Below are 244,832 nucleotides of genomic sequence, written 5' to 3'. Positions count from 1 at the left end.
TTTCCATTGCGGGGAATGGACGATAACTGTCTGAACTCTTCTAAAGCTTATACGTTGCAGCAGCTTGGATGCAATATGTGCTTGTCTCTGCTTATTGTCTTGCAACTTTAAATTGCTCAGTGGCGAGGGCCTGATTACTGCTGAGACGGGACTTTCCAAGCCAAGCAGGAGCAGGCTTCGACTCAAATGCAAGGTGCAGGAGCCGGGGACAGGCCCAAACTAAAAAGCTGTTCTCATGATAAAGTGTTTTGCTGTTCTTCCTCCAGCTTTGTGACTTGAGTACTGGATATTATTTTTCTTTCCCACTCTTAGTTTAAGGGGATGGGTGACAAAGTTTTATTGCAGGATGGGCAAGCTTGTATTTTGTCGTCACTGGAGTTTGTTGCAGCCTTTAGAGCTGGTCCGAGCTTTAAGGCAAACAACAAGGAACATGTTCCCTGAAGAGTGGCTGGCTCTCGCTTCTTCTAGGTTGTCATCTTCTAGAACGGCATTTCTCATGGTGCCCTATTTCTGCAAGGCAACTGCCATGGCAGAGTCGGCAGCAGTCTAAACTGAGAGATGGGGAGGAAAGGGAGCAGGCTACGTGGCCAAGCTGTCATGCTGCTTTCAGTGGCTCGGGTAGAGGGTTATACGTTATAGAGCTGCGTTGTTCCAGCAGTCTAGTTTATACTGCAATGATATATTAATCTCACCTAATACTGCGGAAAAAAAATGCATTGCCTCCTTCTGGTTAATGCCATCTTGGTATCACTTATCCTAATCAGAACGTGGTCTGCTGCTGCCTCCCTGATGTGAAGAAATCCCTTTTTATTTTCCCATGTGCAAACCCCACCTGCTGCTCCTGTGGAGCTTGCAAGTGCTAAAGGTTACAAAATCCATCTTTTCTCTAAGAAAGCAACTTAATTAATGTGAAAGTTTCTCTCGCGAAGGGAACCCTCAGCAGATATGCAGTGCGTATTGCAGCCAGCTCCCCTCTTCCCTTCAGCACCCCTCCCCAAACCACTTTAATTTCTCTGCCAATATTGGACAAATGTAACAGGCTGACTTTTTAATTTTCTACTCCCAGGTCTCCCTTGTCCCCTCATGCATTTTTCATCACAACTCATGACTCCCTCCCTGCCTGCCCTGTGAACAGTATTGATCGACTGATTAAGCCATCAAGCCATGGCAAACAACTTTAATTTTCTAACCAAAGCCTTTTAGTTCTCTTCCTTTCCTTGTATATTTGTTACCTTCTTACAGAGTTTTTAATGTCTCCTTGGAAACAAATACGTTTTTTAAATTAGTCCTTAGGTTAATTGGGAGCTATGCACCACTGATAGCAATGCACATTGAAATATTAACCCATAAAATGTGAAAAGAGAAAGTTGGGAGTGCTTGGTACTTTCCCCTGATTCAAAGTCAGCATCATTCCTAGCCAAGCTTTTGGTGGAGGGCTTAAGGAACACTCATGGCGCTTGCCTTTTCTCTTGGGTCTCTCCCAATAGCATTATCATGAATTTTGCTAAGAGCTGAAGCCCGCTGGCCATGCCCATCAGCTACCTGGGCTCCCCGATCCCAGGGTCTGCTGCTGCAAGGGCTTGGACTGCAAATGACATTTTCAGCTAAACCCGCTAACAGCTCATTAGATTTCATGTGTACCACTGGCTACATGCTCTGAAAAGCAGAGTTCCTGCAAATGTGTCTGAGACCTGACTTGTCTTGCAGAGCACTTCTCAGCAATGATAATGGTGAAGGAGATGCATCTGACCTGAATCCCAGGGCTGGCAGGGGGGCAAAGACATCTTACTTGCAAACTCGGTACGTATGGCTTCAGCAAGGCTTGTCAGAATTGCTCTTTGGGTTTGCAAATCACTTTTCAGAGTACAAATGCAGCTGCAGTATCAAGATACCTGCGTCGCAGAGTGATTCTGCAGCCCTGTCTCGGATGCTGGTCCTCTGGGTAGCAGCGAGTCCTGAAGAGCACTCACGGAGATTGGTAGCATTTGTGGAGGATGCTCATTTTATTGAGTGTTGGATACACCAGAACCAGCAGTAGAGCCAAACGTGAATCAGCAATACAAGTAAAACCCTCCGAAGGAAGCGAGCCACGGCCCTCCTGGGCTTTGCATGCAGGCAGCACCAGCACAAGGCATCTTTATACCCGGGTAGCTGCCTTGCGACTAGTCTTTCTGCTAGTATTTAGCTAGGAATAAATTCCTCGTTGCTCCCCTCTGGTTGGCAGAGCTCTACCAATTCACGAAAACATCACGGAGCCCTTGGAGGAGAAGGGAGATGTGTCTCTACGTGCTTATAGCTGGGCCGTTAAGCAAGAGGCTCCGCTGTCAGATTCAATAGCTCTGTTACCCGCTGGTGAGTGTAAACCGTAGTGTTTCTATCGCTGTCCACACCTCTGCCTGTGTGACCTTATTACAGATTCACGCTATAGATTTAGTCCAAATACAGGCACCAGGATGACAGATCAGCCTCAGAGCTGGCTGTTAATGCTGGTTTCATCAGTGAGTTTAGCACCATAATCCGTTTCCTGGACTGCCTCCCCGGTGCAGGCGTGGGAACCCTTCCCTTGATCCGGGCTGAATGTAACAGTGTCTGCAGGTCTCAAATTCCCCTGGTTTATCACTAAAGCCCTGCTGCAGTGCAAGGCTTCTGCTCTTCTAAACTCGCCTGGTGTCCTTCGGAAGAGGAGGTTTTCTGCAGCTACATGGGGGAAGTGACTGGTTTGGCTGGATTTTTAATTTTTATTTATTTATTTGCATCGAGAGCGTGCCGTTTCGCCCATGGTGATGCCGCGATCAGAAGCAGCCCAGCTACGGCCGGAGCTGTTTCGGGAGGAGCCGCTCTGAAGCAAAGCTGGCGCGGAAGCGCGGGGCTTGTCCCACCTGGCTTGTTATGAGGGACTCTGGATCTGATTGGAATATCAGATAATTATTTCCTATTAAAATGTGTGTGTGTCATGAACTAGCCAGAGTTTTTGAGGTTTTTTTCTTCCTTCTTGCCTATTAAAATCAAGTGATCAGAACAGAAGCCCTCTCCAGCTTTGCTTGCTGTCGCTGCGGAGAGCAGCAGACCCTCTGGGAGGTCAGCGGCATATTTCTTTGCAACAACTCGTTTGGGGGCTTTTTTTTTAATCACACGGCTTTATCATCTGTAAAGCTCAACAGCGGCACTAATACCTGGTTATCAGTTTTGTATGCTAAAAATGAAAGGGAAGAAAAAAATTAAATTATGGCATAGGAGTGTAAAAATGGTCTTTTATTATACATTCAGTTGTGAGAACCCAGGCACAGCCGAGCATTTCTAGTTTTATTTATTTTTTATGTTAATAAAGAGGCTAATTTAAAATGAGAGTCTCTGTTGTTAGCAATAGAGGGGTTTGTGTGAATGATGAGCTGATCGAAAAGTTGCTCTAAAATTCAGCGGGCTGGGAGACGAAGGACGCTGGTGTCTCGGCGTTCGGGTTCTGGCACTGGGCTCCTGGTTTGCAGCCACGCTTGGGTCTGCCCTTGTCCAGCGTCTCAGAAAAGGTCCAGCACGTGAGTTTAGAAATGCTTCCAGCAAACACTGAATATGGGAAAATATTCATGGGGGTGAATTTAGAAGTCGTGAACACACGTGTTTGCGTTGCGACCCCGCTGATCGCAGCTACGCTGGTGAAGCCGTGACGCTGCCGGGGTTTGTGTATTCAATTACGATTAATCCGCGCCGCGAACACCGCGGCTCTCGCGCCCTCCCCGCAAGGGGCTCCTTCAGATTCTGCAGGTGAAGAACTGTTAGCAGGAAACTTCACCGTGGCCTTGGTATAAAAATAAAACCGGGAGCAGGGAGAAGCCGCCTGTGCGCGCACGGTGCTGCCGTGCCCTTGTCGCTCACCATCTGCACTGCCCGCATGCGTTTGGGTTTATTAGGGTATTTTTAGCCCTTTTTCTTCCCTTATAGCCTCTGCAGTGTTCACAATCCCTCTTTACGATGCTGGGAGGAAAGCAGGAGTCTTTTTTTTCTCCTTTTCTTTTTAAAGGTGCTGCAGTCCCGCTGGTCCAGGCTCTCGGGAGGAGTTTCCCGTGAGCCGTGGGATGCTGCTACGAGATGCTGAAGCTCTTCCCGGCCCCTCATTCCCAAATCCACAGAGGTTGACGGGGGGGAGAGCTCCCAGGCACCCAGCGCGGGGCTGCACCCTGCATCAACCCGCCGCTGGCTCTCCATCGACCGTTTCCCCTTTGTAAGGACGGAGAGAGGAAAGTTCGGACCGGGTTAGTGCAGCCGTGATCCTGCCCCGCTGCTCAGGCTGGTTCCCACCGCCCGTGGCTGGAGGCAGAGGGAGGTGACGGGAGAGCCAAATTCTAGCATTAAATATTTTTCTCCTACTGAAAGGCAGGAAGAAATTAAAATGAGGGTTTAAACGAAACGTGCCAAAAAGTCAAGCCACGCTGCAATCGCGTGGGTGAATTAGCAATTTCTGCCCTCAGACGCTGCTCCAGCTGCTGTCGGCGGGGTCTGCAGGGGAATGCAGGCACTCTGAGCCTTTTGGTGTTTCTGTGGTATCCAGAGCGGCAAGCTCTCCCACACTACAGGCAAAATAGTTTTTTCTCATGCCTGAAGGACTGTTTTATCTCTGCCACCATTAAATTTTCTCTGGCGTACTGCAAAACCAGATGCCCCAAAGTGGTTGATAACAGGTTAGTCTGCAATGTGTAATTTTTTAAATATATATTAAGAGTGAGGAATTGATGTGACACAGCTTCATTTATATACCCAGAGGACTGGGGAGAGGTTTCGGGGGTCTTTTCCTGACTCGTGGGTGGCTCCTGCAGCACCCGCCTGCGCGGCCCATCACGGTGCTGGTTCAGCCCTCTGCGAGAAAAGCTCCCCTACGCGCTTGAGAGGCTTTAAACCCAAACCTTAACTCGGTGACCCCTCGGTCATGCATGTCCCACCTTAGCAGCCCTGTTCCTGGCAGTCTCCAAGCCGGAAAAGAGCTGAGTGTGCGCTTTTGCCTTTGCTTTTTCTTTTCTTTTTTTTTTTTTTTTTAGTGCAAGGCACCGTAGAGCACAAAGCAGAGGAATCGATGCGCCCTCGCCCAAGTTATCAGGAGCACTGAAAATATTTACCGTTAAACAGTGGTTGCATAAGCGAGCAGCATCGCCCCGGGCGGTTGCCGCTGGACGTGCGGGACGCGGGAGCTCCGGGCGAGCGCTGCGCCCGGCAGCCTGCTCCGGGGACGCGCCGTGGCAAAGCCACTTCCAAAAACCCCGCGCTCCGGGTTTTGCTGCAGGAAGCGACTTCCCGGCTCGAGGCCTTGCAGAGGACGGGAGGCGAGCGGAGGCGTATTTCGGAGTAACGGGGAAGGCTGGGGTTTTTTGGCCACAGTAAATTGGATTTCTTTAAAATGTAAATTTTGCAAACGGGTATATTTTATCTCTCATCCCAAGGGTACTGCAGAGATTTCGCCAACCCTTTTTAATCTCGGAGTGATTGATGTCAACGGGAGCTTTCCGTTGGCTTCGCTAGATCTTGGACGGGTCCCAGGGTGCAGCAAGGCGGTGCCGCCGGCGAGGGACGCGGCGGCTCTGAAACCTTGGCCGACGGCGCCCGGGACGGGAGGAGACGCAGGCGGAGAAGGAGCCTCACCGGGAATGGTGAGAGGTCGGGGCCGGGCCTGGGCAAGGTGCCTGCATCCCACCGTGTTTTAACAGTATCTCCAAGGATGCAGCTCGCGTCCTCCGTCGGAAAGGCAGCCGGAGCCTGGGGCGTGCGCTGGAGCTGCTGGTGCCCTCTGCTTTCCCCAAAACCTGATCGCTTTCCCCCAAACCTGAGCCCTTTCCCCTAGACCTGGCTTGCGGGGGTGGCTGCTCCTCTCGCCAGGGCTAGTTGCACCTGGTTAAGCTCCTCCATGTTACCGCTGTGCCTGGCCGGGAAAGCAGCTGGCTGCTGCTGCGTGTCCTTGTGTTTGCTCAGGGACCAACTCAAAAAAACCCCCCCAAATATATGGTGTAATATGGACATAAATCACATCACCTTTTTGTAATGTAGTTGATCAATCTATGCTACCGATCCCCCCCGTTTATAATGATCTGGACGTCTTTGGCTCAGATTAATAGTGGCCAGTTCAAGAACATTAAGATGACATTAGCTCAAGCGACCGAACCCCGTTTGAACTACGGGTCGCAAGGACAAAGCCCCTCGCGCTGCAGCCCCGTCTCCTCTTCCCACCGCCCCTCGCCGCTGCCTGGCTCCGGCTTCCAGGCCCTTCGCCCCGCGGTGCCTCGGTCCCGCGCCGGCCGCCTCGGCTGTCCCGCGTCGAGCTGCAGCAAGCGCAGAGGGGAGACCACTCGCCGCAGGCCCCTCCGGGCCGTCATCGCACCGGGGTCGCCCCAAGCGCAGCCCAAACCGTGGCGTGTTTGCTTTAATCCCCCTCCCCGCTTGTTCGTTAACTCGGTCGTTGCTGAGCGCGAGCAGCCGAGCTGTAAATCCAGGGCAATCCAGCGGGCGAGGCGAGCTGCGAAAAGCAGATTTGCACAATTTGCAGCTTGCTGGCGAGGTGCGAGCTGGCGCTGCCGACTCACGAGCCCCGCCGAGGCCTCCCCGCTCCTTCGCCCTCGCGGCGGCCACCGGAGCTCGTCCTGGGAGCAGAAGTCTCCCGGGTTCGGCGAAGCTGCGCTGCTCTGCCGAGCGTCCCCGGGACCCACCGCCTGCCCCTGCCCGGCAGAGGCAGATTAATCCAAACAACGATTTAATCAACAATTTATGCTGGTGTTTTCGCTCACGCGGGGCTGAGGCCGCCTCTGATAGGGTTTGATGGGGTCGGACCCACCTCGCCTTAATTAAACCCGATGCTGAAATTTCAGAGGGAACCTATTGGCGGCGGGAGATGAAATCCTTTGCTGCTCAGCACCGAGGGCCTGGCCGAAGAGGTGATGCCAGGACGCAAATGTCCCTACAGCGCTTTGTCCCCGCACGGCCTTTCGCCGGCCGCTGCACGGGGTGACGGGTGGCTCTGCGCCAGGCGCCGCGGGAGCTCGGGGCTGCGCTGGGTGCTCGCCCGGAGAAGCGTCGGGGACCAGCTGGGGTGCAAAGGAGCCGGGGGGGTTTCAGGAGAAGGGCTGAGCCCGGCACCCTTCCTCCGCGGGGGGAGGCAGACTGCAGCCGCGGGAACGTGGTTCATCCCGTCCGCGCGAAGCCTTTGGCAAAGGCTTGAGAAACTTGGATTTGGTCCTTAACGTCCAAACGTTTCCTTTGGGAGGCAAATGAACCAAATCCAGTGTTTCTTCCGTTTGCTTATTTTGACAAGGAAGTAGGACGGTGGTGTTCGTTTTTCCGGGCTTTCTCTTTATCCGTTTATTTGTTTTTCAGAGGGCCCAGGCGGGTGGTAGCACCTCTTTCACTTTTTTCACTGGGTGGGTCACCCATCCGAACAACCAGCCGCTCCCGCGGGAAAAGGGGCTGGGAAAGCGCTGCCGCGGGCTCGGCCCGGCCTTCGGTTTCGCTCAGGGCTCCCCATCCTCCTCCTCAGCCCCGCACCCGCCGGTCGGGTCGGGAGCGGGGTAACATGGCTCTGCTGTGCAACCAGGGGAAAGGACGCGCAAGGCGTGGGGTGCCGCGGGCTGGACGGGCCCGGGGGGGGCCTCAAGCGCAGCCTCCGGGCCCCTGAGCACGATGCTCAGTCAGGTCCCAAAAACCTCCAAGGACAGAGAGATGCGGAGGAGAACAACCTCCGAAGCGAGCCAAAGTGCTGCAGCAGCGGCGCCGGGATGCTTTGGCACGGCGTAGGGCGAAGCCGAGCCGGCGGGTCTGGCAGCGGCGCGGGCATCATCCCCCGTGGACCAGCTCCCTTGGGAATCGCCCGCTGCAGCGGGGCCCGAGCTGCTCACGCTTCTTTCGCGTGCAAAAGTTACAGGGAGGGGGAAAAAAAAAAAGCAAAGTAAACCTGGCTAGTTTTTCAGCTTTTAGTTGGATGGAGGCCTAAAACGCAGTCTGGCGAGGCCTGGCGGGGAGCAGATGGGAGTCCTATATGGGGCTCCTGACTCACGGCACGAAAAAAAAGAAACAAAAAACCTGTTAGTCGGCGTTCAGGAGGGGCTGCGGCTCCGGCAGGCGTTTCCCCCCCGGCGGGGGCCGGTCCTGCTCCCCCCTGCCGCAGCACCGGGGTCGTGGGAACATCTGTGGCCAGGTTCCCGTGCCCCCCCCCCGGGCACGGCTCGAGGGCTCGGCGGGTTAATGGTGCAGATATTATTGACCCGGGGGGGGGGGGGCGGGTTTACCAGGAGCCTGCCTTCCCCCCCCCGCCTGTTTACTGATTTTCCCGTCCCTTCTCGGCACGCTGCGCTTTTTTAATCCATCCAGGTCGCGGCACGCTGGAGCTGGGGCCGGCCGCCGGGTCGTGGCTAACGACATGCTAACGAGGACGGTAATCAACCCCCCCTAATCCGGCTGTCGGGCCCCACTGCGGGTGTTCCTGATCTGGGGCCACGGAGCTTTTTCCCGCGTGGCCCGGGAACGGAGGAGGTTTCCAGCGGGCCGGGGGCTTCTCCGCTGCGGCAGGGCCTCGCAGGGGAGGATGCTCCGAGCGCCAGTCGCAGGCATCCCGGGGCGATGTGCGAGGCCGATGCCACCGTGGGAGAGCCATAGATTGGCTAGATACCGCGGGCTACGAGGCAGCGAGGGCTACGCTCGCGGCCCCGCTGCTGGCAGAGACCTGCAAAACCCTGGGGTCATTTGCTTTAAATGTCTCGTTGCATTTGGAAAGGCCGGAATTAAAGTTGCAAGGTCAGAATTAAAGTTGCAAGGTCGGAATTGAAGTTGCAGGCGTGCAATCACCCTGTGTCCCCGCGTGGGTGCAAGGAGCTGTATCCACCCAGCTCCTCCGGAGCGATGGGCATCCTCCTGGGCAAGGTGCCCCCGAAAAGCCCGGCCTGGAGCCGGCCGGGGCCGAGCTCAGGGCGAGTGACTGGTTAAGCAGGGCTGGCGACCCAAGCGCTGCTGCTGCTAGGCTGTGCCCTGGGCCCGGTTAGCTCACGGGCTGCACAACCAGGGCCAAAAGAGCAAGAAAGGCACTTAAAAATGACCAGCACCTTTGAAGCGGCCGCGTCTCGGAGCAAAGGGGCCAAGCGGCACCACGGGGGCAGAGGGGACCCGGTGGGGGGGCATGGGGGGGCATGTTAGTTCGGGGCGATACCTGCAGCGGGGGTGACGCGCGCTGCCTTTTCTGACAGGTTAATTATTTCTACACGTTTTTTCCCTAATCTACCTGTCAGTCCCAATATTATTGCTAATTAGCGTGTGCATCCCGTGCCGGCTAATTCGGTACGAAGGGCCCGGTGTCGCGCCGCGGGCCGGGTCGGGGGTAAAGGCCAGGCGCTGTCCTGATCGCGTCCCCAGTGCGGGGGGAGGCCCGAAACGGCCCCGCTCCCACCCCACGGGAGGAGGGGGTCACGCTCTCCGCCGTGATGCTTGTACGCGTTTAATTGCCGCGCCGGTCCCCTCCAGCGCGAGCCGCGGCAGAGCTGCCGCTGGCACCACGCTGCTGAGTCAGCACCCGCCTCGCTGCTGCTGAGTCAGCAAAATCCCGGTGCCTCCATCCCCGGGGGGGGCCAGGACCCGGCCTGGGCGCCCCGCCGTCCCCAGCCCCACGTGCCCCGTCCGCTCGCCGCCGAAGCGTCCCGGTGCCCGCGGGCCCCTCCGGCTGCAGCCGGGAGCCGGGAATCTCCGTGCTGAGGCCGGGAAGAATCCCCGTCCGCCCGCTCCCTTCTTCGGCAAGGAAACTGCCTTTCCTTAACACTTACTAAGACCCGATTTCCGTCTTCTGCATTATTACCGAGTCATTAAACTGGCAAGGAATTAAATGAGGTGCAATGAGAAGAATTGCAAGCAGACCGAAGGGTTTGGGGTTTTTTCTTCTTTTTTCCTAAAGAGACCAGGAAATAATCCCCCCCGAGCCCTGCGGAGGGGCACCAAGCCTTGAAGAGCAGTTCCCAATGAAAGCAGGGTGCCGCAGGGCCCGAGGGGCAGCCACCCGCTCCTGCCCCCGGCGGCGATGGGGACGGCGGCTCACGGGGCGTTCGGTGCTCTTCTGCAAACCGTCTGGCCAAAGAGGCGGCTGCCAGGCCTGAGCTTATCTGTGCGTGCGTACGTATAAATATATATATACATATATATGTAAAAAAGCATTATTTTCACGAAACAGTATTCAGCCTGCAAAGTCATCAGCCGGACGCTTGGGCACCTTCTCCAAGAGCGGCTCCATGTCACCCGGCCGTGTCCCTTTTCCCTTTCCATGGCTTTTTCCCGACACCGCGCCGAAGTAGCGCGCGGGGCTGAAAGCATCCGCCGACGCCGGGAGGAAGCCTGTGCGCGTAGCAGGAGGAGGTCTGTGCGCATACTGGGAGGAGGCCTATACAGGTACTGGGAGGAGGTCTACATAACTGGGAGGACATCTATACACGTCCTGGGGGGATGTCTATACACATACTGGGAAAATGTCTATACAACTGGGAGGATGCCTACATAGGTACCAGGAGGATGTCTACATATGTACAGGGAGGATGCCTATGCATATACTGGGAGGATGTCTATATAGGTGCTAGGAGGATGCCTATCCATGTACTGGGAGGATGCCTACATAGGTACCAGGAGGACGCCTATACAGGTACCAGGAGGATGTCTATGCATATCCTGGGAGGATGCCTATATAGGAAGCAGGAGGACGCCTATACAGGTACCGGGAGGATGCCTATGCCTATCCTGGGAGGATATCCATATAGGTACCAGGAGGATGCCTGTGCAGCTGCCCCAGCCCGGGCGGGAAGGCCGGATGCCCCCGACTCACGCAGCGCCCCGCGGGCCGGGCTTTCCCTGCAGCCTGGCTGCTCCCACCCTTCCCGGTTACACCGTGACGCCTCCGGTCTCCCATCGTTTTGATGCATTCGGGAGCGTGAGAGGCTGCTGTTTTATGACGGATTAACGACGCCGTATTTGCTTTTAGCCTGTTTTACGGTGCCCCGAGCGCCTTGGCTGTAACTCTTCTGTTTACTTGTTTTATTATCCTAACGGGCTGCTGGCGGAGATGACCGCGAAAGTGCCGCCTTTCCCCGCCTTTGGCTGAGGATGCCGGTGCCCAGCGCTGGGCTCGGGTTTGGCCGCGCACCCGAGCGCTGGTTTCCAGCCGGGAGGATCAGCCGGGAGCGGGGGGAAACGGGGAAGGAGAGGGGAAGGCAAACACGGGAGCCGTGCAAAACAAATAGCCAGCGGTAACCCCACTAAATCAGACGTTTCTAAAAGGCAATATTAAAATATTAACTACGTAATTAAGTATTTATTAATTAAAAAGGAAGCCAGCCGCACGGAGCGGAGCAGAGCCCTAATCGCGTGCAAATTCCCGCCGGGCTCAGCTGCCGGCTGGGGCCTCGCGTCTCCACGGCCCGGGGCTGGGGAGCAGATTCCCACCGAAACGAGGAGGCGGTAAATCCCCTCGGTTGCATTTTTCCTGCATTTTTTGGGGCAGGAGCTGCCTGGGTGGGGATGCTCCTCCGGCTCTGCCCGGAGCGATGCGGCCGCGGAGCGGAACCGGCCGGACCCAGCGGAGCGAGGGCCAGCGCGGGCGAGATGGAGGATTGCAAGTGGGAGCGAGGAAGAAGCGATCAATACATTATTTAACAGCGGGAATGCAAATGACAAAAAATTAATGAGGGCCCCCCCTCCCCCGCGCCCCTCCTCCAACCCTCCTTTGCAGTAAGATTGCTGACAAATTCTCTGGAAAATATCAAAACAGCCTGCGGGTGTAACCTGCCAGAGTGATGCACCATTATCTATTATTGATGGAAACCTTGACAAGTTCCCTTTAAAAAAAAAAGGAGAGAGAAAGGGAGGGAGGGAAGGGGGGAAAATTGCATCTAATCTTTGCTTTAAAGCTGCAGCTGCTGGTTTCTCCTCCCCGTGGGTGGGAGGCAGAAGTTTGTCCCCGCGTCCCCGCACGGGGCTGCGACGTGGCCGAGCAGGCCCCGGCAGCAAATCCTGCAGGAAGGCTGGGCAAGCCGAGAGGAGGATTTTTCCTGGCAGAAAAAGTGCCTAAGGGGAAAAAAACCCACCTGGCAAGTCCCCGAAGCCTCACAAAGCCGCTCGGGAGCGGCAGAGGGACGAGGGACCGCGGGAGCCAGCACCGCGCCGCTATCAAACGCGCTGACGGGTGACACGCTGCGGGATTAATACTTTATAAATGTCACCGGCCTCCTGACAGGCTCCCGGATAATCCTGTTCTTCGGCCTCTTGGAGCAAGCCGGCGTGGCCCTCGGCCCGAACCGCCGGGAAGGTGTCACTTGCTTGCGGCAGCGACGGTCCCTCCCTGGGGTGCTGCAAGGGCAAGTCGGTGCGAGGGGGGTTGGAAAGTCACGGTGCCCCCCGAGCGTTGCCGCCTCTCCCGGCACCCCCAGAAACCCGCACCTCTCCCCGGCACAGCCCTCGCCGGGCCGGAGGCCGTTTCCAGACCCTTCGCCAGGCAGAGCAGCTAGCACCAGGTCACCTGGACGCTTTATTGGCTTAATCAGTTTATTCTCCTGGTGCTGGAAGACGACTGGTCTGTAATTCCCCAGTTCATTCCCTGGGTCTCCCTAAACCGGGGCCGTCCAGGTTGCAGCCGTGTCGAATGAGACCGGCACGGCCGCGGGTTTAACCCGGGCAGACCCGGAGGTGATGGAGTTAGTGCCCCTTCACCGATGGGGCCGAGCACCTTCTCCTCCCCGGCCTCTGAGGACGAGTCTGTGGAGGAGAGCACGGACAGGTAGGAATGTAAAAGCAGGGGCAGAGAAATGAGTGGAAATGGAGAAGTTTTATCAGAAATGGAGCTAAACCACAGGCACCTTTAAGCACCTTTAGTTGTAATGAGGGTTGAATGACCCGCAGGAGCGTGGTGGCTGCTCTTTCCGGGCTGGTGAGGAGCTGATTTATGCCCTTTCCTCCAGGCACAAGCCCCTAGGTTGGTTGCCTCTCCTTTGCTTTCATCCTACTGTGCATTTACACTCTCCCCTTACCCCTTGATTAAATCCGGCCACCCGTAAGCACCCTCAAGACGTTCCCCAAATACTCCAGACTGCACAGGAGCACTGGAGATCAAGAGAAGAAACACAAGATACTGAAGCTGGTAGCAGCAATTTGAGAGGCAGTTGCTGAGACGGGGATGCCAAGCAGGTTGCCGGCTCCAGCCCCTGCAGCGGGCGCTCGGCAGGTACGTGGGAAATCAGCTTTTCGTGGAGCTGAAGGTCACCCCTGGGCCAGCTGCAGGGGGACGGAGCAGCCTCTGCAGTCCCCGTGGTGCTGGCAACGCTGTGGCCAGCCAGCGCACTATTTTTGCTTTTCCGCTGTCTGTCTGCTAAAGAAAGCGAGCTTTGTTGACAAATGGACTTTCTGCAAAGTTTATTTTCCTGCTGCTAACTTTGTAGAAGGGGAAAAAAAAAGAAAAGGAAAAAAAAAGCATCCAACATAAATTCCCAGAATCAGGAGGTCAAGTTTAAAAAAAAAAAAAGGAAAACTACACTAAACAACCCATCAGTACTAGCTTGACAACAAGAAGAAGCGCTCTGGGCTGCGAAATAATGGTTTGAAGTTTGCATCATTAGCAGGGCTACGTGCCCCACATTTGCAATGCCGTCTGAAATGTATGCAAGCGGGGACTCGCGCGGCGCGGGGGAATCGGCATGGGAGTCGGCGAGTCCCTCCTGCAGGGACAGACCAGCCACGCTGGAGACTCGCAGGGGACGTTTCAGCTCCGGGCCCTGCGCTGGGTGACGCAGGACCTCAGAGGGGCTGGCTGGGAATCGCTGCTTCACCTTGACGTGGGCTGCAGGGCCGGCTGCTGCCCCCCTCCCACAACCCAGGTCTGGGGGAGTCTGCACCTTGCCGGGTCTAATAATGGTGAAAGGGCCCTTTTGCAAAAGGGGAAACTGAGGCACGGTGCGCCGGCCTGCCCCAGGTTAGTGGTCTGTGCTGAAAGTGGTGCCCCTCCAAAGCAAACGCTGCTCCTCCCGGCCTTTGCTCGCGTGCCGTGCCGGTGCCGCTCGCTATTCAGAGGCAGCACGGCGGTTCCGTGCCTCCGCGATGCGAGCAGTGACACTTCGGCTTGGGGACAAGGTCTCCCCACCCGGGTTTGGCAGAGAGAGGAAATCAGAGAGCTGGGCTGTCATGTCCGATTACATTTTCGCCGGGTGACCTCTGGTTCCATAACACAATTTTTATTATTTGACTTTGCGATATTGATTTTGGTTTCCTTTTCTGCTTCATTTTGGTTTCACTCTTTTCTGCAGGGAGTGACTCGGGTCACCTTCAACCTCTGCTTGCTCCAAAGTGTGAAGGAGGAAGGGTCACTCGTCCATGGAAAATGACCTGGAAGACAAGCAAGGTCTTTAAAAGCACTTGTGTATGGAGAGGTCACGTGGCTGCAAGCTGTGTTTGTGCCTAAATATCTGCAGAGTTTTGCTGTACAAAAAGCTCTTCACACCAGTTCAAGGGACATGGTTGGCAGCAAAATGGTTTCTCACCTGCACCCCTGACCTTGATTGCTGCTCCCGAGGCTGCAGCTACTGGCTGCAAAAGAGACTTGTTCCGATCGGGCACCATCCATCCTTGGGACGTCTCCGGAGGGAGCTCGCTCTCGTCCCTGCTTCGGTTGGGGTGGAGGGTGCCTGTAGCGAAGCCGGGGTGAAATGCCTTTAAGTGTGAGGAGAGAAACATACTGCTGGGAGAGGTGAAACCGGAACATTTGGGTTGCCCTTTCCATCGAGGCATGTCCTCTCTGCTGTACCCGTGCTGGCCTGGAGCGGTGGCTTCGTGGAAGAGGTGAATCCAGCACTGCCTTTTCGGTGCTGCAGCCCAATCCTGACCCTGAACGAGGCCCCACCATCCCGTCCTGGTGCGGCCCTGCAGCCTCCCGAAAGCCTCCAACTCACGTGGTGACTTGTCTTCCTCTCCAGGAGCTGCTCCTTGGAGGTGGACGTGAACTGCACTGCGACGGAGCAGCTCTGGACACGGAGCTCCTCAGATCTTTGTGGGAAGCTGGACCCAGGGTTTTCTTGTGGGTCCGTCACGTCTCCAAACTGGTTTCTGATTGAAAGAGAGGGATTGCCGTGGAGCTGCATCCCATCTCCAGCAGCGACCAGTAACGATGCTCCAGAGGAAGGAAAGATTCAGCCGTGCCGGGCAGCGTCTAAGGTAAAGTCCCTTTGAGCTGAGGCACCAGGCCAGCTGGTGCCCCGAGACGAGCGACTCCCCTCTCCCGCCTTGCTCAGCGTGCTGAGGCTGGAAAGGCCGCGGGAGGTGGTGCCCGTCCGACACGGGCAGGCGAACACACAGGTGCTGTTTTCATTGGGGTATTTCCCTTTCAGTCTTGCTGCCAGGTCCCTGTGGACCACTGCAGCACGGGACAGATACTGTCTACCCCGTTGCCCCTGGAAGGACAGCACCTGCTGATGGTCTGAGAAAATTCTCCACGTTTTCTTCTCCTTTATTTTCTTGTTTTCTATTTTAAAGCTCCAGCTACGGTGCCTGCTCCGTGGCCTCCGTGATGCGGAGGGGCACTAGCTCACGTGCAGGTCATCCACCGGGGACGGCCATAGGACCTTCTGGGCAAATGCACTCAGAAATTACAAGTGGAAAGGAACTGCCTAGGATACCCAGTCCCCTGGCCTCTAAAAACCGAGGGCTCTTTCCGCCTTGCCTGTCCTCAGCGACAGACCCCAGAGCCAGACCGTAACCAGCAGCGCCGACAGACCGAGCGCCGGCTTGGAGCAGCTCTTGCTCTTCGGGGACAGCTGGGACGGACACCCCACCTGGTCAGTGCAGTCAGCAGTTGGGATCCAACCACGCACAGCAAAGATCTTTATTGAATTACCTGCCACTACATCAATAAATCCCACGAGGCCGAGCAATCGATGCGAACCTCGATGGGCTGCGAGGTGAAAGGACAGGCAGACATCCGACCACGACGGAAGTGCTGACAGAAACACCGCCGAGCGCCGAGGCCTCGTTAGCCTCTCCCGTCAGCGTGAGCCAACATATATTTCGTGGTGATTCACACGCTTGTTTTTCCACTGTGAAATATAGTCCCCAGTAGAGGGATAAGATTAAGCTGGAGAAAGGACTTTTATAGCCTTCGCTCTTTCCCTCCTCACCTTCCTAATTACTTTAAATGTGCAAGGGGGTTGTCAAAAGTTATTAATCTCTTTCTCTCTCTCCCTCCCTCTCTCTGTTATCTCTATAGGTTTTTCTTTTTAATAATCCCAGGGCCTAGAGTTCTTCTGAGCCTTCGTCCACCTGCCCCTCCTTCAGCAGCGTGAGGCCGAAGAGTTGCTTCCAAGTTATTTCCTGTCCCCCCAAAATAAGCGCGGGGTATCAAACAGTGCCGCTGTCGGGTGTTGCTGTCGGGGGGTCCGAAAGTGCCGTTTTTCTGTTCCGATCAAAGCTCCTGGCCGCAGTCACAGCTCCGAGCCCTCGGGCCCGCGTGTCGCGGGTGGGAGCGTGGGGGCGCGGGGGGCTCGGCGCTGCGCACGGCGGTGACGGCCCCATGCGCCGTGGTCTGCTGCCCTCTACAGTCAGCACCACCCTCCCGTCTTGCTGAAGAAGAGACCCGGTGGAAAGCAGGCCCGGTCCATCACCCACCAGGATGGGACCCGTCTGCCGGGGGCAGAGAAAGCTCGGGCAGCCCGTGGGCTGCAGGGTGGGACCTTGTCTTTCACCCCAGCACCTAGTGCCCCGGTGTCCGTGCCTGGGCTAGGGCCAGCAGCCAGTTACGGGCAGCGATTGCACTGAAAAAAACCTGCAAAACTCTGAGGCTGCCAACTCAAGGAGCTGAAAGTGGGATGTGCCCAAAATCCAGGTCTATTGTTTGTGCTTTTTGCTCTTATGAAGTTTGATGCAGCCCTTGATAACAAGGTCACATATATGTTTTTCCAGGGGCCTGGTACAGCAGCTCTCTCCTCACTTGGGTCAGTTCCCAGCTCTAGCCCTTCTGCAGCTCTTCTCCGAGTCTCTTACCCAGGGCCTGTCCTCTCCTGATCATCCCGTCCACCCCTCCCTGCCTGCACGATACCTCTCCTTCCCCATACGCTGGCATCTCACCACTATTTGTTCTACCACTGCTGACCCCAGCGGAGTTACACGCATTAACATGAAGTGAGAATCCTGCCTTTTCGCTTTTGTTTGCTTCCACTGTAGTTTTTTCACCTCTTCCCCATTGCAAACCCTTCTGTGCAGCACCGAGGACTGAGCACGGGCAGAGGCAGGGCCGTATCAGGCCATAGGGGTGTCTGTAACTCCGGGATGCTCACGCACACCCAGGAGGGACTTCGCAGGGAACTGTAGTCACACCGACCAGCAACGTTTTCAAGGCCAGTGCTGGTCCGGAAGGCATCGTGCAAGAGGGCAGTTGGCAAAACTGCACTGATCTACCTAATCCCAGTTATTTGTTGTACTGACCCCGCCAGAGAGCCCTGTTTGGGTGCGAGTGGCTGTATCTGCTGGCATCTTTGCAGGGACCAGCAGCTATCACCCATCCCGGCCAACACGCACAAGCTGGAGACAGGCCCAGGCAAAGGACGCGGGATCGCGGCGGGGGAAGCGGCCCGGCAGAGGCGAGGGGCACTAGAGGGCAGGAGTGCTCCTTTTTCATCGCGCTTCTCAATAATTTTGCTAGTAATTCTTGCACAATTTCCCCTGTTCAGTGGGTCAGCCGTAAAGTTCAGTGAATCATTGCAGGAAACGACCTTGCCGGGCTGCAGTTAACCCGCCTCGGCGGCAGCCACTACAGGTAGCCAAGCGCTAAGCAGGAGCAATCGGAGAGGCTTGTTCACGGCGGCCTTCGACCGCCTGCCGAGCGCCGCTGCCAGCTTGGTTCTCCCAGTGGAGGAAAATTTGGGGAAAGGGAGCCAGGCTGTTAGTGTCCCCTGCGTGCTTTTTGCTGACGGGTGAACTTTAGCACGGTGTCTTTCCTCTGAGAGCAAAGCAGGATCCCGCATTGGTGCCAAGACCTGAATTACTCTCCTTTTCTTCCTGACGTAGCATCAGCACCCGGGAAGCAGCAGGGCATTTCGCAGGGTGTTTCAACATTGCCCGATCCTGAAGGCAAGCAGATACCTGTCAGCTCTTTCCTCTCTGCCCAGCCATCAGCAAAACCCATTCCTACGGGATCTCGTGCTGCTCTGTACCCTTGGGAGAAGTCGTGCCCCCCCTTTGCAGCTCTCCTCTTGGCCCCCCTCTGTCTGCAAAAGCAGACTCGCTGCAACGCTGTGATCGGCTCTGAGGCACTCGTTATCCAGCCTGCCCAAAGGTATATTTAGAAGCATCAGGTTTTGCACCACTTTGCTCCTGTGAGCAGCATATTAAGGCAGAAAGCACGAGCGGCACTTCAGCATCCCCCGACGGCAAGACAGCATGGGCAGAGCAAGGCTTTTTATATCCGAGGCTGATGCTATGAAAAGACCTCCCAGTTTAGTAGCTGCTCTGTTTGTATCGCACGTTATTGCACACGTTCTCTTTCTTCCTTGCCCAAGTCTGCAAGTGGCGCGTGTAAGAATAGCAGCTTCTTACTTCATCCGTCTGCTTCCTGCGCGTACTCGCGGGCGGCTCTGCGTACGCCGGCACCGCTCCCCGCCGCTCCTGTTTACTATCTTCCACCAACTCGAGCGAGGCGACGCAGCTCGGCACTGCTGCAGGAGCCACTTCTCCTGCAGCGTGTTTGCTCGCGCAGCTCGTGCCCAGCCTCAGGGGTGTGAGGCCGTGTAAAGCAGCTGAAGTCACCTTAAAAACTGCGTGCAAAGCTTACAAAAATATCTGCCTGGCGAACGCTTTGGCTGATAGAGGAGGAAGTAAACGGCCCGTACCGGCTCGCCGAGGTTAGCGCCGGGTGCCACCCACAAAGCAAGGCAGTGGCGTGATATTTGTCTCTAATTAAGTCATAGAAACAAGTTAATTTTCAAATAGGACCATAATCCCTTTATTGCTGCCTAGGGCCATCCTCCGTTGACGCAGCTATTGCTTTCCGCTAGAGGGACCCCACGCCTCTCCGGCACGTCCCCGCGCACCGCTGCGCTGTCATTGCTTCCTGGGCAGAAATTAAAACAAGTGCATACATAAGGATAGTAGCTATAGGGGCTTAATGCAGCTGGGAACGGGAGCAAGTTACTTGTGCACAGCTGCTGCGGGGCTCCCTTGCAGCGGGGCTGTGCTGCACATCACACAGGGAAGGGAGCAGCACGCTGAAACCCCAACGTATGGTGATGGGGTGGTTCGGGATTTACATTAGCCTGGTTAAAAGCTCAGGTATTTGCACGATGCTGTGAGGATGCTCCATGCTCGTAACAGGCTGCTCTGTGGTGGCAGCACCGGTGTCTGATTTGAGTTGAAAACCGTGTCGAGATTTGCACAAAGCCCGTTCTCGGGCCCTTTCGGTTAGCTGGCATTTTGCTGCCAAGATTCGTATTAGCGAACTGCGAAAACCGCAGAGCGTTTGCACGGCTGCTGGATCTCCGCGGGGCCGGGGGCACCAGCGGGACGCGCGCCGGGCCCTGCAGAAGGGCAGCACCGATCCCCGCTCCACGGCCTTTCTCCCCCTCACGTTAGCGAGCAGCTCCGCTCGCGAGGCCCCGTCTCCGAGGGCATCCCGACGCGCTGCGGGGAATCAGGGAGGCGCAAAGGCAACGTGTGAGTGCGGGGGTCCTAAACCCCCGTGCGGAGGATTTAGTTCAGGTGACAAACGCCCAGCGGGGCCAGGGTTTTACGGGGCCGCTGGCAGGGTTTTCCTGACGCCCCACAGCTCGGGGGAGAGGCAGGGCCGGGGCAGGGGGGCTGAGGCCCCCTGTGCCTGGCCGCCGCGGGGGCTCGGTGGCCTCCCCGGCCTCAGCTCGAGGCTCTGCCCGAGGGCCCGGCCCGGCCCCGCGGAGGCCGCGACCCGCTCCCGGCGCCCCGCTGGGGACAGGGCCCGGCGCCGCGCCAGGCCGCACAGGGCCGCGCCGGGGCCCCTCTCGGCCCCGCCCCGCCCCGCCGCCGCGGCCGGCAGGCGGCGCTGTGGCCCGGCGGCCGCGCGCGCGTGTGGCGGGAGCCCCCGGGCCGCCTCTTCCCTGCGCGGCCCGGCGGAGCGGGGAGGGGGGGGGGCCGGGCGGGCCGGCTGCCTGCGCCGCCGCCGCCGCCGCCGCCGCGGAGCGCGCAGGCCGCCGCAGCGCCTCTCGCGGCTCGCGGGCGGGCGGCCGGCAGCAGCGGGAGGCGGCGGCGGCTCGCAGCCCCCGCGCCGCGGCCGCTCGCTGGCTCCTGCGCGGCTGGGCCTGAGCGCCGAGCCGCGGCTCCGACATGTCCGGCAAGATCGAGAAAGCAGGTGAGCGGGCTCGGGCGCCGGCGGGAGGCCGCGCTCGCCGCCCTGCCCGCGCCGCCGCCGCCCTTCGGCGCTGCCCGCCGCGGGCCTGGCGCGGCGGCCGGGCCGGGCCCCGCGGCGGCACCGGCGGCGGCGGGGGGCGGTGGCGGCGGCTCCTGTCAGCGCGGCGCGGGGCCGGGGCCGGGGCGGCGGGGGATGCTCTGCCCGCGCCGCTGCCTCCCTCCCTGCCTCCCTCCCTTCCTCCCTGCCTGCCGCCCCGCCGCGGAGCTGCCGGGCCTCGCCCGACCCGCTGCGGTTTCCTCGGTTCTTATTTATTTTCTCCCCCCCTTTACACCCCCCCACCATCCTTCGCTGTAGCCTCAAGCAAAGCCGGGGCGCCGCAGCGCCTCGGGGCCTACTTCGCTGCGAGCCGCCGCAACTTCGTCAACTCCTCCCGCCCTGCCGCCGGCGCCGGGGCGGGAAGGGCGAGTCGGGGGGCGATGTCGGGGGGCCCCGGCCCGCCCTGAGCCCTCGGGGGGCTCCCCGGAGCCGCCGACGCGCCCCACATCGCCCCGCGTCCGCTTGTCGCTGCAGGCGGTTGGGTGCCCTTGGTGTTCCTGCGTAGTACGTTTAAAGATTCAATTGGTGTTTCGCAAATCAAGCAGCGGAATTATTCGGTTTAATTACGTTGCTTTTAATTAGCAGAGAAAAATCAATGTTTTGTTTTGTCTTTTAGCGCTAGGAACAGCTAGACGGCTTCCTGCTGGGCAGCGAGCGGCAGCAGCCTGAGCGGGGCCGTGCGGAGCGCGGCGTTCGGGCTTTCCAGGACAGCAGCCATTGATTTAGGACAGATTCCCCTTTTTCAAAGGAGTGAAGTCGGTAGTAGCGTTTTCTGGTTTTGATCATTCCGTCCCGGTTTGTTCTGGCTTCTGCGCCGCGCCGTATGTGACTAGGTTTTCTCGAGGTACGGTTCTGGGGTGGCCTCAAGGGATGAGCTGCCTGGCAGCCAGCTTTTAAGTGCGGTACATAGGCATGTTTCCAGCTCTCGGCACTACGTTACTGTCTAACAAGTGTGCATCCCATCATGGGACAAATGTTATTCCAGAAATATCATAGGTTAATCCAACATGCGATCCCTTACATCTTATCGCAATGTAGTGCTTTGCTTTGGGATCCTGGCTGTGTCTTTTTAATGCTTGTTGGTATGTTGTAGCAACTTTTTATCCTGGAAGCAGGTAACTGGGTAAAAGAAGAAAGGTGTCAGCAGCATATCTACACCTGGGGCGAGCTCTAAAAGCGATGACACTTGTTTCTGCCAGGGGTGAATTTGGCTCGGGATTTTAGTAAATGCTGATAGAGATATAGACAGTAATCACAGACATGTAAATAAGTGATCACGTTTTGTTTATTCACGTGCAGTAAATAACCCTGTGAGAATAGTAAATATAACTCAACACCAGCGAAGCAGCGTGGAGAGTTCACACGCGGGAAGATGCCTCTGTAGACACACACAAATGCAGTGCTGTTCCATAAACAATAGAACAGAAAGGCCAAAAATACCATACAAAACTCATATGCTGCGCGGCCTAGAGACCTGACCTTGCGACACCCTGAACTCCCACTGAAGAACTCAAGGCATCATGCAGGATCCGTCCCCAGGTCAGTGCTGTAAGCGTGCAGTTTTGGAGATGCACTGGGTGAAGTCTCGATGCAGAGGCATTCGGGAGATTGCTTGGAGTGGATGTGTATTGTAGCGATGATTTGCTGAGTAATAGTAACTGTAAATCTCAGAAATTGTCCTCTTTCAACTGCTTTAACTTTCATTTCTTAATAAAGGTTATTTAAGAAAAAAATCCAGCCCAGCTATAAACTGGAGGAGATGAGGAGGGGAGGGAGGGAAGAAGGGCTGGAATCCAGCTGTTTCAGTACAGTACACGCTTGATCGTTGTTTTTAAGCGTTTGAACTTGTGACTGACAGTTTGGTTAACAGCATCACCTAATTAACACAGTCTATACTACTGCAGTAAATCAGGGATAATATTTGTCAGAATACATGTAATAGCAGAACAAAGGCTATAGAATCGTGAAACAGATACTGTGAGGTCTAAGGTCGGCCTATTTCTGTACATTTGTCTTTGTTTTTTTCTTATGGGAACAGAAAGATATGCAAGACCCATTATGTTGTAAATAAAATGGACCATTGGCTGATAACAAGTGATCTTGAGTATCTTCAGAGCTGGTTTAGGCTTTGATTTGACTCTGAGTATTCATATGGAAGAAGAAAATGTCCAGCCAGTCAGACTGGGGGAAAAAAAGTGGTATCTTTTAAGGGTTAGATCCCTGGAGATCTTATATACATCTACTCCCTGGGTCCTTAAATGAAACACATTGTCAGCACTTAATAAAAACCTGTAATAAATGATAACGGATAATAGCTACCATCCTGTCCTCCGAAAAGAGTGGATAAGACTCCCTCTGGAGCCTTGCAGTACTGCTATTTAATCAGCAGAAGGGTCACTATAGAGTGATGCAGAGCACTGCTTTGGAGTGAAGGGGAGCCATCTGGTAACCCAGAGTAAGATAGCATGTTTGTTTTTTAGTAGTATTGGAGGCTGGTCCTTTAAGCTTCAGTCAGGAGACTTCCAAGTACATTTTGAAAGCAGAACCCTCTTTGACTTAAGGAGAAAGAATAGCATCCAACCTTGTATTTTCTGTACTTTAAAATTGTCGTGTTTGTGACTTTTTGTCTTCGCTTTCAGAAGATAATTGTTCTCACTGTAGTTAGTCTTACAGTTCTGATCTGTAATCCAAAATGAGGATGCCAAGAAAGAGTGGAGAAGGCAGCAGAATCTGCTTGGTTTTCCTGTTACCATGGCAATACATGAATCCCTGTATTTATTTACCTGATGGATTGCATGCTCCAGGGAGTTGAACTACTCTGCATCACTCAGGGAGAGTAAGGGAGCAGTTAGACACCGTGAGGTATGAAACAAAAGCTCTTCCATGAAGAAGGTCCATTCGATCATGCCTTTTACTGCAACCGGAGAACACATGGGTGCCATACCTGGAAGGTTTATTCTAGTGGGTATTTTCGGTCCTAATCTTGTAGTTGTTCTGCAAGCTTTTTCGCATCCTGTGTAAGCTTGCCTTTTCAATAGCTGTCTCGCTAAGGTTATTTGAGACAACTGTGCTAAGTGTTTAGCTACCTGGAGCGCAGTCAGTTATCTCTACTCAACTTGCCATAAAACTGGGTATATTTATTCCCAGCAGACTAAGACTGAAAATGCTGTTGTCTTCACCTTTTAATGATAAGCAGTTTCCTGATAAGCAAATTCATCTCTGAAGTTTCCTCCTTTAAAAATTGCTAGCATAAACATATATGGATAATCCTAGAAAAACTTTGTTCTTAAGGAGAATGGTAAAATAAAAGAAACAGTACAATTCAGAGGGCCTGATCATACACATCCTTAAAGGAAATTCCCTGTTTGTCCAGAGTCCTTCATGCTGGTTTACATCATTCTGAATTGTGCATCTGTGACTGTTTTTGTATTAAGGTGCAATTTCCAGGTATCATCTTTTTGGGAGTATGATATATTTTGAAAAATAGATTTTTAACTGTCTTTAGTCATCTCTTGATCATTCAATTCGTCTAGAAGTCATCCTCTGTATTTTTTACATCTGTACAATTTTCTGCAATTTCTCTTCCTTTTTCTGGGTTATGCTTAGGTGAGTTACTAGGCAGCACTCTCTTTTTGGTTCAGCTGTACTTTCACCACTATACTCTGTTCTCAAGCGTAAGTGAAGACTTTCAGGTTATTTAGAAATTTTGCACTTGACCAATATAAGGTGCTGCTTTACTAACCTAGTGGTTTTCAAACCAAGTGATAAATCTATGAGATGTCTTAATCTGGGATCTGAAGATTAAATTCTTCTAAAGGCTTAGTTCACCACCTTAAAGGTAATTCAGTTGCAATTCTTCCGTACTTCCTTTAAACATCTACTGAATTTTCTACTATATGTCTCTCACATAATGACCTCACATGTGCTTTTTATTGTATATTGCTTAAAAAGCATTGGCAAACTCTAATTTTGCATGGAGGCAAAATACAGGTGCAGGATGAAGATCACTATTTACTGCTTCTTAGAAATGGCACATAGAACAGAATTTTGCATTTTTTTTATAAATCTGTGTAGCCTTGACAGATGTCCTATTGCATAGCTTCAAAGCTGGAGCGTTCAGAAATGTAGCCTGCAGGATAACTGGTGCAAGACTGAGATGGTCAAAGCAGTTGTAAGAAAGGAGTGGACAAGGATTGGAGAAGAAAAGACAGCTGAAGTCTAATGGAATGTGAAGCAGCTGGGTCGTGCCTTAGTCAGTGAAAAAGCTGAAGCTGGAAACAATTGCTAAATTTATTTTGAGTGTAAGCAATCGTTTTCCTTGAACTGCAATGACTAAATATATCTGTTGGTGTGATTGTGTGGGGTGGTAACTCCTACTGGCTCTTGCTAACCTCCTCCTGGCAAGCAGAGGCATTAGTGGAAGTTCACTGTCACTCAAGAATGCAGCACAAGTGTCCCTCATCTGGGTCTATTGTTTCTCTTGCAGGGAACATTTCCTACTTGTAAGGGACCTGTAATCTATCAGCCTGGCTTGAGTTGTTGCACTCTATTGCATGAGTGGAAGAAACTTGATATTTGTTCTTGGGGAAGAGAGTCAGTCTGTAACTACTTTTTTTAGGTTTCCGTAGGTATCCATTCTTCTTTTTGAAATCTTTGAATTGCAGTTGATACCTCAGCTGATACTCTAATGGTTCCATCTATTAGTAAAGTGCCCCTGTGCTATACTAGAAGGACTCTGTTTTTAAATATATATTAACCCCTATATATTAACCCTTGGCAGAGGCATTTGGCTAATCAGACCTAACCCAAGCACTCACTTGTTACGTATATTACCGGAGAAGCCTAGATTGTCCTCACTTGAGCTACTGAGAGGTGACAGCTGGAATTGTTTGTTATCATAGCAAACATATCTAATTTCGTGTATCATTGTACCCCAGCAAAGGTAAGATGACAGAGAGCATCACTGGTCTTTGTGCCAGAAAAAACTCCAGAAACTATGTGGTATATTAAAAGCTAATAAATTATATGTCGGAGCTACAGGTAAGGTGATTGAATAGCCGCCTTCCTCTCTCCTACAACTCACTACCCCCATCGTTTTGCCAAGTTTGGATGCATGTAGAGGATATAATTTGTTTTCTTTTCCAGTGCCTGTCATCCCCAGATTTTTCTTCTGAAACTAGAGCTCTGGAGTTTTGGGGGTGTTAGCACCAGTGCCACTTTGCAAAGTTAAAATCCACTGACCTCTGTGCACTATTGCTTAGCAGGGAAATGAATCTTTGCAGTCTGTATTCTTCCTGTAGTGATTTTATAGTATCTGGAGAAAAACCTGTGCAGGGAGATAAATCTTTCAGCTTCTCAGAAATTTGTAACAGAGTGTGTTTTTCTCTCTGAAAATAATTCAAAATTTGTTGTCTTGCACCCTCCTGAGTATTTGAGAGCTTCTGCTCTGGCTTTTCACCTATCATGTTTTCTTTATCAACATGAGCAAATGATGGGATTTGGCCACTGTCGTGATAGCAATGTGGAAGTAGTAGTAAAAGTGTTTACCTATCGGCAAGAATATTAGCACTGTCATTTGTCACCTTTCTCTAAATAAGTCAAGCTTGGCTTTCATGTTGTATGGCTGAGAAATACAGGAGAAAGTTATGGAATGAGGGGACGGTAATGGAGAACAGTGTGTCATTCTGGTGTTTTAGTAGAGCTTTGAGGAAAAGGGAGGCCTGGTTGGAGGAAAGCTGGATGTATTTTTCACATCTGCAAGTTTAAATTTACAGCCCCAGAGCTTGAAAGCATATCAAAAAGGAAGACAGAGAAGGAAAGAGGGACATCATGAGTGGGAGATGCTGATGAAAAGGTTGGAGAGAACAGAAAAGAAGTGAGAAGAAGCCCAAGCCACAGATGTTAGAAGAGGGAGGAACGGTGGGCTAAGTTGCATGGAAGTAGAGTAGATGGGAAAAATCAGAGGATGGCAAAAAGGGGAAACAGGCAAGGAGGAGGCTACTGGCAGCTTTCGTAGGAGTTTGTTCCAAGGCAAAGAGAAAGAAGATGAATTTCAGCAATCCGGAAGAGCTGGAGGAATCCTGCAGGTTGGGACATGCTGCCAGAGGAATGTTCTTCAGTTCTGCCGTTCACATTGCTGCGACTTGACAAATTTACAGCTACATTACCTGATCTGTAGCATGCACTCTGAAAAATATATTTCTGATCTCTTCTTGTAGTGTGTGGCATTGACGCATATAGAGGAAACAATTTCATCTGCATGAGAGAGAAATGTTGTCCCCACATATTATATGAAGCATGCCAAGAAAGCTGATGATTTTGATTATCAGTCCACTTTTATTTGTGTTGCATGTTTCACTTAAAACTCTTCAGTTTTAAAACAATCTCTTGATATTAAATCTATTTGCTATTTTAGTCACTGCTGCTTATCTTCTCTGGAGTTTGAGAGAGTGTTTTCATGTTGAGAGCAAGGAAGAAATAGAAACAGAGAAGCAAAAAAAAAAGAGGGTCTGTATGAGAGCATTCATTTACTTAGTGGTTTGGGAGGTAGGATGTCAGCTGTGGGGGAATCAGTTTTTGTACGCTTGATTTCTGTTCTGTGATCATTTAAAAAGTAATCTAAAAGATTTTAGAATTGACAAGAGCTGTATGGAAGTTCTAAGCCTTGGTGATTAGTCTTATGGGTTCATGTTTCTTCCATTATTTTTGGCCCCCCTTTCATACCACAGAGACAGTCAGCTCAACATGGGTGGCAGTGAACGAAGGGTCGTCTTAGTGATGGGGCTAAGGCTCTTTGGATTAAGCAAATGTGTATTTTTCATTATTTTCATTTATTTTCCCTGGATAAGGGTCTATGCTGCTGTGTGTAGAGCTTTTCTGGTGCCATGAAAATACCGTGCGTTTTGTGATTCAAGTTAAGATCTTGGTATTGCCATCAGTACCTCTAAGGAAATATTAATTCATTATTGTGTTGAGGGAGAAAGGTTAAAGCTTGCTTGCATGCTTGCGCATGCTCTCTTTCTCCCTGTCCCTAACAGAAGGACCCTTTATTGCGTACCCAACGTATTCACTGAACCAGTCCATTTGTGTGGTAGATTGGATGTCTAATTCTGGCCCTCATAAGTATTAAAATCTTGGACAATTCTGTTTTGAAAGAAAATAGATGAGATTTTTCTTCATTTCTTCTTAGGCTTCTGGAAAGAAAGGAAAAAATCAGTAGTGGTTTAAAGTGAAGAAAGAGTTAGCCACAGCTGATAAAATCGGAGTGAGCAGATGCCGCAGCTTTGGTTGTGTGACTGAACACTTAACCTTGACAGAATTTTACCAATACACTAAATATATAGTCTAGGAGTGTTAAATTGTAGTTTGCAGGTAGTCTTTAATTTAGTTATTGAAATGGTAGCAAAGGAATGTCTTTACATATACAGCATGTTTTATCCCTTACCTCTTGATTTTTTTATTGTACTTCTCAGCCTGCCAGTCTGTCCTGCCCTTACTGCCCAAGAGGTGGTAAAACAGCCTCAGGAATTAATTCCATATTTAGAAAGTTTCCTTTACGATCCAAACATCATGTAATCAAGGGCATCTAGGGAAATCAATATTTTAGTTCTGGTTATGTGGCCGATTCCAACCAATTCTAGAGAGCAGCATCTGTGAATCCTTCTGGCATTCTAACGGTGGACTTTAGTTAGCAGGGCGATACCATTTAAAACACAGATTTCCTTTGGGAGTTGCATTGTCCTTTTATTTTGTGTTCTGCCTGTAACTTAAGTTTGTCAATTTGAATATGGTGAGATAAAATGCAGATTGTTCCCATTTGTTTTTCGCTAAACTTTGCAAAGCAACTTTGGATCTTATTGTTAGGAGTGCTGAGTCTTTCATATGCAAAGAAATTAAATATCCCTTTTTGGATATGTTTTTACCATCTTAAATATTTTTTTAAATGCATTTGTTCTGCATTTCTAATTAGAAGAAGCTTTGAACTAAATTATATACAAGAATAATAAGTTTGAGGAACTAGCAAGGTCTACCAGTGGATTTGGTTAGAGCTCAGCTGTGAATTTACAGGGACTCCCAGAAAACACTGAGCATTGGCTTGTGCAGGAGGTGGTTTGTCTCTATAACTATCCTTGGAAAGGGTGTATGGAACCACATATTAAGCCAAATGCTGGATTTTTAATGCAGCATGATTATAGTGGTGTACGGGTTGGGTTTATTCTTTTGTCACTTGGAGTTACTTTCCCAAGGCTACCATGTGGGAGAAGTCTGCAGTACCCAAAAAGAGGAGACGCATATGGAAGTCACGTGGCTGTTGTTTTTGATTGCCTTACAGCTTTATGAGCAATTCCTGAGATAACATCATCTGGCAGAAATTGGGATGGGGAGTTTCTGTTTTCAGCTTAGTTGGTCTGCTTTGTAGATAGCTGTTTGCTCTTTGTCATTGAAAACAGTGACAGTTTTGTCTCCTGTCAGTTTAGTGTGTTGCAGTTTGCAGAGGAGGCTCTTTGGAAAGCTGCGGAAGAGCCTTGCTAAATTTTTTTAAAGGAACTTAAGAAATGGTATTCAAATTGCATTGCTTACGACGAGGTGGCCCTCTCAATTACGGCCAGTTTTGTAATACTCAAGTAGACAGTATCCCTCTGAAGAAACCATTGAATCTGGACATACAATTAGGTGAGTCTGCTCAAAGGTAAGCTTCATTTTACACGTATACCTCTCTTTCTTAATTTGTAGCATCTTTTCATAAGGCATAGTGATTGGCCATCCATCCTCTCTTGTAACTGTTGGACTTGCTCACCAATTTCAGTCAAACTTTGCAAAGGAATAGATATCACAGTTTTAGTTAAATTTCTGCACACTTTCTGAAGAAGGCTGAGTAGAAAGAAGAGACACGAAATGATGTCTTTATTATAGCAACAAGGAAAATGTGGCTGTTTTGTACTCCATTTGGCCATCCAGCATCAACTGGTACACATGTAATTTCAGAATCACTAACACGCATGGTGCTGCTTGTTCAGAGGAGTGCCAGGGCAGATGTGAGGAAACGAGGTTTCTTGTGTAGGGAGAGGGGTAGGTAAAGTTTCACTAGCTTTACTGCTCACAGAAAAAAAAAAAAAGTTTTTTTTTCCTAAGACCTGGTTGATGCCCGTTGCTGTTTGATGATTTAAGTGAGGCTGCAATCACATGCTCATTCAGTTACACAGACATTCTGTCAATTAAAATTTCTTATATCAATTTATCTTGCACTGTTAAATTCACAGGCATGATTATATTCTCAAAAAACATGAGAAATCTGTGCAGTGAGTTACTCTAGTTTAGCCTCAGATGGACTAATTGATGCAACCTTTGGGTATAAACCAGGTCCAAGAATGAATGGCTGTAGATCCTTTATTGCATAGAGACTTCTCATTTCCTCCCCAAATTTCTTGCACCAGCACGCTTGTGTTAAAAACCGATTGTGTCTTTTAAGCTTTTGCCTCTAAACTTACGAAGGTAAGATAAATTCTTAAAAGAGAAGTTGATAAAGATTTGAGAATATCCTTGCTCAGAATTGCTCAATTTTGCTAAAGTGGTTTAAAATTGCATCTGTACTGAAGCAGGTACAGTTTTGTGTATACAAAGGCTAAACCACCTTTTATGTATAATATAATCTGTGTTCTAATAGTTTCTAGTCCCTCATGGTTTCAAGCAGCTGTCAAAATGTTTCAGTATGGGATGTATAATTTTGGAAACGCCAATCTTTCACCGCAGGCTGTGGGAAAAGCCTGTGGTGACTATGACTAGCGTAGACCATGATGCCTAACATTTACACAGTGAAGTCTGGGGGAGATGAATCCCAGCCTTTGGCAGATTTCTGTCTTTCTGGGTAGTTAAAATAGAGTTTAAATGTTCCTCGATAATGTAATTTCATGAATGCAGTGATTTAGCAGACAGCTTACTGTATGCCTGGCCGAAGCAGGTGAGGCATTTCTTGGTTGCTGCCCTCACGGGTTGGTGTGCCCGTTGCTTGCAGTGCTAAGGCAAATGCACTGTTTTGCTGTGGTGTTCACCCCCGATGCTGCCCAACTCCCCGGGGAGGAAACCAGAGTTAAGAAAAGACCCCTTACCCCTGAAAAAATCCTGTCTCACATGCAAATTGCTGCTGCGAGAACTAAAGAAGGAACCTTATGCACCACAAAGGGGATGCCTGCAAGAGCTCGCTTAATATTAACTCTGTTACTAGTGGCAGATCTGTGGGCTAGCAACATTTTTGCCTTATTTGCTGCCAGTTTCTGAAGATGAAACAGATACTAGACCTTTAAAGTGGAATTTCTTCGGTTTCCCTGGTGCTGCTCAGCCTGGGGAGATGCTGCATTGCATTCCATCAGCTGGGGATGATTTGGCATCGGGCTGAAAGGTAAAAACACTGATAAAAAATGTTTTCCTTTGCTGTTAGAACAAAGACTACTTGAATTGTGATCTGGTTGGCTTGGAATGAGGAATGCCAAAGAAAAGCAAAATCCTTTGGAACAAAGCACATATGTGTGTCTTCTGGGGACAGATCGGAGGAGCCTCTGAAGGACACCGAAGTGTGGACTGCTGGTTAAAGCTGAAGTGTCTTAGTAAAAATGGCTGGGCAAATGCACCCCTAAAACTGCGTAAGGAGGGAGTTTGGTTCTCATCACTTGATGTATACATTTCCAGGTAGACTTTAAACAAAAATGTCTGTCTCAGGTGAAAGCATTTATACACATTCTTTAAATATGCATTGGCAGCTCTTACTCTTAGGTTTTATCCTGAATTACAGCCTTGATCATTAGACCTCAAATCTTAGGTGAATGTTTCACTATAATACTTATGGGCTCCTGGGAGACATCAGCTACACCGCAAGTGATACACGTGAAAATTTCTCTAAGCTTTCATTTGGCTGGCAGCCTGGGAAGTGCCAAAGTATAAAGGATTGAAACCATCTTTCTGACCAAACGTTGGTATAACTTGCGTCATTGGCTGAGATCGGCTAGGTTGTTGTGGCTTTTCGGTATGTGCAGCTGCGTAAGGAAAAAATATTTACCTGGCAGTAGACCACGGTTGTCTGTGTTCTGAATTATCACCTGAATCTATATTTTACCCTTCTTTTTGTTCTGGTTGAAGTTAACATGATACGGAAGAAAAAACTACAGGAACATCTGAGGGATTTTTTCTGGCAGCTGGACGGATAGGTTTATCTATAAATCCCAAGAGTTTCCGGCTACAAGGTGTGTAATAGCATTAGTAACAACAAAAACAGCGTTTGAACGTTGTTGACCACTTATGTCATGGCTTTGATACTTCTCAAGTTCTGTAAGTACTTAAGGCTGGTATAAATAATGTGAGCTAAGATTACAGCTGTTGGTCATTCAGACTGTTAGTGCTCTACTAGCAATATCCAAAAATTTCCCACATCAAGTGAAAGCATAACTGTGATTTTGAAATCGTTTCTCGGTGTGCATGTTCTGCTAGCACTGGTGTTGACAGAGGTCCTGATCTGTACTGCGGAGTCTGATACCCGAGGTGAATAACTCACCCTGCCAAATAGCCTTTGCTGCAGTGTTGCCAGTGCTGTGGCATGCCCTATGGGGAGAGCTAACAAGCTGAGCTTTTTTATTTACTTTCATTTGCTTTTATTGTTTAATTCTTCTCAATTTAGGTACTTCACATCTAAAAGCCTTTGACAACCTAGTATAGCAGGTTTCAGATGTTATCATACTGGCAAAAACCATGCTAGAAATATGGATACTTAGCAGTATACATTTATTGAAATCGTTTTTCAAAGCTCTCATATCCGGAAGGGTGACACTCTTTGTGTTGATGCTGCACACTATGATCTTGGTCTTGGGACTAATAAGAAAGCATGAAATTTGGCTCCTGCTTCTCTCCTCCTGTGCCCTTGAAGGAGTCGTTTGGCTGAATTCCTTAATATTTTTGCAGCTGTGGTTGTGGTTTATTAACTGATGCTGCCTTGCAGAAGAGCCTCTGTCTGCAGTAGACTTTTCATTACTCATCTGTCAATACTTTCAGAGTAAAACAAATGGGTCTAGGTAGAGAGGTTTCTGCTTTTTCTGTGTAAACGGTATGGTTTATTTTTCTCGCTCCCTGCTGTTTTACCCAAGGAGAGGATACAGAATAGGTTTTGATGCAGTATGTGCTTACAATGTATTGAATAGGAAGGTCTGGCCTGCTCTATCTCTCAGGATGTTTTAGGCTATGATGATTTTATTAGGTGAACTGGAAGAAATTAAGAAGATCCCGCTTTCCCAAAATATTTTAACTTGGTACAGCTGTAAATTCCCCTGTATCCTGAATCCTACCGGCTGAAGAATCTCCAGAACTTTTCTTGTGCAATTGGCAAAAAATCATTTCTGGCCAGTGGCTCAAGAATTTGTTTGTCAGGTGAGATCCAGCTAAAAATTATAACATCTCTGTTATTTTTTTAAATACTCCTCAAAACTGAAAATGAAATAAACTGGAATTATTATGGTGCTGTGTTTACTGATACAAAGTGCAAGCTTTGCAGTAATTGTCTTCACTTCTGGGTAAAATGTAAGAGGCGATTTATTTGCCTGGATTTTTTTCCTTTTTTTTTCCCCCACGATAATTACAAATGAAGCACGTGTGTCATTTTGACGTCGCTTCAGAACGGGAATGTCTGCTCTGAGAGATGGAGATGTAAGTGATTTTCATGGTCGTACATAGTACGGGTGAGTGAGCGAAGGTAACACCTCTTGTAGCAAAGGAGTAATCGACAGGAAGCACAATGCTTTCCTAGGATGGTGCAGCGTGACAGCGAAGGGATGAGATGTAAGGAGTCGTGGGGAAAGACTTGCAGATCTTGGGATGTTGACTCACCTGGGCACACACTTCTCTCGAGTCTCACACTTGACTGTGACAAATATGTAACATAATTGCAGCCAGGCTAGTGATGGGGTATTCTTAAGAGCCAAAAGTTAGTGCTGATCACCTTCCGTATGTGTATTTTGGGGGAAATGTTGGAGTTCTCACCCCTTTACCTGTTGTGCTTTCTGGTTTGGTTTTGTTTTTATTGTACTTTGTAAGATCATGGTGGGAAAAGACAGACATCGCTTCACTGTGCAAGAAAATATAATAAAGAGCTGAGGCCCAGGCTGGTTAAGGAACTTTATAACTTGATCCCTTGCTTTGTGCCATTGTACCTTGCCTGCATCAGGTGTTGGCAGGTGGACTGCTGCCAATTCCCTTAGCGCAGACTTGTCTTTCGTGATGGAGTTGCAGCTGAGTGTGTTGTAAAGCCTGTCCCCTGAGACTGCCTCTTGTGTGTTATCATCTTCTCCAGTGAGAGCTGCGGGAACCCAAACCCCTGCCAGACTGAGCTCTTGATTAGCTGCAAACGTGAGGACCTAGTTTGGAGATAAAAACTGATTAGTGGATTATCCTATGAGCTACCCCCCCAAATGAATAATCTGATCCTTAAAAGATGCATTGCAGATGGTTTTGAATTGGAGAGGTACCATTCTTCCAGTAGCCTGAATCTACCAACCTTGCATGGAATAGCTGAAATTATTTCAGTCGAGGGAGAATGGAAGAAAAGATGTGCATTTAGTGCATGGTGCGGTACTTTGTTGTTCTGATCCCTGCCCAATGTTGCATTCTCATGCTGGTTTCAGGGTTTTTTTGCGCCACAAGATTGGAGAAAAATTCCAAAATATGGAGGAGCATCATAGTGATCTCCCCAAGGAGAAGAATTAGTCTTTAATATGACTTTTTAAACTATTTTCAGGTTGGTTATGCCTGTTTACCCATCTTTCCACTGTGCGCGGATGTCAGTATATGTGTGTTTGCCCAGTTTTGGCTGTGGAGTCTGCAAAAACCAAGACCGTCATATAAAAATAAGTCAGGGAATATATGAGCAAGCCATGTCACAAAAGACTGTCATTTTGTGCAACTGTGCAGCTCAGCAAGTTACTCTAGTGTGAGAGTCTCTTTACAAATGCTTTTGTATTTTATCTGTTGACTCATCCATCTCAGCACTTACAGTGACATTTCAGTACTGTATTATAAAGCCTATGATTGAAACAAGTCTGTTCTTGGGATGGTTTAATCAACAGATGCAATTACTACAATAGTGTTTGTATTGACACTTTGTCTTTCTGTGGCTGCGTTGTAAGCAGCACTGCTGCACAAGGAGGGCTTTGTGGTTGGGGACTTGCTGTACGAGCAGATCACTAAACATTTGTATTTAGTGTAAAATCAGCATTGAAGGAGTTTCAGAACTCCCCATAGCTGGCAAACAGTCTCACAGGTCGCTACAAGCAATGTCAGCAAAAGGTTAAAACTTAATCTGCAGCAATTCCAATTTATTTTACAATTTTATAAAATGCTGGAATTTCTTCCTGTTGTAGAAGTGTGAAAGGAAAACTGAAGTGAATCTTCTTCCCATGTGAATCTTGAAGAAGGTGAAGGAAACTTGAGTTTGAATCACATATTTATTCTTATATTAGAAAAATATCAGTGCCAGGCTGCTGCTTCTCCGATGTGTTTTACCCTGGGAACTTGTACAAGACATCTTCCCTTTCAGCAATTTCATTTTTAGCTGTATACAGGGTGTGACCATTGTTTAAGGGAGTGTCGGTGGCATGTGGCCAGTTGATTTCTAAACACTATCATGAATTGTTTTAAAGAGTGTATGATTTTCTGCACCGATATATACTTACGATTTTTTTTAAGGCAGGAAGTACATGCTGGTTCCAGCAGTTGCCAGAGCAGCTGTTCATCCTGAATAAGCCGTATGAAAAATCTTGTGAAAACGTGGATCTCCATGGGAAGCAGTGTGGCCTTAAGTGATCAGCACCTAAGTATGGTTAAGCTGTATCGGTAACTACTTCCATATTTTCATTTGCTTGGTATTTTGTATCAGAAAAAGTTTCTGGTTCTTACAGTATCAAAGTCTATAGGATTGTTTACAGAGAGGTGTTTAACTCCAGGATAGTTAATATTTGTAAAGGCTTGTCTGGACACTCCCCAGACTCTTGCTCCAGGGTACAGATATATTTGTTTTATCCCGTGTTGAGCTGATGCAGCAGTTTTTGTCTCTGGAAGAAGGCATCTCTGCTGGCTCCATAGCTTTAGCATTTCCTAAAGCACTCATGTTACCTTGACGGGGTTTCTCTCAAGGCCTGTAACAGTCAGAGCGTGCTCTTGAAATACAGTCCTCTCCCCACCCCAAGTTTCCTAGCCGATAGCTTAGGGCTTTCCTGGTATAGTCTGTCTGCGTTTTCAATCACAGAGCTGGCTTTTCTGAGGCTCTTAGATACCCTCCACAAAAAGTTTGTTCTCAACTGATTGACATTTCATTCAATCTCTGTAACTGTCATTTTCTTGAAAAAAGAAGTTATTGTTCGGGTCCAAAAATGCCCGGCCGGTAGCAGCCGTGCGCAGCAGTGGAAGCACCGGGCTCCCGTGGGCTGTGCCCGGGTATGGCTGGCTGCAGCGGAGCCCAGGTCTGATTGGTCTGAACTGACCTTTGGCTATTGATTAAAAAAGAGCAAGCAAGAAAATCTGTGCTCCAAACATGAACCTGTCCGGAAGCTGAGTATGCAAAGATAAGCCGTTAAAGGGGGAACCCCTTTCACCTATAGCTGATGTGTTATTCAAGTGAGCCCAAAGTAATACTTTCCTGGCTCAGCTTCTGAGCTGTTTCCAACCCACGGTTCAGTTGCTTCTTCCTTCATGCTAAAGTTGAGCTCCACATTTGGCTTGCTTTTTATTTAGTGTTGTTCCTTATCTTCTTTGCTACCATGGCATGATTTCCTCTTTATCTGGCACCTCTTAATGCCTTCTGTTTCTCTTGGTTTATAACTTCTTGAGGCATACGCTCTTGTTGCTTGTAGTGCAGACTGTCTTAAGAGCTTGTATCACGAGGTTTTGATTGAGCAGGGTTGTTCTGGAGATGTATAGGGATGTGTCAGCAAATAGTGCTGCCTGTATCACAGCGAAGGAATACACAAGCCTTTCCCGACCAGTAGAGCTTCACTTGCTGCTGAGTGTGGTTCTTCAGGCCATAGTTCAAGAGGCTGGTAAAAGAGTGGTAAACTTGGGAAGTTCTGGCTTATTTTGAGAACAAGATTCAGCTTCCCGTGATATAATAATTTCATGAATCAAAAAGGGAAATGTGTCATAAGGCTTTGCGTTTATCTGGAGCTTTACACTTTGAGTGCAGCGCAAGCATCTGTCCTGTGCTTCGATTCCAGCGTGCGCGATGGGAAGCGCTGGCTGTTCGTAGCGAGACGAGATAGCGGGTGGAAGTTCTGCCCACGTTTCATTTACCAGTGTGATATAACTTGTCACTTTGCTCAGGTGATGTTTACTTCTACACAAGCTTCTGTATGCTCTTCAGTATCAGTAGAGCTACATACCCCGTGAGTGGGTTGTTAATTCATGTTTTTAAAGCCTTTGAGATCTCCTTAGTTCGTGAGGGTGGCAGGACTCTGCTGTGTGGTGGTGGTACTTCTCCATTTGTGGGAATTTTTTTTTGTGCACAGAGCATGCCACCGAGAGGAACGGAGTGGGCAACAAGGCAGTAACCATGGTTTCCTGGCAAAATTTCGGTGACTCTGAGAGTGGCTGAGTTGTGACCTTCTCCGAGAAGAGGTTTACTTTGTGGCCCTGCCTCTAGTACATTCCCCAGGTCAAGACTTCCGAGAAGGTCCATGTACAGCAAGCTCTTCGTCAGTGTTTCTGAACTTTTTGCATAGGGTTACCATTTGCATCTTAGCCTCCTAGTTATGTTGATCCTAATCTTCTGCTGAGGTTCGAGAGTTGGGAATTAAGTTGAGGATCTCACCTCGAATACTCGCATTAAAACTAGGGTGAAGAATCTAGTACGAGGTGTGGTTTGATGGGAGAACGCTCTCCAAGCTCCGTGCTTTTTTTGGCTTTTATGTTGCAATTTCTTTTGCAGAAGTCTAATAAATTTCCCCAAAGATTATCCTAATTTCCAGAGTCTCAAAGTCTGAGTTGTAATTAAGCACTTAATTTGATGGAAGTTTTTAAATGTGTTGCTAGTCTACTGGCAGCTTGGGGAAATGCTTCTATCTTCAACCCAGCTTCCCTTGTGTAGGTTTAAGCTCACAAAGCTGATTATATATTTAGAAATGCCAGAATTTCAGCCTACCAGGCAGGTCTCAGAAAATTGTTCCAAATGTATGCTTTCTAGGTAGGTTAAAGCTGAATTTTAAAGAAGCCTGCCTTTTTTGAAGAAGTTCAGGTCGTTGTTGGGGAGATTACAATTTTTCATTAACAAACGGGCAGTGGGCAATTTTAATAATACATTTCATTACTTACAAATTGCATTTAGTTCCCCTGTTGCCACAAATTACAGTAATCAGTACTTCTAACAGTGAAGCTATTATTTTATTTCTCTGGAATGACATAAGTGTTTCTTTGTTAGGTTATTTTTACTGTCTTTTGTACTTTGTAAGTTGAGCCTGAGTCTTGCTTCTACTACTAACAACGATGCCACGAGGGGCAAAAGCACAGCGTGAGCTGCTCTCACAGGACTCTTGTCATGCGTGGAAGAGTTTCATGGTAGCTTGCCAGGAAGCTCTGCTCTTCATGGGCATCGTATCCAGTGGTTCCTGGCCGCAGGTCTCCTGTGGCTGGTACACTGCTTCGAGCCGGAAAGCGGCAGTGGCTCTTGCTCTTCTTGCAGTTTGACCTGCGGCGTCTCCATGGGAGGTGAGCGAGAGGCAGAGCAGGTCCAGCCTGGATAAGCTTTGAAGCGTGCACGGTATGAGCAATGCTTTGGCAGCCCAGCGAGGCTGACGTGCTCTGCTGAACTGTAGGTGCTGGAATGCAGTGGGGAGGTTTTCCAGGGTGGTTTGTGCTAACTTATTTTACCCCACGGTTGGGGTGGCCTAGGAGCTCACACAGTGAATAACCGCAGTTCAGCTGAGGGACAGTAACTTTTACACTGCAGTAACTTGGTGGCTTCCAAACGTGTTCCTTCCCTAGGTCTCCTAGCTTTAGCCAGGAGAGAGTTTCCATCATCCAAAGAGTTTCCTCCTAGACATGCTCCCTGAGGGAATTACACTGCCAGATCAGTGCAAGGCAGACTTGACCTGGGTATCAGCACTTTAGGGTAGAGGAGGCTTTTCAGTCAGTGTTAGAATAATATATGGCACCTAAAGGTCATAACCAATGACTTGGACTCAAAGGATCTAATATTGAGATGATAATGACTGAACTAGAGTTTTTTTCATCTGTGCTATTTGAGGATATAGCTTCCAGTTGTCTCCAATTAAGATTGTATCTTCTCCTAAGGTTTCTCTCTGTTGTTTAAATAAGATATGTCTGTCCCCTTGCCTCCTCCCGTCTTACATTTTTGCTCAAAACCTCAGGAAGACTTGAAGACTTTATTGTGCTGTGCCTTTGAATTGACCCCACAAATTTCCATCGAGAGACATTAGGATGGACTTCCCATTTCCTTGTATTCTCAGTTTAACTTTTCCTGTTATGGGAATACTTAAAAAAAAAAAAATTGAATTGCCATTAGTCATAGGTGAAAACAACCAGAATAAAGCTGGTGGGAAGAGTCTCTTCTTGGTGTCACTTGCGCGGGCCCGGTGTCAGGATGCTCTTTCGGCTCTGGCCAGGGCTGTTGCACATATTGGCCGCTCACGCGTTTTGCAGGCTGCTGGCCCAGCACGCCTCTCCCTCTAACACGTGTCCCTTTTTGCTGATAACTTTGTGGCCTCCAGGCTAGTGACAGCTGTTGTCCACTTGCTGCTAATTAAGAAAGCAGCATGAGAGATGGGAGTGTGGATTGAAGAGATTGAACCCCCCTCTGCAGCAAAGCGTTTCAGCCTGATTAAAGAGGGTCTGACTGACAACCGCGCGGCCCCTTTCTTCTTTCGTCTCTCTCTGGTGAGCTGCTCTGTGGACAGCCTGCTTGCTATCAAGACGCGCGAGTTAGGCTGTCTCTGTATCTCGCAGTATTTTTTAGATCCTGTACCAAAAGCCAATGTGAGAACAGATTTACCACTGACATAACAGGCACGTGTAAAACTTAAGCCACTCCTCCAAAAAGCACTTAATATTTAACATGCAAAATGTACTTTTATGCTGTTATGTAGGTCACATTTTTAAAATAAATTTACGCATACTGTGTTGGAAATTCCAGCTTCTAGCTGGAAAATCAAAACCATCATAAATCAGTACCGTTTCAGCAGGTGCACTGGGTAGATTTCAAGGATATTCCTTGTTTGTTTTTTTGTTTCTTTGTTTGGTTTCCTTGTTTTGTTTTTCCTGGTTTTTCATCGGGTCCCAGCGGGTGGTCTTTTTGTGTAATATGACTGTGCTGAAACTTTTTTGATGCAGCAAGAGACTGGAGTTGAAGTCTGGCGTTCCCTTTGAGGCCTGTGTTTCTGTGGAGGTAAAATGACCAAATGGCATTAGGATAATACAAAAATGGTGTGTTAACACCCAACCAGAAGATGTGAATTCAAGGAAGCTGGATGGTAATTTGGTGGTATAAGCTTCCTCTTGAAACATTGACGCTCTCTGGAGCTGCAGTTTCTGCTCAGTTTACCCCCTGGAATATTATGACCCTCTGTATTTCTTATGAGACCTCTAAAATTCAATCTGAATTCTTATCTGCAATAAATGGGCTCTGTATTGCCCCTAGCATGCTTTGAAAGCCTTGTTATTTGCTCTCATATCTGGACTATAATTTCTCTTCTTCCCGTTGTGATTTTTCTCATGCTTGACTGCTACCTTTTATCTCGGAGACGATTGTAATAGAGCATCATCAGGTCTTCTCTTTAAAAGCACTACGTGTATACAGAAGTAAAATGTTTTTTTTAAAAAAAAATCCTTGCCAGATCTGGCTCCTTAAGCGTGTGAAAATCCTTTAACAAACCCTGTCTACCACAGTGTAATTGAATGGTAGAGATACGTCTAGCGAGAGGAATGTGCAATTTTGACAATATTTACTGGTGTTCACCTAGTATGTCCATAATTTTGCCTCATGATCACTTTCTGAATGAGGTCTTGGAGCATTCGACTTCAGCTTTTCAAACAAAAGTGTTTTATGTTTGTTTGAAACTAAAGAGCAACTCTGCCAGTTCGTGTTTTCATGTATGCAGCTGAATGCTTTCAGTACTAAAATGGTAGGAAATGGAAAAAGTCATGTGTTTATAACTAATAGAGCTCGACCGACTTGTTGGGATATGGGTGGTGCAAAGTGTGAAAATGCTGTAATGTCCTTGGGCGGCTTTTTGCTCGCACGTGAAGAGAGCAGATGCTGATGCAATGCAAATAGAAGAGGAATCCCATCGCTGGACGGCCCCGAGTCCCCAGGCTGTAATCCGTAACCCAAGGTGATTTATGGGCGTTTGAAATAAAAGTGGTGTTTCTTTTTTCCCCTGGACAAAGTATTATTTCCAAATAGTTCATCTCGTTATTACGCTCAGCTTTGGCTGTTAATTTTATGAAATAACCCTGATAGATTTAATGTTAGAAAATTAATGGGGTGCTTTCTGTACTAATAAAAATGTGTGGAGGCTCCACGTCCCGATCTGTCTTGCTGTGGATGATAAATAAGAACCTGAGGGAGTGGTTTCTTGGTTGGAAGGGTTGAAAGTGACTGTAAACATTCATAGTGTTGCGTTTAGAGGGCTTGTTATGGGTGGTGAGACTGGTTACGCAGGGCTGTTTGCTCTGAATGTCGGTGGTTTCTTTCCCCGATTATTGCTTTGACAGTTTTACCGAACTCTTTGCTGCCTGTTTGCTTGGCAGTATGTTTCCAGCGGATTGTAAAAATGTTACGTGGCTGCAGAGTCACGGTCAGCCCATTTTTCCTTTAATGCTTGTCACAATCTCAGTGTCCCAAATACAAGAACTGAGCTGCCATCATCCAGGGTGGTCCTCCTCCAATATTAAAATGTTTTCACATCCATTTTGCATTCGGTTTTCATGTGATGGATGGCAAGCGTGAGTTGCTCCGAATACCCGCATCTTATCCATTCATGTCATGAGTTTCTGACAGTTTAAAATGAGAACTCCCCACGTAGTCATTTCAGAGGCATAGCCGTGGTGATTTTGACACTAAAGGGGTGCAAGAAATGTTCTACAAATCCTGTGTATACGCTCAATGTCTGTTTGGTAGTAGGTTAGGCTTTGTTTAGACTAGCATCTCAAAGTAAGCCTAGAGCTTTGCTGCTAGGTCTCCAGTTGACTTACCTTCCATTGGAGGTGCGAACGACTGAAAGCATTTCAGCGGAGCCAACTCTTCTTTGCAAATGCAGACGTGATCCATAACAGGAGGGCCCAAAACAGGAATTTCTTCTTTACAACAGAATACGATGATTTTGTGATGTCAGAGAAACAGGTATAGTTCCTCTGGCTTCCTGATTTCTTATTTTACCAGAGAAGTGTCCTTTAAAGAAATAAGAATGAATAAATAAAAGCATACCTACAAACTGTGGTGTTCTTGAGGAAAAAAGAAACATATGCAAACAGTTTTGAGGAAATGCTGCTGGATTATAGGGAGAGTGCCTACAAGAAAAATCTCTTCCGTGGAGGTTCGGCAGCTATTTCTGTTCAGCAGGACTTTGTCTTTTTATCTTTGAGAAACAGCTTCCCTAAATATTTCCTTTTATTGCTGGTTTTTGGTTCGTAATCACCTTAATCCGCTTTGCAAGTGGACAGTTTATTCCAAAGTAGAAGCATGTACATAGGGAGTTAATTATGAATATTGTACTGGAGTTCCCAACCTTCACCTTAATTTGAATTAACTTTCCTGAGTGGAAAAGTCCTCACTCTATAAAGTCTGAATTGAACTGCAGTAAGGTTCATGTGGCTTGGAATGGTGATGTTTTATGGTGATAAATTAGTGGTGAATTATAGTTTCAAGGGATCTCTCTCAAAGTACAGATTTTTACAGTTGCCAGACAGCCAGCTCAGCTCCCCACCTTGTCCCTTCTCTGCCAACAGGGGACAAGCTAACTTGACTGCGCTTGAAGTGTGAAGTCAAGGAAGTATTTTCTGTATGTTCTTAATTCTCTTGTACGAGCAGCTGGCTTTTTGTTGAGGATGTCTCCTGACTGGGGTGGGGAGGGTCTTTCCGAGTTTTCATAGGAACGGCTTCAGTTTCATGATTTAACATTGTGACTGTTTTACACGGAATTGTTGGGATTGTTTGTTTGTTTGCTACTATGAAAACAAACAACCAAGCAGCAGAGTTTTGTTACAAGCTTATTGGACCTGTGGTTTGTGTGTAACACCGGGATGGACATGGAAATGTTGTGCATTATTTAAAATTGTATAGATTGTAGGAGTCTTCTGTGGAGGCCCTCGGGGCTCTTGGTCTGTTTTAACAAAATAGTTAGGTTTTTCCTGAGTCAAATGCCTCCTCCAAGATTTGTTTGAGACAGCTGCATGTTTTGATCTCCCTATAATAGGTAGGTAGTTGGGTTTCAGGTTAATGAGGACTGATGGCACAATTAGTGTTTTCAAGGACTTTCCTTACTGTAGCGTTGCCAAGAATGGAGCAGGAAAGATACCTTCCATCTGTCGTTCCTCTGCAGAAGTCAGCAGTCTGTAAGTGGATGTAGCCGAGAGTTTATTTGCTGAGCTTTAAAGTGGAGTTCACGAGTACACAGACAACAAAGGGAGATGTTTTCCTCCTAAACTGGGGGGAAAAAAGGCAAATGGGTTTTGTGGAGGAAATCTGTGGTTAGGGTAGGAAGGAAAGGGTAGTTTTCCCGGAATACATCTTCAAATAAATGAAGTCCAAGGCCAGATCTGAAATCGGCTTGTGAAGTTGTGCAGGGCGTAGTGGGAAAGCACTTGCTGCAGTGAGCAAAGTGTCTGCTGAGTCCCGCAGTTGATAGCTGTAGCGTCTGACTCCTGTCAACCCCTGTGCAACACACAGCTTTTTCTGCTAACCGGTACCCCGTCTCCTCTCCTTCCCCCATACCCACCAGGACTTTTCAGATAAGAATAGAGCAAATACAAAGGTCTGTGGGCCGCCTGTGCTGCCCCCTTCTTTGCTGCTGAGTCTCAGGCACGTAAGTGCCTGGGCATAAGTATTTTTAGCTGATGTGATGTTAGATGGCAATTTCAGAGCTATGGTTCCTAAACTTCTCCAGGCTGCTACAAAGCTTAGTACTAGATACTTCTCCTGTTGTCGAATAATATTAATAAACACTGATCATACATAAAAATCAATTCTGGCTTTGCAAAAATTATACCTGGCTGTTTATTAGTTGAATGATGGTTTACAGCAAACTGTAATTTCTTTTTGCTGTATTGAAGTGTAATTTTTAGGACTCATTGGCTGGACCCGGCTGAAGACTCTCAATTTCTGTTAGTCGTGAAATAAAGCCTCCTTCAGAGCAAGGCTGCAGCTGGTGAAGGGTTGTCAGGAGTTATCAGATGATGAGGCTGTTAAATGCAAAAGGTCTGGGAGTTGGTTACCCTTGTAAGAATGGCACTGAAGGTATTTTTGTAAACATGTTTTTGTGTCTTTTTGAACCCAGCTGCTGTGAAATACTAAATCCGCTGCAGAAATCAGTCAGTTATTGAATGTTCTTCACACAGAAGGAGCATAAAGTTGATCACACTAAAGCTTTTACAAAGCATCAGGCTTAACCTGACCTAGCTGGACTTGCTCTCTGGATGGGATGGAGCACAGCTTGACCAGCCTGAGCTGCAACCCTCCCGCGGCTGCGAGACCCAGCGCAGCACGTCTTGAGGCCTCGTGGAGGCCAACTTTCTCGTTACAGTGGTGGTTGTTTTCCAAATGGGCCTCCTTTACTCCCAAAACATTGCTCAGTATACCACTAGCTGAAGTTAGTATTGATTGACCTTTCACGTTTGGACTGCAAGATTGCCACACAACTGCGTTTTGTGTTGCATAGGCTTCATTAGCTTTGGTGGTTGTGGTTTTGCTGCATGTAGTACAAAATTATTTCTTATTTATAGCATCTTGCAGCCTCTTTGCCGTGGGATCTGGGCACTGTGTTTTAAAACATACTTTTTGATCCAGGTGGGTCCTGGTCTTTGAATGAACTCCTGTGGCACTCTGTGCCTCACTGGCAAGATCTCCCCTTCAAAACCCGATGCCGTGCTTTGCACGGGTTGTGATAGGATAAGGGCAGGGACTGTCAGTAAAACCTCACTCAAGCAGCTGCTAATTCACCAAGGTTTATTTGGTGATAAAAGAACTGTTTCAGCAAGGAGCGTAAAGGGATGCTGAGATGAGGTTCGTCGTTGGGTTTGGTAAAATACAGGCCTCAGTTTAGTTCCCTTTAACTCTCGCCGCTGTTTGCTGGGTGTTAGTTTAAAAGGGGTTTCTTGGTGAAAAGCAGGCTAACTTCTTGTTATCAGTAAGGTGGAAGCTCATGAAAAATTAGAAACTGGTTCTTAGTAGGGCCTACTTTGGTATTTCCCAGAAGAGTTAACAGTAGCTGTTTACATGCAGATAGCCAAGGCGATACAGGGAATAATGCTGCACTCCAGCAAAGAATTGAGCTCCAAAGAAATAAAGCTATCCCTCTCTTAAGTGGTTTTTCAAATGTGTTGTTGCATTAGACTACATAGTATTCTGAAAAAGCTGGCAAATAGCTACTGTTCTTTAGCATTAAATCAACAAGTAAAATTCTAGTGGCGGCTTCCATGTTACCCAAGCCTCAAATCTTCAAAGGGCTTGACTGCGTTACAGTCTGCACATCCTAATTCAGATTTCTTAAAGTTTCTGTTGATGTTAGTACAGCTCCCGCAGGGTTTGTTTCTGCAGAAGTCCAAGGTATTTTCTTCTATATCTTTTAAAGATTTGGGAAAGCAGAAGGTTGTTTTTAAAGTCTGGATGTGAGGAGGAGATGGGGGAAAGCTGCAAGTATCTGTATTAGCATACTTTCTGTTGGAAACCTGTTATCTGCAGGAGTGATGTAATCAGGCAGTTTTAATTCATGCACGAGGAGATAGGATGAAAGAGTTGTCAAAAATAATTGTTTACTCCTAAAGTGACTTTTAATCTTTCTGTCCAGGTACACCTCCGAGACCTCATAAGCGACGTTATGTTTCCTGCTAAGATGATCTGGGTCCGTGCTAATCCTGCCGCTAACAAAGATGAGGGCTAGTGTTTCCTCTCCCTCCTGCTCTGTTCAGTTCAATTAACATCTTGGTTTCCCTTGCTGGAGGCACCGATGTTTCAAATTGTGCTTATAGAAGACTGAATTTCCTACTGCCCGTAGGCAGGCAATAAAACCGGTGGTTTGGTTGCAGATACTATCAGATACAGAACAGGGTATAGAACTGAAGATATGGCCTGCAGCTTGTTAACCCTCTGCGTAAGTAGCATAAGAGCAATGTAAAAACAGCTTCTTGCCTGATTACATCAGAAATCTCACACCTGCGGTACTGCTGTATCATTTTGCACACATGCTTGTCTGCATACGCAGAGATACAGAGCTGCTCCTTTGGGGCAACAGTATCGTCGTACTTCAGAGGTAGTTTCTGGAGTGATTTGCATAGCCTTCCTGTGATGCCTTTTATCGAGTAAGCGGTATTAGGGAGGTTTACGCTGGTGTTGCAGTGCTGCTTTAGGAGATGGTGCTGGCCTGGTTCCCGAGTTTCATTTTTCTTTTTCTTGCAGATAGGTGAGCCCTCAGCGTGGTGCACTGGAGCTGTGCAGACATGCTTAACCTTATGGAGCAGAGTATCAGTTTTTCAGCATCTGAGCCCTGAGGTTATGGTGCTAGTCAGAACAGTGAAAAACGCAGCTCCCTTTCGGAGAAGTTAGCTCATCTTGTAACATGCATGGAGAAGAGCTTACATCACACCCTCACCTAGACTGTTGCCCTTAATCTAGGGTGCTCGCTGAAGAAGGAAACAAAGCTGAGCACGTTTAGGCAGATGTTTTCCATGTTTTGATCTTATTTCTTGAGCTCAGCTCTGACAAGTAGGGGAGGTGGCTTTTGGGCAGGGTTTACTCCCAAGCCTGCTAGAAAAGAGGAGTTAGTTCTGCATTTCAGACTAAATGTGTAAAGAGTCTGTAATCAGAGGTCAAAAATAAAGATGACTATAATTAGTAAAGTCCAAAGCAACTGGAAATTGTGTCAGACAGATCTGAGCCAGCATTTCTTTTTTTTTCCATCGCCTAATGAATGAGTGCTGAGGTTACTCTCCAAGGATGAAAGAGGGCTGAGTTTTTCTCATTTGAAACTAGTGCTGTGGGGCGTATGCAAGCTGAAGTCTCACATTCGCTACCTTGTTTTTCAGCTATTGAACCTTTGGGCAGGTTGTGAGCAATTATGCTTTTCCCTAAAGCGTCTGAAATAATGCGGTTCTGCCTGCTGCTCCGGAGAGTGCCAGTGACGCCATTTGGTCACCTTGGAGATGGATAAACAGCTTCAGCAACAGCCGGTTATAGTCTTTCAGGTCTGGGTTTCTAAGCTGACAGCCGTACGACTGAAACCCAAGGCTGGCAAAGGTTTTTCAGTGTGGAAAGAGTCTAAATGCGTTGGAGTAAAATGAGAAGAGAGGAGGGGAGAAGGAGTTTAGGGAGCGCGCTGCGGCGGGGCTCAGGGCTGCGGCAGTCGTGTGAATGGAGCAAGTCGGCTCTGGCTCCGCGGCCTCGCGGAGGAGGCAGTGACTCAGGGGTGCGCATGCACCCTCGTGCTGCCGGCCTTTATTTTTAGACGTCTGAATCACTGTCGTGACTGTATCCCCATAAAGCTGTCAGACCGAGTGGGGATGCCCACGGACCCCATATTAAGGCATGTTTGGTGAACACAGAAGTTGGACAGATTCCCGTGCAGCCGTTGGGGGTTTTGTGTGTGGAGCTGCTTTCTGAAATAACGCAGAACTAGTTTTTTGCTCTGTGCTTGTGGCTGGATTTTTTTTCCTCTTTCAATTTAAAATTAAATGTTTGGTTAACAACCTTGGCAGTTTTTTATGCGTAGACCCAGGGTCTGCCTGGACCACAGCAGTCGTGTTGATGTTGGAGGCTACTCGACTCGCTTTTGTGTTGTTTTAGTGTTGCTGGCACGGGGGGAGTTCTGAATCGTGTTACCAGTGTTGTAATCCCATTAGCTCTCCCAGGCTTGCGGGGCTGTGCAAAATCAGTACTGAACTGGGAAATCACCAGCGACTCACCAGATGCTGCCCAAAGGCTCGCTAGTGTTTCGGTCAGCGGCAGCCTTCCCCCTCGTGAGCTGATACTGGACCAGGCTGCTGGAGCCACTCTCCTTCAGATAAAACACAGAGCGAAAGCCGCGACTGCTGCTTATCAGTAAATTAGGCTTGTTCCAAAAGCAGTCCCAAAGCTAGAGCTGGCTGTGGCGTGCAGGAGGAATCGGAGCTTGGGCAGCAAGTTCTACCTCTTTAAATTCCCTCTTTATCCCTTTTTTCGGTAAGTCTGTTGGGTAGCGTTGCCGCACAGTTTCTAGCAGCTGAGAGATTCCTGGGTTATGTGTCTGCACGCAAACAGATTTCTCTCTCCGGAAGATTTCCGGCTATAAGAGGGTTAGGAAGTAAACCTGGCACAGCGGCTCTGGACTTGTTGCTCGGTGAAGAGCATCTCTTTCTCACAGCCTGACGATTTGCTTCCGAACACGAGGCTGGAAGAGAGAAGTGCTGTAGTACTAATGCACCACAAAATTAATGTTGTTGACTGTGATCCAATGCTTTTCGCTGCAGTCGAGGGACGCAGCTGAATCGAGAAGTCACTCTGTGCCTCCCAGTTCCCTCGCAAACACTGCGAGCTCTTTCCACATGAGCCTCCTGCAGCTGGAGATGTCTCATTCATGGTTGCTTAGAAAAAAAAAATCAAAATAAAAAATATGCTCTCTGACAAATAAAAATGTTTTGCTTCCTCTGGAGGCCCCAGAGGGCGGCATAAAAAATAATGAAGCCTGTGAGTCACTGAACATTGCCTGGCCAGCTGAGAAGGAACTGAGCCTCCCTTTTCCATAGAAGTTTGTGTGCTGTCATTGCACATCATTAATGCTCACTGGTTTATGCTCATTCACTGTAAAGTTGCCAAAAAAGAAAAAGGGCAGTCGGTCTTTCTGCTTCCAAATGCTGGCTGCTTCGAAGGTGACGTGATGTTAAAGGAAAAGTTTCTTTAACGCTCAAGCGCTATTGTTTGATTCTAAAACTGCCCTTCCTCCACCTTTTCCTCTAAAACCTGGCGGCTCTCCTAGCAAACAAATTCCCCGGAGAGGGACTCGGAGCGGCTTGCAAACAGCTCCACCTAAGGTACAAAGGTTAGGGTGGGCAAGCTTCCTGACGGACCGAGGACCCTCCCTTTTTTTTTCCTTTCTGAATCCCTGACTGGGCCTTTTTTGTTTCTGAATAAATTGTCTGTCTTTGGCCTCTCTGGGTCACGGCAAAGTTGAGAAAAAGGTGAACTCAGGTGGAGTTGGTAGGTCTGAGGTTTCTGCAGTGAGCCGATGATGAGGTGGTGATATGTTCAGAAGGTCTAAAAGAATGTTTTAATCCTGTTCTGCAATTTTTCTGTGTTTGGGATCCCAGTTCATGCTTTTGAGAACATACAGTATCACACAAGCGCAGCCTATCCTGGCTGCCCCTTCAACCTGCCTTGGAAGTCTGGTGCTTCCTCACCATCATAGCTCCACACTGACAGGCTTGAACTTGTTGATGCAAGATAGGCACTACAAAATTATCAGAAAAGGGCCCCTGCATTCGCCCTCTGTTGTCTGCTTTCCATTGATGATCTCTAAATTGTTCCTTCTCCCTAGATTCTGCTAGCTTTTCTGCTCAGGAGCTCGGCTTTTGGGACATGCTGTTTGAGTCTGAGGTTAAAGCAACATTTCTGTAAAGCTCAAAGGGCTAGATTTTCTGTAACTCACTATATTTTAAGGTTTGTATTACAGGAGAGCCCAAAGGCAAAGGCCCCCTGTTCTGTGTACTTGCAAGTGCGTATTAGATTACAGTTCTTAAGGTGAAGGGAGAGGGTGGAATGAAGATGGTTGGAAATTATAATAATATTAGTCTAAAATCTCAAAAGATGTATGCTCTGCAGTATGTTTCGTAGTTACAGATGGAAACTCGCATATACTCTCTTAATCTGTCTGGTCTGAATGACTGATCTCTTGGGTCTCGAGGAGGACGACCTGTAGCCCCATCCCTGTTGTCTCTTACGTGGTTGTACGTTACAGCACCAAATGGACGGGCTCAATCAAGAGGTCGTTTTGAACGATGTCTCATTATTTTTTGCTTTTGCTGCCGAACTCCTAAAGTCCTTGTCAGCTAGGGTTTAGCTGAAGCCTTGCAACTTGCCTTTTGTCTTCCACAAATGATCGAGCTGTGCCCAAGGGGACAAATGCCATTTTAATGGGCATTGTTGTGTAAGTCATTACATAAGTCACCTCTGTGTTCAAAGGACTCGTGGCATAAATAGCAGGAGTGGTTGATTAAAAATGTGCACAATAGCTTCGTTATGGCATGGGGAGAGATGTCCTCTGTTATTTTTAATCTGATAGCTTTTAAATATGTGCATCCAGCAGAGAACCAAATGGCCTTTAAAAAGAGAAGCATTTGTGGGATAAGATTTTGGAATCCACTTCGTTCTTTCTAATGAGCCTCAAGAATCAGTTCAAATGGGAAAAAATGAACTTTAACCCTTTCTTTTAAGGCTTTATCTACTGTAAAGTGACTGGATTTCTACGTGTGAGCAGACAGAGCATGAGAGAAGGTGGAGGGTTTAGATTTTTGTTTGAGGGATGGAAAAGGTTCATTTTATCCTAAAGTTTAAAGAAGAGGAAAGTGTGTTTGGTACTTGTTCGGTATGATCCCAACACTGGACTGGCTGAACACTTCAGTTGCACATCCCTGCTTTTGGGACGGGTCTGTCACTGAGCTGTGCCATAGCAACAAAAACATTACCAAAAAGTCCAGAAGCAGACAAGGGGGTTTTATTTCTCATCTGTTCCCTGAAACTGCCCATCAGCTCTGCTGGCAGTGCGTTACTCAGAGCGTGTGGGTGACGGCCTGCTGAGGAGGAGCTGGTAACTGGAAAGTCTGTAGTGACTGAGCTCTGTAAAATGTTTAACTTTCACTTTGACTTGGGGTGAATACTACGCAGCTGCGTTAGCTTGGTGGAATTCACCAGCACGCGTGCCTTTTGACTTCATTTGTGGTGTTCATTTGAACCCAGGTAGAAAATGACCATTTTACTCCTCCAGTGGAACTACAGACCTTGGGCTTTGACTTGCTGGCTTTCTCCTAAGCAGTCTGGTTTCTTCACACACAAGCACATAAGCTGATTTGTCTGCCTTCCCTTTTGCTTCCTGATCCTCCGTAGTTTAAAATCTTGCAGTTCTTTCCTCATCAGATTCAGCGTTCTGTCGGCAAACCGGCAAGCGGCACGACTTTGCTCTGGTTAACGGTGCCGCGTTTCTGTGCCCGTGGCTCGGGCTCTCCGCGAGCGCGCGGAGGACGGGGCTTCGTGAAAATGTCCCGGCTGCACCTGGCAGCAGGGCTGCTCGGGGCACCCTCGCAGCGCGAGCTTGCTCGGGTCGTGGGTGGTCGGAGCGCAGACGCGTGCCGGCTCGGGGGGGACGAGCTTTGGGGCTGAGCGCGGCCGTGACTCAACAGCTGGAGCATGTTCAAGCACAGCAGAGCGGGAGCCTTGTTAATAGGGGGTGGAATTAGCAGCGAAACGGGTGACGTACTGAAACTTCCAGTCAGCAATCAAGAATCTCTAATCCATAGTAAAGTAATTTTGAAGTTTTTTTTTTCAGTTGTGTGCAGCAGCAAAGCATCCAGACAGATGAAATATGAGGGGATGGAAAGTCAGCAGTGCCTTTGAGACACAAACTCTTTGATTCAACAGTATCTTTTTTTTCCCCCTTCCAGTTGAAATTGTTCCATCCACTTTATTACCCTGTCTTTCCCCATATGTCTTGCAAATATTTGGATACTCCATAGGAGTAAGCCCTGGGTACCCTACTTCTGCGCACCAGAAGGGAAGAAACGAGAAGGCTGGAAGGCCGGTGCGGGGATTTCGGTTAAGCCCTGCCCCTGTTATTCATCAGTAGGAGGCAAGAGTAATACGGCAGAACAGTTTCCAGTGGGCGAACTACCAAGCTCAGAAACAACCTCAGTGCTGCACTAAAGAGTTTGGTTACTGTAGAAAGGCAGGAAAGTGCAGAGGGACAGGCTAAGTGTTTTGAACACTGTCATAGCTCTGTTTTCGGTTTCTCTGTGTACGCTATCAAATTATTTCATCTGTAAAGGTATGCTGCTCTGTTTGAACTTTTTTGCTGGACAGCCACAGGACGTTAGATACTTCAGTAGGATATGATGTAAAGAAATTGAGTTTCTGGAAGCAGCCCATGCTGTGGTAACCAGTCCAGTAAGTCTTGCACAGCTGTGCCTTTTGCAGTAGAGTTTTAGTCTTCGTTTGTAAAAGCTTAGGTCACCTCTGCCTTAGAGGTAAAGTACCTTCCTATTGAAGTGTAACTTTTCTTTACTATCACTTCGTCCAGATTCATTAAAATGCAGGTTCTGTTTCTAACCCTTGTTTCTGCTTGAATACTGCAAAGCCGATAATGCGAGATCATGTCTGTAGGTCTTCAGTGACTGTAATCACAGTAGCTCCATGGTTTGATTCATGAGCTCGAGGAGACAGATGAGGGCCCGCGGTTTGATTTTCCATTTGGAAACGGAAAGGATCTGTACTGGAATTACTGACTCACTCGGTGCTGTGTTTAGACAAGTTGCTTCACCTTTGTGCATGCTTCCCATCTGCGAAATAGGGTTAAGACCTCACCGTTTAAGGATGAGATAGATATATTTGTAATGTGCTGGGAACGTGAAAAGTGCTATTTTAAGTGCGCAGTGTAATTGAGCGTAAGAGAATATTGGTTTGTGACTCATTTGTTTAACTACAAATGCATCAGAAACTTGCGAGCAGATGAGATTTGGAAAATGCTTGTTATGGATGGAAAGTAAGGAGCTGCATTAATGTGTGATCTTCAAAGCAGGACTTAGGGCTGTTAAGCAATTCGTTATATTTTTGCAAATGTCAGCTGGTTTACTTCGCTGGTGCTATTTTAAGAAATTCCCGTTCTGCTCCGGCCACTTGTTCCTGCCCTCCCTCTGTGGGTTTCTGCCCCTCCGAGCGTGGCCACACAAGTGATTCGGAGTCCGATGTGGCAGAAGGGCGAAGCGAGGGAAAGGCTATGATCAGGCTGGTAGCGGTGGTGAAGGGCATCTGCTGTCAGCAAGCAGGGACTTTCTCCCCTGGCAAGACATCTCCTTTTGGAGGTTTCTGACCGTTCACACGTTGCTCCAGCTGTTTGTGTGGTTGCCAAATAAAGGTGCGTAGAGATGTCTGGTGGGAAGGAGAAATGGAAATTGCAATCTTTGGAAATCTTTCCGCCTTCCAAATATCTTGTCCCTACAAGGCAAAATTATCACCCCAAGCACAGAGTTTTGTGGGTATTGAATGTTGTCGTATTCAGACTAGCAGCTGGAATCTCACTGCTGCCCGTGGAGGAGCCAGACGCAATTTGTTGTTGCTACCATTATTTCCCTGTAGATTAATTACTGTAATTGTTTGCCAGTTCTCTTAAAAATAAATTCCGAGCCATGACTTCTCTTGGCAAGCGTTCGTATGTGCGCATGTATAGAAATTCTCGTGTGATGTACAAAATAAATACAGATTCTTTATGTGGGGCGCAAGAGCAGCTATCGCAGCAGCCAGGAGCTGTGTTCAGCGCTGACCTTGAACGCTGCGGAGCCGCGGAGGTTTTCAAGGTTTGGAGATCCTTGTGGTTGTAAAGCAATGACGTAAATTGTTGCTAAGTTAGGATGCCAGCTGCTGTAAGTGATTCTTCAGAGGCCAATTGATATGCCTGGACTTATCTACAGCGACCAAAGATTGTCCGTGCCTCGCTCCTCAGCGCGGTAAACAGGACTTCGTGGTACAAAGAAAACTTTGAGAATCATGTGAAATGGAGAAGAGTTCTGCAGCCGGACTAGATTACCATCGGTGCCAATGCAGCTTTCATTGATAGGATATCTGTAAAATTGTGATCTAGAGGACCTAACTAATTGGAGTTTTGGCTCCAGTGAAGGCGTTAGTAGGGTTTTAACACTCTACCAGGAAACTAGGTTTAAAGGGAGACAGCCCAGAAGGGGAGGCTTCTTCCCTCGAGTTGTGGTTAGGTAATTTCTGAGTATGATGAGCAGTTTTAGCACTGCAGTGTGGTATTTAGCTTCTGGGTGCTAGATTTGACTCAGCAGCCTTCTCTATTTGCAGTCTGAATGCTAACAAGGTGGTGCAATGCTGCATGCATCAGACTGTCGTTTTGACTCACTGCAGCCAATGCAGTCAATTCCCAAATAACCTGAAAGAAAGAAAGATGAAAGATACAGCAAAACTGCTTACTTTTCTTGATAATGTGCTTAAAGACAAGTTCAGTGTCTGCTGCTGAATTATCTGGGTCACTAGAGAGCAATTCAGACCTTCATTTATTAAAGTGCTGTTTGCTTAAAATACCTTCTGAATTGCTCTCTACAAGGCAGCTTAGTTTTATTTAGCTTCGTGGCTAAACAGATAAAAATATCTCTCAACAGTACGTCTGCATGTGGCATGATTGCAGACCTCTGAGACTTCTGCTTTTAGATATTCAAAAAACTTTGAAATATTATGATTTTCACAATGGGCTACTATGTTACGCGGTTCTGTAATTAAGTATCTTCAGGAATGCACCGCTGTTGACGTTTTCCTTCGTTCTGGTGGTGTGTCCTGATATATGCGAACTGAAATCGGTGGCAGACGGCGAGGGCTCGTGTTTGTGTTCACGTTATTCATGGAGCCACGTTCAAAGGCAGTGGCACCGAGCGGGTAGTGCTTGAGTCAGCAATCCGTGAAGGGCAGTGTTGTTGGACCGTGTCGTCTTTTCCTGAAGCAGATGTTGAATGTGCCAGGAGCTTCGAGATGTTGTCTCTCAGGAAGTCAGGATGCTGCGTACGATCATGCTTATGCGCTTCCCTTGGCAAGGCAGTGGCTCCCACCTGTGAAACTCAATTTGATAACCAGCAACTCTCCCAGATGCCTCTCAAGGTGTTGCAGCTGCTGGCTGCCACCGCTGCTGGCTGTCACACGGGACCCTGTCCACACACCAGCAGTGGCTCTCGGCCCTCAGCTAGGACATGGGGCAGGATCTCAGAGAGCCCAGCTTCTGCCCCTGCTCTGCCAGAGGCTTGTGAACAAGTCACTTCATCTCCTTGACTTGCTTTCCTCATCTGTAAAAGAGAGATGATGATTACCTCCTTTGTAAAGTACTTTGGGATCTGCTGGAGATAAGTGCTTTTAAGAGAGGTATTTTTCCTTGCCTGTCCAAGGAACGGAGCAATAGCAATCCCACTGTGCCTGCCTTGGCACTTCAGAGCCGCTGCCTCTGCGGGGAAACAGGAAACCGTGGTGCTATTGTGGTTGGAAACGTAACAGAGAGCCATGAATTTTTTTTATCCTATTCCACTGAATTAATTTATATGGTTGCAATGTTTTTCATAGGCTAGTCTTCCAGGTAATACTGTAGCACAGCTTCCCTGTTTTCAACAATTTACCCTAATCTTGTAATGCATTTCTGTGTCTTTCTAGATTCTGAGCGTTCCCATCTCTCCTCGTTCACTATGAAGTTGAAGGGCAAGTTTCATTCACCAAAAATAAAGAGAACCCCTTCAAAGAAAGGAAAGCAAGCTGACCTGACAGTGAAAACGCCAGAGAAGTCAGCAAACAAAGTAAGCAGACAAAGGACATGTTCTTATTAGTCTTGCTGGTTTCTTGCTTACTGGGTACTTTGTTTATTGAAATCTGCAGCCCTGCTCTCCGTGCATGGCTTTTTGTCCTCTACTGTATCCTGCAGATTTGTCAGGGATCTTCGGGGTTACTTTATGGAAGAACTGCACACAGCATTACTTATAAACTGCACTGTGCAGTATAAAATAAGAGCAACCAAGGCAAGTACTATTCTTCTGAGACCCTGATGAGACCTCCTTCCATAAGCATTTAAATATCTCATTATGGAATGTAGTTTATGGCCTGACACATCCTCCCCACGTGCACACCCTAGGGTTATGCTTACAGCTTCCAAATAACTGCCTGGTTTTGGGGTGTGATCCTTTAAAACAAAAAATCTCAAAACGCAGGCCAGCAAATCCTTGAAGTTGGTCCAAAGATGTGCTCAATCTCTGATGACCTCAGCAGGGAGAGTCAAACAGATGTATTCAAGCAGCTGCTGATTCCAGCACACCCTTCCTCAAATCTGACGTACTTGTTTCAAGTCCTGTAAGAGCTGAGGTCACCACTCTTTCCCAACACAAACCTATCAAAGGGTTATCTCCTCTCTTGTGACCTGATTATGCAGACAGGAGACTATCTCTGTGACAGTACTGTTGCACTCAGTTTTCAAGTGTAAATCTAAGCCAAAAGTCAAGAAGAGTTGAGGCTATTTATGATAATTTAGCAGTTTTCCCAGTTGTTGCTGGAAGACTCATCCAATGTGCAGCGCCAGACATACGAACTTTTTTAGATTATCTTTGCTGAGGATTGTTGTAGTGTTATTGAGAGCAGTCAGGAAGATATAGTTATCTGATGCTGTCTGATGTGCTCAGCGTACAGAGAAGTGTTGTAGGGCTTCTAGCCCTACTCTGAATTACTGTGTGGAAGGTGATGAGGCTTTTATTTCCCAGGCTGTAGTTTTTTTCCCAGAAGCAAAGGATATGCTCCCTGCGGATATCAGCACCTTACATTGCTCCACATGTGTACCAGGCTGCTGCCCCACAAAAAAGACCAGTAAGGATACACCTTGAAGACTTATAATTCTAATTCCAAGGATATTTCAGGATGATATGTTGAGATCAGTTCAAAGGCATCTCTTGTAGAATGTTTTCCTGTTCTTTTTACAATCTGTCAGACCATTATACTGGGAAGTCTTCTCACAATATTATTTTTATTGATTGATTCACTGAAATCCATGTAGAACGTGCAGTGGTCCTTCCTTTCGGTTGATGCATGACCACAAATAAAATAAATTAGAAAATGAAAAGTGCTTTTAAAATGCTACTCTATAGCAAATATATATTACCAAGTCAATAAAAGGCAAACTTTTTCCATTTCTTTTTTTCCTCTAGAAAACGGTGTAAGAGGAATGACCAATAAGATGATGTAGATAATCAGTCTAGAGCAGAAACACCAATACTAAAAATTCATGTAAAACCACTAAATATAACCTAAAAGTTATTCTCAAAACACACACACGTGCACGTGCACACACACATGCACACCCCCTTCTCCTCTTCCCCTTTACCTAGATGTGGGCAACATAGGGGGAGGTTTTTTCAGAGCCTCCTTTTCTGCACTGGTCCCTGTCTTTGATTCTTATCTGAGGGCATATTGTAGGAACAGTAGTGTCCCTCAACACTATATGCAAAGTTATAATAGGTAAAAATGGGCTGTTTCAGCTTTTGTAGTCAGCTGTTTTCTGTATAGCTCACTGTAATCCTTCCTGGGTCATCCGCATCTGCAAATACATGATGTATTTGAAATGATTATTTAAGGGAAGCCTTCCAAAGTTATGCAAAAATATCTGTATGTGTCAGTCAGGCAAGGGAGTGGAGAGGAGCTGCTGTTTTCTCTGAGTGTTAAATCTGTCTCATTTAATGCCCAAAAGGGATATTGCTGGATCAAGTGGTACTGCTGCTTTAGTAAGTCCTGCAGTTATAGATCTGTTCTCTTGCTGGGATAAGCTCACTACTGGGGCAAGTTCACCTCTATTAAGAAATGAAATGAGAGAATAGTTCAAATCCTCTCTGCCAACCCAGAGAGGTACCACTGCATGTTTACTTTGGCTTTAGGGACACACTGAAATATTTGGTGGCAGAGCTTAATATCATTAGTCTTGTGAGGTTTAGACATTGGAGTATATTAATATCTATCCATCCCACGAGGTTATTATTCCATTCTCCAGCTTTATTGCTGTTATTCTCAGGTCTCAGTGAGTAAAGCACTGAACACCAGAAACTTCAGCCTCGTAGCACAACTAACAATTATGTATCTGAGCTCTGTAGCAGAACGTACAATCCTGTGTAGGGTAGGTAGGCTGTGTGTATATGTATGTATGTATATGCACATATATAGGAGGCCTCAGGGACCACAGAAGGGGATCCATAAAAAATACACTTATGGGATTGTTGCCCGAAGAGCTGAGACGCAGATTATGAAAAAAGGGCCATGTCCTAAACGGTGTCTGGGTTTGCATGTTCAACAGAAAGATTTTTGTTTCCCGTTGTGATTCGCAGCCCTCAACTCTCCCGAGCCAAGTCCGTCCCTCCCGCGATCCAGGAGCGCTTGAGCCCTGGGCCTTCCTGCAGCAAATAGTGGTTGAGTGACACAGGGCCACCGGAGGAGGAACTAGAATCTATGTTTTTCAGTTCCTTTTGAGCTCTGACCACTGGGCTGTAGTGATACCTGCTCTTTAGACTCCAGGGCCCCTCTCATCCCTGACATCTCTGCTCGTTCCATAGGAACTGCAAAACCTCCGGGGGAGGGAGGGAGCTTCCCCACACCCGGGAACAGGCTGTGCGGTGGCAAGGGCACAGTCCTGAAGAAGGGGAAATGTGATTTTTGATGTCAGTGAGATGCCAGGATGCTCCTCAACGTCAGTGTTTGGGTGGTGGTACGTGCACTGTGGAGCAGAGCTTGAGGTGCCTGGGAGGTAGCACCGTCCAAGGGAGACGCAGAGTTCAGGCACTTCCCAGACAAGATGGAAAATGATGTGGTGGTTTGCGGATATCAGCATTGGACATAGGCTTCCAAAGTGGGAGCTAGATGGGACTTGGGACTCTAATCCTTTTATGAACTGGCCCCAAATTACTAACCAGTGCTGCCTATAAATTGTTCTTCCTGAAACCTTTCGGGCTGTTGGCCTGATTTCGCAGAAAAGCAGCAGTTTAACAGCTGACAAGAGTATGGGGAGTGCACAATGCCCATAGGTCATTAATTCTTGAAGCTGAATTTACTGAAGAGGTAATGGATGAAACCTGACTCTGCTAAGCTCTCTGCTCCTTTTCCAGCAGTGTTCAGTAGTTAATTTAAATCTCACTTAGGAACTGCTTGTGACATTAGAAGACCTCCAGGCATACTCTGGTAAAACTTTTAAAAAATACCCCTCTTTGGAGTATTCTCAAGGTATCATGTATCACTTCTGAATTTCCTTTGCTAGTGTTGGTGATGGCACGGGAGTTGGTGACCACAACTCAGCTTTAGTCCAACGAATCGTTCCCTTCTGCAACATTCATTTATTCCCTGATGCTAGAAGTTAGCTTCCACGGTCTGTCCCCGTGGAAGGTGTGCGAGTCCCCTTGTGCCAGCAGTATCACAAAATGAATTAGGTTGGAGGCTGATTAAAAGGAGGGAGGAGGGATTATTTGTAAGTAAACAAGACATTGACAAGACTGTTGCGCTCTTTTGTGCAAGTCGGCATATTGGAGTCAGGAGAATTGTTCAGAATAATAAGGGCGTACACCATATCTATCACTGTAACTGTCAGGGATGGATGCGACAACGGAGGCATCTTGTTTAGATTGTTTTGGAGTTTGGAAGTTTGTGCCTTTTTTTCTTTCTCCTTTGGCTGATCCACTATTCTCACTGATTAAAAACACGTTTTGATACAGCATGATATGCCTAAGGTAAAAAGGATGGTGATCTCATAGGGAAAAAGGACAACTCTGTTAAAACCAGTAGTTGTTGTGTACTTACTTGCATTAGCATTACTCTCTGCACTTAGCTTATTTCTTTTTCTTTCACCCTTCCCGTGTGGCCTGCTGGTTTCAGAGCGGTGCCCTTTAAGTCGTCAGTAGTGTTAATCTTTACCTCAAATTGATCGAGATAAGCTGTAAGTTGGGAGTGCACATCTTCTAATTCAGAAAGTTAAAATGTGGGTGCAGTTTTGCACCAATTATTCCCTTGAAAGAATAATAGTTAAATCTGAAAGTGTTCATGATAGAAGGGTTTTTTTCTGTTCTGAAACAGAATATATGCCATTCGGTTTCACTGTACTTCAGGTAAGTTAAAAGAACTTTGCCCTTAAAAAAAGAAGTCCTGAGGTTTTTAATATTTCTCTCCTTTTTTCCTCATCTTTAGAATGTATCATGGCTAGAGGAAAAGGAGAAGGAGGTCGTAAGTGCATTGCGCTACTTTAAGACTATTGTGGACAAAATGGCAGTTGATAAGAAAGTGCTAGAGATGCTGCCAGGCTCAGCAAGTAAAGTGCTGGAGGCCATCCTGCCCTTGGTGCAAGCGGATCCACGCATGCAGCAAAGGTAAGCTTCCCCGTTTGCGACTGTGACAGGCCAGCAGGCTCCTCAGCTGCTTTCTTTCTTGTATCTGAAAAAATCAAATCACACAAGAGGCAGGAAATGCTGCAGTTGCTAATAAAATGACTGCTATTTTTACTAATTATGTGATAGTTTTCAAACACGGTTTAAAAGCAAATTCCCTGCTGCAAAGAAGCCAATGCTAGGGAAAGATAAAGCAAACCAGAATGGTTTCAGAGAGAAGGAAGGATTGATTCAAGCCTGGAAGTTCATCATTTACTAGCAGGAGATTCTCTCAGATGCTATACTATTTCTGCAGTTTATGATGGTATCCTAAAGCTAGCAAAGTCCAATAGCTTTTACCTAAAGAAGAGCTTATCTTCAAGGTAATCCTTTTCTGTGTTCAGTTTATCCACCCTGATATTAGAGAAGGCTTAGCCTACATTGTTAACTGCTTTTTTGGATTTCGGTGGACCGAATACAGAACAGAGGTAAACAGATGTACTTCAGTAGATTAACCGGCCCAGGTTCATTGCTGTGTCTTCTCTGCAGATTATTTATAGGTTAGCTCTGATACCTGGTGTATTATGTCTTAACCAGTTAGATGTGAGTCTGAAGCCAGAAAAGATCTAGAAATTTGCCAAAGCCATCAGCTCAGTATGGATAAGAATCTGTGGAGTTGTCCAGCGACGGGAATATAGATGCTGTTGATCCCGTAGATGTTGGAGCAATTAATTTAAACAAAGCAAGCAAACATTGTTAAGTAATATGGAATAAGCAAAATAAAAGCACAAAAATAGACAGGGAAGTGCAGGTGTTTGGTTCCTGAAATCTTGGTGGGTTTTGCACTGTTTTGTTTGTTTTTTCCATTAAATAGCTCCAAAAAAATTGTACAGGATGTCTATTTCAACTCAGGTGCAAGGAAGGTTTATGCTATGGAAAGACAGCTATGGAGTGCCAAACGTTTTGTGAATGGATATGCTTAGCTCTGTTTGGCCCTGGCATAGGCCAGGCTTGCATCTGAGCAGGCAAAGGCACAAGGAGACAACGGGTGATTATCAGCGTTGTGGCTGCGACAGGAGGGAACCGTTTTAGGTTCAGGTTGTAGAACTACAAAGAGCAATGACTGTTAGAGCTGGAACATGAATCAGGCTTCTGGATTCAGACACTAAAGTTTCTTCAGTTGCTATCACATTTCCCACAGCCATTAAAGCACCTGCTTCCACTTAATGAAAGGAAGAATGAACTTTCCCCTTACTCACATCAGGAGAACACGTGAAATGTCAGCAAGCATTTTTGGGATAGAACACGTCATCTGCTGCGTAGTCGCTTGCTTTGATTTGTGTATCCACAGTGATCTTTCCTTCCAAGAATATATTTGGAAACAAATATCAGCTAAGCTGTCTTCATAAGCAGCAGTATTTCAGAAAGTTCTACTCTTCAAATTCCTTGTAACCTCTCTCTTAGTAGTGGGATAATATAACCTTAACAGTTGGATATCCATATTTAGCCTGTAAGCAGAATTTTCATAGTCGGTGTCAATGCGATCCTCTTCGCTTAGCGATGAGGCTTGCTCTCTGAAATCAGTATGTATTACAGCACAGATCCCATATATATGTTCTGCCTTGTTTGGGCTCGCACATAAAACGGGGATTTGGTGTTCTCAGTAAGCCGTGTCCTTTCATGCCTACCAATGTACCTTTTTTCTTTTCAGTAGTGGCAGGATGCAAAGGAGCAATTTTGATGGTAAATCCCCCTCAAGAAAAGTGAGCAAGACCTGTGTCAGTGTGGAAGAAAGCCCCACTATTGTTGTTGGACTGCTTTTTGCTTTAGGGGAAGCATTTGCATCAAGGAAAAAAGTAATTAAATCTAGCACAAAATGGGCTTTCAATTACTGCCTCCTTAGAAGGAAGCAGGCTGAAGATTAATGGCAAAGAAATCAAAGCCTCAGAAGGAGATGGGGGAGGGCCCAGTTTAGGAAATATCTCCTACCAAGCTAATTTCATTTGAAATTAGAACAAATGGCAAGCATTACACTTACAAACAATAGCAATATATTTTTATCCCTCTGTTTGTAGCTTGACAATAGTTCTCTCCCTAATTCTGCAAACCTCATTCACCTAAACAGTCTCATTGAAGTTTGTGGGCTTGATCCTCTTCTCACAGATAATGAAATGATTGGAGTTAAGCCAACGTAAAATGGATACCAGAGAAAAATGGGAAGATTCGGAACACCCATATCAGTAATGATTGCAAGATTACACCTTCTGTTACCTTTTTATGGTTTTGGTGCAGTCTGAAATTGAGTTAACTTTGCAGAGAATTATTGAAGCCTTGCCATCATCAGTACTGTTAACACACCTTGTTTAGTAATGAAGTAAGTGTTTTCAGAATGGCCAGGAAAATGCCTGTAAGCACTGTTGTTACAGTTAACTTTTATTTAGAGTTGTCAGCCTTCCAAAATTCCCTTTTTTTCCCCCTCCAGAACAATAGCTTCAATTCTGTTTCTTATTAAAATAAAACAAAGCAACACCCTTCCTCTTCCAAACCTGAAATTCATTCAGTTCAATTTTTGTAAAGAAACAGGTTTTAATTACATGTTTTCAGGGACTATAGCAGTGAGGAAATGCTATGTAAAGGAATGAATGCAGTCAGTTCTCAATTAGTCATTTTTGGAGAGGGATAATAAGGAAAAAGGAAAAACATGGATAATACTGAAATAATGTAAATTATATTTACATACAGTATACTGTATTTACCTTTGAAGTTAAGGCAGGGGATGGGGCTGTAAATTAAAAGGGAGAGAGTGTTCTTTTTAGCATTGCTTTGTCAACGTGAAGCCCAGATAGTTCATTTTCAGTTAACTGAGACTGAGTTGTTGGTCGTCTGTGCTCTCGTACCGAGGTGCCACTCGGTGCTGGCGAATGGGAGAGTCACCGCAACGGAAGAGAAACCCATATTCTCTCACCTGCTAAACACAAATGCTAAATGTCAGAGTTAACAAAAGGAGAATAACAATAGTGGATACAATGGAATTTTTAATCTTTTTTTAACAGTCTGAAATGCACTTTATATCATACACTCCCTAGTAATTTTTGATATCTCTGCCATTTGGTGGGGGAGTTTTCTCAAGTGTTTGCTCTTCTCCCATGCAGTTCTGCCATCTCATCCTGCTATAGCCGCGTGTACCAGAGTCTGGCCAATCTCATTCGCTGGTCTGATCAAGTGATGCTGGAAGGTGTGAATTCGGAAGACAAGGAGATGGTGACCACAGTCAAGGGTGTCATAAAAGCTGTTCTGGATGGAGTCAAGGTACATAAGACAAATGTTGTACATTATATGAGGTATATAATATTTCTGATTTAGAAGAAATTTAGTTGAAAGTCAGAGGTTTTTAAGTGCAGGTGAAATACAGAGATCCTATTCTTGACTTCAATAAATTACCTCTTCAATCAACTGCTCCCTAAGTGAAATGATCCTGCTTGGTGCATTGGTTAAAGACTAGCACAAACGGTTTGGCTAATAATGTGCACTTCTGAAATGCTCACACTGTCATTTGGATGGATTGCCAGAAGCAATAAATCTTTATTGAGCATTGTACTAAATTTTCAGCAGGCTTTTTTCCATTCTGCATGCAAATTACAGGTCAGAGTTTGCATATTTTCTGTCTAGACAAAATTTAATGGAAATGATTCCTGTCAGTGCCCACAGAGAATCAAAGATTCCAGCTCCCCTCTCAACATAAATTTCAAGCTATTCATCAGGAATACATACCCACTTCCAGCCATCAGATTAGTGTGTGGGATAGGTGATAAGCTAAGGTCAGTTTTCTGGAGATTTATTTTACGTAACTATGTAAAAGCTTAACTGAAACCTTTGTATCTCTGAGACCGTTCCTCCGTGCCCTACCCAGGAAAAGCTATTGGCTTTCCTTCCACCTCCTGCTCATTTTTTGATACCGGTATTTCTTACTGTTTTCCAGGCCTTTTCTCTCTGCTAAAGGGCTGTGGAGGCCATTCATTCTGCTCTCCTCGCACAGCGATTAAAAGTTTGCTTGACCTGGGCTCGGGGCACCAGCAAAGAGGCCACCATATCTCCTGGGAATCTTATTTTGAAAACTGTAGAGAAATTTAAGCCTCTTTAAACAGCAGGACTGAATCTAAAGAGGAATGTTTAGATCCAGTGCAGAAGTAAAGTTGGGGTAAATTTTTAAGAACAGCAGCAGGTGGTTCAACTGGGTTAGTGTATCATGAATTGATATCTTTCACTGTACCCAAGCTCGGCTTAGTTTTTATTGCCTGGAACTGCATGCTAAGGGGAAATGGATCTCCCAAGCTTTGGTTATCAGGTTTTCAGGAGTCTTGGTGTGTAGTTTGCATGCTCTGAACACCTATCTTTAATGTTACTCAAACACAGATATTAAATTCTAGTATTATTTTTCAAGCCTTTTAAACAAATATCTTTGAAACAAAACATTCCCATCACCTAAAGATGACAGATTTTCCAGGATTATTTTGCATAATATGCCCTTCATATTTAAGCTCCAGATTTGAAAAGTAAAGCTGGTATTAAATTTGCACAGCAGGATGGAGAAGAAGAGTTTAGTGTAAAGTCTCAGCTGCTGTTAGTGTTGGACTTCAGCAGCAATTTGAGGTACAAGAAAATCTGCCCTGTGGTATCAGAGCGGTAACACCCCAGTAAATAGCAAGACAGTTAACTCTGTTATCACGTAATGGCTCTATCCAATCCTGTGAAAAACTGCGTTATTACCAGATCAAGGGGAGAGCTGTGTGCAGTGTCATTGCGTGAGATTTGGACACTCACTTCCCTTTTAGTTAAAGCAATATTTAAACACCTGGTACCTGTTGCTTTCCAGCCAAAGCAGCATGCCCGTACGGCCGTGCGCATGCTCTGCCCGCACCGTGGCCGGACTGGCGTGGAAGCCGCGTAGGCATGTTAGCACACTGCTAAGCCTCAGCTCTTAAGCCTTGCAGAAGGGCCTGGCTATATTAGTCTCCTTTTTACTGTTGCACTAACAGTTATTTTGGACTTCCAGTTGGAGCTGGCTTATGTCTGGTCAGCTCGGAGCATGATTAGAGCAGATGTGTGGCCGTCTGGGTAGGCATGAATGTGTCTGTCCGTCAGCAGGGCAGCATTTGCGAGTGGCGTGTGCTCCTCTCCTGCCGCACAGCGAGGAACAAGTTTTATTTTAGGAGGGCCAAGCCAGCGTTCAGATCTGGAAGCAGAACTGAGAAATCGGACACTTCTCTGCTGTGGAGAGCCTTTTTGTTTTTCTGGCAGATCGCACAAGATCCACTTCCACATTTCAGTACTTGCTTCCCTCTTTATTTTCAGAGTTGTGCGTAAAGGGAGTCACTTGTTCACTTGTACTATTTGCTGTTTTGGGCTCAGATTTTAGAGCCTTGCTCTACATATATAACAAGGAAAAAAAAAACAATCCCTGTTCTGATTATGTAACTTCTTAAAAATCATCTCTTTTTGGAATTTCCATCTTGCTGAAGTAGCATAAGTTTAGAGAGAGGGTTTAATTATCTGTAATTACTGCTGCAGGAATCTCTTTGCTTGCTGATAAGGAACAGCATAATGTGCATCTGGCGCAGTTGTGTGCTGATTACCTCTGTGTATACACTAAAGATGTTGCTTTGATTTTTCAAACCCTGGTTCTCATTTTGGGGTTGGTTGAGAGAGGAGAAAGTAGGAGTCCGGGGAATCTGGTGGCATTTGTCAAAACTTGACCTTTCCCTTCCATGGCCCTTTCCAGTAGGGGGGAAGCCTCTAAGGAGCATTTTGGCTTTTGGTTTGTATTTTATTTCACCTACTCCGCTTTTATGCATTGCGTGGGGTCACTGTTGTTGCTCAGGGAGTACCTGATAGCCCTGCGGGATGCGATGCAAAGTCTGCTGAAGTGCACGAGAGTCTTTCCAGCAGCCTCTTCAGTCATGGCATTTTATCCAGAAGGCAGGGAGGTGGCAATCCGTCGTGTCACCTCGCGCTCCTGACAGCGACTTGGAGCGGAAGGTGCCAGCTGCAGCTGGAGGAGTGACATGGTATCACTCTGACTCCCAAATCATAGAGTTTACGGAAAAGCCTTGTGTGGGGATTCTAGACTCCCAAATCCTGTATGTGATTTTCCTAGTGAAGTTCTGTAAACTTTATAGGGGAATTTCAAAGCTTGAACGGAACAGCAAGTTTTTAAACTTAGCTTATGCATCCTATGGACCCAGTTGCCCTGGGTGTACGTGAACGCTTTGCATACAAATGTTAGCTAAGATGCTCTCAATTTTTCTTCCTTTTGGAAGCTGTTCCTTTGTTTTTCAGTTTAACAGTACATGTATGAGTTTTCCCAAAATTACAGTCTCTTTAGCCTCAGAAGAAAAGCCAGCAGTCTTTCAGAGCGTAGAAGAAAGCACTTTTTAAAAATAGTTCCTGTTGAAACAGCTGGTGAACTGGGGACATTCAGCAGAGAAATGTGAGGTTAATTCAATGTTCACGTCACCTCTAGCCCTTCCACGATGGAAGGGCCTTTGGTGTTTCACTTCTGTGCGTGCTCCGTAGTGTATGTTAGCACAGCGGAGTTTATAGACAGCCAAAAGCCCTGTATGGGTCTGTTGCTCCTCGTAGCATTTTTTACCCATGGACGGACATGGCCAGCTCTGTTTGAAGGTGGGAGTTGGATGAGTGGTCAGCTGTGGTCAACTTACTGCTGGGTTTTTTTCATCGGTGCACTTCTCGGAGAACCCTCTGTTCCTCCCGAGGGTTCTCGTGTCTGTCCCACACAGGAACCGCGTTGTAGCATTGGCCAAACGGACCTATACGCTGTTTGTGCTCTTCCTTCCCCACGTGTGGGATTTTCCAGGGCCGCTTCTATAAAGCTGCATGTTTTGTCCTATTCTTGGTTGATGTCGTGTGAATAATTTTGGAGCACGGCTCGCACCAAGAGCGTAAGCGGGATGTCCAAGCCGACATCGACTGTGTTGAACTGGGTAGCAGTTTTCTGTCCTTCGCACATCCAGTGCAGTGCATTGCTCCTCTCGTTGTTGCATGGAAGTTCAGCTTTAAATAGAGCCGTCTGTGAAAACCTGTGAGCTGGAATATTTCCCTACCTCAAAAGGCTGCTGACGACATTGCAGTTACAGCTACTGCGTTGAAAGAGGCAATGACAGTTGTTTCTCAGCTCAGTAGCCTTGGACGTGAAGATGATACCGGGCATGCTGACGCTGTACTTCAGGCTGCTTAAAAAAAAATATAATAAAGATCCAGTGGAGCTTCCTTTGCGTAAGGCACGGGGAAGCCGATACTGTGGGGAAGCACTGCCAGTTATCCAGCGCGGCTGTGAGAGGGCACGTGTTTACAGCTGGGAGCAGCGGGTCTATTTGTCAGCTGCAGACATCCATAAAATGTTCTGTCCATCCTTCTGACGTGAATGATTGTTGTTTTGGCTGCTGGCAGACTTGTACTGCAGGATTATCATGCCCTTATCTCTCTATCCACAGTCTTATCAGCCTATAGCAGATACACTGCGGTAGTTCCCTGAATGATTAAGACTTCCACAGCTAATGTTAAAAAATGGCCTCAAGGGAAGCAAGCTTTTTAATAAAGGTGTTCGCCATCTCATTCCCTGGTGGGAATATTACACCAAACCTGCTTTTTGACAAAAATACATGACACAAATACTTGTTTATAAAATATAAAGCAATTATTTAACTCTTTTACTGGCTCGATGAGTCATTCATTGTGTAAGGCATTTCTGTACTTACATTTGTGTATGCAGAGTCCATTTGTCCTTACCTGGGGTATTGTGAGGACCGGAGCACGTCTGTGATGGTGGAAGAGCGGTCAAGTGCAGCGAAGACCCACCTGTGTGGGTTTGGGCAGAGTCGCCATTGGGCCAGTGTTTATGGACTTCACTCAAATATGGCTAAACTACTGCTGGGTCCAACTACTGCTCCTTAGAAACAGTATAGCATCAGTTGCATGGCTCTTTACCTTATACCCAGCTCAGCTGTCACTGTGTCCATGTCATCGATAATCCATAACCTGAGTGACTGGGAGTTCATTGCAGTAGCATCCCTTTCTGGCCTGTGGTGTTAGCGTGCAGCTCTTAGCAACCACTGAATCTTTGCTTTTTCTTCTCTCTTTTCCCTCCACTAGGAACTGGTCAGACTCACGATTGAAAAGCAGGAGCATCCCTCTCCCACAAGCCCAGTTAAACCCAGTTTACCAGCATGTAAATCTGACAGGTGGGTCACTGACAAGTATTTCTTGTGCATGCAAGCCTAATATAGTAGCTTCATGGGGATAATTTCTGACTGCTGATGGTTGAATTAAAGCATTCAGTTATTCTTCACAGTGGTTAGCACAGTACTTCTTACTTAGCCTTATGGATTACAGTGAGACCACTTGAAGAGAACAATGTGCTATGATAGGAAAGATGCCAAAATCTGGCAATGAGAGATCACTTGGCCATGACGCTTGCACGTTGTATTCTGGATAGACATGGAATTGTCTTTGCAGATGTGAATTCTGCGTTCTGCTGTAGGTTTCTCTCACATTGTATATGATTTTAAATTGTAATAATCTGTCGGCATGCTGCGTTCCAACTGGTTTTTATGATCTACCTTCCGTATTTTGCTCTTTGCAGCCCATCAGAACTTCCCCTCACAGACCGAGAGATGGAGATCCTCAACAAGACAACCAATATGACTCAATCAAATGAGCTGCTGACTGACTCCATGGATGAAGAGGTTGCACCTCCTAAACCCCCCCTGCCTTGCATCCGTGTGGCAGAGAACAGGTAATGCTGGCAAAGCAGCAGGCTGAAGAATACCAGTGGTCCTCACCAGCTTCTGGGTATTTCAGACAAAGGGGCAAAGTGTACACAGGAGAGCTCCATGTATGAGAGAGTGATGGTTCTGAATTTCCTGCCCTCCAGAGTTGTTCTTCCCCACCCCTGGCAATTCATTTACATACAACTTTACATGCTTTCTGCCTTGTTTGGAGCAGTTTTCTTCATTGTCTGTTTTTTCCTTTCCTTGTTTCTTATGCGAGGATAGTGCAGTGCCCTGAGACTCTTGAAGGAGAGGCATCACAGAAGTGCATAAAAGCCTTATTTAAAACTATATGAAACACTATACAATGCTACCCTGTGCTGTTTCGGTTGCATCACTTGTTGTCATATCCAACGGGAAAAGTTCTGTTAGTTTCAGCTGGCGATTATCAGTCTATCCTGCACATCCAGCCGGTTCTGTGTTGGTTATCAGCTTAAGAGTGAAAGGAGCTAACGGTGCATGAAAAAAATCTTTTACTTGGTTGTTCTTACTCTGTTCTACTAGTAACCACATGAAAGTTTCTGTGTTCTATTTTGAGAAGAAAGAGAAAACCCCCTAGTTACAGCTTTTTGGTCTGTGTGTATATTTTTTTTCTTCTCTAGCAATGGTGCTAATTGGTGGTGTGAAAATGCATGTCACGTGATAATTTGGAAGTGTGGCATTGAGGGCTGTGGTTGGCAAAAAGAATCACATTTCTATGTATTTTATGAATTCTCATGGGTTATATAAAAACTTCTTGGTATGTTCTGGGAACGGAATATATGTGCTCTTGGGAACCTTACAGGCTTGATGAATACCAGAATTATGTGTCATTAGGAACGTAAACTAATGTTCAGTGGTAAAATCTCATTAGTTAGTGGTAATGTGTGTGTGATAATGTGTGTATCTGAAACGGATTTATGCCAAAACGTGGGCCCACCGAGTAGACATGGTGAGAGCAGTACTGACCATCTTGTCTCTCTGACCTTCACCAGGAATGGAAAAGCACAGAAAGAGCATTTTTCTGTCCTGTAAATTTTTGGAACTTTGAACGTTTTTCGAATGTGGGAGGTTTGGGAGGAGGGACTTCTGTGAACTGAAACAATCTGCAGGTCAACCAAAACATTTAATTTGGACTTCAACCACTTTTATTTAAAAATAATTATTGTGCTAATTAGCTTCATTAAAATAATTTTAATAACAGCAATTATTTTTGTTTTGGAAATACCAACTTTTTTCTAAGCTTAAAAAAAGGATTGTTGAACAGCACCTTCCCTGTGAGGGTTTTCAGTACTCTTAAATTGCTATTTGCTAGTGAATACACTTTGAATGGTTTCTGGCAAGCTCCAGACAAGAAGCTGTGAGCCTTGAGCCTGGCAGAAGCTTGTTTTCCAGCTCATGAAGCCTCTAAAATTCTTTTTGCTCATAGAGTATTAGACGTATTAATGCCTGTTGTGTCTTGCAGCCCTCCTCCAGCATTGCCCCCTAAGAAAAGGCAGTCAGCACCTTCCCCAACCAGAGTGGCGGTTGTGGCCCCCATGAGTCGAGCCACGAGTGGGTCCAGTTTGCCTGTGGGAATCAACAGACAGGTAATGGCATAACCCCTTTGTGAAAGCCAGGGGAAACACACTGTGGAAGGCAGCAAAAGCTCAGAGAGATGCTGCGATCTGCAGCCGTGCAGTTCCCAACACGCCTCTGCTCTTCCCGAACAACCTTGTGTTGGAGAGCTCTTCTGCGATGGGCGTTTTAGTGGCATGAACCTTTGTATAATAACGTGAATATCTTAATTTTTTTCCACCGCTCTTGGATTTAAATAACAAATTGCTACAAATTTTGTTGCCTTGAGCTGTAACAGAATGCAAAGATCTGAGAGGATGAGTTGTTGCTGTGTCGAATAGATCATGGTATAGGGTGGTTGGCTGAACTTAACCAAGATCTTACCAAGGTTCACTTGTAGGCCAGGGATCATGTGGCACATTGAGATCAGAATTTTTTCTTCATCTAGTCGCAATTTAAAATTCCTTTAACCTACACGGTAGTTTGAGCCACTGCTCTGACCACTGCTGGTACGTGGGGGAAATTTGTAAATTTTCTAGAAGAAAAATGGGAAATTTAGGACTGTAGATGTATTAGTCACATTCCATCACTCTTACTAATCTAGGGTTTACAATGTTGTATATTCTTTTTTTTTTTTTTTTTGCCTATAGGAACTTATTAACTCTGCAGTGAGTGAATCATAATTTGCATTGCACCAAGATCAGGTCTTGTCCTCATCCCCAAAACCTTGACCCTTGCTTAGGGGTCATCTGCTGTCAATTGACTGTTCCAGATAAAGTTAGGACAATTTTTCAGTAACTAGTACACTTGCACATTGTTTTGCGGGAGTGGAACACTTGAGAGATGTTCACCCATGTGTTGATGAACTTGAGGTAATTTCTGAAGTAAAAACATAGCCATAGGCATAAAAAGCTGCCGTTAGCTGTATCTCACTGTAGTTTATTTACCCTTTGCATACGCCTAAGCTAACCAAATATTCAGCAAAGCCACAGTTATTTAATGAGAAATCTGGCAGTCTAATTACTGCTGTCAGTGTCATGACAAGCAGCCCTCAGATGTGCATCGTAGTGAAGAACTCAGTCGTCTCTTGCAGCCCGTGAAGTCAGCTTTGGATCACAGCACAGCCTGTCTGGAGCAAGCGCGCACAGGGCCCTGCTGTCCTGTGCTCGCTTTGTCCTCTTCCCTTCACCAGATCAGAGGGTTTCTGTGGTGCAGATGGGCTTGTCTAGCCGGAGAGGACTGATACTCCCTTTCTTGCTGTCTTAACACAGCTGTGAGGTGTCGTTCCCTTTGGCTGTGTCTAATTTGCTAGCAAGCCGTGAAGAATGATTTTTTATTTATTTATTTTTTTTTTGCAAAGGATTTTGATGTTGACTGCTATGCCCAGAGAAGGTTGTCGGGTGGAAGCCACTCCTATGGGGGGGAGTCTCCTCGCCTCTCACCGTGCAGTAGCATCGGCAAACTCAGCAAGTCCGACGAGCAGCTCTCCTCTCTGGACCGCGACAGCGGTCAGTGCTCCCGCAACACAAGCTGTGAAACGCTGGGTAAGCAGGGGATGGTCCAGGGCCGCTACAGGAGCCCACATCGCTCCAGTTTGGGAGCTCTCAGAGCTGTGATGCAGGAGCAAATGGCTTGTCCCTGCAACTGTTTCCTTGTAGTTACTGCAGGCAGTTCTGTAAGAGTTATATCCTGTTGGATAGGACAAGGCCCAAGGGGATTTGTTTCTCTAGCTATAGATGATTGTGTTCAAACTCAGTTCAGATCTCAGGTTGGCTGTTTTGCTGATTTCAGCCTTGTCTGTAGACATCAGTAGAACATGTCAGTCCTGTTAGACTAAAGCAATGTTGTTTCTAGGTGTTGGGAAATAAAACAAAACAAAAATATAAATACAAAGTATAGTAACCTCTCCAATGACTTGAATTCTTGTTATTTGTTTATTTATGTAAAGAAATAAAGATATGGTTTGAAGTTTGTTTGCTTTTTAATCTTAGCTTTCCAGAAGGTGTAGCAAGATGGTCCCTGCTGGAAAGAAATGCCACTCTGATTAAATTAACTGATTAAATAACTGGAAATTAACTAATGGGGTGGGAGGGGCAGAACTGAGAAGGGCTGAACAGTAGAAGAGAGACTCTAATGCATGGTTCCCCGTCCTCTCTGTTTAACCAGATCAATCAGATCACTATGATCCGGACTATGAATTCCTGCAGCAGGACCTCTCAAATGCTGATCAGATACCTCAGCAGGTGCCAGGTATCCTCAGCCCTTTGCCAGAGTCCTTGGGCGAGTCTGGTTCCCCTTTTCATGGACATGCTTTCCAGCTCCCGCAGGGCAGCTCTCCTCCGCTGGAGTTCTGCAGCCTCACGGGAGCAGCACAGCCAACAGAGACTCCTCCAGCTTTACCCGAAAAGAAGAGGAGGAGCGCAGCCTCTCAGACTTCAGATAACTCAGTCTGCAGGGTCTCGTACGAGAGGCACCCTTCACAGTACGATAACATCTCAGAAGATGATTTGCAGAATGCAGGGTCTCTCCCGTCAGTACCCTTCACACCATTTGCTGCTGTTTTGCCCTTCCAGCAAGGAAACTCTTCAGCACCAGCTGAATTCATTACTAACTTTGCTGCTGCAGATTCTACCAGTGACCCAGAGAAGCCACCACCTCTGCCAGAGAAGAAAAACAAACACAGTAAGCAAGCACTTGTGTTGGTATTTTGTTTGGCGGTTTGGGTTTTTTTTTACCCTTCCCTTTCCTTGCAGTTGTCATGTTTCGATGACCACTAAGTAATGGTGACCCCAAGGTAAGTAATGCCCTTGCTCACTTGGGGTCAGAATCACTCATGATCAGTGTCAGAGGCGTGGAAGGGACGTGTCAGTCCTCTGGGCTGTGGGAGTGACTGTGGGAGCCGGGAATGGTCCAGGCCCAGGGAACTGGCAATGTGCAGCACCTTCATTATTGTAGTGAGAACAGCTTACTTTTCTTTGCCTGGGTGTGAAACTTTGGGGCACGCCGCCTTCCAAATCTACCTGGTTTATCCTCCCTTTTTATGTCGGTTCACTCCCCCTGCCCCTCTTTTATGAATGTTTTCCTACTGCAGAAGAGACTTGAGTGCTCTCCAAGAGCTCAGAGAAAGGGCTGCTTTTGTGTCCAAAACTGAACATTGCCAGTGCAGTTATTTGGCAATTGGAACAAAGTCACCCACGTGGTTGTGCAAGACAACACTATTAGCCTGGTGTCCGATACTGCTGTTTTGCTGTGGGATCTCATTTCCGTTATATGCCTAAGAATTTCCCACATCGTTAAAATGAGCAGCCTCTAAATGCAAAGACTCTCCATCCCCAGCCTGTCTCCTGGCACACCAGAGCGACTTGAGCTTATGACCTTGCTCTGATTTCCTTAATGTTCATGACCTAAAATATGGGAATCCTCTTGCCAAAAAAGCAGTCATACTGATCCATCAAGGAAGACGGTGGACTATACGGTGAGCCCCAGCTAATGTTAATTTACCAGTCACTGGCTAGTTTTACAGTTGTACAGTGCATGAGGAGCCAGTGTATACAAGATCAGGATCAACAGTGTTAAATTGTATGGCTTACAGCCCAAGTGAAGAGCTGATTTGAAAAGTGCTGAGTTGTCCTGGTGACTCATTTTTGCAGTTTGTGGTCTTTTCACTGGGAGAAAGCTGGAAGTGAGATTGGTGTGTCATGCTACAAAGCCAGTATTCTGCCTATTCCTATGGTAATTTCCTGTGCCATTCACTTTTTAAAAAGGGCATCAACTAAAAGCATTTCCACTAGCGAATACCATGCCTTGGTGGCCAGATCGCAATTGTAACCCTCCAGAATTTTAATCAGACCACAAGGCCTGACCCACCTGAAAGTGAGTCTCTTGTAGTTCAGAGTCCACATATGCAGGAAATCACTTTTCTCTTTTTCTGGTAAGTAAAACAAGCAAATAATTAAAAGGTAATTAAAGCAAATAAGGAGCTAAGATGCTGGTTTGTAGACAACGGAGACAATAAAGGTGGTACAGTCCGTAGAGAGGCTTGGTTGTTGTGACGTCTGTGGTTCTAAATACTTGTGTGTAGCACTAGCTGAAGGGGGATGTGATAGGGATCCTCCCTTTAGTAGCATCTGTGGGTTCTGCATCTTTTTAATGAGTGTTATCCAGGTAGTTTTACACCATGCAGACTGAGGTGGATGCAGGGAGATGCTGCTCCGTACACGTAGACAGCTTTAGGAGGTGGAGACGCCTGGTTGAACCTTGGGTAAGAGGCAATTTTACAATCCATCCACACTTGAGAGACGTGGCCTGTTTACTTTTCTCTTCAAGCCCTGTGTCTTTGTTTTCTGTTATCATATGAGATGTTTTGTGAAGTTGAGGAGTTACTTAAAAATGATTTTAAGTTATCTTCTGCTTTATTGCCTGTCTACACTTGTAACCCCAAGAGCCAGGTCTTGCATGTGAATTTTCTTTGATGTTAAAAGAGAGTTAACTGTCCTCTGTCACCCAGCACTCTCAGACGCTCTCGGAGTATTGATCAGATTGCATTGTTAGGGAGTGTAGAAGCTGCTCTCTAATGTGTTGTCAGCTCTGATGATTTGATAAAGTGTCTTTGGTGCAAAGCTTGTAGTAGTAGTTGAACTGATACCTGACTGCTGCAGAATTTTTAATTGCATTCATGTGACGCTAAGAATTTGTTTTAGATTGTCTTTACTCCGGAGTATATCACACCACAAATCTGTGGTTGTTAGTTTTGCTTTTATTTTCAGCTTAAGAAGGGCAGTAAAACGTTACCCAGGCTGTACCATAGCACCCAGGATTTTTTTGGCCTAGAGGCTGATGCATGTAGATATCCTTGTGTAGTCACATAGGTGAGGCAGCGTTGCTTCCACGTCCCTGCTTCTGTAATCCCAACGTACTCCTGGGAGCCTGATGAGATGCATGAAATTATTTAAAATATCTAGATCTCTCACAGACATGACTTGATTGTGGTCCCTTTGTTGTGGGTCATCTTTTGGTAGTGGCTGGTTGGCAGAAAATGTTGCAGCGGAGACTTTTACGGTGCTTTTATTAATAATATACATCAAATTCTGCCTGAGTTAACCGTGTGTATTACTGCGGGCTGTGCTCAGAGGGATCTCCAAGAGTCATCTTCTGTATAATTCAAACAGGGGAGTGATAAACCTTCTAGTCTGGCATGAATTATTATTTTACAGTGCTGTGAGAGTACATGTTACTGTGCTGATGGCAAATTGTTCCAGACTTCTACTTGAACGCCAACATCATGCTCCTGCTGTACAAGACACAGACGTGGAACAGATTCTGCCACGAAGAGCCCACGGTCTGAAATAACAAGTTCCTCCCCCCAGACAGCTTGCAGGCTAGTGGCAAGGCATTTATTCATGTTTCTCTCCCTGTCAGTGGGAACAAAATGCAGCTTGGTGCCCCGTAAGCAGCTGGTGTTTAGCTGGAGGAACCATGCTGAGGGCAGGCTGGTCTTAGCCAGGATGTAATACAAGCTCTTTTGAAGAACAGCTCTCAGCCCGGAGGTGACAGCAAAGACTGGCTTATTTGACCTTGTCTTCTCCAGTGAGTTGGCACATGGTATAGTTTGATAATTGCCATTATTTTGGCTCTTGTCTGTACACACGAACCCGTTGCTCCTGTGCAGGGTAGGTGTAACACGGGTTGCCGACACAGGGCCTGGAGTCAGTGAGTTCTCCTCATCACGCGGATGTGCTTCACTGCTGATAATCTTCTAGGAACTGCTTGCAGACCCCAAGAAGCACCGCTCCGAGGGTGTCTTTTCGTGGCAAGAAGTTGCTTTCCGCCTTTCTCTCCTTTTCGCCAGCCGAGCGCTGCTCAGGCCAGCGCACACCCGCCGGCTGCAGAGCTCGCTGCTGCACCGCTTGCTGACTCATGGGCTGCTGCTGCGGCGTGGGCAATACCTGTGATTTCTACCGTGTGGGCACAGCTGCTGTACGCTAGAAATCCCTGAACAGATTGAGCTCCTTTGGAAATGACAGCCAAGGCGCTGTAAGCAGATTGCTGGGAAGGTGTTCCTAGCCACAGTCTGAGATCTCTTTTTTCCAAATATTTTCTCTCTCGATTCATTGCTGACATAAGCCGGGCATGATGTGCTGGTGGGAGAGGTTTCTCTCCCTCCTCCCTTCCCTCCCGGGGCGCTGCCCGGGGACTGCGTCGTGCCACCCCGGCTGCTCACCGCGGAGGTCGCAGCCCCGTCCTCCCTCTGCGTGCAGAGCTGCTGCAGGGTGTGCAGCCTCGGCTGAGCCGGTGATGTAATTTCCCATCTGCTTTTTGAATTTCTGCCTTGTTAAAAGCACAGCAGAGAGGGGAGGGTATAGAGGGGGCAGGGAGGGAGAAGACCCTGTGCGAACTGCAGTCGCAGGGGTGGTTCTGCTTCCTCGCTCTCTTGCTCGAGACTGGGAGTGTTCAAATGATGCCCGTTTTAATCTGTGCTCTGCGATCTCTGCTTCTGAGCCAGGATTGTATTTCACCATCCCAGCTGTTTTTTACTTAACCTAAAAACATGGAAGAGGACAAAGCAGGAGCAGAGACACGCTCACCTGCCCTGGACGAGTTCTGACAAGCGAGGCAAGGAGCTGCCATGGCAATGGGATGCATTAGCGTCCTAAAGAGCTGAGATAAAAGAGCTCTTCATTATTCCCCTGCAGATTGAATGACGGCTCTCAGCAGCGTTCAGGCTTACTACTTTGAGTTATAGTAATTTAATTTTACCCAAGTGTCTAATGTGTTACTCTTCTTTCCAACACTTCCCAAGTTCATAGTGTTGTACAGACCTACGATCCCAGGAGCTCACAGATACCGATCCTGGCTGTCATCTTAAGATCTGAACGTTACCTGTAGCACTGTTTTTGCAGGTAACTCCATGTGAAGGGTTGGTCTGAATTTCCCAGTGTTCGCTGCATGGTGCCAGGATTCCTGGGCCCGACTTCTTGTCTTCTGTCCTCTCAACTGATGAGATCTCAGACTGTGGTTTCAAACTCTTGTCCTCCATACGTCTCCAAGGAGTATTGGTCCTTAGTTCACTTTTGCTGCTAGAGAGAGATCTTTCATGAGCTTTCTTTAGATCTTGTCCTCTAAAGATATTTTGTGATATCAAGGCATTTTTCAGGGCACAGGTATCAATGGGAATACCTGAGTCAACTGCATTGCTGATATTTAAAAAACACTTGTTATCTGAGCAATTCTGTATGTTCTACAGTGACACGCCTCCACCTTGATTTCAAAGAGGAGAATATTGTCGGAACACACTGCTTTGCACTGTTAGGCCTTAGGTTAAAATTCACATGACGGCTTGAGAGTGGGGTGAGTTTGATCTTTGCTTTATGAGTGCCTACAGCGGCAGGTGAGCAGAAATAAATACACACACATGCGTGTGGCTTGACACATCTCCCTTCAGGAAGAAAAGGTCTAAAGCAGCAAGGACGGTGAGTTACCTCTGTGAAGTGGTGCTGGGAGCCCAGGAGGGCTGCCGAGGGAGGAGGAGGAGCAGGGGACGCTGAAGGTCGGAATTTCAGCAGGAGCTGACAGTGCAGCGGGGTGTGAACAGGTTGTCCGCTGGCAATGCCGTGCGAGGTCGCACGATGGGAAGAGCAGGTGTTTCCACTTGGGATTGCAGCGTATCAGCTGAGGTTTCCTCATTGTCCGATCGCCATGGCACTTTTTTCTTTCAGTTCCGTTTTTTGAAGGAGGGATGTAATTCTGTGGGAAGGGGCAGCTGTGTTAGCTCCGTTTCTACATGGAGTTTAAAATATTAGAGGAAATCTGAAAAAAAAGGTGCAAAAGACAGGTGCAAAGCAACTCCTTCCTGCCGACACGTTTGCACGGCTGCATCCTGTTCGAAGCTGGCTGGCCTGCAGCTCTCTACTGGCAGGTGAGCAGAGCGCTTTGCCTTGCAGCGAGTGTGGGAACCAGCTTCACGATGTGCGAATACTGCATTGTGAGCATTTATTTATAGCTTCCACTGAAGTCATCCATTCATTTCAGCTGTACAGCTAATGCTGGTAGAAGCTGAACAATTGCCACCTAATGACCAGATTTACAAAAACTGACAACTGCATGTTTAACAAGAGGAAGGGAGGAATGATCACAGAATACCTTGTGCGTGACAGCATATTTGCAAAAAGGCCCTAGTCAGTCCTTTTTATGACACTTAAATACATCTGTTGCTTCTGTTCTTAGATATACAGATAAGATTTATTTATTTATTTTGTATTTATTAGGTGCGTTTCTGATCTTTAATCATTCTGGGGTTTTGAAGTCTTTCTGTGACACGGGGTGTCTTTCTCCCCCTCCCACACTAAAATACTGTGGGAGTATCTAATCCTCTGTCGGGGCTACACGGGCAGACTTGTGTGTTTTTTCATTGATTCTTGAAGGGCATTATACAGATGCAAAGGTCCCCTAAGTGGGATTTGATCTCATTTTATACCACATCTCAGAAATACCATTTTATACTGCATCTCAGAAATAGCTTTGAATCAGCTGGATTCATTTGCAGAATTAGGGATGCTAAGATGGTTTAAAAAGGGATGTTTAGCTGCAGTTGGATTTAAGTCAATGAAGCAGGATGGCAAGGTCAGTGGCACTTTTAAAAGGCAAGGTTCATGTGCCAGCTTTGGCAATGGCGTATAAATAGCTGTGGGAGAGGTGCATTCAATCTCACAGGTAGGTGTTTTCTGATAAGAAAAAGATCGCAAGCCCTCTTGTTCTAGCAATACAGATATGAGACTTATTATAGACTTAAGAATCACATTTGTTGTCAAGGTTGCATCTTTGTGCAAGGTGATTTGTGCTTCCTAGAAAGCAGAATGAAATTACTCTGGTTTTTTTTGGTGGGAGGCTTTGGGCATTAGCTGTTGAGGAACATTTTCGAAATTGCCATGGGTTATTGTGGGGAAGGAATTTGGGCTAAGAGCTGGTGAATCAAGCTGCTCAAATAGCTTCTGGAGACCTTGCTGGTTTATGCCAAATGTCTTCTTGTGGTCTGTGATTACTTTCATTGTGCTCTGACTTGCAGAAAGGGATATTTGTAGATTCTTTGCTCCGAGATGAGTGGAGACTTACTGTGTGAATTACCTGTGAACAGAGCGGGGATGCCTTGCTGCTCCTGGCCTGGAGCAAAGCATAACGAGAAGGGTGGCATGGCCTTACTCTTGATTTGGTTATTTTGGGAACGGGTATTCTGTCGTTGCAGCAAAAGCCGTAGCTTGCAGACCAGGAGCAGCGAGTGAGATCTTTTGTGTGTGTTACAGTGATGGCGTATATGCAGTTTGTGGAAGACTATTCGGAGCCGCAGCCATCCATGTTCTACCAGACACCTCAGAACGAACACATCTACCAGCAGAAGAACAAGCACCTCATGGAAGTCTATGGGTTTAATGACTCCTTTATCAGCTTAGACCCCTCGCAAGATCTGGCACCTCCTCCTGCTCTCCCACCGAAACAGCGGCAGCTGGTGAGTGGCGTTTGCAGGGCCCTGCCCAGGCAGCGTGCTCTATGTTCCCTGAAGCAGCTCTGGTCTTCTGACAGGCTGCTGTTATGGGAGGATCTCTCACTGGTGTTATCCACATCGTGTTTCTTGTCATCTTGTTAACATGTTTTTAGGCATTTTGCATCATCTACTTTGAGCTCCTGTGCTCCTTTCTAACCCCACATGCAGACTATTCCCCATGAGCTCTGAAAGTCCCATAAGTGGCCTACAAGTGAAACATAAGTCTTCCACATGGTGTGGCTGAATCTGTGCCAGACTGCTGGCTTGTATAGCAGCAACTGCTTCAAAGATTTTGACACTCTGGGCAACAGAATTTTCAAGAGATTGCTGCACTGTTGTTCCCAAAATTGTTTTGAAACTGTTGTCAAGGATGCCATTAGCCTTTTAAACCTGATTACTGCTGATCTGGCTCAGTCTTTCCCAGAGCCACAGAACTTTGGTATGGCCATTATTTAACTTATGCATGTTTTCTCCACATTAGTCCCCTTGTGAGATTCAGGATTTTACCTCTCTTTCACTGTTCTGTGGCAATGGGAGCTGGCGGGCTGTTCCAGCAGCAGTCTGCCGTTGCACTTCCCAAGGCTTTGCATCAGTTCGTAGCTGTTCTCCTGCATTTGACGAGAATGGTAATTGCCTTCTGCAAGTGGAAATTCACTTGTCAGACTGCAGGGACATGAAGCTGTGCATCCACAGGCCTATATGGATTTGGCATTATGGTGATGCCATCTTCCACATGGTGGATGAAATCCCGGCCTCAGTGATGGCAACAGAGGCTTGGTTTCCAGCTAAAATGGAGCTTATTTTTTGTCCTATTTCTTTTTAAGAGTCATCTCCCTCCCTTTTTTTTTAACTCTTACCTTAGGGCTTTTGTTTATTTTATTCTTCATATTAGCTGATTTACTTTATTTCAAAAAAAATGAATCTTTTGGGCTGAAGTAGCTAACTTACATTGGCCATGGCTTCAACGGAGTAGGAGGAAACGTGGGAACAGAGCCATGATCTTATCCTCACAAGGGTGACTGTTGCAATATTTCTTCAAGTTTTATCTGTGCTAAAGTTGACTGTCCCAGGGTGTTACTTTTAATCAAATGGGGAAAGCAATTGAGAGCTCTAATTTCAGGATTCGTGTAACTGCATTCCTGTGACACAGGTAGGAGTCCTAGAAAGGTGAAGTATTGTTTCCAGCTAAGCTGATCTGAGTATTATGCATTACTGCTTTGTGTGTTGAGACCTTAAATGCCCATGACCCACCTGCTTTGCAAGGGCACTAAAGAGTCTACAGGACTCTGCTCCAAAGGATCAGGCAGTTTTCTGGAGTCTCCGGTCCCACGGTCAGTGTGATCCTCAGACCATGACATTACTGTAATCCCTTGCCCGAGCTCCTACTCCTAGAGTTGACTGTGTTTTAGTAACAGACTCATGGTGGCTTGGTCTGCATTGTCATGAGAGAGGGTATTTAAGGCATAGATTTCAAGCCAGGTCATGAGAATTATGTAAATCTGTAGTCATTATTGTTCTGGGGAGAAATTCTGCTCCTTTTCTGAATTTGTCAGCTGACGCAAAGCATTTCTTTTCTGCCCTTTAATCGTTATCTGGGCAGTCAAGATGTCACTGTTTTGCCTGCTAGGCATTCTTGTCTTCGCGCAAGCTGATACCATCAAGGTGTTGCTTGCAGTTCCCCCCGAAGCAAAGGTTTCTCAAAGTGCAGCCTTCCACACGTACCTTCCTCTCTCTGCCGGGGAAGCGGTGCAAGCAGGCAGCGGCTCGGCTCATTCCACAAGCCCTGTAAAAGCCGCCAGACTGTATTGTTCCTCGGCTCCGGCTGCCCTCAGAGGTTCTGAAAAAGCAAATCACGTGGATGTCAGCTGCCCTTGTAGCAGTAGGCAGGTTATGCTGGATGGACTCCTCTGTATAAAATAATAATTTAAAAGACCTTTCTGGTGAGCTTCAGATCTTAGTTTTGAAGCATTTGTATGTTATATTCAAGAAATCAGCGCTGAGAAAGCCTGAATGTAGCTTAGCCTCCCTCAGACTCCTTACTATAATGGGATTCAGGAGAAATTCCTTAGTAGTATTTATTACTTACGTTATATCTCCCTCTTGTGCAAATGGTATATTATTTTTGATTGGAGTGAAACCACGAAAAGATGATGGACACTGCAGTTATCCAGTATTTCAGCAGTACCTGTGGAGTCCCCTGGATCACACCGGAAAGACTGCAGTTTCCAGTCTAAAGGTTGCTAAAAAAAAATAAAAGGAGAGTGTGCAAGAGCCAGTTCCCTGCTGGGCAGCAGCTCCTGCTGCGGTACCCACTGCGTTGGGCATCTCCTCCGTGCCACGGGGAGAAGGGCCGGGAGGAACAGCTTGCCTCTCCCGCAGCAGCTGTCCAGGGTGGACTGCAAGGGGGGAGGTGGGAGTTATTTTTAAGGGATTTGTGAAACAAAGACGACTTGAGCTGTGATTTTTGTCATGCCTCCTGAGCTCCAGAAGGGCATATTGGTGTGTCTGGCTCTGAGGAAATGTGTGAATAGCTGTTTGTTTAGCGAGCCATTATATGCATTGTTTTAGTTAGCGTTTCTTACCCTTTATTCATAGTCTTTTCTGTGCTCTCTTTCTTTGTTTCTTCTGTCTCTTGCTTTCTTTCCCCTGTTCAGCAGGCCTCCTATGCTGCCTCCTCTTTCCCTTCTGTCTCCTACTGTGTCCAGCAAACTAAAGTGCCCTTCACCCCCGAGGACAGCGGTGCCGCTCAGGGCCTCACTATGTCAGTCTCTAACTCCTTTCTCAACCGGCACAGCTCCTTTCCTGTGCATTCGGTGAGTTGCTCTCCGCGCTTCTGTAACCGTGCGTGTGTTTGTCCTAGCGAAACGCCTGTGCGCAAATGCTGTGCTTGTTCTCGCACGTCCAGGTAAACGGGAAAGTTTTCTCATGGGCTTTTGAGCTCATGTTGCAGCAATAAGCCAGGTGAGAAAAAGTGTGTGCAAATCTTACTAAATGGCCCGGGATACAGGGAAGGTGTAGCTTTCGCTGCTTTATATACACGTGTGTATTGACATTTGTGGTGAGGGACCGGCAAAGGGCCTCTGGCCTGTGTATTAAGACACACTCCTTTGACCGGCATATTCCCAAAACTGCACACTGGAACTGCAGCGTCGTCTTCTTCAATCGCATAATGTCAGTGATGTGGACGAGTCAATTAAATGCTGCTGTGTGGATCTGGCCTTTGGAGCAATGATGAGATGCTATCTCTGCAACACACGGATTTAGGCAAATGCGTGGAACAGGAGCTGCAGCATGTGGCTCCTCGATTTTCTCCTAGAAAGTGGCCTCTACCAGCTCTTCCATCTCATATGTGCTTGTCTGCTTCCCTTCACGTCTCTGTGGTCCCAAACAAGCTCAATAAGCTTGCGTGGTTCCCTGATGAACGAGCAGGGGTTTCTCTCTAATACAGCACAGGGAGCCACAGGAGAAGCTGAGAATGATTTAAATCAAAATAAGAATAATCTTAGAGCACTGCTGAAATTGGTCATCAGCAGTTTAAATTAAGTGGTAGTAATGATAAAGTGCTAATGTAATGAAATCAAGTCTAACCATGGGATTCCAGCAGCTCGTCAATATGGGGCTTGTTTGCATGTAAAACTATATGGTTATGCTCTTATAGCCTGCATGCTGACAACTGAGAACAGGCTATTTTTTAACAGTGACCTGGATGTTTAGTAAATTAGACCACTTCTGGAGGAGAAATTATCAGACAAGACTTGGGCAAATTCAGAGGTGTTAAATTAGTTTAATATTGAATATTTGAAAACTGTTTTCTCCCGCTGTGTCACTGCTATCTTCCCATTTCAGCACTTAATTCTCTAAAAATTAGTGACAACGATGTTATGCCCTGGGTCTGAAGGAGAAAGCGTTCAAGTACTTTCTAAGCAGCATTACTTCACAAGCAGTGAATTAAAGCTTTTGGCTTCCACTTGAATGACAAAGAGCAGTATCATAATTTTGTTGCACAGACAGAAAGGCTGAGATGTGAAAATGTTAGTGGACTTGCCTAAATTTGTGGTAAACAAGTTGCAAAAAAAAATGAAACAATGCAAAAGTTCTGAATTACGCAGCTCTCTGATAGTGATCCTTACAAGCAAGGCACAGAACTGTAAGACCAGATCATAGCAGGTAAAAAGCACTTCACTGTTTTTGTGTTAAACAAAAGGCTATAAATATGATGTTATAATGATCTAAAAATACATGGGCACTTTTACTTTAAAAAGTGTCTTGGTTGGATTTAAATGGTTACTGCATGCTTAACTGTTCTGACACGTTCTCATCTTGCTTTGAGCTACATTATTTTTAATATATTATTTTATGAAATGTTAAAACTTCATTATAAAATCCTTATTCATTTTTGCAAGGGTTTGGTGAGGGGAAATAAATGACTAGACTAGAGCACGAGGAGCAATGAAAATAGCTAGGCAGTGTACTGTCAAGTGCACAAAGGAAATAAACTGAATTAAAAGTGGCAATTTTTCCATTAATGCCTTTAAATTATGGTAATCTCTGTAGTTGCTCATGACTTTAGCTGGTCCATTTTTCACAGACAGAAATGAGATTTTCACTTTGACACTGTCCCTTTGTGAGCTGCAAAATACCAATGCCCTTACATGCTTCATAGCTGACCCACATAATATCATAACCGTGCTTTATCCCGTTTTCCCTGTCGCTAATAAGACAGCAATGTGAAACAGCTGTCAAAGTTTGGATCGTTCCCAGGGTGACACCCTACGTTTCAGCACTAAGAAGGGCGAGGACCTTTCTTGCAGTCTGCTCCTGAGCCTTTGCTAGACAGCGAGCGTCTTCGCTTGGAGCGCGTTGCTATATTCTGCTCTCCTGCCACTCTCATGGCTTCATTTTTTCCTTTCTCACCGCAGAAAGTCCATTCAAATGAGCACTGTCATGAACAATAAACCTGTTAAAAGATAAGCATTGGCTTTCTACTGGTCCCCGCAAGGGAGTTAATGCTAGGGACAGCAAACCTTTTGCGTACCAGCCAGCTGAGGAGCGGGCCTCCTGGGTTCCCAAATAATCAATGGTGATTATCAAATCTCTTAAAATGATACATCTCCTACATTAATCTCTATCTGTTCTGTGCGCGAAGCAAAAGCCTCCTTAAATCAATACCAGGAAGTCAAAGATAATAAAGATATGAAATGGCTGTCCATTAGCTCTGAGAGCAACCCGCCGCGGATTCACCGAGCACGGCCTGCTTCCAGCAAGTGCCTCGTGCTGGTTTCCTCCCTGGAGACTGGCCGGAGGCGGGGACGGGACAGCAGGAGTCAATCCCAGAGGGAGCACCCATTCCCCTATCGATCTGGTCATGTGAAGGCAGCGAGAAAGCCGAGCCTATACCATCCTCTGCCTTGTTAGTCCATTATGTCCATACTCCACGTGAAGGAATAGCTCCTCGCTACTGATTTATGGGGTTTTAAAACACTGGTTTCAGTGCCAGGGCTTTGAAGCAAAAATGAGGTGGAGTTCAGAGCATCTTTGTTCTTTTCTCTTTTAATTTGCAATGTATGATCTTTTTTTTCCCCAGAACCCTGACTGACTGTCTTTCTGTTCAGAGCTGCAGACTCTGCTGCAGCCCAGAAGCCGCCACTGCTCTGTCAACCCACTAATCACGCTTTTCCCCCTCTTTGCAGGAAATTGTGTCAGAGGTAATAGCTTTTACTGGATAGAGGCAGATCTTGAGCAACTGGATCAAACCTCATAGGTTTGGCAAGTTGAGTGTGTTTTTCACCGAGTCTGATTCGCGTCTAGCCTCTGTGCCAGCACGGGTCGTGTTTGCAGCATGGGCTGGTGCTTTAGGGACCTGCTGCAGCATCTTCCTCATCCCGTGCAAAGCTACATCATCAAATCTCACATCAGTGGGACAGTCTCAGCTGGATTGTCATCAAATCTCACATTGGTGGGACAGTCTCAGCTGGATCGTATAGTCAAGAGTCATTTTAGGGACTCCCTTCTCTTTTGAAACTACTTTCTGTTGCCGAATGGGGTGAAAGGAGGTATACAGTAAGAAGACATCCTCCTTGGCAATTGTTTGCAGTAGTTTTTTCTCTAGCTGATCACCTTCTTCCTTTCTTGCTATGAAGGTGGAGCTGTTGCCCTTTGTTTTATTAACTCCCTGTGCAGTTGACTGGAAATGGGTGGGCAGGTACCCAAAGGGCAGGCATCAAATCTTTTTGCTCCCAGGCAGCTCCCAGGGAGCTACGTGCTGATAGTAGCAGTCAGTCGGGAGACGAGGTGTATTGCTACCGGCATGTTTTCCACTGAAGAGTGCAGAAAGACTTGCCTTCAGTTGCAGCTCGGAAGCTTTTCCTCCCTGAAATAAGGAGCGCACTTGTTTCCCCAAGGCTTGTACGTACCGCTAGTGGAAATTTGGCTGTATCCTTCACTTGCCTCTCTGTGTTGTTTTGTCTTGTGTTTTCTTTTTAATTCACAAACATTTCCAGTAACTTTCCAGCAACCAGACTGGCTGTCCCGCTCCAGCAGAAGATGCAAGCAATTTCCCTGTGAAAACGCGAGCTCAGGGCTTCTGCTGCCGCTTGTTCGCAGCCGCCTTCAGCAAACTGAGCGAGTGCACAGAAATTCACAGCAACTGGTTTTCTTTCTTGTGTGTGCGTTAACGTATGTTCAGGAAAAGGAGGGTCAGCGAAGTGTTTAAGGCACACACAACTGAGACATGTGCTTTGCATATTTTCCCACCTCGCTTCTGTTCATGGAGCTCAGCTCGAGTCCGCGAGACGCTCTGCAGCACTAGCCCTCAGCAGAGACGGGGAGTTATTTTGAATCATATGGTGGCCCGATAACGGGAGCTGCTATCAAACAGAGATCATGGTGTGTTAGTTCATTTCTGTCCTAAACAGGATTCGGCTCATTAACTTGGAGCAGGGGGAAAGGGGGAGGTTTGCATCCATTTAATCAGCTGTTGAGTTGTAAGTATTGTTTGCCTTTCCTGTTTGGTGTTCCTCCTACTTTTATGTTTATTTCCAGGACCCGCAGCAGGCCTGGATGGTGGTATTAATAGTGCTCTTGATGCTGGCATCACTGAATCCTGCTTCTGAAAACCACTTCCTCCAGTAGCTTGAATTTTTCCTGCATTTGGAGCACTGTCAGTCTCCGTGTAGATCTCTCTAAACAGTTCTCCTGCTTACGTCGTAGGCCACACTCCTGTTTTTTTTCATGTGACTGACTTCTTAGGAGTCTTGCCTTGCCTCCAAGCTCTGCTTTTTAAAGATCAGTTTGCTACGTGTGGTGGTATTATTCAGAAGATAAACAGGAGTTAATGCTGTACTTGTGAGGCGATTGAATTCTCCTGGTAGTTTCAAAGAGAGAAATGCATGATAGCATGCCTAATGGGTCTTACAAATGCCTTCCTCACCCCTTTGCTTTGCAAAGATGTACCAGAAACCTTCCCAGTTAAGAAGTTTGGATTTTGTGTTTTCTCTTGCAGTTAAGCCAGGAGACCCTTGCCCAAGGGAACAGAAAGCCCCGTCTATCCATCTGCTATGCTAACCAGCATTTAAAAATAGTGAGGTCAGCTGTGCAGCCAGGTCAGAGGCTTTGCTGAGAAACATTGAAGCATGAGGAGTTACTGCCTTTCCTGTGGCAGCACTTGAAGCCATTCTGTTGGCAGCTTGTGTTTCCAGCCATTCATTGCAGGAACACTTCCTTCCTCATTAGCAAAAGTACCTGGAAGCCCAGCATTGTGTCATGAGATAGGAAGTGTTTTCCAAAAGTTGTCTAAGTAATTATATTCGTGGAGTAGAGCAGCTTTGTACAACGCCCAGTATTTTGTGAACATAGTTCTCTACTGTTTGAATTTGGGCATCCAGTTCTGGCACATGGCCCACGTCGCTCTCTTAATAGCATTACCAGGAGATCTAAAAGATTGATCCTTTTCGCTGATAGCTTCATGTTTTGGAAGTCTGACGCTCTATCTGATCTGGGAGTGTCTGGTGAAATTGCAGATAAATTTGGCAAAAGGAGTCAGTAGGGTAACTGAGAAGGCTGTGCTTAAAAGGTGAAGACCGTCTATGTCTGCTGATGCTGCAAATGCTCTGACAGCCATTTAATTGAATTCAAAGGTTGAATTTAGGATGGAGACTACTGTTGCTCACAGTCAGCAGCTATGTGCGTATGAACTCCCTGCCTCCCTGTTACTTGTGATCAGCCATGCCTAGTGAATGTAGAGAAAGTCACTCTTGAAATAAGTTTTCTATTAGAGTCCTTATCTCCTGCCATCTAATCCAAATTAGCGTTCATAATGTCATTGACCTTTGGGACTTCCTGTAGCACCACTGTTAATGATGGAAGGCTGTCCTAAAACATTGACCATAGCAAAAAAAAATCAAAGGCAACAAATTGAAAATGTTAGAGGATACCATCCCCAGAAGACCTCTCTGTCACCGTGGTTTCGTTGTCTGGTAGACATTCAGGTCTGGACAAGCTAGCTTCCTGCTGCTCCTAGGAGAGGAGATTGCTCCTAGTTCTGAACACGTTTTGTGGAAGTAGTTCTGGATCCCATTGCACCCTGCTTTCTAGTTTTCCCAAAGGTTATTTTGAAGTACTTCACTTAGAAATAAGCAAAGCCATGGAGTCAGAGGCTGTGTCAGTGCAACCATAAGCAAAGCCTTACTGACCCTGCAAGAAACTTCTAAGCAGCAGAGAAAAACAAGCTCTGATTAGTTTCCAAGATAAATGGTGATTTTTGTGTGAGGGGGAAGGGGAAGAGTAGGTTGCTTGTGACAATTCTGTTGAATGGACTCTCCCCTCCCAAAATAAATGTGGCTTTTAAAGGACAAGAGGACTTCTAAAAGATCTGCAACACCCCAGCCCTGTGGAAGCCACTGCAGCAATTCCTGCTGCAGCTGCTGGCTGGGCTGGGCCAGTTTGGACTGGGAGCAAGAGGAACGGGTGCCATATGGACATCATCTCAACCGCAGGGTGTTTTTCCCCTTTAAAAGTATGCTTCATTCTTGGCTCTTGTCCCGGCGTGACTGCATAGCTGGAATTCCAGAGCTGCTTGCAGGCCTGCCGAGCTGCTGGGGGAAGGAGGGGTCTTCCTGGCTCGCTTTCTACAAGATGCTACATCACAAAAAATTGGAAGTGGAGAGCAGCCTGGCTAATTAATGCCAGCGCACCAAAGGCTGCTCTGCACTGCTTCCCTTTGTTAACAGCATGCTGAGAGCATGTTTGCATCATTAAATGGCTGTTTGTGGTTCACATAATGAAAACTGATGCATTTTCTTAGGTCTTTGGCCCTTAAACTGTCGTTTTCTGCACATCTCACCCCAAAGTGTCATTTTGAAAGGCGTGTTGATGAGACCAAGGAGATAGGGGTAGGTAGAGATTGCTGGTAGCAATGCATCCATGTTCAGCCTTTCCAAATTGATGCAATGCTGAGGTATATTTAGGTCTAAATTGCCTTTGAATTGGGATTAATGTCTCTTAAACCATCCAAGGCAGAAGCTGTGCAGATTTTCCTTCCCCATAACCAGTAATTCATCTCCCGGAGCTGTGAGCTCAGCCAGCAGGCTCTGTGCTGTGCAGCGTGTCAGCTGCCGAGCCTCGGGGCCTCGGTTTGGCCTGAGCTAACCTCGCCAGTGCTGTTAAGCAGCGTGAAAGCTTTGCCGTGTGGCTGGCTGTCCAAAAGCGACTTGATTGAGGCCACTGATTTGCTTTCACTCGTGCCCAAAATGAGCTTTTTCTGTAAAATCCTGGCTTTTTCTCTGGATTTGGCAAGTCAAAAGACAAACCCTTGGGACTCCTCGATGGAAGATGCTCAGCAACTACAAAGCGAAGGGCAGCACATGCCTTCTGTCTCATACGGGGGCAGGAAGCCCAGCTCTATGGAAGCTGGGACCTAGGTCATATTTGAGAAAATGATTCCCTTTCCTGGAGCAGCAGAGCTCCTAGTTGGGACAGCAGTGTGTCAAGTGCCTTCTCGAGAGCCCTTGAGGAGTGTTTGTTAGGGGCACACGTTCTCCATCTGCTTTGCTCCCGTCCCTGTCTGGGGACTAGCCTGCAACTTGGGGCATTGGGTGGCATGTTAGCGCCAGTGAGATCATGAAATACCAGGGAGACAGGCAGGCATAATGAATGTGCTGAGCCAAGATGATGTCATGAGCCCGGAGCCTTATGAGAGATTTAGTGTTTTGTGCCATGCAAGTGAAAATGAATAAATGTAGAGCATTTATCCAGGCAGAAAGTAAATGCGGAGATTAGACCCGGCATTGTTACGGAGGCAGCACCGAAAGCTGACAGCATCCCCAGAGCCGGGGCTGCTCATCTGTAAAGAAATGGGCAGGAAGGGAGAGGAGCCTGTCCTGGAGCCAGGCTTCTCTTTGCCACAGGCATGTGGCAGGGATTTGCATCCTAATTATTCTTCAGTAGTCTTTTAAGCTCTCTTCCCAAAGCACCTCCCTCTGCCTTTCTGTATTATGGCCTACAATTCGTTTTGGGCCCAGGAATACACATAGAGCGCTGCCGGGCTCCACGCACAGCGGAGGGGAGCCGCTCGAGGATTAAGGTGGTGGAAGGTAAAGTCCAGCCATTGACCTTTATGTTTCCTTTCCAGCTTGGAGTGGAAAAGCTTTTTTGCCCGAGGGAGTTCTCAGTTTAGGTTTTTAAGCTGCTGTGTACTTGTATTTTTCCAAGGGGAAAAAAATGTGTGTATATATATATATATATATATATATATATACATATATATATATACATATATATATACAGCTACCAAAATGGGTGCTGCTGCCCGGATTCAGTGATGGAGGCAGCTTTCCTCTTTATCACCTGCCCATTTCTCCTGAGCACATACAGCCTGAATTTTCAGATTCATGCCTCTGTGTCCCTTTCCCCTTTTCGCATCGCAGCAGCGTCGCTTTGCAGCCCAGTTTGAGCAAGTCGTGCCTGCGCTGCCTGAGCACTCTGTAACGCACGGTCCTGCGACAGGTCGCTCAAAGGAGCAACGCCGCAGCCTCGCGGGAGCCCTTCCTTAGACAACGTGATCCTTCAGTCCTCTTGGCCACAGCACAGATCTCACTAGCGACTGAGCTCTACAGGTTTTAAAATAAACTCCTCTCCAGCAGGCTTAGGACTGTGGTCTTCTTTTTGCTGGGGGTCAGTTTTGCTCTGTTCTTGTGCTGGAGTTACCCCGATGGCAAATCTTCCTAGCACCAGATGTTAAAAAACAGAATTTTTGTTTTTCTTGGCACAATATACTCCTGCTGCACCCTGTTTAATATTATCTGAACAGTGATCTGACGATCAGGAGAGACAGGGAAATAAAGCTTTACGTAGATGGTCTCGTTTCATCTCTTCAGCTGACTCTGAGAGGCACCACGTTGGAGGACTGGTTTGATAAGGATTTAATTGCTCCGGAGGCCAATAATCATTTTTGCTCCCAAAGTTTCTCAAATGGAAAGGAATAACAGTGTCTGCTATTGTAACCGTCCTTATCCTTCAGAGTAACTTTGAGGACAGTGTGCAGCCACTCTTAGCTGGCAGCTGTGTAGTTCTGGAACAGACTTAACACGGTAGTTGTTGAATTACAGGGCTGGAGCAAACAACATCTTAAATGTGGATCCTGTGGAAAATCCCGGAAAAGCAAGAACTGCTCAGAATACTTTTCTCTGCCTAGATATGTACACCATGCTCATCTTCATAGTTTCTATATGCCTGTACGTATTTTCCTCCACCCACACGATTTTCAGGGCGCACTTTTCTGCCATTAACAGTGTTGAAATATCGGGGTTTTCCTCTCAGCCTGGCTGAGGCTGTGTACCTACAGGTATATGCGCTGTCGTCCCCTCTCCCTGCCTTCCAGGAGACGAGCAGCCTGGCTGCTATTTGTGTAAGAACATGCCTTGCCGTGAAAAACTGGCCAACATCCCAGGTAGCGATTCCTGCTCTCGTGTGCGGTTGATAAAATAATGCTGTCTCTGTTCAGGTTTGCTCCTCAACAACGAGGTGCCTTTGCTAGAATTGCCTTGTGCTGTCACTGCTAAGCTACTGTTAATCTAACTACTTTTTCTTTTGTCTGTCTTTCTCCTTTTCCCATCTTCCTTGTTTTTGTGTTGTACACTTCTGCGTCCTGTAGTACAAATCTGTGTTTAGGTCCTACTCCCAGGACTTTGTGCCTCACAACCAAGTCTCCATACCTCCTTTCCTGTCTTCTACCTCCTCGTCCTGCTCCACCCCTCCTTTTCCGCCCGTCCATCCGTCTCAGAGCTCTGACCTAGCGGTGCCAACCACAGCCGGCCCGTCACCAAGCACGGTGGATGTGCCAAACTCCTCTTCTCAGGAGAGCAGCTTTAATGGGAATGCTCCTGTCTGCCTTCCTTCTGAAACCTCTTTCACTGATTCTCTCCAGACGTCTTCGGTGAGACTATCCAAAGAGATAATGCACCTTAACACAGGCGGGGTTGTGTTTTTAAAGAAATGTCTCTTGCATTAACACACGCTTAAGCTCAATGTGATCTAGTCTGGATTCCGCACACACGTATGAAGGCAGAGAGATGATTTTATATAAAAGTGATGGGTACAAAACAATAAAGAACACAAGCGGGTCTGAGAAACCATTAACACGTATGTAGGAAAAACGAAATGTCAAATGCTAGCGAAAGGGAGGGGAGAAGAAATTGCTCTGGCTTCCTGAAGCGTTGTAGTACAAATCGGCAGAAGGTAAAGGAACGAGGTGTGAGGCTGGTTGTTTCTAGTCTCCTAACCATGGCTCGCATCCTGCAGTTGCTGCCATGCCAGGATTCGTCATTACTGTCCTACGCTCCCTCCCTATGTTGCCCACGAGCTCCTGGAGTGGCCCAGATCCGGTTCAGCTCTGTGCTCTCCTGTTCAGTAAACCTGTTGCTTTTTCCAGGCTCCTTCTCTTCCCAGTTGCCAGCAGCCTTAGTTGTGCGGTTGGTGGCAATGCATCAGGCGTTGGTGAGGCTAGGCTGATGCTGGTCCCCCACCGGTACAACACTACTGTTTGAAGGTCCCAGGTTGGGTTTGCACACCAGTGGGCCGTCAGCACAAGGCATGGTCGTGCTGCCTCTCCTCACAGTTTGGAGGAGGGACACAGAGTTTGTCAAGTAATTGGTCAGCTCCTCACACGCTTCACACATGACCTTGCTTTTGCATCTTCTTTGCATTGGGTCCTTGTTAGAGCAGAGTAGCCCCTGAGTCTGGTTTAGGCCGGTGTTACAGCTATAGGCTGTGCTGTGTAGCATAGTGCGGGGACACATTTGGTCTTTTCCAGGCTGCAGGACTGATCCACTCTTAGGGGCAGGACTGCAGCGTTGGTAGGATAAGCAGTTTGGTTTCAAGCTCTGTATGTTCAGCTTCCGTAACCTTGAGGTCCGCACGTGCATTTTGCGCCTTCACAGTCTCGTTTTGAGTCAATGGCAGCTCTTGCAAAGCAGCCCCTGCTGCTGCCCTGCTGTAGCTCACGGCCTTTGGGATAGCTCTCGAGAAACGGAAAAGAGTTACCTCCGGGAAGGGCAGCGTCGGCGGCCAGCGTGGGCAGCCTCCCCGCTGAGCCGGAGGAAGGGTTCCCGGTTAGGCGGCAGCAGCAGCATCTCCCCCGGCGCGGGGGCCAGGCACGCTTGCTCACCGACGTCCGGTGCCGGGCGCAGCGCACCGTCACATATCTCCTTTCGTCCTGTCTCCCCTAGAGTGAAAACGCCAGTGAGGAGGCTGGTGAGGGTGAATACGTCAATCTGTATTCCTCTGGCCAGAGCAACGGGGAACTCCCTCACTCTGAAGGAGTAAGTAACCTGGAGAGGGCCGAACCCTGGGAAGGGGCTGCTTGGTGCATGCTGCGGCCACGCAGGGGCTAACGCGCTTGGTCCCGGCCTCTTCTGCCCTCTGTGGAGTTTGTGTGTTCGTGTCGCTGCCCCGGTCCCGGTGCTCGCCCGCTCCCGGCTCGCAGGCCGTGCCGGCATCCCGGGCTGGGAGAGCAGGTGGTGCTCTCGAGGCTCTGCCGAGCCCCGGCGGCACATAGGGACGGCTTTTCCTTCCGCGCTGTTTCCTCGTGCTTTGCTGTTTGTAGAGCTGCTTGCTTGAGGTTCCTGTTGTAGAAAGCTACGCTCGTTGGCCAGGGCGGTCCTGGGGTCCGTGTTTATACTTGTAACTGCTTTGGCTTTCCTGTTTTAATAAAGCAAGCCTTCTGCTCCTAATTTTTATTTTTCCTTCACCGTTTGGATTCAAAGTAAGTGACTGATTCAGCCTTGTAATCACCGAAGTTTCTTCCTTTGCGCATGTATCAGGAATTTCCTCCAGGAGACAGGGTGTTTCCATCGCAGGGAGGCACCGTCTTCCTGCCGTCCCAGAGAAAGCAGAGGCAGAGGTCTGTGGGGATCTTTCTCTCCCACCCGCATCTTGGGAGGCATAGCCCCTGCAGCATGTCTCCGAGACCTTTATCTGTGCTAGCGTTAAGTGGCCCAAGAGATAGTGCTGCCATCGCTTCCCTTCAGGAGACACAGCTAGGCCGGCCCGTCCTTTGGTACCGCAGCTGGAGGCCTCTTCACTTTGAAACTAAGCACTTTACAGATACGTAGTCTGGAAAAATTCTGCAGACGTTAAGAAACCTAAACTCATCCGTGCATTTTTCCGGCTGAATCTGGGTAGCATGTAGGTGGTTTCAGTCCTGTCTTGAATTTCCAAGTTTCCTTCTGCATGACGTTAAGTAATTCTGAACTCTAGCACTGTTAGATTAATATTCCCCTTTGCCATTCGTGCCTATTTTCCTTCTTAATAAATGGCTAATTTAAAATGTTATGTCTTTATTTGCTTTGAACTCTGTACCTGCTGTTCCACGCCACAGGTTCAGATGGTTCTGCTTTTCTGAATTAGCATCTTTTCCACAGGCGTGGATTGTGAAGTGGAAACACTGCGTCATTGCATAGCCTCCTCTGTCGGGAGAGAAGGGAGGTGGAAAAGGCAGCCTGCATCTGCCCACTAAGATGATCTAGTCTTTTGGGGGTTGTAACTAGGAGGGGAACTGAAACTGGAGACCTTAGAGCTGGCTTTGACCATACTGATTAAAGCAGAAGGCAAGTATATTTCAACAGTGAGGGTAGGAAAAAAAAAAAAGGCAGTGAGAGGGTTAAAATCCAAGACAGCAGCTGACTTGTGTTGTAACTTTCAGCATCATTTCACAATGTTAAAAGCAAACAATACTAATTACACTCGTCTCCAGAGATGGTCCCAAATTTCCTGTCTAATTAACTTCTGTGTTTTCCTGGCATTTGGCATTAACTTGCATCAATCTTTAACCGCTCTGTTGGAATTTACAGTAAAGGGCCGTTTAGAGGCAGTAAGACTGTAAATGCAAGTGCAGTTGTGGGGCAGGATCCTGTGTAATAATGAAAAACTTCCTTCTCTTTGTAGGAATCTCCCTCCATCAAAGACGGCCACTCCAAAGACTCCACTTCGAACAGCAGTGCCATGGGGAAGGAAGGCAAAGATGGTGCTGAAAGGTGAGCCTGGCTCCCGTGGTACACCTGCGTCCAGCCCTCAAAGCGTGCGGAGTGTCACCGACATCCTTTTAGCCCAGCTCGCTACCAGCCAGCCCTTAGGTTGCCTCCTGTTTTGCGTCCAACCGTCTCAAAGTTCTCCAGACCCTGAGCCCACTTGGTTGCGCAGCTGGTGAGCAGTGGGATCCCGCTGAACAAGGAGGATCCAGACAAGGTGGCGTTACTTAACGCAACAGGCCAGCAAGGGTTAATGCAGCCTGTGTTAGTCGTAATTGGCTTTCCTGTCACTGACACTGGCTGGTCCCTCTGGCTTCCAGGAAAACATGCAAGAAAAGTCTGTATCGCTGTTGGGAAATAGGCTTCCAGAAGGGAATTTCTTCCTAACTCTGCTAGTTAGCGGCTGGCTGAGGCCCCAAAGCAGGAGGCTTTATATCCCTTCTAATGCTCTTAGCTATCATTTGTCTATGTAAATGAAGAGGTGCAGGCTGTAACAGATGGGCTTCAGTAGAAGTGGAGTGAGTGCTTCCCTGCTGCTTGAGATTGCTCTTCAGCTGAATTTTTAAAGCGAAGATAGGGAAGAGCATTGTTCTGTGTGTGACAGTCAACTTCCCTCCCCCATTTTCCTACAGCTGGTTTGAGGGTTTTAATCCCTGCAGTGAAGAAGACAATGCAGCAGGGCTCTACAAAGCTCGGTATCTGGTAAAAGCACTGGTCGGTGCAAGGGATTTGGGTCTGTGGCTGGGGAAAGCTGTGAAGGACACGTGCATTTTATGTATTCATTTATTTATTTATTTTTAAGGAATCCAGGCACAGCCTGTGCCCAGGCGTAAGAGTACCTCCCTTTAGGGCTAGGAGTGCTAGGGTCTTGGATGTACAGAAAGAGAAGTGGTAAGAGCTCTTCGCCATATCTTCCTGCAAGAAGACAGCCTGTCATCTCCCCTTGTAGCAGTGGAATGGGTTGTGAGCTGACTAAAAGATATGCATGTACAGTATGCTTTGTCTCTATATATTTGAAGAAGGGCTTAGATTTGTGTGCACTGAAAATTTGACAGATTAAGGAGACACAAAAGCATATACTCATGCAGGCCATAATAAAATCCTGCCAGCCAGAAATCCAGGAAGGCAAGTGTTTAGGTCCTGAAAGTTCATCATTCTCTTTTCCAAGAGATGCACAAAGCAACAGAATTAGAGCTAGATATTTGGGCTTGTTGGCAAAGGATTTACCTCCGGACTTCCTGTGTACTCAGAGCAGCTTAATGAAGGTCTGAACACTGAGAGCTCAGCTGCACCCAGCCTCTCCTCCCCTGTCCGGCTGGTGATGGCACTGATGGTTGTTTGCTTTCTTCCAGGCAGCAGCAGTCACCAGATGCACTGGAATCGTCACAGTTGGAGGAAGAGGTAGACGAACTATCCCTGATTGACCACAATGAAATTATGGCCAGGTTAACGCTGAAGCAAGAGGTAGGTGCTTTCAGGGGTCACTTTCATGCTCTTTGGGTTATGATCTATTGAAATCTGACCTCCGTGAGTGCACAGGCAAGGCATCAGCTTTTATTTGTGCCAATAGGAAAAACTAGGTTATAGCTGACACGGTATGCAGCTTTATGCGTGCAAACTGTTGTGAAACTGTGAGATGCTAGTACAGGCAGGGACCATCAGCACTGAGTGTGGGTTTAACAAAATGTGCAATGTCTCTCTAAAACCAGCTCATCTGGTGCCCTTTTCCCAGTCTGCTCCCTCCCACCTCTTCTGCCTGTTACAGTCTGAAATGAAGCACCTGAGAGTCTGAACACAATAAATCCAGGTGAAGGTTTATGGTGTTGGCCTTTCAGTCTGAAGGCAGATTTCCCCAGTAGGACCTTATATTACTGATCCTGGCTTTGGAAGAGCGGCCAAAGTAACTGTTCCTGTATTTGAGAAATGGCTTTGTTTCTAGCCTTGGGTGCACTCCCAGACATCTTTGCTTGCTTGCTGTGCTCTTGAACCAAGCTGTCTCTGACGTGGGGCTAGAGGGAATAGGTAGGCCTTCGAACCTTTCAGACTATCAGGTGGCTAGTATGAAAAACAGAGGGAGTATGTCATTTGCTGGCACTTCAGGAGTGTTCTTTGGTCAGCCGAGATGCACAAAAGTGAGTGAGAAGCTATTGCTCTCCGAGTAGTATTTCATGAATCTTGCCAGAGGATCACCCGATAAAATCACGTCTCAGACGTAGCTGCTCCATGGCTGCAAATCCATGTTTTTTTCAGTATTTTACATATGGAAATGACAGAGACATTGCTAAGGGAAGCCAGACGTTGATTCTAGTCTTCACCCTGCAGGAACGAATATGTCCTTAACAAAAATTTAAAAATTGGTGATTTCTGAACATTTTTGGACTATCAGATCTGTGTCAATCCTCAACTTCTTTTTTTTTTCTTGCAGTCTGCATGTTTAAAACAGTACAAAACTGCTACAGATCTGCTGTGAGCCATTTCCTGTAGCGTGGGAACCACTGGCTAAGCAATAGATTCGTTTTGCATATTTTTTGGTGGTGAACTGCAGTAGCTAGAAAAAAGAAGTTTTTAGAGAGTGGCAAGGCAGGGGTCAGGCAGTTAGCAGCCCGGGTTCCTGCGCCTGCATATTGGATCGCTTCAGGTGACCTCCAGCCAAATAGTTCCAGATTATGGAATTAACTTGCTAGGTTTTGAAGTTTCAGAAACACTTAAGTCGGATGCATGACCTTTCACCCCACAGCCGCTGTGATACATGATCGTGCACTTTGAGACAGTTCACATAGTGTTGCTGCTCTGTTAATGGTCTTTTGGGAGCTTTGGGGAGTCTGGGACATTTCTGCTCATTCTTTGGTGGGCAGAAGGTTCAGCTTTCACTGCACTTCACAGCCTGGCCTCAAAGAGTGAGCAGCCCCGAGTGAGCATTAGCCTAGCTCCTCACCTGGGACACCAAATGTTGTACTCGGATTGCGGGATTAGCCCAGCACTTAAGACCACGTCCCAGCTTGTGCTGTGAGCAGTGCCGGGAACACTGTGTGCTTTGCCAGTTAATGCTGAGTTTGGACGTCAGAGATGGCAAATCAGGCCAAAGGGAGCGTGGGTTATGTGTAATGTGTTTCTGTTCTCATTGCAGGGAGATGATGGGCCAGATGTTCGTGGCGGGTCCGGAGATATTTTGTTGGTGCATGCAACAGAGACCGACAGGAAAGGTACAGTGGATGCACCCAAGCGAGCTGGAGAGGGCAGCCTGGTGTGGTCTTTTGCTGCTTTTAAGCTGATTCTCTCTAGTGTGAGCAGTTGCAAAGTTACCATATGCAGCGGGGCCGGGGTGGAGAGGACGGCATTAATGATCCTGTGAGTTGTGGGGAGGATTGTGCTTATCTTTGGTGAAACAGAGGTAAGCTGGATAAGCACTTGTTCATTCCATTTAGCAGCAGGGATGGTATTAACTCCTTAAAGCCCTTGCCGAGATCTGGAAGGCAAGGCCCACCAGCGGAGCTGGTGACGGTGCTGCGTTGGTGACTCTGTGCCTGCTGAGGCAGGCCGCCGCTTTCCGAAAGAGCAGCTGCAAATGGCCTGTTGTGGCCTATTTGTTAAAACCCTTCTTTATCTTTCCAAACCCAGTCACCTCCCACATGATGCAGCTCCTTTCTGAGACCTGTGACAAAGATAGCCTTTGCGGCATTCCCAAGGAGTGATTTTGAACCTGCCAAACACATTTGTGCTGATGGCCTTAACCAGAATTGATCTCCTTATCTCCTGGGACGCAAAGCAACATGCACTGACCTGCTGAACCACTCAGCTATTTTAGAGGCTTGATCAGTCAAAGGGGAAATAACTTTCATGTGTGTTTTTAAATGGCAGCTTTTTTACTGTGGCATAAGGTGTTTGCAATTGCTTACCAGAACCATTCGACTGGGAAGAAAATCCTTCTGCTGGCGGATATACAGTCTACATCACACATCCAACCCAGGCACAAAAGACCAAAGTTGGGAACATAGTAGAAAGAGGGGCACAATTCATTATGCTATGGTTAGATATGTAAAAAAAGTCAAGGTGGTGAAAATATCCCTTGTAAAAAAGCTGAAAATGGAATAGAGAAGCTCTGGTTTACTATTGCTGTACTCCAGAACAAGCGTCACATTGGAAAAACTTCTTCCATACTCTTGCCGTTTAAAGACAGCTACTGGATTAAGGGACGTGTGTTAGACAACTAGTTCATGAATGGTGAGCTTTGCGGATGTTGCAAAGAGTGAGGTGAAAGCTGTGGAGGACCTCTCAAGACTGGAAAAACTAGAGCAGGGTTTTAAATACACAGCAGGGGGGACAGGGGGAGCGGATGGGTGGAGGGAGGCCTGAGCAGCGCATTGCTCAGAATAGTCACAGAGCTTAGCCTTACGCACTCCGCCAAGCCGTTGAGCTGAATGGAGCATGGAGGAATTTGTGCTATGCTAACCCACTGTTTGGGTGACTGAGAGGGTTAATGAATTAAGCTTACAATGAGAAGAATTCCGGGCTTGTAAATCAATCAGCCAAACTGCACAGAGGGGTATAGTTAAGAGGCTTTCCTTTAAAGATGAATTTCTTGGCAGCTTTGAGTGCCAGAGCAGACCAGCTGTATTACCTCACGTTGCCTTTTGGGCAGATGGGAACCCAGAATAAATGTAACTCCACGCCCTGTTGCATGATGCTTCTTGTCCATTTGAGTTTTGTAGAAGAGCTAAATGGAATAAGGCATAAAAGGAGACTTGTGGTCTTCAGGAATAAAATCCGTGGTCAGTTAAGTGCTCTCAGCCACACGCGCTTGCTGTGAGTGCAGGATTACAGCCGGACAAGGCCTAGGACTCACCCCTGGCATGACCACCCAACCTCTGGCTTTAGAGCTTAAGCCTGGATGTCTTTAACTAAAAGCAACTCTCTGATTTGAGAAGAGCAGGCAGAGCGTCTCTGGGCGAGGTGCCTGCCAAGAGAAACACTGCAGGTAGCAAGGCGCAAATCTGCCCTTCCCTCCCCTTTCACGCACCGCGGGTCGAGGGTGCAGCACGTGGGTGCGGGGTGCTCTCGCCCCGGCTGAGGCCAGCCGCACGTGTGCGGCCCTGCCTGGGCAGGCACGGCACGAGCTGCGTCCCCCAGCCCTGCCAGCGAAGGGCGGCAGGCCGTGCCGCTGCAGAGGGTCACTGCGCTGCAGCGTGGTGGTTTATACCGGCGCTGAGCTTCCTTTTTGACCCTGCTGTCTGCAGTGACCGAGCCTGGCCCAGCACTGCTGGTGTACTGCAGTCCGAACCTGAAAGCTGCTCTCCCTGTTGCGGTTCCTGCTTTTTCGAGTTGCACCCTCTGGGCCCGTGGCAATAGCCAAAGCCCCTGTGATTCTGGGGCCTGGGGCACCCCGGGGCGCAGCTTAACGAGCAGCAGTTCTCTGCATGCACCGGGTCAGCGCTTGTGTCGCGGCCATGGGTCACAGCACGGCAGGGCGGTCATGGTCATGGCAGGGTCGGTTTTTGCTGTACAATTTACTCCTCTTTAGGCTGGAAACGATCTTGCATTTACGCTCTCCTGAGGGAGTTTTCCTGGATCGCGGCGAGGCGGGGAGGGTCTGCGGCACCATATCATCATTTTAAATACGTGCATTCCTGTTGTGAGGGAAGAGTGACCCTGTTCTTCCTGCACAGCTCTGTGCTACCTAGGCAATAAAGACAGAGAACAGACACCCATCTCTCATAGTCACGTCTTCTCTTTAAAGTATCCCCAAGGCCCTCAGCACACTTTTCCTTGACCTGTTATTAAACGTTTCCGACCCACAGACAGGTGTTTTTCCCTGACCCCTTTCGTGATCCCCTAAGCCGAAGAGCAAGGCAATTGCTTCCAAGGGGAGCCAGGCCGCTGGGGTCGGGGCAGCTCTGCTGTTGCTTTCATGCCTTAGGGTCCATCTGCTGGTAAGAAGCAACAACGCAGCATTTCTGTAAAGCTCCTTGTCAAATTGTGTCCCCTTCCTCTTTCTGTAAGGCTGGATTCAACCTAAGAATGAGCTTCCTTTTCTAAACGCAGGGTGTTTATCTTTCCCTGTAGATCTGGTGCTGTACTGTGAAGCCTTTCTGACCACATACAGGACATTTATTACCCCAGAAGAGCTCATCAAGAAGCTGCAGTACAGATATCCTTTTGCATGAAAGACAGTTCAGCCTCTTCAAGGATCAGGGCCAAGCAGTCATCGCGGAGGGAGCTGGTGGGAATTTGTTCAGGCAAAAGCCTGCTGGCACCGCAGTCAGCAATGTGCTTGCCATAGAGGTGTCGCACACAGCCTGCCCGCTGCCGAGCAGGGAGTCCCTCACCTCTGCGCCCTGCAGCTGGGAAATGCTCTGGGGCAGGTCAAGGCAGAGAGGAGCATCTCCAGCAAGTGTGGAGACTTCTTGGTGAGCACCCGCCCTGTCTGCAGCTCCTTCCCCTTGGCTCTGTTGCAGTGGCTCCCTTACCACCAGCAGTGCTGAGTGGGTCAGTGTCTCAGTTCAGGCAGTGCAAAGGCCTCATGGGTTTTGGTCCTGTAACCGCACGTCAAAGGAAGCCTGACGTCACCCTGCCCTGAGCCGCAGCTCATCACTGCCATCTGCAGCAGAGCCCGTGTCCCCAGTGCTTCTGCTGGGATCAGTTCTGCCAAGGACACAGCAAAGCTCACTGCAGAGCAATGGCCAGTGAAAACCCTTGCTTTGGAGAGGTGCTGGGGCATTGCCGTAGGCCGTTTTCTGCACCCTGTTTCTCATTCCCTTTGTCCACCTGGTGGAAGGTTTTTCAGCCTTTGCTGTCCTGTCTCCCCCACGCTGTTCCCCTTGCAGCAAATTGGGTAGTGAGACCTGTTATGAGACCAGATGTCACAGACCGGTGGGGGGGGATCACAGCAAAGGACTGCTGCTCATTAAATTTCGCCTTACAGATAATGCTCTGCTAGCATGAATTCTGCAAGGTGTAAGAACCTCCTCACACCCCTGCTATCTGCAGCTGGTGGTATCTTAGTACCATGTTAATTAGAGTGCTATTAGTGTCCCATATCTCCTAGAAGTTGAACACCAGTTTCAGTCAAGACAGAGTGTTATGCTATTGTAATGTTCCTCAAGGTGGCCGTTAGTTGTACTAATGTCGGTCTGACTTGATTCTTTAATTTGTGACCAACATATGAGAAGTTTTGCCACTTCGCAGACACATTTAAGAAGCGAGTCAGTAAGAACACCTTCTTCGTGCTGGTGAGAGTGGTGGATGAGCTGTGGTGAGTTGCTTTCTTTGTTTTGGGCTTGGAGATACAGGGTCAGTAAAAAGATGGAGGTCTACCAGCTGTGAACATTGCATTTTTTAAACCCCATCTGAGATGGTACCTAGGTATCCCCTGCCTTGACCAAGGAGACAGCTGCAATACTGGACACAGGGAACCCTCTTTTTGGAAGAGCAAGTTTTCACAGTATCCTCTCTGGGTCTGTGATTTTAAAATAACTGGTGAAAGGGGAATCTCTTTAAGAAAGGAAAAGCTGGGAAGAGGAGGAATTTCAGTCACTTGGTTCTGCTTTTGGGAAAGAGTGATAAGACTATGCAGATACAAATTCCGTAGCTCGGAGTCGTAGCTCTGATGTCTTGCTTGGGTTTTCCATCTTTCTCTCAGCTTAGTGGAGTTGACAGACGAAATTCTCAAGCTGCTGATGGACCTGGTGTTCCGGCTAGTCTGCAACGGGGAGCTGAGCCTCGCTAGAGTGTTACGCAAAAATATCCTTGATAAAGTTGATCAGAAGAATATGCTGAGATACGCCAATTCCATCAAACCTCTCGCAGCCCGTGGGGTGGCAGCCAGGTGAGGAATTGTGCATGTAACCATATCTTGCTCCTTTCTGAGAGACAGGCATCCCTCACCTGCAGATGCAACAGTTTTCTTAGTCCAGAACATAATGATGGAAAGAAAACAAGTCACATTTTCTTAGCCTTTATACTTCATCCTTGTTTCCTACAGGCCGGGGACCCTGCACGATTTCCACAGTCACGAAATAGCTGAGCAGCTGACCCTCCTAGATGCCGAACTCTTCTATAAAATTGAGGTACAGAGACAAGGATGGGATGAGGGTGGTGGCAGGGATTTTAACACATACCCTCTGCAATCTCTGGTATTGCTCCCTGCCAGCTTTCCATGCACACCTGTTGCGTTGTAGGAGACAGCTGAATTTGTGTCAGCAAAAGCCTATGACCACAGGCTGCGACTGGGGAATCTTAAGGCAGAAATCCTGTTTTAACGTGTGGTGTTCTCCTCTCTCTCTCTTCCTTGGCAGATACCAGAAGTTTTGCTTTGGGCAAAGGAGCAAAATGAAGAGAAGAGCCCCAACCTGACACAGTTTACAGAGCACTTTAATAACATGTCCTACTGGTAAGGAGATCAGAGTGACCATGGCACTGAATTGTGCTTAATCTCCAGTGCCTTAGAGTTCAATATATTTCTCCTTGAGCTGGGTTCCCTTATTACAAGGATTGTATCTTTTAGTAGCATCGTGCGTATATTTTTGGCTGGGAACTAGATGCAGGGCACTCTTCAAAGAACCCAGAACACTGGAAATACAAAATCATTAGGGTTTCGGAGGGCACAGCAACCTGTAAGAATTAAGAGTTATCATCAGTATTGTTAAGCTCCTCAAACAAACATTCCCCCTGCAAATAAGTGCACTCCTAAGGGTGATGTTACTTCATTATGGTCATCCTTGAAATTATTCTATTCTTGTTTTGAATTGAAGTGCTCCATTTAAGTTGAAAGCATCATGGACTTGTCAGCATTGTTCATCCATCCTTATTAGTTACCCGTTTTGCAAATGAAGCAAGAAATCTGAGATCAGAATTCTGCCTCAGTGGGTTTATCATTCTTTCTGTTTTGTTCTGTCTGTTCTTTCAGGGTCCGTTCAATAATTATGGTGCAAGAGAAAGCCCAAGACCGAGAGAGGCTGCTCCTTAAATTTATAAAAATTATGAAGGTATCAGCTTGATTCTTGCTGTGAATCACACACACTGTTCATTAAGTATCTGGGGACAAGAGTAGGAGTGTGGGACATTCCAGTGAATAGAACTGTTTGTTGCCAGCAGGCTTTTCAGAGCTCTAGAGTAACGTATTCTCCTTCTTCACAGCACTTACGAAAGCTGAATAATTTTAATTCCTATCTGGCCATTCTTTCTGCACTGGATTCTGCGCCCATCCGAAGGCTGGAGTGGCAGAAACAAACCTCAGAGGTAAGGAACAGCAAGGACTTTCATCTTTAGGGGGAAAAAAGGGCTGTCTTGTTACAGTATGAAACGGCTGGGTGGGTTTGAACAGCTCAGTGATGTCCCAGTGTGGAGAGCTGGTGGATAAACGCTCTCTGCTTGTATAATGCCGCGGTGCTGGAAACCTGCAGCGTTTCTGGGCATTCTGACAGCGGCAGAAATGCCAGCACAGTTACAGGCTGCGAGAACAGCGTCTTCCTCCCTGCAAATTGAAGGCTTGCTGAAGCTGAAAGCGTTGAGGTTCTGTGTACACAGTCAGGCTCACATTTATTAAATCAACTGGAGTTGTTTGCAGGGTGGCATTAACTCCCTAGCCTGCATAGGTCCCTGGAGGGGATGTCGCAGAGAAAGCTGGTTTTATAGCAGTGGTGCTGCCATGGGCTTTGTCTTCTGCTAGGGCCTGGCTGAGTACTGCACGCTGATTGACAGCTCCTCGTCCTTCCGGGCCTACCGAGCAGCTCTGGCTGATGTGGAGCCTCCCTGCATACCTTACCTGTGAGTTGTGGATTTGTCTTTCCTCTGCCATAGCTCCTGCACATTCAAGCAGCTCCTTCAGTGATTTCTCAGCAGCTTCTGCTCAGCTGAACACTTGCCTTTACCCTACATCTAGAATAACGCGTCGGTGTGCCACATCTCTATAGCAAACCCACCTACCTGCTCTGGAGCAGCTCATCGTGTGCTAGGGAAGAGCAGGGTGACACCCCTGGGCACTGCTGTCCCTTTCCCTGTGGCAGTGTATTCCTGCTATCAGATGACTGGATTTCTCTCTCCACTGTTCCCCTGAGGATCTTACTCCTTTTTGTAAACATCGATCAAAGCCCAGACTACCTCCTGCTGTTTCCGATGCTTTACTTTGTGCCTCAGCTCTCTTTTTTTGTAAAGGTGAATTGACTTGAATTGACTATGTAAAGGAGATATGAAGTGCCTGGATCTTTAGTTGACACTTTTTAAGCACAGGTTTTTTGGGGTCTGTGCACAGAAAGACAAATTTTCCCCTGAGGTAAAATGGATCCCACAACTTTGAGCTGCTTCATGCTCCTCTACGTCAGCTCTGATTCTGCTGACTAGAAGAGCTGGTAAATTAGGAATCTCCCTTGTCAGACACATGCTTCTTCATTCTGTTGCCAGATGAAAGGTTGAAGCCTTTGCCCTTCTCTGTACAGGCCCTCTGATCTAGATACCAGATTGCGTCTGGGTTTATCCTAGTAAAAATTCTCCTGGTCTTGCTTTCTTCTGTGGTAAAAATTCTGTAGGAAGAGGTTGCATCTCATGTGGTGGGGACCACAGGAGCACTGTGCAGGCACACAGGTGGGCAGGGGAGGTAGAGAGAGGAAGGGAGACACAGACTCTTTTGCTAGCAAAGCCTCAACATGAGGGAAATCATCTTGCATGAAACTGGAAGGAAGGCTTATCCCCCCGGCCAATGTGCCCCATTGCAACCTTCTTCCAGCCTGGTCGTCTTCTCCGCAAACAGTGAAAGAGCAACAGACCCAGCACGATGCCTCACCCCTGGGATATCTCAGCTTTGCATGCAATAGATATCTCAGCTTTGCATGCAATGATAGGATCTAAACACCTTCATATTTGCTGGCGGGGTGGGGGGGAGATGTTCCCCTCTAGTTTAAAATCGTGATGCTAAGGGTGCCAGCAGCGGGAGGCAACTCGACTATGTGCAACCGCCTTTTGGCTGGCTGTCCTGCCTGTGCGTGATTAACCTCTGTACTTGTTTGCCTACTCCCTGGCCTGCCACCCCTTCTCTCTTTCAGAGGCCTAATTCTGCAGGACCTGACCTTTGTCCATCTGGGAAACCCAGATTACATTGACAGCAAAGTGAACTTTTCCAAGCGCTGGCAGCAGTTTAACATCCTGGACAGCATGAGGTGCTTCCAGCAAGTGTGAGTGCCGCGAAGGGGGTCGGAGGCGGCTCTGCGATGCTGCCGTGGGGTGGTCACCGCCCGCGGTGGCGGAGGCACGGGAGCTGCTGTGGAAAGGGAAGGGAGTGATGGAAACTTAAGGAGTCCTGGCAGTGCATAAAGTTTCCCTACTCCTTTTCTTCACACAACAGCTTTTCCTCCAGAGTTTTGTTGTTGCTGGTTCCTGTGTTCTCTCGGTCAGGAAAGGTTTTCCTTAAGGCTCTTTTTCAGTAGAAGCCACAGTTGCAATTCAGTGTCACAGGATCAGTGGTCTTTTTTCCCAGTTCAGTGGTGGGTGTCACATGTGTCCCCCCTCCCTGGTGTCCCGTCGTTGTCACGAGTAGCTGGCTCAGGTAGCCGAGATGGCGGTGCGGGGTGTGCGTTGGAGCAGAGGGGCGGCTCTGGGCTGGAGGCGTTCCCGAGCAGCATCTCGGTTAACTGCAGCCCTTCTGTTCTCTCTGGTTTTACAGACATTACGACATCAAAAGAAATGATGATATAGTGTCATTCTTCAACGATTTCAGCGACCATCTGGCTGAGGAGGCCTTGTGGGAACTGTCTCTCAAAATCAAACCTCGGAACATTACGAGGAGAAAAACAGACCGGGAAGAGAAAACCTAGGAGAAGGGGTTTGTGCGAGCGAGGAGAATTGCTCCGCGGACGCGCCGAGGGCAGCTAGGAGACTGGAGTTCAGTGTTTGTACCTGTTACTGGATGACGCGCCCTCCCTCCCAGCTGGCAGCGATCACTGGGCGTGCGAACGTTGGGCGCTCTGAGCGCAAGAGCAGCCAACGCGTGCGTGAGCCGCCTTCTCGCCAGCCGGCAGCAGCTGAGGCTGGAGATCAGCCAGTGCTCGCTGCACCCACCTTCCTTCTCCTCCCGCCCCTCCGTGCCATGGATCAGCTTTAACCTGGGGAGGGAGCTTGGCGGAAGGGGGGTCCCGTGCCAGCGGGTCGCTGATTTGCTGACTGATGTTTCGCTGGCGTTCGGAAGGCCCCGAGCTTTTGTTTCCATCCCTAAGGGAGGCTCAGCAGGAGCTCAGCACCCACCGAGTCGCTTGTCTCCGGAGCGTCCCCCAGCAGGCAGCCGCCGCGGGAGGCGGGGGTTCGCCTCGCCCCTGTAACGCCGCCTCGAAACGCTTTTAGCCGCGGGAGACGAGGGCGGAGGAATCCGCCGCTGTCTGCCGGAGGAGCTCTGCTTTCAGAGAGCTCGCTTTTGTTTACAGGGGTGTTGAGTTTACCCCAGATCTCTCTCGCCTTCCCGAAGGGAGGAAGGCACCGGTCATAGATGCGGAAGAGGCACTGAAAACGTGGGCAGGGACCCGCCATCTCCAGTTGTCGTATCCCCCTCCTCCTCTCAGATCTCATTATTTAAGCGACGGTAATCCCTTTGAGCCCTGGAAATATTGACTAGCCGAGGTACCGCGGTTCGCCCGTCCTGCGAACCCGTGTCTTTTAGTGATGGTACTAGCTTTTGCACAGTAAATTCTGTAGTATACAAGACTGTAAATATTAGTATTTAGAATCCATTGGGGATTTTTTTGATGCATGTCTGAACACCAGTGGATTTATAGGAAAAAAAAAAAAGCAAAACAGTATGTATGAAATTCACAGCCGGTGACCATGTCGTTCCAAGTGCTGGAATTAAGGAGCTCGGGGCAGCGCGCGGAGCCGGCTGCGGGGCGGGATGCAGGATCCAGGCAGAGGAGCTAGCGGATACGTTCCCGGGATTGCAAACGCCAGCAGGGAGGGAGCCCTGCTCCAGGCCAGGCCTGCCCGTCCCCTCCACCCCGTTCCTCTCTCCTCTCGTTGTTGCCAAATGGTTTGGGGGGGTTACGGGGGGGGGGTCCCACCTGGATAACCCTTGGTGCTGCGCTTCGTGGTCCGATTTTGGGAAGAAGCCTCGGCGAGGGCCTGTCCCCAGAGCCAGCGGGGCCCAGGCAGCCCAGCACGTGGGAGGGGGTCGGCGTTTCCCACCCGCGCAGCGCTGACCCCCGTCTGTTCGGTGTGCCTTATTCAGCCCCTCGGTCCCCTCTGCGCGGCCCGGCCCGGCCGTCGTCCTCCCCCCCGGCGCAGCCCCCGCCGGCCGGGTCGCCCCCTTCCTCGCTCTCCCCGTTCGGTTGTTTACAGTGTGGGTCACGGTGTCGAGTGTGTGCTGTGCGTTTTACCGGCCCTGCAAGGCCTTTTTCGGAAACACGTCGTGTGCTCACAGGTTTTTACAGAGTCCTGTCTAACAAAAACCCCGCGGTTTTAGGGCCGTGGCGTGCAAGGAGTATCCGCGGGATGGTCTGCCGAGCATCCTTAATTTATTTCCCAGTAGCAGCGAGTCCGAGTCGCAAGCGCTTCCTTCTGCAGACGGTGCGCGGCTTAGCCGGCTCCCTTCCAGCGGCAGAGGGACGACGGCTGCCGAGCTCAGCTCACAGGATTAGACCTGGCTTTCCCTGACGGTTTAGGCATGGGGCTCATCAGCGCGCCGACTTGCACCGTTCTCATTAAATAAACGCTCGTGAGGCAGTTTAGTCAGACCCGCTGCAGTCGCTCACGGCCGGCTCCCCGTTCGCGTTGGCCAGCCCGAGGGACATGTTTCCGCGCACGGTGCCGAAGCAGCCGGGCTGATCCCGCTCCCCAGCCGGCCTGCGCGAAAGCAGCGCAAAAGGCGCCCGAGCCGCGTGCCCTCTCCGGCAGAGCCTTTGCAATCCCCGAGGGCTTCGCAGCCTTCGAAGCAGGACGTAATACTTCTTCTTCTTTGTAAATAAGATTTAAAATAAAAAAAAAAAGTCTGTGAAAAAGCAAATGCAATCCGCGTCGGGCGCAGCGTGGTCTGCCGCTCGCGCCGACCGCGGCACGTCGCCGTCGGAGGTGTGCTCTAGCGTAGGCCGTTCCTAGGAGTGTCGTGAGTGGTGATAGCACTAAAAGCAGCCCCCGGGTTTCAGCCCGCCGCCCCGCGGCGTTACGTTGTATTATATATTTACCACTAACCCCGTCCTGATGGTGGCATCTTCCTGCGAACATTTCAGACCTGTAACTTTTATATTAAAGACAAATAAATACCAATAACGAACCTGCCTAACGATCCTGTTTACGGTGCATGCAGCAGTCTGTGGATTAAAGTGACAATCGAATCCCCCTCTGGAGCTGGTGTGGCCTCGTGCTTTCTGCGGTGCTCCGGGCTCGTCCCTTCCCGCGGCCTTCCCTGCTTTTGCTTTCACCCTGCAAATCCCCCGTGTGCCGCGGGGCCAAGAGCGTCTCGCATGCCGGAGCATGTGGCGGCCGGCGTGCGGGCGGCAGCAGCCCGACCACAGCCTCGTGACAGCCCGCGGAGGGCTGCAAATATCCCTGCGGCGGCCTGGATTGCCGGCAACGGTCCGGTGCTATTTCAGGCCTGGCCCGGCTTCAAGATTCCTCTGGAAATAACCCGCATCTGCCGGCTGGGGAGGAGGATGCCCAGACGCTGAGCACGCGGGGCCACTGCCGAGCCGGCTGGGAGGAGCGATGCACGGCTGCTTCCCCGAGCGCCTCGCTTGTGCGGGCGTTTCTTGGTGTTTAAATCCCCCCCGGCAGCACCGTGTTGCAACCTTGCAGCCACTGTTTGCTTTGCAAACGTCTGCTGAGCAACTCCATCGCTCTGACGCGGTCTGGGGTGCATTTGGGGGAGTTTGGTGACGGTTACGCACCGCCACCCCCAGCGCCGCCCGTGCAGGGCCCTGCCCCAGGGACCTGCCAGCACCCGCCGGCCCGGCCTGGCCTCCCGCCCCGCTCACGGGGTGGCTGGTGCTGGCTGCTTCTGGAGGAAACCCTGGGGACTGATTATGGGAGAATTCACCTGAATCTTGTGGCAAACAAATGCCGTGGGGAGAGGGTCCCTTGCGCATGGGAAACGCGAGCTTTGGATACACCTGTTTTATTTAAACAGCAGCAGCAAAAAAGTAGCAATACAGCATGTGCATCTGTGCAGAATTACTATAGAAGCAACATATACCATTTTTTAAATATTTTATCCCGTTAGTAATTATTGGGGGGTTTCTGATGTGCTTGAATGGCCGGAGCAGTGAGCTGTCCTTGTGAAGCAGCCACGTGCTGTGGCCCTGCATTTGCTGCTTGGCTCTTTGCTCCGTTTCCAGCTGGGATTTTGGAAGACTGCAGGTCGCTCTGCTCAGAAAGTCCTGCAAACGTCTCCTCGTGATGTCCCGGGAGCCGGGCTGCCGCCCCCGGGCACCACGCACCCCCGAAGTGCAGCCCGCAGGGACGGGATTGAACATCCCAGGGGAGCAGCCCTGGGGGTCCGGGTTCGGACACGGCGTTGCCATTGCCGCACGGCTCGCTCGGAGCGGAGCAGCCTCTGCTCAGCTTTGCGGCGGCTGCAGGGGAAGGCAAGCGGCATCACTGCTCCCCGGCGCCATCCTGCCCCTTCCCAGGGGCAGCTGCTCCCCGGCCTGGCTCCTGGAGCCTGGGAGTCCCGCAAGGGAGGGCATTTGTGTCCTGTCAGCTCCGGTAATGCTTTTACGGCCATATTCTGCCCCTTCCCAGCCCGTCCCCTGCCCGGGGTTCACTGGGAGGAGACGGCGGTGGCCTCGCGCCCCCGTCACTGGTAGAGGGCCACCAGGACGTAGACGACCCAGCTGAAGGAGGCGAACAAGCCGAAGAGGAGGCTGAAGAGGACCAGGGACTGCGTCTTCTTGGAGGCCAGCTTGGCCCGCGCCAGGTCTCCTCGGCTGAGCGCGGCCCGGGTCTGGCGCGGGGAGGAGAAGGAGCGCGGTTAGGAGAGCCCGGGGTGCTGGGACACCTTCGATGCGAGCAGGACGCGGCCGAGCTGCTGCCATCAGCACGGTGACGGGGAGGGGGGTGGCGGCCTTACCTCGTTGGAGTAGACGAGCGCCACGAGGCCCGTGAGCAAGCAGCAGAAGATGGTCACCAGCACCGCCTCCACCATGTAGTCCTTGGGCGGGCGCTGCTGGCGGGGGGCGGCGGGGGGCCCGGCGCCCAGCTGCCCATCGTACTGCAAGGCAGAGCGCGGCGGGTCAGCGCGGCCCCCTCCCTCCCCGAGCGCCCCGCGGCCCCCGTCCCTGGTTGGGGGGGGGGGGGGGGGGGGGTTTCCCGGCTGGGTTGGGGGCTACGTACGATGGTGTAGGGCAGGGGGCCCGGCGGGGGGCCCTGGGGCGCGTAGGGGCCCGGCCAGGCCGCCGCCGGCTGGCAGACGACGGGCTGGAAAGGCGGGAAGAGGAGGTGGCAGGTCTTCGGGTCCGGCGGCGAGTAGGGTGGCGGGTCCCCCGCGAAGGCGGTGCTGCCGGCCGCCGGCTCCTTGGGGGCTTCGTGGGGGGCTGCGGCCCCCGGCTCCGGGCTCCCTGGTGCCGCCGCGGGCCCTGCGGAGACGGAGACCGTCGGGGCTGCCATCACCGGGCCTGGCGGGGAGGCCGTGGGGCCTCGGGCGCCTCACGAGGCCCTGCAGGACTTGGGGGACGAGAGGGGCGGGTGTTTTCGGCCGGGGAGGCCCAGGCGGTGGCAGCGCCCGAGCGGGACTTACCTGGCTGCATGGCCGAGCCGCTCCCGGGCTGTCGCCGCCACGCGGGGCCGGGCCGTCATTAATCATTGACCAGGGTGTTTGCCCATGGCCGCGCCAGCGGCCCCCGGCACCACGGCAGGGCTGGTGCCGCTCCCCCACCTGCCTGCCCGGGGTCCCCTGCCAGGGCCCGTTGGGGTCGGGAGGGGGGGGGAGGCAGAGCGTTTTGGGGTGCCTCCCGCCCGCCTCCCCCTCGCTCCTGTGCTTGCACACATAGGCACAGGTGCTGCAGAGCAAACTAAGCATGTAATATACCACATGCAAGCTGCATATAGGTCAGAAAGTTTATACACATTTCAATACGCAACAGACAAATGCATGAAAAGTTTTATTTATACGGTGAAATATATATTTATGCACATATATGTAGAGCACCCTATGTATCTACCTGTGTCCATGGTTATTATAAGTAGGTATATATACACACACCTCCGTGTGTGTGTGTGTGTGTGTGTGTGTGTGTGTGTGTGTGTGTGTGTGTGTATATTATACATACACGTATATAAACACATATGTGTGTATGTATATAGAGAGACATATATACACACAGATATGTATATATGTAAATATATATCTCTACATATACATGTAAGTATATACACGTGGGTATATATGTATAAATACCCCTTCGCCGCTGTTATATATGGGATATATGTCGTGGCCTCCGGCTGAGGCCGGCGCCGCTCATCGCACTGGTTCCCTGAGCTCCGCCCCGCCCGGGCCCCCCCCGCCCCGCGGACTACAACTCCCAGCGTGCCCCGCGCGCGGCGCCGCCGGCCGCCCGGCCCCGCCCCGTCCTGTCCCGTCCCGCCGCCGCCGCCGCGGCCCCGCCGCCCCCCGCCCCCCGCCCCGCCATGGCCTCCGCGGGCGGCGGCGCCGGCCCCGCCGAGCCGGAGCGGCCGCACCCCAAGCCCTTCCTCATCGGCGTCAGCGGCGGCACCGCCAGCGGCAAGGTGAGACCCCCCCGCTCCCCCCGGGGTGCCGGCGTGGCCGGGCTCCGGCGCGGCAGGTGCCGCGAGCTCTGCGCGGCCTCAGCGGGGTCTCGGCGGCGCCGCCATCGCCGGCCGCATTGTGGCAGCGGGGCCGGCGCCGGGGCGAGGCGGTGCTGGGGCGGTGCGGGGCAGGGGCAGGGCAGGGGCAGGGGCAGGGCAGGGGCCTCCTCGGGGCAGCCCGGCCTCGCCCGCCGTCGCCCCGGCAGAGTGTGGCCGGGGGCGCGGGAGGGTCTGCGCGGGGCGGGAGGCGCTGCGGCCTGTTCCGGCGCTGCTTGGAGCGGTGCAGCTCGCTTCTCCTCCGCGCGTCCAGACACCTTGGTCCTCTGCAGGGAAACGCGTTTGTCACCCGGTTTCGAGGTAGTCGAGCGACCAACCACGGCGTTTCTGTGCTTCCCCGATCACGATCACCCCTTCTGCCATATGTAGTTTAAAAAAAAGCCAGCTCGGGGGCGTTGGGAACGCAGGTCCTTACAGCACGCTGCGGCTTCCTGGCGAAAGCAGCTACGCGGCCGTTTAAGTGCCGCTGGGATAAGAAAGATGCTTGGAAGAAAGCCGTGGGCTTGTAAATTCTTTGCAGCGCTGATAAGGGCAGGAAGGAGAGAGAGCGCCTGCCTCCAACCCGTAGAACTGTAACTCTGCTCCTTGGGTTTCCCTCTCCCGCCTCCCCCCATGCGTGCTCCTTCCCTGCCTCTTCCAACGGGATGTTTCTAACGGCAGCCAAAGCCCCCAGATCGCACCATAGTGGACGTGTACTCATGCAGGCGAAGCCAGGCGATGTTTCTGGCTCTCCCGTGGTCTCCTGAAGGGCAAGGCACTGTTTAGTTTTGCGCTCCGTGTAGCGGAGACCCCTCATCCACCTCCCCAGGCTGCTGCGAACGTTCCCGTTGGCAAAGCTGGGTGCAGGAGGCCGGTGTGTCTGACTGCTCCGTGTGATCTGTTCCTTCGTAGTCCACAGTATGCGAGAAGATCATGGAGCTCTTGGGCCAAAACGAGGTGGACCATCGCCAGCGCAAGGTCGTCATTCTCAGCCAAGACAGGTTCTACAAGGTGCTCACCACCGACCAGAAGGCCAAGGCACTGAAGGGGCAGTACAACTTTGATCACCCAGGTAAAGCCACCGAAATCAGGCACACGTACGCACGGGCTGGCCTCAGGCGGCTCGGGGCAAGGAGGCATGTCTGCAAGGGGCACTGACTCCGTTTTGGAGCACAGTTGGGAATGTTGCTCCCCTTATCGCTGGGACTGTAGCAAATCCTTCAGAGCAACTCACGGTGTAGCACCGCAGGGGTGTTCGCCTTGCTTTCCACGTTAATCGAGCCCCTGTGAAACTGCTCTTGCAATGAAGTGCTCCCTCCCACTTTACTGTGCCTCTCTGGTGTGCTGATGTTAGCTGCTGTCTGGAAGAGGATTTTGCAAAGCATTTCCAGACTTTTAGTGCGTAGAAAGAGACTATTGCAACATATTTGCTGTGCTGGGAGGTTGCCAGTTTTAAAGCTGCCTGCCACGAGGACAGCAGCTTCTCTAGGTGTGACAGTTGTTAAAGCTGGCAGCAGAGTGAATCTTGTCGTTTGCTTAATGTGCTATGAGACCACCAGTCAGTCAGGGAGCAGATTCTCCTATGAGAGTGAGCTGTTGCCTGGAGATCAGGAGTCTGCTGGTGGTGATGTCTTGCTGTGGCTAAAGCTGTGTCAATTGTCCTCTGTCTTTTGAGCCTCAGATTTAGCAAATATGCAACACAGCTGAAGCACAGTTGAATTACTGTTTGGAGACTAGCTGGGGTTTACTGGAAGGGCTTGCAGGACACACAAAGTATTGGACAACCTGTAAGGCTAAGCCAGAAAGGACAGAAATGCTTTTCGCCTCCACGATTGTGTCTTTAAATTGCGCCCATCACTATCAAGAAATCTTTAAAGTTGTATTGCTGCAGGTGGTAACTGCCATTTTACCGCATCTTTGTGGAGTGATGCTGGAGAGTTGGAGAGCATTCCAGCTTGCATGGTGCTCCGTCTCCCCTGTTGCAGCTGTTGAAAGGCACTGAAATAAGCTACACAGAGCCCCACGTCTTTTCCTGGTATTTCTTTTCCATGGAAACAACTGCTCCCATTACTTTGGGGAGTGCTACTTAATGGGAGAATGACCTGCCCTTGTCTGAAGTCTCGTGTCTGTTGTGGGCTGAACAGGATGGCTAACTCTCCTGAAAAGCCTTAAAAACGTATGAGGTTTTCTAAATTACTTTTAACAGACTAAGACACACACAGACACAGAGATTATATAATTACCAAGAAGTAAGAATGGCAACTTCACATTTGGGTTATTTCAGCGTACTGTAGTTGCTTATAAATAAGAAATTCTCTCTTCCTTGTCTTTGTAACCAAATAGAGCAATTATAATTTGGGGGCTGGGGTGTATGTGTGTTGGATTGCTGCTGGTAGGAAAGAATAAGCCAGAACTTCCCTTTCCCATGGTGTAATACGAGACAGTGAACTTTTCCTTCAGGACTAGAAAATCTGAGCAGAACATTTGGTAGAGCGGCATCTGAACTTCTTCCTCTTTATACCTTCCTCTTGCAGATGCTTTTGATAACGATTTGATGCATACAACCTTGAAAAATATTGTTGAGGGGAAAACAGTTGAGGTACCAACCTATGACTTCGTGACCCACTCTAGGTAGGTTTCAGTTTTGTGCCAAGTCTCTGGCTTGTGTAGGTTGATGTCTCCAACTTTGTTTGGTGTAGGAGCTGCCCCTGCTTACCAGCTGGCCCTTACAGGCTCTTTGAATGTGGTGCAAGATCCGTTTAACAATGCTCTTTTTTTCTTTTCCTCTCTCCATGGCAGGCTGGCAGAGACAACAGTGGTTTATCCAGCTGATGTTGTTCTTTTTGAGGGGATCCTGGTCTTCTACAGTCAAGACATTAGGGACATGTTCCATCTCCGGCTCTTTGTCGACACAGATTCAGATGTCAGGCTGTCCCGCAGAGGTAATGCTCTTCTGTCATGCAGCAGTGTCAGTGTGGTGGTGCTCCTTATCCAGCTTTGCATTCATGGTAAAACTCATGGTTTCTTATTTTCCTGTCCCAGTTCTGCGAGATATGAAACGTGGCAGGGACCTTGAGCAGATCCTCACCCAGTATACGACGTTTGTCAAACCTGCCTTTGAGGAATTCTGTTTACCGGTACTAACTGTTTCACTAACTTGATTTGTGGTTTTTGGAAGAGAGAGAAAAGAGTTGCCCGGGAATTAGCTGTACTGTAGGTGTAGCAATGGTGGCAACAGCTTTTGATGCTAGTCTTTCATGAGCCCCACACTCTCCTCTCTGCCTCATCTATTTAATCACTACAAGCTGTTTGTTTAAGGAACTTAAGGTTGGTCCTTTCTGCCTGCAAAGCACCATGGTAATCTATAGCGACTACGCACATTTTCTCACTACTCGCTGCCATGGCTGTTTTAGTTTAGTGTGGGGCCTTTGACTGAAACACTCCCACACTGAATTTATTCTTAAGTCTTTGGGGGGGGGGGGGGGGGGGGGGGAGTCTGTTTCCAGAAGGAATACTGATGAAACCTGGGGTAGATCATTATGCAGTCTGCTTGTTATTCCATACAATGCAAGGCCAATTTAGGTGCTCACATAGTCATATTAATTTGTAAAATCCTTTGAGAACAAAATCCTGTATGTGGATTAAGGAAGATGGAAAAGACTAGCCCAGGCTTCTCTTGTTCTACATCAAAGCAATGTTGGGATTGTAAAGGTACTCATTAAAAATGTTGAGTTTGCTAACTGATTTATAAGTAGGGAGGAAAAAAAACCCAGGGATTTTTATGGGTGGTAAAAATCAATAAAATGTCATCAGAGGCAGGAAGGAATTTCACATGCACATTAGGGGCCTTGGCTTTTAGCAGAGATTTAGTAATGGCTTGTGAAATGCTGATTAGAACTAACTCTTACCAAACAGACCTCAGCCTTGAAACCCTTGTACCACACAATACAGACAATCCATTTCAAGGCAATGTGCTCTTCAAGAGTGTAAAAGCAAGTACTCCCACAGTTGACCTACCTGGTCAAGTGCCTACCTGCCTTTTACCTGGTGATTCATTACAAAGGGACAGTAAGACCACGTCCCCAGCCATATATCCACTGTATGCTACCCAGTATGACTTTTCAGTTCATTTAGATACTACCATGACAGCAAGCTTTAACTTGCAACAAAACAGCATTTAGAAAAAAAAAAAAACCTCCCCCATCTTTGCTTTTAGGTTTCAGGTGTCTGGTAGTTTCTTCCTTGACTATAGCTGGCTTCTTCTGCCAGTGACAGTCTCCACCACCATTTCTGTTTTGCAGACAAAGAAGTACGCAGATGTGATCATCCCCCGAGGCGTGGACAACATGGGTAAAAGGGAGTTTGATTCTCTGTCTCTGAGGAAACCACCTTTGGGGTTGGCTACTGGGAAGTGGCAGCATGTGGTACACCACTGCCCTGTCTGCATGCCTACAATGAAAGGTGTTGAGTTAGAGGGATGCAGGGGAGGGATCTGCTCAGAGCCTGGATTATCAGCCACTCAGTCTAAAAAGAGCTGGAACATCTTATACACAATTGGAGGTGCAAAGCAGGATGCTGGTTTTAGAAGCTGGCACTGCAACTGTCTGCCTCTGTTGAGGCTTGACCTCATTGCAGAGGGCAGGCATAGTTTCATTTAAGGGCCTGCTGTTAGTTTATACATTTGAGTTGGATACTCCACATTTTTTTCGGATAGCTCAGCCAAGAACACGTGTCCTATACTCACTGTTTCTCTCTGCAGTTGCTATAAACCTCATAGTGCAGCACATTCAAGACATCCTGAATGGAGACATCTGCAAGTGGCAGCGAGGAGCAATGAATGGACACGGTCGGACCTACAAGCGCCCATTCCCTGAACAAGCAGAGAACAGCAACGTGCTAGCAGCTGGCAAACGGTCACATCTGGAGTCCAGCAGCCGTCCGCACTAACCTGCCAGAGTCTGGTCTGGATCAGAGGCAAATCCTTCAATGCCCAAGAAAATTTTGGGAAGGAAAAACTATTAACAAAATGGTTTGTGAAGTGCCCTTTAAATGGGGGCAGCAGCAGGGATACTGGTGTACAGAGAGGAGAAGAAGAAGTTGGACTACTGCCCCTCTCCCTGCCGAAACCCCTCCCCTTTCTCCCCAGGATGTCTGGGTCTATTATGTTACTCCTTGAACTGGTTAGAGGCAGTTCTACTTGCCTTTTTTTTTTTAATTTTCAAAATGGCATCTAATGCTGTGAAGTTTCCCCTGAAAGTTAAGCGCTACCACGTGTTTTATGAGATATCCTATTTCCCTGATGCTGCTCTACCTTAGCAGGAAAATTAGATGCCTGTTTTTTTCTAAAAGGAAAACAGTTTCTCTGGCCAAGACAAGCTCAGACCCTGTTAATTTAAACAAGTAGGTACAGTCTTCTCCATCTGCTCTTTGGGGCCTTGAGACCTAGTTCTGGCATTGTTTCCTGCTGGCCAGCCCCCTTTATCACCTGTATAGCAGCTGTGGAGCAGGAGGCCGGACCTCATGAACACAAGTGTAGAGGAATCTCATCCCCAAGTTAGAGGTGAAACAAAGGCTCTCCAGGACAAAAGGGAACGTGCAGTTCATCAAGAGGACAGGCTCGAGAAGCAGTGCGATTCTGGTTCATAATCTGTTACTTCCAAAGTTCCTGAACATTTGCTACACTGTATGTAGGTGAGGCTTTCATTTTTGTACCCAGATAGAGTCTCCTTTACTATAGTTATTAAATAGTGAGCTCCAACTGGATTGAGTTGCTCATGGAAAAAAGAAGCCTGACCTTGTCAGTTTTAGTGGCTTTGAGGACATTTCTGTACTGCTGGTTGCAGGGTCTGCTGGGCAGAATCCATCCACTTACAGAACGGGGTAGTTAAATCAGCAAAGGGGAAAGACGTGAACTGCAAGACCCTCCTTCTGATAGTCTAAACAACTATCTGGACATGTTTCTACCCTCAAGTAGAGTCAAAATGCTTACCTTATACTTGAGCAGTTTTAAACTCATGAATGTTCTGGTTTTCTAAAAAGAGCAGACGAGGCTGGAAATATAGACAGTGATATCCCTATTTCTGCAATTTACCCCAGATAAAGTGATACAACAGCAACATAGTTTCTGGAAAACTTCTGGAATGAAGTGTCAGTTGGACCTTTAAAATGTCTATGTTGTATCTTTCTGTCACTGAGTCTGCATTTAAAGTAGTTCTAATAATGGGGGGGGGAGGGGGGAAATGTTATTAAGAGGAACTTTTTCGTATTTGCTAGTTTTCTAAAATGAAGGGCTGGCTGTGTTGGCTGTGGATGTTTTGCTTTGTCTAATAAACAAACAAACAAACAGTGAGCGGAAATGACCATTTTATATAAAAGATGTTTGTGCTACTTTTATTACAACAACACAAACATACAAGAAGGAACATTTTTGGAGGTGTTGTTATACTCAACAGTTCTTTCTCTCTCAAAGGTCAACTCAGACTTAGCTTTATTTCTGTAATGGCTGAAGCTTTAGAGAAAAGAATAAAAATGCAGTCTGCACTGTCATCTCTTTAGCATCTTCAACACAATAAAAAGTGGTAGAGGTTGGTTATCTGCTAGTGAACACCATGGTGCAGTGGTATGTTTGTGTAATAGTGAGAGAGAAAGAAAGCAGTTCATTTCCTGACTGCTGCTGAGCTCTTTTTAGGTCAGGGTGACAGACTAACTTAGAGCATGAGCTACTTCACTGAAGCATTAGCTATCAGGGCAGCTTTAAGGAGTAGCAAAAGTCACTAAACTCTCCTTTGAATGAATCTAGTGTTTGATCATACCTTCCTAGTGGGGGAGAGGATCAGGGCAGCCTTGAACAGCATCTGTTAGAGCAGTAGGGAGCTCTGCAGTAAAAACACCCTGGTCAGTCTATGCGGCTGTTCTCAGTAAGCTTTGATCTCTATTGCAAGAGCCTGCTGCTGCAACCACCAGAAGAGGAAAAAAAAAAAAAAAAAAAAAAATCAAACCTGGCCTGGGTACTATACCAGTTACTGAAAACATGTAGAGTGAGCTACTCCATGTTCTCCAGGAAATGGTTCTGTGTGAGGGAACCCAGTCCTTATCTTGCAGTCTCTGCTACCCTGTAAATTCCTCTGCTGATGCAGATCAGGGCAGGGGCTGAGTTATCTATGAAGGTTTTACCCTGAACCCAAATGTACACGTCACATCAGATTTCCTTTCAGCATTATCAGTTCTACCTTGCTCAAAGCTCCTTTTCCTAAGCGAGCTGAGGTATAACCCTGTAGCCCAATAAATACAATACTGCCATTGCTAGTAACAGGCCACAGGCTTTGTACTAACTCTGCAAGGCCTCAGGATCTATTTGGCTTTGTCTGACTTTCCTTGGCCTGCCTGGAGGTTTGTTTTAGCTAGTTTAGCTGCAACAGCATTTTTAATGCCTAATTTGTTTTATTTTTTGCTTAGGCTTATAAAGAAATTATGGTTATACCACATGATTATACATAGATAATAGTAACAAGTCATTAATCTATGTAGAATGATCTATTTATAATCCCCCCCCCCCCCCCCAAGGTACAGTGGAAAGGGGAGCATAACAGGAATAGAGACAGGGAAGTGTGTTCTTAACAACTTCAGCTACTACTGTTGAAACCTCTTCTGTAACAGTAGTCTTTTATTTATTTTCTCTCTTTTTTTTTCCTTTTTCTATTTTAATTAAAGCTGGACTAATGCCAATTATTCGATCAGACTGCCAGCATTTCAATTATACTAACAATAAATTCTTGGCTTTGCATAAAGGATAGTTCCATTTGCCTGTAACAGGATTGTCAGTGCAACTGAGGGTGTTACCGTTTTCGGATAAGGATGTTCCAGCTGTCCTTCCAGCGCAAGTCCTTGAGCTCAGCAACCGACAGAGAGGGTTCCCCGTAGGTCACAGGGCTGAACGTGCAATAGACAAGGTAAACCGAAGAGAACCAGGCCACAATCAATGCGCTGAACATGCTTTTGGGAAGTAGAGATCTGGGATGAGGGGGAGGGGGGGAGAGAGAGAGAGAGAGAGGAAAAAAAAAAGAGAATTCACGTTACATCAAAGCTAGCTAAACACTTCATCCAAATGCAAATGGCAGATATGGCCTTTTTTTTTTTTTTCTTTCAGGAAAATGCCAAGATGTGGCCACAGCCATGCTGGAATAAAGACACTGCTGGTGGGTGTGGGTGATTACTGCTTTCCTGCAGTAGCTTGCCAAGAGGCTAGCACTGGAAGAAAGAACCATTCCCCTTGTTTTGTCCTTATCTGTTAAAAACTGTGTGATGACCCACCTACCTGCAGAGATGATTGCTGAGGTGCTGTAACACGATGGGAATCAGGAGGATCTGGAATGTGAGGGCAGGCAGGTAGTGGTACAGGAAAAGCGTTTTCTCCATCAGGAAGAAGGGCAGGTAATTCACAGCCCAGCCTCCAACACAGATCCCCCCAGCTGATACCCAGAGCTGCCATGCATCTGCAGGAGAGAAAAGAACAACACTGACTCTAATACCATCTTAAAACACTGCCCCTGGAAACTTAAAGCCTCTAAGTAGTAAATTCTTGCAGGTTTTTATTTTCTATGGTTTGTGTTAAGACCTTTAACTTGACCACACACCTCAATGGAGGGAAATGTTAAATTATGTCATGCTTTTACAATGTAGCTATCAAGACAGACCACTGCCAAAACGAAGCCGCTTCACCCCACGACAGCAGAGTGTACTTCCAGAAAGGTCACGGAAAACAGGCCATGCAGAGGAGATGGCTCCTCTGTCAGAAAGAACACATCTAAAATAAATACCCCCAACACAGTCAGTAGTTCCCTCCATTTCCTTTACATCAGTCACAAAGGTTCTCTGTAGATTCCAAATCTGATGCCTGGAGATTGCTTTTATCGAGGGAATAACTCAAATATTATGCTGGCTACTATATTGTTTCATGAGGGGATGGTCACCTTCCTAAAGGCCATAATCAATCTCTTGCTGGGCAGGAAGAAGAGGGAGTACTCTACATGCCTGTGTGTCCTAAATAAAAATTTCAGAGCTACTGCACAGGAAAAGGTGCTAACATAGCTAAACACACAGTTGCAAAAATGTGGCTCTGGCCCCATTAAAGTTTAGTAGAACAAGAGAACCCATCCCTATGGAATCAGACCTTCGGGAATGTCGTAAATTCTTCTCCTTCGTCGTACCAAGTACCACAGTGACAAACACGTGTAGACCAGAGTGGCAACGTTAGCTGAAGCCCAGGTGAGAACATTCCCAATGAGGTGGATCTGAGCCTGCAGGATATGAGATGGTCTGAGCCAGAAGAAGGAACATGCCACAGTTCTTTTAGGTAAGGTCAAATATTGCCCACATCTACTTGCTAGATTAAAACTTCAGAATATCCCTAGCTAGAAACCTGATCTTTCTCGGAACAAAGCAAGCTGATAAACTTTGATGCTCTTAGACTCTTTTTTTTTTTTTTTTTAATGTATGACATTTAAAAGATGCTACTGAAGATGAACTCATCTTTTACACAGAATCAGCGATGGTAACTATTAAATTGCAGTTTTCCTTTAAAAAAAGTGCAAGAAGTGATTTAATTAAAAGAAAAAATTGTTAAAGCTATATTGCATGTCAAAAAAAAAAATCATTCCCCCAGGAAAAAAAACTATTTGCTTTGAAATGCCTAGGATTCTTAACAGAGTCCATTCTAGACCAGCTCTTTGGATTGAACTCTAACTGCAGCCCTGCTCTCACACTTCTGGAGTTCACATCAGAATTCATCTGCTTTGTTCTATGGGCTCATGTTTTCAGACTTACCCCAGAGGTTGGGTGGAGCCAGTAGGCAATATTTGTATCCATTGTGATCCAGTCCAGAGCAGAGGAGCTGTACTTATGTTCTGTATCTTCATTTTTCAACGTTAGTATCTTCCACTAGAACAAAGGAAACAGAATTGGAACCACAACTGAGATACAAGGCATGGATGAGCAGCTCCAGATGTAAGACGGTAGGTTTCTTAACCTGAGAGCGGAGAAAGATTTTTCATCTCTTGCACTGAGTACTGATCAATAAAATGGTTTTATTTTGTTCTAATATAAGGCACTTTCCTTAGTGATATTCTGAAATGTTAGTAAGGGGCATCAACACTACTGATTTCATACATAAAAACATTAAGGTTCAGCTTCAGAGAGATTCTGTATGCCCAACTGCTCTTCCTCCCTTTTCTTTTTTTACACAGTCATTCATGTATTCATTACTGAATAGTACAGTTGAGCAGTTTTCTAAAGCCGTTCCAAGGGTATTCAATTCTTTTTTTTTTTTTTTTTTTTAACTGAGGAAGCCAAACTACTTTATCGGCAAGGAATAAACAATGACTTTTCAGACTCAGAGTTTGCAGAAATGTCTAATTTCCTGCTCTGCAGCAGAATAAAGGACAGAGTGAACAGAAAGGGAACAGGGAAGATATTCACCTGCAATTCTGCAAATTTGGCCATGAAGCTGAGGTTTTTACTGATGTCCATCTGTGTAGGAGAGTGGAGCTCCACTTCCCTTTCTTTCTGCTCTTGGCCTGGAAGAAAACAGCATGGCTCAGAAAGAGCAACATAACAGTGAGAAACTAAGGCATGAGCCCATGACATAACCCTGCTCTTCACTCAAGGTGCCAGTCTGTGAGAGCGTGATTGCAAGAGAGCTCTGAGGGGATTTTTAAGGGTTTGGACACCATAGTAGAGCCAGGGCCCACTCAAAAGCTGTTCAAACCCATTACTGTGGTCTGGCTGAGTGTGGCCAGGACACTCCATGCCAATGACCAGGAGAACATCCTCCTCAGTCCGTACCCAGCACAAGTAATTCCATGGGACAGCATCCTTCCACCCACTTGGAAGTTCCACTGCAGCTAAATATCCAACACAAAGGGGTAGGTTTTGTTCTTCCCATACTACAAAGGAATGTACCTTTATGCAAAACACACACATACATCATGTATGAACACATGATACCTTTCCATGAACAGGAAGGCCCCCATCACAGAAATCTGTCAGAGAACATGGCTGAGACGTACTTTTCCCATATCTGTGCTCTTCCACATTCCACACCATGCTCTGATGGTAGCCTTTCGACAACTTCTCTCCAACCACCTCCAGCTGCCGGTATCCCCACTCAGGTAACGATGCTCCACTGAGCTAAAAGTGAAAGATGATTTTAGACTTAGAGTCCTGCCAGTTTGAACTCCAGGCTTGAAGTTTCTAGCTCCGACTGAGCAGTGGATCAGAGGAAGGGACTGCTAAAGGGTATGTGAAGAGTCACCACACAATACAGTCTCAACAAATGCTACAGCTATAAAGTCAGTGATTCTGGCAAACATTGTGACGAGATTCTTAACTGCTCCAGCTGCTATGAGCTGCTACACACAGACCCAGCACCGATATCTGAGGCGGTGTCTGAGGCTCAGTTGTGTAGAGTGGTCACAACCTCCTGAGAAGGAGGATAGCTCTGCATGCTGAAAAGGAATCAGGCCATGAGTACGACTACCTGAAACACACATTGCCTTTTTTCCCTTTTACCATATTGAGCAGGTTTATTGTTCCCTTTTATTTATTTATTTGTTCATTTTATGTGGTTTGGGCCTTTTGGAGCACAGAGATTACACAAGCTGCATGGAGGAAAAGCTGTAGGCAGATAAACATAAACCCACTTGCCTTTAGCACTGCAGAGGTGTTCACATGAACAAATCTCACTTCTGACAGAATTGTCTTCCACACATCTGTATCAGATTCTCGATTCACAATTTCCTACAAAAGACAGATGTATTTTGATTGTCATTTCTTCTCAGCTGTTTCTTCCAGAAAACAACATACCCCTCCCTTCCCTTTGACTACTCACCACTCTCCAGAGGTTCTGTGCTGGCATGGAGATGTTATAATCAATATAACAGGAGACTTCTTGGGAGTGGGGGCTAAGAGGGGCAGCAACATCATGCCTGCAAGACAAGTAAAATAAGCACCCACAGATCCTCCAATATTGTTTACCAATGTTGTAGGAAAAACAAACCCATAAAGGTGTTGAGTTGGCTTAGCCCAGATTCATCAATAAAGTAAAACCAAATATCCCGTTTGTACAGATTGCACTGTTTACTCTGAAAGAAAACACTCCCCATTAACAAGAGCTGCCAGGAACAGGCTTGGAGGAAGCCAGTACAGACGACTGCTGTCCTGGGCTGAAGAACAAGCACTGATTGTCACAAACAGAGAAGCTGTTCACTGGGGTTTCTGATAATGAACAAACTGGGTTTGGAAGGGACACAGCAAAAACCCAGGCTCAGAATGTTCCCCTCCCAAATCTGAGTGATATTCAAGTGCATGCTCACTCCCTTTGGATAGCAGTCAGGAGGCCATTTCGTAATGCGGTCTTTACAAAACAGGCAGGAACCCCCAGCAGTCAGCCTCAGCACACTGGCTTCTCCAAAAAATATTCTCTTAACTTTCAGAGCACACCCTTCATCCAGGATTATGCCATGGAAGTCAGTAGAACTGCTAGATGACTTGTCAGTCTCACAAAATAATAGTAAATACCTCTGCCTGACTGGAGAAGAGGCAGCGAAGGGGGAAGGATAGAGACTCACCACGGGAAATACATATTTATGAATCTGCAGAACTAGCATGAATTGTATCAGGTAACTATGAGTCAACATGTCTGCAACTATCATTAGCCCCTTTAAAGACCCCTAGTACAGCAGACCATAAACAGATAGCAGGCACTGAATAGATTTGATTAGTATCACATCCCACTGCCAAGTTGACTGCACAAAATAAATAAGCACACTGAATCCTTTCTCTGGGGCACAGGGATGTCCTATGTGACTAACCATTTGAGGCCCCTCCTAGCCCTGCTGTTTAAGAATCCATGAATAACAGGTAGTTTACAGTGTAGCTGAACATAAGGGTCACTGCACTTCCACCCCAAATAGTTATTCTGAGAAACAACAAAACAGAATGAGCAACCAGGCTTGGAAGAGCTGAGGATGGGGAAAAGCCTTACGTGTTGAGGTATCGAGTCGTGATGCCATGGACCAGCTGCACAATCTGTCCGTGTCTGACAGGTCGAGGTGGGTTACTCACCACCAGCTGCTGCCTGGTGGAGTGACACACAAGAGGAAGTGGTTACGTTCTTCTAAATAATGCAACCTTGTCATGACCAAACTGTCAGGTCAAGAAGCTGAAGTCACGGATACAAGGAGAGACATTTAGGTGGCAAGATGAGAAATTAAAGCAACTGATAGATCATACCAGAATGGAAACAAAGCTTGCCAAGGCAAAGGGCAGAATGACTCAGGGGATTGGTAATGGGATACCAACACCCCAGCCTTTAGGTCAGTGGTCTGAATCCAGGTCAGTCAGGAGTGAGTCCAGATTATTCCCATCCAACAGCTGTTTGGTGGCTTCGGTGAAACGAGTGAGTGCTTCAGCGAGATCTGACAGGTGTTCTTACTACCACTGATGTCACTTTTGGCAGGCTCATAAGAGAGATTAATGGCTATCTCCACAAAGGAGACCAAACTCAACGTGCCTCTTACCAGGGCTAATGCATGCTTTGGCAAGAGGGAACGTGGCAGTTGACCTAGCTGCTGCCTGTACTTGATTGCTCTATGAGGCTCACAGGAGGCCTACACGTTCTCCAGGGTTTGTAAGAGTCTTGAGTCTGAAGAATTTTAAGAAGATACTATTTTCTGTGGTTCCCACAGAGAGTCTGGTAGAGTCTACGCTTCTAAAGTTTGTACTATGGCCAAACTTTCCCGGTGTGGATGTGATTTACAACAGCACACAGTCCTTCTGATAGGACTGTTTATACGGTTCCCAGAGTAACATGAGAAACCTACAAAAGCAACTTTTTGATCAGTATAAAATGACATCACACAAGAGCTTTCACTGGCAGAGCTACAGTCCTGCTCCTAACTGACAGCTACCCTGAGAAAACGCTCAGTCACAGACACACACTTGGAATTCCTCCTGATGCGGCAGGCTCTACAGTTCATCCCACATTTGAAGTACAAAGAAATGCTCATTCTGCAAAAGCGATTTCTACTCTCTCCTGAGACCTACTCAAGTTTGATAAAACTCATCAAGGCAATTTAATACCAAGGCTCGCACACTTCAAAAAGCAGAACTTCACTTTCATGCAAAGTACCTGAAGAGTTCCCATCAATCTCATTCCTCTTTAAAGTTCCCTTTGCACACCGCACAGCTCAAGCTCTGGTGGAAGCAGTACAAATAGAATTTCTGAGCTTTCAGTAATGCTTCTAACATAACGCAGATGATGGGGCAATCAGCCAGTCTGACCAACTCTGCAGCTGAAATGACTTTCCTCAGGATCACACATGGCTTCAACCTCCATAAGCAGAGCACAGTTATGTCCAGTCTCAGCTAGGCACTACTTATGTTTTGGAGGTGTATCAAAGCTGTGCTTACAGCAGACTGGCATTTAAGTCTCTTGCACACTCACATTCCAGGATCTTTGACAATCCACCAGTTGTTCACATCCTTGAAGGGATAACACGTCACCTGCTGTTGATGGGAACTACCTCGGCCATTCTCATACCTGTACAGAAGGTTAAAACAAAACAGGTGTGAATAGTACATTTCTGTGCTCAACAGTCACTGCAATACAAGTCTGCATCAGATCACTGGCTCTACTCTCACAAAGCACAGAGAAATCTGTGCATCTACAGTGTGCTCTGAAGGCTTAATGGACAGACTGCCAGAACCTGAACTAAGACATCTGGACTGCCAGATGAACCAGAGCATATTTTCACCCTAAGATTACATAATAAACCAGATTCCTCACCTGATGGGATAAGTGTTCTTGTGAGAATGGAGCCAACACTGCATGGGTTTCCCCAATACATTCCGCAGAGTAATCTGAGAGCCATAAGCCACCTCTAAGGGTTGACCCTGAGTGATTCGAGCTAGCCCACCCTGCGAAGCATAATGAAAAGATAAGTGGAAAGAAGAAACAGCAACCCAGAGGCTGTTTAAATTTTAGTAAGAGTCACTTGTCACTTTAACATAGCAGTAGCTTAGCATAATGCCTTCTCATCTGGCTGTATCTAAAAAAAATAGTAAAAATAAAAATCAAGTCTTGCAGTACCACACTCTCCAGAAATTAAATAAACCAGGCTTTGGTTTACTGTTGAGGTTTACTTATTTATTATATCTTCTATATAATAATAATATATATATATAATTATTTATTGTATCTTTAATTATTTATTATATCTTGCAAGACTGAGGGGTCTTAGGGAATACCCCTAAAGCCATGCTGTACAAACAGAAAGACTAAGAGGTCTCTTACAGATAAATCACACAGTCATCCTTGTAGTATATAAACGCTTTTTAGCAGGGGATTAAGTGACATCACTACATATGGTTTTCTTTCACCTACAGATGACACTGTGTGTTAGCAGTACAGTACACAAGTGGATATATTGGTACAGTTTTCCTCATAGCTGGATGTTTTAGACCCGAACTTTTTTTTTTCCAATTAAATTATCAGATTAAATTACAAATATAATCAATTGCATATATTCAAATAATATACATTTTCTTGTTGGACCAATTCCAAAGTCATCACTTAAAGAGTTCAGTACTGTATCTGCTCCTGTGGAGTTCCCTGTAGAAAAGGCCAAGTCTTCAGTAGAGGAGTGAACATATTGCTCTTAGTTCATCGGGAAAAAGCTTTTCATCTACTATTAAGATTTCTGTCCCTTATTTTTTAAACTTAAAGCAGCACTACAGCACCAAAGCAGTAAAATGACAGAAAAGGAACAAATATGCAGGATCAAAGGATCAAGAGAGCAGGTGTGACCATGTTCTCTTTACCTCTAAGCTGGCTTGGAAAGCACTTGTCATAATTTGGTCATGAGGCCCAGAGCGATACAGCAAAGCCAAGTGAACGTAGAAGAAGGACAGGTACATTGTCACTGGGATGATGATGAGGGCGAGCCCCCGAGCCAGAAAATGGCACATCAAGGAAACCTAGAACACAGAGAATTCACTGTTTTCACGCTCCAGATACTAAAAGTACCAGTGCACTTGGCTTGTTTCACTTGCCTTTTTTAAGTTCCCCCAACCACCCTCATTCAGCTACAACATTGAGGACAGCTGGAAAACTTTCACTGATGATTTGAACTGGAGCCAGCAGGAGATATGTGTGGAATAGCATAGGTTTTGAGCCACACATCACCAAGACAAGGATATCAGCAGAAAATCCAGTCACATACAATGCTTTTCTTAAATTTAACTCCATCTTCCCCAGCAATTGGGCTGGGAAACTGTTCTTCAACACAAAGTTTTGCAAACTACAATAGGAGAACGTAGTATAAAAAACAGCTGCAGGCAGAATCGTTACCTGAAGGTTTGGAAGTCTCCTAGTTGGTTCTTGTTATGAAAAATTACACATAATGTAGTTTGAATGTTGTGCTACCTACATTTGACAAGTTCTGGTCTCCTATCATATGCCAGAAGTGGAGTCCTGCGATGACCAAAAGCAGCATATAGGTGAACAGGCCCATATATTTCACTCTGAGAAAAGAGCACATGAAAAAACTCAACAGGGCTAAAAACTACACACATCTATGACTGTTACTTAATGCAAGATGTATATATATTCAAACTCTCTTTTGGACAGGATGCATTTAAGTCCAAGGGCTTTGATTCATGACAAGTTCGGTATGCCAATATATATGAGCTTCAAGGCTTTGACCCTAGATGAAGTAATTCGTTTGCTAATTAAATTAAATAACTGGCAGTGACAAAGGCAGAGAATCTTCTCGGTAACAAGGTGACAGATCGGAAAGTACTGAGTCCCTAAATTCAGACTTACTGAAGCTTGAGAGGACTAGGAAGGAGGAGTGAAATGCTGATGCTAATTTATAACAGACATCTCTGAGAAATACCTTTTGTTCTTCCCATAACGTTATTTTTTAATGCCAGGTATTGCTCCCAGTGAATTGATACGCTTACTTTAGAAACAGTCTAACTCAAAAAAAAGTCATGGAGAAGTATGCTCAGAACAACACCAAGAACGAAGCCCCACAGATACCTCAGATGGCAGGTAGAAAAGTCAGCTTACTAAAACAAAGATCTGTCAGTACTTACCCAACTGCACAAGAACAAGCTACTCCAGTCAACAGGAGCCAAAACCACCAGCTTCCAGAGAAGGAACTTAAATAAAAGGACAAAGGAAAGAATGTTACAGTGAGATCTGAATACCTGCTTGGATTTCTAATACACTTGCTTGAATACAGGTAATTTCACTTGGAAAAAACCTGCAGGACTCCACTATTTCTTGTTCTACTCAGAGGTATCTCATACTGAACCTCCCAGGCCACCAACTCTCAGCTGTGACCTACAGGATATTGTTAAATGTACTTCTCTGTATTCTGAAAAGCAATTCTGAGCACTAAAGGTCTACCTGGCTTCTGATACCGCAGATAAAGCAATGTATTCAGCCACTTGCTGGACTTAGTTTAAAGTTATTTTACTTTAAGATCATGTCCTGCAAGGATCAGAGAACAAAGAAGTCACAAGAGAAGAGACAAAGATCTCTAGCTTCAGTGCTGGCAAACAGTAACAAAGCAAAGTAAGTGACCTACTATCATCAGTATTTCTGTGGAGAGAAGGAAACTATAATAATAAAACATCCATGTAGGCAAATGTGTGCTCCCCAAACGATTTTATTTTAATTAAAAAATAAAAAAGACAACCTTGCTACCAGATAAAAAAGACCATAACACTGTTCAGAAGGGCAAAACCTTAGGACAGCCTTGTGTGAAGTCAAAGTATTGGATTTTACAGACAGAGGAAGTGAGTTTCAGAAAGGTGAAGTGACTTACAGGAAAACACACACAGTCTGAGATAAAGAGAGTCATCAAAAGAGAATCCAAAAGGGTTGGAGACAATCCAGCTTTACCTGTAGCTCTGTGAATTGTAAAACTTCAAGTAGGACAAAACTGCAAGCAGGATAAAAAATATCAATATTGATTCCAGGAGCATGAACCTTGACTGAGTGATCAAAGAGTTCTCTGTTGGAAAAGAGAGACAGACAAAAGATTAGAGAAGCTTATCTGCAGGGAAACTACTAGGCAAGCGCTTTGCCTCAGCAAATAACATCATTACGCAAAAGAAGAACCTGCCCCTTTAAGAATGGCCCATCTATTTCCAATCCTACTGGCTGCAATAGGAAATTGTTGAATTTAAAAGGACAAAAACCTTCTGACCAGAGCAAAGTGCATGGCCAATAATCGTCCCCAAGGACACAGAAGTGGGCAAGAAGTAGAGTCTGGCAGTAGGCAGATAAAGCTGCTGTGCTTGCCTACAAAAGCAAAGAAAATGAACGCTGGAAGATTCAGACAGGTGCTTCTCAAGGCAACAAGAATCGAGGCAGTGACCCAAGCAAGCGATGAGCATGATGATGAATCTTCAAGAAAGGGAGCTGCATGGAGCTATGGCTGCCTTGTGCAGGGTTTCCTGAATTGGAACCAGAGCAGCAAGTAACTAGGAGAAGTTTCACTTATTAGACTGCTAACGGGCTGGTGAGAGGCTCCTTCCCTCTCAGGCACTCGCAAGCAGACACTCAAGAGAAAAATAAGAGGTGTAAACATGAGAACAGTGTCAAATCACGGTGCTAAGGACCAGACTGGCTTGCTGCAGTTTGGAGGCAAATTTGATGAGCTCCAACTCTAGAGCCCTCCAGCTGTTAAGAAACAGTACGCTCTAACTCATCCCGTAAACCTCTGAGGAAGAGAGTACACAGGCAAGAAATGTGGCTTTCAGTGAGGCTGTTAAGGCTGGCCACTTTGTTCCATAATGAAGTGAACTAGCAGCATCTGGTTTAAAGACAGTCTAGAAGGACATCCTCTGCAGAGTTGTACACACAGAGGGGACCAGAGAGGCACAGCAGAGACTGATACAGGTCAGAACTGTAATTGGGCTCCAGTGTGTTGTTAGCATTCTGTGGGGAGGTGCTACTCCAGCCACTGCTCCTTCTACGTGCCCTCAAAATTCAAAAGGGGACAAAGGACCATACCCTCCCTGTATGAAGAATGGGGCCCAAGGGAATAATCTTACCTAAGAGAATCAGAAGAGCAGCTCCAAGTGCAGCACAGTGGGAGAAGTGCATTTCTACCAAAATCTGGTATGCTAAAGGGACACAGAGAGCACCAGCCAGCGCTGGCAGGAGTCGCAAGGACCAAACAGGAACATTGATACTATATTCTGAAACAGGAGACAACAGCGACACAAGAATTCGGAAACTATTAATTGCAGAGAAGCTGGTACAATACAGAACTCCTCATGACTACAACAACTTGTTGAATGTGACTCCTACCCTTAGTAATTTATTTTTGGGCTTGCACTACTTCAACTGTTTTAACTGATTAAAAACTTCTGTGCTATGGGAACATAATACTTTAAACTTCCATTAGAGGCCTGCAGAAGACCTAGTTAAGAGGAGAACTAAAAGTGTCAGATAAAGCATTATTTCCACTAGTCAGGAAAAAGGAATCTGTCAGCTGCTCAAACACTGCTTATTTTCTCAAAAGAATGAGAATGTTAAAATCAGTTCTTACCAGCTCCAATTCTGTTCCATAAGAAGTTTCCATCAAATCCCCCTAAGTAACCTAAAACATAAACAACAATTCAGAATTTCCAGTGACAAAACTGGAGCATAAGATCAGGTGCTAAATTGGTCCTGGAACCATTCTGCAAACACACAGCTCCTCCACACATGGAAGGCCTCTTTCCAAAAAAAGGATTCTCTTTCCTACTGTTTTGCCTGTAGCAGTGCTTGATAAACTGGAGAAGCATGAAGAAAATACATTGGGAACAACAGATTCTCAGTGACAAAGGTATATGTAGATTTAATCCCTCCTTCCCATACACAGACACTTGTATGTTGTGCATGTCTAAGCTATAGAAAGGAACTCAGGCCTTAAACTCAGCTTGTCACCTGCTATTTCTAGTCACTAGCAGTTCTCATCTTATGTTCCTCTTTATTCAAATGACTGGATAACAATGAGGTAATGAATATATGGCTGTCACTTCCCAAGTACTCATGTGATAACCCTGTAACAATACTAAATAAGGGAAATCCTAACTCTCTCTACATCAGAGCCTCTCAACTGCCTTGTATTTTTCCCCAATGACAGGATCTAGCAACTTGTATTTAACCAGAACTTCTCTCTTCCAGAGCAGCCAAAAATAGACACTTCCCAGTCTCAGCGGACGCCCTACCTCCCAAAGCTAGCAGCATATGGCCAAAAGGTGGGCCACTGTCATCCACAAAGAAGATTCTCTTCATGTAGAGGGAAACAAACTGGCCATAATAAACTTCATCAAAGCTGAAACATAACAGACAGAAACATGTCAAGTTTCATTGGAAGTATCTGGCAAGCTACAGGAATATGAGGGAAGGAAACCCTGATTTATTGGCAGTAGGTTAAGAATACAATGAAGCATAGTGAAGCACTTTGGCCCCCTTACCTTCCCCTCTTGACTTTCTGTTAGGGAAACACTGTTACCACATTTACTGGGGCTGGCACCAGGCTAGCTCTGCTCTTCTGCTGCTGCAGTCTTACTCACAACTGTTTTCAGAAAAAAATTCTGTGGTTCAAGTAGGAAGTAAAACATTTTACTCACACTACAGCCCGTGGATAGGAAAGCCCCCGAAGACGGCTTATTAATCCCATCACAGTCAAAGCCAAGAGGTTCATATTTATCTCTGCGGTAACCACAACTGGATTCTTCAGAAATCCCAACATCCTGTCAAAAGTCTGTCCAAACCTTTGAGAGCAATAAGAAAAAATCAGCAGTCACCCTTTTGCTATCTGAAGATCACCTGACAGAAAGCATGCAACACTACTTTTGGCTGCTAGTAACTCATGGTAACCAACCTTCCAAAGTTTTCTTGGTTACACATGTATGTGTTTTCTACTATACATACAGTAGTACCTTTAACTGTAAAAATAAAGATGTTACTAAACTTCCAAAAAAAATCCCACCTAACTTTTCATCTGCCCTGCTTCTACATGTATAAGATTCTCTGTCATCAGTAGTAAGCTGGAAACTTTACTTCTTCTTACACTGGTTCTGCAGAAACACAATAGCTTAATTCAAGACCATATTTTGCTGCTCTTTGTGCTATGCAAACATCCCAAGCCAAACTCTGGTGCTAACGGTACACAATGCCAGATGCTCAGACACTAGACTGCTCTCATAGCTTCTTCTTCTTCTTTTTTTTAAGTTATTTCCTTGTAAACTGAGCATATTTGGTTGGTCAGGGGAAACCCACAAACATCCTCCGTCTTACAAAGTTAGCTATGGGAGCACCAGTGCAGGTGATGCAGGACTCTATCACAACCTAGTGGGGAGGGAACCCTGCAGAAAGCATGACTCAATTCCCTGCTACTCCTGTGGGCAGGAAGAATTGCTAAGAGCTAGCTAAACTGTCAGAAAATGGAAGGGCATCAGTGTTGTACCTCCTCACCTCAATACAACTGAAAGTTACTGGAATACACCCTTCCGCACGGCTTTGATCAGGTGAAAACAAAGCAAGATGTGAGCACATCACCACCAAGTGCAGAGCCACTGTCCTCGTTTCTTGCTACCTACAAAACGCAATTCCTGTTCAGCTGTATGTTGCCCTGCAGAACCACCTTTTGCAAGAAACCCCTCGCAAAGCTGCGATCTCCACCTGCACCAGGGACCTCACACTGCTGTCCCACCTGCCTGTGCACAAGGCCATCACCTCACCAGCCCTGTGACCCTAAAGAGCACCCTGAGCAGGGGAGAGGACCACACTCTGCATCTTCTCCCTGCAGTGCTGGCAGGCCTTGAACCCTGGGGCAGGAGGAAAACAGGACCAGTAACCTCCCCACACACCAAGCCTTGAGCTTTATGGGGTCACTAGGACCATCAACCCCCCCAACTAGCCTCACACCTTCCCCTTGAGCCTTATAGGGAGGTAGTGGGACCTACCAGCTGCCCCCTACTAGGCCTCACACCCCTCCTGCACCGCCCTGAACCTTGAGGGGGAGGGAAAGGTGGGGCAGTAGGATGACTAACCCCGCCCCAAGGCCTCATACCCCTACCTGAAGCCTCATAGGGGGCAGCAGGCACACCCCACCCCCACCAGGCCTTGCACTCCCCCCCCCCCCCGGGCCTTATGGGGAGCGACGGGACCACTAACACCCTCCCCCAGGCCTCGCTCCCTGCCTTAAGCGTTATAGGGGCGGCACCTGGACCGCTCCCCGCCCCCCCGGCCTCGTACCCCTCCCCTTGAGCCTCACGGAGCCGGGGGAGGGCAGTGGGACCCAAGCCGCCCCCCCGGTGCCCTCCGGGGCGGCAGCAGGACCGGCCCCCCCGCCCTCGCGGCGCAGCCCGCCGGAGATGGCGGCCCCCTCCCCTGCCCCCACCCCCGCCACGCCAGGGGGCGGGGCCGGCGCGCGCGGCCCGCTCCGCCCCCTCCCGCCGCGGCAGCGCCGGATGTGGCGTCAGACGCACGCGGCGCCGTGCGGGAAGCGAGTCTTGTTGCTACGGCAACGCTTCCGCGGGGAAGGCGGGGGGGAGCCGCCACCACCACAGCCCCGAGGGGCCCCCGGCCGCGCAGGCAGCGGCCCCCTGGGTCTGGGCCACCCCCCACGGCGGGGGAAGCAGCCCGAGGTGCGTCCTTCCCCGCCGCTTTGACCGCTGTGGAGACAGCGGATTATACTTGTTAAAGAGCTCAAACACCATAGCGACGGGTACAACGGTGTAAAGCATTTGTTCTTCTATAGGTATTTAACCAAAACAACCAGACAGGGGCCTGTTTTTTGAGAAAAGCATAATCTGCTTTATTTTTTTTAACTTTTTTTATTTAAATAAGGAGAATTCTTTCATATGGAAAGAGCTAATACAATCACATATTTGAAAGGAGAAACAATAGGTACTGAAACGAGGAAAAAGGGCAATAAAGAGTGTGCCGCAACTGGCCTGGTGATTCCGTGATTCGAGTTCCGGTCCAAGTAAAAGTTTCCAAAAAATATAAACAGGTTGCACGTTACACAATTATCCATCGTCTGCCCTTTCAAATATCTGGTCTACATGAAAAGACAAAGAGAGGAAAGGCCAAAAAAAATTTACTATACAGGTCATGAGGTTAAAAGCTGTAAGGAGTACAATATCCCCTTGAGAAACAACAAATGCAATTTATACAGAACCAGAGAAAGGATTTCAGCTAAGGACAACGCCTTGAGACATGCTAAAGGGTGAGTGCCTCACTGCTGCTGCTGTGATTCCCAGGGCTACTGGTCAAGGTTATGGCTGCAGACGTCTTGAGGAACCCGTCGAACTCAGGAGGGCATCTGTGGCCACCAGGAAAACCTGGTGGTCTTTGGATTAAAACAAAAAAATAGGATAAAACAGTAGTTGGACTAGGGCTGTCTCTTCAGAGTCAGCAGTTCCACTGCTTTTGCAAAACGCTCATCTCTCATTGATGGGCCACATTAAGAATACTCTGATGCCTGTTGTAAATTAATTTACTCGCAAGCAAATCTTTCTTACATGGAAACTGGGCTGCCGTATGTCAAAAATAACCCACGCTACAAATAACTAATCTGTGTTTAACCAGTCAGAAGCAAAACAGAAGGTTAACAAAATGCAACAGAACAGATCTTAGCATGTAGTGGTGCTCGCTTGAAAGTGAATATAGTAGCCTGCCAAAAGGTGAGACATAGCCGAAGTGCTAAGCTCATTTTTTGCTATGTATCTATAAATACACGGGAACCACAGGGCAGCTTGTAGCTTTGAAGCATTCTTGCAAGGAAATTGTTAAACAGAGTGCCTCTCTGCATGAACACAAACACGTATGAGGTTCAATGGGCTGCAAACACATTCAGAGTTACTGACTACGGTGTAGCTGTCACATGGCAGAGCCAAGAGTGAACTACGAAAGATCAACAATAATATGTTTCACTAGTGACTGTGCTGCTTCCACTTGTCATTTAAAAATATATTGGAGCATTGTTTTTCTTCTTTTTTTCTTCCCTAACCTCAAGTTTTGTTTTTTTTTTAAATTAAGAGCTAAAAGCAGACTGAACTGGAAAGCAGCACTGAACGCAGCTGCGAGACCATGAATCACTGTGCATAAGAGTACCAGTTACATACGTGCTTCAGACCTTCAGCTGAACAATCTAAATAAAAAGCAGCAAAGTCAGCCTCTGAATATCTCTGCTTCACCCACTGTTGCTGAAAATATGGATTCCACTTCTCCCTCCCACTGCACACTGCATCTTTCCTAGCAAAAGGAGCCTGCAACCTGGTAGCTGGTTTCCAGCCAAAGCAAAAGGAATAGCAGCAAAGGAATAAATCACGAGGGTGCTACCCTTCAGCAGTGGAGACGGCAAGCAGAAGTACCCCCTATAAATCATATCCACGTCCTATACATCTCCACCCTCCTCCTCCCCCCCAAGCAGAATTTTATCTACCTACCAGCACCCTTTACATTTCTGCATTTTAAGGATCAGAGACTTTCCTTTTGACTGAAGAGCACCACAAACTGCACTAACCTTGTGTTAGCTTTAAACAAACAAACAAAAACATATGCCAAAGAAGGATATTGCACCTTAGAAATTTGGGCTCTAAAACTGCTTTCCATCACACAAAACTCCATTAAGTGAAAGAGAGTCTCGCCAACTGCAGCTGACAGTCACGCAAAGGTGAGGAATGGAATGAAGCTCACATGCATTTCTTGGCCTTTCCTGCACAGAATAATTCAGACATAATATATAAATAGAGCAGTGAAACAATTACTTTTTCACCTAGACCTACAACATCAAATACGTATAAATAAATTCTAGTGTTTTATTCTGTTGGGGGAAGAAATGGAGGAGTTAAAAGAGAAAGAAGGGTGACCTTTTTCAACAGGAAGTATTGTAGTTCTGATGGCATTTACACCAGAGGGACTGCAACATCTTGTATCTAGCAATAACCTGACTCCTCCAACACATAAGACCATTTTAAAGTCATATGGGTGGGAGAAAAGAGGTTAGTGTCTTTGTAAAGCTTAAGTAGTGTGTCTAGGGGTAGGGAAGAGATGAGAAGAGGGGGGCTTGGAAAAGTCTCTGTAGCCATTACAGTTAAATTCTGGGCTAATATTAGCTAGGGCCAGCTGGGCAGAAGGATAACATAAAGAAAAAAGACAATTCTGTTGTTCATGATATTCCAAGGAAGAAAAGAGTGGGATGACTTACTGATGGAGCAATCTTTGGAAAATCTTGAGAGCAGGCCTAGCAGATGAGGAGGCTGGTCTGGGACATGTCTGAAGGCTAGGGAAATATTTGTCGCTAAATCTTAAACCCTGTACTTTGGAGGATGCAAGAGAGATACTGGCACACCCTGCTCTGAAGTTAAAAATCCATTAAAAAAAAAAAAAAAAAAAGAGGGCCAAAAAAGAGCTTTTATTTTTCTTGAAGTACCATCCTATCCCTTTCCCTCGGGTTCTCTGCCATGCGCAATGGGGACACCTGTGGAGAGGGGACGTTACTATGTCTAAGTTAGTTTAGGTTTCTAAGCTCTTTGTAAAGCTATTGTATAAACATTCTGATTTATACCTAGCTTAAAACTTCAAATGCATCTCTAAATGTTATGAAGGATCTTTCCCAGAAAGGGGGAAAAAAGCAAACAAAAACAAAAACACCTTTCAGATCCTTTCCCAAATACATTCTTTGTTCAAAATATCTTCTTTGGAACCACCAACAAATGACTTACTGCCATCTAGCAGAGGCAGATGGGACAGACAATTAGCAAGCTATCATCTACTGCAGAAATGAAGTTTTCCTTCCCTCATTCCAGAGTGACCAGCCTACTTTACGTTTTGAAGGAGCTAAACAACACAAACCAAGTTAGCTGAAAGTAGTTGAGTTTGCTTACAACTGCTTTCAGCTGAAGGAGTCCAAGCACCTTCAGGAACTTGCAAGTCCACCCTAAAAATCTACACACACATACACACACACACCCCCCCCCCCCGAAACCAAACAACCAAAGAAATAAAACCCAGCTGCCTCCCCCAGGACCCTCCTTTCATATAGCATCATGTTGAGAAAGCGTAAGGTGGCAAGGCTGTATACGCACTATATGCAACTGCACCAAAAGGGAAGAACCCTTTGCTGTTCATCTGGGAAAGGAGAACAGAAGGATGATTCCAAACTGCCTCTGTAACCACATGATTCCACCACAAAAAAAGGAGCTTCTTTGTATGCTAAAATGGCTGCTTTGCAGAGGAGCTCCCCTTACTGATGTGTTTCTATGCAAGATTTACAAGAGGCTGCGAGTTAGAAAGAGCAGCAGAAAGCAAGACCTTGGGAAAAAGGAGAAGAGCAAAGCTTAGGAGAGCAGCCCCAAGGGAGGAACACAATACAGAACTAGTCTCAGGAGACACAAAGAATTAGAGCGGCCAAGGTAGGGAGCATAAGAGAGCATCACAACTACAAAAAGTAGTCCATACAGACCCGTTGGCTCTAGCCAACTCTTCTGACCCATGTGAGGTGAGGAGATTTTTCTTAACAGAGTTTACATTTTGTAAATCCATGATTTACATTTTGCTGCATGTTTGACAGTCACTAAAAATCCCAAACCCACAACAAAACTAGATCCAGATGAGCTTGCAACAGAAATTCGGTGTTTTTTTTTCTTAAAACGAAAATGCCACATTTTGTTGTGCACAAGGCACCCCAAAGCTACAATTAAAGTGGTGCAAGTTTCAAGATTAATGCACTGATTTACAATATACCTTTAGTACACATTTACTTCTAATGCAAGCACTGCTTCTAGCTTAAAACAAAAATACTGAAAAATGAATGCCTTAACTGTTCTGTATTTCTCTTAATCAAGTAACCTGAAAGGCTAAATCATCTGGGGAAAAATATACTCAAACCAACTCAGTTTAGAAGAGTCGGGATTCTCAAAGTAGCACAGAACCATATATAAAACTAAGCAGGGTTCTGTCAGAACATTTTAGTTGAAGGGAATTCTTTTCTGGAAGGAATGAAGAGGCAGAAAGAAGGGGAAAAATGAGAGAACATATAAAAGTTCTGCTATAAACAAAGATATAGCCTTTTTTTTTTTTTTTGTAAAAACCTCAGCTGCCTTTAAAATGAAAAACCTCAAACTAACCCCTCTCCCCCAGTTGCCATTCCGCTGAGACAGAAGTAGGGAAGGAGAAGGATGGGCTTTGCCAAGTGAGCTATCACAGCTACCTGTGGATGGGGTGGGGGGCTGGGGGAGAAATGGCTGGAGCCACTTAAAAGTCACATGGGGCTTGGCGGTTGGTTTGTTTTAAAGCAAGCAGGTCAATGTCATATCCACTGTTTCAAACTGCTTTGTTGGGAGAGGGGCTTGGATGATGTCACTGTAATCAGTCAATGCGGGGTGGGGAGTAGATCTGGCGAGATTTTCAGGAGATCCAGTGGGGTCCAGTCTAAGCTGTAGTGCCTCTCAGCCAGCAGAACCAGCTGGGCATCAGAGGTGCTCCTAGGCCTTGCTTTCCTCCACTTTTACTGCCTGAGGTTTGATCGCTCCTGTGCGCACTGGCTTCATCTGGTTCGCGGAGGCTGTTTCTTGCAGCTTTACTGCTCCCAGATTGGCTTTAGTTTCATCCACCCGCTGCTTTGCCTTTAGACATATAGAAACAAAGCGTTAGCCAGCACAGAGACCTCTAGTCAGACATAAAAGAACGGACCATGAGCACCATTCATGCAAGACATCACATTTGCTCCAGACTTGAGGTACTTCCTCTGTTCTGTCACACTTTGGTGTCTAAAACACCTCACACATAAGGATCTCAAAGTGACTCACAAGCTTGTCAATGCAAAGAACCCATAAAAACGGCAACAACAAATAACATAAGTAGCGTGACACAGGTAATCCTCTAATCTCTCCTGAGCTCAAATCAGACAGCATGACTCTTTGGCTCAGTGTAACATCCACCCACATACAAACTCACTCTGTCTCCCCACAGGGAAAACTTGTGTAGTTCTAGTACACAGGCCTTTCTGCCACCCTTTTAAGTACAAGGCAGAAACACAATAGTACAAAACAGCAGATATTATTGGGCCAACCAAAGAGTACTGACGTTCGCTACCTGCTGTACGTAGTGTCCTTGCACGGAGCCCATACTAACTGCTGGTCCAGATGGCTTCCCACTTGGGCTGGCAGAGCTAGGCCTGGAAATCGAAGAGTCGACAACATTCATGGAGTAAATTCTACAATGGAATGAGAACCTTATTCACATGTGAAAGAAGAGGGGGAAAAAAAAAAAAGACAGCAGAAAGCAGCAGTAGACACAGCATGAGCTTTTACTGTGAGGACTGGTGAGCTCTCCAGCCCAAGAGACAACACATGGATTAGTTAGGAAGAAAAAAATAAAGCAACTGCAAACCTCAAAAGGCTCAGCGGCCTAAAGGTTTGGACTATCTAGATATTAGCCCCTTTCATCTCCAGTTTGAAAATACAGTGCAGGAACTAAAAACATTATTCAATAATCCCCAGCTTTTCCACTTCAACAAGGAACAGGCAAGAGCACATTCCAACTCCAATTTGCCTTTAAGGCATAGAAAATAAGTAACTTCACACACTTTCCCCATGCACAAAGGGGCAAGTCAAAGAGACACACTGGTCCCCACCCAAACACAAAACTATGATGATACACTTTCATACAAGTATTTGGACTATAATAAGCACATTCCACATGTGAAAATCCAAGTGGATCTTGTACAGGGATGATGCACGCATCATGTCACTGCAAATGGTAAACACTGTTTCTTCCCCAGTCTGACTGAAGAGGCTAAGTTTTGTCAGTATTTTACCTGTATGTATGTGGTGATGGTACAGACCCTCCGGAGGACATATTCTGTTTGCCGTCAGAGAAATGAAACCCTTTCATTTCCGTTTGGGAGGACTACAGAGGAAAATCAGTGAGAATGTATGACCTTTCACAGATTCACAGATCACCCATTACCTCATAAAAATTTTTAAGTTAAATCTTTGCCCTTCTACCCATCATGCCCAATAAAAGAAGAAACATTTTTCAGGTGAAGAAAATGGGGTTTGTAAGTGAAATGGTCTGTTTGTATTAAACCAACAAGCCAGCAGCACAAACAAATATAGAACCTGGAAGCTAATTGCTGTGCTCTCTCCCCGAAGACAGACAAACTTACGATACGAATCCATCAAACCAGACGTGACATTAATACACCTACTCAAACGGACAAGCTTCACAACAGTGTGAAATATCTGGGCAGTATTCCAACTGTGTCGGGAGCTCACCACCCTGCAAGCACTCTGGGGAAACCTGCATAAACATGTAATAAAACTGAAGACTCCAAACTGGATCAAGGCAGGATGTGGCTCCCTGGAAACAGAATGATGAGCAGCAGCAAAACCTGAAAGACTGCTGGCCTGCGCTTTGGAGGCAAGAGGAAAAGGGCTCCTTCACTTTAACACTAATCCTTGGCTTTGATATTTCAGGATCCCCAACAAGCAAATCTCCTCTTTACCAGGCAGGATCAAGGAGTGAAACTTCAGTGGGATGGGAGGGGTTAATGAATGCCAAGATGAGCGTGCAGGAGATCATTCTTACCTCTCTGTTGGTAGCAAGAACAGAAGGCTGGGATCCAGGAGGGAGGATTCTTCGGGGAGCTCCTACAGACAGGTTCTGCCCCTGAGGAAGCTGGATGGACTGTGGCAGAATCAGGGGCTGCTGGCCAGAGCCGTAGCGGGGCAGAGGAAGCTGGGAGCCAGGCACAGGCATCGTTAGCTGCGTGAGAAGTACATACAGTTACTAATTAATAGTAGTGTTAGATTTGACATGCTCTCTCCTAATATCCTGAAAGCACGGCATTGCTAAAAGGAGTCTTAAAAGCAGTACAGTAAGGCACAGAATAAACACAAGTTAACGCTAAAGACTTTCAAAATGAAATGCACGTTCCGATAGCGTTGCCAACACCCTATCAGCTGGTCTTCTAACGCGGCAATGATTTAACACAACTGCACTCAAGATATGGTCTTTTCTTCTTGCCTAGAACCTTAATCCAGTTCTTCAGTCTTCCTTATACTTGCTGCATGGGTGAACCCTCTTGTGGTGATGGCACTGTCAGATAGCTTACATTTTGTTTGCAGCTTGATGCCCAAACCAAGAAATCTGCTATGTTTTTATGACAATGCATTTTGGGAAACGGACCTGTGGAGAAAGTGATAGTAATCTCAGCTCTGTGTTCTGCAATAAGCTTTTAATTGATGATGGTAGCAATCAAAAAAAAAAAAAAAAACGCAGCTCAGGACTTAATGGCCTCCTGTTCCCTTTGACTTGATCTGTCTGTCTTCACAATATCTGCATCTGAGAGCTTCTATAACACCACTTTGTGATAAAAAAAAATGAAGGCTTTGCCACGTGATCCAAACATGAGAGAGCAAGTTACCAGCTTATGACGGAAATAGCATCTTTTCAAATAGTTAGCTTGCCAGTATTCTGTTTTCCCCAGCTATTTTCTCTTTGTTCTTAAGTCAGTCACAACATGAAAGTCCCTCTTCAGATAAAAAATAAATGATTATGGATGTTCTTACTTCCTTTTAAAAAAAAAAAAAAAATCCTCCCAAATGGCCCAAAATATAAGCTGAGCTTAATAAAACTAGCATGCTTGTCCAGAGAAGCAAAACAGATTTGTCAGTGCGCACATGAACAGAGCTACTCTGGCAGCAGGGTTCATGTCTCTCTGAACCATGCTTTACAAAACTTTGTACACTACCAAGATGCACAGTGAAATTCTTGTTAAGTCACTGACAAACATACCTGTAGAAACTGTTAACCAGATCTAGATACTAAATAAATTGAGAATACAGATGAGTTTTAATTGAAAGGTCATTATTACCCTGGAAGCTGAGCTAAATCTGGAGGAGATGGGGATTTAGCTCTTGGAGGCAGTAATTTTAGGACAACTATCACAACAGTATCATGCCCTCCTATCTAGGAAGCACAGCAGGTTTTGACCAAGCATGAAATGACTATATTGAGGGGGGAGGACATACAAGTAACAAAATGGAATCTCAGAAGAAACAGACAAGTAATTAGCAAGAATCGCATTAAATAAGGTGCTGCATGTTTGAAACAATGCTTCATAGAACAAAGACTCTCAGGAAATCTTTTGCTTATTTACAAAAAACTTAATTCATGCAAACACATAACTCAGCCTAAGTAGCAGTTTCAACCTAGTCTCAGAAACAAGCGGTTGTGAATGCCCCTGCACAAGGGGACACCTTGCGAACCCTGCTCCTCACCTGTGTGAGCTGAGAGTCCATCATCTGGGAGGCTCCCATACCAGCCGCCTGGTTTAGCTGGCCTTCATAAACCAGTGTCTGGCTTCCGTTCATTGGCTGGTAGGGGGACCCAGACTGGGTTTTCACCACCTCCAAGGGCTGCATGCCTGGGAAGGCGGAATACGGAGGCTTTAGAGCAGTGCCTCCTGTCAGGACCATGGTGCTGGGTTGAGACAGACTGGGGTGCATATACACCTGAGACCTGGAGAAGGAAAAAAACATGCTTAAGTCATTATGCAGTAAGCCTTTGGGGGCTACCTCCCCTCCAGCTGTATCTGGGTTGCCATCAGCAAGCAGTTCTCAGACAGAACATCTACTAAATTGATAGCTCAGACATAAGCTACAGCATCACCTTCCATTCCTGTTGTAGGGTTTTATATTCTTTTATTTCCATTTTTAAGCCCCTATAACCATGTCCTTGATTGCAGGAGTAGTCAACAGAATAATGTGTCCTATTGACATTTCAAATACCAATATCCTGCACAACAGGCTTTGGATTAGTAGTAATGGAGGATCCAGGTTATCAGAAATCTGTAGCAATTTTGCAAGTGGAAAAGAAATCAGAAATTAAAAATTCAACCAGCTTTAGCACAGGCAAAAAAATGTAGGTTTTCAGAGTCTTGATACCTAGATTTTTGAGGCCTAAAAGAACTATTTTGATCACTCACTCTCATCTCATGCAGGAAAAAGGGTACAGAGTCCCACAGCCAGCTGAACAGCGTGTGCGTGAACTGCAGCATCCCATTTAACTCTGAAGTGGGTGCCTCGTTCCTTTGACTTTAGTAAGCAGTTCCTGTGGCCAGACACTCTAGCTGTTATGATACTTGTGTTGATTTCTAATTTGAATCTTACTAATTTCTGCCAGAGTGCTGGCATTTATTCTGTTCTTGTCTTGCAGTTTATATCCAACAAGTTCTTTAAACTCCCTACACAGGTACTCATCTCTGATCAAACTCTCTCTTAATCTTCTCGCCAGTAACAAGCCAAACACAGTAAGCTCTAAGCTCTGGGTCTCTCATTAAAAAGTCTACTTTCCACACCACAAACCTCTCCTTTCTGGATTTTTCCCAAGAAATGCCTCCCCCTTTGAGAGGGTAAGCATTGCGACCGAACGCAGTTTTCCAAAGATGGTCTTTGCCATTGTCCTATGAAGAAGCATCCTACAAAGAGCCTCATGTGATCCGATACCCTCACTCTCCTTCCTGGCAATGTTACGAAGGGGGGAATGAAACAGAAGGTCAACAAAAGGGGAAGAGAAGATGAGTGGGGAGTATCTGATCTACGCACCTGGCCATTTGGAACATAAAGGCTCAGACCACGAGGAAACGAACAACAGGAAGCAGTTACCTGAAGGGCTGTATGGAGCTGTAGATCTCCTGGGACTGGGAGACGGGCAGGCCACCCCTCAGCCCAAGCTGAGCTTGGGCTTGTAAGGATGTGTGGAGGGAAATGGGAATTTGCTGAGCAGCAGCAGCCTGTAGAAGAAGTTAAGATGACTGAGAGACAGAGCAGCCAGAAACTATCCCAAGCTGTTAAAAACCTATCAGTTTCCTCAGCCAGTCAATCTGCCATGAGAATTACCTACACCTCAGTTTTATCCAGCCACTGCTTCATTCCACAATACAACAAAACATTGGCAGGGGAAGCAACTGCATAGGCACCCAGGAGAGAGACAGATGCCTGCAAGCAGTGTTAGATGGACACTCCTGGGGACCAACATGCTCCACACACAGAACAGGCCCTTTATCGGCACTAATGATCCCAGCTCCCATTTGCCAGCACTCTTACCCCAAAGTGGTTCTTCCCAATGCTATCAAGTTTCAGTAGCCTATTTACTACTAAAACTGCCCATCAGGGTCGACTTGCTGGGAAATTTACAGGAAGTCACTCTACCTCACCCAGACTTCTCAGCATCTGCTTCGGTTAAACCCAGTCCAAAGGCATCAGTACAAAAGGAAAACAACGCCATTCCCTCCCTTCAGTTTCACTAACCTGTGACATCCACTCCCCATTCCCTAAATGCCACCCTAAAGACTTCTTGAAAAACCATTAGCCAGTTGTTTTTCTCCCTTACCTGTTGGTAGCTTTGCTGCTGAGGTATTGTCTGAGGGACCAGGCGGGGCTGACTTGCAAACACATGGCCATCCAGATACAGGGGTGGAATATGGTTACCTAAACATCATAAAAGGCAGGCTATAATTCAAGGTACGTGGGGGATACAGACAAAGTACTCCGCATGGAGACCTGAAAGTCAGTCAAGCCTATTTCCCACCTCTCTGCCACCAGCTCAGCAAGTCAACACAGACATTTAACAGCGATTCAGAAGAGCCAGTAAAGTTCACAAGTGCACATACCAAATCAGAAGCCCAATTACAGAAAGTTATCATTACTTTTCGGCCCCTATGCCCTGGGAGAGCATGCTTTGGCAAGTCTGCTACTATAAGAGGCTAAATGTAAACTCATTTTTCCCTTCTCCACAGCAGAGTCACAAGAGACTGGCAGTTCAGGAATTGGTGAGCTGTACTCCAAGCTGCTCCTAAACCTGCAAACCTGCACCGCTTTGCAGCTAGAAGGGAAGGCAAGAGCAAACATGGTGCTTGAGACCTTCACCTTAGAGATCTAAGGGCCACATCTACCCCAAGAGTGGGCACCAAGAAGAAAGCGCTATGCCACTCCTGTGGTTCTGTACAGAACTGAAGCACAAGACATACAAACAAAATGGAGGGAGGGCTAGAAAAATCACCTGGCCTGGAAACAATTTGTTTTCGAAGTGGAAAGAGGTAAGCCGTCACCCCAGCTACCCGCTCATTATCACTTCTGCCCAATGTATTCTGCTCCATTCTTCAGCTGAGAGAAGGGCAACGCATGAGAGGTCCATGGGGACTCAAGAATCAAGGAATCCAGGTACATTTCCTTTCTTCATCCCAAATGCTCTCCCTAATTACACGTATCATCTAACCTGACTGAGCTTATGTCTGCCCTCCATAATTCAAGGACAGCAGCACTTCCCCAGCTCCCAGAATTATGCAAACATTTATCACTGTAAGCAAGTTATTGTTACTACAAAGAAAGAACAGAAAGTACTGTGACATACAGAAAAACCTGTGACATGCAGAGAAGTCTCAAATAACAAAATGGATAGAGGAATAGTTGATGTTAATGCTGGGATTGTTGAAGTCTCTCAGTCATAGCTTATTTCACTTCCCTTCTATTCTATTGAGTACACAGTGAAGGGTCAGCAGGATCTATTGAGACATCACAGAGACTGGCCACTGCACAGGTATAGATACAGCCAGAAGTAAAAAGCGAGCCTTGTGCTGAGATTATAGCAATAAAATTCAAGTAACAGTCTCCAAAGAGTGGAAGTGGTCCCCTTCTGTCCTGCCTGAATTGTTGTTAAGGATCTGTTAAACACCAACCAGTCAATTACTACTTTACATGGAGGCTCTTCCCACCATGCTCTCATCTATGAGAATCCAAGGAGGATTCACAGGAAAGAGCAGATGCACCAACCAGACAATGCAAATACTGCTGCTGCAGTTTGCAGGTACCTGGAATAGATGCAGAAGGTGCTACGGATGCCACAGGCATAGGAGGCATAGAAACACCGCCAAAAGAGCTGTAGCTGACACCGTTGGAAGCTCCGACACTGGAAGGAGGCTGGATGCCTGAGCCTGCGCCTCCTGGAGAGTTCTGTTCTGGTAAACTAGGAGAGTTTTCCCAGGCCTTACGAGCAGACTCCATCTATGGAAACGAAGGGCAATAACTACAGACAGTTCAAATGGGGAGGAAAATACGGAGGCCTAGAGCTGCTCATCTGTAAACTGTCAGTTCACATCCAACCTGGGCTAGTCACAGCTGAAAGCTGGCATGTCTCAGGTCAGGAGGTTTCACATTGGTTCCCAATAGGTAAGCAACCATCACAAAAAACAATCACTTTTGGCATTTGCTGAGGCTTCCCCATACTGGAACTGTCAGGCACAGCAAAGCACCTAGGATCACTGACCTGTCAGCACATCCAGCCACTGAGACAGTCGCTACAGCAGGAAATCCTGCTGCACTCGTTCTACAGTTATTGAGGACTTCACATCCAGGACAGAAAACACATCCCTTTCCACCCATTTTAAATACCATACGCTCATAACTTTTCCACAACCTAATTAAAGATTCGGCAAGTGCCTAACAAGTCCCTCTGGGAAGGATCTCTTCACTCTTTTTGCTCTGGCCAAGCAGACAGCTAGCATTAAGCTCACATAACAGCTTACTTACCTTAAGAGTAAGGTCTGCGGTGGGGAAGGACATTGGGTTGAGGCCGATGCATCGCTGGAGGTGATGATCTCTTCGCAAAATGGGAATGGACTGCGTTAGCCCTGCCTGAAGGGAGATTGGTAAGCGGTGAATTCTTCATAACTCTTACAAGAATTCCAAGAGATACCAAGGCTAACAGTCTCAGAAAGCAACTCTAGTAACTACGTCTCAAAGGATTCAATCCTCTGTGGCACTGTAGGAGTTAAGTTCCTAAGTATCAAACCAAGATCAATTCCACAGCTGGGATAACTGAAGTTCTGGTGGTGTGCAATGACACCCCTTATGTCCTGTGAGTTACACCAGCTTCCACCTAAACATCAATTTCACCCAGTAACTCCAGTTTGCAAAAATGTTTTCTCCCTTCCATATTTGGACTTTACATGAATTTCAGAGAATATCTGCACTTTCAAAGAGAAAGGCCCCTTAAGACAAACCTCCAGAAAATCTAAAAGCCCAAGACATTTCAAAAGAAGCTTTGTGAGTTTCTCACATCACTGTCCACAGCTGAGCTGCAAGCTGGGCTTTCAACATGCTCTTTTTTGTATAATAATAAAACACCCAGATGGCTGAAATAACCTGGAAACCTCCATAAGGGCCCAGCTAACAGGTCTCTGCCTTGCTGTGACAGGTGAGACTTTCTGAGGATGCTGGCAGTTTGGGCCTGAAATGCCAGTATCTGCATCACATCCATTACCAGCACTCTCCTCTAGCCTTACATCTCAGAGGAGACTGGTGAACTCAGGAGATCTGCTAAATCTTTTGCTTTACACAGGTCACTGAATGATAACGGAGTCACTATCTGTATCACTTCTGAGCTAATGCTCATTTTATCGAGGTACCTCTGACGCACAGATTTCCATTTCGGATTTTAGCCACGTGTGATGCCTAGGCATTAAGTGTGAAGTCAACCACAAAGAAATATGCTTGCTCTGTTTGGAAACATCTGGGGTTTAACCAAGGAGAGGTGCAGATGAATCAAAGCCAGGAAAACAAACAAACAAAAAAAATCCCACCCCCTTCCCCCCCACCACCAAACTTACATTACTGGCCAAGGCATCCTGCAGTTTGGTGACAGGGTTAGCTGCAGTGCCAGAGGCAGAACCAGGTGGCAAACTGAAGTCAGAGTCCTGAAAAAACACAACACATGCCATTCAAACCCAGGCCTAAAGGCCACGTACCAGCTTCTCATGGTTAATGACTCTAGCCTGATTCATGACATTAGAAACTAAAGATTGCACTCTGGTAAGCCTTGCTGGAAGAGAACAAGATACTTCTCAGCACTCAGCAGCAGGCAACCCCCAGGGGCACAGACAGGCTTACAAGGCTGTACTTTTGTCCTTTACTCTGTTACCACCCCAACTGGTCCTCCAGACAGTATTTCCAAGACAGTAATATGTATCTGCCAAGACATCTTGAGTACCTGGTTTGTGTCAGTAATGAAATCTATAAGGCAAATCTACAGTGCACATGCTGAAAGCGTCCCCTAAATAATCCTGTCTCAAACTACCTTTCACATCTCGACAAGCTCAAATCACCAAGAAGATAAAATTAAATTCAATCCTCACTTTAGGATTTACTCCAAATTCAATGGGAGGCACAGGAAGTACAGAATCCACGTGAATTTCCACCCCATTAACAGGGGGAATATTCCCTTCCAGCCGTTCCGTTCCCTCCGAACCCTTTCTGTTTTTCAGGGAGCGTTCGTTGCCGATTGGTCCAGGCTTGTGTTCCTTGTTCTGTCCTGAGCCTTGATCTGAATCCTTAACAGGAAAGCAGAGAGGCTGAGACATAAAGGCTGAATAACCCAACCTCCAGCCTTAAAAATGCTATCAAGAACAACAGAACCACTTCATAAGATCTCTCACTACGTGCTCTGGCTTGGCTGCAAATCCAGATTACCTTTTTATCAGATTGCTTCTGAACTTGCTCCTTCTGGCAGTCGGGCTTTGGGTCCACCAGGCCAGCCCCATTCATCTCCTCTGGTTTGAGGGTGCCATATGGAGAACTGCGCTGAGAGGAGGTAGCGGAGGATTCCCGAGACTCCGCGCTCAAGTCAATGCCACTATCCCCCTGGCTGCCTTTAAAACCCTGCTATGCAAAGCACGAAATGTGTTAAAGCCCCAGACTCCGACCCAGCTCCACAAAGAAGGAAAAAACCAGCAAGACCATGTCCCCTTTTTATCACTATCAGTTAACTGCAAAGGAGTTGGGCCTGACCTGCAGCACCCCTTGCCTGCTGCATTAGCTCTACGCAACTCCGAGACAGCCTAACCATTGTGCCAACCCCACTGCGGCTTTAGAATAAGGGAAAAGTGCCCCACGTGGCAACTAGGCTGAGATTGCCAAACTCGTTTCACTTGTGACCCAAACCAGATTTGAACTCCGGTCTCCAGAGGTGAAGCATTCAGGGACCTTCTCTGCCCCCCTCCCCATGTCAAGGCTACAACTACAAACTGTTCGCAGGCATGAGGCACAAACATGGCCTACAGGATTCCACCATCCTGGACTATACTCTGCTCCCAGTTAGGAGCATAATCCTGGAGTAGCTCTGCAAGATGGTTACTCCAGATTTATACCCACATGTAAAAGCAAGCAGCATTTGGCCCTCTAGGTTAGAACAGCATGAAGCTGAAATCAGAACTGCAGAGAGCCAGTTTAAAATTGCACAAGCAGAGCTGACAGAGTTGCTAAGCACAGTTGGAGCAATGAGAAGCATGAGCCACCTACATTAATATTTTAGACACAAAATACCTGAATGGCGGATTAGGTGCCACTTACCTCGGTGGAACTAGATTCAGTACCATTAAAGGCATTTACAGGCTTGTTCCAGGAATCGCTGCCAGGGGACTGAACAGAAAGGCCTGGAAGGGAGGGAGGGCAGGGTTCAGACGCTTGAAGCAGAATTGTGAGCACCATGCATATTACACACGATTCATTCTCCGTTTAAGGACATGAGGGTATTTTCACCGCCTCAGAAAGCTAGTGCTCCCCCATCAGCTGAGAAATGATGCAGCACAGAGAAGACAGGGGGAGGAAAGGGAGGGTAGAGAGCAAGGAAGAGAGATTTCTTAGGGAACATGAAGACAATAAGAGAAAGAAAGAGCACAGATAGGAAGAAAGGAGGCACTAACTATTCAGTGCTAGAAGACAAGAAAACAGAGGAAAGCAAAAGTAAGGAAACAGCTAAAGTAGACCTAGCAGTGGGCCTAGAAGATGGCACTTAGGATCTTCATCTTAAAAAAAGGCTAGGAAATAGATGAGGAAAGTTACGCAGTCAAAATAAGGAGGAGGAGGATTGAACAGTACTGTTTCCAACAGGCACAATCCCAGATGTCTGCCAGCTCCCTTCCCATTTTCAGCATTAGACAAGGGAAGATTCTCTCCCCTTAAGCACAGACACCTCATCCTTCCTGCATGTGCCAGAGGAGTCCCCACCTGCGTGAAACACCCTAGAGCAAACACTCTAGACCCAAACTCACCAGGGCTGTTGCTCTCCCAGATCTCTGTACCCAGGCTGTTTCCAGACACTGTTACATCATTTTGCTCCAAGCACATGCTGTTCTGTTTCTTAGCAAATCGAGGAGGAATGCGAGACTGAAGGACACGGGCCTTAGCTGGTGCCTGAGAGAGAAAAGGCACAGGCCATAAGACCTGCAGCTACACTGGGTTAGCATGACCTGCTCCTGGCAAGTTGGATCCCTGGGTTTCTAAATGCTGCCATGAGAAAAGCCCCCAACTCAAGTTACAGAACTGTATAGAGGAAATGAAATTTGACACCCCCCCACCCACCTCCCTTTTTTTAAAAGGGGCCCTGTGGCTATAGTGAAGTTCCCCCAATCTAATAGGAATGTGAAAAAAACTGGCTTCAGCTGCAGGAGACTGGGGGTGGAGAGGAGGCAGAAAATGAAGCAAAGCAAAATTAACACTACATCAGATGTGCTTCTGCTTAATTTCTCCCCTCCGCTCCAGGTAAAGTAAGATTAATTCATAATTTCACAATATAAAGAGATGGTTATTTCACAGAGCCAAGAAGTGAAGAGAAAAAGAAGCACATCTTTCTGCAACTGCAAGACTTTTCCCACTCCTCATTCACAAGTTGTCTTCAGTGTAATCTTAAAGACACCAAGCAGCCAGGCTTTCATAACTTTGCTTGGGCGACAGTCTACCACCGCAAGCCTTCCCTGTCAGGAAGCATCTCCCAGTGATGCTTTTCATTTGTGTTTAGTCCTCCATGTCTCATTACATCTCCTTTTATGCCAAAGTACTCTATTATTCCTCCAGAATTTAGTCTTCTAAATATCTCCATCCCCTCCTAAACATGATTTAACCAAGCTATGCACAAAGCAGTCTTAAATATTTTCTTGTAAATCAACTCCTTTATCCTATTATGAACAACACAAATTGTCAGAGTTTCCTCTAGTTTACTAGTTTCTTTCTGAAGTGCTCAGACACGACCATGATGAGGTCCTACAAGGACCTGCAATATGTCATCGACAGGGCAAGAGAACAGAGGGATGCTCCACCGCTCATTGCTGCCATACCTCGCCATCAACTACAGCCAGACGGCAACAGGCTTAGTGTGCCAAATCGCTTTCGATGAGACATCGCTTTAGAAAGCCCTTCCCAAACTCACAGTTAACACTTCCACTGGAAAACAAGCACACCAGCCAGAAACCTGCTAACCATCCTTATCAGACTAATGGCCTCTGCCTATCAGAGCCACAACACGTTTCCTGGGCCTAATACATCATCAGGCCTACTTTGGCCAACTGCGTGTTTTTCTGTTCATCCAAGCACTTTTGGGGGCCTGTACCTTTCCCGGACTGCAGCCCAAACTGTAGGTAAGGCTAAGCCTTTCATGCGTCCCACTCCTCACCTGAGCAGCTTGTTCTTTCTTCCTTCGTTCCTCTTCCAGCAAACGACGCTGCTTTTTAGTAAGAACCTCAATGAAGCCTTCGCCTGCCATAGAGCCCACTTCATTCTCTTCTGCTGTGCTTGAAACCCGATTATCAATGATGGCACCTGAACAAAGTGTATATGGGGAAAAAAATGTGCATGTGTGCATGCATATAAGGCTTTATAATTGTGCTATTTTAAAGAGTATATTCCAAATAGGATCCATGCTACAGACAAACAAGTTCAGGCAGCAGCTCTACAGCTAAGCTTTGAAAGCCTCTAGGGCCTTGCTCTCCTCTAAGAGCATGCTCCAGCTGGGAGAGCTTGGGAACGTAAGCCATGTGGTAACTCAGGTAACTTCTGGTGTGTTACCAGTGGAAACAAAATTCAAACCTTTCCAAACATCAGCAAGGACAAAACAGACATAGGCACTTTTGAAAACAAACCCATCACCTCTGAATGTAAAACTTCAGTTCTACAAATGGCAAAAAACAGGGTCAGGGCCTAACGCAAAGAGGCGATGGTTTCAGAGGTACTTTTTTCTTGCCTCCCAGCCATGAACTCAGACTACAATTCCCCATTTTGAACGCTCTTTCAACTTCTTTTCCACTACAGAAGATATTTTGCACTTGAGACTTAACATCTTAGACAGAAACACAGAATAACCTCATTTTCTCCCTAACACCAAATTTTCTACTGAAGAAGTATTAGAGAGACTACTTTGTCAGATCCGGCTCAAAGCTTGCGTTTTAAACTTTAAACTGCCTTTGCCTTCCATGGTATTTTCCCTACTTAACTGCAATAGGATTCTCTTGTTTGTATAAGTAAGTAGAAAATAATCTAATTTGATATTTAAAGTTACACTAGATTGAATCAGCCTGGCTCAAGGTCAGCCGCATGACATGTTATCCCTTTAAGGAAACAAATAAAAAGAGACACTCACTTCCATAATTCAGTTCGAACTGTGATAAGGCTTCTCCCTTTTCGCTTGCTCTCTGGGCACTGGATTTGGGCTCCTTCTCTGGCTTTTTACCTGGCCCCTCAGCAGTCTCCGCGTTAGCATGTGAGGCCCTATCTAGGCTGTAAATGGAGTGGCTGCTCCCACTGCTGGTGTTGCCAAGGCCCCCTCCTTCTTCTGGAGATCTGTGAGGGAAGAGAAAAGAATTAGATTTGTTGCTAGAAGATGAGTAGAAGTAGTAAAAGGAAAACAAATGGGTTACATTCTCCTTGCCCAGTTTCTAATAGCACCTCTCCCTTCCCCAGCCTCTACTCAACTGAAGCAGACATTAATTCTGAGCACACAGCCCATTACAAGGATGCTTCCAGGAAAGAAGAATGGGAACAGAACAATACCTGTAGTCATGAGTCAAACAACATGCTGTCCCCACCACAAAGCTAACTCCCTAGCTTCTCCCCACAGGGAAGACTCAGAGCTTTCATATCAGTGTCTTCTACCCTCCTACAACACTGCTTTCACAGCTCCCCTGCTCCTCTTTACAATAAGCACACATTCCCTGGCATGTATGAGGTGAGGGGCAGGGAGATGGAGAGAGTCTGAAAACCACTGAGCCAAAAAAATTCTTTTTCCATCCCGTTTCTCTTAGCAATTTTTTCCCCCTTTGACCACCATCCACACATCATCCTCGTCATCCACACATCGTCCCCCAGAGGTTCAACTCGCAAGGTACCAGGCACGACGGAAGGAAAAAATGTCTCCGCCTTCCCTCACCTTCCCTTTCCCCAGCATGCATCTTTCCAGATATTCAGCTCTCCTCTCCTTTGTTCATATATAAACTATTGTCAACTACTACATCCAGGAACTGGAGGAGAAGGGTCACAAGAGGACAGAAAACAATGAACAAACTGTCTACCTATCAGTATTTTAAATCCAATACAACGTATCTGCACAACACTATCTCCTGTACCTGTTAAAGGAAAAGGGTAACAAGGGAGCTGTCTAGCTGACCCAGGACCAAGGTCCAGCTAAGCCAGTGTCCGTTCTCTAGTGTCAACAAACATTAGATTCCTCACAAGATGTCGCAAGGAAATACTTAATCCCTTGTGCTGAAATGATCCTGAAATACTCACAGGAGAAACTCCTCCCACCAGCCTAGGAACTCACAGTACTGCTTTCCATTCATCACCAGACTCCACTAACACCTGAGAAAATACTTGTTCAGGCATAGCTAGGACTGGCAATGTCACACATTGCTCCCATGTCTCAACCACACTACTGGAAATCCAGGTAAGCGATGCTCAACCTGCACAAGTCAAATCAACTCATCCCAGGGAATCCCAACCTTCACTTCTGCACTCTGCCACACTCCATCAGGGACCCACGGGAGACCTGTCTTGGCAGGAAGCTAAGGGAAAGAAGGGCATTAGTTCAGAAACAGCACATGCCATGCCTACACTGTGTCATTAACAGGCACAGGCTTGGACTTCCAGCATGGAAGCAAAGGCATCATGAAACCCTTGACCACAAGGTTGGTAAACAATGCTGGAAATCACCTGTGCTAAATGGGAAGAAGCACAGCCAAGCCACCACAATCCAGCCCACGATCTCCACTCCCCTGATATCTGCATATCATAGACATCTGTACACCAGAATACTTTACCTCTTGCTTTTCATCAGTGTCCCATTCTGCTGGCTCTCGTATCGGGAAGCTGCTCCCACACCAGTCCTGACAGACTGCTCCACAAACCCTGCTGGCTCAGCCTTGCGGCTCTGCCTGTCCACAAGTGGCCTTTGGCTCGAAAAACTTCTCTTTGCTAGCTCCCTCTTCTCTCCCAAGCTGCCACTCCCAAGGCCACCCTCTAGCTGGCCTTCGCTCTCTGAAACTCCATCTCGCCTCTCCCGCCGCTCGCTGAAATCACTGCTTTCAGATGCAGTTTCCCACTCCTCGTTGGCATGGTCCGACGAGTTCTGGTAGGACAGCTCAGGAGACCGTCTGCCCGAAACGCTGCTCTTCTCCACAGTGGTCGGCTTGGGTCTTCCAGGCCACTGGCTGGGCAGCAGGTTGGGGCCTCCTTCCTCAGGGTTCCACTGGCCAACGGATTCCCTCTCTTGCCTGAGGCGCCTGAAGCGGGGAGGCTTGTCCTGGCGGGGGGGACGCCGCCTCCTGAATGGTCTGTTCTCTATGTTCTCCTGATCTGCTGAGTAATCCTCCTGGAAAAAGTGCCTTTTGTCATCCAGATGACTGTCCTCAAAAACCCGGCTCGAAAAGGAATCTGAGTGTTTGTAAGAATCTTGGATGTAGTCCCTGTCAGACTGCTGCCTGCTCCCAAAAGTGTCCGATGGAGAGGTGTGGCTGTATTCCTGCCACCCGGCTCCCCCACTCCTGCCTTGCCACTGAGTGGGCTCCTTACCCATGAAACCCCTTCGCCCATAGCCAGAGTTGCTCAGTCTTGGTGGCAATGATCTTCCAAAGGCTCTCGGGGCCCTCATCTTAGGGTCAAGGCTAGCGTGATCATCTGAATAGATTTTGTTGGACCTCCACGACTCTTTGAAGTCTCCCTTTTTCAGATCGCTCTCCTCCCTGTCCAGCACAGAGCCTTCATTGCTGTTTTCTGAGCCCCTCTGCCGGCGACGCTTGGGGAGCTCCTCGTATTCTGACCCTTCGCTGTGCGTCTCACTTGCTATCCGACGCCTGGGCTTGCCTCTAGGGAAGTCCTCTGGCTGGTTGAACTCCCGAAGCCCTCGCCCTCGGCTGCTCCGCTGGTTGTTATAGACTCCCCTACTGCCCACTACAGTGCCGCGGCCCCTGAACGTGAACTCTCTGAAGCCTCTCCCTCGCCCACGCCCTTGACCTCTCCCACCAAAGGCTTGCTCCTCATCAATGAAGATCCAGTTGTTTCTTTTTGTGGGAGGGAGATCATTCGACTCTCTGGATAGCTTGTTCTCCCAGGTTCTTTCCTGTTTCTCTTCCTCCTCCTCTTCCTCTTCTTCCTCTTGGGATTTCTCAGCCTCTCGGGCAAGGCTGGCTTGGGAAGAACCTTTGTCATCCAGCAGATAACGCGTGGAGTTCAGTAAGGCTGCGGAATCATCTGACTCATTTTCCACTTTATGAACTGGCACCTTTTCCTTTGGTGGGCGTGAGATATCGTCTCCCTCCAGCTTAACCTTCTCCATCTCCTTCTCCTTCTCCTCTACCTTGAGGGCTTTCAGGACTGGTTTTTTAATTGGGCCTGATCGCCGCGTCCTCCCCATTTGCTCCTGATGCTGACCACTGGTGTTCCGGTTCTCAGGAACCCACTCTGTCGTCTCTCCAGCAGGTTGTTTGGTGTTGGCTCCTTCTTTCTTCCATGGGTCAGCACTGAATGACTGCTCATCCCTGGGCACTTCTTCAGCAACCTCTGCTGCAGTTTCTGAGGGTTTCTGATGGTGGCTGATATCCCAGCCATTATATTCAGGCTTCTTCTCTGCTTGGATAAAGTCAGGCTCCAGGGGCGAACATCTTACGTTTGCATGGCGGTTGCTAGAAGGACATGTTCCCTGCACGTTCTCCTGATGCTGGAACAAAAGGTCTTGGCCTATCCTCTGAGGAGACAGGCAGCTGTCGAAGTCTGACTGGGCCTTCTTCTCAAAAGCATTCAAGTACTCCTCCCCTCTCTCCTCAAAGAGATCTCGCTGGGTGCTCAGGCCCTCTGGCCTTCCAGGAGAGGCAGAGTAAGAACTCTCATTCCTGAGAAATAACCAAACAAACAAAAGAAAAAGTCAGCAAGTGCAAAGCAGAGCATGTCTCCAAGAGCCCAGGCTGAGTGCAAGAGGTGGAAACAAATAAATAAAGCAGGTTTTGTTCTGAATCATGAGACAACAAGTCTATAAATACCTGACTGTTCGGCAGATCTGCTGTGGCCCCACGCTGTACTGCCTGGTTTGTCAAGTCAATGGGTGACAAAGAAAGCAGTTCCCATGAAGGGCAGCAAACCACAAGAAATAAAGGGAGATTGAGCCTCCAGCATGTATGGAGATTCAAAAACAAGGAACTGGATTCAGAAGTCCCCAAGAATTACGAGACTTAAACTAGAAACCTTGAGAATTTCTGACTCTCCATTTTCAATGGAATCTGTCTGGGTAGATGATAACTGTCTGCCTCTACTGAACAGGCTCTGGGCTGGTCAGTCTGGACTGGCATCAGAAAGAAAAGCTCTGACTCAGTCTGTAAGCATCTCCACAACACAAACATTCAACAGCATAAGGGTGTTACCATATCAATATCTTTGCCTGTTCAGAGGAGTCTGTTGGATCAACCCCAAAACCTACTCTTAGCAGGAGATGGTTTCCTATCACAGCGCATCTTCCTATCACAGCATATGTGTGAGGACAGGAGAGTTTTGCACTCACCTGGCGTGCAGCCCCTCCAGGGTTATGTTCTCAGCCTGTTTTTGGTGCGACAGGGAGTACCCTTTGCTCTGCAAAGACGTGTAGCTTTCCTGGCCCCACACTGGCACAGGGTCCATGGGAGCAGCTTTTCTTTCCGCCTGCCCTGTCTGGCAGTTCTGATCTTCAGACCGACAGCTGCTCCCACCGATGGACTCCTGCTGAATCATGGGCTTCATAATTCCTGATCATAAGAGAGTTCATGCCATTAATGCTAGAATCTCATTGCCAAGAAGAATAAACAATCTACAGCTGGCTGGACTCCCCTTCCTTCCAGGACAGCAGGTGACTGCAGCCATGGAAACCTTTCTGTAGAGAGGAGCCTATGCTTGGGAAATACATCTGAAATGATATAGAAAGTGAAGCGGCTTTCAGAGCCCAGTCTGCATACAACCCTACACACCATCACTGGCTTGGGAGCAAGCAGGTGCATGAAAACTAACCACAGACTCAAGGGGATGATTCATACATCCTGCTGTTTACATTCACATCTCTGAAGATCAGTAACAAGGCAAGAAAGCACTAGGATCACAGACCTCCGGGGCTAAAGGGCTTCTCTATCACATTTCTTGAAGGAGATCTACGAAGATTTCACAAGACTACACTCGCTCCCAACTCGATCCTTCTCTAAGGGGCAAGATCTGCCTTTACACCTCCAAAGCTACTGTAGAAGAAAATCCCCCATGGCACTGCAGGGGACGGGCAGGTAGGTGTCCTCCCTCTCAGCCACTTCTGTTCCCTCACTAGCCCTCATCACATGGACTGACTCTGTAATCCCGCCAGAAGATCAATCACAGCCAGCCTGCATAAGAAGTCTGGGCAGAGGTAAGGTGACTGAAGCACAGCAAGGCAGGACAGTCTTCATCATCTCAACTGCCCAAATCCCCACCTCCTCACTGGCCGTAACAGCCATTCCTGGTCAGAAACGATGACAGAGAGACCAATCCCCAGGGCTTCCAGCCCTGGGCACTTGCAGAACCTCAAAGATAGTAATGCGTTCTTTGCATTCCACAGTCTAGAAGACCAGTTTTCAAAGTCTTGGGTTGCAGTAACCTTTCAGATGTTGGACAAAGTCAGCAGCCATGATAAATGGAAACACTGAATACACCTCACCTGAAGGGTGAAGGGCTGAAGGGTAGAAGTCCACAGGGGTGCGACCCTGGGCCATGCGAGGGTCCATATAAGAGGGCATCATCATCCATCGAGGATCAAAGCCAAGCATCTGGGGGTGCGGTGGGTAGAACGTCCGCTGGGGATGGGAATGGGACGGAGGAGGATAGACTTGCTGCTGCTGCCAGTGCTGCATCTTGTACAGCTGCTCCTGCAGGGAAGAAGGATGAGCCATTTGACACAAACTGTCGCAGTGCCAGGAATCACACTTGCAAACTGGCCAGCCCAAGAAAAACACAGTTAATGTGTTAGAGGCTCAAAAAACAAGCAAGACAAGCAGGTAGACAGACAAAGGCAATTCACTACCAACTGGGAATGCAGCAATTGTTGTTTTTAAATACCCAGGACATGATAAATGCAGCCAAGAAGTCATGCCATTGTGCACCAAACTACATGGCTGAACACAAGGAATCGGCTTCAAGATGGGAGCCCACATTTTCCCAACACTTCAATGAGATATAGGACAGTTTCCTGTCAAATGCAATTTACTAATTGGAACCAAATACTTTAGAAGATGCTGCCCTTTGGAGGAAATGCAATTATAAGGTGTACATATATATTAGTTCTACTCCTGTTAGCTAGACACATTAGATAAGAAAACAATTCATACTTTATACTATTTCCTGTGCATCCTCCAGAGACAAGGAGCAACCCAAGGGTGTCAGCCCATCTCCCAAATGGCCAGTTTACCTTCCTTTAGCAGGGGACTGTCATGGATATTAATCTGATCTGACATTTAACCTTTGCCAAAAGTCCAAGAAGAACCTATATGTGAAAGGAGTTTTACATACTGGAGAAAACTTTCAAAAGCTAAACAGCTCCAATTAACATGAAATACATCTATTTACCTGTCAACCTTGCCTCCGTTCTTTTCTTACTAAGCTTACAAGTGTCAGATATTATAACTGTTTATAAAAAAGCCAATTCCCTACTGCAAAGCAAGAAACAAAGCTTTAAATCTGAACTTGACACATCATTAGAGCAAGAGAGAAACTCATCAGATAAATGCAAAGATTATATCTGGGTTATCCAGTGCTCTAGGATCTTGGAGAAAATATTTCATTTATGCCACCAACACTATTTTTTGTTTTGTTCTTTTAATGGAACCATTGCTACCAACGTAGCAACGCGAACCAGCCAAAATACAAATTACCTCATACATACCAATGACACAAATGATAAGAGAAAATAACGTGAAAATCTCATGTTCTTCCAGTAGCAATGACCTGAGGTACTACTAGCATGACAGAAAAGATGTCCAATTATTTTTAGTTTCAGAGCATCTCTTTTATAAAGTAACATTAGCAACATTTGCTGCTGTACCTCTGAATCATGAGAATGCCTGAGAATGTCAACTGCCCAGTAACAAGCGTAGGGGAACGGCCATAAAAGAGCAATTACTAAGCTCCCAAGCAGAAGCCAAATGTGATCTCCCTGCTAAGGTTTGCAGCAGGGTTGATGATATCACATTTTGCATGGTTATTCTATAAAGAATGTCAGTTAATGTTGTATTATCTCAAGTCTGGGTATTCTGCCCCTTGGCTTCACTCTGCTGCTCTCCAAGGAGGCTCACTGCAGCTGGAAGAAGAGCTAGACAATATGTACAACAACATATACCGGATTATAAAGCTGCATGAGATGCAAGATGTGTAAAGCAGTCCAGGCTGGTCTCTCCCCAAAGGAGAGTTTGCAGTGAAACAGAAGTTAAACACTTAAAAACTAAACACATATTTAAAGTGCAAAGAGAATAATGCTTTGGAAGAGCCTCACAGAAAGAAGGGTTGTGTAGAAGATGAGAGCAGATGTTTAGAACCACCTCTTTCCAAAGACAGGAGGAGGTAGATAAGAAGCGTGCCACTTCACACCCCTCATGTTCAGCTCAGCAGCAAGAGCCCAACCACCTGCCAACCTAAGCACAGTTCGCCCTTGGCAGGCGAATGGCTGCCCAGACTAACAGGGTTAGAACACAGCAAGTGCAAAACCATACGGAAGCAGCTGATCCCAGTAGGGTTTCAGCCCAGCAGTCTCCTTTCCCTTTGCCTGTACATTCAACACCGTTACTGCAAGTGCTGAAGAGCAGCAGCTCCCATCCTGCACAGGGGAGCAGGCACGGATGTTCACCAGGGTCCCTGCCAGCCAACGGCGTTGGACACTGCTGGATCAGGCCTACTGTAAGTAACAAGGTACTCACTGCTGCACTTCTGACTTTGGATATGGGAAGGGGAATGTCCCTGGCTCCCCTTACACACACATTTGTTTGCAAACCAGAGCTCTGCTACAAACCACACAGTCCTAAGAGGATATCATGTTGTCGGCAGACACAGAGATAAGCATTGCCAGACCAGTCAACGTTTTGACATTTTCCACTTTTCTACCAGGCAAGCGGCAAACCTGGCCTGCCCACATCTCTCCGCAGCCGCAGAAAGCCCTAAGCACAGCAACGCCAGCACAGGACAGTGCGTATAGAATTCACGTAACCTATAATAAGCCCTTTTACCCCAGAACATAGGAGATATCTGTGCTCAACAATACTGAAAAAGGCTGGGAGGGGAGAAACTCCCATTTGTCACCTCCCAGCCCGAAGAGGGCTGGTTAGCTGGTGCTGATTATGTTGGGAGCTGGGCAAATGTGACTGTTTAGTGAGGGTCCAAGGGAAGAGGGGAGGGAACGTCACACCTCTTACCTGCTGCTGTTGCTGTTGCTGCCTCTGGAAGCGGGGGGGAAGAGACTTCTGGTATTTGCTGAATTCCTGTGCTGGGGAAGGAGCTTCTCTAAGCTCCTCCTCACTGCTGCTTTGAGCTGCTGCTGGGGCAGGAGTCTCTTCTTCCAGGTAACCAACAGAAACATCCTGCGCGTGAAACTCTGGGGTTGCTGGAGAGAAGGAAATAAGCCTTGACGAGCCCTGCTCATGACAGTGCTTGTGAGCACACCACCACAGCACTGACCACGCGAGACTGAGCGTGTCCTGACTGCGTTACATGGCTGAATTTTGTTAGAGTCGTATATAGCACCTCTCACACAACCTCCTGAAATTGCTCTGACAGTTCTAAAAAGCTTTCCATCCTTGTTTTCATGGTAAATTCCAATTCCCCTCTGCTATCAACCTTCTGCTTAAGCACTGGGGGAAAAAGTCTGCTCTCCCCTGTAACTCCTTAAATATGCCAGCACTCAATGATAACATTTACTTCACTGTGAGCAGAAGCACTTTCTTAACAGCACCATCCAACCTCAAGAAGATCAAGAGGCCAGTTCCAACAATGTCTCCACTAGCACAGCTGCTTGAACATGGATAAGGAAAGCACAGAAGTTTGCACTTGCTTTAATAGGACATGGGGAGAGGGAGGGGAACAAACCACCAACAATCTTCAACACCAATCCAAAATACTCTGTAGAAAATGGGAAGGAGCTACTCTCTCAAATGCAACTCAAGCACCCTCCAGCTGCTCCCTCCCAGCAATCATCACATTAATAAGAAAGCAGCTTTTACAAGACGAGGTGAGCACTGTTTCTGTACCTCTACGGAAAACATGGCCATTCTCTTGCACAGTATTCTTCTCTGTGCTTGGGGGCCTCAGATCTTCAGGCTCCGTGTGTTTCTGGGTTTCTCCACTCTTCTGAGCCAGTTTGCACTTCTGATCAAGCTGCTTCAGCTTCGCAGCGCAGGCTGCCAGACGCTCCTCCCTGGCTCGCCGCTCTTCTTCCTCCCGTCGCCTCCTGGCTCGTTCAACAGCCTCTGAAATCTCAGAGTGCACAAACTTCTGTCTCAGTGGCACCTTTTCATCTTTATCTTCTAGGGACTGCTGTCTGAGAATACTTCCCAGGGTGGGCTTCTGCCAAAGGAGAAACATTCTCCAGTAAGCATGATCCAAACATCTCCTGTATCTTAAGCTTTGCTCTGCTAAGAAAATCCCCTCCTGCCTTCTTCCCCTCCATCCTCATGGACACAAGCCCTCCTTTCAGCGGGGAGTTATTTCTATTTGGTTCAAGATCTCCTTTTGCTAACTCTTTGAGAGCCCCACTGTTCTGGACCAGCTTCAATTCCCTCTCTCTAGTGGTAGTGCTGTGCAGGTGGATTTCTCTCCAACCAGATATAAACAACAACCAAGTAATTCATCGTTAGCCCGTTCTCGGTGAAATGCCAGCCCAGGCTCTTAAGGACAGTGATGTGTCGTCTCCAGCAGCCCAGCAGAACGAGCCCACCCACATGAGTTCAATCTACCTGGTATTCAGATGCAGAGCTCCAGCCGTTCAGCTTCCTTGGAGGCTGCTGTGATTCCTGCACCTTCCGGACTGGCCGGGACAAGCCAACTGAATCGCCCCAGTTCTTTCCTTCCTCCAAGGTGTGTTTGACATCTGCACTGTCTGCAGAGCTCAGGGACAACTGTCGCTGCCTTCTGGGATCCCAGCTATTCCTGCCATATAAACAGCTTTGCTTTATGTCTGCAACTTGCCTCAACAAGCATTTGCAGCTTTATTCATTAAGTGGCAAAGGCAACTGACTGTAACAGAAAGAGAGGATCCAAAATAAGAAATACCAACCCAAGTCATGGGCTTTTTCCTCCCAAGGTGCTTAAGGATTAGCAAGGCCACTGTGCAGAAGGATAAGGCGAGATCCAGAGAGGAGAGGAGGAAAAAACCCTAGCACCCAGCTCCAAGACCCATGCACATCACTGATACCCACTCAAAAGGTGGCAGGTGGAATCAATAACATCACATTATGAGTCAGAGAGGTTAAGCCTCAACATTTAGAACAAACCTTTAAAGGATCCTAGTAAATTCTACATTTATTAAAAACAACTGCTGGTGAGAATACAGCCATTTCTTACCACTTTTGTCGTCCATCTTTAAGAGCTTCTTCTTCTTCTTCATCTTCACTAAACTTCAGCTTCTCAGAGTAATCCACTTCATCATGAATGCCTGAATTGCAGGATTAGAGAAAGAATATAGAGCAGAAAAAAACAGGCCCTGCCTTATCCTGATAAGCCTTCTGCCTTTTCTGGTACTAAACTAGACACTATTTGGAAAACTAAATGGCCAGCATAACACCAGCTCAGGTACTGGAAATGATGTGGATGGTGGGGACTCACACTGATGACCAGCTAGGCTGGTCCCAAAAGAGTAGCAGCAAAAAATCTGGGAATGGAGGCTGCAAATGAGAGGAGACAGCCAGCAAGCAAGAGCACATGCACCTGGATTCTAAAGGCTACAACTGAGAAGGTGCAACTAACTCTCCTTCCCAGCAGCCATACTGCTATCTTCCTGCTGATTGGTGTTTTCAGCTTTTAGGAGTCTTCAGATCCAGTTCCTCGAGTACAGCACGGTGGAAGGATCAGAAGGATCCATTGTGTCATCATTTACACCAACAGCAACTTCACAACTGCACAGACAACTCCCCTCCTCCTTTCTGAGGCAGCAGAACAGAGCCACTGGCATATCCTGACTATTTTGGGCTGCAGGGAGGAACAACTGCCCTTCACTTCCTAAGCTGTTGCGGCTGCCTGCAGCTAGAGGCTGGAGGTACTTTACCTGCCCATCCATCATCCGCATCAGTGTCAAGTTCATCCAGCCCCTTCAGGTTCTCTGCGTTGATAATGGTGGGCCGGGGCGCCCTCTCTCCTAGCTGCCGAACTGGACGCGTTGGGCGAGACAGACCAAGCCTGTTCTCTTTTCTACAAGGAGACAAAGAGAAATGTTTAGAAACAGCAAATAACAGTAGATAAAGGAACACAGAGCTGAGTCTAACAATGAATCAGTCCTTTTCTATCATGTGCTTACATACATGGCCTCCAAGTATCTGCCCCATCCAGTAAAGCTCCTTTCCTCCTCTGTGACTGTCTATAGCTTCACCCACAAGACTGGATCCTTTGCCCAGGTTCTCACACAGTGTAAGGCTCATGTCCCACCCTGAACCTGCCTCTCAAGAGGGACAGTCATGGCAGTCTTACCCATCTTGGTCATTCATCTGGTATTGTCTGAAAGGGACCCGGGGCTCAAGCCGAAGCTGAGGAACAGGGAAAGACCCACGGTCCAGCGATGCAGGGGTCTCAGATGGCTGTTGTGGACACATCTGGAATACAGCAGAGCAGAACAGCCTGTTTTTTCTCTTTGCCATAGAAAGACTTAACCAGATTAGGTTACAATATGGCCACAGTAGTTGTGGCAGAGCAAAGGTAGGGCAAACATTTCATGTCTGCCTGCCTAACAGGCCATATGCTAACGGTTACCCTCCCCAGCTCTAGAGGGAGGGCAGCAACTTTCTCTTGGGCTGAGCAAGGCCATGGTTATTTCATTTCTCCTTGGAGCACATCAGTGCTGCAAAATTCTAGTAAGAAAGGGTCAATGCACAACAGGGGAAACGAAAAATAGATCAAGGAAAGGATCCCTGAGCTAGCCTTGGGAAATAACTGAAGGAAGAATCTGGAAATCACCTATCTCAACCAACTTCCTCAACCCACGCTCATGTTACAAGCAAGGACATTACACAGTTGTGGGACAGGGCAACTTACAAAAGCAGGTAGCATGTCATGGTATGTAGGCGGTTGGTACACATTTCCCATGAACTGCGAAGCCCCTTTACGGATAGGCTGAGCTGGGCGGAGAGACGGCTCCTTCAAATCGCTGGCATTCACTGAGGAGGGGGCTCCGTCTCCAGTGCTAGAGGTCTTGCTGCCCAGCTCAGCAGGGGAGGCGGTCAGAGATGTGGCAGAGGTTATATTCCTCCCACCGCCCTCCCTCCAACTGGTGACATCTGGAAAGGAGGTAATACATATGTTAGCATTTGCTAATGCAGACGGTCACTTAGCCAGAAAATCTCGACGCTCAAATGACTTTGGCCAGGCCCTAATTAAACTGAGAATATGGAAATACATCAGGGAGCAAAGAAAACTTCCAAATGAGTTTTCTTTCCCAAGAGACTAGCAGCATCAGCTGTTACTAAGTAATTACTGCACCGGTGGCATCCCTACTTGTCAACAAGCCCAAATTCCAACCGACAACTCTGCGACCCATCTCCACAGCGCTCACCCTGAAGAATTAAGGGTAAACTAAGCCACACACAAACGCTCAACTAGAAGCCACGTTACATCACTCACTCCTTGCATTTGTGCCCTCTCCTTCCCCATGGGAAGGGCCTGCTTTCCAACATCACCAGATTAACTCATAGAACACTGTAAAACCTCTCCCGTCCTGCATACATTTTTTAATGAAACAACACAGTACACGGCAGTCCATACTTAGCTGTCTGGACTACAGAACTCATGCAGTATACACCAGCAGTACATAAGAATCTGCAGTCATTTGCTAAGCAACTCGGAACACAAGGACTCATGAAGAGAGAGAACATAAATGTGGGGATGGAATATCTTGACACTACTGCAGACTGGACAGCCCTTCCCCCGGCCCAAAACATGATTTATAAAGGGTTATGAGCTGAGGTAAGGACAGAAGATGCAACCATTCACTTACTCTGGGGGCGGAGGCTTGGTCCTGGCCCATACGACGGATCTAAGGCGCCCTTTTCTTTGCCAACCTTGTCCTGCTCGCCAGCTGCTTTCAGCGTCGGAAATTCCTCGGGAGAGAAGGATAACAGTCGGCTTGAGGCCCTTGAACCTGTCAAAGAAACAAGTGTGGGACTCGGAGAAGATCTTTCCACTGTTTCAATTCCATCGTGAGATCAGCCTGGAAACGTGTTTCCTGAAAATCTGGGCCTCCAGCATATTCAAACCTGAATTACTATCGTATCAGCTCATGTCGAAACACTCCAAGACACTGTCACAAACACGACAACACATGTCCTCACCAAATACTCCCACACTCTTAGCTGAGGATCTTCATTTAAATTCTCATGTTCAACAAAGTCACAGAATGAACTTTCTCAGCTTCCAATTATTTCTGTACAGTATGAAATTCAGACTGAAGCAAGGATACAAATTCTACAAGATCACTTTATAAATAATATCCTGCTATCGAGTGTCTGACATTTCTATTCAGATTCTTTTTGCTCAGATCTCACTCCACTGGGGAATTCTGTTGTTAAGATTTCTGGGAATATACTCAATGAAAGACCACAGATAAGCATTGAGTGCTATATACTGTACCCCACTATCCTCAGTGCTTCAGCATTTTTAAGATACAGATCCCTGGCCAGATCTGGCCAGGTTCATTTCTTGTCTTTGGCGAATTGTCTTGCTGAGTCATCAGCCACCCTAAAATGACAGCTGTTTGTTAAAAAGATCTCAGTGACTGGAAAACAGACTGTAGCAATAATTCTCCCAGATCTGTCGGCAAGATAATGTTGAATAAAAGAAAATTGCTAGTACTACTGCACCACTCAACATTAAAACACAAATGCTTGCTTCAAAAACTGCTTTTTGGTGTTACTTGACTAACGCGCCTTCTAAAAGGAGCATTTCAGAATTATCATGTTACAAATATCAGTGATTACTGAAGATCTGACAAAAAAAATAATTTCATCTATTTTTACCCATTCTTGCCTTGAAGAGTCAAGAAGAACTGGCTTCTTTAGTCATTTTCATTTTCTGGAACTTGAAGATAGCATCTCCATAACATCCTGTGTATAACATCTACAAATATCTTGGACGGTTGAGAAAACCAAGGAGGACAGTTCTCACATACTGCACAGCTCAGATATTTAATATGCCACAGTTCTGAATTCTCCTGCATTACTCTACTGAACTAGAATGGCAATGAGAATATCAACAGCATTCAAGTGTTTTCCAGGGGAGACTTCCCCCTCTTCCCTTGCAAATAAAAAGTTATCTTTTCCCCTTAAGATAATGCTGCACAATAGAGTGACTGTTAACATGCAGGCATTAACAACTTGCACTCCAACCCTAGGTTTCATCACACCGAAAAAAATGTGGTGCATCTTTTTTCCTCAAAATGTCCCTTGTATGCAGGAAACAGGCACAGAGCAGCTCATAACTAATTTACTACATCACCTTACTTCAGGATACTCCCTCCACAGATGTTTTAACAGAAATGACATCTAAATGAACAAAAAGCAGAAGACTTTTGCCTTTGTCAATAATACTAGAAACTGTTCTTCCAGCTTGAAAGGAAAAGCAACTGTTCAGTGCCACTGTAGAACAGGTGCGAGCATGGGATGGCCTAAGTAGCCCTCTCAGCCAGATTTCTGATGCTTCTGTGATTCAATTACCTTCTAATTAAGCTGCTCTTAGCCACATACGCAACTCTTTTCTTGGGCTGAGACCTCTATATGGATAAGAGTGTGACCTAGAATGAGTTTTCAGAAAATTTTTAAGAACACTGTTAGCAGATCAGATTTGAAACTGACTGTACAGGAGGTCCATATAGCAAATCTCAAAAAAGTACCAATTAACCAAGCGAGAGAGAGTCTTTGCACTGGCTGCCAACTTCAGGCAATCACAAGCTTCTGCTTTGACATTTAGCCTTTGAGAAACATCCTCTCATTAAGGAACTCCTTTAATTTAGGATAAGCTTGTCCCCTCCATTTCTGCACTCTGCAGCTGTCTCAGTTCTCTGAAATCTCTCTGCAGTTTTCCTAATGACCTAGTGGTTCCAGGTCTGTTCGCATTAGGACAGTGGAACTGAGCTGTTATTCTCACCGCAGTTTAAATGACAGAACTCACTGCAGCTAGAAACCACCTCCTGTGTAGAAATGGATGCATCCAAAGACAACTAAAAATTCCAATTTATGTTAACATTGCTCCAGGATCCTCAGTCAAGCAGAAGCCATTAGCAACACAGTGAGTCAGGGAGACTTAATAGAAAGGCCTCAGCCAAGGTGTAAATAATTGGATCCTGAAGCATCTTCGATGTCATTTTCCACCTACCAACACCGTAACACCCCTGGCCCAAGGATGCTGTGTAAAGCCTCTCTGGATATTATTGTTACAGCCTCACTTTCGACCACCTCATTAAGTTAAGTTCCCCATGCTACTACCCATGGAAACGGCTACATCTCCAGTCTCCCTCATGTGCTCCCATCTCCTAAACCAATCCCTCCCCTCCTCCACTCTGTTTTCAGCACCTCTTTACACACTGCTCAAGGCTGATGGAAGCTGCTTATGAGGGGACAAACATTTCCTCTCTCCTTCAAAGCCTTCAGCTCCCAGAACTCCCTGCTTCCCTGCTGCTCCCAAGCCACGTGCATGAACCATTCTGGTTGAGGGCGATGGAATATATTCTGTTCAACCCATGTCTTGCACTGACAGACTTAAACTGAAGCTGTTGCATTCCTCCAGCCAACACGCTACACGGATGCAAAAAAGGCTCAGTATTCTCTATGCCTCGCTGCACTGTAACCAAGACAGCCGCATCCCATTCTGCACCAGTCGAGACAGGGAGGCCAGGAGAAATAGAGTCCACCCCCCTCTCATGCCCATCTAGGAGAAGCAGGCACATATCAAATTCCATTTCTGTTTATCATACTCACCACCTTCTTGTCCTGCTGGCTTTCCATTCAGCTGTGCCCATGACTTTGGTCCACCTGGCACTGAATTTGTACTCTGAAAACAAAACAAAACACCAAAAAAAAAAAAAAACCCCAACAATCCATAGATCAGTGAACTTTCATGACTGTTCCTCATTTCCTGGATGGTATCTACTAGGCTTCAGACCTCTAGGTCACCCAGGTGTCACTGGATACCACAGGTCTCCCCAGCTTCCTGCTGAGACTGAAGCCAACTGCTCCCCACTCCAGTGCACTATATATTTGCTGCAGTGGAAATCCTCTTCTCTGCCCTGCCTCTGATCTCTCCTCCTCGCACCACCTTCACCAACTATTTCCTCAAATCATCTCTCTTGCTTTCCTCCCTCTAATAAAGCTTTCCCTTTGTTCTGCCACATTTTCCCAAATGGTCCCTCTCAATCTTCTAGATTTCTTCCATGCTACACTCAGCTTGAAGGCTACCCTACTTTCTCATGCACGAACCACTCTTCTCTTCAGAACATAACTCCTGTCCTGATTTCCCTGAACCTCAAGGGAATTTTTTAGTTAAAAGTGTGAAGTCAGCAGCACAGAGGGGCCAGGTCCCTGCACTCTCTGGGGAAGCTTTCTTACTTGCCAGTAGTTTTTTCAGGTCCTGACACTGGCTACTTCTCCCACATGACCAGATCTCTTCTTATCAAGTCTCATCAGGCCTTTGGCTGGGAGCAAGAGCCGGATCTGTTGTCACCAAGCGACACTTGAATTAGACCCCAAATAAAATAGTTTACAAGTGCTAACCAGCCATCCCACATTCCAGCCATTCTTTCTAGATTGAAGCTAGACTTTCCCCACAGGCTTGAAAGGTACAGGGGAAACGTGCACAGAATTATACTCTAACTGCAGCACAGCATTCCCGGGGCATAGTGACTTGAGTCAAGACAGTCTATTGCAAAAAGAATTGATTATACAGGAGCTGTTCTGTGAATTATAATCCACCAATTCTTACTTGCACAGGACAATACTGACAATTAAAGGAAACCCTCAGGTTGCCTAGGCACAGGGGAAACAGGGTGGCAGTCACAGAGACTGCTTGCGCCTACCTCCTGACTGATTGACTGTGTCGGCTTCTGTAAATTGGAGACAGATTTCTGCAAACCCTGCTGCGGCAGCGACTCCTGCAGCTGTGCAGCCGTCACACTGGAACTAGAAAGAGACAGCAGAGGTGAGATCAAAGGGGAAGGGAGGCAAGATGAGAGACAAACAACTCTGGCAATATAGCGTTCGCTAAAAGATCCAGCTAACACATTAGCTCAGCACTCGCTCGGACAACAGAGAACAACTGATCCCCGTAAGGTCCAAGACATAGCCCAGCAGTACACAACTGCTGTTGCTTTCCTGACAAAACTCAAAGAGCAGCTCTGCCTACCTCTTTTGGTCTGGCTGATCCTGCTTGTTTGCCCATCCTGTACCGTCCTTGGGTACTATAATGATGTTGGGGTCGTTTCCTTTATTCTCAGACTTCAAGCTAGGCAAGTTTGCAGGAGGTGGCATGCGCCGGGCAGCAGCAACTTTCCCAAGACTCTGTAAGCCATGTCTAGGAATAACTAGGGAGAAAGGAACAGGGCAGGTCACAGAGGGCTAGATCCTGCTAGCTAAGTAACCTCAATTAGCATTCTGTGGCTGGATGCAATCCCAACAGAACTGTACAGCAGGCAGCGCCACTACTGCTATTCGTGACACGGAGTCAACACATAGATCATTACTTGCAGGACCACTGCAAAGCAGCTGTCTCTTTTGCAGCAGCCAGCTGATAGACAGCCTCCTACAACAGTGGGGAGGGAGATTTGGGCCAAGGACGCAGAGGCAAAAATTCTCCCTAACTGAAAATGCCCAGAGTCTTTAGCTACCTGCACAGATACTTTTCTTCCACTTTAAAAAGTAGAATCACCATTTCCCTTTCACAGCTGGGAAAAGCGGCAATCCAAACCCACGTATTAGGAGACAGACTGGAAACAAAACCCAGGAGCCCTGAATTCTAGGCCCTCCATCTTGAGCCACCAGATCACATTCACTAAGCTGGTATTTTCTTCTGTTTTCTACTCCCATACCAATCCAGAGCCAGTCCAGAAAATCTGTTTTCACTTTCTGATCCCATCATCCACTTCTGGGAATGTCTCTGCTGCAGAATAACCCAGGCTCTTCCCTAGAGGCTTCCAGTCCTTGACTCTCACCTATACACAAGGTCCGACTAACACTTAAGGCACTCCACAGTCAGCTTAACTGCCCAGTCTTGGTATAGCCTGTGGCCCTAAGGAGGCTTTCACTCAAGTTTGTAGCCAGTCCACTTGGCAGCAAGGACACAGGCTAAACCATAGAGCCAACAGTTCCCCAGTGCTTTGCCAAAATTCTTTCATGTCTCTACCATAACAGCAGCTCGGCAGCACAAAGAAGCATGGACACTTCCCTTGAAGTCCTAATGTAACACAGGGCTGGATGCAGCACCAGGACATGCAGCTCTGCAACTCAGCTGCTTCCCACTGGACATGCTATCCACAGGGCCAACAACCCCAATTAGCTCTGTGACGACAGTCTTAGAAGAACCCCAAGGAGCTTTCCCAAGACATTCCTTACCTGTAGTTCTGATAGCTTCTATTGACTTTCCTTTATACTTATCAAACAGGCTGAGAGTCGAGTACTTGCTTTTCCCATCCTTTCCCTTGGTTATTTGCCCCAAACGATCGGACATTGCGATGAAATGTCATCTAGTAAGGAAATTTCTCTGCGCCGCTCCCGATCTGCCTTTTAATGAAAGAGAACCAGGGAAATGCCATCAAACAGATTATTTAGCTTTGGATAAGTGGAAAGTAAAACAGATGCACAATTGTTAGAATTACAGACAGATTCAGTGAGCAGACACGCTAAGTTACAAGGTTTCAACCTCCTCCTCTTTAGCTAAACCTTGTGGGATCTGAGATTCAGACACTAAATGAAATTAACTACAGGAACACACTTCTGGTGGCATCATTTTCTTCTACCACTCCAGTGTTGAAAAAGGTGAACTCCTTTAAATATGAGAATACAGAAGAGGATGGTCGACACAATCCCTGATTTAAAAGCATAAGGCTAACACAAAGCAGGTAGGCACAAGTATCCCTAAACGTAAATGAAAGAGAAAGGACCATTTCTTTACAACGCTGGAATTTATCATCAGATTTCTCACTGACGTACTGGTAGCTGGGTTTGTTAGGTTTGGGATTATGGTTCCGCGCTGACTACGGTTAATGACTCGTACCAGCAATTAATGCTTTGAAAGAATCACCTGAAGGTAACTGAGGCACTTGTTTCTTCAAATTCTCTTTCCCAATCTGCTAGTCATGAAAGAGTCAAGGAGTCTATAAAAAAGGTTCAAATGAAGCAGGCTCAGATTCTTGAGCCTTGGGGTTCAGCAGTTATTCTGTGGGGCCTGAAAGCACTTCATGAAAAAGATTACACTTTGTTGCTGGCACCTTCAACACCGTTTTTAGCTCCAAAGGTACTTCTCATAGTGGATGTAGTTTGTTAATTTTTCCACTCTGATCTCTGCCTGGACAAACTGTGATTAACGCCTTCCCTCAGACAGGCAGTTTCTCCGCTTTCTTTTTGGCTCTCAGGGACTAAGGCAAAGCTAAAATATGGGGAGAATGAACACTGAAGGAAATGTTTACCTCAAACAGAAAATAAACCTTGCTCACTTTCAATAGATATGTTTTCTTTCAGTTTTTAAAGATTAATTCACTGTTTTAAGTTTTCTCCAATCTAAAGGTTTAATCTAGCTTTTTAATGCATAATATAGATTCCTTGGTGTAAACTCTCCACTTCAGGCCTAAAACTGCTGGCAGTTTTATTATACCATCTGCTAAGGTCCCATCTCATGGATACAACTCCCTGTGTTGGCATAGCGAGAGGCTATATATATTGGACCTTCCACCTTTCATCCTTTCCGAACCTCACTCAGCAGAGAGCACGTTTGAAATGCAGTCAGAAATCCCTCATCACTCTTTCTGAAGGAGACTGTCTCTGACCAGAGGCTACAACTTCCCCCAGTAATGCCTTATCAAACATGATTTCCAGGTAAGAGGATTAGGCCATCACCATTATACACAAAATAAGCACAGACCACAAACACATGTTGGATACAGCCAACCTGAGAATGTGCTGCCACCTGCAACCAGCCAAGTACAGCCTATCTAAAAGCAGCTGCCAGGGGGCAAGTTTATGACCAATAAACCTGGCACCATGGATTGAATGTCCTGCATTGCAGGATTTAAATCACAACTGGCAGGGGCAAGCAGCTCTGCAATCAGTGCGCTAGGCAGCAAGCAGCGGGGTGGGGGAAAAGAGGGAGAAAAATATTTTCTGCCGCTCAGCAATAGCAGCCATAGGATACTCAGGAAAAACACCAGGCTCCACGAGAAGCCCCACAGCTGTCCTAGCCAGATCGACAGGTGGGGCAGTAGCACGAAGGCTTGCTGAGGCCACAGGGCTGACCGGCAATCTCCAGACACCTTTTCCTGCAGAATAGCAAACAGATCTCTGGCTCCAGCCTGGTTCAATCTTTGCTCAGATGGTCACCTTCTGCCAAAGAAAACAACAGCTCCTCCCTTCATTCCCCCCTTTCCACTGTATTTTATCAGTAGGACAGACATAAAAGAGAAAGGGAGAAGAACACTGATTAGCACCGACTTGGCAGGAAAGGGGATGCTGGACTGAAAAACAACGACCTGTTTGAACTGGCAGAGCTGTGGGGAGCCCAGGACCGGAGCAGAATAGCAGAGGATGCTGCAAACCAGTCCTGAGCCGAGCTGGCAAGAGCGTGGCCACTGTTTTTACAGGTACATTAAACAAAAGCGCTACAGTGGGAGCCTTCTCGGGGCCTGTCCAGACCATGCTGATCCTGCAACAACCTCACACAATCCTGAGCAAGAAAACCCATTCCGAGTTTCAGAAAACTTGAAACGACAGACAAAAATTATTAAGTGTTACAAAAAATGAAATGTCACATCAAGTTCAGGAGTAGGCTAGTTAACAGAAAAGCCCTGAGTTTCTGAAAGTCAGTAAGCAAATGGCAAGCAGAGTAACGCTGCCAAAGAGAAACCCTGACGACCAGTTATGTAACTGGGTCTTAGCTGCCTCTTGATTACATCTCATATCGTTTAAAGGATGAGGATGGAATAAACAGTCACTTCAGAGCAGAGGAGTTGGGGACATGCTGAGAAAAAGCCCCTTGTCAAACTTTCTGGGACAGCCACCACTGCTGCCTGGACAAGGGAAATTCACGGTGTACTTTGAACTCCTTCAGTGCTTTGAAGCTGAGAATCTGAAACACATCTTTGTTTATGTGTTACGTATCACCATCTGCGCGGTCCAAAGGGGAAAACAAGTCTGCTCCAAAGGGGAAAAAAAGTCCTCAGGGAGGTGAGGCATTACTATTTAAATAAGGTCACTGTGCAAAGAGCCAGCAGCAGCACTGGGCCTGGTCAGAGCCACCCCACATGCAGGACCTTGCTGCCTGTCCCTCCCAACACCAGTCAGCAGCAGAGCTGAGCCACAACCCACTGGTGCATCAGCTAAGGGGATCACTCAGCAGCCAGGTCACCCGCAGCACTTCAGAAAGGGTACACAGAGCTGCACCTCCAAAGGCTATCATGCCACTGGCCTATTTTTCCCATCACACAGCCAGACAGGGAATTCAGGCAGGGATCTTAAAGGCCTTCCAGTCTTGCAGACCGAAGCCATGCTGATAAAGTCAAGTTCATTAAGAACTGAACTACTATCCTGCATGCTTATCATTAGGAGTACTAGAGCCAGAAGGCACCTACCCATGCTGACATCTGCAAGTTAGACAGCCCTGCCAAAGCCTCTGCTCAGACTCCCCCTGTCTGCTAGCTGCCCCTGAAGAAAGGGGTTATCCCCCACTACAGGGAAATCAAGATCATTCTCACTATCATTTCTCCAAGGTTTCTCACTGGGTTTATGAAGGTCTCCGGGGGAATGTTTGCTATCACTTTTAGCATGCAGCTTAGCTGGATTTCCATTCTCAGGAGCAGCAACATCCTGTAACATCCAGTGACAGTGCTGGAGTGCAGAATACTGAGTGTCACAGAGGACTCAGAAAATGCGGCAATGTTACTAGTTAAATTAGAGGCCCTAGGGTGCAAACAGCTGCACCAGAATTGCTTCCTGGGCTAAGAGCTCTGCCAACCAGGAATCTTTTTACCCTCATCATATTGCCTTGGATGTGATGTGCTGTTATTCATCCTGCCCAACTCCCTTTTAAAGGGGTATGCTCTAATCCAGAGAGCAAAAGTGGCCCTTTCAATGACAGAGCATGCAAGTCAGGGCTACAGCAGGGATCCACCAAGCACAGGGAGCCCATCCTGCAAAAAGCCATACAAAAAGCTTGAGTTACTGGCACTGGTAACAACTGGAAACCCTTGAGCTGAAAACACAGCCAAGGAGAGAGACTCCTGACAAACAGGATTGTCTGCAAAGCTCTTTGTAAATCTATGTATGAAAGAGGCTGGGCTGCTGGTGTTTTATTCACAAGACTTCAATGGAGCTTGAATACCTGGAAGTTAGCCAGCCCTAATTGAGCAGGGCAAACAGATTTATGAAAGGTAACACACACACTCTAGAAGGAATCATGTCAGCTACTCGCACACCACCGAGCAGTCACTCAGCTAAAGGACCTGAGACCACTACAGACTCTGCTGCAAACCTCTGCTCCTTGCTCATTTTACAGCAGCAGCCACAAACACAAAACAAAGCAACAGAACAGAGATTAACAGTCAAAAGGTTTTTCTCCATAAGCAGATAGATTTTTGACCAGAAGTTTTATTCACATTGTTAAAAATTCACAGGCTGCATAAAGTGAACTGTATTTCCAGAAGAGAGAAGTAAAAAAGTGTTTGGAATTGATCCTAAACTGAAATCTATTATGGCTTCTAATGTTACTGGTCATGTGAAGCTTTTTAAAAAACAGGTATAGTTTTACCAAAGATTAGTGCCATTCACTTGTCTTTAAATACACACGCTCACTTTTTGTTAGAACTTCTCATAGCTAAACATTTATCTGTCAACAGGGAGAGACTCCATCACTTCTCCTGGAACAAATCCCACCACGAATCGCCCATTTGTGAAATGGTCGCCATCTGCCTCAGTGGTGAGAGGTATCGCAGGCTGCCCTGAGAACAGCTTTGGTGATACAGTGTGACCAGCTACCCCAGGGGCTTGGGGCGAGATACGGTTATATCCTGTAGGAGCCCTGTTTGGGCCAGGCAGCAGGGATTATCAGCCTAGTTGGGAAGGCATCAAATAAAGCCCAGTTCCTAGGAGAGACTGCAAGAAGTTAGTAAAGAGGTGACCAACAGGAAAATATCAGTGTCCAAGTACAGAGTCAGTAGGATCAATGAAGAAGAGCTGCGAGGAAAAGACAGGCTATAGCAAGAGACTAGGCCACAAGTAGCCAGCTGTTGACATTCTGTTGCATTGTTTTCAGTGCGATGGGGAGCTGCTAAAATTTGCTGGTACGTCTGAAGAAAGGGCCGGCTGAGATCCTGGATGTGGCACCGAATCCTGCCAGACTGGAGAGACAAGTCAGCAGTCTAGTGTGTGCAGGGAAAAGATGGACACCCCTTAGCAAAGGTGGCTCCTGCTTCACAAGGCCACTCCTTAAGTATTTGAACAGGTGTATTTGGCAGTACCTATTCTTTCATTTTGCACAATCTCAGCTTCTCTCTGCATCTCCCATGAATCTTCTCTCCTTGTAAAAACAGGGAGTGGGAGACCAGGCTTACATCTCCCCAGATTTATTGCAGAGGTCTGCTGCTAGCTGAGTAACGACATTGAAAGCTGCCTGCCAGGAGACTTGTCGGCTGGCCAGCCCCATCGTCGGGCCGCTCCTTACGCTGGGCCACCCTGGCTTTGAGCATTGCAGCAGAAGAGGGCAGTCAGATTCTTCTAGTCAGTGCAGCATGGAGCTATGCAGGCAGTGATAAGACAGGCCATGCCCTCCTCACCCCCTGCTGTCACATAAGATGACCTGACCTTATTTTCTTCAGTCTGTCTGCAGCAACCTCACCTGTTGCCCAACATATAAATGTACCAACAGGTTGGGAATCACAACTCCTGTTACCAAATCACTGGACAATTTTAGGGCAAACAAGTCTTCTCCATAGCTCAGGTTTGGCCTGAAAACTGCAGATGCCTTGCCTCCCTGCTAAACAGCTTTCCCAGTGCTGGGAGGGCAGGGAGCTGAGAAAAGCAGCCAGATGGGGTGGACTTGTAGCTTACTGCAAAACAAATAATGCAGACTGAAGTCTGGAGAAGAGCTTAACTGTATTTATATGGAAACATTAACAAGTTCTGCGATGGCTTCTGTAAGGACTGGACAGCCAACGCCCCAACCTGAAGAGGAGCCCTGGTCTCCAGTAACTGAGGACTCAGACAAAGGTAAGAAATAGTCCATCCTCTGGACACAAGACTACAGCACAAAGCATAAATAAATAAATAAATAATCCAGCAGGAAAGCTGTTCCACAGCCCATGAGGTGCTACTCATGAAACTCCCCCTCCTTTTCAAACAGCAGCAGAAAACCTAAGGCGTGTGGTTAATCCTCTCCTTGGAAGCAGTATCCATCAGCAACAGTCTTCCAGAGAAACGGTGGCAGTTTTCTACCCATCTGCCCCATCATTATGTGAAGATGGAGCAGGCCCCTTAGCATGGGATTATCAAGAAGGAATAACTGGATCTCTCATTAAGGAGGCTGCACTGCAGAGCTTTCACACCCCTCAGAATCAGGAATCAATTACCACAGGGAGGTGGGAAAAGTATCTTGCACAGAGCAATCCACAAGCACTGAATGCCAGTATTATACTGTTTGCTCTCTCATCCAGGCAAGGTGTTAAATACGATCAGACCCAGCACAAACTGACTCTGATGCACCTATAAACCTCACCAGGCTCAGAAGCAGTGACTTCCTGTAGGCGTTTTCTTTTCGGCAAGACACAAATGTTTCACGTTTCAGAAGCAAAACCATAAAGGACAGAGCAGCTAAGTCAAGCAAGAACCACTTGTGTCTTCAACAAATCCAACCCCCAACCCTTCAGGTACAAGAGGAAAGGGAAGTGACCTAGGGCTTTGCAAGCTGCCTCATGCACAAAGGAGTGCTCATATTCAAATGCAAATCTTTACCCTTAGAGTTGTACTTATGATCTGGCTCCTCCACAACCAACACCCAGAGCTGAAGCACACTAACTACAGCATCTAAGGCGTTTCTGTCTTCCACTCTGCCCTGCTCAGGTTCCTCTGAGAGCTGAATGCCCAGGGAGAATACAGAGCTACAATATCCAGTTCCCTCAACACCAAAGCAACAAGGCTGTTCATGAGCAGGCATTTTAAATCCAAATAGAAAGAAATCCCTGGCATGATGCTCTGTTGGCAAAACCTGTTAAAAAAGCTCCTGGCAAGATTCAGCTAAACTGTAAGGTACACTGGGCGTTTAGGTATCTGAGCAACAGCAGCAGCGAGTGGCTGGTAGGGATCTGCTGATGGGTAACGGGGTGCTATCAGCCCTATTTTACAAGCTGGATAACTGAGGCAGAAAAACACTGCTCAAGTAATATCCTAAGCAGTAACAGAGGTCCCAGGGCTCAGGCTTCTGTCCTCTCCCTTCCCCCCCAACATGTCCTGGACTTCTCTCTCAGTTCTGAACATAATAGCCACCCAAACCCACACTGCCAAGACCCTCAAAGAAAATGCAGCTCTTGGGTAAAAGTCACAAACGAGCAAAGTTATAAAGAGGAGTCAAACAGGAGAGAATGTGCTGCAGCAGCGATTCAGCCATGTCTAGAACAACCTCTTCCAGACAAAGATACAGAGAAAGACTCCAAATGGAGTCCTCACATTCCTATCACACAGGCTCTTAAAAATCATCACAGTGAGAATACCTACATAGCCCAGGTGAGATGCAGCAAGAGCGAGCTAGGTGAAATACCTGTGCTGCCAGCTCCAGCACCCAAACGAAAGCCTTTAAGCAGCTAGGAGCAGCTCACCTTGGAGGGCCCTACACAAACAGGGCAAAGAACCAACTAAAGAACTGCAATCCAGCCACCTGACTGCTGCTGGAGCACACAGGCATACTGAAGACAGACCACAGATTCTTCTACTGAAATCACACACTCATCGTTCCACAAATCCTTCAATGGGTCCAAAGCTTCAGAAGCTATTGCAGCTCTTAAGAGTGAACACAGGCTTTATAGCAAACAAGAGAAAAAGTCAGAGATGTCACATCTCCAAGAGATGAAACCAGAGCAGATGTGGCAGTCTTTAGGGTTAATTTCCCCCCCGCCAGATACAGCTCCTTCCACTCAAATACAATCTGCTGTTGAGTAAGCAGCACTGCTCTCTCTGCAGTTTCCAGAAGAATCACATCGGGAGGGGGCAATTTCACCTTGTGCCATGAGTCCCACTCCACCAGATCTGGGCTTTGGTATAACGCCTCTCCGCGCTCTCGGGCTGCCTGCTGACTTTACGGCCTTGGCTCCCACTCAGGTTACGCGCAGAAGGTTATTTTCCCAAAGAGAGGACTAGAGACAGAACCCAGCGCTATGAATCTGCAGGCAATAAAGGCCAATCCCTCCACTGCACACACAAGGGAGAGGTTCCTGTGGAGTCCTGCTGAGCAGATTTCTCAAGTCCTGTTGATCTTAATGTAAAATCTCCTCACCAAGGTAGTGATGATAGGTCCTCCGACAGGCACCTTTAAAGTGAGACAAGCCAGTACCAATACACATACTGTAGGGTACAAAGCTGCCCTGGCAAGAGATGAATAGAGCTTTCTGTGTCAGATTTCTTGAATTTCCTACAGCCATCAAGACTGACGTGGTTGTTTCAAACTATTAATAAGATTACAAGCAATTCAGACACGGCCACAGTTCACATGCACTGTGGATACTGAAGTTTCCTAGTAAATATTCCTAGAGCTTCCCCAATTTTAACACCACCAGGGCAATGCAGCATTTCACAGCAACCCCTCTTACAAGTAGTCTACTCATAGGAGCCATCTGCACTACAAATGAACGCTGAGGATGGTCAATGGGGCATTTGATAGGAAAAGGACACAGGTACAAAAAGGTAAGAAATGGCAACATGTTATAAACCACGTGGTTCAATACGTGGAGGAAGGAGAGGTCTTCTGAGCTGTTTACTCTCCAGAAAAGCAGTTTTTTTTACTATGCACAGGACATTCAAACTATGTAGAGTGAGACAGGAAGTGAGAGCATTTCGCAGACATGAGTACTTTAGTTTACATAAATGTTTTCAATGCATAACGCGGACAAGGTGTGTAAGTACCACTACTCCCATTTTCCAGATAGGAAAATGACACCACAGAGAATTATGCAGCTCTGTTGAGTGGCAAAGCAAGAAACAGACCCTTCACGTCCCACTTTCTGGGGCAGGAACCACCCTCTGAATCATACTGCCTCCCTAATATTGTAAGGCCAAGGGCAGTATGAAGTCCTGGTTCAGGGGAATGCTCCAGAAGAAGGTATTTATGCCAAGACAGGGAACACTGTAAACATCTCCTAGATGAATGACCCCACACACCACTTTTACTGCAACAGAATCTCAGGCATCACTGAAGGCAGCATTTTGCTCAGATACAGAACATTGATGCTGTAATAACGCTCAAGTCTCATGAATACACTCCTAAACAACAGGCTGTAAAGTTTCAATTGCTGGGTGGAAGCTTGATTCTCTGGTTATTTAAGGCAAAAGCACACTTTGTATAGTTTCAGCGACAAAGAAACATTTCTGAGCATGTCCCCACTCCCCTGCCTGCTTCACAGCCCACTGCAAACTCTGAACAAGAGCACTCAGGGCTTTCTGCTGGCTCCCGGCCCACATACAGGTAGGACTAGCTGGAGAACCTACTCCACAGCAGCACTCTTCCAAAAAAATCTCTATATTCCCCACACACAAGAAGCACATGTGGGAGACACAGCCCCAGTGCAGGCTCTTTAAACCTATCTCTATTTATTCCTTGCAGCACCATCATTACAACTCCTGTTCAAAATGTCTCAGCAGCTACCCAGGAAGAGTTCCTCCACCAAATCTCTTCCAACAGGGTGCTAACTCTGCAAATACTGTAGAGTTTATTCCTCATAAGTGCCACTCATCTGAAACTAAGGTTGTTAAGGATGCTCCTGACAGCTAATTAAGGCCCCTGTACGTTCGAAGTACTACAGTGCAACAGAGTTCTTCTCCTGCTAATGGCACCACAGGATCCGGACAAGTCCTCACTTTCTTCCTGACATTCTTCTTGTAATTCCTCCCACTTCTGCCTAGCCCACCTTCCCCTCTTGCACATTTGCGCATTTCAGATATCAGGCCTTTACATCTTCTTTTTCATTCAAAGCACGATCGTTTTCATCAGTCCTCCAAAAGTTAACACCTGGAATATCTCAGATACAGCAGTACACTCTCTTGCCCCTTCCAGTTTACCAGAACTTTCCTGATAATTTAAGTGTTCAGAACCACACACTGCATTTTGGCTGTAAATACAATGACCCCCTGCAGGACTGCACGTACACCTTCCAAGACATCTATACCTCCTTCTGTCCTTACAGACCCCACAGCACAGCTAGTCAAGCAGATTCACACACAACCAATGCCACAGGTAAATACAAAATAACCCACTGCTACCAGAACAGTCTCCAGCCCACTTCAGCTATGGTCACACAGCTCCAAGGCAAAAAACAGAAAAACCAACCCCCTAAGACAAAAATAAAAAAAAAAACAAACAAGACAAAACAAGAATTAGGACTTACAGCTCTGCACCTAACAGCTTTGCTCTAAAAAATGCAGCTCACAAGCTCCGTTTCTCAGTCACCGCTGCACAGGAAGCCTGCGCACAGAGAACATCCTGAATACTAGTGTAAGTTACTAACGGTCCCTCCTAAAAATAAGCCCAAGTTACACTTCAGTGAGGCATAACATTGTAATACAATTTTTTGCTTTCGCACCATTTTTTCCTTCCGTGGGGAGAAAACCTCCCATCTCTTTAACCATACAAGACTGTTTCTGCACATATCTGCACAACATCCTTTAGGAGGACCTTTCCAGGAGTACACTACCATGGCTTTCACAACAAAGTCACCTAATTTCAAGAACTGGACAAATAGCTTTTCTTTGGAAGGGAAAAGCTGCACTCCCCAGCCTTTACCTGTTGGGTGCCTTCACCTGGTTGTGTGAATGCCTGACAGACGCACGTTTGTATTTCTTCTGTTCCAAACAACAAACCAGTGACAGGGAGCTGTGAAATTATCAACCTATTAAGAGAATGAGTCAGTGCCACATGAAAAGCAAAATCCATTTACAAGGCATGATTAGCGGAAGAGCAAGGACTGATACTGAGGCAACATGTTCATTGCCAGGCTGCTGAATAAATGGAGAATCCAGTAAAGAGGAGAAGGGATGACCATAGGAAGAAGCCCAATCTGTGCAACATCCCCTCCCTTTCCATCCCCATTACTGTTACTATCCTGTATTCAAGAAGTTCCTCCTGTTCATACCCTTTCTATTCATACAACAGCAAGAAAGTACACAATTGCAAGTGGAAATCCTGCTACAACATCTCTTTCGAGAATATTCATAAAAGAAAAATAAGACAATTATTATTTTCAGTGCAGCAGCACTTAAGAAAGTTGGCCCAGCTTGCCCTTAAACACTTTCAATTACCCAGGTAAGTACAACAGAGGCCTTGAGCAACTAACACTTCTGAATCCTAAATAGGCAGGTAATTCTCTAATGGATAATCTAATAGGTGCTGTGCTGTTCATCACAGGCATGCTGGAGGCTCTGCAAGACATGCCAAAACCACGGTTCGGACTTTGACTAGCTATACTCCATGCGGGATGGCCTGCAGGATGAGGACGCAGCGCAGGAACGGGGAGTTACGCAAAAGCAGCAGTGCCATACACAAGATGACGGAGGATTATTTGTCTTTATACCATTGCTCAGCTAAATATCAAGGCACGCTGTGTCAGGCACAAGACAAGTATGGACTTTAATGCCATCCCCTACTTATAGAAGGATGCTGTTCAAGGAAATTAGCCTTTGAAGTTAGGTTTTACAGAAAGCTTTAATAAAAGGCTTTATTAAAATGTCACTATAAAGTTTAATAAAACTCTTTATGAACATTATTCATATTTATTAAATCTAAAGAATTTTTAGCTCCTACATCTTCTTTTCAGTATTTGTGTAGTCTATTTATTTACTTTTCCTGCTTCAGACAGGTTGGCTGAGTTTCATTTTTTGGTGTCATGGAAACAACAACAAAGATGCACAGTTTATCAAAAAATGCACTGTGGGACTTAATGGCAAATAAGAAAATCTTCCGAATTTAGAAAAATAAGGTAAATTCCTTCCACAAAAATAGCGCTCTCAACCAAAAAATAAAAATTCCATGCAAAGTATGTGACAGGCACTATATAATGAAGACTTCAGAAACATGCATAAAATGCAGTGCTTTACTATTACTTTTTTTTTAAAGAAAAGTCCAATTCATATAGAAATTTATTTTAATATCGGTGAACATATTTGTTGAAAATGTCCCAAAATGTGTGACATCTAATCTTCTCAAGCAGTACAGAAAAACAGACCAGTGAAAGTAACTACAAATAAAAAAAAGAAATTAAACAACTTACATTCAATGTCCATACCAAATTCAGCACAAAACTAAAATACAGCTAACAGCAGATGTATTTGGACTGCTTTTGTGAAACATAAATAAAAAAAGAACAGCAATCTCAAGCAATACTTAGGATTTGTCTAACAATTAGTACGATTTTTAATCTAACAGTTTTAACTGTAAAAAGAAAGTACTAGACCCTTTCAAAGAGGTCATAAAGAAGAGGTCTTGTTTATCTACCCCAAAAATAGAGTCAGTCAACTATAAAGAAAAACCTTGTAGGCCACTATCCTGAAAGAAACACCATCACCCATGACTCCACAAGGATCTCTGAGATCCCAGATGAGCTCCTAACAGAACTGAGGTCCATTTACAATATTTCATTTAAAGTGAAAAATACAGGTAGGTGTTTCAACCTTTGAAACAGAAATCATCCTGCAACTATCACTTTCTGTTCTCTCTTCAAATCTCACCCTCAGAAAATTGTCTTAATTTCCTTTACCCTCTCCCAGGTCCCTGGTCCCAGAGCACCTGGCTTTTAGGACATCACTAAACTACTCCAATGCCAAATATATTTAAAAGTGTAAAAGGCACGGAAATGGCAGGTGTACAGATAACCTCCCTGCAAGTTTATATCTGACAAATCCACTGTCCAGAGCTGATTCTCCAGATCTGGCCTCTCCAGGGCAGGGACCAGTTGTTTATGTGGCACTAGCACGAGAGGACCCAACCCTCTGGGTCCCTGCACGCAACTGCAAGAAGAGGTCTAAGACAAGCCAACTTCCACCACGAACCTCCAGTCCAACCCGGAAGGGGAGGGATGCCTTCCCTTGAAGTAAACTAGAGCAGATGATGTCGGCTCTGCATTGTGCTTATATTTAATACCTGTTCCTAAAAAGAGACAAAATAACTAAGCTCAACATTTATGTTTATCATGTATTATCATGCTGAATACTAGTAAGATTTATATATTAATATTTCATGGGTTGATATCGAAAACAAGCGATGGCTACGTCCTCCAGAATCTTGGGTCCTCTCCTCACCCTCTTCTATGTTTAGGGGGAAAAAAACCCAAAACTTCCCTGATGAAACCCAGAACTCCCAGCTCATCGAAACCTGGTAGGTCAGCTTGATGTGGGGGATGAGGGGCTTGCTTGTTGTCACCTTAAGGAAGACCCTAGAAGTTCAGAACCAACCCCAGGACACAAGCTATCCACCAAGCCAAACAGATGCACAGGACACGCGTCCCAGGACCGGCGTTAGGATCTTCCCGGTTTCCTGCACATCCCCTCCCACGAGCTCAGGGACGCAAAACTCCTTCCTAAAACAAAAAGATCTTTCCCAAGCTACCTACCGAGCCCCAAAATACACAGGCTACATCCTCGTTTCTCCACGCTCGGGAGCTGCATCGTAAAAATAAATAAATAAATAAATAAATAAGTGACCCTCCCCCCCACCCCGTGCACCAAACCGCATTTCAGCTTTGGGCCTCAGTAACCCTTTTGTAGGTTCCGGCACAACAACAAAACAAGCGAGCCTTCTGGATGCCGGCCCCCTTGTTTTGCTGAGCCACACGCGCACACACACACACACGCAGCGCGACAAAAATATCTTTGTGTCACACGCGAAGGCCGCGGAGGAAAAACAACCCGGCTCTGCGGCGGGCTGCGGCCAGCAGCGCCCCCCGGGGGGTCCCCGCCCGCGGGATGCTCCGCGGGGGCCGTGTCGCACCGCGGCCCGGTGGGGGGGGGGGGGGGGGGCACACACCACACCGCACACCAGGCCTCCCCCGGCCTGGCGGCGGGACCCCCCCGGCACAGCCAGCCCTGCGGGCCCGCACTGGGGCCTGGGGGGGTGGGGTGGGGGGGGCAGCAGGCCCCACATCTGCCCCCATCCCCGCGGGGGTGGGACAATAAACGCAGGCGGTTAAAACAGCCCTAAACATGGGGCCGCCCCCCCTCCTCTTCCTCCCCGCTCGGCGCCTGCCCCCACCGCCAGGCCCCGCACCCCCGGCCCGGGGACCCGCCTCGCCGTGGGGCCGCCGCCGCCTCCCCTACGGCGGGGCGCGGGGTGCCGCAGCCGCAGGCAGCCGCTGGCTCCGGCTCCATTTTAAGGCTGCCTCGTCCCACCTTCCCTCTCCCTCCCCTTCCCTCTCCCTTCCCCCCTGCCTCCCCCCCCCGGGCCCCACTCACCGCCCCAAATATCCGCGGCCGCCGCCGCCGCCGGCCCCCAATACCCACCTGTGGTGGTGGCGGGGAGCCGGGAGTGCCTGCGGAGCCGGGTGCGGAGGGCCGATGGGCGCGGGGCGCGGCGGATGGCGGCGGATTGCGCGGCGGCGGCGGCGGGATGCGGGGCGATACGGGTTCTCGCTGCCGCTCCCTCCTCCTCCTCCTCCTCCTCCTCCACCTCCTCCTCCCGCCCCCCCGGCCCGGCCTGTCAATCCCCGCGCGGGAGGCCGCCGCGCCGCCCGCACCACAGCGCCGCCTGCAGGGCCCCGCGGGCGCCGCCGGCCTAAGATGGAGGCGGGGGAAATGAGGGAGAGGAGCGCAGGGGAGGAAGGCGAGGGAGGAGCAGCGCCGCGGCCCCGCGCGCCCCGGAGCGGCCTTCAGGGCCGTGAGGGAGATATTCCCCCTCCCGAACCGATGAGGCGGCGGGAGCCGGCTTCGAAGGGCGCCCACAGACCCATCCCTGGTGGTCCACCCTTCCCCAACGTCCACCCTTCCCCAATGGAGCGGGTGGGCAGGGGGACGGAGAAGCCACCAGATCCCACCCGCCGTGCTGTGCCCCCATCGCCCCTCCGGCTGCTGCGCTCTGGCCCACAGAGGCTTCGGAGGGAAACCCCCCCGGGCAGAGGGCCGAACTCCCTCGTCCAGGCCCGGCTGCGTGGGCTCGGGGTGCCGCTTCGGGGAGACCCTCTTCGAGGAGGCATCTCCCCTGGGGTTCGCATCCTCGCTGAGGCGGACTGGGTGGACACCACTCGCGCACGGCCCTTTCCCACCTCCACCCCACGTCTCAGCCGACCCAGGAGCCTGCCTCGCGCTCCTCCTCGGCTTTCTGAGTTCGAAGGCGACCAAAAGGCACTGCTCTCTGGGAGGATTTCAGTCCAGAAATACTATTTAATTTGTCCTCTCGTTAATGACGACAGAAATGAATGCAGCAGAGCAAGGCAGCTGCTCCTGTCCTGCAAAACTCTACCTAGCCCTAAAACATGAGTAGCCTCACGAGGCAAAAGTTCCTCTTTGGGCTGAAGAGAGCTTCAGGTCAACGTGATTCAAACAGTGTTTCTGGCAAGAAATTTACCATAAAAACATTGTAGAGGTTGTTACAAAGTGCAGCTGCTGAACTGCTTGGTGATCAGGGCTGGTGCGTTAACCTGGAAGGGTCGATCTAAGCAAGCTGGGGTTAGCTGGGCAGCTCTTTCTTCAACCCGGGTCTGTCCAGGCCTCAGGATTTACAGTCTTATCCTTGCAAATGTTCTGGTCATTTTGTTTTGTTTTGGAAGCCATCAGAGGAGTTCCTTTGCCCAGGGGATCCGATATAGCTACATGGGGGGATGTAATCTCTTTACACTTAAGAGCAAACTCATTTTTCCTTTAATTCTCCTTCCCTGTTTTTGTAACAAACTCACACGGGGTGTCTGCCGGTGTGATATGCTGCTACATGAGGCGTTTTGTGATGAAAGGCCAGATTATGTATGTATGTACGTATGTATTTACTTTTAGGGAGGATCCCGCAATTTTTGAAAATGATGAACAGGCCCTTTTAGGGTGTCTCTGGTTGGACACTAAAAAAAAAAGTCTCTAAAAATCCTCAGTAAGATCTACTTAAAATTTTCAGGATCTCAACAGAGATCAGATGATACCCTCGCTTTGCCTTTAAGGTGGCACTGAAGTTTCTAAATTCTGCCTATTTTAAGCAATCTTGCAGGGGGCACCACAGTCACAGACAGGCCTCAGAAAATCATGAAGAAATACTGGAACATCCAAGTAAGCATATATTATATACATACATACATATATATATATTTATGAGTCTCTTGCTGTAGGGGACAAGTACTGGAGCACTTCAGACAGGGGTATGTGAATACGAGGTAAGCTGGGAGATACACTTCAGCATGTCAAGCTCACCTTGTTAGGGCTGCATGGACTTTTTGACCCCACGGGGTACACAAGTAGCTTCGTGCCCAGTGTAAAATGGGTGAAGGACTTTGCTAGGGCACAGGGGACAGGAACAAGCAGAGGAGCTGGCCTCTTCCAGGTTCATTCCTTAGCTTATCCATGGGTTACTAGTCGTGCAATGTCACGCTGCATGCCCTTCCCTGCCAAGGAAAGGTGGTGTTAGAGAGCTTTTGCAGTGCAAGATTTCCCTGGTGTAGGCAATGCTTCAGGAGGAATGCCCCCCCTCCCCGGCCTATAGGAACAGAGCGAGGCCTGGCACCTGGCTTACTGCTGATGAGGGATGTGTCTCATCTGAAACACAGTCATCGAGACCAGTGCAGAGGGAGGAAATGCGTGAGCAGCTTTCTGGACCATATGGGATGTTCCTACAGTTGATCTGCAAGGCTATCGAAGTTGCCAGGCACTGAGCTACCAAGAGATTCACCAGCACTGCTGAAAACTATCATCTGGCTGTCACATCCCCTCCTTTCCTGGATATCAAAGTATTCTACTCTATTCCTGCCCCTCTCAAGTCTTGTCTCATCTTCCTTCCACTCAGCCACCCTGCTGTGCAGCACCTTGTAGTATCACGGCTCACATCAGCTGGTGAGCAGAGAGAGGAGAGTGCACCATCTTGCACTACGTCCTATTGATGCCAAACAGCAACATATAACCAAAGCCATTAATGTTACCCCTCGGGAAATCAGGCACTGTGGGATCACCTCACTTTCATACATTCATGCAGCCATCAACAACCCAAACCATCAGCAGGTGACTCACACAGGCTTGTCCAGGTTGGCTTTATGCATACCTGCTGCTGTAATGAGCGGGTCTCCAAAGGTCTGTTGTGCATCTCCAAGGCAACAATCCAAGGCCAAGGGAATAGAGGTGCTAATTAAAGATGAAAACAACACAACCCGGTGTGGAGATCAAGAAGCCAAAATAAACAAATGAAAGACAACTGTACATTCATTATCAGGTGAGTATGTCACAGCCCCCACACTCAAACTCACAGCTTTTCCACCTGTGCCTAGCAGTGTGCCAGAGTCAACTCCATGGAGCTTTGTAGAGACTCATGGCCCAGGAGCGCGTCAAGACTGGGCTTCTCTTTTCTGTGCAGAGCTGTCCATGATCTGAAAAATGAAAAGACATTGTCAGTCCCTGCCACCAAATGGAAGAGGGTGGCTCCATTGCATCCCTGGTCCTTGAAGATACCACCAGACCTTGGCATAAGCTGATGAATTCCTATGCTGCTCTTCCAAAGACCTGCCTGACATTTTACTGGCCTGTGTATAAATCAGGACAACTGGTGTAAGACTAGAGCCAGTGGGATTAGACCTGCAGTGAACTGTGGGGGAGCAGTGAGGACAGTGAGAAGAGATTTGGGCAGAGATTGAAGAACAAGTTTCATGTGGATGAAGTTCAATGCACAATTCTACACAGGACCCATTCTGGAAAGACTCCTACTCTGTTTTCTGACCTGTTCCAGAAAGCTGAGCAGAGTAACCCATGGACAAAAGAGTCAAACTCAGAACCTCCTGCTTCATCTTCCCAGGATTAATTACAGGTGAACGCAGGAATCCTGTTGTGTGCTTTGTCCTTCCTCTAATGAAGAATCCTGTCAAATAGAAAGTAACCATGCTAGAGGGCTTTCAGCCCTTGTATAGAATTTATATCTGCAGAAACATCTTGTGGTCTAAGGCTTCCTAGAAATAATAGAATTATTCTACGGCTTCCTCAAACATCTGCTCTACATCTATAAATCCCCAATCACGGCTTGCATCATGTGGAGTGATTTACAGCAGAGCAAACTGAAGGCTAAATGCTGTTGTGCCATTTTGTTATCACTTTGCTCAGCTGCAGCCTGCAGCAGAAGACAAGGCCTTACTGCCCCGGTGTTCACTCACGCAGCTCCACAATCCATTAGGAAAAGCAAAGCTGTCCTGTTCTCTTCCCCATCCAGAGGCCATTCAGCACATACAAAGTATACATTTACCTTACTGGATCAGGCCATGGTCCTTCTAGTCTCCATCTATCTGAGACAGCAGCCAACATCAGCTGCTGCAGAAGCAGCAGGCAGCAGACAATCATAGCATAGCTCATCCGTGGGAGAATGTTCTTTCTAATCCCATGAGGTAGGAGCTGGTTTAGGCCCTGAAGCATGAACATCCTTTTCAGATTGAGTTGTGTCTAAATCAGGAAGTGCCTCATGCCTGCACTGACTTCATTAGCTCATCTGAGATGGTTACAGGGAAATTGAAGCCTGCGACTAAGTGAATGGAGCCTTAGGACCCAAAAGCCAGTCAGCAAGAACATGAGAGAATTTAGCTGTCATATATGTGATGCAGGAGAGAAGACATGAGTAGCTCTGGCAGTTCTCTGTAATCCCATTTATGATGCTGTGTTATCCAAATATAAGGAAATGCTTTGAAAGACAGACCTCAAGCAGAAGAAAGGGAGGTTATATCTCAGGCATACAAGGTTTATTTTTCCCTTCTCATTTGAGACCTAATATCAATAGAGATGTTTTCATAAAACTGTTTTTAAAGAGAATAAAGAGTGTGTTTGGAGGAGCAGGGAAGCTGGCGTGTCTCACCTCCCTAAGCTGGAATAGAGTATGAAATTCTGAGAATAGGAAAAGAGCATGAAAACCTAGGAGTTCTGGCCTCCATCCCACACTGGAGAGCAAAGACTGCAGCCCTGCTCTCATTTACATTAGCTGATGGCATGGGCCCCCCTGTACATCTGATTTAGCATCTGTGGACTTGCAATGCAATTATGACAGCTCTGCTTTGAGACTCAGTTTGTAGAGTTTCTTGGGGCTTTATCCCAGCCTATGTCGTATGGATAGCTGACCAGTTCCCAGGGTGCTGCCTTATCGCTGTGCGCTACACCATGAGGAGGGATGCATTCAGAGCTAGCAAAACGAGCTTCTGCAGGGTCCCTCTTACAACTGCTTGCCTTGAAGTGGGAACTGATGAGAAGAAAAAAGTGAAATAAAGGCTGTAAGTCCTGATCATAGAAAGAGAACAAGCAAAAACACACATATCAACTAGCTACTGCTAGTGATAGGCCACAGGATACAAATGGAAAGTATTTTAAACTGTAATATTATTGTCTCTTAGCGTGTTCTAGTGGGACATCATATTTAGCATTTTTACTTGCGTTTAGCATCTCAACATTGCATTAGTCACTGTACAAACACTGAGGGAACAGCAGGAGATCAGACAAATTTATTTTCTTTTTGATGGGGTAGAGAGCAGATAACTGTCAAGTACTATTTTTACTGGCACTGATTGGGAAGTTTTTCAAAGCAGTGTTTCTATCATGAGAAAATGTCATATTTGCCAAAATAACATTTTTGTGGAAATTTATAAATTCTGGCAAAAATGCTTCTCAGGTCTAAGATAGAGCTGCTGTTTAAAACAAGTCTCCAGGACAGTCCATGGCCTAGCCCTGGTGCATGTTCTCCGAGAACGTGGGAGATGTCCATCCAAGTCTTTGTTCCGAATCGGTCCGTCTCTGGCCCTGAGACTGCTGAAGCATTATACGTACAGAGATATATTTTACAGCGTAGTGGGAAAAAGCATGCCCTTCAGCCTTAGTTAAGACAAACCTCAGACTTGACCAATATTCTACCTGAATGGCTCTAACCATTGGGCAGCCTTGTTCTTGCTGGTGTGTCTGGAAATAAGAATCCCTAAATGTCAAGTTTTCGTTGTGCATCAAAGGACGAGTGTCAGAACCTCAGTGTTTTCACTGAACAGCATCCTTCTTTTCCAGCCTGCTCCATCGTGTAAATAGCCGCAGAAGGAAATCCCCTGCTCACACGCAATGCGTCCTTTCCGTATGTGGAGAGAAACAAGCCTCTTGGTTGCCCAAGTCCTCTTCCCCCTTGAGTATCATCCGGTTTTGGCATCCGTGGTTGACTGATGGTCTCTAGCTCTCTCTTCCCTGGCTAGACCTCTGCTGAAGGATGCGGTCCGAGTGCCCCATGCAGGCAAGGCACACGCTGCGTTGCTCCCGCACGCTGTGCAGCCAGGCTGGCCGCCTTGTTCTTACTCTCGCAAAGGCGAGTGGTCGCTCTCTTGATGTCCCCTCCCTCGGGATGCCTGGAGAAGGTCCAGCCATCTCCACTTCTAGAGGTCCTGCATCTCCCCCCAGCTCCCATTCTCACCGTCCACCAAATCCCACTGCTGGGGCAGGACGGACCCACTGCCTCCGGTTCCTTCTCACGTGGACGGGGGGAGGTAGGGTGCCCCCAGCCACAGTCTTATTCGTGTGGGGTTTTTTTTCTAGTTATCCTGAGCAAGAGCAGACTGAAGCAGTTGCTCCTCTTGGTTGCTGGTCAGGTAGAAGTTGTTCCTTTTCTTTGTCCTGCCCTGGCCTGTGGGAATCACAGGCTCTGTATAAAATCAAGATGCCAACGAAGCATTTCTGTTTGCCAGACTATTGTTTGTCCTTTTAAAGTCTGCAGACCTACACCATTCTCAGTCAGTGAATGCCGACTGCCTGGAGGACAAAACAAAATGACTATTTAAGGCACTAAAAATGAAATCACTTAAAACAGGGCTGATTAAAGGAGGAAACTATCTTTCCAATGAGAAGTGGATTGGTTTCAGCTGGCTTTAGTGAGAAGCTCTGCCTACAATGAGAACTAAATGCCAGTTGCTTGATACTGCAAGTATTTTGGAGACACTTCATCAGCCATGACTTCAGTTTTTCCCTGCGTGTAACTCTGCAGAACAAGGCCACTCCTGCTGCTGCTCCTGGTTTGGTGCTTCTTCCTTTGGCTGTGATCTTCAGCAGCTAGTCTGGCTGTTCTCAGTGCAGCTTTTAAAGCCCAAACTCCTTTTCACTACATCCATGCTGAAGCCTTCACACAGCCTTGACTGTCTAAACAGCAAGAGGGTCAAGAAAAAATCAAGAAGCACCATGTATCTTTCTTATGATGAGGCAGTTAATATTCTTCAAAAGACTCCAAAGATTGCTGGTGACATGCTAAGTTTTCAACACACTCAGAAAAGAGGGAAAACAGGGAGATGTAGCTGCAGGTACTAAGAAGCTTTGCCAGACAAGGACCGGTTCATTGCAGCACTTGCTCCCAGAACACGCTGAAAAACACTGCTAGGAAGGTGTCTGCTTTTGTCGTCAGCACCTTTGTTTACCCTCTGTCAAATCCTGCTTTTCAAAGAGGTTAGGAAAAAAAAAATCAGGACAAGTATGAGAGTCCAGTTATTTGATGTAGGGTCCTAGAAAGCCTGTCTCAAAACCACAAGGAATGTTTCTGAGAAAGCCAACACATGACTTAGATGAACCTGACTGACTTTTGCGGCAATTCATAAGGGGTCACTGGACTGCGCAATGCATCAGTCTTTTATTTGGCTCTAAATCTGAGGATCAGCAGCTGTCCCAAACAGCACTAGAGCCAAAACTCTGCAGAGCTGATGTGGCTATTTTAGCAACAATAACTGGTGTCTTTTCAAAATGACATTTCATTTGCTTTAGTCCGTCCAGTTATGACAAACTACGAACTGCTCTGGGGCAAAATTCAACCAAATATTTCAAGCTGGAGTTAGTCACAAGGTCTGGACTGACAAAGATGGAGAAACCTCCCCAAAAAAATGAAAACAAGGACAGATGAATCCATATTTTCCCCAAATTTATCAAAGAAGTTTTAAGGTACTTCAAAGTAATTGATTTTGCAATGTCTACTATTCAATCAAGGTTTAAATAAATGCATAATTTTGTTTCCTACCTTGAAACCCTTGTAATGACCACAGACGTGGCAGGAATGTAAGTTCATGGATGTGTCTGTGTTCGCGGTTCCAATGTTCAATCACGACCATCTGATTCCTCAGCTCCATGTACTGCGAGACAGCTGTTGTTTTACCGTTCAAAAATATCTCGCTTCGCCCCATCAAAGTGAACTATCAGCTGTTTCCGAATGTGATGATGCTGATGAGAACAAGTGATTTTGGTAGAACTGGATGCCCTGCTGTGAGCTAGGAGACTCGCGCTGTCCGTGACAAGCATGGCTTTGATCTGCAACGGGGTGATCGCAGCCTGGCCAGCGAGTGAATCCTGCACACGTGCAAAGACCGAACTGGAGCTTGTCAAGAGCAGAGGCTGCGGGGTTCACTTCGAGGGCCCCAAGCAAAGGTCATTATCTGGAGCATCTCCGGAGCTGTAACATTCCCTCATGTGCGGAGGATTTATGAAATAATGCTATGCCTTAGTGAGTAGTTTGTCTCATGACTCGGTTTGTCCCTTCCATCCCTTGAGATCGCACAGAGTCCCTTCTGAGTTCACTCTCTCCTTTAATTATTAACACAATTCCTAAATATTTTAGTGGGAGCTGGATATCTATGCTCAGAAAGACAAGGTCTCAGCCCAGAAGACCCAGCCACCGAAGACCCTTGGTTCCCAGTGCCCCTTGGAGGAGTCTCTGGGAGCAGCTGCAAGGAATGGCCCCGAGGTCAGCGTGGGGCATAACTCAGCGTGGGGCACAAAGCGGCACAGGGTGTAACATGCCATGGGGCATGCCTCAGCACAGGGCGATGACTTAACCATGGGGCATAACGTACCATGGGGCATAACGCAGAACGGGGCATTAACTTACCGTGGGGCACAACATGGCAGGGGGCATAAACCGGCTCAGAGCTTTAACTTGGCATGGGGCACAACTTGCCATGGAGCACAGTGCAGCACGGGGCATAACCCGGCGCGGGGCTTTCTGCCGGCGGTGCGGGGCCCCGCGGTGGAGGCCGGCGGGCGGTGCCGCTCCCCTGCGCCCGCAGCAGCCGAGGGCGAGCGGGGACCGCGGGGCGGTGGCGGCAGCAGCAGCAGCAGCGTCCCGCCGTGTCCCCGCTAGAGGGAGCGGCAGCCCCGGGCTGGCGCCGCGTCGCTGCCCCAGCTCCTGCCCCGCTGCCAGACTGTGCCCTGCGCCAGCCCCTGTGCCCTGCACCAGCCCCTGTGTCCTGCACCAGCCCCTGTGTCCTGCACCAGCTCCTGTGCCCTGCACTAGCCCCTGTGCCCTGCACTAGCCCCTGTGCCCTGCACCAGCTCCTGTGCCCTGCACCAGCCCCTGTGTCCTGCACCAGCTCCTGTGCCCTGCGCCAGCTCCTGTGCCCTGCGCCAGCCCCTGTGCCCTGCACCAGCTCCTGTGCCCTGCACCAGCTCCTGTGCCCTGCGCCAGCCCCTGTGTCCTGCGCCAGCCCCTGTGCCCTGCGCCAGCCCCTGTGCCCTGCACCAGCCCCTGTGCCCTGCGCCAGCCCCTGTCCCCTGCGCCAGCCCCTGTGCCCTGCACCAGCCCCTGTGCCCTGCGCCAGCCCCTGTGTCCTGCGCCAGCCCCTGTGCCCTGCGCCAGCCCCTGTGCCCTGCACCAGCCCCTGTCCCCTGCACCAGCTCCTGTCCCCTGCGCCAGCCCCTGTGCCCTGCACCAGCCCCTGTGCCCTGCACCAGCCCCTGTCCCCTGCGCCAGCCCCTGTGCCCTGCGCCAGCCCCTGTCCCCTGCACCAGCTCCTGTCCCCTGCACCAGCTCCTGTGCCCTGCACCAGCCCCTGTGCCCTGCGCCAGCCCCTGTCCCCTGCGCCAGCCCCTGTGCCCTGCACCAGCCCCTGTGCCCTGCGCCAGCCCCTGTGTCCTGCGCCAGCCCCTGTGCCCTGCGCCAGCCCCTGTGCCCTGCACCAGCCCCTGTCCCCTGCACCAGCTCCTGTCCCCTGCACCAGCTCCTGTGCCCTGCCCCAGCCCCTGTGCCCTGCACCAGCTCCTGTGCCCTGCACCAGCCCCTGTGCCCTGCACCAGCTCCTGTGCCCTGCACCAGCTCCTGTGCCCTGCACCAGCCCCTGTGCCCTGCACCAGCTCCTGTGCCCTGCACCAGCTCCTGTGCCCTGCACCAGCTCCTGTGCCCTGCGCCAGCCCCTGTGCCCTGCGCCAGCCCCTGTGTCCTGCGCCAGCCCCTGTGCCCTGCACCAGCTCCTGTCCCCTGCACCAGCCCCTGTCCCCTGCACCAGCTCCTGTGCCCTGCACCAGCCCCTGTGCCCTGCCCCAGCCCCTGTGCCCTGCACCAGCTCCTGTGCCCTGCACCAGCCCCTGTGCCCTGCACCAGCTCCTGTGCCCTGCACCAGCTCCTGTGCCCTGCACCAGCCCCTGTGCCCTGCCCCAGCTCCTGTGCCCTGCACCAGCCCCTGTGCCCTGCACCAGCCCCTGTGCCCTGCGCCAGCTCCTGTGCCCTGCACCAGCCCCTGTGTCCTGCGCCAGCCCCTGTGCCCTGCCCCAGCCCCTGTGCCCTGCACCAGCCCCTGTGCCCTGCACCAGCTCCTGTGCCCTGCACCAGCCCCTGTGCCCTGCACCAGCTCCTGTGTCCTGCGCCAGCCCCTGTGCCCTGCGCCAGCTCCTGTGCCCTGCGCCAGCCCCTGTCCCCTGCACCAGCCCCTGTGCCCTGCACCAGCTCCTGTGTCCTGCGCCAGCCCCTGTGCCCTGCGCCAGCCCCTGTGCCCTGCACCAGCTCCTGTGCCCTGCGCCAGCCCCTGTGCCCTGCACCAGCTCCTGTGTCCTGCGCCAGCCCCTGTGCCCTGCGCCAGCTCCTGTGCCCTGCACCAGCTCCTGTGCCCTGCGCCAGCCCCTGTCCCCTGCACCAGCTCCTGTGCCCTGCGCCAGCTCCTGTGTCCTGCGCCAGCCCCTGTGCCCTGCGCCAGCCCCTGTGCCCTGCACCAGCTCCTGTGCCCTGCGCCAGCCCCTGTGCCCTGCACCAGCTCCTGTGTCCTGCGCCAGCCCCTGTGCCCTGCGCCAGCCCCTGTGCCCTGCACCAGCTCCTGTGCCCTGCGCCAGCCCCTGTGCCCTGCGCCAGCCCCTGTCCCCTGCACCAGCTCCTGTGCCCTGCGCCAGCCCCTGTGCCCTGCGCCAGCCCCTGTGCCCTGCACCAGCTCCTGTGCCCTGCGCCAGCCCCTGTGCCCTGCACCAGCCCCTGTCCCCTGCACCAGTCCCTGTCCCCTGCACCAGCCCCTGTGCCCTGCGCCAGCCCCTGTGCCCTGCACCAGCCCCTGTCCCCTGCACCAGCTCCTGTGCCCTGCGCCAGCCCCTGTGCCCTGCACCAGCTCCTGTGCCCTGCGCCAGCTCCTGTGCCCTGCACCAGCCCCTGTGCCCTGCGCCAGCTCCTGTGCCCTGCACCAGCTCCTGTCCCCTGCACCAGCTCCTGTCCCCTGCACCAGCTCCTGTGCCCTGCACCAGCCCCTGTCCCCTGCACCAGCTCCTGTCCCCTGCACCAGCTCCTGTGCCCTGCACCAGCCCCTGTCCCCTGCACCAGCTCCTGTCCCCTGCACCAGCTCCTGTCCCCTGCACCAGCTCCTGTGCCCTGCACCAGCCCCTGTCCCCTGCACCAGCTCCTGTCCCCTGCGCCAGCCCCTGTGCCCTGCGCCAGCCCCTGTGCCCTGCACCAGCTCCTGTGCCCTGCACCAGCCCCTGTGCCCTGCGCCAGCCCCTGTGTCCTGCACCAGCTCCTGTGTCCTGCACCAGCTCCTGTGCCCTGCACCAGCCCCTGTGTCCTGCACCAGCCCCTGTGCCAGCCTGTCCCCTGCACCAGCCCCTGTGTCCTGCACCAGCTCCTGTGCCCTGCACCAGCTCCTGTGCCCTGCACCAGCCCCTGTCCCCTGCACCAGCCCCTGTGCCCTGCACCAGCTCCTGTGTCCTGCACCAGCCCCTGTGCCAGCCTGTCCCCTGCACCAGCCCCTGCCCCCTGTCCCAGCTCTTGTCCCCTTCCCTGTCCCCTGTCCCAACCCCAGCCCCCTGCCCCAGCTCATCCCCTTCCCCAGCTCATGTGCCCTTCCCCAGCCCCTGTCCCAGCTCCTGTCCCCTGCACCAGCCCCAGCCACCTGCCCTGGTCCCCCGCCCCAGCCCCTGTCCCCTTCTCCAGCCCCTGTTCAAACTCCTGTCCCCTGCCCCAGCCCATCCCCTTCCCCAGGCCCTGCGCCCTTGCACAGCTGTCCCCTGCCCTGGTCCCCTTCCCCAGCCCCTGTCCAAGCTCCTGTCCCCCACACCTGCACCTGCACCAGCCCCTGTCCCAGCTCCTGGCCCCTTCCCCAGCCCCTTCCCCAGCCCCTGCCCCCTGCCCCAGCCCCTTCCCCAGCTGGGGCCGGGACGCGGCTGCGCTGGGCTCAGTGGCAGAGCAAGGGAGACCAGCCAAGGCCGGGGGAGAGGGAGGAGGCCGGGCCGGGCAAAGGATGCAGCCGTTCTCCCCCGGCAGGGCTCTGCGCGCTGCTTCGGGGGCTCAGCAGAGAGCCCAGCCCTGCCAGTGGGGCTGCAAAGGCCACGGCCTTCGTTACAGGGGCGACGGGCAGGTCGGGGGAGCCTGGGGGGCACCTCCTAGCACCGGGTGATGCACAACGGCCCCGTGGGGCGCGGGGCAGAGCTGGCACCTCGGGCTGCGTGGGGCGGCTGCAGGGCATGCTGGCACCACGGGTCCATGAGCAGAGGAGGAGGAACCGCAGCAGGAGGGACGGGATGAAAAAGGGGAAGGAGTCGGTGCTGCAGCTGCAGCCGGGCTGCCCGGGGCCGGGAGCACGACTCCTGTAACCAGCCTGGGCAGTGCTAACGGACCAGACTAATGAGAGCACCCGGCCCTGCTGAACGGTTTTGCTGCACGTCCCGCTTCCCCCTGCCCAGATCCCACGCGTACCGGGACGGTGGCATCTCCAGGGGCTCCACGGCTCCTCCGCTTGGCCCTCGCAGTCCTGGCGAGACACGTGGGCCACCACGAAGGCTGGGACCGGAGAGGTTCAGCAGAGCTGCAGAAACCTGGTGGCCAGAAGACCCATCCCACCCAAGCGGAGGTCGGGCCACGGTGCCCTCGGTGCCTGTCGCAAGCCCGGGACCAGCCCCGGGAAGGCGGGGGAAGGCGGCAGGACCGGTCCAGGGATGCCCCAGCCCCCGGGGTCTCTGACAGCCCGGCTCACCGTGCTGGTGGCCTGGCCCAGGGCCGGGCTCGGGGGTGAGGAAAGGGAGGACCTGGGGGAGCGGGGAGAGGCGGCTGGTTTCGGCAGTGCCAGGAGCCTCCGCGGCTCTGGCGGGAGGCTGGCAGGGCCCTGGGTCTCCCACCGGGCCGAACCACGGGGGCGGCGGGATGGAGCCGCTGCCCTGGGGCGGCGTGGGGGGGGGGGAGAGGCCGGGCTGGCGGTGTGGCGGCGGGAGGACGGCCAGGGTTATTAATAACCTGCTGAGTCAGGGGGGGCTCTTGGGTTTCAGGATCACAAGACGCAGACGCCGAGCGGCTCGGATGGATTCCCCCCCCCCCCCCCCAAGCGGCTCCTGCTTTTCACATTGACGGGGACAACTGCGAAGCTGGGAGGGGGCTGCGGGCCGCCCAGCCCCATCCCAACAGCCCAGGGCACGCCGGCCGGGCGGCTCACGCCACCCCCGGAGAGGGATTTCCAGCCGCCGGGGCCCGTTCGGTCGCCTGCTCCTTGCTGGCCCCATCGCTAGGTCGGGGCGCACCAGCCCCGTCCCCCGCGAGCACAGGCCAGTTGCATCGCGGGGAGGTGAAGGCATCTCGCAGGCTTCACTGTCAGCGCTGCTTCCCTGCAGGATCGGGGCCGCGCGTCCCCACACGTGGCCGAGCATCCCATGCTCCCCGGTCCACGCGGTCCATCCAGGTGGTCACTCCTGGAGCGCTTTATGCAGCCCCCGGCCTCCGCTGCGCTCCCCCTCACCCCTGCCCCAGTTCCCCGGCTGCTGCGAGGATTCCCGTGCCGCGGCGGCACGCTCCCTCCACGCTGGCCCCCAGCCCCGACGTCTATTTTTCCACCCAGGACGGGACCAAAATAAACCTGTCCCATCGCTCTGCAGCAGCTGCCGCGGCCGTCGCCCCGGCTGGGCGGCTTTCCCGGCCCCTCCGCTGCCGCGGCGCTCCGACCCGGCTGCCGGCGGTTGCCCTCGCTGTACATCGGGAATCAGTGCGGAGCTGAAGCTCTGCGTGACTCCCGGGTCCCCGGGGATGCCTCAAAGTTTTACCTTTTTGGCCATCTTTTGGCAGACAAAAGAAGGGAAAGCGCTGGAAGGCCGCGGCCCCCCGAGCCTCCTTTCTCAGAGACGTCCCCTCCCGGGGGGCTTGTCCTTAGCTCCAGGCACCTCACTTGGACTTTAACGCTCATTTACCATCGCGACACATTCCAGCACTTAAATAAGCTCCTTGAGAGGGGGAGATAAGGTATCAGCTTTCCGGTTCATCCTGCCAGTCCGTCTGCAGCAGATAAGGATGCCGGGCCGCAGGAAGAAGGTTATCGGGAGAGGAAGCTGAGCAACGGCCGCTGTTATTGCAGGAGGCTTTGAAAAGAGGAACCCCACCAGGAATCCCGCCGCTCGCACAAGCCCTTCCCGGCTGGATCCGCCGGCCGGAGCTCAGCTGGGCCTTCCTGCCGGGGCGGGCGGCCGCTTCCCGCAGGACCCCCGACCTGCCGCTTCCCCGCTCCGGCCTCGGCGCCCCGACCGGCACCTGCTCCGAGGAGCCGCAACGGGACGCGCTGCTGCTTTTGGGGTCTCTGCCGCCCCGTTACGGGGGGGAACCTGCTCGCGCTTCTGGGCAGAGGGGCTGCGAGAGGGAAACTCGGGGACAGCCCTCAACTGTTCTTAACCCAAAGATCTCCTCGCTTTTTGGGGAAGGGCAGGGGAACAAGCCGTGTCGGGGAGGGTACTCTTGCTAGCTAGTAAAAATTCACCTTCCCTTCAGATGGCCATTTGTTACTTTATCTTTCAGTCTTTATTTGCTTGTTGGCTGGTGCAGAAATGATGTGAGCCATTAAAAAAAAAAGGCCATTTTCACTCAAATTTGCAGGCCCCTTTCTGCCCCCTCTGAATCCGCCCAGCATCCTCTCCCCCGGCGTCCTCACCGCATCCCCCACGTGCTCCTCTGTTTCGCTGATTCCCGTTAATCTGCGCTTTACGTAACCCCGAGCTCGCGCTGGACGCCAAGGCTGTGCACTAACATGCCATTAACACATATCATCAGGTCTGGGGTTTAAAGCAAACGAAAGCCCCTTGCACCAAGGAAAACAACCTGTGACAAAGCACCGCGGGCAGCTTCCAGGTGCAAATCGCGACGCGGGGCGGGTGCGTGCAGCTCCCACGGCCGAGCCCTGCGGCCAGATGTTGGGGCCGATCCCTTAACAACCGCCGCATCGAGTGCGTTTAACTATTGCAAAGCTGCTCTGCCGGAGGCAGATGGCACCGAACGCCCCGAGCACCTTCGTCTCTGGATGTTTTGCTAACATCCATCGCTTTAGCACCCACCTTCTCTTGTTTTAATCAATCCCTGCAGGTCTGACGTTCCAGCTCGGCAGGTCTTGGATGAGCCCGATGGCCCGGGAGCGCTGGGCGGGCGAGGGAGGCAGACGGGGTCCCGTGAGTGAGGCTGGGCTGCAAGGAGCAGAGATCATGGGTCCTTGTTGCCAGTATCCACCTCTGCCCGCACGCGGGTCCGGAGGGTGAACCAGGGGAAGGGGCCTCTGCAGGGACCGGGGAGCTGCTGGGCATGGGAAAGCCGGTACTGCTGTTGGAAACTTGGGAATACCTAAGTTGGGAAAGATCCCATGTAATGGCTGCCATGGAGTCCCTGGGTCCATCCCCATCGTCTGGAGAGGCTGAGTAAAGAGAGCACTGTAAAGGGAAGAGCATTTCCAAGGGCCTCCAGCTTGTCGACCTCAGGCCACAGACGCATCCAGGAACCAAGGCACAAAGCCAAGCCCAGCTGCCACCCAAGCAGATCCCCTGCTCCAGGCAATTTATTCCAACATTGCAATTAGCAGTTCGTCACAGCCCAGCCGTGACCGTGACCGTGCCCATGCTGGCGGCAGCTCTGCTCCCACTAAAGCGGGGGAGGCCTCCCCCTCCCCGGGGGACAGGGGACCCCAGGGCTTCCCCGGGGGACGCCCCGCGGGCTGGGACCCCGCCGACTCCCCTGCCCCTGCTCGCCCTGGCTCGGGCTGCCAGAGGTTAACGGTATTCATGCGACTCCCGCGATTAACTTTTCCTAAATCTGCAATTCTTCCCTGCCTTCTATTTTTACAAAAGGAAGGGGCGGGGGGAAGGGGGTATTTACGAGGGATTTCTCTCCAATAATGAAATAAATGCGATCAGCTGAGGGACCCTTAATCCGCTTTGACTCTTGCATCGGGGGAACGGACGGGGGGTCTTCGCCGCCTCCGAGCCCCAAGCAGGCGGGGAGGGAAGCAGCCCCGGCCCCACCTGGCCGGGGAGGGCAGAGCCAGGCAGGAGGCTGCGGTTGCAGGATGCTCCGAGCGAGCGGGCGCTGGACGAGCGGCAGCGCCGGGAAGCCGCGTGCCGGCCGGCCCGGAGCCGCGGGGACGGTTAAACCACTGCATTCCTTCGCTCTCCATCCCAGGGTGACTAAAGGGGGGCATTTGTCCAAGGAAACCCAACACAGGGTGGACTAGAGCCGCGGCTGTGCTGCCACGGGGAGATCTTGCACAACAGCCTCCCTAATCCGCCCGCGCGAGCGAGGCCGGACGTCACGGGCTGATGCGAGAGGGGATTTCTCCCACCTTTGGTTCCCCCAGCCGCAGATATTACTGAAGCCACGGACATACAAACCAGCTTGTGCAAATAAAACGCCAGCTTAGATTGGGGAGCGGGAGCTAAACACCCCTGCTGTGATTCCCACACATGCCCAGAGATATAATCTGGATTTGCAGCTTCCCTGGCACTCGTACTTCTTTAATGAATTAAAACCTCTCTTTTGCTGCCGAGCGGCATCGGCGTTGGGGCGAGGGGCGTTCGACTGTGCACGGCAGCGGCACGGATGAAACCCCACCGCTGCTGCCGGGGCTGTGACCCATCTCCAGCCTGCCGAGACCCTCCGAGCCCATGGGGCTGCCCCGGCCGTGCGGCTGCGGCGAGGGCTCATGCCCCGCGGAGCTCTGCCCCGGAGCCGGCCGGGTACCGCCATCCCCGGCTGTTGCTATAGAGACAGAGGCCGGTTCCCGGTTTCGCTGCAGGGATGCTGAGCGTTTCTTAGCGCTAACTCGGGCACGACAGGCAGCTGGGAGAAGGACGCACGAGCCCTCGCAGGCAGGTTTCACGTGAGCAATGCAGCCAAGGGGCTGTGCCGGGCCCGCGGGGGCTCCGGTCCTTGCTCCGCTCGGGAGAGCAAAGGGGAAGAGCAGAACAAGCCCTCACAGCAGGCAACGTCAGCAGCATGGATCGGGAGCAACTCCTCCAAGCCATCATCAGCATACCAGGATACAGCCTAGGAAAAGTGTGAGGAGAACTGGACCCATGGACGCAGGTGAATCCAGCCTCTTTGCAAAGCTTCAGTAAACCCTGAGCTTTGGATTAAACGCCTGCAAAGCAACAGCTTCCCACAAAGCAACCAGGGCAAAGCCTTCCCCTGCTCCCAGCCTCTTCGGGCATCCGCCACCTCCAGCTACACCTCCGTACACACACAGGCCACCACGGCTGCAGCAGCGTGTCCCATCCCCTCCCGGCATGGGCTAAACTCTCCCGAGTGCCATAACAGCTCGGAGGAAAAGGAAGAACCACAGCTCACGTCTTGCACAAGTCCTTGCAGGAGAAGGAGGCTGGCAAAGACAAATCCCGGCGGAGGCCAGGCGCAGGAGCACGTCTCAGCTCCCCACTGCAGCGGGGAGTTTATTCCCCGCTCCCCGTTCAAACGCGCAGCAGCAGGGGAGCCAGCCAGCTCCGATAACCCCTCGTGCTCTGCCATCTGTTACGCCAATCCGCCAACCTCCGGAGATAACCAGCGAGACCGAGAGCCTCTCCCCTTTCCTGAACACGCTCAGTCACAGCCCTTTCCGAAGGGACCTTCGAACGACCCACCCCCGGGAGCTCCACGGGAGTCCCTCAGCTCCAAAGCACACGCCGGCCCTCCTCTCCACGCTTCGCCTGCTCCAGTCTCAGAGCAGGGAGCGCGGGAAGCCACCAGCTCGCAGGGCTCTGGGCTGACTTCCTAGCTGGAGATGCGTGCCAAGGACAGATTTTCTCTCTGTCTTCTTTTCATATTAATTATCAAAGAACAACAAATGTTAGTAACTTGCTAACTTTCCTCTCACCAGCAGCCCTGGTAGGAACAGATCTGGGACAACCCAACAACATGCTGGGATGGATGGGAGCGCAGGACCTGGATGGACGGGAGCGCAGGACCTGGCTGCTTGCTCCCACATCAGTCCTGCAAGCCAGGTACATTTTGCTCAGTTTGGGACAGATAGGAGGACAAGAACAGCAGGATCCTTTTGAACATCTGTAAAAGCATCCAGCCCAAACATCAGGACTGCCTCCTAAAGAGACAGGGAAACCACACCAAACTGGGGGGGTTCTGTGAAAAATGCGGGATTTTCTTAGTTGTGAGAGATGATCCATTTTAGAGACATAATATGCTGAGCATGGTCCTTATCCGGATAACGAACAGCCAGTTTTCAAGGTGGAAGTCTGGCAGTAACGGAGCAACAGCCCTGCGTCCCTGTGCTGCACTTCACATTCAGTAATCTCAAGCCAGTTTACAAACATTGATTACTTAGTCCTGCAATCCAGGGAGGTCAAGAGTGCTTTCCTCATCTCACACAGCGTGAGACACAGAAGCGTTCAGTATTTTGCTCAGTAACAAGGTCACAGAGAAGCGAGCAGGGGCAGGGCTGGAGTCAGTCCTGGCTCCCTGCCGCCTCTCCAGCTCACCAGCAGCTTGCTGCGTGCACCAGAAAGCATTCAGCGCTACGAGAGACTTACCTTGGAAATTACCATGTAGAGAAACATTTGGCATAAACACAAAATCATGGCCATGAAGATGTAGAAAAAGGCTCTTTGCTCTCTATCTAGACCTGCCTTGCAAAATTGCCATGATTCAGCACAAAGTCTGTCCCCCCTCCTAGGGGGGTGTGACCCCCCTCCTAGCATGAAAATGGGAACTTGCATTTGTCCTTCTACCAGACAAAAAAACCCACATGCACCCTCACAGAGCATTAATTTGAACAGATGATGAAGGGCCAACGTCAGCATGCTACCTAACGAAGTCCTAAGCATGTACCTAGATCCACCCCTCTAAAGCAAATAATTTAAGTGAATGCATCCATCCCCTAAGGGGCAATAAGACTGCAACACATGCTTGAAGTTGAACATGAATCTAAAAGCTTTACTCAACTGGCCTTTGTCCCTTCTCTCAAGGGTCAGCGCAGTTCTGGTCCCTGTAGGACCATCATCCAGCCTGCACTAAAGCAGCGCAAGCACTCAGACTTCCACCACTTATATTGGAAAACTCCCCAGGTCCAGGGGAAGAACCAAACAGGGCAGCAATTTTACGATTATTTATTATCTGTGAAATGCTGGCAGTGTCCTGACTCTAAACAGGACACAAACTCTGGGCTTACAATAAGAAAAAGCACTGCGGCCAAAATCCTTTAGCCTCCAAGAAGTTAACAAATGTGTTCTCAGGAAGATCTCCGGTGCTGCCCGCCGTGAGGACATAGCAAGGTGCAGATGTGAGCCACCCAAACGAGGCAGGCATGTAGCTCATGTCTCGCATCTGTAAAGCTTAATTTGGTTGCTGTACAAATACAGCTCGAGAATACGGCCAAAACACAGCTGTGGCCCTTGATTGCTAAAACCCGACCAACTGCAAGTAACGTTTTTTTCAGGCAGGGAAGCAACATTAAAAAACACCACTACTCATGGAATTTACAACTCTTTCCAACAGACAACATGTAAAAAATAGTGGGAGGGAGCCCCTTAAAGTATCTGCTCGTTTCCAGTTGAAAGGCACCAAGTCCCCCATGTTCACCAGATTGATATCAACATCTGACACGTGTTGGAAGACATCCATATCAACTCCACTAGCCTGAACTGCAAGTAGCCAAAAACAAAGCCAGACAGGACATCCGTGATGTGGTGCCGTCCGATCATGACGCGGGAAAAGCCCACGCAGAAGGCCCAAAGGACCAGCAGGATCCGGAGGGGGATGGCCAAGACCAGGTGGTTGAGGAAGAACTTGGAGAGCATGGCAGCTCGGCTGGCGTGCCCCGCCGGAAAGGCGTACGTGTCCATGGTCAGGTAGTCCAACAAGCCAGGGCTGACGTCATACGGGCCCTTCCGCTTGGCCAGTTTCTGCAAACCAGCCACAATCATGATGTCCATCAGCAGGGCTACGAGACAAGAGACAAGGAAGGGAAGGAGGTCAGAGAGAGAAGCACAGTAGAGGGCAGTTTTCAGGGCAGAACATAGGAAGGTTGTCGCTGTCTTCAGCTAAAGCCTTGAGTTCAATTCTAGCCACGGGAGCAGTGTTAGGTTGAACTCAGCTCCTGTCACCCTCAAATCAGAGCACAAATGTTAATTAAACCTCACACAATTAAGAAACAGTTGTCTGTGTTTTTAACAGCACCTCAGCGTACAGATGCAGAGGGCGGGTGACACCCTTCTAGACGTCCCACTCTCGTTCCCTCTCCCTCTGCTGAAGCAATGAAGACCGACAAGCCAGTTTTCACTCTTGTTTCTAGTCACTTCTCGCTTCCTGTGGCCTTTTCCCCAGCTGCACTCTGCAATCCCCCCCGCAGCCTCCCTGCCCTGCGCAAACGGGGCTGCGGGCAGCAAACCTCCCAGCCCCAGCAACCACGGACATGTGGCAGCAGAAGGAACAACCCTAACGCTGCAGGTTTCGATATCAAACAGCTTTTCTTCCTCAACTGCTTCTGGAGTGAAACCCATCAGCACTTGTCTCACCAGCCTCCTCTTCGCCCCATCCCCCATCGCCCCAGCCAACAGGTACCGTCAACTCTATTGCCTAGCATTGATTTTTTTTCAAATCCCCTCATCTGCTTTTCCCCAGCCCTTCTAATTAGTTAGAGTGCTGATTGCAGCTCCTCTCCGGGCAGGCACTGCAGTGACAAGGAAATATGTACTGTGGCCAGCACAGCCCGCTCCGTCTGCGGGAGCGCGAGAGGCCAGGCGCCCGGCTCCCCGGCCCTAATGAAGACTTTGAGAGCTGACAAGGTTTCGGGAGGATGGATGGGAGTGCGGCTGCGGGGAAGAGAAATGAGACGGCACACTGCAGGCAGGCGCTCCCGGGAGCTGGCTGCGAGGCAGCGGGGCTGCTCGAGCCCTCGCAGGAGCTGGGAAGCGAGGAGCCGCCGCGGCCGCGCTCCTCGTCCTCCTCCCGCGCGTGCCACCGCCGTGCAGCCAGCCCCGGTGCACCAGCACTGCAAGGAGGTGAAATTTTTTCCTGGCCAAATTCACTCCTTAGAGAGGGCTATTTTTCTTCAGGGCTTCTTGCGTAGGGAAGGTGGACAGCAGAGCCTGTGTTCTCACTCACAGCTCCATGGACCTCCTGGCTCCCGGGTCCAGGCCGAGCCACGTCCTGAGCTCCCAGCACCACTGAGGAGCGGCAGGAACGGCTGGACCCCAGCTCCTTGCTAGCCGCAACAGCAGCAGTGGCACAGAGCGCGGCGGGACTCCTGCTCAAACACAGCAACGAAACACGCGGCTGACGTGAAGGCAGGCAGGAAGGAAAGGTTTACAGATAACGCCTGCAGTGAGGTGGAGAGGTTCGAGGTGGTGGAGGGATGCAGGAACGCGCTTCAAGAAACAGGTCCAGCAGCACTAGCGATGGCCTTGGGGGGACAAGGACAGCAGGTTCCTCTGCCCAGAGCACCTCCGATGCGACGAGCAGACAGGGGAGAAAAACAGACATGGGACTGCAGCCTGCTCTGGGGCACGCTGACGCTGTTTGAGCAGTTCTCCGTGCATTTTAAGAGCTAGGAAAGATGTGAAGCTCTAGGAAGCAACCTCCTACCCAGGAGCACGGACTCGTGCATTCATTTCAGAGATATGATACACCAGGGCTGCCAGGACAAGACTCTGGCCCAAACTCCTCCTGCCGAAGTCAACAGCTTATTGGCTTGCCGAGGAACCCGGGCCGGGGCTCGGGAACCAGGCTGGGCACCCCAAAGGACCCCGGCATCTCCCGTGGGATTCAGTACCCCTGCCAGAGACCATTCCCTACCAAATCTGTCCGTAGCTCAGTCACACAAACATTTTATGTTTTAATGATGCAAAGTGTTCAGCGTTGGTATTTTGCACTTACAAGACTTTTTTTCGGTCAAAGGTGATGTCAGGGCGACTCGAGGGATGCAGGCGTGCGCACGCAGCAGTGTTCGCAGTGTGAAGAGCAAACTGAAGAGCAGTTTCAATAACCCTTTCATTTAGAAGACGAATAAAGTGGACCTGCAGTACTGCTAGTTTTAATTTTTGTCAGATAGTGCACAGAAAGTCAAAAGCCTCATTTGTCCACGTTTCGAGATCCAGAGGCACGACAGCGTTGAGACTGGGGGTTAATCTGCTGTTAAAAGCGAAAAAAAAAATAATCCTCCAGTTCAGTGCTTTTTCTGTCACTTCCCCCTGCACTTTCTTTTCCCTCCGTGAAGCAACTTATTTGCGAAACAGCCTGAGCCTCCCGTGCTGCTCCAACCACCGCCCCGCGGCACGGGGGGTCCCGCTGCTGGCACCCAGCTCCGGGGAGCTCGTGCTGGCAGAGCCTCTGCAAAACCCCGGGGAGCAAGGCTGCGTCCCCCCCGCTTGCCCACGGACATGCCATGCCGGAGCGGATCGGCTCGCGGCACCGCCAGCAAACGGCCCGTCCTGCAGAAATAGATACAAATGGTGCCGTCACTCAGCACCGCAGCCTGGGTCCGATTCCCCTGCAATTCCTTGACCTACATACCCGCTTGGACTCAGGCTGAACTGGGGTTTTTTCCCCTCCGTTGTTTCAGCTCAATGCAAACAAAATCCTCCCTCCTCAGCTGTTTCAGCTCAATGCAAACAAAATCCTCCCTCCTCAGCTGGGCACATTCATGCACTAAATACGCCGCTGCAGGGTCGCCGTTCCCGCGGGCACCCGTGGTCAGCCCTGCCGCGGGCGGGTGTCCCTTCGCTTGGAAAGCTTGGCGAGGGAAAGGGTTGCCTCCGAAGCGCGTTTGCCACCTGGGCTACGAGCTGTGGCCCCAACCATTTGGGAATGGCAGGCTTCACCTCTGGTCTCCCAGAGAAACCTGATCCAGGTATCACTGGGTAATTTTAAAACACAGCAAAGCCACCACGGGAAGGGATTAGCTCTCTCCCATTGCTCCTTCCACATTTTTTCTGAAAAAGATCCAGAATTTTCCCTCTGACCCTGCTATTCGGGGAAACAATCTTTCAGATTTCTTGTGCAAAACCCTCCAGTTGCAGGAACAAGCTATTAACATCTAAAACTTCCTTAAAACATGAAACCCAAGAGCAAGTCCTGTCTGTGTGAGACAATTTTAGCATCAGAGATCACCTTGGTGTTGCAAATAGCCAACATCTGGCATCAGATGCACAGCGAGCGCGCTGAAAGCGAGCCCCCGGGCAGACGTTTTATTTCTATTAATACGAAAAGGAAAACCATTATCTGCTTTGCTCCTACCACTAAATGTTAGGAACCCGTTAAAAGTCGAGAGGAGAGCAGAGAAGCAAGTCCTCTCCCGGCAGGGCACAAGGGCAGCGTCGCTGCCTTAACAAAACCGAGCCGAAACCCAACCTCCTTTAAGGGACGTTCAAGCAGCCGATGTCCCCTGTCACCGCGGGGTCCTGTCCTTCCCGGCGCCCGAGGGGCGATGGCTGTTGCTGAGCCTCGCGGAGGGGGTGTGGGGCTGGCCGAGGACGGGGACCCCCCGGCTGGGGCTGCAGCCAGACGGCATCGCCAGGGACCGAGGCAGATCCCCGCTGAGATGTTCATATAAACGAGTTACCAAAACCGCAGCCGAAAAATACCCTGGGTGCCAGGCTGGCGGGGGGGAGAGGAGGGAACGAGGGAAAAAGGGAGAAGGCCAAAAAAGCCTTTGGCCTCGTCTGTTCCCGCAGCCGCGACTCACACGGCTCCGCACACGTGGGACCACTCGGACGAGCCGAGGCAGCTCTCCCGGCTCAGCGCCACGAGCTCAGCACCCAAAGCCAGGCTCAACCTCCCGGCTGGCCACGCGGCATGGGGGAAAAGGGGAACCTGCCCGCCCAGCAGGGAACGGAGAGGACATCCAGGCAGCTCCGGAGGCACCCGTGCGTGGGAGCAGGGCCGTCTCCATCCGCTGCTCAGCCCCAGGGACCGCTTCGAAGCAGAGCCAGCCCAGGCAGTAACTCCCTGCCCGCGTTGCAGCAGAAACCTGCAGCCTGATCTGGCCGGGCTCCCGCGCTGCTAGAGGCTGCCCAAACCCCACGGAGAAGACGTGTCCTACCACGACGGGCCACAACCGCGGTGGCCACGTGTAGGGCTGAAGCTGGCTTTGAAAGCGCTTTGTTTCAGCGATTAGCCAGGCTCATGCAGCTCTGAACTGCCAACAAACGTCAAAACTTCCAGGAAAGAGTTCCTTTTGCTCCACACAGCAATTAAAACTAAATTGTTTTAAAAAATCTAATTTTTTTCATCTTTAACTGTTCAGATTTTACTTACATGCCCCATCCTGCAGCTTCCAAAAGGAGCTTCCCAACGTAATCTCCTACGGGCATTAGCCATGAGCCATTGGTAGTTTTGATCAGTTCACACAAATGAGAGATGCAGGTTTCAAAAGCCTCTTCGCCCTCCCTCCGCGGTGCTGGCAGCAGCTGGAGGAGCTCCACTCCCCTGGAAGCAAATTCCTCCACTTCATTTTCTTCCCAAAATGTGGCAATATTAGGTGCAAGAACCGACAAAAGGCACAGATGGCACAGCACATTCAAGAAGCAATGAATCAGCCGCCACAGTGTTTCAGGGGGAAGCTATTTTTCGGCTGAACAAGCAGCAGAGGACGCCGGGCTCTGGGTGCAAAGGGTGCTGGGGGCCGCGGCCGCGGAAAGGTGAAAGTATGGCAGAAACCAGCATCGTGCAATTAATTAAAATAAATCACAACTACTAAAAATAGATTTGCTATATCCTGGATGATTAGAAACAGCCCCGAGTGCAAAGGCAGGCTGCCTGGAGTTCTCCCCTTGGAAATACGGTGCCCTTGGGAGCCGGGCAATTTGTATCTCCGAATCAATTACTGAGCGTGGCTGCTTCCCAGGCTGCCTGCCACGGCGGGCTCTGCGCTGGCACGGCCGAGACGCGACGGGAGGGAGGGCGAGCGCGGCGTGGGGGGGTGAGAGCTGCGGAGGCGTGCGGCCTCCGTGGGGCTGGTCGCAGCCCGGCTGATCCGCTTCCCTGTTCCTGCTGGCGGAAAGCCACTGCTGTGGACAGCGTGCGGATGGGGAAGATGTGCCCAGCAGCTCATCCCACATCCCCCAAACTGCTGCCCCGGCCCTGGTACCCCAGCGAATGCAATGGCTCCCGGCAGCGGGAGGTGCCGCTCGGGGATGCCACAGACGCTGGGCTCCTCACCTGGGTTCAGCCCTGCTTCAGCTTGTATTTACACCCCGCTGCCTCCAATAAGGCACATGGGCAAAAAAGTTTGAGACTGATTCTCGGATGCCCACGGGGTCTCCAGCCATCACACCTTAAAGTGTTTCAAAGACTCTGATCAGTTAGGCCCTCCAGCATCCCTACACACACGGAAATGGAGGACCAGACCAGAGCTGGGCTCCAAGCAGAAAAGCAGAGCTTCCTTCCAAAGGAAGAAAGAAGAGAAAGCTCATATAACCCCCCCCTTCCCCATCCTCCCTCCCAGCGTCTCCTGCACCGAGCCTGGCCCAGACCAGGGTAGAGCCTGGCTCCCTCTGCCCCTGCTACTCCCAGCTACTCACCTCGCTGCCTAAGACTCCTCCACTGTCCTTCCCAACCACTGCTCTTGTCAAGGTGCATTAGAGGCAAACAGGCTCATCTGTTTTGAAGGATTTCCCTTCAGGCCAGAGCCTTGCTCAGCTTCTCTGGCAGGGCCGGCTCTGCATCAGTGAAACAGCTATTGTCTCTTCTGAGCTCTGAACCAGGGGCAATGGGAAGCTGTTCCTGGAGTGACAGACATAAGCATGACTCATTTCCCTTGTTTATTCCCCTTCTTCCCATTTAACAACCCTCGCACTTCTTTTCTCTTTCAATCTGCATTCAGGCTCCGGAACATTTTGCCTGCTAGCTCTGCACGGGGGGCTGGTTTAAGCTTATTGCAGTTTCCCAAAGCACAGCAAGCTGATGGATGCAGGGCTCACGCCGTCCTTAGCACCAAACAGCCAGCCAGGACTTGATCTCCTAGACCCTTACCAGCACCAAGGGAGCTGATCCGAGCAGTGGTCTGACAAAGACCCTATGCAGGTTGCAGGAAATATTCCCTGCGCCTGCTCCAGGAACAGTCAAATGGGTCCCAGGCTCTTACTGGCTGTCCTCTGCGGGAAGGGACACTGCAGACTCCAAGGCTGCCCTGCAACGAGCAGCATGCCTTTGCTGTAAGGAAAGCAGGGAAGGGGGGCCGGGAAGCCAGGAGAGCTGGACTCCGCTTGCTGTTCAGAGATGCCCGAGCTCATCAGCCACGAGGAGATGAAGGGTGAGGCTGGCACCCACCAAAGGACCAAAGGCTTTAACTGAGGTATCTAGACAGGACAACAAGAGGTATATTTGCAGCCTGATGTGATGAAGAGGAATATTCAATGCCAGGCTGGACCTGTGCCCTGCTGGATGCAGTGAGCAGACCTCTGTGCTGCTCCCTCCGCTCAGCACCCACCGTGGGTCAGTCACGTCGGGTTACTGCATTTAAGTGTTTCCACCTCACTGGGCAGATGTGCTGCAAACTTGCAGAGATTTCAGTGGTCAGCGCTCAGGCTGGAAGGAGAGCACGGATAGAGGCTCCACATGCCGAGTTTTGCAAAGAGGGGCTGGGGAGAGGTCCAGGAATGGTGTCTATGCCAAGTTTTGCAAAGAGGGGCTGGGGAAAGGTCCGGGAATGGTGTCTAAGCCGGGAACATTCATGCAGGCAGCTGGCTCCCAAGCTGTCCTTTCCTTCCCTGCTGGAACATTATCTGCCCTGTTTAGCTCAGAAAATCTCCAGTCTCACAGTGGGAAAATGAAAGGGAAAAAACAGACACATCTGGCCCCAAACCATCTCTGGGGCTCTCAGCTTAGCAAGCTCTGCTGCGTACGGACTGATCCATCTGCCAGTGCAACTCCCCATCCTCTCTGTTGGGTCTGGGCTGCTGAGTCCTGAGGCTCAACAGGATGAGCTTGTCTCTACTGCCTGGGCACTGAATCTGCTCAGTGACCTTTAATAGCAATGGGCAATACTCTCCAAATTTTCACCATGCAGATGCCAAAGAAAAGTATCACAATACATGAAGCACCTCCATGTTATTGTTAGAGAAGGGGCAGTGGGGTCTTGTGGGACCTTGTGAAGGTCTTTCTCTCTCTCTTTCCTCCTCAACTCACCACTTCCCTGCTAATCTAGTCTTGCTTGAAGGCTGCCATGAGGAGATTGCAGTCTTGTCCCTACATACGTGCATATGCGTGCGTGTGTGTCAGCATAAAGTCACAGATCTGCAGAGAGCTATGCCTCCGAATATCATGGCTTGCTTTCCTGCCAGGCTAAAGCCGGGTCTGTACTCAGAGAAAAGGCTGGAGAGAGCAAGAACTAACTTCTTGCTCACCTTCAGGAGCGGAGGAGTGACCCTGGCCTCCCCCCCTTCCCTCCTCTCGTGGCAAGCAACCCACCCGCAGCCCGGCACACTGCTCTCAACGATACATCTGCAGCCCCCAGCACTGCTTCACTTGATGGTGATAAATGCTGAGTGACAGCACCAAAGAACCAACCCACGAGTCAGACACTGGATGCAGAGCCAGCCGGTAACGGGTGAGGACTAGGACTTGCATCACCGAGACAACAGCTGGACACAACGGACACAGTGATCTGCAGCTCTGCGGTGCTCCAACCTCTGTCCAGCACGCAAAGAGAAAGCCGGTGCCTTTCTCTTCCAGTTTGAACACCCCCAGTTACCAACTTTGAGGATGCCATGACCAAGGCAGAACACTCTTAATGTGTATTTCAAACCAAGCACAGACCGGACGCTTTATGTGCAAGCATTAACCGGGCAAATACTCTACGACAGCAAATTCAGGCAGCTGGACTGCAGCTAACTAAATAAATGCTCACTGCATCAGACGGCGATTTGGCTCTAGACACAATTGGTGGACTGCATCAAAACTACCACTTCGGGTAGATCAACATATTCAATCTCCATCACGCTAAGAAGGTGCCTGGATCTGGAAAGACCATCAATCTTACAACATCAATCTGTTTAGCTTAACAAATAGAAGGTGAAGAGGTGACTTGATCACTATCCAAAATACTGAGAGGCAGAAGAGATATTGGATAAAAGAGCTCTTCAGCTGAAGAGGTGAAGGTATGGAGAGGCAAAGGAAGGAAGGGAAAATTCATGCTGAAAGCAAGGCAGTTGAGAGAATATCTACCACTGCAGTAATTTAGAAACAGTTCTGACAACATCACTGTCACTTCAAATTTTATATCAGATTGGATGTTTGGGTCTTTTGCCTTAACAAATTGAACAGGAATAAATTAAGGGATGTGCTACAGCTTGTATTTTGCCGTGGGTTAGATCAATAATCCAAATGTTCATTGCTGGCTTTGCAGTCAATGAATCACTAAATTTGGATCCACATCCTCACCAGATGGATCAGAACCAGAACCCAAGATGCTGCTTACCTCAAGATTTAATGGAGCTGCTCTCTGGAGCACCTCTGGTAATTTTATTGAAAGCTCCATAATATTTGTTTTTCCCTGAAAGCCCAATCGTGAGGTTCAAATGATTTCCTAAGCACCTCAGTTTTTATGACATCCTTGTGATGGCAGAGAAAAGCTTGAATGTTCCTAAAAGTTTCAACACCAGAAGGCAAATAAAATGAACTTTAACTGGGGGGTTTCTTGGGCTATGACTTTTTTTGATTTGGCATAGAGGAAGTAGGTTTTCTTCCCGACTTTTTAAAAGCCAGGACTGGCAATACGGTCTTCCTGAAACATCCTGCGACAGTCTTCCTGAAAGCATTCTGGCAGAGGGATTTTTATAGCAGGCACAGATACCTGACTTCTTCCATCTTTTCAGTAACAGTCTGTGACCGTGCTCCTCTGGCTGTTTGGTGTTTGCCGGAAAAGATTACGATGAGGAGAATCAATAAATTCCATCACAGATGACAAACATGGAGGGAAAACATTGCTTGGGGTTGAGAACCAACATCTACAGTTGGGACGGATGGAGTGTCCCAGGGAAAGAGGTCAGAACCCCTCACCCTAAGTGCCCCCATAGGTTTTGGCAAAGACCTTACCAAGAGCTCCTCAAGAGCAAGTGCCCCCCCCATCTGCAATGGTGCTCCTGCCAGGTTCCCAGTCCCATTTCAGCAGTCTCCTGTCTCCTTGCCTTGGAAAGCCTGACTGCAAATCCCAAACAAGTGCTCCGTGATGGGCTGGCTCCCTGCCCAGAGACTGCATCAGAAATTCTGCTTGATGTATCAAACTCTGAGCAAGCGGGGGGAAGGGAGGAAAGCCAAGGGAGGTAAAGAAGGGGTACTGTAGACAACCTCCCTTCCCTGCTTCCCTCTTCCCAGGAGACCAGGGAAACACCAGGGATGTTGCCTTCCCTTTGACCTAGCCATAGACAGAAGGGCTTTACACTACATTTTCCTGGATTTGAACCACAGGAAAACAACAGCAACAAGAGCGACCAAGGATGCCAGATGCAGCAGACTCATCAGTCATGTCATACTGTTCCCATTTACTCAGAGACCACACGTCTCGTGAGATCTGTCTAGGTCCACCGACCCCACACGCCCAAGCCAGACTCTACTGACCATGAGCAGCACAGGTATTATGGAAGTAGATACTTCGATATTAAGCACCAAACCAATCCCGCACCTCCCAGCAGAGATCCCGTTCTGCAGGGTGACAGAGGACATGCTGAGGAAGCTCTGACAAGTGAGGCTCAGGGGACCTTTGCCAGTCTGTGTTGTCTGTTTGGAGGGCAAAGTGGCTTCCCTCCAGAGTCTGCCATCTCTACTGAGCTGTCCAACCACACCGTGAATAGTGAATTATGAATTTAACCATTTTTTGGCAGGCAGGGAAAAGGGAGCAGTGTGTCTAGACTTCAGAAACTCCCAGAGGAGCCCCTGGGCAGCAAATCTGAGCCAGGGAGAGCTGGAGATGCAGGTCCTGCTCTTCCAAAGCACAGCAGCTAGCCGCTGCAGTGCTGAGTTTTCCCAATGACCACACGATATTCAAAGTTTCAATGCAGCCTGGAGGTGGCTTTGCGTTTGGACTGCCTCACATGGCGACAGAAGAGCGAGGAAACCTTTTCTGTTTTTAAGCCAAAAGTGGCATTCACTTTTTATAGGATCTCAAATGTTTGGCAGACAGAAAGACCAGTTTTTAGGCTCCTGAACTGTCAAAGGATCTCAGGGTCAAGAAACATCTGTAAACTGTGCCGGTTGCTGTTAGTTGCCTACTATTTCATCCTCATGCCCTTTAAAATGGAGCTTCTTTTCCCAGTAAGAGTTTGACCCAGAGCACTGAGGAGTCAGTTGAAGAACTCCTGCTGACGTCAGAGGGCTCTGCATCATGCCAATGCTATTCTTGCTTATTCCCCACTATGGCCTCTCTTCATTAGATGTCACAGCACGAGGACAGTCTCTTTCAAAGGCAGAGGGCAGAAAAGGCAGCTACAGCTGTGCTTTTAAAACCAGTTCAGTGCTATCTTCACCTTCTCCAAAGGATAAACTTCTAAAAAAGAAACCTGGGACCATGCTGCAAAGCCCGTATCCCATCACAGCCAGCCCCCGCATACAGGACATCCCTTTCCTGACGTGCCTATATGGAATAAAACATCTCTACATCCCCCACAAAAGGCTCACTGAGAAGCAAGGGCCTAAACCTAATGTTCCCAACTTCCCTCACCAACCAAAAGTTGGAACTCTGATTGCTGTTTTTGGGGGAGAGGGTAAAACACGAAGGCTGCCCACAGCCAAGTGAGCTAATAATTAGTCATAGAGCGAGATGCGATAACAAGGCCACATACTGAGGGAAGAAGAGAGAGAAGGGCAAGGCCCCCAAGCATGCATGGTCAGGGGTGGACTGGGGCCTGGATCTTAGGCAAGTCATGTCTAGAGCTCAGCCTGGTCACTAGTGGGACATCGGTCCATACTGCTGGGTTGAGCCCTGCTCAACTGAGGAAGCAACTCCTTTAACACGTCCCAACCTCCAGAAACAAGAATACTGATCACCGCAAGAAAAGCCTAAGGACTAGCAGGAGAGCCAGAGAGATCAGATCCCGTCTTCAAGGCCTCTCGGTCAAATTAGCGCAAGGAAATGGGGACAGCAGCAAGAAAGGTCCTCATGGGAAGAAGAAAGCAAGATCAGACAGCAGCAGGGAGGGAGCCAGGACTCCATTATGCGGTTGCTGAGAAGAGGAGCCAGCGTCTGCTCAAGGAGGTGGAAAGGGGGTAGAATTTTTGTTTTCAAGGATATCTTCAGGCTCTGGTTCACATTGCAAACATAACGTCTGGATTAAAATCTTTCTGTTTTCCCCACCTGGCCAAGACACCAAAGCACAAAAATCACAGAGTAAATAAAAGACATCGCTGCTGATACCTGCCTACATATCACAGACACCTTCTTGGTGTGACTGGACAACACTCTGCCCTGTGCAGGCCTGGGGAGACCAGGGGCCTGCCCCTAATCAGCGGATGTAATCAGCAGCCAGAATTGCTCCATCCCTCTCAGCTTTTTGCCACATCCATCAGCCACGGTACTCAGGACCGGCCTGAAGCTGCCAAGACGGCTAAGTGCAGCATTCACCCCAAAGGTCAGTCACCACAAAGTCCTGCTTCCTGACCACATCCCGTGGCTGGGAACAGTCAGAGGAGGCAGAGTCACAAGGCTGCTGTCCCTTGTGACTAGGGCAGGGCTTTCACTGCGGGGAAGGAGGTTTGCCACTCACCTAGCAGCAGGTTCATGAGGACCTCCTGGCCTGCCAGCGTGCTGCTCTTCACCAGGCAGATGAGCGTGCCTGCAATCCAGGGGATCCCATGCCCCGTTATCCCCAGGAGGTTAATCATGGAGCGGGCACCACCCCAGGACGAGGCTCTGTTGGCACACACTCCTAGCCTCTTGGACATGCAGATGTCGATGGCCAGCAGGGAGTTGAAGGCGATTCCCTTGAAGGAGGGGTTGAGCTGCATGCAGTCCTCTTCGGGCAGCTGCTGGGATTGCCGCCGCTCCTTGGGATTGCTGTTCGGGGCACCAGCTGCTCCGGCCTGGCCGCTCTGCTTTCTGCTGAAGCTCCTGCTCTCCTGGTTTCCTTTGAAGGGCTGATTCAGGGAGAGGAACTCAGCCCTGTTGAGGACGTTGTTCCTGTCCCTTGCCCTGGGCCGCGCCTGGGATGCTGGCATTGCAGCCTCTTGCTAGGTGGAACCTGCTTTTCAAATGCCAGCAAGGAGAGAAATCCCTCTTCTCCCTGCAGGCTGCTTCCCCCTCTCCCACCCTGGAGAGTTATGAATTTGGGAAGCTACAAAGGTTCCCCTCTGGTGCAGTTGCCCCCAGCACAGTCTGCAGCTGTTAAATATAGAGTAAGGAATGCACATGGCTGTTTACTTCATGGGCCTAGCAAGCTTGGAAGGGAAATTAATGCCAGGCTTGGCAGCCACTCCAGTGCCAGGGAAAAAGGTTAAACAGCCAATAGATTGGAAGAAGAGGAGGGAAATTCATTGTGCCAAAGGTTGGTTGCTTCTGGCCTGGTCTATTTAAATCTTCCAATTGCTTATTCCCCAGGGTTGCAAAGGAGACTGGGAAATGTAGTTTTTTCCCACCATAATGCATGTTTTAATATGTGAGCATCAGAGCTAGAAGAGATCACGGTCCCCTGCATCCCCCCGTGACAGGCCAGCGTTGCTCCTGCGGCAGGCTGTCCAGCCTGGCGTTGAAACCTCCAAGGACAGCCCTTGCTTGGGGGCTTCCCGCAAGGGGATCTACCCAGAGAGGTTCCCCCCGCTTTGCCTGTTCTGCAACATCGCATCCCCTGTCGGGGCACCCCAGCTAGCACTTGCCTCTCCACGGTGTACGTATCTTCCAAACGTGAGCAGCCCCGTCCTCGCTGTCCCCTCCTACCCCTCGGGTACCCCCCGCAACGTCCTCCAGCGCTAATCCTGTGTCCGGGCCCAAGGAGAAGCAGCACCTGCCTTCTGATTAAAGGAGAACGGCTCTGCTAATGACTTCCCATCCCCCTGCCCCCAGCACTGAGCGTGGCCTAAATACGGCACGTGTTCCTGCCGTGCCAGGCAGCATCACAGATCCCACACGGAAAGCAGGGGACAGGCGCTGCCTTCGTCCCCGAACCGCGATGTGCTCAGCAGCACCGGTGCCAGCCGGCCGCAGCGGAGGAGGCACCCTTGGAGGCCACGGGAAGGGGAGAAGGAAGGCTTCCCCCGGCATGGGCTTACGCCAGGGGCTGGGAAATCCTGCTGCAGAGGACAGGGAAGAACTGCAGTCCCTCCTGCCATTGCCTGGTGGCCCTTGGAAATCATACGTGGACAGAAAAGTGCAGAAGATTAACAGTGCACCAAGGAACACAACAGGCACGTTTCTTGGTTCCAGTGATATTTACCTATATAAATGCTAAGTTATGAAAGTCGGTATTTGCACAGGTAGCATTAGGAATCAGACACCTAGATATCTTTAAAAGTCTTGTCCAAAATGCACAGGAGAGCTTAAGTGCTAAATGAAAGGCGATTCTTGGCTTTCTACAATTATATTTCAATTTCTTTGCACTTTTTATCAAAAGTTCTCAAAATGCTCTAGAAGATCTACGTGTCCTGTCTGTGCCTGTCTTACAGACAAGCTGGCCCTGATAGGCTAGTCCAACGCTTAGCCGGGCAAATCAGTGTTAGAAATACTAAGGAGCCTTGAGTCTTAGGTTTTACTCGTATTTTCCTCCCCTATGAATCAAAGGAAAATAATATTCATCAGCTTATTTATGAATCACATCCTCCAAGAGCCTACTGCTGTTCTGTGAGGCTATCTCAGCTAGGCAAGGCGCAGCTCTTCCCCTCTCGGACATCCTTACCCGTCCCATAATCTGTGAGTCCTTTCAGTTCAGGCAGCAAATTACCACTCGGGGCTGGGGCAGCCCAGCAGCGTGTGCGGATGCTGCTGCGTCGCTGGCACAGAGCGGCTCTCATTGCTCACCGGCTAGGCAGCTGCATTCCTGCACTATCGGAGAAGTCAGCACCCCCGTTGCATGTTCCTTCGGAGTTCTCACTGGGAAAAAATACCTTGAAAGCACCAGGGGCTAATTTAATCTGGTGCCTGTCATTCCCGCTGCCACCATTCCCAGGTACGGGGGAATTTCTCTGCCTTGCATGTACAGTTACTACACTCGGGAGTCCAGCCTTATGCACGAGCACAAGTGATCAGCGGGGAAGGAGCCAGAGGAGGAGGCACGCCCCGGCACAGAGACGTTGCTAACGTGCCCCCGTCAAGAGTGGAACAGGAAAGCAAAGCAATTTGCTCTCCCATTTGCAAGGAGAGGAAGCGAGGCCACAGCGGTGTCAGGCTTCCCTGCAGGTTACCCTGCGGACAGGCAGGCTGCGACCGCCAGTCGCAAGCCGGAGAAGCCGAGCTCGGGAGAGAAATGTCCCGATCCCTGATCCCTGCACCGGGGCCACGTCGCTCACAGGCGCGCGGAGCGCGGTGCTGCTGCAGGCACGGGGGAAGAGATGCAGCGAGCTCGGAGGAGACGCGCTGTGCTCGGAAAGCAATCCGAAAACCACGGGTTTAAAAATACTACCGATAAAGGCTCCGACAGGCTCTCTGCCGCCGCGCAGCCGCCGGGGGCTATTTCGGGCCCGCAACCCGATCCCGCGGGGCTATTTTAGCACCTTGGAGAACTCCCAGCCGGACAGATTCCGCGCTCCACGCGCCGCGTCCGCTCGGGCCCGGCAGCCTCCCAGCCTCCCCCAGCCGCCCGGGCTGGGGGCCAGAATTCCCCGCATAGCTGCGGCGGTGCCCGGCCCCGCGTGCAGCCCCGGAGACGCAGGCAGGCGGGGAGCAGCGGCAACGTCCCCTTTCCCCGCCATCCGACGGCACCTCCGGCGTGTCCCAGCCTCCGGCAGCGGCTAGCCGAGACGCAGCAGCAGCAGCAGACGCTGGCAGCCAAAGCGCTTACAAGCAAAACCTTCGGTTTTCCTAGATGAGATTTTCCTAGGGGCAAAAAAGGAATGCGTGGGCAAAATAAGCTAGCGTATTTTGCAATATCGATGGCAAATGTGCAGCAATGCTAGTCAGGCCCGTTAGCATGGCTTATCCTAGCCTCGGTGGGTTATTTTCATTTGTTGTTGGTTACACGAAGCAAGGGAAGCCCTGCATTTCACTCGACGTGGGAAATGGGCAGAAGGGGCGTTAAGGCACAGCGTATGGGCCGTGCTGCCGGCGGGGAGGCGTAGCAGGAGTGGAGCCCGGTAAAGTTACGATGATACACGGACAACTACATCGCTGGCAGAAGGGAACACAACTCACAGCATCAACAGATCCCCCTAATTGCTACTTATCACAGCTCGGCCCCCAAAGCCGAACTCCAACAACTTCAGAGTGCTCCACGCTCTTGGGCGCAGGAGCCACCCCGCGCACAGCGTAACGCAGCCACTCGTGGGGCGGAATTTGCTAATTCCTTAATCATGCACAACAGTGCCGTGGAGACAGCAGGGCCAAAACACAAAGAAAACCCCAGCTGAAGAGGAAAAGCTGATTTAATTAGAATAAGGTGATGCAATTTCCTAGTTGAGCAGAACACCAGGGATAGCCAGGTTCAAGCAGGACCTGGCTGAAGTTTCAGTGAAACTAGACTCTCATAGCATGCTGTTTTGCAAAATTCATAATGCTCTGAGAAACTGTGACAAGCTTGTTTGAAAAGTGTGAAAGAGCCTTGGAAATGTCAAAGTATTTCAGCACCTTCTGGAGATTGATGAAGCAACTGGATTTTTCATGGGGAGATGCTCATTTCTTTCTTTTTCGTACCATGTTATAATAAGTTGCTTGTTTGTAACCTGAGTGCATTTGTAGTTTTTATATCTGTTGCAGGGCAAGTAACAATAATTGGGCCCTCACGGAGATCTTATGAAGTTCAAAGAAGAAAAACATTTAGCCAATATTTTGAGAAACATATAGAACAAAAAGTATAACAATATACTATGTTTTCCCCACCCCCTGCTGCCTGATTTGCTCGGAAGTCTCCCATCCAGAGACTATGTCTCTGCCTAGTTGGCTTCACTTGGCAGTCACACAGGCTATAGGGGGAGGGTTGCAAAATGTAGAAGGTTGCAGCCTCTCTTAGTCAGGCTGCAAGATCATTGCTGCCAAGGGAAGAGCACAGAGAGTTTAAAGTCCAGCCATGATGGGAGAGACCTTACCGCCGTTCCTGCTCGCTGCTCCTCGGCATCCCCTCGTCCTGCAATCAGGGCGAGCTGCCCTACGGCACCGTTCCTCGCTCCCAGCAACCCGCTGGCCAAGGAGATCTTCCCGGCGCTTGCTGCTCCCCAGTATGCCGTGCACCTGGGGTGCCCGGCACTGCACGAAAAGGCAAAGGGAGGAAGCAAAACTATCTCAACAGCTCACCAGTGTGGAGGCCCTTCGTGCTCCTGGCCGCAGTAAGATGAGGAGGGAAGGAGGGGACAAAGCTGCAAGACAGGAATGGGGGAAAACACGCGGTCCCGGACAGAAGGTGACTTGTGCTGGGAAGGCTGAGCCGCTGGGGGTGGGAACTCCCACACAGTGGGATCCTAGATCCAGCAGAATCAGTGAGCAGCAATTTTTCCTCCCTTCTCCTGTGACAGTCACGTGCCAGGATCACCCAGCACCTCCAGCCTTTCACATCTGCTGGAGCTCGGACAACCTGCGCATGGATGCTGTAAAGTACCAAGCACTACATGAACTAATCACGTTTGCTATGAGTGTGGGGCAGGAAGGAATAAAAAACACTTACTCAGCTCCCTACTGAAACACCACGTAGCAGGCGGTACTGGCCAAGCAGCGGTGCCCCAGTTTTCCCATTTAGTAGAAAGCTCAGAGCCCAGAGCTGGGCATAATGCTCAACGTACAGCAGCTATTACCAAAAATGTGATCATGCGCAGCTCATCTAGCGCTGAGCTCCCTTGAAAATCAGATCCTTGGCCAGCTGATGGCCGGTGGGGACAGCCAGTAACATCACTAGTAAACCTGTCTGTAATAGAAGTTTACAACTTTCCCACAGGCCATTGCTGCCTCCGATGCTTCTCTCCGTCTGTCTAGTCCAGCTACTCCTCAGTGCCTGTGCTGCTATGGAGAGCTTGGCATTGCTAGTCGCTTGAATCGCAGCCCACCCTGCCCAGGACTGGAGGGTTTTGTGAGCAAGGAGACATCCCTTTACTGGATACACCAGCGAAGCTCCAGCCAGGAGAGGACAATCTTAGTTTGCAAAACAAGGAGAAAACACATCGCATTTAAGTTAAAAGAAAAAACTGATTTTACTTCTAAAAAAACTACATTACCCACAATTCACGGACGCGTGGGAGGAAATGCTGTTTTCGCAGGGGAGGTTTAGCTCCAACAGCTGCAGCTTAAAAGAGAAATACAGGGGGAGGGATGGGACTGGGAGCAGGAGGGAGGAAGGAGAGGCAGGGGGAGAGGGAGACCTGCCGCTCGTCCGGCAGCCGGCCCGGGCGGGGGAGGCGGTCGCCATGCGGGACGCGCTCCTGGGGCGGCCGGCTGCGACGCCCGGGGCCCCGCGGCGGCTGTCGGCGAGTCGCCGCCGAGTCGGAGGCGGTCGCCTGCGTGATGCTGCGGCGGCGGCTGCGGCGGGAGCCCCGCGGCCCTGCCCGCCCGCAGCGCTGACCCGCCGGCGAGGCTGCGACCCGGCGCCGGCCCCGGGTGCATGAATGTGTTGCGCGAGAGGAAGCCTGCGGCAGCCCGGAGGCGGAGGGACCGAGCCTGCTGCTCTCGTCTCCGCGGGCGTATAGCGAAGAGGAGAAGGAAGAAAAAAAAAAAAAAGCAAGAAAAAAAAAAAAAGCAGCAGCGAGCCGCCCCCCCGCCCCCCCCGCGCCAGCACCTCGCCCCCGCTCCGCGGAACGGGAGCGCGGCGCGGCCGGTGCTCGGCGCTGCGCGGCGCGATGCGGTGAAGCCCCGCGGGAGCGAGCGACCCGCGGGGGCCGCGCGTGTGCGGGGCGCCGCGGAGCCGCGCTGGGGGAGCCGGAGGTCGGACGCCCCTGCAGCGCGACCCGCTCGGCGGGGAGGAGGAGGAGGAGGAGGAGGAGGAGGCGGAGGAGGAGGAAGAGGAGCTGCGCGGCGGCGGGATGTCACAGGCGGCGATTGTGCGGAGCGGCGGGCGCTGAGCGGCCGCGGAGCAGCGCGGCCCCGGGCGGGCGAGAGCGGGCGGCCGGCGCCCCCCCGCCGCTGCCCCTGCCCCGCTCCCGGCCCGGCGCCCAGCGCCCATGGATGGCTTCACCTCCTGCTAAGGGAAGAGCGGACGAGGAGGACAAAACCCCACCAAGCCGCCCAAGCCCTCACATCGCTGCTGGAGGACCCTCCAAAGCCGGAGATTTGGCTACTTTTTGCTTTTTCCACCCACCGTTTCTTTCTGTTATTATTGTAATTTTGTGCGAAAGGAAGTTATGAACAACTGCAAGTCAGGAAGTGGAAATCCACACCGGTTGTGACAAGCTGGGGCTAAAAACTATTTCATTATTTATATAGATGTGTCGATCAGCATTCTGCTTTTCATCCAAAGAATAAAGGGAAATACTGGCTTGTCCTATGTCTGATGGTGAATGACAGACCACATCGGAGAAAAGGAAGGACTAAATATATCAGCTAAGAACACCATCGTTATTTATTGAACTCAGTAGACTTTTTCTTTTTTTAACCCAAAGACTGTTTGAGGAAAAGATTTAACGGGTCATTGAAAAGGGGAAAAAAACTTAAAAGACCCTCCTGCTTGTGAAGTGCAGCTATCCTCAAGACAGGAGCAGTACTCGTAAGACAGACATTCAAATTAAGGCTTTACGTGATGAATTTTCTATCCTATGGATATCAGTTTTGAGATTACAAACCACGAAGATCTATAATTGATCTAGCACCAGATAATTTCAATGCCTAATATTCCCCAGGATTGCTGGAGTACCCTAGGAGCTGCGTTGGACTGTATTCGGGGTATGCCATGGGCTGTATTCAGAGCATTAGCTGCAAATCCAAAGTTTTCCGGGAAAGTATTTCAGTGATTGAAGTTAAAGCCTCCATCGATCCCATTCCCACCAGCATAGACGAGTCATCCAGCGTGGTTCTGCGCTACCGGACCCCTCACTTCCGAGCCTCTGCGCAAGTGTTGGTGCCCCCTCTTCCCAAGAAGGAGACCTGGATCGTGGGCTGGATTCAGGCTTGTAGCCATATGGAATTTTACAATCACTACGGGGAGCAGGGAATGTAAGTATTTGCAGAGGGTGCGTGTGTCTGCGTGCGTGTGCATTTGCCTGGTGGGAAAGAGCAGGAGAGCCATGGCCTGGCTGGGAAAGATATTGGATCAAGCCAAAGCCGATAACCCATTTGATTTGTTTTTAAAGACCAGCTCTTCTGAAACTTAACAGCACTTTTTTGTGTGTTAAAAAAAAAAAAAAAGAGTGAAGAGCTTGCTCCTGCACCTTTGAAAGCAGGGGGCTGTCCTTATCCTCTAATGGGAATGCACTCAAGCCCTAGCCAAAACACATTTGTTCTGCTAGCAACCCAAAAGTAATACATTTTATAAAAGCTTTCCAGCAGCACTGTAGCTCCTGAAACCCCCAGTCAGCCCTCCCACGAATGCAATCCTGCTTCAACACACATTTTACAAGGGGGGGTCCCCTGCACGCCAGCTCCTCTCTCCTGCATCCCTTACGGGATAAAACTGCCCCTGGGCAAGACCCCGCGACCCCCCGGCGGTCGCTCGTGCCCTCCTGCTGTCACCGGTACGCTGTGCTGCTGCTGCTGCAGCGTGCCATCCGCCAAGAGCTCCGCGGCCCCCCAGCTCCGGGAGCACGGTGTGACACCACGGCGGGGGCCCCGCTTGCTTTGCCCACGGTAGCAGGCAGCCCACAGGGCAAAAGCACGGTGGATGTGACCCACTGATAATTCAACCCTTTGCATCACCCCGGAGTAAGGTAAAAAATTTGCATTACTCTCATTTTTGGATAACGTAAGAGTAGGAAAATATGCATATATATTATATATATAAGGTAGAAGGAATCTGGGAGCTGTAACCTCCCTGAAAACCCAGCGTTACTGGTCGGACAGTCATAACGAAACAAGAATGAGTCAAATGAAAACGTCACCTCCCTACTGTTAACAGTCATCTCTCACCCTGTACCGATCCCCCCGCCGGTTTGTTCGAACGCTGTTGCAGGCTCGGCCCGTAGTTCAGATCTCTGCCTGCCTGCACGGAACAGCAGCCCTGCGGCGCCCGGGTAGCGCCGGGAGCAGCCTCGTGCTGCAGCGGAAGCGTCTGTCTGTCTGTCTGGCCACGGGGACAAAACCTGACCTTCGAGCCCGGTGCTGGCGGATGGCTCGGTGGCTGGAGGCACCAATGCTGCCCGGGCTCTGGCAGCAAGGGAGCAAGGGATGAGCAGGTCAGGTTTAAGCAACCCGCCCGCCTGCTAGTCTGAAGCGTGCTCTGGGGAGGGGGGATGCCGGCTCCGCAGCTCAGGAGTCATTTTGGACACCTTAAAAAAAAAAAAGGCGAGCGGGGAGGGCAGGGGGAGAAGATGGGAGCACAGAGGAGGGCTAGAAAGCAAACTCCGACTTGATGCAGTGCCTTCCTTAAGGGCCTGAACATCCACCTCTGCGTGCACGTCCCAGCCCCTCTCTCCTCCCTTCTGCCCGTAAGCGCAGGGAATGAGACAGGTTCGACATCCCGGACATAAAGTGAACTTGTGTTGGAAGCTCCGGACCGCAGGGAAGGGAGCGCGAGGAGCAGCCATAAGTGACAGACTGTTCCCATCTCCTGTCCCCGTTTCCCCTCTCAACTCTTTGCTCAAGCAGAAGATGCCTCGAGAACCAGACCCGAGCACCTGGCACATACCGAGGGAGTACGGCTCTGCGGGGGAGCGGACGAGTTTATCTCCATTTTAGAAGTACTTACATCAAGCTCGAAGTCTGTAGGCTTTCTGGCTCCAAAATCATCTTTAGCAAGGACAAGTTGTTGCTGAGATGTTCCCAATTCCAAGCCTTCGGGATTTGGATGTGTAATTCCCAGGATCATTTAGAAATCCTCTCTTTAGTGACCAGCTGCAAGGGAAAACAGAAAAGTCCACTGTATATAAATACAGCTCACAACCAGTGGAATAAGGAGGACAGAGCAGAGAGCTACTACTGCCAGTGCTGCTGTGGAGCTGTACTGTAAACCTGGACATGTCGTTTTACTTTTCTGCACTTGTTTCCCTGTCTTTGAAATGAGGATTTGGTACAGTCTTCCCTTGCTGAAATGCTTTGAGAACTTTAGACAAAAAGTTTTCTAGAAAAGCTAAGTATTGTTAACAGGTAGTTAGAACTAAACACTGCAGCTATGTAGAAGAAAATCTCCAGAAGTTATCCAGAAAATCTGTATTATCCAGAAGATCATGGAAGAGAAAGATTTCTCCCTATGAGATCCATTCATGTTTAACTGATTAAAAAAAAGAGCTATCCAAACACAAGTCAGAATTGGTCTGCTTCGCCATTCTGCTTCTTTTGACCTGTCACCATCCGAAAGCTATAAATAAAGGTGTTGGGGAAGAAAGCCCTCTTTTAATGTCATTGAAACATTGGAAGAGCTTTATATAGAGAGAGATAGGACACAGACCTATCTGGAAGAATGGGCCAAGCCTTTCGCTGGTGTAAGTCAACATAATTCCACTGCCCTCCATGGAGCTGCATTGATTTATGCCAACAGACTATTTGTCCCAACTTTCCACGATGAAGAGAGGCTACTGGAACATACATTTTTTTAATCACTGTGGTGACAGGCAAACAGAAAACTCCAAATAAAAAAAATCAGTCAGTCAACCAGAGCATCAATACTTAGAGCAGGCTTTAGCTTAGTTTTTCCTTTTTGTGCTCTGGAGTTGTTAGCCGTGTATAAGCTGGCCATGACACTGAGGATAGAAACAGCTGAGAAATACTGGAGCAGATGGAGCTGTGCATAACACTCATATACGGATGTTAGATACAGAGGGGATAATTTCAACACACACATTTAGAGTGGCATTGACAATTTTTTGGCTAAATGCAACAATTTAAAAATTAAGGAAAGGAAAAAAAAAAAAGCCCAAAACTCAGATAACACATAACTGCTGGGATTATTTTTCTTGTAAGCCAAAAAATGATGTAATGAACGGAAAAAACCCTCAGCACTGCATGAGGAAACGAAAGCGTTCCCTGAGCCCTCTCAATGCAGAACTGAAGAAAACTCCCATTTGGCCCCATTTCTGACACCACTGCTCGCCCTGAGCAGGGTTTTACCCGGCATGCCTGGGAAGGGAGCTGCTGCTTTCCATGAGGAATCGGATCGGCTGCAGTGCTCTGACCCGGGCAGGACCCGCCGGCCCAGGCCCTGCTTCGACCGGGAGCTCTCGGGGCAGGGACCAGCTTCCTGTGCTGCGGCTGTACAGCATCTAGCGGGACGCAACACTGGAACGAGATTATCCCGTCTTGTTTCTTCATCTCCATGGAGATGCGCAAGAAGCAGCGCAGATGGTGATATGCAAAAGAGAGAGAAACAAATCAGACTTTTGATACAATCAGCCAAGAATCTCGACAAGTTTCGGGTAGATCTTTCTCCCCTGGAAGACTCAGATGAGCACTAGGTAGCATTACATCATCTTTTCACGTTAAGGGGTCTCTCTCTTTTGAGAGATTAAATCTTCCCTGCCCTACAACAGAAATGCAGTGACCTAAAGAAACTTACTTGTCAAGAGAATAAACCCCCAGACCTCAGAAGGGGGGAGATAATCAAAAACTCATTCACCAAAAAGAAAAAAAAAGGTTATGCTTTCCACGTGAACCAAGCTAACATCAATTTACCAGCAAAAAATATTTGGACACCCCTCCTAGGGTTTAGGAGAAAAGCCTTTGCTGCCCTTACGTGGCCCTTACCTGTACTCTGAGCGTGCACCTAAGCCAGTTCAAATAAGAACTTTCTCCAGCAAGCTGCCCAATCCTGGTGTGAGCCTGCTCAGCTAAACCAGCAGAAACCTATTCATTTTGCTTAATGTCAGTTTTTTTCGCTGGTTTTGCTCCCTGAGCCAGCTTGCTGTGCATGAAATGCTACTACCAGTTCAAGAGATGAGGCAGGAATATGCAGCTGGAGGACAGGGCAGAAGAGACTGGGACCACAGCAGCATGGCTCAGACTGGCTTAAACGGCTGCGGATGTGCATCTTAAGTTCCTTTCCCATTCTTCACCATGACCCTGGATTCAATTACTTGACTTGTTAGAGTAGCTGAGAGATGTGCTGTAAAGGACAATTTAAAATTAAGCAGTTCTGAATGTCAGATTCGCCTCCCTTTCAGCGAGTCCCCAGCACAGGCACATCAGCTGCGGGAGACAGGTAAAACCACTGATGCAGAATACCCAAGACGGCTTTACGCTGCGCCCACACATCGCGTTGGTACCCACACCGAGCACAGTCTGGAGCTGATCAGGGCTTCTTCTGTTGAAGGAGCTGGTGGAAGGGAAGGGTGTTGGGAGGCAGAAGGTCATGCAAGTCCACGTATCCTGTGACTAATTAGGACCTGGCTTTAAGGAACAGGGTCTGAGGATGTAATAATGTCTGATGCCTGTCTGAAGAGGTTAACTCAACGCACCCCTGCCACACTGCTGGATGCGCATAGCTGAAGGCTGCTCTGCTTGGATTTACTGTCACTGCGCACAACGCTGCAGTGATTGCTTTCAACTCGCGCCATGGGGCAGCCAGCCGGAGGGCTTGGGAGGGGCTGGAGACTTCGTTTCTTGTTACGGAATAGGAAGAAGCATCCCTGACCGGGAACCAGGCGGCTAGGAGACTAGGCCGCTTGGCGTACCGTTTAACGTGGCGAAGCTACGCGGCCGAAGGCTACCGGACTGCTTGCGAGCTTTGCTCGCAGCTGGCGAGGGGCAACCAAAAGCAGCAGGCAGTGCTTTTGCTCTGATCATGGGATTATCATAAGGCCCCGTTTTTTCCTCGGTACTGAGTTGTGCAGATAAGCATGATGGTTATGAAACCTCAGTGTTAACCACACTCGCTAGAATTAGGCACAACACACTGCGCGAGGAAACAGGGGCCGGTTTCTTCTTCCCTGTTCCTGCCCACGCCTTTCTCAAGCACAACGCACCTTTACTGCGCCCCGAGCGCAGCCACACTGCTCACTAACACGCTTCGTTGCGGCTTCAGGCCACAGCTCTGCAGACACCCTCCTGTCTCGGCATCCAGTGATCCACGGGATCCCAGCTCAGGCCCCGCCACAGCCCTACCTTTTTGCTTTCTTTTAAACCCCGGGCAAATCCCGAGAAGGTCCTGCAGTTCTGTACTGGACTGGGGACAGAGGTGATGTCTATAGGGTACGAGGAGCCAGCAAGTCCTTAGCTGATGCACAGTTTCAGTGGCAGCCTCTGCTTGTCCTACGGTCCCTCCTACCCGCCTCTGGCCCGAGCAGGCTGGCGGGGCCCGGGGTGGAGTCACCAGCCTCTCGTGGCCTGTCAGGTCCCAGCTTGGCACCCACAGCCTCGGTGTCCGCGCCTCAGTGCCACATCTGCCGTGTATAGAAACCTCCGGGAAACCGTCACAGCTCCTCCCCGGGCCGCAGCCGAGCGGAGTACCAGGCGCTGTCTGAACGGAAAGTAATCCTAAACCATCTGCTGAAAGGCAGAGCAAGAGTCTCCATATGGTGTTTCAGAGCGGGGACGGGATCGGTTGCTGCAGAACATGACCTCTGATTCATCTTCCCTCGGAGGGCTGAGTTCATGCAAAATCCCTGGAGCTTTTCTCTCCTCAGCTCGCTTTGAAGAGCGTGGGGGGTGCGAAGCCAAAGTGACTCTGGTTTAGGCAGAGCAGCGTATAAACATCTCTCCAGTGGGCAAGGGGTCCTGGCGGGACCGCCCAGGGATCTCCTTCAGGCTGTCTTAGGCAAGAGTTTTCTTCCAGGGAAAGGACTCCCTCTGCCTGCAGGCTATCAGCTTAGGAGGAGAAAATTACTGCAGCTGTGGTAGTGTAGCTAACAGCAGCCTGTAAATCTGTGCAGGGAAACAGAGGAGTTATATAATCCCCCAGCTTCTGATAACATCCCAGGTCATTCTGCTCAGTGGCTCCGAGCATCCCACAGAGCAGGCTAAAATCCTGCTTTGCACTTAACGTTCTGGTTTGATGCCAGGCCTGCCTCCAGTGCAGCACAGCCGTTCGACCTAAAGCCTGCACAGGCATCACGCAGGGAATTTTTGCTAGGACCCATGCTAAAAAAAAAAAAAAAAAAAAAAAAAAAAAAAGGATAAAACACAATTTTGAAGTCCTACAAGATATCTTGTAGTTAGAGCCAGACATTTCCAGCTAACTGCTGAGAGGTTCAGTGCTTACAACTTCACAGCCATTAACTAATTACCCATCAGAGCAGCCTCGTGAGATAGTCACATTAGTCCTGATCGGGGAGAGAAGCAACGCGTCCCAAACCACACTGCGTCAGAGCCCGGCCGGGAGCGATGCGTTCCTGCCAGCCAGCCTGCGCTCAGAGTGCATCTCTCTGCTTCAATCAAAGGGCTATTTTAGGCTGCAACACTGGACTCTTATTAAAGGCTTTGACAGTCACTTTGATGAGCTTCAGCGTTCTCTCTCCCTCCCTCCCCCAGAGATAACCACTTCTCGTGGCACGGGCTGCAGAAGGGAACTGCAAGCTGCAGAGCTTGGCCAGCTCAGTGCAAAGCCCAGCGCCGGAGCGCTGAAGCGGGGTCTAGCGAAAATGCCACGCTGGGAACTGGTGCAAATGAGCTGTTGTCACATATCCCCTTTTTGCCAGCAGAGCCATAGCTGGTGGGTAGGGCTGACCTGTCTGAGCTCTGAGCAGGCAGGAAAATCCCCCCACGCTGTCTTGCAGGTGTTTCATCATCAAGCAAGAGGCAGAGGGAAAATCTGAGCCACTTTTTTTTTTTTTTAAAGAATGCCCCTAACATACATGGCATTTTGAGCACATGGTGTGGTTTATGGTTAGGCTTGTTTGGTGCCTTTACTCTGCAAAAATCTAGTCCTTTTTCTATCTAACTGAGGCATTTACAGTAGTTACCTTCCTTGGCCATCTTGAAAATTCAATTTAAAGTTGATTTTAAAAAAAATCCAGAGTTTGATATCAGTATTTTAAGATGATGGAGGACCATTTTCACTTTCTTGTTAGAAAGACAGATCTTTTTGTCAGTCTTGCAAACGTAGCAGACAACGCCACAGACTACTGGCTCAGGCGGTTTTACAGAGTAGCTGACCTCTGTTTCTCTAATTACTGTAATATCATCCAAACCCTGGAGCCGGGTGTGCAGCCTTTGAACCAGGCTCCTATCCCAGTACTGGAGAAGGGTGGGTTACACTTCCAGTGCCACACAGATAGCCGAAAGGGACAAGGGCTTATCTGGAAAGAAAATGAATGTTTGCAACTATGGACTAAAAGCAAGATCAGAACAGAATGGTGAAATTGGAGCATTCAGGGTAGGAGCTAGCAATCAGCAGGGAACCCCTATGATCAAGTTGAGTCTTTGAGAGCAATCGTACTTCCACCACTTCGAATGGCTTTCCCGACACTTAATACAGGGGCTGACTCGAGGCTTGCCAGTTCTTCTGCCTACACAAGAATTTTTGTGTTGCTGCAAAAGAAACTCTGGCCTGAGCCTTGTTCTCACAAGCACACGAGTCAGGAGACACCGAGTGCAGACCCTGAATCAATTCCTTGTGTTCAGCAGTGCTGAAACAGCTGAGTAAGGAGCTGCAAAAGAATACCTGCAACACTGAATTTTCTGGTGACAGGGTGGGTTTCAGTGCTTGACCTTCTCTGAGGACCCTTTGCAACCTTATTCAAACACCAACACATTTCGAACCACTCCAGGTAGCCACCGGTCACTGTGAGGAAAGCCCTGTTCCTGCGGGGTGATCATTCTTCAGTGCTGTTTCACAGCACGATGCGCTTTCGTGATCAGTTCGGTAAATCTGCAGACAGTTTTAATGGCAGGGAAGAGCTCTTTATGCAGGATGACATGGGGGCCACAAATTCCCATAAAAGCTAAAAGGGGGAACACATTCACAACTATTTGCTCTTCTTCCTTAAGATCCTGCATGGTCCTAAGGTAATTAACTAATGCATCATCTATAATTTGTTGTTGATCATGGCAGGTCAAGTTGGGAGCTTCCGGATCTACTGGACGGTAAAATCCAGGCCATAAGTGATTCGGACGGAGTGAACTATCCCTGGTATGGAAATACAACAGAAACCTGCACCATCGTGGGTCCCACAAAGAAAGAATCCAAGTTCAACATCAGCATGAACGACAACTTCTACCCGAGCGTCACGTGGGCGGTGCCCGTAAGCGAGAGCAACGTGGCAAAACTCACGAGTATTCACCGGGATCAAAGCTTCACCACCTGGCTGGTTGCAACCAACACGGCTACCAACGAAATGGTGACCTTGCAGACTATCAAATGGCGCATGAGGCTGGGCATAGAGGTAAATCCCGGCAGACCCCTGGGGCAGCGTGCCAAGCTGCGGGAGCCCTCTGCTCAAGAGCAGCCCCAGGTCCTTAGCAAGAATGAGCCAATACCACCCAGTGCCCTTGTCAAACCCAATGCCAATGATGCTCAGGTACTCATGTGGAGGCCAAAGGATGGACCACCACTTGTGGTGATACCTCCGAAACACCGATAACAACAGCCTGGCGTCCCGGCACCAGAAGGGAGAAAAACAAAACATTTAGGTATTAGAATATACATGTATAATCTGAGCAAAATCAAAATGCACTTTTTATTCATTCAACAGAAATGCAACCATTCTACCTTCTCCCATTGGGACGGATTTCACTGTGCTAAAGCTAAAGAGGAGACCTTTGACCGGGGTCTGTCTCATCACTGGATTCCTAAGGGAAGAAACTAACTAACATTAATGTCTCTCCGTATAGCTTTTTTCTTCCCTACTTTAGTTACTGTTTGAACTTCAGTCTCATTAGCTTGCCCAGACTGCCCAGAACAATAAGAACATTTTATTTGGGATTTTAGGAGTCTTTCTTTCTTTTTAGTTGAGAACAAAACAAGTTCCTGGAGCAAAAAGTTGACTATTTAAGATAAGGAAGTTTTTTTAAGCTGTAAAGGTTCTGAGTTGCAAATCCAAGTCATGCGGCCTTATGTAGACTTTGCTTTGCATTGCCAAACTTTTGCCTTAAAGCTATGTTCGAAACAAACAAAAATACCACCAGGCAGAATGTCCTTTCTACAGAATTTCTGGGGGGAAGTTTTGGAACAAGGAATAGATTGTCAGTGTGTCACAGGCTGATGAAAAGGGCATGAAATTGGAAGAAGCGTGATAAAGAGAAAATCTTCCTGGTTTTAAAACATGGAACAAGGAAGCGTGGAAATAATCTCAGTTTCAAAGCAATGCAAATAACAAACCTGTCGCAGAATGTCTTTTGAGTGGGAGCTACTAGGCCATCTCCCTGCTTCACACAAGGGATAGTCAGTGAGCTCGTGCTGCTTACACTTGATCTCAGTCTCCCGTTAGCATTATAATATGGGATAATCTCACAGGCAAAGGCAGCAGCTAAAATTGCGGCCCTACAAGTCAACCTAAATCAAGAGGGGAGATGTTCCGTTGTGTTTGTCTCTAGGAAATGAAGACGTTTGGCTGCCCAGCTAGCCCATGGTCTCTCTTTCTCATGGTGTTAACAGCTAATGGCTCAGACAGAGGCTGTTGTTGGCTGAAGCTCTGTTGCCCCTTATTCCCATGAAATCTCCATGACGGTGCTGTAAGAAGAGCAGGATATAAAAAGGATCCTTCTGAAGTCATTGGAGATGCATGGGTGTAAGCGAGGGCAGATCTTATCTACTGAGTCTACCCAGCTATATCCATAATTCAGGAACAGCTATGTCTGAAAATAACAGGCATCTATTCCTAGCAAACACTATTAAAAAAGCTATGAAAAACTCTCTTCTTCCTATGATAATAGATCATGTTGGGGTTGATAGAGAATTTTTCTCCAAATGACCTCGTGATCTGCGTGACTTTCAGGAATGGGGTACAGGCAGGACCACAGGTGATACTGTGCCTGTCTGCTTATGGCACAAGTATCTATGTTGCAAAGGATTAAGCATGAGAGGGTGCAAGTAGGAAAACACCTGAATGTGGGGTGAAGATGCTCCAGTAAATAAGGTACCTTTGGAGCAGGAGCTGAAACCTGTAGGTTTTGTTAAGGACCTTGTCCAGATGGCTTCAGAGATAAGCAGATGTATTTCTTCAAAGGAAGGAGGTACGGAAAGGCAGTTTGAATGGGAGGGGCGCAGTTTACAGGCGGAGGAAGTCGTAGAGTGGAAGTGGCATCTGGAGGACAGGGCACAGGAGATCTGCTCGCTTGCTCTAGGCACATGGCCTGAGGCAAATCGCTTCCCCTTTCCTCTGCAGCTCTTTCCCCTAAGATAACAACCCTTCCTCTTATTCACAACTGGCCTCAAGAGTTAGGACTGAAGGGAGCTCAGCAGGCTACATACAGGCCTGGCCCTGCTGAGCTGGTCTAAACAAGTGTTAATCCCTCACACACACACTCTCCGCTCAAAAGGCTCTCCCCTCTGAGTGACACCAGTTAGCTGCTATCGCCGCCTTCTTCTTCCACGTAGGATCTTACCAGCAAGAAACTCTCCTTCCTCCCTTCTCCACAGCCACCCACTTTGGCGACAGGTTCACCATCACCCCCCTGCCTGGAGACACCCCACTCAGAAGATAGGCCCCCCTCCCCGAGAGTCTCCAACCAGCAAACAGGGATACTGGGTCCCGGCAACTGTCTTCCCCCCTATTGCAGGAGACGGCCCTCCTCCGTGCCGTTTTTCAGAGATGCTCAGCCGCGGAGGCAGGGCACGGCCTGCTCCCTCCTCAGCGGCAGGTCTCTGAGGTAGGAAGCCCAGCGTTACAAGCAGCTTGCAAACAAACGGACTGGATTAAACCCAAATCCACGAGCCAAAGGTAGCCTAGTTCTAGGCTTTGGGACTATGAAGGATGAAGCTAGGGAGACTTTGACTTGCACAGTCACTCTCTCTGTTAAACTCCATTTTCTCACATGGATTCAAATCCTAATTACAGCTCGACTGGCACAGCCCCTGGGGACTTGCCTGTGCTTTCTCCTAGGCAATACATGCAAAAGAGGACAAAATTAGAGCTGCAGGTGAATAACTGATAATACTTGCACACATCTTGGCTACTGCTCAGATGCTCTTCTGGGCGGTCCCACGGGTGGGAGTAGAAGGGGTACTCATGTCTGGTATTCACTTTGCTTTTGGTGCTGAGTACTTACAGTTCTCACTGATGTCAGCCTGGGTTGGAGAAATCGGACCCAGTTGTCTTAATTAGCTGCATGAAGGAATTCCAAGGAAAGATTTCTTCTCAGTCACCAAAAATCACATTCAGGGAACACCTATGTCCTTCTCCACTTCTCTTTGTGTTGGACTTAGTCTCCCAGTGCACTAAGTAAACCTGATTCCTCCCTGTTCCCTCAGCCTGATGGACTGGATGCATCCATGCAATTTGTTACTAACCTCCTGGCTAATTCGTCCTGTTGCACTGATTAGATCCAGCTGAGCAGTAAATATGAAATTCAAATTTCATGTTGGGGTCATCTTTGCATGGACTTCTCCTTCCCTTCCCAAAGGATGCCTTTATCCCGTGCCTAGTTCGAAACATACCCTCCATCTCCTTTCACTTTACCAGAGACAGCATAGAAAAGTGATGCTGCCTCATTTAAGACTTCACGCTTTGTGAATACAAGTGATGTTTTTCCAATGCTGCTTCATTACAAAACTGACGAGGACGGATTGAGTGAACACAAAAGGAACGGTGGCTGGAAGTGACAAGTGCTATAGACACCACTGTTTATGTGGCTGGTTATTAACTACACAGTTCGAACGGGGATTGATAGGGTCCCAGATGGGACTTCAGTGTCTAGGGATCCAGGGCATCGTGCGCTGCGTGGCTGCAGTCAGCAGAGGTAAATAAAGCTGCTTCTCCGTTAGCTTTTGGCAGCCAAGTAAGGAACGGGAACGCACGAAGGATGCGCTGGGGAGGTGACGGAGCACCAACATGAGATTGCTCCTGCCTCTGTCCCGTGGGCCCGGCCGTCTCACCTCGCCCGTCAGCGATACTCAGCTCCTTATAGCCCCGAGCCACCACGCAAGCCGACGTGCTCTTGCGGGGTCTAGCCCGAGCCGCCCCGTCAAAATCACGCGGTGCCCAGGGTGGGAACAAGCAGGGCCTGTGATAAGCCACGGCCAAGACCCTCCACCCGCAACCTCTCTCCCCGCAGCCAGACGGGCGGCAGGGACTTGCAGACCCCAGCGAGCGCGTACAACGCGCTGAACATCACGGATGACTCTGGTTCTCGCTTCTGCTTCCCTACCCTTGACACAGAGACTAACGTGGCAAGAGAGGGGCAGCCCAGCAGAGCGCGAACGAGGGCCTTAAACAGCAGCAGGGAGGGGAAGACCTGCTCGGCCAGCGCGGCAGAGCAAGGCAGAGCCCGGTAGCATTTAGGGGTGAGACGGTGGTTACCTGAACCTGGAAACGGTGGTTTCTCTTTAGCATTTGGCCCTGGTTCATGGCGCAGCAATAAGAATCATCCTTGGTCTTGCAGAGATACTGTGAAAATAAAACCAAGTCTGGACACTTACCCAGATGTAAAAACAAAACCCTGCTTTTATAACAGACAGAAAATAAAGTGGAATTTTCAAACAGATCTGCCTGGAGTTGTTTAGGTGGTGGCTGTTTCTAAACAAACAGTTCCACCACATTCGTGCTTGTATTTCCAGACTGTGCTGAACACCCTCTTTACAGCGAGTGCATTTTCCCCTCTGTTTCAGCTCTTGCGCTGCATCAGATATAGTGTCAAGGTTTCTGGTTAAAAATATCAGTCAGCATCTTGCATTTTTCATTATCAGGCTGCTGTGTATCTTGTGATAGAATGACAAAGCTAATCTAGGTTGGAGCAGCTACCAGGGCGCAGAGCAGCCGAACTTCCGCACGGTTTGGTTTCCTGATGCTCTTCGCTTATTTAGCAAAAGCCTGGCCAAATGGTAGCTGTAAATACTGCAGCTGGAGAGAGGCAACTTTTCACCCAGCCTCCGGGACCCCAGGAAACAGAGAGCAGCCCTGGCCTTTCCGACCCTAGCAGACAGCAGAAAGACAGCTTAAGGACTGCTGCAGTATATGACCAGTTTTCAAACACCACATTGCATTTATTTCTTGATTTCTCCCTCCAAACACTTTTCACATTTAGGTTTCGTTTGCTTTCCAGTGAAGAAGCTAAACACTGAAGTTATTTTCGGAGAGAAGGAGGGGGCCTGGATGACTGGCCTCATCCAGCTCGTGGACTAACCCACTAACCAGGGGAGCCCGACTCCGGCACCTTCCAGCTTTGCAGTACCGCTCCTCCTGACACATGCCAGTCACGCTGCGGGCTCCCTTCCCACCAGCTCTGCCTGCGAGGAAGACATATGTTTCTCTGTCTTTCTCCCCTGTTCTCTCAGAACTTCTGCTGTTTTGCTGCTCCCTGATCCAGCCCGTACAGAGGCATCAGGACTTCTCTGAAAAGCAGCAGAGGAAAGACTCTCTCATGCAAGACCACGCTGCTGCATTGGCTCCCGCCCAGCACGCCCGGGACGCAGCCCCCTGCACAGTCTGCAACTGCCCCCTCCCCGCGGAGGGGCTCCCCTGCCCCTGCCCCCCTGATCACCCAGGACCTCGCAGGGGGCTGCACGCTCACCGGCAGCGGTGCTGTACGGCACCCCCCGAAAAGCAGCACCTCAAGCCGATGTCTCCCTTTTGCTGCATCTCCCTGGGTCCTGTCTGCAGCGAACAAGACGGTCTGTTAAGAGCCAGTTAAAACCCCTTGAAGGTTTTGGCCAACCATTTGTAGCTCAGGAGCCTTCTGAGTGCTCCTACAAGGGAGCAGGCAAACCTGGTATTATCACCCAGAAAGGTTAGTTGTGTGCACGCGTAAAACGTGGATAGCTACACACGCCGTTTGGGGAACTCCACAAGCACACCGCAGTACAACAAACCCAAGTGTTGCAGGGGAAGGCAGAGAAACGAAGCGTCCGGAGGTCATGGCTCCAAGAAAGGAATTTGCATTGATGGAGCCCGCACAGAAGAGCAGACAGGTTCAAAGTGGGATTCATTTCCACAGTGGAAACTCTCCAGCCTCATCTGTTGATAGCAGGTTAAATTTAGATGTCCTAGTTTTGGAGGGAGGGCAGGAGGGAGGGAGGATACCAGGCAGCTCACAGCTGTTTTGGGTGACACCCTGGAAAAGCCAAAGCGCCTGGTCACTTATCGTCTGCACAGAGACATTCAAATACCTCCTGCGAAGGATGAGAAGGAAGGTGGGGAGGACATCAGCTGCTGAACCCAGCAGAGGCTGGGTCACGTCAGGGCCCAGCTGCGGAGCTTCAGTTAACAATAAAGTAAGTCCTTTGTTCCAGTTTATTTGGTGAATGCTAAGGTTACAAATCTAACTTCACCTTTCTAGATATTGTCACGTCGGTTCACGATTTTCTACCCCCAGTTTTAAGCAGACTGACGCAAAGGTCCCATCATTAAGCAGGCTGACAAATGCTGCCTTCACTTGCAGAAATACCCTGCTTACCTCGACTGTTCCTGCTCAAAATTTTTCGCAGGGGACTTCCCTCTGCTGATACAGATCAGTTTTTGTTTCCTATTTCTTCTGTCTTCCACCTTGGTGGGCTGCTCACATGGAGCAGCTGCACACACTGGTTTTATTCCTTCACATTTTCAAGTTTTAAAGCAAAATGTGTTTTCGTGATGCACTGACACAGATTGAAGAGTCTTGAAGCCTCCACTAAAAACACATCCTGTGTCACGCGTTTCACGCTCGTAATTACAACAGAGCTCTTCAGACAATCTGCATCAAGATTTCCAAGGCAATAAGTCCAAACACAGACAGCATCACTGCAGAGTCAGGTCTGAATCTACAACAATTTTATAATTGTCCCACTCCTCGTCATTTCCCCCTCAAAATACATTAAGGGCTTATTTCACCTTTGACTTAGAAGGCATTTTAAAATCCGTTTGAATACAGCATATTTGAAGTGTTGAAACTCCTAGCACCTGCAAAGTAGAAATGCACAAAGGTAGCACCTTCCTTAATACCCCGATTCTTTAACAACCGCTGAACTCTGAGCGACTCCAGCATCCTCCTCCCCCCGAAGAGAGGCGTTTAAGAGGCGAGACCTGTCATAGTCGGAGCTGCGATAGGATGCTATGATTAGGCAGGATTGCAGCCTGCGGCCAGAGCACGGCCCGTGGCCGCGTGCTCCCAATAACCGTAACGCAGCAACAGGGCTGATCGGCAGCCGTGTCGTACTATTTGAGCAATGAGCTCCCTGGCAATGAGCAACTTCATTTTTACCTCATTTTTGGGGAACAGTGCAAGTTCAGATGCAGACACCAGCAGCGTGAATTATGGCCATCTGCGATCCAAGCATGCACGCGGAAGTCCAAGCTCTGCGGCGGGAGTTAGAGACGTATCTGCAGTGAAAAGAGAAGGAGCGCGGTGGCCTGCAGGAAGCTTCAGAGAAGCAAGGTGTGGATGGCGTCAAGATGGGAAACGCACTGGCTGTAACTGGGGGCCCATCCGGGAGCTCCAAGAGCAGAGCCGAATCCGCACGGGCACACCTGCGTGGGAAAGCATGCAGCCGGGTCCACGCTCACCCCTTGGTGGGGAAGAGTCATCTCTTCTCCACAGCAGCAAGACCCCAGGGCCTCACCGAGGTACCTTAAATCGCCCTGGAGCTGGCTGGGGGAAACTCTTCCGCGCAGGGACCTGCGGTTTTGCACAAGAGCGGAGGATGTTGTAAACCACTCCCTTGGCACCAGGGTGGGACAGGAGCGCACAGAGCGGGTGACAACGCGGCAATGAGGCTTGGGAGCACGACCTGCCAGATACCTCCTTATTCCGCAATACCGCAGGCACGTGTGACAGTTGAAGATCTGCATCCCCTGGGGCCAGGTTTCACTCCTGCTGCCAGAAGGGGAGAGGAAGGGGTTCTGCTCGCCCTGCCGAGCTGCTCTTCCCTCGCCCCAGCCCCTGCGGCTTGGCGTGACATTTATCTAGGAACTAGAACTCCCTCGGCACCACCAAACACCCTCGTGCCAAAGCCTCATGCAGGATTATTTTTCCTTGTGTGCAGCGCTGAAAGCAATGCACAAGGGCAGGACACATGAAAACTAAGAAGGGATAAATAAAATGTCACTTCAGCCCCCGGGGCTGTGCAGCAGGGACACGTACGCAGGCTGACAGGCCAAGCCAAGACGGCCAGGTGCGAGACCGGCAAAGACGAGCGCCAGCGGAGGCTCCACTCCCCGTCATAGGCATGGTGCTCATCGAGGAGGTGGGAGGAGAGGCAGCGTGAGCATCCGCCTTGGCCTTCACCCGCCTTCCCTGCCTGCTCCCGGGAATTCGGAGGTGGCTGGAGTGACGGTCCCTCAGATGCTCAGCAACGCGATTCCACCCTCTGCAGCCTCTCCTGGGGATCCCCTTCACCCCCAAGTCTTACTGCACGCGCGAACACACCACGGGCGCCCAAGCAGGACCAGCATCTCTGGTTTCGCTTAAGCTCTGCGAGGCCTCCTAGGTGCCCCGGGAAGGGGGCTCCACGCAAAGCCTCCTTCACCCTGGGCTCGGGGAGACTCTCTGCAGCATGAGGCAGTGCCCTCCCTTCCCACCAAGTCTTCACACCATCGCTAGCGCCGTGCCGTATCTGAGGATGATCAACGCTCGGCCTGCCGCTGCCTTGAGGCCCAGAACATAGTCCCAAAAGGAAAAGTGTTATTTCATTAGAAATAATTAAAAATCAGCCTTTGATAAAAACCTTGAAAGATGACTTCTCTTACTAAAATGCAGAAGGAAAAAAGGGAGGGGAGAGAAACAATCACAATTGCACAGCCAAAACGATGAGCTCTTTCAAAGTAGTCCTGAACGGTTGCTGTTAGTTATTTGAGGATTAACCAGCACAGGCGATAGTGAAACGAAGGCTCCAAGCCCAGCAAATCCTTGGCTTTGTTACTAGGTCTGCCAGGATGGGCCCTCACTGGGTTAGAGCTTTATTCTCTTTCGTGGACATCTGTCCACCAAGGACTGGACAGAGGCCATCCGCTCCCAGACAGGCCACCTAACACAGATGACAGATCATAACAGCTTCTGGCAACCACCAACCCAGCTTCGCACACACTTGCCAAGTCCTTGAGTCATCTAATAAAAATGCAGATTTTTCAAAGTTGACTTTGCTACGCTTTATGCATATTTCTGTAGGCTTATGGTCACGATCAGCTGCTCTACACTGCTCAGCATCTCCTGCAGCTACTATGGAAACCAGAAGCAGCACCCATTTCTCAAGGGCAAATAGTTCAGGTCATTGGGGTATTTCAGCTGTAAATTTGGAAATCTTACAAGAAAAACCTTGCGTGTTTGATCAGGGTCTGGAGTAATTCTTATGGTCCCTTTGTTGCAGAAGAAAACGAGTTAAACAGGTACAAGCCACACAGCGGGGACAACCCCCAACTGCTCCCATCATTCCAAAAAAGAAACTTTAAATGGCTCAGCATGCCAACATTACATTCTTACCAAGCCAATCTTCTCCATAGCAAGTGGTTTATTAGCTATCTGGGGGAGCACAGCTGATACAGCCTTGCTAGGAGGTGTCGCATGCCACAGCGATGGGAGATTAACGCAAAGAATTTAAGGTCAATGGTTTGGGCCAGCCGCTATTTATAAAGAGGAAGGAAAACAGAAGAACAGCAGTATCACCTCTAGGCCTTGAGAAATTTTGTATATCCAAGGAGAACATACTGGAACAGCACAGTTCAACCTCTCTTTGCTTTTTCTCCCATCTCCCCACTAGCAAATTTCAGAAAAGTTTTCCTCTCAATTCTAGTGCGATAATCCCAAGAACCCTGGTGCTCGCTCAGCTGTGAACATGGTGTTTCTTCCACTAGAAGGGAGGTTTAAAAACAAAAACAACCAACAACACCCTCCCAACAGTACTCTAAAACAACATCCTGCACACCAAGGTTCAGAAATGTTAATATGTAAAAGCCTCAGAGCCTATTGCCTCGCAAAGCCTCTCTGCATCTAAAAATAAGTCCTCCTTGTACAT

At 48.7% G+C, this 244,832-nt stretch overlaps 7 protein-coding genes, 1 long non-coding RNA gene and 1 other non-coding gene across 22 annotated transcripts; 4 read left to right on the top strand and 5 right to left on the bottom strand.

Moving 5' to 3' along the window:
- The first annotated feature begins 11,969 nt into the window (after positions 1–11,969).
- Positions 11,970–16,114, top strand: LOC112984167 (uncharacterized). Its single transcript, XR_010392383.1, has 2 exons — positions 11,970–13,210; positions 14,286–16,114. It is a non-coding gene; the product is annotated as an uncharacterized LOC112984167 (long non-coding RNA).
- A 3,937-nt stretch (positions 16,115–20,051) lies between these two features.
- RAPGEF1 (Rap guanine nucleotide exchange factor 1) lies at positions 20,052–109,538 on the top strand. 3 transcript variants are annotated; one of them, XM_064523775.1, is made up of 26 exons: positions 20,052–20,341; positions 55,071–55,210; positions 59,613–59,791; positions 62,941–63,097; positions 67,958–68,046; positions 68,448–68,600; positions 70,079–70,202; positions 71,531–71,714; positions 72,337–72,852; positions 79,467–79,669; positions 82,360–82,518; positions 91,854–92,135; positions 93,427–93,519; positions 95,144–95,232; positions 96,579–96,690; positions 98,354–98,429; positions 101,287–101,375; positions 102,387–102,475; positions 102,863–103,048; positions 103,205–103,289; positions 103,518–103,612; positions 104,129–104,207; positions 104,359–104,460; positions 104,891–104,988; positions 106,260–106,388; positions 106,877–109,538. In XM_064523775.1, the coding sequence occupies exons 1-26, from the start codon at positions 20,317–20,319 to the stop codon at positions 107,025–107,027; spliced, it is 3,684 nt and encodes a 1,227-aa protein (XP_064379845.1). In that variant the 5' UTR covers positions 20,052–20,316; the 3' UTR covers positions 107,028–109,538. The 3 variants fall into 3 exon arrangements, with proteins under 3 accessions (XP_064379845.1, XP_064379846.1, XP_064379847.1); XM_064523776.1 differs by lacking the exons at positions 82,360–82,518; positions 91,854–92,135 and having other exon boundaries at positions 20,053–20,341; XM_064523777.1 differs by lacking the exons at positions 82,360–82,518; positions 91,854–92,135; positions 93,427–93,519 and having other exon boundaries at positions 20,053–20,341.
- Positions 109,539–110,291: 753 nt separating this feature from the next.
- PRRT1B (proline rich transmembrane protein 1B) lies at positions 110,292–111,970 on the bottom strand. Of its 2 annotated transcripts, XM_064524060.1 has the most exons (4): positions 111,926–111,970; positions 111,523–111,764; positions 111,260–111,400; positions 110,292–111,133 (listed from the first exon to the last, which is right to left on the bottom strand). In XM_064524060.1, the coding sequence occupies exons 1-4, from the start codon at positions 111,933–111,935 to the stop codon at positions 110,987–110,989; spliced, it is 540 nt and encodes a 179-aa protein (XP_064380130.1). In that variant the 5' UTR covers positions 111,936–111,970; the 3' UTR covers positions 110,292–110,986. The 2 variants fall into 2 exon arrangements, with proteins under 2 accessions (XP_064380130.1, XP_064380129.1); XM_064524059.1 differs by lacking the exon at positions 111,926–111,970 and having other exon boundaries at positions 111,523–111,911.
- A 787-nt stretch (positions 111,971–112,757) lies between these two features.
- On the top strand, positions 112,758–119,338 carry UCK1 (uridine-cytidine kinase 1). The gene is made up of 7 exons (XM_064523774.1): positions 112,758–112,914; positions 113,902–114,061; positions 115,524–115,620; positions 115,789–115,931; positions 116,032–116,126; positions 117,291–117,339; positions 117,749–119,338. The coding sequence occupies exons 1-7, from the start codon at positions 112,816–112,818 to the stop codon at positions 117,934–117,936; spliced, it is 831 nt and encodes a 276-aa protein (XP_064379844.1). The 5' UTR covers positions 112,758–112,815; the 3' UTR covers positions 117,937–119,338.
- POMT1 (protein O-mannosyltransferase 1) lies at positions 119,336–135,479 on the bottom strand. Of its 3 annotated transcripts, none has more exons than XM_064523772.1 (21): positions 135,333–135,479; positions 134,531–134,651; positions 133,684–133,827; positions 133,279–133,385; positions 132,615–132,665; positions 132,115–132,261; positions 130,958–131,069; positions 130,144–130,209; positions 129,474–129,567; positions 128,866–129,021; positions 127,832–127,962; positions 127,490–127,585; positions 126,029–126,121; positions 124,874–124,970; positions 124,690–124,782; positions 124,053–124,173; positions 123,463–123,560; positions 122,812–122,925; positions 122,159–122,285; positions 121,304–121,481; positions 119,336–120,999 (listed from the first exon to the last, which is right to left on the bottom strand). In XM_064523772.1, exons 3-21 carry the CDS (start codon positions 133,803–133,805, stop codon positions 120,825–120,827), a joined length of 2,178 nt encoding a protein of 725 aa, XP_064379842.1. In that variant the 5' UTR covers positions 133,806–133,827; positions 134,531–134,651; positions 135,333–135,479; the 3' UTR covers positions 119,336–120,824. The 3 variants fall into 3 exon arrangements, with proteins under 3 accessions (XP_064379842.1, XP_064379841.1, XP_064379843.1); XM_064523771.1 differs by lacking the exon at positions 134,531–134,651 and adding an exon at positions 133,938–134,001; XM_064523773.1 differs by lacking the exon at positions 134,531–134,651.
- Positions 135,480–135,850: 371 nt separating this feature from the next.
- Positions 135,851–187,743, bottom strand: PRRC2B (proline rich coiled-coil 2B). 9 transcript variants are annotated; one of them, XM_026101811.2, is made up of 32 exons: positions 187,503–187,743; positions 173,211–173,378; positions 172,006–172,183; positions 171,680–171,782; positions 170,586–170,658; positions 167,612–167,755; positions 166,654–166,895; positions 166,093–166,214; positions 165,674–165,816; positions 164,974–165,064; positions 164,367–164,559; positions 163,662–163,977; positions 162,831–163,018; positions 160,091–160,298; positions 158,942–159,161; positions 156,213–158,279; positions 154,538–154,737; positions 153,575–153,720; positions 152,178–152,319; positions 151,477–151,559; positions 150,598–150,789; positions 150,264–150,458; positions 149,739–149,825; positions 148,660–148,764; positions 147,942–148,134; positions 146,465–146,562; positions 145,738–145,865; positions 144,352–144,592; positions 142,658–142,834; positions 141,885–141,976; positions 141,161–141,281; positions 135,851–140,691 (listed from the first exon to the last, which is right to left on the bottom strand). In XM_026101811.2, exons 2-32 carry the CDS (start codon positions 173,323–173,325, stop codon positions 140,551–140,553), a joined length of 6,744 nt encoding a protein of 2,247 aa, XP_025957596.2. In that variant the 5' UTR covers positions 173,326–173,378; positions 187,503–187,743; the 3' UTR covers positions 135,851–140,550. The 9 variants fall into 9 exon arrangements, with proteins under 9 accessions (XP_025957596.2, XP_025957597.2, XP_025957595.2 ...); XM_026101812.2 differs by having other exon boundaries at positions 173,211–173,374; XM_026101810.2 differs by having other exon boundaries at positions 187,551–187,743.
- LOC112984187 (small nucleolar RNA SNORD62) lies at positions 147,568–147,655 on the bottom strand. The gene has a single exon (XR_003259417.1). It is a non-coding gene; the product is annotated as a small nucleolar RNA SNORD62 (small nucleolar RNA).
- Positions 187,744–206,776: 19,033 nt separating the features above from the next.
- On the bottom strand, positions 206,777–220,041 carry PLPP7 (phospholipid phosphatase 7 (inactive)). The gene is made up of 2 exons (XM_026101845.2): positions 219,381–220,041; positions 206,777–207,625 (listed from the first exon to the last, which is right to left on the bottom strand). The coding sequence occupies exons 1-2, from the start codon at positions 219,829–219,831 to the stop codon at positions 207,261–207,263; spliced, it is 816 nt and encodes a 271-aa protein (XP_025957630.1). The 5' UTR covers positions 219,832–220,041; the 3' UTR covers positions 206,777–207,260.
- A 5,720-nt stretch (positions 220,042–225,761) lies between these two features.
- FAM78A (family with sequence similarity 78 member A) lies at positions 225,762–239,395 on the top strand. Its single transcript, XM_026101848.2, has 2 exons — positions 225,762–226,885; positions 234,807–239,395. The coding sequence occupies exons 1-2, from the start codon at positions 226,623–226,625 to the stop codon at positions 235,333–235,335; spliced, it is 792 nt and encodes a 263-aa protein (XP_025957633.1). The 5' UTR covers positions 225,762–226,622; the 3' UTR covers positions 235,336–239,395.
- Positions 239,396–244,832: the final 5,437 nt, after the last annotated feature.

Source organism: Dromaius novaehollandiae, chromosome 20 (genome assembly GCF_036370855.1).
Source record: "Dromaius novaehollandiae isolate bDroNov1 chromosome 20, bDroNov1.hap1, whole genome shotgun sequence".
Lineage (NCBI taxonomy): Eukaryota > Metazoa > Chordata > Aves > Casuariiformes > Dromaiidae > Dromaius > Dromaius novaehollandiae.
The sequence above is the reverse complement of the archived record's forward strand: the minus strand, read 5'-3'. Positions and strand labels throughout refer to the sequence as shown.

Excerpts from the sequence above, each read along its gene's own strand:
- RAPGEF1 (XM_064523775.1), top strand. The coding sequence starts at position 20,317 with ATGTCCGGCAAGATCGAGAAAGCAG. Across the intron at positions 103,049-103,204 it reads GCCCGTGGGGTGGCAGCCAG|GCCGGGGACCCTGCACGATT; the intron begins GTGAGGAATTGT and ends TGTTTCCTACAG. Across the intron at positions 104,989-106,259 it reads CCTCCCTGCATACCTTACCT|AGGCCTAATTCTGCAGGACC; the intron begins GTGAGTTGTGGA and ends TCTCTCTTTCAG.
- PRRT1B (XM_064524059.1), bottom strand. The coding sequence starts at position 111,795 with ATGGCAGCCCCGACGGTCTCCGTCTCCGCAGGGCCCGCGGCGGCACCA. Across the intron at positions 111,401-111,522 it reads GCCCCCTGCCCTACACCATC|TACGATGGGCAGCTGGGCGC; the intron begins GTACGTAGCCCC and ends TCTGCCTTGCAG. Across the intron at positions 111,134-111,259 it reads CGCTCGTCTACTCCAACGAG|ACCCGGGCCGCGCTCAGCCG; the intron begins GTAAGGCCGCCA and ends TCCCCGCGCCAG.
- UCK1 (XM_064523774.1), top strand. The coding sequence starts at position 112,816 with ATGGCCTCCGCGGGCGGCGGCGCCGGCCCCGCCGAGCCGGAGCGGCCG. Across the intron at positions 115,621-115,788 it reads GACTTCGTGACCCACTCTAG|GCTGGCAGAGACAACAGTGG; the intron begins GTAGGTTTCAGT and ends TCTCCATGGCAG. Across the intron at positions 115,932-116,031 it reads TGTCAGGCTGTCCCGCAGAG|TTCTGCGAGATATGAAACGT; the intron begins GTAATGCTCTTC and ends TTCCTGTCCCAG.
- POMT1 (XM_064523771.1), bottom strand. The coding sequence starts at position 133,963 with ATGTGTAACCAAGAAAACTTTGGAAG. Across the intron at positions 132,666-133,278 it reads TATGCTGCTAGCTTTGGGAG|GTTACTTAGGGGGATTTGAT; the intron begins GTAGGGCGTCCG and ends TTTATGTTTTAG. Across the intron at positions 127,963-128,865 it reads CTTTCCAAGCCAGCTTAGAG|GGTGGGCTAGCTCGAATCAC; the intron begins GTAAAGAGAACA and ends TATGCTTCGCAG.
- PRRC2B (XM_026101811.2), bottom strand. The coding sequence starts at position 173,325 with ATGTCCGATCGTTTGGGGCAAATAACCAAGGGAAAGGATGGGAAAAGC. Across the intron at positions 166,215-166,653 it reads ATGACATGCTACCTGCTTTT|ATGTGTCCACAACAGCCATC; the intron begins GTAAGTTGCCCT and ends GCTGTATTCCAG. Across the intron at positions 165,817-166,092 it reads CAGATGAATGACCAAGATGG|AAAAGAGAACAGGCTTGGTC; the intron begins GTAAGACTGCCA and ends GTCTCCTTGTAG.
- PLPP7 (XM_026101845.2), bottom strand. The coding sequence starts at position 219,831 with ATGCCAGCATCCCAGGCGCGGCCCAGGGCAAGGGACAGGAACAACGTC. Across the intron at positions 207,626-219,380 it reads CCTCATGAACCTGCTGCTAG|CCCTGCTGATGGACATCATG; the intron begins GTGAGTGGCAAA and ends CTTGTCTCGTAG.
- FAM78A (XM_026101848.2), top strand. The coding sequence starts at position 226,623 with ATGGGCTGTATTCAGAGCATTAGCTGCAAATCCAAAGTTTTCCGGGAA. Across the intron at positions 226,886-234,806 it reads CACTACGGGGAGCAGGGAAT|GTCAAGTTGGGAGCTTCCGG; the intron begins GTAAGTATTTGC and ends TGATCATGGCAG.